The following is a 288358-nucleotide window of genomic DNA, read 5'->3' as shown; positions in this document are numbered from 1 at the left end:
ATCGGACTCCGACTCCCCGACTTCGACTCTGACTTCGTAGCTTTGGCAAACATTTATACACGGAGGACAAATGACTGACTCCGATTATTGGATATTCGACTCCGACTCTTTTATCCGAAAATGAGATTGACTCCGACTCCACTGCTGTGGTTTTAACTGTGAAATAACTATTGTTGATATGACTTGTTTTTATTTTCACGCTAAATTTTTAATTTAGGTATTCAGTTTTCGGCGAATAAACTCGAAGTCATTTATGTTAAAGATATGCGCAGACGATTTTTTTTTTTTTTTTGACAATGAAAATATTAAGTTGACATTTTATTGTTTTTATTTATTTTGTTAAGTGCATTAATTCGTTTAAAAAATAATTTTTGGCAACAGGGGAAAAAGAAACGATTTTTACTTTCTTCTATATCTAATATATAGAAGAAAGTATTGGATTCGTGCAAATTTTCGAATTTCGAATTTTGACGGATTCGAACGTTTTAAGGTGTGCTGAATCCATTTCGACTATTTTTGGAAAATATCTTGTCCGTCTGTGTGTTTGTGTGTGTGTATGTGTGTCACGTCTGTGTGTGACCAGTTTTTTGTGGCCGCTCTACAGCAAAAACTACCGCATGAAATCGAACGAAATTTGGTACACATATGTGCCCCTATGTGAACTTGTGCCCATTGGTTTTTGGCTCGAATTCCTCCAAGGGGGGTGGAGCAATGGGACGTTTTTTTGAGTTTTGCGTGACTGCTATTCCCCAGGAAGTAACTGGCGGTGAATTTCGGCATTCATCATTTTCATTTGGGATTCCACGCCGCCGAGCGTCCGACTTGGTCGGACGTATTTTTCTCCTCTGCTATGCCAAAATTTCCACCGAGGAAGATAGCGCACCGCGCCGGGGATAACAGCGTAGAGGCCCTTGTCAGGGCCGGCGGAGGTAACTCCGTCATCGAAACTGTCCCCCAGGCGTCGGCCGCTAATCAACCTCTCTCCCCGGCTAAATCGACCATCTTTACGACCTCCTCTAGGAGTGACTCTTCCGGACGTAGGCTTTTTTCGGCCTCAATTTCTATTGCCGATGTGTTCACTAAATATGAATACGACTTCGACCACGTTAGGAAAACTGTCAAGCATCCTGTGGATGGAACCCTCGACTACCTCACGACTATTGCTAAGGAAATAGAGGAAATCCCACCTCCTGAATGGACTTCCGTGGAGCGACCCCCTCATGAGCAGATCCGTCATCTCATCAAACAAACCAAGATGAAGCTACGGTCCCTTAATGGTGAATCCAAGGAGGACATGGATAGCTCCACAGACGGCGATTCAATCTTCTCTGTCCAAGTAAACATTCCCACCCGGAATAAGTACACCCCCCTCACCCCGAAGGAAGACGTCAAGACGAATGCTGATCCTAGTACGACAGAGGCGATTCCAGCCAAAACAACTTCAAGAAAGCGCCTACTTCCCCCCATCACGGTCTCCGAAGTTTCCGATCAGGTCTCTATGCTTAAAGAACTCTCCGACATTTGTGCCGGCACAGTTCAAGGAAAAATCTCAGGTGATGATCTACAAATCTTCCTGTCCATGGAAGAGGACCTCGAACAAGTGGAATACTACCTGAAGGAACATAAGTTCAATTTTCACTCACGACTGATGCCCAAGCAGCGTCCTCTCAAAGTTGTCATCCGCGGGCTGCCGCTGACGTTCCCCACGGCTGAACTCTCCCAGGAGCTAAAAGATCGTAGCTTCACCCCAATCAAGGTGGTCCAGATGAAGACCGGGCCGGAAAAGCGTCTGCTCCCCCTATTCATCGTGCTCCTTCACAAGTCCGAGACAGCAGACAAGATCTTTGACCTTACAAGCTTGGGATATCTCCGCATCACCGTGGAACACCTAAAGCCAAAATCAATCCCAGTCCAGTGTTTCAACTGCCAGAGATATGAACATACTGCTTCCAAGTGCCACCAAAAACCCAGATGTTTGAAGTGCTCCCAGGAACATTGCTCCTTCGAGTGTAAAAAAAACAAGGAGACTCCTGCATGCTGCGCCCTCTGTGGCGGCAGCCATCCTGCCAATGCACCGATATGCCCTCAACGACCCAAGCCCCGTCAACCACGACCCGACCGGACATTTCCTGCAGCGACTACCAACGCCTGGATCCGACCCCTGCTCCCGAAGAAGAAGGACCCATTGGACTTCACCCCAAGGCCCGTCGCCCTCCAGGAACTTGCCACCCAGCCAAAGCCTGACCCCGCACAGATAATGATGATCATCAAGCAGGCCCTTGCCCAACTCCACGCTCAGCAGCAGCAGCTCAACCAACTCCAGGAACTCATTAGCGGTCTCGTCGCCCTAACGGCACCATAGCTTCATCTCCCCCCCCCCCCTCTTTTTCCATAGGTTAGCCTTTTGGCTAGATGGTTCTTTTCTACCAACTTCCACCACGTCAGGTAAATGGGACTAAGTCCCAGTCCTGATCAAAATATAATGAGATGAGATGAGAAGTAACTGGCAGAATCAGAAAAAATTTGGTCCATATGTTGTCCCTAACAGGTACAGATCCTGATTCAATTTTGGTGTCAATAGCTCAAACGGGGGTTGAGCTATAGAACGTTTTTTGTCGTCAATTGTGACTACTGTATCTCAATAAATAATGAACGTAATCAAACAAAATTTTATCGACAAGTAGCCCTTAGAGGGTATAAGAAATGATTCTATTTTGGTGTCAACAGCTAAAAAGGGGGTGGCGCAATCGAACGTTCTTTTTTTTTCCATTGTGAGTGCCATATCTCAAGAAGTAATGCTACGTTCTGGATGAAATATGGAATAAATATGAATCCATATGTAAACAGGCGTTGGTTTAATTTTGGCGCCAATCGCTCCATGGGGGGCTGATTTTTTTTTTTTTTTATTTGTGTGAATAAAAAAAGCTTTTTAATTGCAACAATAAGAAAGATAAATCGTAACAGACTGTAGTCTGCGTTCAGCTCGTGCTTTTAATTCGGAACTCCAGCGCTCGAATACGCTACCTTGCGGTGATTTACAAAACTGCCGATGAAACTAAAACATTGCCACGTTGCGTTCCACGTGTGTTTGTTGATGTAATCACAGGCAGTTTGTTCTGAGTATTTATTAACGCAATCGATGAGTCTTAGTTTGCTTTCAGCTACAGAAATTAATTCGTCCCTTAGTAGTATTCTCGAGCTTCTCAAAATAATGTTAGTTTTCCTTATTTCCTTCTAAAACATGAGTTGATTGAAAATGGTGAAAGCGAAAACTGGATTAACAAACTTGGATAACGTTATACAAGGTAAAAATTTTTTATTGTTTTGTATGAATTTGTAAGAATATGAGTTTTTTTTAATCTTAAATTAATTTAACTAACCATCGTTTACAGCAGCATTTAGTTGAAATGGACGGTATGCAAAATATTTTCTTGAATATATTATCGTAGAACAAAATGAAAAATGTTTCACCGAGAAAGAATTTACTTTATTCCTTTTATTCTCAGCTGAAAGGTTTCGCCAAATTTGTTTAGGGTTATAGTTTTAGTATTGTGCGAGCAAAATAGCCTTGGCGAGATTTCGCGTTTTCAGTTAAACCATTTTTAATTTTTATCATGAGTGGAATAAAATGGTAGAAAGATTACAGAATTCGATAAGTAAAAAGAAATAATGGTCAATCAACTGAAAAGAAAACTACCACCATATATCCGTAAGAATTCTGTAGATGATTTGCATAACTTGACATAATTAAATCGTAACTCAGAAATTAGAAAAATCGAAACAGAAAAATTTTAAATTAACCGATTCGGGAATTCGAGAGAAATAACTCAGCAACAAATGCAAAATAATAAGCGCTAGCCAAGCAAGGCAAAGGTTGCGTTCGATGAGCACGACCGAGAGCGACCGGTTAGTTAATCACGTGACAACTAATGATCACGTGCTCCAATCAACCAATCAACTGCTTAGAATGGTAACCAGTGAGGTAACCGGTTGATCATAGAACGCTGCGGTAAGTAACCGGTTACTTACTGGTTAACCGGTGAGGTTCGTCGAACGCACCCAAAGAAGTATCATCTTCTTTCGATAATAATTTGTAATGTCATATTGAATTTTCTAGCATTAATTGTTGTTCTTGTCAGGCCACAATTATTATTTAGTTTTATCAAGAATTGATAAATATCGAATTCAACATCGTGGAAATAGCTGTTTAGAACTACGAACTACGTAGTTTGCATTAATCTTTGACGTTTAGTAATGCTTCTTGAATTCTCATTTCTTTCTACGTGGGCCAGAATATCCACAAGACTTTGAAAATTAATTTAAAAAGAATAAAGCGAAAAATATCATACATACGAACAAATATCACAACACTTTTAAGCATTTTCTTCGTTACCACATGCGTTTGTTTTAGTTTTTAAGTCGGCCATTAGACAGTGACTGCAGTGCCCCCTATAGTTCGTTGGAGTTGCGAATTGCATGGAAATGATCCGAAATATTATCTCAATGATTTAAAATTTTTAACTGTTGCCATCTTGTGTCTGTTAACAGATAAATGTTTGTAATTATTTTAAGCAAGGCTTTTAAAATAATTTTCAATTTTCATTCTTTGCTTTGCTTTTGAGATAAATCAGGAATTTTGATGGTCATCAAGTTTTGGCATGTGTAATTTTGTTTTCGTTGGGAATATTGCTTCCTCGTTAAGCATGGGGAGGGATCAGAATTATAAGAAAAATATAGAAGAAAGTTTCGTGATGGCCACAACATACTAGTTTTTACTTTCTTCTATATCTAATATATAGAAGAAAGTATTGGATTCGTGCAAATTTTCGAATTTCGAATTTTGACGGATTCGAACGTTTTGAGGTGTGCCGAGTCCATTTCGACCATTTTTGGAAAATGTCTGTCTGTCTGTGTGTGTGTGTGTGTGTGTGTCACGTCTGTGTGTGACCAGTTTTTTGTGGCCGCTCTACAACAAAAACTACCGCATGAAATCGAACGAAATTTGGTACACATATGTGCCCCTATGTGAACTTGTGCCCATTAGTTTTTGGCGCGAATTCCTCCAAGGGGGGTGGAGCAATGGGACGTTTTTCGAGTTACGCGTGCTTGCTATTACTCAGGAAGTAACTGACGGAATCAAACAAAATTTGGTCCATATGTTGGTATTAACAGGAACAGGTGCTGATTCAATTTTGGTGTCAATAACGCAAACGGGGGTTGAGCTATAGAACGTTTTTTGTCGTCAATTGTGACTGCTGTATCTCAAGAAATAATGAACGGAATGAAAGAAAAATTTATCGGCAAGTAGCCCTTAGTGGGTATAAGAACTGATTTTTTTTTTTTGTGTCAACAGCTAAAAAGGGGGTAGCGCAATCACCCGTTCTTTTTTTCCATTTTGAGTGTCCTATCTCAAGAAGTAATGCTACGTTCTGGTTGAAATTTGGAATATATGTGAATCCATGTGTAAACAGGCTTTGGTTCAATTTTGACGCCGATCGCTCCAAGAGGTGTTGATTTTTTTTTTTTTTTTTTTTTTTTTTGCGAATAAAAATATTTTTATTAATGCAACAATAAGAAAGATAAATCGTAATAGATTGTCGTCTGCGTATTTCTCGTGATTTTAATTGTATGGAAATGATAGGAAATATTATCTCAATGATTTAAAATTTTTAACTGTTGCCATCTTATGTTTGTTAACAAATAAAATATTTGTAATTAATTCAAGCAAGGCTTTTAAAAAAACTTTCAATTTTCGCTCTTTGCTTTGCTTTTGCAATTCGCAACTCCAACGAACTGTAGGGGGCACTGAAGTCACTGTCTAATGGCGGAATTGAAAACTAAAACAAACGCACATGGTAACGAAGAAAATGCTAAAAGTGTTGTGATTTTTGTTCGTACGTATGATTTTTTCGCTTTATTCTTTTAAAATTAATTTTCAAAGTCTTGTGGATATTCTGGCCCACGTAGAAAGAAATGAGAATTCAAGAAGTATTACGTAGATTAATGCAAACTACGTAGTTCGTAGTTCTAAGCAGCTATTTCCATGATGTTGAATTCGATATTTATCAATTCTTGATGAAACTAAATAATAATTGTGGCCTGACAAGAACAACAATTAATGCTAGAAAATTCAGTATGACATTACAAATTATTATCGAAAGAAGATGATACTTCTTTGCCTTGCTTGGCTAGCGCTTATTTTTTTTTCCATTTGTAGCTGAGTTATTTCTCTCGAATTCCCGAATCGGTTCATTTAAAAATTTTCTGTTTCGATTTTTCTAATTTCTGAGTTACGATTTAATTGTGTCATGTTATGCAAATCATGAACAAAATTCTCACGGATATATGGTGGTAGTTTTCTTTTCAGTTGATTGACCATTATTTCTTTTCAGTTGATTGACCATTATTTCTTTTCACTTATCGAATTCTGTAATCTTACTACCATTTTATTCCATTCATGATAAAAATTAAAAATGGTTTAACTAAAAACGCGAAATCTCGCCAAGGCTACTTTGCTCGCACAATACCAAAATTATAACCCTAAACAAATTTGGCGAAACCTTTCAGCTGAGAATAAAAGGAATAAAGTAAATTCTTTCTAGGTTAAACATTTTTCATTTTGTTCTACGATAATAAATCCAAGAAAATATTTTGCATACTGTCCATTCCAACTAAATGCTGCTGTAAAATATGATTAGTTAAATTAATTTAAGATTAAAAAAAACTCATATTCTTACAAATTCATACAAAACAATAAAAAATTTTACCTGGTATAACGTTATCCAATTTTGTTAATCCAGAGTTTTCTTGTTTACGCGTCCACCATTTAATACTTTTTTGAAAGAAATAAGGAAAACTAACATTATTTTGAGAAGCTCGAGAATACTCTTAGGGGACGAATTAATTTCTGTAGCTGAAAGCAAACTAAGACACATCGATTGCGTTAATAAATACTCAGAACAAACTGCCTGTGTTTACGTCAACAGACACACATGGAACTAAAACGTGGCAATGTTTTAGTTCCATCGGCAGTTTTGTAAATCACCGCAAGGTAGCGTATTCGAGCGCTGGAGTTCCGAATAATTCAGACATTGGGATAGTCGTCAAGTTTTTGCATGTGTAATTTTGTTTTTGTTGGGAATATTGCTTCCTCGTCAAGCATGGGGAGGGATCAGAAAAAAAGAAAAAGAAAAATATAGAAGAAAGTTTCGTGATGGCCACAACATACTAGTTTATATGATATATTTATTTTAATGAACTTATTATTATTATTTTTTCGTTTTGAGAGCTGTTAAAGATTATTTTTTTTAATGGAAAGAAGTGTATTAGCTGCTTTGTTTAAAAGGTGCTGCTATTTTATTTGTTCGTTTTTTTTTAAAGAAAAGTAAGGAATATTTTATTCCTAAAAATCAGCTTAAAATATTTTAAAAAATATGTTTGAAAAAATTTGCTATTTCTCTATTTTTGAGAATATTGATCAGGTACAGAAAGTAGTATGGGTGTATGGGAAAGTAGGCTCGTCTAGTTCTAGACAGAACTTCTTGTTAGCCTACTTTTCCAGTAAAAGTCAGAGAAAGAAGAAAAAAGCATGAAAGAAGGCTTAATGCACCTTAAAAATATCCCGAAAAACAAAAAAAAGTCAAAAATAAATAAAATAGTTAGATAAATATTGAAAAATTAAAAATTGGAAAGTAGGGTATTGAAATGGGGGAAAATGTCTGTCGGTCTGCCTGTCTGTCCCCCCCCCCCCCCTAATAACTTTTGAATGAATAGTCCGATTCGAACATTTTTTTTTTTTTTTTTTTTTGTTAGAAAGATCTCGGCGAGGACATCCCACTCCCATAATTCATTTTTTGATTTGAACAATTTTTCGTTCAATTTTGAACAGTTCAAAAAACTTAACATTAGCGCCTACGGGTAAATTCAAATCAAAAATAAATCTTGAACTTAGAGGCGAAGTGACTCCAAACAAACTTTGTAGGGAAAAGCGTTTGATGAAAAACATGTATCGAAAATATCTTTTTGATTTGAACAAGTTTTCGTTCAATTTTGAACAGTTCAAATCTCTTAACATTAGCGCCTACGGGGAAACTGAAAGTCAATGTAGATTTCGTACTTGAAGGCGGATTTACTTAAAACAAATTTTATTGGAAATAGCTCTTGACGCTAAACTCCAGACATCGACTCCGAGAATTTAGGGGCCCTTGACTCCAACTCCTGTGCTCGACTAATCGGACTCCGACTCCCCGACTTCGTAGCTTTGGCAAAAATTTATACACGGAGGACAAATGACTGACTCCGATTCTTAGATATTCGACTCCGACTCCTTTACCCCAAAATGAGATTGACTCCGACTCCGACTCCGCAGCTATGGTTATGATTCTGAAATAATTATTATTGATTTGACTTGTTTTTATTTTTACGCTAAAGTTTTAATTTAGGTATTCAGTTTTCGGCGAATAAACTCGAAGTCATTTATGTTTCTACATAAAGATATGCGCAGTTGATTTTTTTTTTTTTTTTTTTTTTTTTTTTTTTTTTGACAATAAAAATTATTTCTTTAAGTTGACATTTTATTTTTTTTTATTCATTTTTTTAAGTGCATTAATTCATTTAAAAAATTGTTTTTGGCAACAGGGGAAAAAGAAACGATTTTTTTTTTTTTTTTTTGATATGATATATTTATTTTAATGAGCTTATTAATTTTAATTATTGTTTTTTCGTTTTGAAAGCTGTTAAAGATTTTTTTTAATGGAAAAAGTGTATTAGCTGCTTTGTTATGCTGCTATTTTATTTGTTCGTTTTTTTTTTTTTTTTTTTTTTTTTTTTTTTTTTAGATGAGTGAGGAATATTTTATTCATCATGTTTTCAAACATATTTTGAAAATATGTTTGAAAACATTTGCGATTTTAGCTATTTTTGAGAATATTGATCAGGTATGGGTATACGGGAAAGTAGGCTCGTCTAGTTCTAGACAGAACTTCTTGTTTTTTTTTAATTTAAGCACTTTTTATACTTTATTTTTCTATACTAACACTATAGAATTCTTTAGGATTAAAACACAGGTGTAACAGATTAAAGTATTAGAAGTCCGTCGTCGCAGTTTTACAGCAGCTCTTTGCTCATTTTCCCGAAGTATTAGGGGAAAATGACTAAGAATTCACCTCGGAGTTTTTTGTAATAAAGAAGTTTTACACCTTATACATTGCTTTGTTCTCAAATTTTTATATTTATTTTCGGGAAGCCAATGTTGTACGTATAAAGCCATCATCAGGGCCGGACTAACACTCCGTCAGTCCGTGCCCCGGCACGGAGCAAAAAAATTGAGGGGCGCAAAATTACCTAATCAAAGTAAGCAAGTATCGCAACTGAGTTTCTGTAAAAATAAAACTTAGGAAGGGGGGAAAAAAGAAAAAAAATCAGCAAACAAAATCCTAAAAATGAAAATTATATAATTCATACATGACTAAACAGTTTTCAAAGTTTCTCCACAAAGTGAAGGGGGGAGCAGCGTAAAAAAAGGGTTGAAAAACGCTTCATAAAGCGATAGTGGGAAAACATCCATAAAAAAATCCATGTGTAAAACTGCTCATTTGTATTTATAAAAAATGTTTCTACAACATTTTTTTTTGAATGCAAAGAAGAGTAACAGAAAGGCGCCTTTCATTCACAGATGAAGAGGGCGCACCGTAAAGCCTCCCGATCGTTTATTCTAAACTCAGTCGAATAATAATCAGTCGATCGGATCCTCGCTTGAAGGATTTTCGAAATTCAAAAGCGCAATTTCAATTTATCTTCAGAGGCACTAAGCAATAAGGGGCGGTTAGGGATCTCTCTCCAAAAATTTTCGAAATTGAAATCTAAAATTCACGATTTTTGAATTCAGACTATCTTTGGTAGTAACGCTAGGGAAAGAGGGGTGGTTCAGGGACTTTCATCGAGAATTGTTTCAAAATCGATTTCCTAAAAACGCATTTCCTTAGACGTTTTTATATGACATCAATGTCCCGTTGTTACTCCAACGAATAATTAAACCTTCTTTTTAATTTCTTGCTGGGGAGGAGAGCTACAGGGCGCAGCGATTTGAAGACTCTTATTTTCAGGCAGACTAGAAAAAAAAAAAAAAAGAAAGAAAGAAAAGAACGAGAGGGGAGCGTTGTTTGCTGCCCAATAAATTGTGCCTGTTGAAAGTTTTTGGTTCAAAGATTTCTTTTTGAAATAAGGAAGATTTTCCCCACAACATTATTTGTTTTTTCTTAGTAACTTCGTTTTCCAAATACACGTTCTTTTCTTCTCTTGAGTAAGAGGCGCGAACCCCTGACCCGTCAGGTTGTACCACTGCCTGGTGCCATCTAAAGTATTATTATCTTCATTTATTTATTTTTTGGAGATACAAACATGTAAATTTTTTGTGTGTAAACTTAAACCAAATGACAATAACTACCCTTATTTAAATTTTTAAAAAGGAATTTGAGAGGGCCCAGGGTTCCTCTCTATTCTATGCGCCCTTGGAGTCATTCAAGAACGTCTAAATTTTTTTCAAATATAATTTCAATTTCAAAAAAGTCTTAGGGAAGCTCCTCTAGCCCCATCATACTGGCATAAACAAAACCCGTCTAAAATTGGGTTTTTCGAGCTGAAATTTCCTGGGAGAGGATCCCCAAATCTCATCCCTTTACCTAACGTTGTCAAAGATGGCCCACAAACGCGTTTTTAGGCCTTCAATTTTGAATTTTTCCGGGATAGCCCTCTCAATAAAAATTTCGTTTTTCGAACTGAAATTTCGAATCGTCTAAAATTTTGCGTTCAGGACTTCAACTACGAAAAGTTCCAGGGAACAGTTTCCGAGCCCCTTTTCCAAACATCATCAATGCTAGTCTAAAATTACATTTTTGAAACTTCAAATTTCTAAGAGTTTTGTGGGAAAGTACCTGACTCCATTTCTCAGACAATCATAAATGATATGGCATACAACCGCATTTTAATGCTTCAATTTCTAAACATTTCCGGGGGAGTTTCCTAATATCATTGCACCCCAAAGATCGGCTAAAATTGCGTTTATGGAACGAATTAAAAAAATTTCCGGGAAAGAATCTCCGAACTCCCTATTTCCGTAAGAATAATTGCTCTTATGAGTAATATTGCTAGTTTTTTTTTTCTGTATATATTAAGCAATTCACCTGATTTTTGTCCTTTATCAGATTAAGCTATATGAATATTAACTTGGTAACGCTTTAACTGTTTTTGAATAGTTGAAATATTCACAAAAAAATTTTTTCTAAATATTTTTTTTTTAAATCCTCTTTACCTAACTTCTGTTAATCGTTTTTCGAAACGAAACATTTTCAGTCAAAATTATGATAAATATTTACATTTAATTATTCAGTTACCGCATACCATTTTTTGCATAGTTGTTAAAAAATGTAAAAATACTATCTCCATGTATTTGGAGGGGGAGGGGGACAAAGGTCAATAGGGGCGCAGTTTTTCACCTTAGCACGGAGTAGTTCAAAAGCTAAATCCGGCCCTGCCATCATGGCGTGTTGCTCCGCAAACAGATAAAGATGCTTCTGTCACCAACCTAACTGCTCTTTCTACCGCTTATGTATGACATGGTAAATTTCTCAACTCACTTTCAAGAACGTCACCCGTTTCAGCTACTTTCTCAAGTTCCGCATTGGGTATATGTTTGGGGAGTGGAGGGTCTGTAAGGACACAATTTTGCCAATTTATCAATTCTGTATAGTCTTTTGCTTGAAAATTTAGAGGTGGAATGACAAAATCACGAACAGTTTCATTAGTAAGAGTTCGGGCCTTCAGTATTGTTCGGTAGCCTAATTTCCTTACTGAGGATCGTGTGTCGTTGATCATGGCTATCAGCATCAGGTTTTCTGGATGACCAAAAAAAAAAAAAAAAAAACATTTCTTTGTATAACAGAGTCAACTACTGATTTCAGATCATCGCTAAGATATCTTGAGTAGTGGATAACTTCCCAAAGACGCTGTGCACCGGCTGTGCATGAATGCTCAGTTTTAATCAAAAACCAAACTTTTGCACACACTTTTATAATGTATTCTACAATAGCCCCTATTTCCAGCGACGGCACTTTTGTACCAATATACAAACGAAGTACTCTGTTTGCTGTTGTAAGCCACCTAGCATGAGATAGCTTTCCCGGTGATTTGGTGGACAGTGATGTTTCATTTCCTGAACATATTGCTTGACATATTTGATGCAAGTATTTTTGGTCAGTGCTAAGTCCGTCTGTATCAACTGTTGGCAAATCAAAAGCGATTTTTTTAAGTTCACAATTGGAAGCTGCTTACATGTGCCAAGAAGCTTCCCTATAGGACCATTATATGTAAAAAGACTTGTAGTGCTTCCATCAAGATGCCGTAACAGATAGCAAAAAGGTACAGCTCATTGGCGTGCAATTGACATATGAGCCATTGCAACGGCCTATTTAAATGCAGCTCAAACAGTCTTATTACACCACCTTTCACACCAGTATTGACTGCTGTTTCATCTGATCCTACTGCAGTTAAATCCACAGTAGATACTTGGGTTGTTTTTAAATAGTCTAATATGCTTGATAATACTTCATTCGCTGTACCAATTCTTCTGCTCTGAGTTTTTCGTTACGATTTCTATTTGGTTCATATATGCTTGGCTAAGTGCCAAGAACAGGCCGATTTGTCAGACTGAGGGTGGGTGATTTAAATAGTTTCATTATATCATAGAGAAGAAGAAAATAAACATTCGGAGGAATCACACCATCTGTCTCTTTGACAGTTAAAACTAAGCAGAAGGAGCAAAGAAAAAAGACAAAACGCGCAATTTCAGATTCCCGACAGGGGTGGTATATGTAATATGATATGGATAATTATTTTGTTCACAAACAAAGGGTCTTACTATTTACTATTTACATCACAGGTGATTAAAAAAATACATAAAAAATATTAAAAAAAAGTTTTAAAAAAAAGTCAATTTTTACATATTTAGCGAAACTTTAGGGACCTGGCAAAAGGTATAAATATATTTTAATTACCAAAACATTTTTTTAATGAACATTAGATGTCAATACACAACTTTTCCCACCACAGGCGATTAAAAATATTATACATAGGATTTTTTTTAAAAAATTTAAAAAATGTCAATTTTTACGTATTTGGCCAAACTTTAAGGGGCTGGCGGGGGATCTAAATATATTTTGATTTCCAAAAAAATTTTTATGCGAGCATTTGATGTCAATACACAACTTTTCCCACCACAAGCATTTTCGATTTCAAAAAAAAGTCAAAATCGATCCATGATACTCACGCCTACACACACATACATACACACACGCCTACACACATACATACACACATATGCACGCACACATACCCACACACACACATACAATCACACGCCTTCACACATACATACACACACGCCACACACACATATGCACACATACATACCCACACAAACACACACACCAACACACTCATGCCTGCACACAGACACAAACACACACACACACACTTCGTGATCGCAAAAAACATAATTTGAATTCAAGATGTCAAAATTCAAATTATTTTTTTTCTTAAAACATTATTTGAAATTTATTTTAAATGTATTGAAAAGTTTCAAACAAAAATTTATTAAAGTAACCTCCCTCCCTCCCTCAAAACCAGGGGGAGCAAAGCCACACCCTTAAACCCCGAAATGTGAAGATTGGGAGACGTAGATTGGGTACCGGGAACATTTGGCGCCGAGCATTTTGAGCGTCGGGCACTTTGGGCGCCGAGCATTTTGGGCGCCGGGAACACTGGGTGCACAGGACATTGCTCGGCACCCAATAATCTGCTGCGTCCAATCTTCCTAGACCGTGCTCTTCTGAGTCCTTGACATCGAAGTTAATTGGGAATGTGACATTATCGAGTTGGTGAACGACTTCAAGCATCTGTTTTCATCTACATCGGAGGATTTTTGCCGTACGAATTTAACGCAGCATAGGATCTACAATAGAGAACATCCCTCTATTAAGCAGCATCCAAGACGACTACGGTTCGCCAAGAAGGAAAGAAGTTCAGACCCTCCAGAAAGAGATGCAGGAGAATGACGTCATCGAACCCTCGTCCGGTCCTTGGGCCTCTCTTATCGTCTTGGTCCGAAATAAAGATGGCTCCACCAGATTTTGTGTCGATTACCGACGGCTGAATGAAATCCCCAAGCAGGTACCCTCTTCCACGAATAGACGACACCTTCGAAAACGGTCTAGGAAGATTGGGCGCCGCAGATTGGCGCCGTAAATTGGGCGCCGGGAACTTCGGGCGCCGAGCATTTTGGGTGTCGGGAACTTTGGGCGCCAAGCATTTTGGGCGCCGGGAACTTTGGGCGCCGAGTATATTGTGCCCAATATTCCCGGGGCCTAAAATGCTCGGCGCCCAATGTTTCCGGCGTCCAAAATGCTCGGCGCCCAATGTTCCCGGCGGCGAATTTTGAAACGCTCTCAATGCTTATGTTACGGTAGCTACCGGTTAGTTAACCACGTGACAGCTAATGATCACGTGCTCCAATCAACTGCTTAGAATGGTAACCGATTGATCATAGAACGCTGCGGTTAGTAACCAGTCGTTCGCCGAGCTCAACTGGTAGCTACCGGTTAATCGATCACGTGACATCTAATGATCACGTGTTTCATATTAATACGTTAACCGGTTGATGACAGAACGCAGCGGTTAGCAACCGGTTACTCAGTGGTGGACCGGTTAGGATCGTCGAACAAAACCATTGGCGAAACGAGAAATAAAAACGAGCGCGTTCTATTAAACAGCATGGTAACCTGGATACATTAACTCTTTAAGACCGGGAAGGGGGGAATTTTTTACTACAGTTAGGTCCTGACTTTTTCGACCAAGCTATTTTGGAAATGGAATCGTCCACTCTGAGACCCCCTTCGGCAGCATCTCGTCAGTTCTTGTGTGCACTAGAGTCCCTATATGAAAACGTAGTTTTCAGAGTTGCGACAACGCGGTATCATTTTCCTATTGGTCGAAGACCGCCTGAGGCAGTGTTTCTTCTTCTCCCGTAGGATTAACATGGAGCGTATGACAGTGCTGTGGAAAAACCCAGAATCTGGAAAATTAAAGGTGAGTCCAAGATTTTAATGCTCATATTACTGTTCTACAATGTTCAAATTATAGGTATGTAGCTTTACTTGAGTGAGTCCATTCCTATTTCTTTACCTAATGCGTAATTATATCAAGAACATGTGTTCCGGTGTGCTAAAATTCCCTTCTGACACTTTATTTGGGTCTTTTGTAGTTAGTTTTCCTGTTAAATCGATTATTCCAATCACAACGTTATTGAAAAACAACACTTTAAGACAAGACAAAAGTTTAAATTGTGTAAATTAAATTTTTTTAACGATAGATCTCTGTTTTCGGTTTGGCGCGATCAATTTCGTGCTTGGCGACGAGTGGAAGTAAACAAAACACACACTTGTGATGTACGTGAGGATGTCTTAACATGTGATTTGTATTATAAATGCTGTATGTTGCAGAATTTTTTTTTTTTTTAAATAAATGACTTGATATTAAAACCCATTTTAACTTATGTTTTAATGTTAGGGCTTTTATTTTTGCCGATCATTGACAAAAATTGACTTATGTATCGTTTTTAATATTCCTTCAAGCTATAAAACTCCAAGTTAAATCTTCTCTTTATGCAACGTAAGTATTTACAGTGTCAAATTTTTGTTTTTTGAAAAGAGATGCAGAGGAAATAAAATGCTTATAAATTATAGAACTTTCAATGCTTGCTGGCAGTATCTTGTAAAAACATTTAGATTTAAGGAAAAACGATTTGTTATCATTTTCTGCCAAATATTTATTAGTTAAAAATTGTAAAAAAAAAATGTCAATTCAATTATGAAATTAATGTCACCACATGAATTTGCAAAAGCGTTTGAGGTGGATATGAAGTAGAACACTTGCTTGACACACAGCAGTTTTTATCGATTTTTTAGGTTGAGCGAGCCAATTTAAAATGTACTATTTTATTAAAAATTTAATGAATTGTAGGCAGTTTTGGTTATTTTGGTAATTTACTCTTTTTTATTCAACAAGCATGTCAATCTCTGTGTGTTCCATCATAAACAGAAAACTGAGATGTTCTAAGTTCGTTTCAAGTAGTGTGTTGGTACTTTTTATTATGCTCTAATTAAGGTTACTAACTTTTAGGTTGCCTTGTTATTTCCTTCACATGCTACTCTTTCTTTATCACCTGAAGAATAAAGTGCATGCTATCACCCCGCTTCAGGTTAGTAAAAATTTCTATTTTTATTGAGAAAATGATTTTTAAATAATTATGGCCATGATTGATACATAATTAAGTTTTAACAAGGGTTGAATTACCTTTGAGATAAGGACTGTTATCATGGGTTTTTGAGATGGTAAAAGTCCTCCCATCCACAAAGCTCTTGTTTGTCAGAAATTAGGTACATTTAAAGTTTTGCATGTTGAAATATCAATACTTTTATGATAAAATGCTGAATCAAAGATTTTTTAAGTGAAACTTTTTATGTCGGCAATGTCGGTTAGAAGGAAAGCAGTGGCTTGCTTGCCTTCAGGTATGGGAGAAAAGTGAGACATTACACTCTTCTCGCTTCCTTTCTCATTTTGTATGGTTGCATGTACTGCGTTCAGGCAGCACGGAGATCAATATGTACATTTGTCATAAACAGATCATTTCTCTTCTTAAGAAGGAAGAAGATGATCATTATCAGTGGACACATCTATATATATAATTCTCTTACGTGCCGGCAAATGAAGGGGTGAATTTCTAAACCTCTGTTGGCAACACTTCGCCGATAAATCATGTAAACAAACTTCTACGTTGTTTTGAAATCTTGAATCACAGAATACTCAACGAACTTTTTTTTTTTTTTGAGATGAGTTTGAGTCGGGCTGTGGCCCATTTCAACCTTAATCAGCAAAGAAAAGCTCAAAGAAGGCAGGAAACCGTTCTTGAATCCAATTTAAGACGAGCCATTTCCAGAGTTGTATTCTCTGATTCGCTGCCGATAATTTTTAGCGGCTGGGGAATTTTCAGTCAGCAGTTCCTTCAACAGATCAGGTGCGTCACACAATGCCGGTAACCGCACCTTTCCGTCATGGCAACATTTAGTATATTTATTTGCAGTATTACGCTCTTTCTGCCAATAAAGAGCACCACAAAATTCGCATTCTTCACACATTGCTCCACAATCATGTTCATCGGCAATGTTGTTTTGAACGCGTAGGCGCTTTGAGCGTCGTCTATTCTCTGCTTCAGTACGACAGTTCAGTTCAAAATGAATAACCGAGAAAGAATTTACTTTATTCCTTTTATTCTCAGCTGAAAGGTTTCGCCAAATTTGTTTAGGGTTATAGTAGTTTTAGTATTGTGCAAGCAAAGTAGCCTTGGCGAGTTTTCGCGTTTTTAGTTAAACCATTTTTTGTTCGTGACGTGGCAAGGATTCAGAATAACAACAAGAAGGACAAACGTTTGAGAAAATATGTTTGGTGCTCTCTGAGCCTGTTTTTAGTCATGGCCAGCTCTATGTGGCATTATCAAGAACAAGATCTTTTGAAGCAGTGTCAGTTGTGGCTCCCAAACGGGACATTTTTAATTGTGTATATGAGGAAGTTTTCTCAGATTAGAATATATAAGAGTGTAAATATGTAAATATATAAGAGTGTAAATAATGTAAATACATCCCTCGGGGGAGCCTGTAACCCCTAGAGGGCGAGTCCCCAGGTGGCGGATAGGGGAATGCCTTCATTGGTTTTCCAATGGGTGGTAGAAGGGAAATAAAATACCTTCCGCGGACCAACAGGTAGAAGTGCAATCTCTCCAAAGCAATGACAGACACTTTTGTATCTATAATGGTAAAGTTGTGCACATTGCCAAGGCAGTCATCTTACATACAGCAAAGTTAAACTGTCGAAAATCTGGCTAAAGCAGACAAATTAACATTATGAACGTAATTTTCATATTGGTTAAATGGATGGTGACCTAAATGCAATTACCAACTTTAATTTTTACGGAAAATTTTAGCTAGGCTAATGTATTGGCATACAGCGAGCGAGCGAAGCGAGCATGGATCGCGAAGCGATCCACAGGGAACTGCGTAAGCAGTTCCGGGGGTTGGCGAGCGATAGCGAGCAGGGGGCGATAGCCCCCTAGTGTATATAATTTTATGTAAAAATATGAATAAGAAACACAATCTGTTCAAAAGTGTTTGATGAATAGTTAAAATGTTTCACGTCTATCGTGTGTCATTATGGCACAACCTGTTTCTTGGAATCAAACTTTAGAAAAATTCTACTCTTCTAGATCAGCAGAAAAATAAAGTAATCGGACTCCGACTCCCCGACTTCGTAGCTTTGGCAAAAATTTATACACGGAGGACAAATGACTGACTCCGATTCTTAGATATTCGACTCCGACTCCTTTACCCCAAAATGAGATTGACTCCGACTCCGACTCCGCAGCTATGGTTATGATTCTGAAATAATTATTATTGATTTGACTTGTTTTTATTTTTACGCTAAAGTTTTAATTTAGGTATTCAGTTTTCGGCGAATAAACTCGAAGTCATTTATGTTTCTACATAAAGATATGCGCAGTTGATTTTTTTTTTTTTTTTTTTTTTTTTTTTTTTTTTTTTTTTTTTTTTTTTGACAATAAAAATTATTTCTTTAAGTTGACATTTTATTTTTTTTTATTCATTTTTTTAAGTGCATTAATTCATTTAAAAAATTGTTTTTGGCAACAGGGGAAAAAGAAACGATTTTTTTTTTTTTTTTTGATATGATATATTTATTTTAATGAGCTTATTAATTTTAATTATTGTTTTTTCGTTTTGAAAGCTGTTAAAGATTTTTTTTAATGGAAAAAGTGTATTAGCTGCTTTGTTATGCTGCTATTTTATTTGTTCGTTTTTTTTTTTTTTTTTTTTTTTTTTTTAGATGAGTGAGGAATATTTTATTCATCATGTTTTCAAACATATTTTGAAAATATGTTTGAAAACATTTGCGATTTTAGCTATTTTTGAGAATATTGATCAGGTATGGGTATACGGGAAAGTAGGCTCGTCTAGTTCTAGACAGAACTTCTTGTTTTTTTTTAATTTAAGCACTTTTTATACTTTATTTTTCTATACTAACACTATAGAATTCTTTAGGATTAAAACACAGGTGTAACAGATTAAAGTATTAGAAGTCCGTCGTCGCAGTTTTACAGCAGCTCTTTGCTCATTTTCCCGAAGTATTAGGGGAAAATGACTAAGAATTCACCTCGGAGTTTTTTGTAATAAAGAAGTTTTACACCTTATACATTGCTTTGTTCTCAAATTTTTATATTTATTTTCGGGAAGCCAATGTTGTACGTATAAAGCCATCATCAGGGCCGGACTAACACTCCGTCAGTCCGTGCCCCGGCACGGAGCAAAAAAATTGAGGGGCGCAAAATTACCTAATCAAAGTAAGCAAGTATCGCAACTGAGTTTCTGTAAAAATAAAACTTAGGAAGGGGGGAAAAAAGAAAAAAAATCAGCAAACAAAATCCTAAAAATGAAAATTATATAATTCATACATGACTAAACAGTTTTCAAAGTTTCTCCACAAAGTGAAGGGGGGAGCAGCGTAAAAAAAGGGTTGAAAAACGCTTCATAAAGCGATAGTGGGAAAACATCCATAAAAAAATCCATGTGTAAAACTGCTCATTTGTATTTATAAAAAATGTTTCTACAACATTTTTTTTTGAATGCAAAGAAGAGTAACAAAGGCGCCTTTCATTCACAGATGAAGAGGGCGCACCGTAAAGCCTCCCGATCGTTTATTCTAAACTCAGTCGAATAATAATCAGTCGATCGGATCCTCGCTTGAAGGATTTTCGAAATTCAAAAGCGCAATTTCAATTTATCTTCAGAGGCACTAAGCAATAAGGGGCGGTTAGGGATCTCTCTCCAAAAATTTTCGAAATTGAAATCTAAAATTCACGATTTTTGAATTCAGACTATCTTTGGTAGTAACGCTAGGGAAAGAGGGGTGGTTCAGGGACTTTCATCGAGAATTGTTTCAAAATCGATTTCCTAAAAACGCATTTCCTTAGACGTTTTTATATGACATCAATGTCCCGTTGTTACTCCAACGAATAATTAAACCTTCTTTTTAATTTCTTGCTGGGGAGGAGAGCTACAGGGCGCAGCGATTTGAAGACTCTTATTTTCAGGCAGACTAGAAAAAAAAAAAAAAGAAAGAAAGAAAAGAACGAGAGGGGAGCGTTGTTTGCTGCCCAATAAATTGTGCCTGTTGAAAGTTTTTGGTTCAAAGATTTCTTTTTGAAATAAGGAAGATTTTCCCCACAACATTATTTGTTTTTTCTTAGTAACTTCGTTTTCCAAATACACGTTCTTTTCTTCTCTTGAGTAAGAGGCGCGAACCCCTGACCCGTCAGGTTGTACCACTGCCTGGTGCCATCTAAAGTATTATTATCTTCATTTATTTATTTTTTGGAGATACAAACATGTAAATTTTTTGTGTGTAAACTTAAACCAAATGACAATAACTACCCTTATTTAAATTTTTAAAAAGGAATTTGAGAGGGCCCAGGGTTCCTCTCTATTCTATGCGCCCTTGGAGTCATTCAAGAACGTCTAAATTTTTTTCAAATATAATTTCAATTTCAAAAAAGTCTTAGGGAAGCTCCTCTAGCCCCATCATACTGGCATAAACAAAACCCGTCTAAAATTGGGTTTTTCGAGCTGAAATTTCCTGGGAGAGGATCCCCAAATCTCATCCCTTTACCTAACGTTGTCAAAGATGGCCCACAAACGCGTTTTTAGGCCTTCAATTTTGAATTTTTCCGGGATAGCCCTCTCAATAAAAATTTCGTTTTTCGAACTGAAATTTCGAATCGTCTAAAATTTTGCGTTCAGGACTTCAACTACGAAAAGTTCCAGGGAACAGTTTCCGAGCCCCTTTTCCAAACATCATCAATGCTAGTCTAAAATTACATTTTTGAAACTTCAAATTTCTAAGAGTTTTGTGGGAAAGTACCTGACTCCATTTCTCAGACAATCATAAATGATATGGCATACAACCGCATTTTAATGCTTCAATTTCTAAACATTTCCGGGGGAGTTTCCTAATATCATTGCACCCCAAAGATCGGCTAAAATTGCGTTTATGGAACGAATTAAAAAAATTTCCGGGAAAGAATCTCCGAACTCCCTATTTCCGTAAGAATAATTGCTCTTATGAGTAATATTGCTAGTTTTTTTTTCTGTATATATTAAGCAATTCACCTGATTTTTGTCCTTTATCAGATTAAGCTATATGAATATTAACTTGGTAACGCTTTAACTGTTTTTGAATAGTTGAAATATTCACAAAAAAATTTTTTCTAAATATTTTTTTTTTAAATCCTCTTTACCTAACTTCTGTTAATCGTTTTTCGAAACGAAACATTTTCAGTCAAAATTATGATAAATATTTACATTTAATTATTCAGTTACCGCATACCATTTTTTGCATAGTTGTTAAAAAATGTAAAAATACTATCTCCATGTATTTGGAGGGGGAGGGGGACAAAGGTCAATAGGGGCGCAGTTTTTCACCTTAGCACGGAGTAGTTCAAAAGCTAAATCCGGCCCTGCCATCATGGCGTGTTGCTCCGCAAACAGATAAAGATGCTTCTGTCACCAACCTAACTGCTCTTTCTACCGCTTATGTATGACATGGTAAATTTCTCAACTCACTTTCAAGAACGTCACCCGTTTCAGCTACTTTCTCAAGTTCCGCATTGGGTATATGTTTGGGGAGTGGAGGGTCTGTAAGGACACAATTTTGCCAATTTATCAATTCTGTATAGTCTTTTGCTTGAAAATTTAGAGGTGGAATGACAAAATCACGAACAGTTTCATTAGTAAGAGTTCGGGCCTTCAGTATTGTTCGGTAGCCTAATTTCCTTACTGAGGATCGTGTGTCGTTGATCATGGCTATCAGCATCAGGTTTTCTGGATGACCAAAAAAAAAAAAAAAAACATTTCTTTGTATAACAGAGTCAACTACTGATTTCAGATCATCGCTAAGATATCTTGAGTAGTGGATAACTTCCCAAAGACGCTGTGCACCGGCTGTGCATGAATGCTCAGTTTTAATCAAAAACCAAACTTTTGCACACACTTTTATAATGTATTCTACAATAGCCCCTATTTCCAGCGACGGCACTTTTGTACCAATATACAAACGAAGTACTCTGTTTGCTGTTGTAAGCCACCTAGCATGAGATAGCTTTCCCGGTGATTTGGTGGACAGTGATGTTTCATTTCCTGAACATATTGCTTGACATATTTGATGCAAGTATTTTTGGTCAGTGCTAAGTCCGTCTGTATCAACTGTTGGCAAATCAAAAGCGATTTTTTTAAGTTCACAATTGGAAGCTGCTTACATGTGCCAAGAAGCTTCCCTATAGGACCATTATATGTAAAAAGACTTGTAGTGCTTCCATCAAGATGCCGTAACAGATAGCAAAAAGGTACAGCTCATTGGCGTGCAATTGACATATGAGCCATTGCAACGGCCTATTTAAATGCAGCTCAAACAGTCTTATTACACCACCTTTCACACCAGTATTGACTGCTGTTTCATCTGATCCTACTGCAGTTAAATCCACAGTAGATACTTGGGTTGTTTTTAAATAGTCTAATATGCTTGATAATACTTCATTCGCTGTACCAATTCTTCTGCTCTGAGTTTTTCGTTACGATTTCTATTTGGTTCATATATGCTTGGCTAAGTGCCAAGAACAGGCCGATTTGTCAGACTGAGGGTGGGTGATTTAAATAGTTTCATTATATCATAGAGAAGAAGAAAATAAACATTCGGAGGAATCACACCATCTGTCTCTTTGACAGTTAAAACTAAGCAGAAGGAGCAAAGAAAAAAGACAAAACGCGCAATTTCAGATTCCCGACAGGGGTGGTATATGTAATATGATATGGATAATTATTTTGTTCACAAACAAAGGGTCTTACTATTTACTATTTACATCACAGGTGATTAAAAAAATACATAAAAAATATTAAAAAAAAGTTTTAAAAAAAAGTCAATTTTTACATATTTAGCGAAACTTTAGGGACCTGGCAAAAGGTATAAATATATTTTAATTACCAAAACATTTTTTTAATGAACATTAGATGTCAATACACAACTTTTCCCACCACAGGCGATTAAAAATATTATACATAGGATTTTTTTTAAAAAATTTAAAAAATGTCAATTTTTACGTATTTGGCCAAACTTTAAGGGGCTGGCGGGGGATCTAAATATATTTTGATTTCCAAAAAAATTTTTATGCGAGCATTTGATGTCAATACACAACTTTTCCCACCACAAGCATTTTCGATTTCAAAAAAAAGTCAAAATCGATCCATGATACTCACGCCTACACACACATACATACACACACGCCTACACACATACATACACACATATGCACGCACACATACCCACACACACACATACAATCACACGCCTTCACACATACATACACACACGCCACACACACATATGCACACATACATACCCACACAAACACACACACCAACACACTCATGCCTGCACACAGACACAAACACACACACACACACTTCGTGATCGCAAAAAACATAATTTGAATTAAAGATGTCAAAATTCAAATTATTTTTTTTCTTAAAACATTATTTGAAATTTATTTTAAATGTATTGAAAAGTTTCAAACAAAAATTTATTAAAGTAACCTCCCTCCCTCCCTCAAAACCAGGGGGAGCAAAGCCACACCCTTAAACCCCGAAATGTGAAGATTGGGAGACGTAGATTGGGTACCGGGAACATTTGGCGCCGAGCATTTTGAGCGTCGGGCACTTTGGGCGCCGAGCATTTTGGGCGCCGGGAACACTGGGTGCACAGGACATTGCTCGGCACCCAATAATCTGCTGCGTCCAATCTTCCTAGACCGTGCTCTTCTGAGTCCTTGACATCGAAGTTAATTGGGAATGTGACATTATCGAGTTGGTGAACGACTTCAAGCATCTGTTTTCATCTACATCGGAGGATTTTTGCCGTACGAATTTAACGCAGCATAGGATCTACAATAGAGAACATCCCTCTATTAAGCAGCATCCAAGACGACTACGGTTCGCCAAGAAGGAAAGAAGTTCAGACCCTCCAGAAAGAGATGCAGGAGAATGACGTCATCGAACCCTCGTCCGGTCCTTGGGCCTCTCTTATCGTCTTGGTCCGAAATAAAGATGGCTCCACCAGATTTTGTGTCGATTACCGACGGCTGAATGAAATCCCCAAGCAGGTACCCTCTTCCACGAATAGACGACACCTTCGAAAACGGTCTAGGAAGATTGGGCGCCGCAGATTGGCGCCGTAAATTGGGCGCCGGGAACTTCGGGCGCCGAGCATTTTGGGTGTCGGGAACTTTGGGCGCCAAGCATTTTGGGCGCCGGGAACTTTGGGCGCCGAGTATATTGTGCCCAATATTCCCGGGGCCTAAAATGCTCGGCGCCCAATGTTTCCGGCGTCCAAAATGCTCGGCGCCCAATGTTCCCGGCGGCGAATTTTGAAACGCTCTCAATGCTTATGTTACGGTAGCTACCGGTTAGTTAACCACGTGACAGCTAATGATCACGTGCTCCAATCAACTGCTTAGAATGGTAACCGATTGATCATAGAACGCTGCGGTTAGTAACCAGTCGTTCGCCGAGCTCAACTGGTAGCTACCGGTTAATCGATCACGTGACATCTAATGATCACGTGTTTCATATTAATACGTTAACCGGTTGATGACAGAACGCAGCGGTTAGCAACCGGTTACTCAGTGGTGGACCGGTTAGGATCGTCGAACAAAACCATTGGCGAAACGAGAAATAAAAACGAGCGCGTTCTATTAAACAGCATGGTAACCTGGATACATTAACTCTTTAAGACCGGGAAGGGGGGAATTTTTTACTACAGTTAGGTCCTGACTTTTTCGACCAAGCTATTTTGGAAATGGAATCGTCCACTCTGAGACCCCCTTCGGCAGCATCTCGTCAGTTCTTGTGTGCACTAGAGTCCCTATATGAAAACGTAGTTTTCAGAGTTGCGACAACGCGGTATCATTTTCCTATTGGTCGAAGACCGCCTGAGGCAGTGTTTCTTCTTCTCCCGTAGGATTAACATGGAGCGTATGACAGTGCTGTGGAAAAACCCAGAATCTGGAAAATTAAAGGTGAGTCCAAGATTTTAATGCTCATATTACTGTTCTACAATGTTCAAATTATACGTATGTAGCTTTACTTGAGTGAGTCCATTCCTATTTCTTTACCTAATGCGTAATTATATCAAGAACATGTGTTCCGGTGTGCTAAAATTCCCTTCTGACACTTTATTTGGGTCTTTTGTAGTTAGTTTTCCTGTTAAATCGATTATTCCAATCACAACGTTATTGAAAAACAACACTTTAAGACAAGACAAAAGTTTAAATTGTGTAAATTAAATTTTTTTAACGATAGATCTCTGTTTTCGGTTTGGCGCGATCAATTTCGTGCTTGGCGACGAGTGGAAGTAAACAAAACACACACTTGTGATGTACGTGAGGATGTCTTAACATGTGATTTGTATTATAAATGCTGTATGTTGCAGAATTTTTTTTTTTTTAAATAAATGACTTGATATTAAAACCCATTTTAACTTATGTTTTAATGTTAGGGCTTTTATTTTTGCCGATCATTGACAAAAATTGACTTATGTATCGTTTTTAATATTCCTTCAAGCTATAAAACTCCAAGTTAAATCTTCTCTTTATGCAACGTAAGTATTTACAGTGTCAAATTTTTGTTTTTTGAAAAGAGATGCAGAGGAAATAAAATGCTTATAAATTATAGAACTTTCAATGCTTGCTGGCAGTATCTTGTAAAAACATTTAGATTTAAGGAAAAACGATTTGTTATCATTTTCTGCCAAATATTTATTAGTTAAAAATTGTAAAAAAAAAATGTCAATTCAATTATGAAATTAATGTCACCACATGAATTTGCAAAAGCGTTTGAGGTGGATATGAAGTAGAACACTTGCTTGACACACAGCAGTTTTTATCGATTTTTTAGGTTGAGCGAGCCAATTTAAAATGTACTATTTTATTAAAAATTTAATGAATTGTAGGCAGTTTTGGTTATTTTGGTAATTTACTCTTTTTTATTCAACAAGCATGTCACTCTCTGTGTGTTCCATCATAAACAGAAAACTGAGATGTTCTAAGTTCGTTTCAAGTAGTGTGTTGGTACTTTTTATTATGCTCTAATTAAGGTTACTAACTTTTAGGTTGCCTTGTTATTTCCTTCACATGCTACTCTTTCTTTATCACCTGAAGAATAAAGTGCATGCTATCACCCCGCTTCAGGTTAGTAAAAATTTCTATTTTTATTGAGAAAATGATTTTTAAATAATTATGGCCATGATTGATACATAATTAAGTTTTAACAAGGGTTGAATTACCTTTGAGATAAGGACTGTTATCATGGGTTTTTGAGATGGTAAAAGTCCTCCCATCCACAAAGCTCTTGTTTGTCAGAAATTAGGTACATTTAAAGTTTTGCATGTTGAAATATCAATACTTTTATGATAAAATGCTGAATCAAAGATTTTTTAAGTGAAACTTTTTATGTCGGCAATGTCGGTTAGAAGGAAAGCAGTGGCTTGCTTGCCTTCAGGTATGGGAGAAAAGTGAGACATTACACTCTTCTCGCTTCCTTTCTCATTTTGTATGGTTGCATGTACTGCGTTCAGGCAGCACGGAGATCAATATGTACATTTGTCATAAACAGATCATTTCTCTTCTTAAGAAGGAAGAAGATGATCATTATCAGTGGACACATCTATATATATAATTCTCTTACGTGCCGGCAAATGAAGGGGTGAATTTCTAAACCTCTGTTGGCAACACTTCGCCGATAAATCATGTAAACAAACTTCTACGTTGTTTTGAAATCTTGAATCACAGAATACTCAACGAACTTTTTTTTTTTTTTGAGATGAGTTTGAGTCGGGCTGTGGCCCATTTCAACCTTAATCAGCAAAGAAAAGCTCAAAGAAGGCAGGAAACCGTTCTTGAATCCAATTTAAGACGAGCCATTTCCAGAGTTGTATTCTCTGATTCGCTGCCGATAATTTTTAGCGGCTGGGGAATTTTCAGTCAGCAGTTCCTTCAACAGATCAGGTGCGTCACACAATGCCGGTAACCGCACCTTTCCGTCATGGCAACATTTAGTATATTTATTTGCAGTATTACGCTCTTTCTGCCAATAAAGAGCACCACAAAATTCGCATTCTTCACACATTGCTCCACAATCATGTTCATCGGCAATGTTGTTTTGAACGCGTAGGCGCTTTGAGCGTCGTCTATTCTCTGCTTCAGTACGACAGTTCAGTTCAAAATGAATAACCGAGAAAGAATTTACTTTATTCCTTTTATTCTCAGCTGAAAGGTTTCGCCAAATTTGTTTAGGGTTATAGTAGTTTTAGTATTGTGCAAGCAAAGTAGCCTTGGCGAGTTTTCGCGTTTTTAGTTAAACCATTTTTTGTTCGTGACGTGGCAAGGATTCAGAATAACAACAAGAAGGACAAACGTTTGAGAAAATATGTTTGGTGCTCTCTGAGCCTGTTTTTAGTCATGGCCAGCTCTATGTGGCATTATCAAGAACAAGATCTTTTGAAGCAGTGTCAGTTGTGGCTCCCAAACGGGACATTTTTAATTGTGTATATGAGGAAGTTTTCTCAGATTAGAATATATAAGAGTGTAAATATGTAAATATATAAGAGTGTAAATAATGTAAATACATCCCTCGGGGGAGCCTGTAACCCCTAGAGGGCGCGTCCCCAGGTGGCGGATAGGGGAATGCCTTCATTGGTTTTCCAATGGGTGGTAGAAGGGAAATAAAATACCTTCCGCGGACCAACAGGTAGAAGTGCAATCTCTCCAAAGCAATGACAGACACTTTTGTATCTATAATGGTAAAGTTGTGCACATTGCCAAGGCAGTCATCTTACATACAGCAAAGTTAAACTGTCGAAAATCTGGCTAAAGCAGACAAATTAACATTATGAACGTAATTTTCATATTGGTTAAATGGATGGTGACCTAAATGCAATTACCAACTTTAATTTTTACGGAAAATTTTAGCTAGGCTAATGTATTGGCATACAGCGAGCGAGCGAAGCGAGCATGGATCGCGAAGCGATCCACAGGGAACTGCGTAAGCAGTTCCGGGGGTTGGCGAGCGATAGCGAGCAGGGGGCGATAGCCCCCTAGTGTATATAATTTTATGTAAAAATATGAATAAGAAACACAATCTGTTCAAAAGTGTTTGATGAATAGTTAAAATGTTTCACGTCTATCGTGTGTCATTATGGCACAACCTGTTTCTTGGAATCAAACTTTAGAAAAATTCTACTCTTCTAGATCAGCAGAAAAATAAAGTACCGTATTTTCGGGATTAAGCGCCGCGGCGCATACAAGAAAAAAAGTTTCAAAAATGTGGATGCGGCGCATATAATGGGAGCGGCGGGTATAGTGTTTTTTTTTTTTCCCCGATCAAGTTTTAAAAAAAATCCGAGTTTGCAAAAAAGTTGAACATTTTACCAATAGATGGCGCCACACTTTTCCCTTTCGTTTTGCGAAATGAGCGACAAGCAAAGCAAAGAGGGGTAGCCATGAGGGGAGGTGAGTCAGCGATTGCTGGTGTTGCACCATAGAGAGAAACGCTAAACCACGTGAGCGCTGAATGACGTGAGCGGCGAGGAAGCCTCATCGAAGCGAAGGGGGACGGAGGGTCAAGGAAAGGAGCTTGTTAGCAAGACTAGCAGGGGAGGGGGGTGGAACTTCCAGTTTTCTAAAGGGGAATCACCCCTTTCAACAAAGTGGGTTGCTCGGGGTGGTCAAGTGACCTACTAATTGAAAACTTGTTTCTCCGTCTCCCATCCCCAATTTTATTCACTCACATCGTCGCTTTTGCTGTCGTTCGTGCGTTCTTTTCTTTCTTAAAGTTTTTACATCGAGTTTCATCTGAAATGGCTCCTACTAAACGACTTAAGAGTTACACTGCAGCTTTCAAGTTGGAAGTTATCGCTAAGGCTGAAGCGATCGGAAATCGTCCTGCTGCCCGGGAATTCGGAATTGATGAAAGATGTGTTCGGCGTTGGAGGTCCGAAAAATCAACGATCGAAGCGATGCCGAAGACAAAACGTGCCCGACGAGGAAGATCAGCTCACTGGCCGGATTTAGAACGGGACCTGAAGAAGTGGGTAGTGGAGCAGAGAGCTAAAGGAATTTCCGTTTCGACTGTCCGGATTCGAATAGAAGCCAGGTGCATCGCTGCTAATTTGAATATTTCCAACTTCAAAGGCAACGCGAATTGGTGCTTCAGATTCATGAAGCGGAATCATTTGTCCGTCAGGCAGCGAACAACTGTGGGGCAGAGTCTTCCAGCTGATTGGATGGAGCAGAAAAAAAAGTTTTTAGACTACGTCGAGAAGCTGAAGAAAGAAAACAACTTTCAGCCTCATCAGCTTATCAACATGGACGAAGTCCCTTTGACTTTCGACTGCCCTCCCAACAGGACTGTCACATCTACCGGTGAGAAGAGCGTCGCCATTACAACCACGGGGCATGAAAAAACATCATTCACGTGTGTTTTGGCTTGCACGGCTAGCGGAGAGAAGCTGAAGCCTATGCTGATTTTTAAGCGGAAAACGGTCCCGAAGGAGTCTTTCCCGTCCACCGTTGTCATCCGCTGCAACGAGAAGGGGTGGATGAATGAGGCCCTGATGTCAGACTGGTTTAACGAAGTTTGGAGAAAAAGGAAAGGCGCTTTTTTCCAACCAAGTGGAATGTTGATTATGGACTCCATGGCGGCGCACAAGACCGACCCTGTGAAGGAAGCGGCGCGGCAATGTTTGGCGTCCCTGGCCATCATACCAGGTGGGCTTACAAAAAAGTTGCAGCCCTTGGATTTGGGCCCCAATCACAGTTTTAAGAGCCACATGCGTCAACAATGGGAGTCCTGGATGGTGAACGGACTGCACGAATACACGAAAGGCGGCAACCTGAAGAAAGCGTCGTTCGCGGAAGTGGCGAAGTGGGTAGCTGCAGCTTGGAATGCGGTAAAGCCGAGCACCATAATTTCCGGCTTCACCGAGGCGGAGATCATTCCCCGAGTCCCGGATGTTGCTGCGGAGGACGATGGCTCCGATGACGAGGAAAACAGCCCGGAGCTCGATGCAGACTTTCTAGGACTATTTGCGTCCGACAGCGAGGACAGCGATTTCGAAGGATTTTGAATCGCCGATCCATAGTGGATGCGACCCACTGAAAAAAGCGTGCTTATAGTGGCGCCGACCACTTAAAAAAACGTGGAGCGCCATGAGGAGAAGGGTCCGCGTCCCGCGCTCTGGATAACCAACCAATGTCTCCTCCCAAAGTACGAAAATTTTAATTATAGTAATAATAATATAGTTATGTTAATTATATTCTTTTAAATTTTATTTTCATTTTATTGCAAGTTTCTGAACGTCTAAATTGCGCTTTTAAGTTGCGTTAAGTTGGATGCGGCGCTTATAGCGGGCGCGGCGCTTATAATGGGTGCGGCGCTTATAATGGGTGCGGCGCGTACATTAATTTTTTTTTTCCGGCGACGATAATTTTCGATGCGGCGCTTATACTGGGTGCGGCGCTTAATCCCGAAAATACGGTACATGAAGCTCTCACCCCACATCAAGTTTGTAAAAATTTCGATATTTGGTGGGAAAATGATTTTTAAATAATCCTATCTCAATTAATGTGGAGTTAAATTTTAATTAGTGTATAATTGCATTTTAAAATAAAGACTCATCGTGGGGTTTTGAGATTATCTGTAAAGATCAGGGTTCGAAAATATCCGATATTTTGATATACAGTCGAGTCCCGACTTACGCGAGGGATCCGTTCCAAGACACCTCGCGTAAGTCGAAATTTCGCGTTGTGGAAAAAGGTATGTGTAAAAACTTTTATAAACATAACCAATCGTTTTAGACACATGTAAACACAACCTTAAACAGTTAAAAACCTTTTCTTAACCATACCTTACTGTTTCTTACATAAAGAACTAAATTTTTATTTGTATTTAAAAAAAAGCCGTTTTATTCAACATGAAATACTGCTATGATGCACAAAAACAATGATCAATGGGAAAGAAAGACATAAAATAAACCAGTACTGTACGTATGGCATGTAGTAAGGAGAACAAATGCCCTATAGTTGTACCGTACAGTTGATTCAGTAATGATATTTGTAACTTAAAAAAGGTGAAAATGATGATTTATGCTGCAATTATTCTAATATATTTTTAAATACAGTTGCTTCATTGGTTCTTTTATAAAGTTTCCATCTATGGCATTACCCCTCTTCCTGGTTTCTTTAATTTACAATAAAAAACAGCTTCCAGTTTCATAATTTTTGCATTTTGCTTGGATGCTATTACTCGGTGAACTTTTATGGATTTCCTTTTCTTGACCTTTAATTGTACGTATGGAAGATTCACTCATACTGTCATACCTAATTGTTGTGCTACCCTTCAAAGCATTTTTTGGTTCAGCTTCAGCTTTTCAAGAAGCTTTACCTTTTCTTTAATTGTCAGAAACGTTCTCTTTTCTTTCTATTTTCACCAACTTTAGATAAAGCAGTGCTCCTAGGTGTCGTCATATTTCGTTAAATTTCGCATTTAGAATGAAAAAAAAATGATGGAAAATGAGAAGTAGTTATTTATATAAGCGATAAAAGACTAGTACAGTGTGGGTACTTCTGCTCTCAGTGATTCTAAAGGGATGAAGGTCCGTTCACGAAAAGAACTTACTCACCACGGTTCCTTTCCGAAAATTTTCATGTTGCGGGCGAGGAATTTGCGCTAGCTCAAAAATTTTTTACTGTTGAAAAAATCGCGTTATAGCCATTTCGCGTAAGTCGGATCGCTTTGTAGCGGGAGTCGACTGTATATTGGATATTTTGATATTCATCTGATGTTTTCAACCAATGCAAAGTAAAGTGTTTAGTAACTGCTTCCTTAAATCAGAGTTATTTATTTTCTTATATTATTATTATAATGCATCAACTTTAAAAGTAATTTTTCTTTCATTATTTATATTCATTTATTACATGTTCATTATTTTGCCTCACCCACTCAAAAAGTAATTCAATTGCATCCGAGTTCATTTCAACCACTCATAAAAATAAATATATAAATAAATAAATATTCAATTTATCAGAGCTTATCTTAATTTGTTGAAGTCTTTAGAAAATCAATACTTTTGTCAGGAAATAGAACATTGAAATAAAGGAGAATTCAAATGCTCTAAAACAGTGGTGGCTTTTAAAACTGATTCATGTGGCCAGCTGAAATATCAGGTATAGATAAATGAATTTACTAAAAAATGTGGCTTTATTTTAAAGAATTTAAATTTAAGCATCAGTATATTGCATTCTCTATATTTTTACTTCACTTAAATTTATATATTAAAAACAAACAAAAACAGTTTATAATTAATTTCTTTAGTATGCACTCATATTTTTTCAATCACAATCACAAGTAAGCGCTTTGATGAGGTAGTGGCATTCACGTAAAAGTTTAAGACAGGAGTTCAATTTTTTTCCCCTCAATCTTGACTAAAACCATTAAAAAAATTAATTCATAGTTTTCTGAAAAGTACTCAGGACTGCTAAAATAACACTTTCTGGAATAAAATTTGTTCAATATAACTGTACCATGTGATTTCATTATAGGATTTGTAGGACCATAGGAGCTATTTGTTGATCAAAAAATAAAATAAAAATATTAATATTATTCAAATAATTGGAACCCGTACAACATGTCCCTTTGTACAACGTGCCCCACCTCCCTCTACAATTTTGTTGTGAATATTCCTAAATGAGGTGCAGAAAAAATAAGCAAGTTTTCTCACGTTTCCTAAAAAATTTAGAATCACGAACGTTCATTACTTATTTTAGTCATCATAAACTGATTTCTCTTCTTAAAGGCAAAGATGATGCACAGTAACAAATATGTACATACTTTTATATACATAATTAAATGAAAAACAATCTATGCTAGTCAAAAGAGATTGATGAATTATGTAAAATATTCCCCTGTAATATGTGTTTTACTTTTTCAAGTGTTTTTAAAACACATCCTGTTATTTGAAATTAAATTTTAATGCAAAGTAGTTGAAATACAGCTCTATTTCAATTAAAGTGTGTTTATTTATTTTACAGTTATAATTTTATGAACTAGTTTAAAAAAACATTCCTGCCAATTTGTGTTCAGCCGTATTGATGATTTAGCACATTTGAAGAGTTTTACTTCTGCTTTTAAATTTATTTGCCCTTAATGTTTTTTAAGTTTCTTCCAGATATTCTGCAACTTGAAGAAAGCTCAACTACTAGCTGAACTATAGCCCTGATGCAGATGTTCTAGAAAACTCATGATAGTATTGTACTGTTCCCTTAAAGAATTGTATAATAGAATGATCTCCAATATTTAGTTTACAAGGATGTCCAGAAATCATTTTCCAAGTTTTCTTAGCTTGACAGCTTTATCAAAACTAATGAAGTTGTTAAAAAAAAATAATGAACTTCCATACATAATATGCCATTCATGTTTGTTATGCTTCTTATTATGCTGATGACTTCAGGAAATTTGTTGCCGAAATGGTCTTTGGACTTTCAACAATGACATACAAACCAACAAAAATTCTGTGTTTAAATGCTAAATAGTGTAATTAAATGAAATTTTGACCTTCTACAAACAGTGCTGTATTTCTGATTTGTCACACTTATTATCATATTCATTCATTTGTATAATGATATTGAAATGTAAAGAGGTAAAACAAACAATAATTTTGCAACAGAAATTGAGAAATAGCTGGAATTCTGTTTTAATTCTCTAAATTTAGAGTTTTGAATTTGTTTTGTAAAACAAATGCTTTAAGGTTTATGCTTATTTGTCATGTAAAAATATTGTTTTCAATTTAGATTTTTAATAAATTTTTCGGTATTCAATGCAAGGCTAAAAAATTTCGGTATACATAAAATTATGAAAGATATATTTAGGTTTGTTTATTTCAGCATTAAATGAACAGTTCATTGATGCTGAATCTCTTTGTGTAGTTATCCAGAAATCCCCCCCCCCTCTCAAGAAGAGATTTTTCTCCCCACTTAAACTACAGGACAGGATTTGAATAACTGCAAATAACTCCAATTTTGAAAGGGATAGGTAGCAACTGTTATCTTAGTCCACTTCCGACTGTCAATGCACCTTCTCTGTTTCTGACTAAATTCTGGAAGCTTTTTTCAGGATGTTGGAATATAGGTCATGTTCATCCATCCATGATACAGGGTAATGAATGGAATTGCAATCTATATGAAAAAATCTGAACAAAAAATTCAATTTATTTCAATCAAGGGTTTTTTTTTCACAAACATTTACTTCACAAATAGTATAAAAGAAAATAAATTACAAGCATCAGTATATTTTGCCCTGTCTAATCGAAACTCCCAATTTGAGTAGATGGGAGTAAAGCCTATAACAAAATTTATTTTCTTTATGCTTGTAAGTGACTGAAATTTTTGAGTAAACTTGTGTTTTGTCCATAGTTATTAGTTTTAGGAAATGATACTTTGGAGTAAAGAATTTTTAAAAATTTGATAATAATAACCACATTTTGAACATGTGAATATTTCAAAGTTACGTTGCATTTCAGAAAACACAAAGATTAATCTTTGCTTGTTTGCCCTAAAATCTATAAAAACTACAAATTCTGTTTTGGTACCCTGAATTTGATTTTAATTGCCTCATTGAGAAAAATGTCTTTGTTTTCTCTTTTTTTTTTGTGTAAAAATGTTAGAAATTCTATGTTTGAAATAAAGTTTACAGATATAACAACACCAAAAAAAAAAAAAAAAAAAAAAAATAAAATTGAACATTAGAGACTTTTGTTGTAATCTTTATGTGGTAATGACCTGAACTGTTAGTATGGAATGAATGAATTTTCTTCATGCTAAGTTGTATTTAAAATCTCTGTCAAAATTAAATGTAAACATTGCTTTTCCACGAACATTGAAAATAAGTACAAGTCCTCTACTGGTGCTGGGAATGATTTTTTTCTTTGTTTCGTTAAGAAAGTGTCTACTTTCTTTTCTTTATAATATTGTTTTGATTTGAAAATATTGTTCAAAATGTAAGTAATAGATGCATGATGTGATGCAGAGAAATAAATAAATAACAATAGATACATTTGTTTCTTATTCATATGAGTTGAAAATAAGTAATGTTTCAAATTACACCCCCTCAACTCCTCAATTTATTTCTGAATATTTCTATCTACATCAAATTAAAGTAATAATTTTCAACTTTATTGAAATTAATATTTTAACCAAGAGTACCTACTGAACCACTAAAATATTTAGAGGTTCTTGGTATTCTTTCTTTCTTTTTTTTTTGGGGGGGGGGTTACCTCGTTTTGACCATCTACCTATTTCTAGTATTGAACTTTCAAATTTTCCTTTGCATATTTATCTTTCAAATTTTTAATTTAATGTTTAACTTAATCACATTTAAATCAGAAAATTGTACAGGGTAAACTTAAACATGCAATTTTAATTAGCATTTTTTTTAATAGCAAACCATTTTAATTAGTGATATTGCTTTTTAGATGATTACAGGAAATTTTTTAGAAGATTAGCCCATTAGTGACTGAAAATTTTGTGTTTTAAATAAAGTTTATAGATACAATAACACCAAAAAGTAAATTGAACAACAGAGATCTATGTTGTTTACAACAACAACAAGATTACAACAATAAGATCATGCTATTGATCTGAAAACTAAGCATGAAATAAATGAGTTTTCCTCATGCTAAATTGTTTTCAATTTTTAGTTTTTGCTTTGTCATAAAAATTCAAAATAAGTACAAGTCCTTTTTTGGTTCTCTGAATTGTTTTAGTTTTGTTTCATTAAAAAACTTTTTACTATCTAACTACCTTTCATTTTAGTATTGGTTTGGTATAAAAATCTTGTTGAAAATTTCAAATAATAGATAATGTACTTTCAAAAAATAAATATAAAATAATGGAGACATCTGTTTCTTATGCATATAAGAATGTTGAAAAAATATAATGTGTCAAAATACACCCTCCCCCCCTCCTTAACTTCCCAATTTATTTCTGAATATTTCTATCTGCATCTAGTTTCAAATAAAAATGACCTCTGATTAATATAATTTCAGTTTTCAACTTTATGCAAATTAATCGATTAACTAGGTGTGCCCACTAAACCATTAAAATATTCAGAGGTTCTTAATCTTTTTTTTTTTTTTTTTTTGGAGTGGGTTGGGGCGAGATAGGATCCCCGCAGTGTGGGGTGCCCCACGTCTTAAGGGGTCCAACGGCATCTGAAATTAAAGAAAAAAATTGAAAAAAACCTAGCACTAAGGCTTATTTAACGTTACAAATATACACTGATGGCCTCTGGGGAGGGGCTATACTGATTTTGTTGCAGGGAGGCCTAAAATGTATAGATTCTTGCCTGGATAGGATACCTTGTTTTAAGCTTCTACATTTTTCTAGTATTACTCTTTCAAACTTTCCTTTGCATATACATGGGTGCCACACCCCTAACAGCCCCCCCCCCCTCCGAAGGTGGGCATCCCTGTCATATATTTCCTTTCGGAATTTTTAAGCTAATGCTAAACTTTATTCCATTTAAATCAGAAAATTGTATATATTTCCTTTTATAGAAAAAAAAAAGTAATGCTTTTGATATCAATGTAAGAAATATTTCTATGTTCAAAAATCTTTATAAACCTTAATTTAATGTAGCAAAAACAAGCAATTTTTTATGTTCCTTATTTGTCGCTTATTTATTTATTTTCAGTCTTTATTGTTTCATTCATTTTGAATCAATTAAAATTATAATATAATTTTCGTTGTCTCGGAATTTTTTGATTAATTTAAAATTGATCGTATTAAAGAGAATAAGGTTTAAGAAAAAAAATCTGCTCTTAATTCTGCTAACACAGGGCCATTTTGTCTTTTTTTAATGTTTGAATAAAAATCGAGCGTTTCACTTATTGAACAGCATGCATTTTCGAATCCGCGTGCTTACATCCTTCAGAACCCGTTTCAGCCACTCTTCCCGCTCCCGTTTGCGACTATTTTTTAAATGAAAACTCGAAAGCGAACAAGGAGCCAATCTTGCAGCTCGGCGGCAACCCTATCTTCCCCCTGTAACCGGTTGCGCTTTCCGAGCGTAGCTGTTGTCGCAACTCTGAAAACTACGTTTTCATATAGGGACTCTAGTGTGCACTAATTACAGGAGGCGTGATAAGCTGTCACCTTAATCGCTGTCGCGCTTCAGGAGTGCAACCTTTTTCGCTATTTCCCTAGGCTAGTGTTTATCGCGTATGTTGGTTCAGCTGTCTGCGATCTATAGACACATGGGATGTTTTAAAATTAGGAATAAAACATCTGAATTGCAAAAAAAATATTCAAAAATCAAAAGCAACTTCGGAATGAAGAATTTCAAAGGGAAAAAATAGAACAAGTCGCGTGAATGAAAAAGAATGAATATAAAAGTTTCTTCATTTCCCCCTTCCTCCCGAAATGCGGGCATCTTCACAAGTTATTAGCTATCAATCCTTGTAGTTGTATTGCCATTGGGATTTGTACATCACTGTCACTTGTCCCATCAGTTGAAAATACTTCGGTCGGAAGAAAGGATCTTTGAGGTGGTCTCACAGCGTGACTTTCCATCAGTTCCTAACCATATTGCTAATAAGTTCGTTTTTTTTTTTTTTTTTTTGGATATCATGTTCAGCCTACAGCGCAAAATGCCTAACCTTTCTAGCAGCTTTAGTTTTTGGAAACATTTCTCCCGATTTCCATTGATTAAAAAAGTTTGAGCACAGCCAATAACTTTTATTCTTCTGCACAATAATAAATTATAAAACATATAGTTCTTTTTAATACATGTTTTCCTTTTTTTTATAAAGTTATTGAAAAAGGCTATAATAAAATTATAAAACATTCTTTTTTCAGAAATATAAATATTTTTTAGATTGTTAAAAGACATATTTTAGAATTACAGAAAATGAGAAAAAATATATGTAACAGGGGCATGGCGAGAGAAGGTTTGCCGGGTTGATTCCCAAATCCCTTAACTTTCGCATATTGATTGTAAATCTTAATATATCTTATACACATATATAAGCCGCCTTCAACGCGTAGATGATATTAATCATAAATAAGAACATTACAGTTCAAGCACAAGCTTAAGATTTATTATGCAATAATTTATATTTTCCAATTTCAATCAATTCCATTTGCACAAACTGATAAGAATAATTACTGAAAGAATGTTTTTGAAACTATTTTCAAACATTTGGAAGAAATTGCACCCCTATCTCTTTTCCATTTCTGAGTATACTACGGACAAGTAATAAAAGCTATCCCAGTCAGGAGAAAAGAAAAGGAAAGTTAAAAGAAAATAATAGAAAGATAATTTTTCAAGAGTAATAATGAAAAAAAAAAAAAAATCTTTTCCTCAAAAAACGGGGGTTAAGAGAATGCTTAGTGGGGAAGCAACGAAATCTTATTTATTTAACCCCTTTTTTTCTTTTTTAAAATAAAACTAGTCTATGTAATTGGATTTTACTTATTAAATGACAGATAAAAATGGAGTTTGGCGTCAAAATTTGGGATGAATAGCCACCGTAGACTAACTCTTCCAGAGCCGGATTTAGTGGAGGGCAGGCGGGGCTACTGCCCCGGGGCTTCCACAATAAAATTTTTACAAAATATCCTAGCTTTCACGGGTCGAAAATATCGAATATGTACATATATATCAAAATATTCGGATATACAGTAGAAGACCATTATAACGGACTCCTTGGGACCAGAGCTTTTGCGTTATACAGGTTTTTGAGTTATATAGGTCATTTCACAAATTTTGAAACTAAAGTTCAGAATATGTCTCTTTATTAGCACTTCAGAATGAGTTTTATCTGCAATGAGTATTAAAGCACCAATATTACAATTAGTTATTCACAAATAAATATGTTTCACAATCAAACGAAAGTGCATTATCCTGCACTTCTGCTAGCTTCTTGGTTTGCATAACAGCTGCATTTGTAAGAGCCATCTGGTATTTTCCGTTTACTGTAAGGGGGGTACTAATTTCCATTTAAAAGCTTTGGATTAAGATGGAAAGATGAAAAACTGTTTCAAAATAACAATTTTTATGTTTGCATAACAAAACAGAGGTATTTTTTTAACTTCAAAATCTATTGTTTACTTCTGGAAAGTTGTACGGTTTATAGAGAATTGCGTTATATAGGTCGGCGTTATAATGATCTTCTACTGTATATCAAAGTATCGGATATTTTCGAAAATATGATGATCTTTTCGAACCCTGATTAGGGGCCTCCACTCCTTCGTTTGCCCCGGGGCCTCCACACTTCCAAATCCGGCCATGAACTCTTCCAATTATAATCTTCATTCCAATGAAATAACATAAGAAAACTTCAGTTTTTTTTTTGGAGTTTTTTGGTTAATTTATACGTCTGTATTGTTGTTATGTTTGGAAAATTCTGCTTGCTGTAAACATTCGCAATAAACTCACATTGAAAGAGACGCAGAACAGATTTTAACATGGTAGATAATACATGTTGTTTTAAAATGAGTTTCTTTGACTGTTGATTTTTTTTTTTTTTTTATATTCTTGAGCGAACTGAAATACAATCTGAGTGTGCTTCTCGATGTTGTTGATGTTTTAATTTATTGGTTTTCTCTGAACAATATGTTGAAGATTTTGGTTAGTTCATAAAGTTTTTTAACAATAAAAATGTCGTGAGAAAATCAGTAAAAAATACTACCATTTAATGATCTAAGAAATAAATTTTATCTCAGGAAAGAATATAATCCTTTTCATTTAATTTAATTTCACCTTCATCTGTCTCAGTTTTTAGTTTTATAAAAAAAAAATAAAAAGGGGAAAGGATGGGTGTGAAGATGTTGAGTCACTGCTCCTATACTCTGTGGGGCTCGTGAGAATTTGAGCGACCAGTGTCAGCCTTTGCACACTCCCCCCCCCCCCCCCATTTCCTAGAAAAAATTAAAATGACACGTTTGGCTACCACCAACTACTCGCAATCAGTAGTCATTGGCCCCAGGAACTGTAAGCTTTTCCATTTCGATTGTTTTATGCTCCGAGCTTGTGTCTCCTTTTTACTGTACTAAATCATTATAGTCTAATAGGTGTGAGTTCATTTGTATGCTAATGATAATAATATATTCAGAGCTCTAAAAAAAAATTTTTTTTTTTTTTTGGCCTTGTTAATTTTGCCTGAATGAACTGATAATTGATAACAATTTGCAGATTGCACCAAAATCTTAATTATATTAAAATGTTCCCTATCAATGGAGTTTACAGCAAATATTGTATAATTGACTTTGAATTCATAGCACCTGTGATAGTTAAGTTAGAGGGGGGAGGGGAGCCAAAGTGAGTGCCCTTGGCTAGTGCATTCTTGCACCCTTTGATCTTGTTCGTTTCCGTTTTTTTCCCTTACATTCATGGCATGTGAAGCAATCCGGAAAAACTTGCAGAAGGGGTTGCTATTCATATTGTATTGTAATTAACTCTGAATTTGGAGCACTTCAGAAGTGATTGGTAGTCGGGGGAAAGGGTTCCAAACATAACAATACAGACGTAAATTAAGATTCAGAAGAAACCCTACGAAAACGGAAATATTTCACAACACAAAAAACAGTAAATCGTGAAATTAAAACGAACTAAAACTTTAAACAGCAATATTTCGCATTGCAATTTCTACCTCACAATTTAAAGGGACGGCTCTGTTTACATTTTACTCGGGGTTGCTTTAATGTATCCAGGTTACCATGTTGTTTAATAGAACGCGCTCGTTTTTATTTTTCATTTTCTATTCTATTCCATTCTATTCAAGAGTCACAACTGACTTCAACTGCATTTATGTCGAGGACGGCATACTAAGTGCCTTGCCTCCATTGTTTTTATATACCGATAGATGGCAGCACCATCACCGGATCGAGCAGTTAATGAGAATTTAGAACTAGTCCAAGAGCTAATAGCTACCTGGTACTAGCACCCCCAGAGGTATCGTTTCACTTGGAGGACATTGAGACCACGAGCATATTTAACGTCGCCCAGTCCCCTTTAATGACGACGGTGGGTCTTCGACCAGCAAGGATCGAACCCGAGGCCCTCCGGCCCCGAGTCCAATGCCTTACCGATCGGGCTACCACGGCCCATTTTTCATTTTGCGAATGCACTGTAATTGGTTTTGTTCGGCGATCCTAGCCAGTCGACCACTGAGTAACCGGTTACTAACCGCTGCGTTCTATCATCAACCGGTTGCCGTATTAATATGAAGCAAGTGATCATTAGATGTCACGTGATCGATTAGCCGGTAGCTACCAGTTGAGTTCGGCGAACGCAAGCATTCCTTGCGTTCGACGAACCTCACCGGTCGACCGGTTACTAACCGCAGCGTTCTATGATCAACCGGTCACCATTCTAAGCAGTTGATTGGAGCACGTGATCATTAGCTGTCACGTGGTTAACTAATCGGTAGCTACCGCAACGTAAGCATTGAGAGCGTTTCAAAATTCGCCGCCGGGAACATTGGGCGCCGAGCATTTTGGACGCCGGAAACATTGGGCGCCGAGCAGTGGCGGCGCTAGGCGTCAGCGACGTCGGCGACTGCCGACGGCCTCGCGCAAATAGGGCCTCGCAAAATTCTCAGAATTAATTTCTCAGAAGTGTTATGAAATTTCCATGTTTTGAATTGAAACTCTTATTAAATACAACAGACACAAAAGTAATCAAAATAGTGCGTGCAGCGGGGAGACTGCACAGAGCCAGCCTTAGCAAATGTGGGGCCCCAATTCTGTCGGGGTCTGAATTAAAAATATTCAATAGCTACAGCTTATTGATCAACTAACTTTATTCCCCCCACTCCCGTCCTATTTCTTTTCTTTTTTTTTCTCTTGTTTCCTCCGTTCGTTTAAAAATAAGAAAATATTCAAAATGCTGCTCCTCCGAACTCCCCCCCCCCTCCACACACACATGCACCGAAAGCATTATAGAGCATCTAAAATTTCGTTTCCAGGTCTTAGAGTTCGCGATATTTCCAGCTTAAAGCCCCCAAATACTCAACAACATCGAAAATCGCTTAAAATTGCGTTGTTGTTGCTTGAATTTCAAAAATTACCGAGCCTAATATTGCAAAATATGACCTTACAATCGCATTTTGCAGGCTTGAATTTCAGAAAATATTCGGACAAGGTTCCCCATACCGCCTTTCTTTTATATCATAAGCAATTGGGTTTTTTTAACTACATTAACAAAAAGTTTAAGTGGAATGGCTCTTGAATATAAAATATTGCTAAAGTTTTTAGGGCCATAATTTTCAAAATTTTTCAATTGCAGAGCTCCCTTCCTTGTCTAAAATTCTGTTTTTGAAACTTCAATTTCGAAAATTTGCAAGGGATTGATTTTGACCTTTTTTTTAAAAAAAAACAAAAAGAATCGATCTGGGACAGTCTTTGACCCTAAAGTCAATAATTATGGCATATAATTGCATTTTTAAGGCTTCAATTTCTAGAAATTTCCACCGAGACCTCTGTTCCTTTTTTTCCTCTAACATCAGCAAAACTTTAAACGGCGTTTTTCGACTACAAATTTCAAAATTTTTCCGGGGGAGAACTCCCGGATCCACCTTTCTATCAGATCATCTTTTCCCCTTCAATGTGCCGCCCCCTCCCCACACCACCAAAAAAACTTCTTTTTCATTGCGTTACTAGTCACGTAATGTTTTTTATCAAGCAATCAAGTGAATTGAGAACTCTTAAATGCCAATAGTTAGTACAAAAATTAAGTATATGAATTCAATTATTTGTCTGAGAATATTTTATGATGAGAATATTTGATGAAAGGGCCTCGCAAAACTGCATCGCCGACGTCTGTTTTGCTCTCGCGCCGCCACTGGCGCCGAGCATTTTAGGCCCCGGGAATACTGGGCACAATATGCTCGGCACCCAAAGTTCCCGGCGCCCAGTGCTCGGAGCCCAATCTTCCCATTTCGCTTCGAAAACCCCCCAAAATCCTCAACAACATCGAAAATTGCTTAGAATAGCTTTTTTGGACCTTTAATTTTGAGAAATTACTGGCCCTAATTTTACAATATATAGTCTTTAAATTGCATTTTTAAGACTTGAGTTTCAGAAAATATTCGGGCAAGGGTCCCCACTTCTTTTTTTTAATATCACAAGCAATGAGCTTTTTAAAAAACACTTACAAAACATTTAAGTGTTATAGCTCCTGAATATAAAACATTGCTTAAGTTTTTTTTTTTTTTTTTTTGGCCATAATTTTGTAAAATTTCCCAGTCAGGAATGGCTTCAGATTCTCCTTCCCATAAAATCTTCAAAGTTTGTCGAAATTTTGCGTTTTTGAAACTTCAATTTCGAAAACTTGCAGGGGCGGGGGATTAATTTCAATCTATTTTTAAAAAAATCGATCAGGGACGGTCCCTGAACTCCAACCTTTACCCCAAACGTCAATAAACATGGCCTATAATCGTGTTTTTAAGGCTTCAATTTCTAGAAATTTCTACTGAAACCCCTATACCTTTTTTGCCATGGCATCTGCAAAGAATGTCTGAAATTTCGTTTTTAAAACTAAAAGTTTTAAAAATTTGACCGGACCCCTATCCTATGAGATTTTTTTTTTTTTTTTGAGCAATCACGATTGCATATTGTTCTCATTGGACTGTTTTGAATTCCAATGATTTTATTTTCCCACCACCTCCCTCTGCAGCACCACCATCGCGTCGACCGGCCTCACGATGCCGCTCCTCATGCGAAAACCGTCTCCAGGTTGCGTCCATATCCTACACACACATACACTCACTCATACCTGCGCACAGACACAAAACATACACTCCTACACACACACACTCATGTCTGCACAGACACAAACACATATTCCTACATACACACACATAGCACTGCATACATACACACACACACGCACCCACTCATACGCCTACACAAACACACACGCGCATTCATACACACACACGCTCGTGATTGCGAAAAACATAATTTTTTTTTCTTTTTTTTGCAATGTGCTCACTAACCGTACGTTCGACGAACCTCACCGGTCAACCGGTAAGTTACCGGTTACTAAGCGTAGCGTTCTATAATCAACCGCTTACCGCACCGGTTACCATTTTAAGCTGTTGATTGGTTGATTGGAGCACGTGATCATTAGCTGTCACGTGATTAACTAACCGGTCGTGCTCGTTGAACGTTCGCTAAAACTTTTTCTGGTTACGTCACTGCACGCAGGGGAAGAATTCCAAGAAATTTGGGGGGAGTTTCCATGAGTTTGGATCTGGATTCAATGCCATACCAAGGCTAGCGTTTGATGGCCGCTGGGAGGCGCTATTTACCGTTTGTAGCCAACAGTAAAATATGAGAAATAGTGGCGCCATCTGTTATACAGTCTAAGACTTACTATCTCATTTTTGAATTAGAATGTATGAATAATCGCATTTTGCTGATATCTCCTACTTCCAGTTTAATTTATTTATTTATTTATTTATTTTTTAAATCAGTGATCGAGGGAGACTATAACTCCCTTCGGAGACAAAGCAAGACAAGATCCGAAGGAGGTGGAGCCGATTAATGTCACTGTCACATGCTTGTCGCATGTCAGGAAGAAATCTTGTTTTGTTTGGGAGCTGATTAGTAGCTGATTAACGATCAAGGAGACATGGGTATGTGATTTTTTTCTGGTAGTAGATTTGTTTGAAAATTGAATTAAGAAAAGCAGACCTCATGAAGTATCATTGAACGAATCGAATTGAGAAAGCATATTTCATTCTTTCTGTGCAAAACGAGTCAAATATTCGATTATTCAATGCACAACAGAAGTCTCAGTTAATGCATGAAATAACTTTTGTTTTGTTAGCAAAATTAAGAAAGAAACCGAAAACGGCTAAGTATTAGTTTTTAGTCTGATAGTGGACATATTTCTATAAGTAGTGCTACTTATTGCCAAACATATGTAATAAGGATCCTATTTGAAACTTTTAAATTAATGAAAAACCAATTTTGCTAGCATACAAGCCAAAATACTTATGTAACCTTAAAAAGAACACAAACTACAATGATTCTTTTCCTTTTCATGTAAGCTTTTCTATTTAAACTGCAGCATTTTATACTGGGTTTACTAGCAAAGTTAAACAAAATAGTACCTGAATGAGTAAAACATAAATATTTGGAGGAGGGGGGGGGGGGCTGCTTTGTTTCCGAAGCATTAAGTGTTTAACGATACTTTTTTGTAGATTTCAGAATTTTTCCAGGTCAAAATAATCAGCATGCGCTACCAGGGGCACCATAAACTGGGGGGGAGGGGGCTGAAAATTCTCAATTTGTCAAATCGAACTCCAAACATTGTTGTGAAAAGGAGCATCCATCATTTAAAAATCGTAATATTGCAATTTTGTCTCCAATTTGCCGATTTATCAGACAAAATTTGCAGAATTGCTTGTTTGGGGCCTGTCACTAATGGCTTTTTCAAGCCCCTTCCATATTGTTTACCCCTACTTCCCTACATATATTCGCCTTTTTTATAAAAAAATCTCGGGCTCCCTTCAGGCCAAAAGGTGTCCCTTCTCTCTCCCCTGTGCACACCCTAGCATCAAGCGTTTCTGTGCGAAACAACCTATGATATTTTCAGACAATTTTTTTTTTAATTCTGGCAGTTTTTTTCATTAATTGATGGTATTTATTGCATGCAATAAATTTAAAACAAATGTTTTTTCATTAATTATCAATATTTAATTTTTGAACATAGCAGTCCAATATTAAATCCAAGATAGATTTATACTACAATCTTATTTTTTTGGGGGGACAGGGGAAAGAGGATGCATATTGCATACAAGTATACAATTCAATTTTGTTGAAAAAAAAAACAATTTTGATAACTTTCCTAAAAAAATTTCTTTTTTTCTTTTTTAGATGAATCATCAAAAGTACCAACAGTCTTAGTAACTGGTATGTTAATAATATTTTTTCATAAAATATTAACTGAGTAAAAAGTAAAAATAATGTAAATGAATCATGTTGAAAATGACTATTTCTAAGTGCTAGAAGTAGTTATTTGTAGCAGTTATATGTGTTTGTCCTTAATTTGCATTGTTTTTTAATTTTATTCATATTTCAGCTGTCATCATTTTTCACTGAAAACCTACTCAATTTATCTTAGGAAAATGAACGTATTATTGTTTGTCAAAGGAATGTCAAAAAGTTTTTGTTTGTTACTTGAATCTCATTATTTTTGCGAAAATAAAATTACAAAATATGTACAGTTTTTGTCTACTTTACGAAATATAATGCACACCTACATCAGCGTTTTAACTCTATAAATTGACTTATGATGGAAACAAGTACTTTTCCATTAAATGTAAGAGACTTGTCTACTTTCCACCTTGGTAACAACAGAAAAATTGCCTTAATGGATTTGCACTATCTTCAAGTATATGGCAACATGAGAATATTGAAGTTGAACTTGTTGATTTCTGTCATCTATGAAACTTTTAGTTTGCATACCTGGGGCCGCCAATATATATCATGATATATAATCCAATAATTATTTTGAAAATATCGTGATATTTTCGATATTTATTTTTTTCAACTATGGTATATATTTTCATTATTCAGATTATATTAATCATGATAATATTGTTCATTTATTATCAAAAAGCACCAAAAAGTTATGTACTATATTTTTATGATGTATTAATACATCATTAAGATAACAAAATATTATAATTTTCCTTTTTATTTTGTATTCATAAAATAAAAAGTAATGTAACAATTTTAATTCAAATTAAAAATGCTTAATTAAACATTAAACGTTGCTCAGAAAAAAAAAAATGACTGATGACTGTGCACTGACTAATGCATATATTTTATTTCTGAATCATATAACTGGAAAAGTAGCTAACAGAAGAAAAATGTGTAAAACCGCTAATGTGTCATTTTACGGCAACTGAAACCACAACGTGTTTTTTTAAACTTAAAGCAATTCATTCAATACCTTTGCATTTGATATTATTTTGAAGGAAATTTATTGAAGTTTTTGGATTGAATGGCTGTTTTTGACAGCCATGCATAGTTTTGTTTAAAATTTGAGATGAATAAGAAGCATTTCCGATTTTGATTTTAACTTTTAAAATGTTGCTTTTTAAAACAGTTGTTTAAAGCAGTTGGTTACAACAGTTTAAAATATAGTAATTTTTTACAGTTTTATTTTAAAACTGAAGGTTCATTGTCTCTGAGTATGTGTGTGCAGCAACTTTCTTCATTCAACGAATATTTTTATTTTTTTTAATTAAAAAGCCTTCCATAGATTAATTTGTTCCCTCTGTTACAATTTTTTTAAATAAGTTTAGTTTATGCAAAATATTAAAGAGTTTCAAACTTAAAAATAGGTATACACAGTAAAATTTAATAGTTTAATCACATTTTGTAAAGAATTTTGAAAAGTTGTTACTAATTGGAAGAAATATAGCCTTAACAGAGAGGACACAGCTGGAATGTCCTCTCCGTTAAAGCTTGACATTAGACTTTTTATTATAATCTCACTTGCTGACACTGTTCATAAGGGATTCTATGAATGTATAAATGGGTAGTAACATCTTGTTGAAACCAGTTTCCTCAGTATTTGATCACATTAGGATTCGTCTGCTCCTTATCAACTCTTGCTTTTTAAGAAAAGAAAATAAGTGCCATTAAATTCCTGAAATTTTACTACTATCCCTTACAAGCTCCTTATTTTTTATGGTTTTTTTAAATTAATCTCAAGGACAGTGGAACAATAATGATTCTATTTTGCTCCAGTTGATTTGTTCAGAAAAACTTATATTCTCGTTCTATCAGCTTATCATCCCTTTTTCACCATCAAAATTTTGGTGCCACTTAGAGTCCATGTGGGCGGGCCTGTCTGCATCAATCTCATCACAAAAACCTTAAATTTTGCTGCTTCTAAATTTCTTGATTTTTAAAATTTTAGCATATTGTTTATGTATTTAAAAAAAAAATTAGAAAATAATCTCATCACAAGTGCGACCAGTTAGGAGGGCAAGGGGGGCTCGATTCCCCCCCCCCCTTTAGAAGTTAGAACTTCCTTGCTTTTAGTACTTTTTTCTTTGCAAAAATGTAAAAATATTTCTTCTCCAGCCATTAATGAATAAGTTATTAAAAATGTCAAATCTTAATGACTCTAATGTGTCCTGAAATCTGCTTCCATGGGGAAAATATCCTGCTAAACCATGGTTAAAATATCTGAGCCCTCCCTGCTTACAATTTTGCATATGGGCGCCCATGTCTCATCACTTTATAGTATGAGCTTTGGTATTTTACTATGCAAGTATATGATGTTTGAGTCCTCTTACCCATACATAAATTACTGTATCAATCACAATTCTTATTTTGTTAAATTTATCTTCAATTTGAACCGTGAAATCGATGTCAATTTTGGTAGTTTAAAAAAATTGCACTCTTAGTTTTTGGTTCCGTGTTGCTTTTTCTATCATCCAACTGTAAAAAATGCAGAAATTAACTGCTTTTGCTTAGTAAAGTAACTTTAAATGAATTAAACATCTAGTTTTCCTAGAATTTTCATGTCTTACTATTATTTTTTGGTCTTCAAAATTTTGATCTATTTTGAAGACTAAAATAATTTTTATGATTTTTTCTAAAAAACCACCAATATTGGGACTGAATTTTCTCTAGTTCTAACTCATATGAGTTAAACTTTATTCATAAACATGCCAAAATAGTTGAACATGAGCTTTGCCAAAAATTATTTAGTGCTAAGTAAAATATTACTAAAACTTTCCAAATTTAAGTTTGAAAATAGTAAAATTTTTATTTCAAATGTTTCAACTGATTTTAGGTGGAGCATGGGCTCTACCTAAATTTCCCCTCACATAGGCCCATGTGAACTGAGATCTTCAAATAGCACACCTAATACAACACTGCTACATCTGCAAAAACTACTTTTTGAGAAAAGTCAATTTATATGTATGCACTTAGCTTAAATTCTTATAGTAACACACTGACACATCTCAAAAATAAGTTTTTTTTTTTTTTTGGTGGCTGTCTTGCAATTTAATAGAACTAATAAAAATGCACCAGGACATGTATATAACTCAAAATCGACAACTTGTGGCCCTGTTGTATTAGGTGTGCGATGTGTGTATTAATTTCTTTACAATCATACAAGTAATAATTTAGAATTTTTCTTGATAAAACCTTTCATATTATTTTATAATGCAGTGACATTTCATTTAACTAGTGCTATGAAATAGTTCTTTTATCTATTTCTTGTTATTAGGATTTGGCCCATTTAGAAATCATACAAGAAATTCAAGTTGGTTAACAGTGCAAGAACTTGTAAAAATCCCTATCACTGGATATAGAATTATTGCTAAAGAATTGCCTGTTGAATATGATACAGTTTCTAAGGAAGTTCCTCATTTATGGAAAGAATACAATCCAAAAGTAAGCCATACAACTAAAATCTATATATCTTTCATTTTCCTTTCATGAATGTCTCAAATAATAATAATAATAATAAATAAATAAAATAAATAATAATAATAATTTAAATATTAAGTATTATTATAAATTCTAATGCTTAAATGCTTCTTAAGTTACTGTTCTTATTCATTTTAAATTTAATTTTCAGCTAGTCGTCCATTGTGGCATGTCCGAACAAGCCAAGTGTCTTGTATTAGAGACCAAAGCACACAACAAAAATTACTTATGTGGTGATATTAAAGGGGAACTTCCTGCTCAGAACTGTAGCTGTAGTGATGGTCCAGAAATTTTAAGCACTTCAATTGATGTTGATAAAGTAGTATGTGATATTGACTCAACAAATGTTTGCGTCAAAGCCCAAAAATCAGAAGATGCAGGAATGTATGTAATGGTTTAAAGCCTCTTATACATTGTGTTTGATATTCTTATTTTATTTATTATAGATTATTTTATTATTATTTATTTATTTTAGGTACTTGTGTGAATTCATATTTTATACATCTCTAAGGATAAATAGAAACACAGCTTTTGTGCATATTCCTCCAGTTGACGAACCATATTCAGTAAAAGATATGGCTAAGACATTAGAAGTTATCATTAGATCCATGTTAAAACAAGTTTTATAAAAACATTTACAATTTAGCTAATTTAATTATACATCATATTGACCCTTCAGAAAGTAATTTTTATCCCGAATTGGCATTCTTTACAAAAAAAAAAACTTACAGCTGGTTGATAACTAAAATGCTTCATGATGAAAAATATTTAATTACATTTAACCATGCCAAGGTAACTGAAAGTACTTGTGTGATTGTTGTCTTTGACTTAAAAACAACATTTTAAAGAGTTTTTGTATCGCAAATAGTATATCATCCTAAATATTGTTGCTCTATTTAACCAAATTCAATATCTTATTAAATAATAACTAAATTTTTGAAATTAAATTAAATAGCTGAAATTGGGTAGATTTTAAAGTAGAATTACACACTTAGCCACGAAATATATTGAAATTGAATGTATTTTTATATTTTGTTTATATTAAAATTTAATGATCTATAGTTTTAAATGTATTGACATATTTGTACCGCAAATATACTAAATAAATTTATACAAAGCAAAAATTATGTTAATTGTGATTGTTTTTTGATGCACAAAATTTCAGACTAATTAATGAAAAATGTAGATTAGTTAGTTGGATTAGATTTATTGGTACCAAAGTCAAAATCAGTTATGCTATACCACTCAAGAATGGTTATGAATAAAAATGTGTGCTACCGTGCAAGACCGAAATTGGAGAATGTCGACTTTTATCGGACATAACCAGTTTTTCACTGATGTCATAGACATTACGATGTTGATATTCACCGGCGTCAACATCTACCCTGATTCTGACTTTCACAGTAGCATACGAGGCAGCGAGAAGTAAAGGGATATAAGTGGCAAAATTAAAAATTTGGAGATAACCAGTGCACATGGTAGGTGGACCCCTCCTCTGTCTTGGGGCAAGAGATAGTACTAGCAGCCCTGGTAGGTGCCGCTGTACAGCATGATTTAGAAAAGAAATTCAATGAAAGCCTACCTAGGATGTTATGTTTAAACGCGTTTTACTCAAAACTTGAAAATGTCCACTTACATCCCTTTGTTTCTCACTACCTCATATGCAAACAGGCGAGTCTGAACAACATTGCAATGCTTTACTGGGTGATAGAAAACATCTAAACAAGCAAGAATGTATATAGGAATGTAAGGCTATAAATGCAATGTTGATGAGCTTCATGCACACAAAGCTAGAAACAGACAAATGCAAAACAGGTCAAATTTACTGTACAAAGAAAATTTTATGCAACATTTTGGTGAGTTTTTAAGAGAGGTGGTTTAAAGCGGTTGTTTAACGCTCTGATCTGAAGCTGTAATACATGCTATGAAGAGTAGTTTATTGAAGCGTGTAATAGAACTGCAGACCAAATTTCACTGCTTTAAAACTTTATGTTCTGTAAAATTATTTTAGTGTAATTCTTTTTGTGGCTTTAATGTAAATTTGAGACATGTTTTGCATTTGTCAGTTTCTGGCTTTGCACCTCCACATTCATTGTGTTTGCGACTATAAATTCCTATATTATCGCCTCAGAGCAACACCAAGATATCTAATCCCAGAAATAACACTAAGATATGTTACTGTTGCTCCGAGACAACAATATATTTGTACTTGTTTAGATATTCTTTATCACCCAATAAAGTATTGCCATGTCATTGAGACTCACCCTGTATATTGCCTTAAGACTAAAAAAGGGTCTAACCCACTTAGACATCGAGTCTTTCCCCTAGTTTATCTGTATAGATTAAGGAGAAGAACATGAAGTTATTTGTATTTGTTTAAAAAATCAATTATTTATTATTTTTTTCAATATCAAAGAATCAAAATATTTCATCAAATAAACATAAGTATATTTCAGAATGAAAAAAAAAAAAAAAGAAAAAGCATGTAATAGAATTAAACAATTAATAATACAAACATCTAACATTAAAAAGAAATCTATACAATATTTCACACCTAGACTTTACATTTAAAGAACAACAGTACATAAATTTTTACACTAAAAACATTTTTTAAACAGCAATAAAATATTTGAACACGAAACATTATAAACATTATTTACAAACATTAAAAACTTATGTATATACATGTGTTGATGTTCCTTCTTAAATTTAAAAACAGCAAAAACCATTTCAATAAGAAGGTATCAGAAGAACATCAGATTATCACAAATACATTTTGGGTTTACAGTTTGTAGTGTTAAACGTATATCACATTGTTGTATCCTGGGCTTGAAAGATTTTTAACCAAATGTTCCATCTTTTAATTAAATTTGTATGGAAATTTGGTATTTAAAAAGTATGGAAGAACCTGTTTTGGGCAGCAATAAATACAAAATTCAATTTAAAAAAAAAAAAAAAAAAAATTCTAAAATTACTTCCAAGGCTATTTAAAGTTTATAACTGAAACAATATCTTAGTATTTGTGGTATAACAAATACCTTAATAATTGGTCAAAGGACTTTTTAGGCTTTATACATAAACCAAAAATTAAAATAAAATCAGGACTCCAGTTTAGTATCCATCAAACAGGGTATATAAAGAGAGGTATTAGGTAGCACGGTATGGAGCATTCGAAAGTGAGTTATTTGTGGCAGAGGAAATTGATCAAAAGTAAAGTCGTGCTATACTTGAATGTGTCCGGATCAAAACCATGATTAGTAATACGGTTTTCTATTGCGGAAGGTGAAGGTAGTGCACATAGCTATCAGTGAATGGTGGCCCTATATGCAGGGTTGGCTTTCTGCCGGCAGAAACTAGTTTTTGCCGTGCCAGTGGCAGAAACTGGTTAAAACCGGCAGAAACTGGCAAAAACTTAAAATCGTTTTAAAAAAAACTAAAGTAATTACTAAATGATATTTGTTTAAGCTAAAAAATTAAACTTCATTTCATCATTGTAAAAAATAAAATGTTATGCTAGTGCCCTTGATTTAGTTCAGAAAAGGAACTTTTCAATTGCTGATGCCCATAATATTTGGATTAATCTAACAAAGGACGAAAATCATATGGGTTCTTAGGATAGAGGAATGACATACAGAATTAAACTGGCATTACTGTTTGTAATTTGCTCGCAAATAAGCTTCATCTAAGTTGCTTGTGATTGAAATTATCATGTGCTTCAAGAAGAAAGTGTCAAATTTTACTTCCCAATATTAATCTAGATTTTGTACTTAATATCACAGCTTTGCAAAACAAATTGGCCCCACTTCTCGAAACTCATTTTTCCAGTCGAATTTTTACCACTACCCTAGTTACTACATGGACCAGTTTAAAAAAATATACAATTTGAAAGTTTTATGAATATTGCTTGTTCCTTGATGCATTACCTGCTAGCTCTTCTGTTGCAAGAATATTCTAAAGTTTCTCATTCGTGCATATTAAACTGAGAAACTATTTAGATTTTTGGAACCACCTTCTCCAAGAAGCAACTGCAGGGTCTAAACAATGTAACATTTGATTCTGAATTGTAATAATATTGTAAATTAAACTGTGCTTTGGTTAACAATTATTTTTTCCATGCATTTTCTACTGTCTATCAATAGTTTTTTTTTTTTTTTTTTTTTGTCATTTTGAGAGTTTTTGCCAGTTTCTGCCGAAAATGTGGCAGAAACAGAGTTGGCCGGATTGGACCCAATGGGTTTTTTCGAAAAACCCATTTAAAAAAACCCATTATTTAGCCCACTTTTGGGTTTTTTAAATTTTTGTAGAAGTTTTTAAAAAAAATTAACTAATTTAAATACTTTCACACTTTAAACTTCTTTTTTATTTGTACTTACCACAGACAATGGACATAAAAAAATCAATTCTGAACTTTAATAGTATTTCTTAACTCTTAACAGCATTAACAAAATGCTTCAAAGATTTTAAATAAATATATTTAACTTTTTTCTTTAACTGGTCAATAAATAACTCAAATTATCTTGACCAAGTCATGTCACATCTGATATTCTCAATATTTATAGATTGTACAGAGGAAACTATTCTAGCTAAAAGGCTTTCATGTGAATTATTTTCTGCAAACCAACACGTCACAAATCTCAAATAAACAAGGTATATTTTTTAAAAATTAACAGGGTTTACAAACAGTCAGACAGAAAACAGAATAGTATGTACAGTATTTTCATTATCTTACGAAAAAGTTTAATATTTCTTATTCTGTACACAGAAAAAAAAAAAAAAAAAACAGGCAACAAAAAATTCAAAGAAATGTCTTGATTAAGCTGGAGTTCGGTAAAAAGGGCTACTTGAGGTTCCATAGTAGTTTTGCATGACAAAATGAAATACAATAAAGTAAAATGCAGAAAAAATGTAGTAATTGAAAACGGACAAACGAACAATAGATTTTATCACTCGAGAAGTAACTTTGCCCTAACTGTTGGTAATCTGGGAAACTAAAAAATCTGAAACTTCACCATTCTTGGGTTCCGTCGTCTTTTTTACTTTTCTTCAGAAAACGCTGAATTTTCCAGCTTTTTTTACCCCAAGACGTTTTTTGTGCTTTGTCCATATACTTACGCTACAATATGCTACAAGCACCCCACATTTTCCCTAAAAAAAGACAAAAAAACCCACATTTCTTTTAAAAAACCCAGCTTTAGTTTGGTTTTTTTGGTTTTTATTTAAAAAACCCTGGGTCCATGGGCTTTTTTTAAAAAAAACGGGGTTTTGCCAACCCTGGGCAGAAAGCGGTTTTTGCCATGCCGTTTTTAACCGGTTTCTACCAGTGGTTTTAACCACTCCGGCATAAACTTGCCAGCCCTGCCTATATGGCAAGCACTGTTTTGGCAGAATGGCTGTAATCAAGTGGTGCAAAAGCTTTGGTTAAAGGTGGCAAATAATATCCAGATCTGCCAAGATCACAACAAGGACATGCTGGCCAAAAATTTACAAGTAAAGTTTCTTGCAGCATTAAGGACCGACTACAAGCTGTTATCCAAGCAGAGGAGCATTTAAATCAATCAATATTCCTAACAATATGCTCACTCTTTTTAATATAGCACAAAGAAGATGTCATTTTGCTATGGAATACATCGAAAAGTGATCGAAAGAAAAGTTAAGACTGAGTTTTGAATGAAGGGTCATTCCATGTCAAGTGATCCAAAATTTGTGAAATTTTTTCACTGACATTTTTGTATTTCTTCGAAATTTGGCTCATCGATTGTACCCTTCCAGGTAATCTCAAAAGTCTAAATTTTTAGATTTTTATCTCGTTTATTTTTTTATTTATGAGACTTTGATTTTCAGAAAAATCCTCTTTTTTTTCGGGGACACTTGAACATAAAAAGGACAATAACTCAGCACCAGAAGTAGATAGAAAGATTTGGTGAAAAGCATTTTAAAGTACATTAGTTGCTGCTTAATTAGATATGCAAAATTACTAATTTCATAAAAACTTCATTTTTAAAATGTTAAATTTAAAACTATCAGAAAACATGTAATGCATTAAAAAAAAAAATTCTTATGTATTTTATCTAGGTTTGTGCAAAATTTCAAGTTGGGATCTCAATGGGATCATATTTTTATGAATTTTTGAATAAAATTTGAGTTAAGAAATAATGTTATTTTTCAGATTCTATTTAGTTCAATATGTGGTTCTCTTACTAGTGATGGTCTAGTGAGTAGTATGTAAACATACTATGCTTGAAACGAGCTGCATGAACTTGGTAAGCCCCCCCCCCCCCCTCCCATCACCACTAATTTTAATCTTTTTTTTTCAGACCAAGTGTTTATTTATTTTTCTATCCCAACTTCACAAAGTGCACTTGGGTAATTCAATATCTAATAAGGAAAGTTATGATTCATTTTATCCCCTACCCCAGCACCAACCTTCAATTTTGGAGGGAGGAAAAAAGTGGCTTGCCCCAAGATCATAGCTTTGTTGTTTTAATGTTTTTCCATTATTTTCACACAAGACTACAGCTTTTTTTTTTTTCTTTCTTCTTCTTATTTTTGATTTCTTCTGTAACTAATTCAACAAGATCGATCTATACCTATATTAAAAGCAGCTGTAGATCAAACATACTTTGCTCTTTTGAGCATAACCTTCCATGTTAAGCTTCATTCCAGATTGGTCTCCCCCCCCCCTCACTCTATCGTCCCACTTACCAAACAAAAAAGCTGCAACTGGGTGTGGTTCTATTCAGTGATGTTCCCATCAATTTTTCTGAGGGTATACTCCTAGTAATCCATTATGCACCATATGTGTATGCGATCATACACATAATATGTCTTACAAATGTGTGAGTGTATACAGCGTATATGGAGTAGATCCCTGGTTCTTTTTGCCTGTTAAAGTTTTCCTTACTTTTAGTGTTTTAGTATAGTAGTGTTATAGCGACTTTAGTGTTGGTCTCGACTTTATGATTCCCTCCTCCCCATTTATAGGAATCAGTCACTAATGATGTTTCGCAGAGTTTGTTATGATTATTACTCTTGTGTACCAGCTTTTTTTTTAAAAAACAGTACAGAAAAAATAAAATAAATAATTAAAAAGTGGTGGTGCAGCAGGGGAGAGGGGAAGGGCTTACCAATCTACAAGTTCATGCCAGCTCATTTCTAGCATAATCTTGTTTACTTACTACTCACTAGGCCAACACCAGAAAGAGAACCACATATTTAACTAAATAGAATCTGAAAAATAACAATATTTCTTAACTCAAATTTTATTCAAAAATTCATAAAAATAAGATTAGATTGAGATCCCTACTTGAAATTTTGCACAAACCTAGATAAAATACATAAGAATTTTTTTTAAATGCATTATATGTTTTCTGATAATTTTAAATTTAACATTTTAAAAATGAAGTTTTTATGAAATTAGTAATTTTACATATCATATTAAGCAGCAACTAATGTACTTTAAAATGCTTTTCACCAAATCTTTCTATCTACTTTTGGTGCTGAGTTATCGTCCTTTTTGTGTATAAGTATTCATGAAAAAAAGAGTTTTTCTAAAATTCAAAGCTCATAAATAAAAATAATAAAAGATATAAAAATTTAAAAATTTGGACTTTTGATTACCTGAAAGAGTAGAATTGATGAGTCAAATTTCAAAGAAATACAAAACTGTGATGCAATAATTTTGAATCACTTGACATAGAATGACCCTGAAGTAAAAGCTTGCAAAAAAAAAGGGGGGGGGGGGAAATAAATTATCTAACAACACAATTTCAGGAGTGACAAAAAGATATCAGTTGGAAATTGCTAAATTTTTTAAAGCATTTGTAAAATTTTATAACCTTTACTGAGTATGTAATTCAATTTTAAGTTTGGTTTAACTTAACCGAAATTTTGATAGCATGATTTGAGTGTTCTAAACACATTTTAATTATTGAATAAAGTGTATTCATAATAAAAATAAACTGTATTAATAATAAATAATTTAAATCAACATTAATTAACCTGGAATTTTTTCTAAAATCAACTGGAAAACCTGAAAAAGTCAAGGAATTTAATTCTTGAACTTTTGTAGCAACCCTGATAAAATAAAAATTTAAAAAAAAATCTTTTCACCTAACACATCTCTTTACTGGTTGACAAGAAATTAAAGAATAGAGCAAACACACAAGCATTTTTAAAGAAAAGCAGAAACAAAGTATTAAAGCTTGTCTTGCTCATTTTAGAAAATTTTAAGTTTCCTTCCTATACCCTTTTCATCTGTTAATTTTTGTAGAAAAATCTTTTCTCAATTGAAATAATGTTTTCTTTATATTTGAATACATTTCACACAATTAAAAATAACATGTCACAAAATGCAAATGTAAGCTAAATATTAATCTAATAAAATACAATTACATATGAGATGACGAGTAACAAGGTCAGTGTCAAACTAGGCTAGTCCCAGCAAATTTATCAATCTTTAATGAAGATTAACTACCTTCTTAAACCATTTAGCTCATTGCAAACAGCAACTGCTCCCCCCAAACTATTCCAAACAAATAGTTCTCTTCTTTAAAGTAGGACCCCCCCCCCCCCTTAAAGCAATAGCATCTGGTTCTGCTTCCAGTGGATAACTTAGCTCATCAATATATTCTAATAAATTTAAGAACTGAATCATGATCCATTGGACTGAACTCTGCTAGAGACTAAACATATTAGATAATAATTTTAAGCCAAAATAGAAACTCATTTTTCTTGGAAAACTAAGAAGAAAGAGGAACCTTTGCAACCAAACTCATTTCTTCATAATAAGGGATAAAATTGGCATTATAATAGCTAACTTGTCATTACACTTAACACCATAGGAAAAATTATCCCATTTGTATTTAACCATAATGGAATCATTTCATAAAGAGAAGCAATACTCTTATTTATGTATTTTTTTCAAACAACTATATGATTGTCCTGAAAAACAAATTGAAGGAAAAGAACTTTTAAAGAATTGCAACATTTAAAATTTATTAAAACTTATTCACTAGCTTTCATTTGGTTTAAAAAAAATAAAAAAAAAAAAGAATATCAGAACACTCATAACTGTAACAGAGTTTTTGCTTTTAATGCATACTCCATTGTATATAATTGTAAATGATACAAAAGATTTATAAATCATGATTAAATACTTGTAAAACCACATAATAAAAGCCTATTTTAGTTCAGTCAATATAATGTATAAATGTTGCATTAATAAAATACATTAAATAAAAATGTATTCATTGATAATTTGATGAGGGAATTCTTTCTAAAATTATAGCAAATTTCACGACACACCAGACATCATGTCAATTAAAGTTTCTAAACTCAATAAAATACCATCTCTATCTTGGTATCCACACATGTGAACTTGCCACTGGTGCCCATGTAATGTTCCATGAAAAAGTTGAGAAATCTTAAATAAAATAAATACAAACATATGCATTAGCCACAGACGTAGCCATAAAGAGCAAATTTTAAACTACCAACAAAAATTAATAAATAATAATTTTTAAAAAAAGAGGTGCCCCACTCTAATAAAACAATTGTTAACTGAATCTTATATCGACATTGTGCACATTTGTGCAATTATTATGTATTTGTATAATTAAAGCTATTAATTTACTTTAATTTGCATGGATCGACAAATTGCAACGCCTCATTTTTGAGAAGTAAAAAAATGTGAGAGAATTTGTTTGTTAAAAATTTTAGTTTGAGTAGTGAGATTCTTGATTGTGGTAACGGCTTCGTTTTTTTTTTTTTTTTTTTTTTTTTTGTGTTTGTGTTAATATAGTTCTTTTTCTCGCTGACAGGGCACAAATATTTTTTACGGGACATACTCAATACATGTTAAAATTTAAATTGAGCATAACTAATCAAGAAACACTTTTCCAAAAAATAAAATAGGTTATACTACATTGAAAACAAATACCAGCATCCCCTCATGTCCAGACAGTAACTCAAAAACTTAGAATTTTTGAAGGAACCCATTTTGCTTGGTCTTAACTTTGTGGGACTTAAAACATAGAATAAAAGGGCATATTTGGTGACAAAAACAAGACTTGCACAGTTAAAATTTTGATGTCAGTTGAAAGAGCGGATTTTCCTGCTTAAGATGCAGTTTGTTTGGAGCTTTTAATGGACACACTATGCTAAAAACAGAGCTAATTCTAACTCTGTTTTTAGCATAATGTGTTATGACACAATATCTTTCTATTATTCATTTTTAAAAAACATGTTCAAAATATAAGGAACTCATACAGTAATAAAGAAAAACATCTTTCATCTGTTTGAATAGATATAATTAGACTTCAATTTTGATTTGATCATAGCATCTAGAGAGTAATCAAGTCCCTATAAAGGCAAACTCTATAATCCAGAATCAATGCTAATTGAACACATGTCCGAAGACTTGGATCTAAACATTTCAAATGCAAACGATGATCTGAAGGGAATACCTTGCTTAAGGTGCCTTCATTTAAAGTTGAATCTGCTTTAGTACAGTTAATAATTTGAGTAACAATTTCCAATTAGTGCTGATCGATTCATTATTTTTCCGTTTGGAAAAATTATAATGCAAAATATTCCCACTAGAAAGAAACCGCTGAATGAATGAAACCACTTTTGGAATTTAGAGTTCACACTAGAAAAAAAACTAGTATGTTGCAGCCATCACAAAACTTTCTTGTATATCTTTCTTATAATTCTGATCCCTTCCCATGCTTGACGAGGAAACAATATTCCCAACAAAAACAAAATTACATACGCAAAAACTTGTTGACCATTCTAATTCTCGATTTATCTCAAAAGCAAAGCAAAGAATGAAAATTGAAAATTATTTTAAAAGTCTTGTTTAAAATAATTACAAACATTTATTTGTTAACAAACACAAGATGACAACAGTTAAAAAGTTTAAATCATCGCAATTTTTTGGTTATTTTCCAACAGTTAAAAAGCACGTGAAGTATGCAGACGACAGTCTATTACGATTTATCTTTCTCATTGTTGCAATTATAAAGTTATTTTTATTCACAAAAAAAAAGAAAAGAATCAGCCCCCCACGGAGCGATTGGTGCCAAAATTGAACCAACGCTTGTTTACATATAAGTATTTTTTTACACATGGATAAATTTGTTTCAAATTTCAACCAGAACGTAGCAATATTTTATGAGATATGGCACTCACAATGGAAAAAAAGAACATTCCATTGAGCCACCCCCTTTTCATCTGTTGATGCCAAAATAAAATCAGCTCTTATACCCTCTAAGGGCTACTTGTCAATAAATTTTTGTTTGATTCAGCTCATTATTTCTTGAGATACAGCAGTCACAATTGACGACAAAAAACGTTCTATAGCTCAAACACCCTGTTTGAGCTATTGACACCAAAATTTAATCAGCACCTGTGCCTGTTAGGGGCAACATATGGACAAAATTTTGTTTGATTCCACCAGTTACTTCCTGGGGAATAGCAGGCACACATAACGCAAGAAACATCCCATTGCTCCACCCTCCTTGGAGGAATTCGCGCCAAAAGCCAATGGGCACAAGTTCACATAGCCGCACATATGTATACCAAATTTCGTTCAATTTCATGCGGTAGTTTTTGCTGTAGAGCGGCCACAAAAAAATAATCCCACACATACGTGACACACACACAAACAGACAAAAATGGTTGAAATGGACTCAGCGCACCTCAAAACGTTCAAATCCTTGGAAATTCGAAAATTTGCACGAATCCAACATTTTCTTCTATATATTAGATTTAGAAGAAAGTAATGAGATGGGTTCTTGGACCACGACCAAAATTTTAGTAGGATTTTTAAAATTGAAGTGAGAATAGCTTTTTTATGTATATGTTTTGATTGCTTGACCATTTCAGACAAATATTTATTTGAACAACGTATTTGTATATCATGTAGCACACAACTTATTGAACAAACACAACATCAAAAAGATAATGTAAATTTGTTTTCTAGAACAAATATGTATCTCTTTACTTTTGAGATAAACTAAATTTTAAAAGAAAAATCAATATTAAAATCTGGTAATTTCTGCAACATAGGCAAACTTTTTTTTTTAAAAATAAATCATTACTAAATGGTGTGCAAATGAAGTACTCTAAATTATTACAAAAAAATGTATCAGTTCCTGCAAAAAAAAAAAGGCCGAAAACAGCGATTTTGTAGACGAAAGCATTTTGGTGTAGCTTTGACCTAAAATGAGTTTAAAAATACGTTTTGTTTGGTGCAACTAAGAGCAGAAGAAACACAAAGTTCCAAAAAGTGTTTGAGCTTTCAGTAGACCCAAAGACTAAATCGATTCTCGATATTTTATTCCTGTTTCTGTTTTATGGAGCTAAATTTCAAGATTCTTGTTCATTGATAATAAGATGGCAGTTGAAAACTATCGTAAGCCATTCCACTTATATTGGCTATCTTCTTAAAAGAAATGTGAAAAATAGAAAAATCCATGAAGTTTTGTGATCTTTTTAACATTGGTGCACCCCCCTCCCCCTATGAGCAAGGGCACCCTTAAATATTGTGTGCCCCCAAAAAAGAGAAAAATACCCTTTAAACCCCCCCCCCCCCACACCTACAAATTTAAATGGTACAGTCTGTGCCATGACCCCCCCCCCCCCCAGGCTATCACCCCTGTTTTTAAGGTATGTCTGCTAATTGTGATCATTGTGAACAGCCTGAAAAGGGATTTTTATTGAGTTGTACTTCAGAAAAAGTTGCGGGAATTAGGCAGTCCAACACCCTAACACTAACTCTGAGCTGCACAATAAGTTGCCAACAAAAAAACAACCCTTTTGACTTTAACAGTCATATTGCACAGATTAGTGCTTGTGAAAATGGAAAATGGAACCGAACTTTAGTCCAAGGAACAAGTTTTGTAGAATAACCATCCAAAATAACAATAGTTTCCTGGTTAACCCAGAATGAGGAGAGAGGTTTGGGCAGAGATTTGTTTTTAGGAAAATATGAAAGAAAATCATTTTGTTCTGTTCTTAGTACTCTGCAGCTCTATTTAGTGCTACCTCAATAAAGTCTTTTGTAAAACTCTCAGTTTTTAAACAACAATAGTAAAAAAGTTATTCTTTTTCCAACAGGTTGGTGTAAAATTATTTATCATCAATATAATTGAAAAAAAAAACTAATAAAACACACTAGTAACTAACATAGTAAAATCTTTCATAATTCTGAAGAAAAATATTTTTAATTTATCAATTTCTTTGTGTCACAAATCTAATCTCAAATTTTTTTCATTCTTTTCCGCAAATTTCTAGGTAGATGGATAGGACTACTAACAAATGTTATTAAATTTTGTAAATAGTTTTGAGTTATTCCAATAGATAAATCTAAAATTTACCAGAATATTGCCATATTTTCTTCCAAGAGTATAAATATGAGCTGCTTAGATCTTTAAAGTTAGTGAGTTAGTAAGGTTTTTTTTTTTTTTTTTTTTTGAGTGAGTTCTTCAGATGGTTTAGCTTTGTTGTCTACTGGCTGTTTAAGATGTCATTTTGTCCCAATGTTTTAATGTATTTGAAAGTAAATACAGGTATGCCATTGTGTGTACAGTGTTTGATAAGATTTGTGTTAACTGCTGGATATTTTAGCAATTTTTTAAGAACTTACCTGAAAATATTGTAAATAAATTTGCTATGTTTTTATAAGAACTAAGTAATAATTTCAAAAGTACCAGAAGTAAAGGAGGACTCGTAGCAATATTTTGCTAAAAAAGTTTGACAGTAATAAAAATATAAATGTTTCACTCAGTGTGGATTTGTTTAATGTGGTACTTCAGAATAACCAATTAACAAAATTAAAGTGTTCACGAACTTGTATTTTTAACATTAACTACTAATTTTACTCAAATGAACATACTTCTTGTTGACTTCTAGCACCCTTAATGTCTTGATGTGTTGCAAGTATTACACATGGAACTCCTTTTAGTGCACTGTTTGATATTACATCTTGTAAGATTTTTGCAGCTTCTTTTAATGTCTCTTCTTCCGCTGCAGCATTGATTACATACAGAATGCCATGTTGACCCTCAAAATATTTATTCCAGAAAGGTCGTATTACATCAGAACCTAAGAGTATATGTAATATTAAAATAAATAATAAAAATAAATTACAGGAATTATACATACAATTGGGCACACTTATAAGGGATTACGATGAGATCAGAGGTTCAGCGTGTTGTAACCAAAGTACATTCAGCGATCGATCCAGGTGTTATTTTTTGGGCCAGAATTTTGTAAAAAAGCAAAATATTTTAGTAAATTTTCTTTATTATGAATTTTCCTTTTTTTATTGGAAAAAATTATATCAGGCAAAAATTTAAAAGTATATTACAGTTAAAAAATTTAAATGTATATGAGGGTTTTCTTCTCAGCAAAATCACCGATATGATACTTTTCAATTCAATCATAGTTGAAATTGATGATTTTCCATGACTTTTCATGTGCAAGGACACCACATAAAATATATATACAGTAACCCCTCATTATATGGCGCTTTTTGGGGGACAAAGAAAAAAGCGATATATCCGAAAGATTGATATAACAGATGTCATTAAAAATAGTTAAAAGTCCAATATACAAGTAAATTAGCATTTTTTTTTTTTTTTTTTTGGACATAATTTTCTAATGGTTTCTACGTGGTTCACAAATGTACTATCACACCTATTAAAATTTAAACAAGTTTGAAATTTAAGTAATTTTTCACTGTCAGAAAGTTAAAAACATCAAATGGCGAATGAAGACGATGTTTCTGAGCAACCGCGAGATAAGAGGGAGCATTCCAATACTCTCTTATTCCCAATAGACTTTCTAATCTGTTTGACTTGCTGTAGAACGAATGTGAAAAGTAAAAGTAACCACATCATTTACAGAAAACTCTTTTGCTTGTCCAGATCATTCTTTCTTTCTTTGATGCAAATCCATGTTTGTGCAACCAAGCACAAATCTTTCCTGTACTAAAAGAAGGACGTATGTTCTCTTCTACATGACCTAGTATGACACCTGCTTGATGTCTCTCACTCATTGTAAAGGCAATGTATCAGTACAAAAGCAGATGTCAAGTAGTTTACAGACTATCTTAAACTGAAACATACTGTGCGGGTATATACATGTGGATGACAGGAGTTGCTGCTGCTTTTCCAGCGAATTCAGACGAATTGCTTTCTCTTGTTCATTGACAAAATAAAGAAAAAAGAGAAATTCTCTGGGTAATAACATATGTTTTCAGAAATAGTTTCAAACTTAAAGCAAAGGTTTTTTTTTTGTCTTTTTTTAGGCTTTAATATTTCGGGAGACAGAAGAGATGAGTGATATACCCGGATAAGTGATATAACGAGGGGCTACTGTATTTAATTTCGAAGAATCATAGTTGAAATCCATGATTTTCCACGACTTTCCATGTACACACACACACAAAGACACTATCTCTATCTCTACTAATAATAAAGCTAAAAGTCTGTCTGGATCTCTGTGACGCGCATAGCGCCTAGACTGTTCGGCTGATTTTCATAAAATTTGGCACAAAATTATCATAAGATAGACGAGTAAATTACGAAATTATCATGACGTGGAACCGTAACATGGGAAGAGCAAATGAACATAGCCAATTGGCGAGAAATTCATCATTAATTATTTTTAAATACACAGGCGAACCAAATGACCTTTTGATTTTCTACTACGGGGAAAGCGGTGCGGGTGCCGCTAGTATAAAATATATATTTAATTTATAAAAAATTTGTCCATTAAAGCAAAATAAACCAATGAAAGAGCACTTTTATGACAAAAGTCAAGATTAGAAAATTTTCTAAGTGGCCAGCGGCCACTGATCCTAAAAAACTGAGTTGTCACCAGTCACCAAAATTTAAAGTACAAATAATAGGAGGGGGAGGGGGTGTTTTTTCTACTTTTGTAAAAAAAATAAATAAATAGAACCTTGCTCATTCTAAAAGAGAATTACTTAATATCTGTTTATTCACAAAAACATGCATTTTGGAAAATTTCAGTTAAAATAGGTTTTTGAATTGTTTCAAAATGAGTAGGGGGAGATGGGGTACATTGGACAGCAAGGCACGTTGAACCCTGATCTCAATGATTTTAATGTTATTAATATTTTTTATTTTATTTTATGATCGACAAATAGCACCTATGGTCCTACAAATCCTATAATGAAACCACATGGTAAAGTTATATTGAACAAATTTTATTATAGAAAGTGTTATTTCAATAGTCTTGAGTAATTTTCAGAAAACTGTAACTTTATTTTTTTTAATGGTTTTCACCAAGATTGCGGGGGAGGAGGGGGGATTGAACTGCTTTTTTAAAGTAAGTTCCTAAAGATCATAATAATTGGCATTTTTTTCATTTTTTGTCGAAACGAAAAAATTTTACGACAGCACTTTTTCAAACCAAGAACGGTGGGGTAGGTTGGTCCATTCTTAGTAAGGCAAGTTGGACCGCACTATCCTACCCCACATAATTTAAAAACTTTTTTTTCCTCTTAAATCTCAATAATTATAACAACTTCTAAGTGCTTGTTTATTATACTTTCATTTCATTCCATGTTATACATGTTTCCGAAATAATAATAATAATAAATTAGGGCAAAAAAGCAAAGATATATTTCATAATTATTTGACAAATATTATATTAAATTAATTTTACTAGAAGATTTATTCCATATCTGCACTTTTTTACTATTTATATTTTCAAATATACTTCTAAATTTTTGCAGACAATTGTTTTCTAAGAGTAAAACATGCAATAGACAAATATTTCAACTAAGATATTTTGTTTTTGTTCTGAAATGACCCAAATTTGTTCACTTTGTATCCGTTTCTTTCAAATCAAATACAGAGCATTGCAATGATTGCATTTACATACATCTTGCCTTATTCATTTCTTAAATAATTAACGGATTAAAAAAAAAAGTTTGTGGATGAAGGGGTTATGTACACAAAATACATAATAATATATATTATGGATAGAGGTAAGAAAACAAAACTCGGTATATTAAAAAATAGGTGTTATTAGACTAATTTCATATGCTCACTTAATGACAAAACCAGAAAACAAAAGAGTTGCAACAATAAAACTTTAAACCAAAATTACTCTAAATTAGGATTTTGTTACATAACCCCTTCATTTTCCAAGCCCTTCAATTGTATTTTCTTGGTTTTAAGCATCTTGACTCCTCATCAAAAATATGGTGAAAACTCATTCCCTTTTCATTTATCCTTTTTTTAAACATTTTTCATACAGCTATTAGTCTGTTATAGCCCTACACATGTTCACGATGTACAAAAAGCCCAGTGATTATAAAATAATACGAGTTTCTATAGCAATGCTAACACTGAATGTTGGATCAAACCATGGCGTTGCCAAACCATGAATAGGGTCGATTCTGCAGATAAAATTTCCCTTTTCAAGAAACTAATTTTAAAAAAAAACGTGATTTGTGACACCCATGTGAAATTTTCAATAGTTTGTATTGAGATAAGCATCTAATTCTGTTTTTGGCTCTCTAACTTTTCAGCTCTCCCTGTTAGCAGAATTTACACAAAAAAGAAGATTGCTTTGGAGAGAAGGGAGATTCCTCACAAAATAAAACACCTGAAACAGTAAAACAGTACAACTAAAATTTTTTGGTGCATCATATCAGCGGCAGCTTTTTTATGTCGCAACGACATAGGGGCCTCAAACGGATACAAAAAGACGCATGAAAAAATTTTTTTGATGTTCAGTTCACCTTAAAGGAGCCCCTAAAAATGCATTGTAGGATCATGGGCGGATTTATGCGGGGCGGGGGGGGGGGCAATGCCCCCCAAGTTTGGGAGGACTTCATGTAGTAACAACACATCTTCCAAAAATTAAAAAAAGAAAAATATATTATTTTTTTCTTTTTTGAATAGTTCAGAAGGGCATGGGTGGATTTATAGGGGTGCATAGGGGGCAATGCCCCCCAGTTTTGGGAGGACTTTATATAGTAACAACACATCTTCCAAAATCTTAAAACAAAGAAATCATGACTTTTTCTTTTTTGAATAGTTCAATGAAAATGAAGAGAAAAGCGAATGTCATTTTCTGATGGGGGAAAAGAAAAGAAAAAAATAATTAATTTGAATTTTGACTTAAATTCAAATTATGTTTTTCGCAATCACAAGTGTGTGTGTTTATGTAGGTGTGTGTGTCTGTGTGCAGGCATGAGTGTGTATGTATGTGTGTTTGTAAGTGTAGGTGTGTGTATGTATGCATGTAGGATATGGACGCACCCTGGAGACGGTTTTCGCTAGAGGAGCAGCATCGGGAGGAGCCGGGATGGTGATGCTGCAGAGGGAGGCGGGGAGAAAATAAAATCATGGGAACATCAAAACCATCAAGTGAGAACAATAAGCAATGTGACTGCTCAAAAAAAAAAAAAAAAAAAAAACGAGCATTAAATACAAATAGTACGGCTGTCACTGGGGTACTGAAAACGTGTCTAAATTCACTATTTTGGACTGAAAACAATTTGGGTAGTATATGAATGAAAATATAGGCTAAACGAGCTACATATTAAGCTGCAACACTTATAATAATTGACGATTATTTTAACAAATTAGAACCTAAAGCAAAGGGGGAAAATCCACACCTCCCCCATTTGCGCTAACAGAACAATCTACTCGTTACAATTTGTGTCCACAGTATATTTGTGCATAATATTTATGTTCTTAGTAGATTGATTGGCCTTTTGAGAAATTCTAAAACACATAGCTTTTCCTTCTCTCTCTTTCTCTCTTAAAAAAAGAGAGAGAGAGAGAAAATAAATACTATCGCAAACTGAATAAACTTCAGTTATCTGAGTGTTTTGATTAAATAAATCTTTTTACTTAGAGGGAGAGTACAATTTTTCTTACTTTATAAATACTGTTTAAAATGTAAGGTAAGTCATAATCATCTAAGTCTATTTGAGTCAGTTTTTGTCATTATTGAAATCTAAATGAGTCATCAAAAGTTTTAGAAAAATTTGCTGAAATTTTATAAAAGTGTATAAAAGCCTAACAAAGATTGGTAAAATAGTAAAAATCCTTTAACAATAAAAACTGACAAATTTTCGTAAAAATTACAAAAAAAAAAAAAAAAAAAAATCAAGCAAAAATGTGCAGGTAAGAGTGAATTACAAATGGGGCCGAATTTGCCTATAAGATAAACAAGCTATTGCTTAGAGCCCCTGCTTTGAAATGGGTCCCTAACTCCCAAAAAAATTCATGATTTGCTCCTTAAAAAATGGAAATTGTTTGAAAAAAGTAATTTAATTTTTAAGTGCTTGAAAACCTTGAATATTTGGAAGCGTGTGGCTACAAACCATAAATTTTAAAATTCCTAACAAATGATAGATGGGGAGGAATGCCAAAATATGTCAAATTCAGCTCCTTGCCACATCCTGTATTAAAAATGTAAAAATCATGGTTCTCACGTTGGTAACACATTATTTGAAATAAATTTTTGTGACTCACATATTTCATATCTTGCTATTTATTCAATCCCGAATGCAGTATTTTGGAAATTCTTTTGTATTGATTGCTTTTATTTTACTTCTTCTGCATATTGTTTATCTGTTTAGCATGGAAAAAAAATACACACTACTTCTATTTCTATTTGTTTTCTGCCCCACTTGCAACTGAAGAAAAGTTGTTGTCATGAGAAATCTATGGTTTCTTTTTTCTTTTAAATTTAAAATAGCTATTTCTCACAAAGTTAGAACAGGACTGTAAAAATTTACAATCAAGTACTAAAATATCAGAGACTGGAAAGTACAAATGAAGTGCATTAAATAATTTTATTTATTCTAGAGTCCTTGAAAATAATTAGATAAGTCTTTGAAAATCCTAAGCAAAGTTGGCTCCAATTACTTCTACTGCATACTGTTACAATAATAACAATATTGTTCATCTGTTTAGCCAGGGAAAAAAATGAAGCACTGCCTCTATTCCTTTTCGTTTTCTGCACTACTTATAATTAAAAAAAGGTTGTTGTAATGAGAAATCTATAGTTTTTTTTTTTTTCAAACTTAAAGTGGCTGTTAATCTAGTTATCAATTTCTATGTCTATCCAATTAACCTTTATGAGGCTTCAAAATGCAGAATTTTATATCTATTTTACAAAATTTATTCCGGGGGAAACTACCGGCCCCCCAAAATTGGAGACATTCTATTTCCCACTTAAAAGGGAACCCTGCGTCACTCTCTTGATACCAGCTCTCTCTCTTAAGGTCAATTCAAAAAGGACAGCATGAAAACGACACACAGAAAAGTAAAGCATGGACTTATGCATCACAGGAAACAGACAAAAACATGGGAGTGGGGGGCAATAAAAATCCTGCCCCCCCCCCCCCCAGGAACTCAGTCCTAAATCCGCCTATGTGTGGGATCGGGTCTTTAAAACAAGATTTTTTAAATGTTGACTTAATGGTAATTAAAATGGGCCTGAACATCAGATTTAAAAAATAGCAGATATTTTATTGTAACAGTATTCACTACAGTAAATGGTTTACTGTACATACATATGACACAAATAAAAAGTCCAACAACATAAGACAAATTGATAACCATACCTCCAAGTTCTTTAATGTCTACAATCGTATCTTTCAAAGGAAGGGTCTTGATATTAAAACCTAAAATAATTTTTCACAGTATATATAGCAAATTAAAGATAACCAAATCATTCTAGTATTCTTTTTAGCATTACTATGTTAAATCATTTGGTAAATAAATAATTTATGACACTATTAGTCACACTAAGCATAAAATTAAGGAAGATATTGGTGTTTTTCTTTTTTTTGGCTAAACTTTCCTAACAGCATGTTATTTTATAAAATTAAACTATTTCTAAAAGTTTTGACAATGTTGTGGGATAGAATATGGTGTCGGTTTCATCCTATTTACTTATTAAAGAAGTTATAAGCAGGATTAAGCAGCAGTAAATAAAGTATTTAGCCTAAAAGCAGAAAAAATTTCTTTCTGTACATTTTGCAGTATAATAACCAAATTTTCTACTGATGTCCTTGGCCCCTCACAAAATTAATCTCAACTCAGCAGCATCTAATCATAAAGATTTTACCAACATCTCAGTTTGAAAGTACTTCTATTGCTTTAACATGCTTTGAAATCCAATAGCTTAAAAATATATATAAAGGTTGAAAATATTAAAAAATTGAATAACTATACATTTGATTTAAAAACTTAAGCTCTATTTAAAAATATATACATCTCCTTGATTCAATTATACTTATTTATTTATTTCCAAGAAAAAAATCTTTCTACTTATCAATTACAAAGATACTCTATCTTTGTATTTCTCTTCAAGATAGAGAAACGTGCAGGATTTAAGAAATTAATTTTGATTAGGATTTTTAGAGTTCTTTTGTAGTACATAGAGAGTAAAGTTGATCCCTTGAGTTGATTTCTAAACTTATTAGTTCAAACAGTTTCTATCTATACTAATATTATAAAGAGAGAGGACGAATTTTTGTGTGTTTATATGTTCGAGGTAATCTCCGGAACTATTGCAACTATTTGAAAAATTCTTTCACCATATGAAAGGTGCCTTCTTACTGAGTAACATAGGCTATTATAATTCGAAAAAATCGGATAAATAGTTCTTTTTTATTCCAATTTAGACCTAAATTTCACGTAAATTGCCTATTATTGGCTATTAAAGGAGTGAAAAATTACTTGCACAAATTAATATTTTATGTATTGAAAAGGGTAGAAGTTTCTGCGTTCTAAGCAATTTGTTTCAATGCTCTAACTTCATTATGACGGGAGCAATTTGCATTTTTATCTCGAACTTTTTCAGGCTTAGCTGAAATTTTGGCAATACTTTCTTCATTAAATCTATCAATAAAAGGTGAAGGAATTGTCTCACAGTTTTCCTTTTGACACCATTGGAAAAAACGACATTTTTTTCTCCAGAAATATCTCGACCTATGGTCGAAAAAATAAACTTCTATCTCCAAAGGAAAAAAAGTTACAGGCCGTTAAAAATAAAGTTCGAATAAATCTAATCTCCATTAAAATTAATGATGTCTTGTTTCGCATTGTCATGGTTACGTCTTTTAGCTTCACTTCATTTTAATTTCTTAAAGATCCACAAACTTGGCGGCACGGAATTATAAGCAATGGGGAAATATTTTCGCCAATTCTGCATATTTTACGATCTACGTTATGATAATTCCTCCAGACAATGTAGAAATTGCGGAAAGAGTTGAAAACTAGGAGTCTTAGCAATTTTCCCAATTGTCGCCAAATTTGTGGACGCCAAAGACCAAGGGCTAATGTACTTCGGCTATGGCCTTGCTGATAGTGACAGAAGCAAACAATTATAGCCCATAATTGACGATAGCGCCAAACAAAGAAAAATGATAATTTTACATCAGAAAGGGAGGGGGCGTCAATTTTTTTTTTTTTTATTATTATTCAACGGACTTCCATTAAATTTTCAGCATGGGCATCGCTGTGCGGGTACTGCTAGTAGCATATAAAAAGATCAAAAGAATATCCATCTTTGTTTGATTCTTCATACCCTTTTCTACTCTAAATAGGTTATAGATCAACGTCGGCTTTCTGAGGGTAGAAACTGGTTATAACTGGGAAAAACTGGCATAAACTGCCAAAAACTTAAAGCATCTCAAATAATTACTAAATGATATTTGTTTAAGTAAACTAAAACATCAAACATCCTTTCATCATTTTAAAAAATAAAATTATATGCCAGTGCCCTTGATTTAGTTCAGAAAGGGAATTTTTCAATTGCAGATGCTCATAATATTTCGATTAATCTAACAAAGGACGAAAAATCATATAGGTGCCTAAGAATGGGACAGGTTTCCCACTCTTCCAGCTGATTAAAAAATAGGGTTTTTATATGTGGCCTTTTTTAAGGCACATTTTTAACTATCTAGGACCACTTCATGCAAGTGTCACAACAAGACACTTTTCAAAGTGGAAAGATTTTGGCTTATAAACACATAACATAGAAACATACAGGTATACAGTCGGACCTCGTTATAAGGTCACTCTTTGAAACTTAATAATTAATTTTTTTTCCGTGCATTTTCTATTTCATGTGAATAATATTTTTTGGTCACTTTGTGAGTTTTTGCCATGCCAGTTTTAACCTGTTTCCACCAGCAGTTTTAAATTGCCTCAGCAGAAACTTGCCAGCTTTGTTATAGATACAACTTAAACCAACTACTAATCAAAAAATACTGAACAAGTGACTTTCTCCCTTTCACCTTAACTTCTACTTCAGGTGAAAATACCCAAGGTGATTCACCTTATGGTTTTCACTTCAGGTGAAAATATCAAATATCCCAGTTTCTTCCAAAACTTGGATTGCCAATGGGAATTGTAAAGGAATCAATTTTAAAAATCTGTAAACACAAATTCAAGATGGCAAACATTTAAAAAAAAAATTAATAATTATAAAAACGGATATAACAGCATATATTGCACATAATAGTACATATATATTCCAAATATATTGGAATGCATAACTATATGAGAATAGGTGTATACCTGTAGTTGGTTCAACATCAGATAGAGGTTCTCCAACTAAAGTTGCTAAAGCTGTAGTCTTGCCAGCACCACTAAGGCCCAAGCACAACACTTCATACTGGTCCCTTATAATAATTAAGGGGCGATAACAGCTCAGCCATTGCCAACACTAGTTTGAAATAATTTCATTCATAAAAGTACAAATGTATATACTACAACATAGAAGAAAGAGATTCACATAGATATATAAAATATCATCTTCATGGATTCTGTTTGAGTTCTCTTTTTTGCTTTTTTCTTTCTTTCTTTTTTAAAAATATTTCTTTTTTTCCCTCCATAAAATGAGATTTAGATGATTAATTAATTATCTCTCGGGCACAAATTAGACTAAGAAAAAATTTCATTTCTGGAAAAAATTTTGCATGAATTAATCAACATGTATGAAGCAGATTTAATTATTTTCTCAGATATGCGACACTTGTCCTCCATGTATCAACTGATCCCACTATGAAATTTGGTGAGGTGTAAGAGGATAACACAAAGTAATTTGAGTTTTAAAACTGTCTGTTTTTAAGAAATTAAAATTTTAAAATTAAATTAAATTTTAAAATAAATACTTTTGGATTTTATCAAGTTGCACATCAAATTAAAGCAGATTAAAAGAGCTTTAAAACAAGACCAATTTTAAGCTTGTATCTTTTATATTTTTTGAGAAAATGAGGATTAACCGTCTCAAAGTGTTGCATTTTTTAACAAAAACGTGAATAATTAATAACTAATAACTTTTGAATAAGGCGAAAGAATTTTTTTTTTTTTCAGAATTTTTATTCATAACTAGGTTAAATCTCTTAATGTACCAAGTTTCATCCAGATCTGTGATGGTTCGTCCTAAAATTGTTCCAAATTGTGTTGATTTGATGTGAAATGACACAGAACTAAAACTATATTATTTTTTTCCAGAGATAATTATGAACTGATTAGACAATAGGCTCCATAAAAGAAAATAATACACTTAAAATTTTTCATAACCAAAATTTTACCAACTTTCCTCAAAAAAAAAAAAAATGAGACTTAACGATTGTATGATAAATGTCTTATTTTAATTGCAAGAATAATTTCTAATAATAATTTATTTTCACTGCGAAGAAATATTTAACATATACCTTCGAATTCAAATTTTAAAAAATAAAAAGAAACATTATGCGAATGTATAAACTACAATATGTTTAGTTAGTTAAAACTTGCGAACGATATTTGAAATTATAAATTAACTTCTTGGTATAAGTAATAAAAACTTAAACAAAAATGAGGTAATTCTTATTTCGCAAAATTTCACATATTTTTTTAATTTTACAAAGTATTCAGTTTCATTCAGGCAGAGAAACTAATTATTTTCACACGTATAAATTGTGTTCGGACCTTTAAAGGGACATGAATATAGACACCTAGAACTTGGTTACCTTTCTCATTCCTATTCTGCATGCAGCAAATCCAATCTGAACAGTGTCGAAAACTTTTGGCATACTCTTTATTTACAAAACACATGGATGAAAACTTACAAAAATAAGTCCTCATTTGACATTCTTTCCACAGTGACTTTAACGAGAACACAAACAAACAAACACCGCCGGTTATTAAAAAAGAAAAACCTATAAATTGATGCCATTTCCGTTTTACAAATCCATTCTTTTATTTACTTTTGGAAATGGACGTTGCTACTACTCCTCGAAAATAAGCAGCTATGATTGGCTAACGAAGTCTACTCCAGCAGGGGCTACTTATTGACAAAGTAATCGCTTATTTTGGCAAGAAACTTCTAATTCTACAGGAAATAAATTACACATAGACTAATAATAAGAGTAGACCGAGCTATGGCACCCCTTTTGCTGCTCATAAACCAAACCATGTGACTGGTGGATATCCTAGCAACAGCGGGCGTTAATCGTAGCAGACGATCAACGCCAACGCGAAATAAAATAAATAGAATTTATGGAACACGGAAGAATGATCTTTTATGGAGTCCGATTTGTAAATTTGTTATTCTAAGTTGTAAATATTTTGTTAATATAGTGAGTTTTTCGTTTAGATAGTATTGTGCATTTTCTTAGTCAATTTCAATAACTCTCTAAGCAATAAAAGATGCAAGCGACCAAGAAGAATCAGCAAATGGTAAGATTTTTACCTACAGTTTCAATTTAAGATACCGATTAGTACATTTTTGCGTTAACGCAAAACGTTTACGCCATTTCGTTCATGCCAACGCTGACAGCTCCAAATGAAATAAAAGTTACCGAAAACTGATCAAAAACTATTACTAATGTCAAAATAATGCATAACTAAAAGAAAATCAGTTCAATCTCTGCACCTGGAAGTTTTTTTTAATGAAAACACATTGTCGTAAAATACATGTCGAGTGCCAAACTGTAGATAATGCTGCCATCTAGCAACCATGCTGCCAAAGTCTTCGCCAAGCCCTTCCACTAGTCACATGATACATCTATGAATCAATTTTCTTCATCAGCAAGAATGAGAAAGCTCGGTCTACTCTTATTATTAGTCTATGAAATTACATGACGAATTATACACTTGAGTAATATTGTCGGTTGCCATTTTTTCTTGCGTGCAGAGAAATATGCTCGGAATCAATGTTACAAAAGCTTTGAGGCTTTGTCGTAAGCAAAAGCATTTTAAATGTTTCCTTTTTTATTATTCTTAAGAAATGCTGATGTGTATGAGAATTTTGTGGGATCGTTATTGCTATAAGGACTCCCCTTGGATTTATTTTTTTCCTTTTTTTGGGAGGGGGGAGAATGTACTAGTACTAGTTCTCATGGGTTTTTGAACTAGTATTCCATAGAGTCCCTACGGAGATTTTTAGAGGACGGAAGGCGTTAAGAGCTATGTATTGGAGAGCTATGTATTCTTAGAAATAACTGCTGTCTATATACTCTAATGGAGACTTTCAGAGAATGTTTTTTTATACATAATATAGCTTGAGTTCTTGAGTATTAAATGTCCTCATTCACAGGGGTACCCGCCTATGGCATTTTTAGGGGCGGGTGCTTCTAAGGGTATTTTTCTCATTCGGGGGGACTCTTGCTCGGAGAGGGCTGTTTTTTTGCGATATTGAGGAGATTTGCCCTTGCCCATCGGGGATGAGCACCCCTGTCATTCAAATGAAACTTTTCAGGGACTATACTGTCATTAATTTGATGCGTCGCTTAAATAGGAACGTTGACGTTATTTAGGAAGGAATATAAGCGGAAAGAGAGTTCATGGTGCACAGGCTGCTTTAATTAGGATTTTAAGGGGGTAGTTTTAAGTGATATGTTTATCCTCTATTTAGAGGGACTCTCTTTATGGAGGGGGTACTCCGGTCATAGACGCTTATATGGCGGAAAGTGAGGGCTCAAGCCCCCCTTAGAAATCACAGGTGTCCCCTTAAGGGCAAGGGCGTACCCCTCTCAATATTGCGTCCACCCAATGAGAAAAATACCCCTCAATTCACCCCTCCCTCCAGGTGGACACCCTCGGAAATCAGAACTTCCTTGATTTTAGTACTTTTTCTTTGCAAAAATGTATTCATGTAGCTAGAGCAAAGAGTTCTATAATGATGAACAAGATTTCACCATTTTAAAAACATAAACAAAGGCGTAAAGCAGAATTCGGGCCGTGGTAGCCTGATCGGTAGGGCATTGGACTCGGGGCCGGAGGGGCTCGGGTTCGATCCCCGCTGGTCGAAGACCCACCGTCGTCATTAAAGGGGACTGGGCGACGTTAAATATGCTCGTGGTCTCAATGTCCTCCAAGTGAAACGATACCTCTGGGGGTGCTAGTACTAGGTAGCTATTAGCTCTTGGACTAGTTCTAAATTCTCATTAACTGTTCGATCCGGTGATGGTGCTGCCATCTATCGGTATATAAAATAATGGAGGCAAGGCACTAGTATGCAGACCTCGACATAAATACAGTTGTAGTCAATTGTGACTCTTGAATAGAAATAGAAAATAGAAAGCAGAATTAAAATCTTTTAGTCGACTCGAACTCAATACAATGTTTTGTATTCTGCCACTCTAATTTTTCCCCTCACTGGAACATGGAACTGTTGCCAGATTCAGTCTCTACCCTATTATAGAACTCTATGAGCTAGAGAAATGTTATGTAACATTTCTTTAGCTAAATGAGTAAGTTATTAAAAATGTCAAATTTTAATAACTCTAACCTGTACAGAAATCGGTTTCCACGGGGAAAATATATCCTGCTACACCATGCGGAAAATATCTAGGCCCTCTCCTCTTAAAATTTTGTTTATGGGCGCCCATTTTCCGGGATCAATATGATATATCAATATTCTCCGGGGTTAAATATGGAGTCAGGACATCGCTCATGAGAAAGATTTAGGCACCATGATACTACTAAACTGTTGTCTTCATTCCAAGATCGTCACTTTTAGGGATCAGGAGGTGTCGACTGCCCCTCCCCCCATTAGAAAGTTTTTTACCAATGTCGACTGCCATACTTTATCTTAATGAAGATTGGCACGGTTGACGCTATTCCGAAACTGTTGACTTTTTCTTGTTCAGCATCATTTCTAGTATTTCTTCAGGAGAGAAAGCCGACACTGCATGTTTCTGTTTCTGACTTTGTATGCATATCGCGCGTCAGCATTATGTTAACGTCATATGTTCCTAAGCATGAATATCTTGCTTTGTAACCATATTTCTGATCTACAAAGAGACAGCTTTTTGAACGATATAGTTATAAATACCCTACTGTATATATGCACAATGGGAGCAGGGGATCATGAGCATAGCCGTGTCCAAGAGGAGGGTTTCAGGGGTTAAACCCCTCCCATTGGGGAAAAAATAATCAACCAAAAGAAAATTTATAACTGACTTTTATAGCTTTAATGTGAAAGTTTGTGTGCAACGTTTCAAAAAACCCTTTCTCTCTGTAGTTTTTCTGTAATTTAAGAATGTTAGAGCTTTACCAGCTGAAATAACATTTTGGAAAAACTATTATGGCTAAACCACTGAATGATTTGTCAACACAAAGCATTAACAGCGTTAATATTGCTTTAAAAGGTTATGATGAATGCGGTATATGTTGCAGCTATAAAGATGCATTGATTGTATTTAGTAATGTAATTTGCATCTACCATAAGCTCTTTCTTGTTTAGTTTATTAAGCATTCCCTAGTAGCACAAAAAACCGAACGACGTAGAAAAACTTTCAAAACCAATATAGAACTATATTTTCACCGACGTCGAACTACTTAAAAACTTGCCACTTCCGTTACGTTCACGAATATCGGCCCTGAACATTCAGGAATAACGGTCCTGAATATTCAGAAATAACGGTTCTAAAACCGATCGACGTAGAAAAATTTTCAGAAACTACATAGAACTATATTTTTACCCGACGTGGAACTACGTAAAAACTTGCCACTTCCGTTATGTTCACGAATATCGGCCCTGAACATTCAGGAATAACGGTGCCGAATATTCAGAAATAACGGTTCTAAAAACCGATCGACGTAGAAAAAGTTTCAAAAACTACATAGAACTAGATTTTCACCGACGTCGAACTACGTAAAAACTTACCACTTCCGTTACATCCACGAATATCGGCCTTGAACATTCAGGAGTAACGGTTCTATATCGTCACCCCAATTGCTATAAGGCGACGTCATTTTTTCCAATTTTTTTAGATACAATAATTTATAAATAAAGAGTTTTTACACTTCTTTCAAAACATATTCATCAAAATAGAGGTTCATTTTATTAAGAGAGAAGGTTTTGTACTATTGCTCGGCACAAGCATGCAATTTCATACATCAGATGCATTTGTGTTCAAGATACATGAAGCTTAAGCATTTTCCCGATTTTATTCATGTGAAACCGTGCTTTCTATTTACGTACTTAAAGTACAATGAAATATTAAGAAAAAATCCTTTAAAAAAGGGAGAAAATAAACTTTTTAACTCAATATTGAAAGAAAATTAGCCTTTTTCTAAAATTCTTAAACGAAAAAACAAGTAAATTGAAACTTAATAAATGATAATAAATAAACTAGGATTAAATAAGACGGTTAAAATCTTTCACGCTTTGTAACTATGATGGCTTCTGCATTTTGCAGTATAATACAGCAAAAATTTCAGAAATAATTTCTGCTTAACATTTTTTGTCAGTAAATAAAAAGTAGTAAAAATAAAGCTTTCTTACAGTAAAAAAAGTCAACCTTCAAATTCCAATAAATATAAAATAATCATTAAATATATTTTACTTATTATGCATAAATCACCATAATATACCTATAAATGACATCTTCAATAAAACAATAACCACATCAGTAAGAGTATACTTATGTTTTTTCTAAGCATGAGACTATAAACTGAAATTGTACTTTTTCAGGAATACTTTTTAGTAGTAATTTTTAAAAGCATTAACAGAGGAATGAGGAATTGAGGCTTTTAGATTTTCTTTCATGCAAGGCATAAAATTACTTAGTAGTTTCTCAGTTTTTGGGAATAAAGTTGTTATTCAAGAGTCAAAGACTACTCGTAGCAAAATAAAGAGTAGAAGCAAAACTATTTCTTAAAATATTTATTAAAAACGAATTAAACAGAACTGGTTTACATAGTATATACAGGAAACACTGCATCAGCTGTAAATATATGAAGTCAATTAAACACACTAAGGTAAAGACCGGAGCAACAAAATCTAATCATCCATTCACCATGGAGAATTGGGATTGTTCGCAGCACTCAATCCTTTCCACACTGAAGTCTTCAGAATACTTAACCAAATCTTGTTTTCACGTATTGAAATAGCATAGGGAGCACCAGCTAAAAAACATATAAGAATTAAAAACATTAAACATTTTTTACTGTACAAAATAATAAACCATCAATTTTTGGCTATTTTGTGATAGATTATGGAAAAGACATGGAGAATTATTTTTCCTACTTATCGATAACTTACAGTCGACTGTATACCAAGTAAGAACAATCTGTTTTTAGACAGTCACAGGGGAGAATTGAATTAGTCATGTTGATTGTACCAGTAATGTAATGTTAAAATTGCAAAAAATGCACTTTACTTTGAAATAGTATGAATGGCTCAGCCAAGGAGTTTTGGAGTCGAACCTCCCAAATAGAACGCAATGTTAAAGATCCCCCCTTAATCGAATAATTTCCCCCAATAATTAAATAATATTGATTAGCTTTTGTTAATATTTTTGTTGAGAAAAATTTTGAACTGACTAGATCTAGATCTTTTGAACTATCTAGATATAAGCTAAGAACAGCTATTGACGTAAAAATGTAAAACAATAATTTTCGCTATCAATAGGAGAGGAAACATTCATTTTCCATCAAAATAACTCTTCTAATCCACCTAATTTATTTTGTCGTTGAGAAATATACACGTTTCAGACAGTAATAAATTGATAAATACAGTACGCTCTTGGTGTCACGAAATCGAAGGAACAGTAAAATATATATACATAGGCAGAGTTTTCGACATAACAAAGTCATAATCATAATAAAATACTATTCTAAAAATTAGTCATGATCACTAAAAATAAGTGTAAATATGTAACGAAAAAAAGTCTTAGTTGAGAATAACAATTGAAATTTTTTAAATGAGTCAAAATTAGAGAAAAAAGAATGCTCTAGTGAAGTAGCAAAACATAATAATTATCACGACTAAACTTAGCAAAGATTTCGAATACCAAATTGCAGAATGGTTTCAAATGAGATTCAAGCGCCCCAACACAAAAAAAGGTGCTCAAAAGATTGCACTATTCCTTGTGTCTCTAAAGGGGTCCCCGTTCATCTCCCCTTTTATGGAGGTGAAAATAGAGTCAAAAGGTCCAACCAAATGGTGTGAAAAGTTTTAGGTACGTACGTTTTTTAGGCTTCTCTGCAGGCTTGGCAAAGTATCGGACACTACGGTAAAAACCCTGGTTTTTACCGTCCTGTCCAAAACTATATTTATAGAAAAATTTTAGTTTGTGACAAAACATCAAAAACAAAATAAAATGTGTCAAAGAAATGTTTTACACTGAACATTTATTCAATGTGAACATTCAACTTATTTATGCAGCTGATTTTAATCTAATTACATAGAAGTTAAATTCTTGATTAAAATTTTAATTTTTATGCATTAATTATTTATTTTTTTTGATAAAGTAATCAAATTTCCCTATGTTTATACATGTGCAAATGAAAGTGGGGTTGGCAAGGTTTATAATGCCCTGTTCAAAACCCTTGTGTCCAAAATTACTTTCTGAGAAAATATGACAGAATAAAATGTGTCAAAATTATGTTTTTTTTTCTTTTTTTTTTTTGACTATTTAATATATTTATTCAACGTGAACATTCAAGTATAAATATATATGTATTTATACAACTGATTTTAATCTAATTATGTAGAAATTAAATTCTTCATTAAAAATTTCAATTTGTATGCATGTTTTTTTCCCAGCCATAAACCAAATTTTTTGACATTTGTGCATGTGTACAAAAGAAAATGTTCAAAATATTAGTGAAATAATCGACTTAAATGCAAAATTTTTTACAGTTATAGGATGTATTATACATCAAAGGTATGAACCAAAAAAAGGATATTCACAAGCAGGGGCGGCAAATAGGGGGGTCAAGAGGGGGCGGTCGCACCCCCAAATTTTTTAAGCAGAATGATAGAAAATGGGTGAATTCAATTTATGTAAATCGGAAATCAATGTTCATTTTAAAAAATCTCGCTGGTTCTCAGTAAATATTTGATGAAACTCGACGCATTCCCAGACTAGAAAAAGTGTTTTTCGTTATTTGGATGATGACTTAAATTCATGAAGTATTTTCCGGCCTTTTCAGAACATAGAAAAGTGATAGAGAACCATGGTTAATTTTAACTAAAGAAGACATTTCCTCATTTTGGCTAAATATTTCATACTTGTGTGCCCACTGTAACGATGGCATGTTCAATATGAGTGGCTCGTGCAAAGTGGTGTGGCTGCATGGTTTTCACAAGAAAAGTCCTTGATATTATTCAATAAATTTTATGCTCATTTTTTAAGTGTATATTTATTTGATGAGTGTTTATCTTTTTCTTCTGCTAGAAACACGTTTCAGCTGCTCAATGCATTATATGCTTTCATAGAAACTTCTTAAAAATGCATATGATTATTGAATTTAAAAAAAAAAACATATCAACAAATATCTTTTATGGCGCTCTATAAGTATACAATCTCGGAGTGACAGAATATGGTCTTCACGAGTTAAAACCATAAAATTATTTCTCTATAACTTCAAAGCAGTGATTTGACGATTGGAAGATTTATTGCAAAACAATTCTTTCAATGGTGAAAAAGCTCATGCCCTTTACCATGTATGACTTTGTTTGAATTTTTATTCAATTTGTTTGTATTGAGGAAAGTTTTTGAAAAATGCTTTACTCTATCAAAACATCTTCAATCCACTACCCTTAATTTTCAGACTATTCAAACCACAGTTCCATCTACAATTGATCTGTGCAGCATACTACCATAGTTCAATCTACAATTGAAACTGAAACTAGATTTTATATAGATGCATATTTCAATCAATCGTGAAACCTTTCAAAAAATTCTTCCTCCGAGCCAATTTTAAAAAGGTGCGAAAAAAAAAAGTGACGAAAACCCACACACACGATGTAAAGTCAAACATTGTTTTCTTAATATTTTGTATGAAGTAATCAATTCAGTTTCGAATGAAATTAACACAAGATTTGATGATATTTTTTTTTCTGTATGGTTGGCTCTATATTATCTGGATTGGATGTTGAAAACAAAAAATAAAATGTTTCAATTTTGAGTAAAATTTTTAGCACAAGGCAAGAAAAATTACAAGCAATATACCGACAGACCGGTTATCACATCCAGAGACTGCAGTTTTGTCCTTGTTATGGACTCATCAGTCTGGAATAGTGAATAACAGAGCTGGATGCAGAAGACATCTCATTGAAGCTGAGAGCGCCTATGAGACTAGATTATTCAGTGATGTAAAATTAAGCCCTTCACAATTTTTGAAGTTGCCTGGGTGATTTTAAGAGCAAGATATAAAAAGTGTTTTCATACATAACTTTGTTACTTCAATTATTTTTTGATTTTTCCTATCAGCTCAGCTAGTAGAGAAAGATTTCTTTGTCTCGGGAGGTTAGAGAATTATTTTCGAAACACAATGGGCAAAAAAAATTTCTATTTAGTTGTATTGGTAAAACAGCACGACACTGGGCACTGACAGATTACAGTCGACGCTCATTATAACGACCACACATTATAAAGACCGTCCCATTATAACGACCAGTGGTAAAAGTCCCAACTTTGTTCCTATGAACTCTATGTTAATTTGCTTTCATTATAACGACCTTTTTGTATCGTCGAATCCAATACAGCGACCGAATTCAGCGGACGCTATTTCTGGTGATTTTTCCAATAAACAAATTTGTAGCTTGAAATGACCTTGATTATTGTTTACGGATATCTGCCTGAAGTTTTCAATGTCAAATCCAACTTTGAGAGGGTTGGAGGGATTCAGAGTTTACCATTCACCACTGCTAGCACAGAAAAAATAATGGGAGGAAAAATCGAGAAATTTCCAGATTCCTAAGAAAAGGGAGTTGACAGATGTGTTGGTAGTTTGGGGTTTGAATCTGGTGGTTTTTAAAATTTGGGGTTCTCGAGGGACTTTTAAATGTTTCTTTGAAAAGCAAGAAAAACACAATTTATCACCTATATCTGAAACAGAAAATAATATTTTGCAAAAATCACTTCTGTCAAAAAGGCAAACATCTGTCTGGTTTTATCTTCAGAAAATGTTGTGGTAGTAGTAGTAGTAGTAGCAGATTTGTAAGTGTGTAACATTTTCCTCCCTATATTTTCTACTTTAAAATTTGTTTAATATTCTGTCATAATATTTTGCACACGATTTTTCTAAAATAATCCTATGATAAAAATAATTTGGGCAATTAACTGGAATGTTTAAAAAAGTACCATTTTTTTCGGAACAGCGGGGCATGCATGATAACCGTGTATATTTTTTAAAATTATACCTCTTATAACGACCACTCGTTATAAAGACCTTTTTCTCTGGGACGGAGATGGTCGTTATATCGAGCGTCGACTGTAGTAACACGATTTCCTGCTCTTCCGAATTCGAAAAATCATGCACTAAAACTTTCCCAAGAGGTATAAAAACTTGAGTATCGAGATGTTTTGTGCGATAACGTATTAGGAAATGAATCAAAATTTTAATTGTTTCCAAACACAAATTTTTATTCATAGTAAACCGATTTTATGACCACTCCCTGTTAGATAATGTAGTAATACAAAAAAGGCAATTATAGAAAATATGAAATTTTTATATTATTAAATAGATTTTTGGTATAAACAAAATTTATATAAAAATACCTTCGATTTAAAAATAAAAGCAAATAAATCATTTTTTTAAGCAAATAAAACGTTAAAAGCAGAAATATGCAGGAACACTGCAGACACATGTTTTGGCATTACAAGGAATATCTTTTTCAATCCACAAAATGTGAGCTTATGTGTTAAAAATATCCGACAAAAGTCGGATATTTTTGTAGGATGTCTTTACATTCATTAGCTCACTTTATGCACTACTGAAAGAGACCTTCCTTGCAACGCAGAAGCACAGGTCTGCAGGATTTCTGCACATTTGTGTTTTAACACTTTATTTGCTTTAAAAAATTATTTACGTTTGGCAACTAGAACTATAATAGGTTGATATAATTTGTTTTAATTCTAACTTGGTTAATCATACCTTTTATTTATTTGCTTTCTTCTAATTTTAAAAAATAACATTTTTGTAAAATTTTTGACACAAGCAAAAGTTTTTAAATGATGCATAATTAAATTTCAGACGAAGTTTTGTTTTAAAAACTATTATGTGGACATGGAGGTCTATACTACAGTTCCAATGAGTTCAAAATTCATCATGTGTTTGTCTGTGGTTCTTAAAGTATATTTGATATTCAGTATTCGGCCAGGTAGTGACAGGTCGAGTATGCGGCACTCGGCCAAAGTGCTCGTCTCTAATAGGGAGAATTCTCATGAACATACAAACACTGGCACACTTAAATACAAGATGATTCTTTTGAATAGTTCATTGATAGTTAAGAATCGAGTGAAAACTGATAACATTAAAAAATTTCATGATAACAACAAGTGATTATTTGAACATGCAAATGAATAGAGAAAATTGGGACTGAGGGATTTTGATAACAGCAATAAAGGATTGATAACATTGACCCCAATCATATAAGGCAGAGACTACTGTACATTTTCTATAATATGATTTCTTACCATTTTTGTCCGGGTCTGCAGCAACATTATTGCTTGTTGAGTATATCCCAAAACTAACTTTCCTGCAGATTTTTCAAACACTAACTAGGTAACAAATCTGTAATAGAAAAAGAAAAATGAATGCAAACAGCAGAACTATCCATAAACTAAACACACACACACAAAAGGGGGTAGGTACTTTACATAAATTAGACAAACATCAAAGTTAGAAATCAATAAAAATCCTACTGGTCCTTCGGACTAGTCAACATGAAAATGTACTAGTCTGCAGACAACATCATTGGTCCGCTTTAAATTTAACCAATAAATATGTCTGTACGTAAAATTATTTACGCTTTAGGATTGCATTTATTAAGTAATCTTTACTAATAATGAAACTGAAAGTCTGTATTTGGATCTCTGTCTATTACGCGTATAGCACCTAGACTATTTGGCCGATTTCCATGTAATTCGGCAAACACTTCAAAGCGATTTTTTCAAAATTCGATTTTGTTCTTTTTCTATTCCAATTTTAAGAACATTTTACCAAGCAAATTATCATAACATGGACAAACAATTGCCAACAATATGTGCCAAGGGGTGAGCAAATTAACATAGCAAATTGACGAGGAATTCATCATCCATCATTTGTAAATATACAGGCGAACCAAATGACCTTTTAATTTTCTACGACGTGCAAAGCCGTCCGGGTACCACTAGTTTTAAATATAACTTTCTTATTTTTAACTAATTGATTTAACATTAAATAAAGCACTACATTCAAAAATTTTTGTTTGGCAATAAACATTTAAATTTTAAACAGCCAAGTGTTATGTATGAAAACTAATTTCATTAATCAACCCTTAAAATGGGCTACCAAAAATTTGATAATTTAATTTTGCCATTTTTACTTAGTTTCAAATGCTGAATAAAATGTGGATGATTCATATAAATTATGTACTTGTACATCGATTTGAAAAAAAAAGTCAATGAATGGTTTGGCTAATAATTAGTTCAGGCATCAACTAGGCTTATATGCTTTTGAATTTTTTCTAGCAAAGTGTGATCATAAATTGCCAGGCGCTGGTGGTACTGAGGACCACCGAATTTTTTTTTTTTGGTTGGATGCAGGTTTCACTTGTCTGGGACCAGTGGACCAGCCATAATTTTGAACGCTGAACATTTTGCACTATTAACAACAAAATGAACTAATTTCATACACAAAATAAGTGAAACTAGAAACATTTTTTAGTGTTCAAAACCTAAAAGCCCTTGCACTGAAATACAAAAACAAAATTTTGAGCAGCAAAGGTAAACACACTTTCAATCGATATCTAATATTTGAATTGAAACACTGACATATGCATTTTAGACCAGAAAAACAACTCCTTTTTTTTCCCAATAATAGTGAAATCCTTTTCCTCATTTAGTAAAAAGGGACCCTTGTCGAAGTGTACCAATAAAGTTATTTCATCCACCCCAGATCAATATAAAATGCATTGGATTAAAATGAAACTGAGAAACTAATTCCTAATCCTAAGTAGAAAGGGGAAGTCTGCAAAAATTATTTGCATCTTAAAATGCTAATCAAGAAAATGCATTTGAACAAAGTACTTCAAAAGAACTTACAGGACCAAAATAGTTTGGAACATAAAACCATCTTAGATGCATAGGAAATAATATTATTTGTACATTATTTGCTAACAAATCTTATGCAAACATTACTTAATAAATTTATCTCTGCCATAAACAATAAAACAAATATCAAAGCAAGTGTATAAATTAAAATCTTAAGGGGTAAGAAAAGAACTGAAATTATTGGGGGGGGGGGATGCTACCTCAATTTTTAAAAGCTGGAAAATAAAAATAACATGGAATAAGATCAACTTAAGTTCAACACACATTCCAAATACTCAACTCACAATAAGAAGAAATAGCGTTGTAAATAATACAAAAATCAGCCAAAAACTACAGAATCATAGCATTTTATATTTTGTAACTTTGCTTGTAATGTTACTTACTTAAATTGTAGTGCAAAATGATGTTTCAATATGCTGAATCCAACTTATCAATGGCGATGTTTCTTTCACAAAGTTGCCATGCCGTTTGCCGCCATACAAATACAGAATGAAAGTAGCGTCATCATGATCACGTGACATCCGGTTCCGTAAGTGGTCTTGGTTAAAGTTATACAGATTCACGTCGAAATTGGTCAAAAAACGTTTTTCGATTTTTGCAATTTTTTCTATTTTACTACTGATTTCTATACAAATAAGAATATCGCTATATTTTCGTATAATAAAATGACATATTGATTTCAAACGTAAAAATAAGCAGTAAAAACTTCGAGGCATTTCTTTTAGTGATTGTTTCGATATCTACAGCTTCAAAGTTTTTTTTTTCTTTTAATAAACTGCCAATGAAAATATACCAAAGCAAAAGTATATTTATTTTCCTCATTTGATTTAAAACAGCTTAAATGTGAAATTTTTAAAAAAATGTCGAAATAAAAACATATTTCGGCACAGAACTATGTTTAGAAAACCATATGGGGATTATTTTATAGATTGATGTCGAAGTATGTCGGTGTCACAATATTTTCTTTCGACATTAAACGACTTTTTTCGACGTTCGCAAAATTTTTCTATTTTTCTCCTAAATTGCGTATTTATAAGAAAATTACGAAATAAACGCTTTTAATTATGGCTAACTATTTTTAAAAAATCGAAACAAGAAGTAAAAACCACTTTTTATATAAAGCCAGTGAAAAAAATATACTTCGACATAGTTCTATATTTTAAAAACTGTATCCGTTATCAATCGGGATTCAAAACGTCGATCTATGTCGGTCCTACGTCGTTCTATATTTTTGTGCTACTAGGGTTATTCCAGAATATGAAACCTAATGTATGTGCTACATTATAAAAAAATCTGTGGGCAGTTTTTAATACTAATTGCAACATACTGCGTAATAAACATAAATAGGTTTGATTTAAAAAGAAACAAACAAGGTTAGATTGAAAAGAAGATGTAAAATGAAGGAATACTGCTGCTATTTGCGCAGCCAAAAATATTCTTCTGGGGCGGGGGTGGGGGATGGTACAGTAGTCCTTACAGGTCTATAAATGCCATACTGGAATTAGTAATTTAACATAAAATCAAAGTTGGTAGTGAATTAAACTCTTACTCCCCCCATCCCGCTTTAAAACCCCTCCCTTTATGAAAACCTGGACACGGGCCTGATCATGAGGGTTCTCGGTTCCAGGCCTGGATCTGCGTACCTGCAGACCCCGCGGTGCAGAAGGGGCCCAACGTCCCAAGAAATTGGAGAAAAAACTGAAAAAAAAAGTAAAAAACTACACAAATATACTACTAGGGGAAGGGCCCTACAGATTTTATGAGGCATGTTATGTTTCAGATTCTTCCACCCTTCTTTAATGACAAGCAGACAAATTACACAAAATACTTTCAATATCTTGCCCCAATGTCTCGTAAGTTCTACCATTATCCTGCTTCGCACTGTTCCTTCAATGTTCTACGTAATATGCCTTTAAAGATGTCTTAACAAGCTTCTATGTTTTGATCTAAAGAAGCTCTAAACATCTCTATATGGAGTAAAATTGCTTAACACTTTTTCATCAGGGATGTGTAAAGAGGTTTCAGAAGGTATAAAAATTGCTTAACTAAAAAATGCTCAGTAAAAATTAAGGAATCATTTTAACTTGAAAAAGATATGCTTAAAGTAAAAGAAACTTTAAGCATATCTTTTTCAAGAAAAGTCTTTTATTGCTTTTTGGTCCCTGATTATTTCTTTTTTTCGGATTCATTATTTATCCTCTTGAGGTTAGCAATTGCAGCAAATCTAACTTGGTCAGTAGTTTACCTATTTCCTGACCTACGATTTCCCTGTTTGTGGGTGTACATACCTTTTTTCATCACTTGAAAAAAAACTTATACTTTCTTTTCACTCCTATCATTTCGGTTTTCTAAGGAATCACAGTTTTAAGAAAGATAGCAACCAAAGAACAGTACTAATCCAGAGAACAAAGCGAAATGGCTTTTAACTTGAATGACCTTTAACCATGAACTTTAATGTTCATCTTAACATGCCAAACCTGTGAATTTCATCCTTTAACTCTTCTTCCAAGAAAGTGCGCGAAATGACTGTCCTTTGGTTAATCTTCCTGGAAAGCCTATTCGTGGAACGCATTTACTGCCTCCTCAGCTCTTGGAGACAATTCCTCTGTTTCTGAGTTGAAGAAAATGTTTTTGTTTGCTGCTTTGAAGATCATTGGGATTTGAATCCGAAAATGATAGCATAACCGGAATTCGAGACGATAGAGGTTTTTGTTGGTCTGATCTCGTGTGTGTCATAGGTCATAGTCAAAACTACCTTTGCTAACCAGAGTATCCATTGCAATCACATTGATTCTTCAGCCAGTATTTACTGCGTATTCTTTTGGAAACGTACAGTCTGTTTAAAGTAGTACATTCTAAGTGAAAGTTGTTGCATAATGAAACGAACAAGACCGATAACAAGCTTTTTTCAACTCAAAGAAAAAAATTAAAATGACGAAAAGGATTGCTCTAAAAAGAGAAAGTTAACGTCGTCTGAAGAAAACGAAATACAGTCTGCAAAGCAGCGTCAGTCCCTTTGGACCCTTCTGAAGGTAATTTTATTTTAATTCAAAAGAAACACTGCATAGCATTACATGAATAAAATGTTTAAAAACGAGATGAATCTAGATTATTTCTATTAGCTTGGTTCGGATTAAAAAGTAGAAAATAAAAAAGACTTCTGTTTATAATACCCGAAAATTGCTGTTGCTCTCTCAAATAGATATTTATGTAAATTCTAAAGCAGCTAAAAAATTAAAAATAAATATCTTTATAGATTGAAAGTCAAACATCCAGTTTACAGGCGAAAATGGAAGTATCTATTACCTTTCAGGGATGTCAGCTTTTGTAGATGTGTGTTAGCCTCTAAATTAAGCAGTCACACTGAAATGAACGGAACACGCTCATCAGATATTTGATTTCCCCCTGATTTGGATAGACTGGTTTTGACAAGACGTTGCTAGAAAATTTCACTTTAAATTAAATGGAGGGAAAAGAAAAAAAAGTTGAATTTTCCATAATATTAAAAAAATAAAAAATTCTTTGCTTTTGTTTTGTTTGACACAAGTATCGGAATTGGGGCACCCCATTTCAAAGTATGTAAGATTCACCTCCCTCTTATTTTTTTAATACTAAAAAAATTTACACACACACACACACACACATATATATATATATACCGTATTTTCGGGATTAAGCGCCGCGGCGCATACAAGAAAAAAAGTTTCAAAAATGTGGATGCGGCGCATATAATGGGAGCGGCGGGTATAGTGTTTTTTTTTTTTTTCCCCGATCAAGTTTTAAAAAAAATCCGAGTTTGCAAAAAAGTTGAACATTTTACCAATAGATGGCGCCACACTTTTCCCTTTCGTTTTGCGAAATGAGCGACAAGCAAAGCAAAGAGGGGTAGCCATGAGGGGAGGTGAGTCAGCGATTGCTGGTGTTGCACCATAGAGAGAAACGCTAAACCACGTGAGCGCTGAATGACGTGAGCGGCGAGGAAGCCTCATCGAAGCGAAGGGGGACGGAGGGTCAAGGAAAGGAGCTTGTTAGCAAGACTAGCAGGGGAGGGGGGTGGAACTTCCAGTTTTCTAAAGGGGAATCACCCCTTTCAACAAAGTGGGTTGCTCGGGGTGGTCAAGTGACCTACTAATTGAAAACTTGTTTCTCCGTCTCCCATCCCCAATTTTATTCACTCACATCGTCGCTTTTGCTGTCGTTCGTGCGTTCTTTTCTTTCTTAAAGTTTTTACATCGAGTTTCATCTGAAATGGCTCCTACTAAACGACTTAAGAGTTACACTGCAGCTTTCAAGTTGGAAGTTATCGCTAAGGCTGAAGCGATCGGAAATCGTCCTGCTGCCCGGGAATTCGGAATTGATGAAAGATGTGTTCGGCGTTGGAGGTCCGAAAAATCAACGATCGAAGCGATGCCGAAGACAAAACGTGCCCGACGAGGAAGATCAGCTCACTGGCCGGATTTAGAACGGGACCTGAAGAAGTGGGTAGTGGAGCAGAGAGCTAAAGGAATTTCCGTTTCGACTGTCCGGATTCGAATAGAAGCCAGGTGCATCGCTGCTAATTTGAATATTTCCAACTTCAAAGGCAACGCGAATTGGTGCTTCAGATTCATGAAGCGGAATCATTTGTCCGTCAGGCAGCGAACAACTGTGGGGCAGAGTCTTCCAGCTGATTGGATGGAGCAGAAAAAAAAGTTTTTAGACTACGTCGAGAAGCTGAAGAAAGAAAACAACTTTCAGCCTCATCAGCTTATCAACATGGACGAAGTCCCTTTGACTTTCGACTGCCCTCCCAACAGGACTGTCACATCTACCGGTGAGAAGAGCGTCGCCATTACAACCACGGGGCATGAAAAAACATCATTCACGTGTGTTTTGGCTTGCACGGCTAGCGGAGAGAAGCTGAAGCCTATGCTGATTTTTAAGCGGAAAACGGTCCCGAAGGAGTCTTTCCCGTCCACCGTTGTCATCCGCTGCAACGAGAAGGGGTGGATGAATGAGGCCCTGATGTCAGACTGGTTTAACGAAGTTTGGAGAAAAAGGAAAGGCGCTTTTTTCCAACCAAGTGGAATGTTGATTATGGACTCCATGGCGGCGCACAAGACCGACCCTGTGAAGGAAGCGGCGCGGCAATGTTTGGCGTCCCTGGCCATCATACCAGGTGGGCTTACAAAAAAGTTGCAGCCCTTGGATTTGGCCCCCAATCACAGTTTTAAGAGCCACATGCGTCAACAATGGGAGTCCTGGATGGTGAACGGACTGCACGAATACACGAAAGGCGGCAACCTGAAGAAAGCGTCGTTCGCGGAAGTGGCGAAGTGGGTAGCTGCAGCTTGGAATGCGGTAAAGCCGAGCACCATAATTTCCGGCTTCACCGAGGCGGAGATCATTCCCCGAGTCCCGGATGTTGCTGCGGAGGACGATGGCTCCGATGACGAGGAAAACAGCCCGGAGCTCGATGCAGACTTTCTAGGACTATTTGCGTCCGACAGCGAGGACAGCGATTTCGAAGGATTTTGAATCGCCGATCCATAGTGGATGCGACCCACTGAAAAAAGCGTGCTTATAGTGGCGCCGACCACTTAAAAAAACGTGGAGCGCCATGAGGAGAAGGGTCCGCGTCCCGCGCTCTGGATAACCAACCAATGTCTCCTCCCAAAGTACGAAAATTTTAATTATAGTAATAATAATATAGTTATGTTAATTATATTCTTTTAAATTTTATTTTCATTTTATTGCAAGTTTCTGAACGTCTAAATTGCGCTTTTAAGTTGCGTTAAGTTGGATGCGGCGCTTATAGCGGGCGCGGCGCTTATAATGGGTGCGGCGCGTACATTAATTTTTTTTTTCCGGCGACGATAATTTTCGATGCGGCGCTTATACTGGGTGCGGCGCTTAATCCCGAAAATACGGTATATATATATATATATATATATATATAAGAACCCCCCCCCGAAAGTCGGGTCTAGCTACGCCTCTGATGTCATGGTTCATCACAGTGATTAGTTTTGCATATATTTAGGTTACATGGAATTTTTTTTCTAAGTCAGAGAATTTTGTCAAAAAAAAAAAAAAATCTGAAAAATATTTTTTGGCAAGTTTAAGCAGCATTTTTCAAAGAAGTGTTTCCTGGTTAGCATTTTTTTTTTTATGATCATTAAACATTCATGTACTGTACAGTTTAACTTAAAGTGCATATTGCAATCAGAATTTTTGAGTAAAATATTATTAAAAACTTTTAGAGGAGAGGCCCCACTTACACTGTAAAATTTCGCTATAAGAAGTCCCCACACTATGGGGTAAATGGGTTCCCCCGTAACAGTGAGGATTTGAAAATCAAAAGCAACTCTGATGAAATATTTGTATTGGTGAAATACAAGACAACTATGATGACTTAGTAGGAATTGATAGTTCAGCTACAAAAGCTGGTGATTAGTTCTTTGTGAAACTTACCTGATAGAAAACCATCAAGATTTATATGGGTTGAATGTTGATAAGGGTTCTTCTTCATTAGCCAACTTTACATAGACACAGTCATTTAGTGTTTCCAATTTCTTTTTCCGCTCATAGTTATGGCAAATTTGCCAAAATTGAGCTTAATCAAATGTATTACGTTCGTTCAACACACCTTTTCTCAAAAGGGGTCCTACTTACCCCTAGTAACCCTAAATGTATATACAGTAAATTCACAAAGTTGTTTTCTATGCATGTTTCACTTTAACTTTGAAATTAAAGGCAAAAAAAGGAGAAACACAGTTGAAAACATATGTTGTTTCAAGGAATGTAATGGTGTCGGACATAAAAATTTTTTTACGTCCGACACCTAGATTTTAGAAAAAAATATTCACTTGTTACAAAATGAAAATAGGTTACATCAATGAGATTGAAAATCTTACTTTGTACCCAAAAATACATGTATGTAGCTTTAAAATTATTGGCTCAGCATAATTAACTGCGCATTTTAGTGTCGGAAATAGAACACTTAACGTACCCCAGCAAATTCTTTTACAAATCAAAATAAATTATATTTTTATACATTTTTGCCACATCACCAGCAACACATTGTGTCTTTAAATGGTTATTCGTCTCAATTCCTAATATTAGTATGTATTTTTTGGAAAAAACAGAATTTCTTCGAGAGGTACCAAATATGGTTTGAAAATACTCAAAATGTTGACCTTATTTCAACCTCCTGTAACTTATTTATAAATGAAGTGATCAAATTTTAGACAGGCATTTCAAAATATACAACTCTTTACCTTTAAAATGACACCTTATTTGTTTAGAAATTTTAATTTTGAAAATTTGATCATCTGGTTGACCTTATCATGGAATTGACCTTTATCTTTTTTTTTTTTTTTTGAAGATAGCTTTTCGATTGTTTTATTCTTTTTCATATGGGGGATGCTGCAGCGGGATTTCCCGTTTGTTCTAGATGGGTAGTTAGTTTTTAACACTTAATATCTTAGGACGATTTTTATCCTTTGAGTATGACTGAAGGAACAAACCATACAATCTATGAAGATCTTTCAAGTAGGCGAGAAAAAATAGTTAATAAAACAACGCCTCAGTGGGCATTAGATAAATCAAGTTGTAATAAATACATGCATTCTGACACCAAGCATCTTAAAAACAATTTTCTTTTACATATTTTTTCAAGAAAACGGTTCAAACACTTGATAGTTTATTGAAATATTTTAACTTTTCGATTTACAAAGTTTGAACAGAACAACGTCTGTCGGGTCCTCTAGTTATACAATAAATAGCAAATGTTGATAGCCACGGAAACCAAATTCTAGTGATTTTGCAACTCTAATTATTAGTCAGAAATAGTCTTTTATTTATTTTTTAAAAAGTTAATTTGCAAATTAATTATGACAGAAACAGAAAAATATTTTGTTCTGGAAATAACAGACTGATACATCAGACAGAACGAGATGTTTTCTGCTTCTCTCATATTTAATTTTCTCAGTCGTCAAAATTACTATAAACCAGTTTTCATGGCAATCATCATCCGTTATACATTGTTGAACGAGCTTTTCTCGTACACGACAGGCAGTATTTCATGCTAATATTTTCATCCTTATCTCAAAGAATATCAATAAATAAAAAATTTTTTTTTAAGGAAAAAAGTTCTTTCTAGTGGTACTAATGAAAAGAGCGATGCAAGGTGTCAAACTTGAGCTACAGCGCTTTAAAAAGAGGCTATTTTTTACTAGAACGATTTTGATAGCCCCTTTGGACTACAATATCTTTTAGAAAATCAATATTTATGATCTTCAACTGTAACCCATTAAAAACATGATAGTGACAATACAATTACAAAATAAGAGCTTTTGACTCTTTTTTTGTTCATTAAAGAAATTTGTTCACTCCGTTCTGTTAAGACCTTTGCATGCGTGCCACACGAAAATCAGTGAACTCACAAAAATACTAGAACGTATAGACAACCCAAAGTACTTTAAGCCCCTAAAATTTCTGACTTCTAGTGTGATAAAATTTTCAGTAACCTTAGCTTAAATATTGCAATTCATTACGACAGAGAGTTTCGAGCTCATTTTTTCATCCTTATCTGACAGAACACCATCAAAAAGAAAAACTTTTTTTGAAAAGAAAAATATGTTCTTTCTAATGGCCTTAATGAAAAGGAAATGCAAGGTGACAAACTTGAGCTACAGCTCTTTGAAAATAGGCAATTTTTCACTTGAATGTTTTTGATAGCCACTTTGGATGACAATATATTATAGAAAATAGATATTTAAGCTTTGCAGCTGCAACAAATTGAAAACAATTTTTTTCACTACAGAATTATGAAGTACGTCTTTGAATTATTTTTGTTCATGTTATATGACAACCTAAAATTCAGGAAAAGATTTCCCCACCGCAATTGTTTACCAGTTTACATTCATGCTACACACAAAATCAACCCACAATAATATTTTAATGCATTAACGTACTTCAAGTCAACAAAATTTCAGGATTCCAGTGTGATAAAAATTTTTGCAATCTTAGGCTAAAGATAGGACAGAAAGCTAATCCGCCATATTTTATCACTTTTTTGGGAGATCCTAGATTCTCAGCATTTGGATCTTGGAAGCTAAAAATTTGCAAAAGTTAGTTTCAAAGGCATCTACAACGCCTCTTTAAAATTTCATCCGATTCGGAGATGATTTGAAAAATTAGGTCAGTTGATGTAGAAGAGGGTCCTCCCGAAAAAACCGGGCGGGTTTTTCGACGTGGGCCCAGTTTTATGAACTCAAGTTTGCTAACAACATTTCATACTTAAAACGGGTTTGTTCAGAGTTTTATCATGTATCATATGCTATTTTAATTTCAGGTGAAAACTTATGAGATGAACAACATTTTCTGCTTCAGTTTTCAAATTCTCTATCTAGTCGAAAATCAATTTTGAGCTAAGTCTAAAATGGATTCTTAATGACTGTTCAATTTTGTAAAACAGCCTTCTCTAGATAGAGACCGTTTTATGAATTTTGCATAACTCACAAGCTTCTTGCTCAAGCCTTTGTATATTTTTCAACTTCTTATGCACCATTGATTCCCTATTCCTTTTGCTAGCAGGGAAACACAACACTAATCACCGTAATGTTTTGATTTGTAACCTTTAGTTGTTTTTATTACAAGGCTGCGTCAACATTTCCATTTGTTTTAAAACCTCATCATCGAGTTCAACAGGGCAACTCATTTCGTCAGTCGACCACAGCAATCACTTGAATCAGCTTCTTCAATTGGATTCCAGATTATCATCCAATACTGTTTTTTTTTCTGGCAGAGAGTTCATCTTCGTAAAAACTAATTTGCATCATCGGCATCAATTAATTATATTTCTGCATCTTCGACCATGGCATTTGGCAGCTATGTGGCAAAGTTGTTGTTGTTGTTGTTTTTGGTCAACCTTATTTTTGGACTTCGGTCTTAACACATATTACTAATCCTAATAAGGTATCTTATAGACATATAAGGATTGTGAAGGATCCCCCCCTCCCAACTCTAAGAAGTTGAGTTCTTGCTTCGCTACTGATATCTCCCTCCAAAAATGTCAAACATAGAAGTCTATCATCTCAGATTTATGTTCTGAGTGAAGATGTTCTATTCTTCACTCAGAACATAACTTGTAACATTGATATCAATTTCTGTTTTACGAGCAAAAGCATTCTAACTCATTGGGGTCTTTTCTTTCAAAACCAGATGAATTATAGGGATTTAACTGTTCAACCCTCTCTCAGAAGTTTTAAGTCAATCCTGGAATGGATTTTTTTTATTCATATAACATATGAGGGTTGTACTACCCAGCTCCCTCAGATAAATTCTGGATATGCTAGAGACTTCAAAGTTCATTCATTTTGCAGTCTTTCAAATAAAATCTTTCATGCATATTGTGAATAAATGCTCAAAATAGTGCAAATTCTTTAATAACATGTAAGTATATTAGGTTCTCTACAATTAAATAATGTTGTATTAACTACTAAAGATGCAAATTATATTACACAACGCAACTACACTATGCACATTCATAGCTACAACTCTCCTGCTTTTCTGAAATGCCAAATTCAACATAACCTCCTTAAGAAGCAGTATTTCCACAGTGAATGCTTTGCAAACACAGTTCTTCCACCAATGATTACCTAAAATATTTCATTTGGTAAAAAGGGGGCAGTCATAAATTGCAGCAAAAGAAAATATTTTTGGAAACAGCACAGTAACAAATATTAACATGTACATTTCATTTTGATTTGTACTATTTTTTTTCCTTAATGGGAGGAGATTTATCTCTAAAACTCTCCCTTTGGACACGACTTGGTAAAAAAATTTTTCGACTTTAACTGTACAGTAGTTCTGCAGTTAGATAGCCTATTAGCTTTCAATTTCAATGTTTAATTCAGTGCCAAGTGTGCAAACAGATTGCAATTTTAATCCTTCTATTATTATTTATAAGGTATATAGAAATGTTCTGGTTTCTACATGAAGCACTGCCCCTTTCCACAAGGGCTATACAGTGAAACCTGTGTATAACAATACTGTCTATAAAAATAAACCTGCCTACAACGATATTTTCCTTGGTCCTCACAAAATGTCAGCATAAATAATCAAACTGTCTATAACGATAACCTGTCTCCAACGATACTTTTTTAGGTCCCAACAGTATCGTTGTAGACAGGTTTTAATGTATACCAATTTTCAATCACATACAAATGTCAAAAACAGGACAGTTACAGAATATTAACCCCCTCCCCTCCCCCATTGGATTTAGCGAACTCAATTCATGTAGCAAACACGTTTCAATGTTCTTCAAGCAAAAAACGTCCAAAACGTTCACTATAAAAGTACCTGGTGCTGTCAATTACAGTAGAATTCTATCAGAAAATTCTTTTATCTTTTTTCAAATCCAGACCAGGACTTGTTTTACAACATGTCCATTTCTTTTGCAGGCACCATGCAGTAACATACAGTCCTAAAACTTCATGCTGAAAGGGGAAGTTGATTTAGGGAGAAAAAATTGAAAATCAGGTTATTTAAGAAGAATTTAATTGCATGATGCTTTTTCATAGCTCAATATTAGGTTCTAATCTAGACTAAGGATCAAGTGAAAACATTTGTATTGGTTTTTCTTCTTTCTTTTTTGATACTGCTATTTATTGCATTACTTTTATAATGATACATTTTATCACCCCGCCCCCTTCCTTCAAAAAAAAAAAAAAAAACAGCAAAAATTATTTAGTGCTTCATGATTTTTATTTTTATAGTATTTACACATTTCTTAGTACAAAACAAAGAATATTGCATCGGTTCATTCGGTAGCAGGCAACATTACCTCAAAGCATCCAACTGTGATTGGATTGTCTCCAACTAAAAGGAAAAAATAAATTTCAATGTAAGAATTAAGAAAATTGAAATAAATCAGCATTCATAACTTTCAAATAAACTTTGCAGTAGCATATAAAGTGGTGGTTTATAGACATTAAAAGGGCTATGTAATCAAGCTTTGTTTCTGCATTAAGTTTACTAAAATCATTCATGAATCTAAGAAAGAGGGAAAATTATGACACAGAACAATATACAGTAAAAATTTTTTAAGTGTGCAAGAAATCTGTAATTTTTTTTTTAATTTTGATTTACAGTCAGCATTTTCAAATATAAATACAAAAATGATGACTAGCAATAGGTTCTGGGTGCTTTTCTGCAAAAACTTTTGATAAAATGAAGGTAAGTTGCAAAAAGTCAAGTTACTTATTATGAAAGTAACTAACAATAATAAGTTGCATTTTTGTTTTTGAAGCATATGAACTGGATCTTCAATTCCAAGTCAAATTTTACCTGATCGTAGAAAGCATACAGCTCTTCATGAGAAAATTCCATAGCAAGCTTTTCATTTTCTTCATCTGACTTTAAATTCAGCTCAATCAAACCAACAGGAGTTTTTAACTTTGACACAGAAGACTGGGCCAGTTGCAAATGAATTTCCCAATTCACGTCTGTTAACTGGAAAATTATATTTAAGTCATAAATATGTTTTAATTCTTCAAAAGAAATTTTAAGCATACACTAAAAGTTGACAGTCAATACAAAATCTAAAAAATATATTTTTTTCTAATTGTCTTTTGAATGACAACTTAATCTATACAATTAATAGCTGTGGACTTGTTTCAGTAACCATAGAGTTAGATTTAGGCGGAAGCCATTCTTATGGTCTCCATCGTCTAGACAAGCATTTTTTAAGCTATGTTTTGTTGAACCCTAGTACTCCTCAAAACTTTCATGCTTTCTTTTAATCGGTGTTTTCTGCATGAACAGCAGAGAAAATATTGGAATGAATTGTGGATTTAAATCCCAATAATCGTTGATGAACAATATTTTTCTCATTGTCAATGCATATCACTTGCAATCACGGGTATGTATGAAACAGGGTTCTTAACAAAAGTTTCTCTGGGTATACCAATAAAAGGAAAAAAAGGGCTTTTATACTGCTGTGCTAAGCACAAAAGTTGTATCTGCAGTTGAGTTCAAAACGAGAAATTGCCATTGAAAGTTTTGCACCGTTGCAAAATATATTTGATGTGGATTCAATTTTTTAAGAATATTTTTTTAAATATTAACCATTGACATCACCTGGGGACCGTAACTGAATTTTGATTAAAAAAAAATGTAGATACGACTTTTGTGCTTAGCACGTCAGTATAAACTTGATGCTAAACTTCACATGAGAACTCAACTTTCATACATTAAGCAGATATCTATTATAAGGTAAGTACTACACATCTCATTGAAATTTAAAATTAAAGTTTTGGTTGAAATGAGTTGTTTGAAGTTATTTGAAGATTTTTTTTTTCTTTTTTCTAAATTGTTTAATTTACTTTTTGAAGCCAATAATTACTATTTGAAACAATACTTATTTTTATTCCAAGTAAAGCATCTTCAGAATGCTGCATTCAAACTGTACTATTGAAGAAATTTTGGGGTTCCACCAAAACAGTGAACCTTAAAAATGGTTCACAATCAATGAAATTAAGAAACGCTGTTCTAGCTCTATATTTGTGAGAAATATTAATTAAAATCTACATTACTGAAACGCGCATCTACATATCATCCAGGATTGTTATGGGATGTCATTCCTGAAACTCATCAAGTACAATGAGAATTGTGTGAGACCCCTGATGCAAAGGTTTCCCCAAGCACACAGCTAAATGCAAACAGCCACTGATGGTGGTTGCTTGGGAAGAGACAGCTCATTTATTTGAAGAAAATCATTAGCAACATCAGTGGTATAGAGTGAGGTGAGGTTAATGCGCTGAATTTTCATTTTAAAATGAGTGTTTTGAAGCCTATTTTTATCTTCAAGATAATACTTAACATTGATGTGAAAAAAAAAATTGCCTTGAAAAGAAACAATTATATGAACTTCACACTACTTTCTAGCTTGTTCATTAAATAATTGTTATTTGGGTGCATGTAGTTACGTATGTGCATCTCAAGTAACAAACTTCTTGAATGCATATTTTTCAAAAACTTTCCGATGCTAATTAAATTATCATAAACATAGAGACTGGAAATATCAAATGTAAACAAATGTGATGATTTTGTTGGTGCTTGAGAAACTGAAACTGCATAAATAAAAACTATATCATATGGAACTTATAAAAGGAACAAAACTACAGTGTAATATATAGCAAGTATTTCACACTTAAATGCATAAATACTAGAAAATATAGGAAAACCTTCAAAAAATTAACAAGAGTAAATGATTCATTTTACATTGTCGTTTTAAAATAGATCCGTTTTTATTGAGAGGATTCCCCTTTTAAAAATTCAACCAAATCAAATATTCTGCCTTTCATGGGAATTTTTTCTTAAAAGAAATTGATCGAATGCCTTTCAAGAATGAACTGGAACTTTTTTCATCACAGATAAATGAAATAAGGGTGGGAAGGCAACAATATTATTTGGTTACATTAAATTTTGCTCATTTCCAAAGTAAACGTTTGTGTTCAGTGCTATCTTTATTTCACAACTTTATTGAAAATTTTAAAAATTGCTTATTTTTAATTCACTAAATATTTTAAAATTTAATAAACATTTGAAACTGTAATCAACAATAAATTTTATTCTTAGCAAAACAGCACAAACGCAGAAAGTCAACTTAAAAATATTTAAAAAAAAATTTAAATAAAAAATAAAATACATTTATAAATTTTAATACAATGATTAATTTAATTCATAAACTGAAATTGTAAATCATTTACCAACCTGTTTGGAAGCTAGAGAAGTCTTTTTTAGTTTTTCAGTAATACTTTTAGCATGAATAACCCATGTCTGAACAATTGAAGAAGTCTAAAATTAAGATAAATATAAATTTGAAAAAAAAAAAAAAAAATAAATATTTGAAGTAAAAATATCACAAAGAAATTATTTATTTTCAATTAAAAGCAATACAATTGCAGCAAGAAATAAAATGCATTTTTATTCTTCTCATTCAGTTATTCAAATGTCCTACTTTTACAACAGATTAAAAATGATATTTCTTGCAGTCACTCAAATAACCAGATGAAAGGGCGCCTCAATGGAACGTCACATGAAGTCACTGTGACTAACTCAAAAAATTTCCTTATTTGGCAAATTTTGCTATGAATTCAGCAAATTTGGAACCAACATTGTTACACATGAAATACACCACCAACTCAGTCATTCCACCCGAGGACTGCAGTTTCGTGCTTATTAGCACTCGTCAGCCCAGCTTAGGAAGCAACTGAGCTGGAGGTGGAAAACCTCTTAAGTAAGCCAAGAGTGCAAAAAAACTGGTAGCTAATATAGAATAGCACTGACCAGACAAGTGACCGAAGCAATGATTCGGTTCAAATGGAAGATTGAAGGCAAGGCATGGTATTTTCAGTAAGTTACCGCCCTATAGCCAGGGATAAGGCAGAAATACAAACCAGTTTGTTTGGCGCTCTTGGCTACTTAAGAGGTTTTCCACCTCCAGCTGAGTCACTTCCTAAGTTGCGCTGATGAGTGCAAGGCCGTATCCAGAGGGGGGGCCTGACGGGCCCGGCCCCCCCCGAAACCCGCAATGTTTTGTACCGTAAAACAGAAGAAGCTTTTTTTTTTCTTTTTTTTTTAATTCCTATTGTCAGAAAAGGAAAATAACAATTTTTTTTTTAATTCTTAATTTTGCTACTATTCAAAATTTATAATATTTTGAAGAAATACAGAAAAAGCAGTTCTTGTTCTCATTAGCTGCAAGGCACACTTGAAATTTAGACCTTTAATTAGGACTTCCTGCTCTCTTTGCCAATTCAATTCAGGGCAGTCCAGGGTCAAGGCAGGCCCTTTGTCAGTTCGGTAGTCTTTTCAAGTCTACTTCTGTGCACTTCCTCCTCCAGACGCGTGCACAGAAATTTTGGGGCTGTCACAAATGCTTTTTTTTGGGCCCCCTCCATATTGTTTACCCATATTTTCAACCCTAGGTTTAAAAATATTGGGCCCCATTTAAGCTCGGGCCCGGGCCAACAGGTGTCCCTTCTCCCCTCTGTGCACGACCCTGCCCTCCTTCCCCTAAAACTCTTATAAAACATACACTGTACTGATTTCGAGCCGGGGACTCCCCAAAGGCTGGGCCCCTAGTTTCCGATTAGGCGAGTATCTTGTTAACAAGATGTGCCAAATTCAGCTCCTTGATACATCCTGAGTAAAAAATGCAAAAATCACGATTCTCGCGTTTCTGTAGCATAATTTTCAAGATCATTTTTGTGACTGATATGTTTCTTGTCTTGCATTTATTTAATGCCGAATTCAGTATCATGGAAGTTCTTTTGTTATTGCTTGTTTTTTTTCCCTTACTTCTACTGCATACTGTTAATACCTTAAAGTATGAGAAAAAAATAACACTTAGTACTCTACTCTCTTTCATTTTCTGCACTACTTGTGATTTAAAAAAAAAAGTTTGTTTTGAGAAATATTTCGTTGCATTTATTTTTTACTTAAAACGGGTGTGTCTTACAAAGTTATAATCGTTTTGTAAGACTGTGCAATCAACTTCTGAAAAGTGTAAATAAAAAGCTTCAAATAATTTCAACTGTTCAAGAGTCTTTGAAAATTATTTAAGTTTTTGAAATTCCTTGAAAAGTTCTTCAATTTTGTATTTTATCAAGAAAATAAAGTATGAATTGTCCAAAGGACCAGAATATTACTCTTCCGTTCTTATTTTCTGAATGTCTACACCATTTCTTTTAAACTGTTTTGTACATTTTTCATACTGTAGGGCAGTTAATGGAAAAAAAATAGGGGGTAGGGGGAGTGATCAAAAATAAACTTCACTAAAAGCCAATATGAGCAGATGGCGGGGTGCTTCTCTTTTCTCCTCTCTCGTTTTTCCTTTCTGTCCATTAAGTTCCATGATTTGTCGAGCAAGCAATTTTTATTTTGTGTGATCTTGATTTGCAAAAGAATGTATAACTTTTAAAAGACTTTGTTTGTCTATTTTTTTTTTTATATTTTTGTTGTCTCAATTACCTAATATAAGTCCTCAAAATACAGAATTTTCTACATCCGACTTAAAGGGACACTCTCCTGTTATCCTTATCACTACAAGGTGAATAAGAAAAATAATAAGAAATTAAAATAACAACGGTCCAATCATTAAAAATCGAGACAAAAAGTCTTCTATGTTAACATTTTTATGCGTTTGGTGTTTCTATATATACTATTTGTGTGTGTGTGTGTGTGTTAGGGCAATGTGCTAATCCGGGCCCCTCCCGAAAAAAATTTCTGGATACGGCCTTGGATGAGTGCTAATAAGCACCAAACTGCAGTCCTCAGCTGGAATGACTGAGTTGGTGGTGCATTTCATGTATTTCTGCCTGAGCCGTGGCTATAGGACTGTAACATACTGAAAATATTGTTACTCTTTTTTTAAAAAAATTCAATTGCTTTTAATGATCCCTAATGTTTCTTCTCATTAGATGTTATGTACGCAGGGGCCTGCACATGGGGGAAAGGGGGGGGGAGAAAGGACAACTGTTGGCCCAGCCTGAGCCTGAAACGGGCTCGAGATTTTTAAAATCAGGGTGAAGTATATGTAAGGACGCAGGGGTATGGAGGGGGTCGTAAAAGTCATTTGTGATAGGCCCCAAATTTTCTATGCACTCCCTGTATGTAAGTATGATAATATGCATGCAAGGTTGTATTTAATCATTTGGTATAAGTAGAATTTCCTTCAGAATTGAAATGTTTCTCCTACTGAAAATTGTAGTTTGGGGCACCTCACCCAGATGGTAGTGATAATCAAGGAAACAAGTTATGAAGACTACTAAAACAACAGTAAAATACTACATTTAATAACATTTTAAACTTATGTACCAACTCATTAAATCAAAAGGCAAGCAATGTCCATATGTAAGCAAAATAACTAAAGGGCTATCAAGGTAAAACCTAAAGATCATAAACTGGATCTGTAAAACTTTAGAAAAGATGAAATATTTATTAGCATATTGAAAACAAATTGCTTATGAGAATTTAATAACTCCCTTTCTAGTTTATTATACAAGTGTTCCTTGTATAATATGGCACTTTTACAAAATGGTTTTGATACTACACGGTACAAAATTTCTGACTATTACAACATGGGATTGACTTATCAATGTGGGCTTGGTATTTGATACAAGTTTTGTACCGTATATATTTACCAGTACAAAACTTGAATTTAATACTACTTCCATTCACTAAAAAAAGAGGTTGATATTAACTGTTAAAAGATTTTTTCTTAGTTTTTAAGGAACTGATACGAAAAATTGCGTCTGTCTCTGGCTCGAAAGTTTAGTTTCCCCATATACTTTAATGATGAACCACGATTTTTGTGAAGAGTCCGTTAACGAACCCAAGTTTCCTCTGGCCAGACCCCCAAGATAGTGCAATTTTTTAAACTAACAATTGGTAACTCAATATATACTACACTGAGTATTTCGTACTTTTTTAAAATTGCAATTTAATTAAAAATTACAAGTTTGTTAAATATAGTGTTAATTAAGATTAATTTTGGATTCATACATTGGATGGTCAGATTTTCTCTTATTCTTTTCATTTGTTGAGATTATCTTTTTTATTTTATGTTATAGTATTTCACATATAAGAAATACTTATAGAATGTTTGAAAGTAACAAATACTTTTGAATGTAAAACAGAACATATGAAACTTTTGAAATGGAGAATATTCCAGTATAGTTTTAAAATGCAAATATGTATAAAAAAAAAAACTACAATGAATACATCACACTACATCTATAAAAAGAGTGAAGAATGTCTCTATTAGACTAATTGCTAGACAATAGCTTCTTATCACGTATTCATACAATTAGCTTTTTTACCAAAATAAAACTTATAAAACTGTATTTGTATTTTACAAAAAAAAAAAAAAAAAAAGTTTTTTAAAGAACTCCAAAAATTTAATAATACAAAACAGAATACTTAAGTGTCACATAATTGATACAACAAATGATAAAAAGCTTTCGGATTAAAATTTTTGAGCACACTATCATATTGGCGACAAAAGTTCATCTTTGCACTGAAATAATGGAGAAGTATGACACAAATTGCAAAAATATTGCCGGCACAAGTTTTGATAACTGTTGAAAAATAAAACACTCGTCGGCAATATTTTTCAGCTAGTGATTTGATTATTTATTTTTTTATCATGCACCATCATATTGGTGAAATGAGAACATATTACATAACATTCAATATAGAATTGAATTTCACCCTTAAAAGGTTCATAAAGATAACACCCTTTTATAATAAATAAAATTAGTTACCTTTTCCTCATTGATGTCAATTTGTTGAAGTTGTTGAGTCAATACAGATGGTTTTGCAGTATGATATGCTGCCTGGAGAATAAAAATAAATAAATAAAACATTGACACAAACATATAATGAATATTCACAAAATTTTGAACATGATTTCAAATAAAAATTATGAAAATGGAGTAAAACAAATTATTGCTCATTGAAATTAATTACAGTTGAACCTCGTTAACCTGCCAACCTTAGTGACAGGCCGAAAGTTGGCGGAAGTTGAGTTGGCAGTTTAACAAGTTTTCCCTAATCCTGCATAAATGCATGTTTTCATGAAAATATATTTGAAAACAAGTATTTTCCTTTCCAAATGAAAAGAAAAGAAAAAAAAAAAAACAGCCATTGGTTTTCCTGCAATTAGTCACCAATGCTTCTTTGGCTATTCCCCCCTCCTCCCCGCAGAGTTTGAAAATGATTAGCTATAAATTAATGACTTGCAGATTGATTTTAATTCTCAAACACCCAAACTAGAATTTTTTCCTTGCATGTTCAACATTGTTTTCGACATCTTTATGGAATGAAGCAAAATAATGTCATGTTCCAGGTTTGTGATACAAACTGTCGTTTCACTGAAGTCTGCATACAATATGAATTACATGTTAATTCTTAACACCCCCTCTCTCTCCCGCCCAGAACAGAAGAGGGGTCAAGAATGAATGATTCCATAGCAGAGTAGTGAAATGTCAAAATAAAAAGGTTGAAAGGGGTGAGAGAGCTGATAAGTTCAAGTTCAAAATTCTTGAAGATGTTGGAAACAATGCAACTCCCTTAGGTGACTGAGGGCAACAGGGGGCGGATTTAACAGAAAAATATAAGAAAGCTGGACACTTTCACCTGGTGGTTAATCTAGGTGCATTTGTATGCAGGGCCGCCAAGAGCTCAACCGGGCCCCGGGGGGAAATAGTGACTTGTGAGCCTCCACTCCAACCACTTAAAAGAAAGAAAATCCTGTTGACGCTTATCAACTCTTATTTACATTTCAGTAACCTCAAGTGTGCCTTCTATACCACGACATCTGCTATAGTAAGCCTAGGAGTCATACCATGAGTCTGTGTACAGTGGAGAAACGGAATCATATTTGGTAATTTTTCTTCGTAAAAAACATGAAGAAGCTGGTTGAATTAAAAAAAAAAAGCTAACCACTCTAATGTTAAACAAACATCGGGGTTTAAGCTGAGTTCAAAAGTTGTATAGCATAACAGATAAAATTGAGGAAAAAGATTTAGCAAAATGCTGAAATGCTACACGTTCTCATCTTTCAAAAGGCCTTAATGTGCTTCATCTCCAGTTGAAAATTTAATTCTAATTTCCTTTACTTCTTAAAAGAAATACATATAGCAGCTGTTTTTTTTAATGTAAATAAAAAATCTTGGATTATATGCTTACCATTAAGAAAATACATGTTTGGTTTTTAAAACGTTGCAAGTCCCCTCCTCCCAATAATGCATTTATTGGTGGGACATAATGCCTATTAAGACTAGATATTGTTCAACTTGACAATAATTTAAACATTTAAGCTAAGATTTAAAAAAGATTAAGTTAACTATCGTCATGCGTGCTTCTTCTCTCGAATCAGTTTCCTTTTTTAATGAATTAAATATTTTTATTTTAGCTAAAAATCGAAAATACTTAGCATTATTTACTTAATTGAGATAGTCTTTTTGCATTTTGCGAAAAATGCAACTGTAGCAGAAACTCTGTCCGACACTTTCAAAATTCTTGAAGTCATTCATTTTTTTTTCAAATGCATGTATAGCAAAAGAGAAAGAGGGTCTAGATTTTTGTTTGGATGGGAGGGGGGGGGGACTGTCATTACTAGTACGTACAATCAAATTTAGAGAATTGCATTGAACATGGAAAGCGAAATAACCATATGAACCTACAATCATAAGTGTAACATTTGCAAAGGTCCTCCTCCCCAGGAAAATGTTCGAAATTATAGTTCTAAAACTAGTTTACACGAACACAGGAAAGAGAAGGAGGAGAGGTTCAGTTACTTTTATGAAAGGTTAAAGCTCGTGGACTCTGCTCTTGAAGTTTCTTGAAATTGAAGTCCTAAACATCAAGTTTTTGGCGATTTTTAATGAGAGGAAAGGGGGGGGGGGATCGGGATGCTCTCAAATTTATGAAAACTGGAAATGAAGTATCCTAAAAATGCTAAGTTGTAAACCCTCCTTGTTAAAGTTTTAGAAACAGAAGAGGTTTGGGCAATCTTTCCCTGGATAATTTTTGAATTTGAGTCCTTAAAAACGCAATCATAAAGCTCTATTTTTTAAACGTTAGGGAAAAGGTTTGGATTCGTAGCCCCTTCGCCGGAGGTTTTTCGGAATTGAGAATCCAAAAACGAAATTTTTTATGATCATTAGTTATGTGAAGAGGACAGTTGGTTGGCACTCCTCTGAAATTGTTTTTTGAATTTAAAATCTCAAAAACCCATTTGTTGTCTACTTTTGAGGAAGGTATGGGGTGGGGTTCAGGGCTCTTTCCGCAGTAGTCCCAAGATTAAGCCCTAAAAATGCAATTACAGGACATCTTTTAGGATAAGGGCTGAAGTTTAGATGAATCTCTCACAACAGAAATTATTTGAAATTTAAGTTCTAAAAGCGGAATTTTGGACGATTTTAGATAATGTTAGAGGGAGGTGAATTCGGAACTCTTTCGTGGAAATTTATAGGGATGGCAGTCCCTCAACCAAAATGACAGATAATCTTAGAGGATGTCGTGGGATCAGGTATTTTAATATAAAGTGGTGGTGGGGGGGGGGGGGTGCTGCAATCCTATAGCTCTTTGCCTGGATTAACCACTGTGCTCAAGTCAGGGGCGGCATTTCAGCATTTCATTTGGGGGGTCGAGTTTCTTAAATATGAATTACCACAGTATGGAACCAAAACACATATTGGTTAACAGCAAGTAATCATAAGGTTTAAAATTAATAAAAATAAGTGTTCCAAAACAATTTAAATATTATGACAAAATCCGTAGTTCGTTTTAGAATATGTTATGCAACCAAGTGTTTTGGTATTACAATTTTTACCTATTAATAAAGTTTTGATGCTTAATTTTTTAAATACGAAAGACCAGGAAATCTTGTTACTAATCCAGCAATGCAGTGTCATGCTCTTTTTTCAGCTAAGTTTTTTTCCCCCTATTGTGCTTCCAAAATATTTCTCTTACCTCCTGAAGCACAAAAATGATTTTTCTCTATGAGATGAACTGATTGGAATGGTTGAAAAATAATTGAAGAAACTAAGTTACGTATTAAAACACTTTTCACATCTTGCTCCTCAAAAATCACCCAGGTAACTTTAAAAATTGTGATGATCGTCATTTTTCATCATAGAATAGTCTATTCTAGGCTAGTTTCTAAGCAATTCATCTTGCCTCATGCAATGAATTTTATTCCTAATTGAAACAATTTATTTTTTGCTTTCAACATCCAATCCAGATAATATAGGGTCAACAATACAGGAAAATATTTATCATCAAATCTTGTGTTAATTTCATTAGAAACTGAATCTATTATTTTATACAATATGTTACATCAATGTGGTTTGACTTTACGTCATGTGCATTTTGGTCACCTCTTCTAAATTCATTTGAATATTCTTTGTACCATTTTAAAATTCTCTGGAGTAAGAATTTTTTTGAAAAAATCCATGCTTGGTTGAAATATACATCCAGGTGAAATTTAAAAATAATTTCAATTCTAGCTTACACTGAAGCTTGAACAGTCCAAACAGGGCCGGATTTGGAAGTGTGGAGGCCCCGGGGCAACGAAGGAGTGGAGGTCCCTAATCAGGGTTCGAAAAAGATCATCATATTTTCGAAAATATCCGATACTTTGATATATATCCGAATATTTTGATATATATGTATATATCCGATATTCTCGATCGGCAGTTTAATGGTAAATACATCCAGAAGTAACTGATATTTATTTTTTTATTTAGGATATTTTGTAAAAATTTTATTGTGGGGGACCCCTTTGTTGTGGAGGCCCCAGGGCAGTAGCCCCGCCTGCCCTCCCCTAAATTCGGCCCTGAGTCCGAAAATTAAGGTTAGCTGATTGAAGATGTTTTGAGAGTAAAGCATTGTTCAAAAACTCTCCGCAATACAAACAAAACGAATAAAAATTCATATGAAGACATGTTAAAGAACATTAGTTTCTTCATTATTGAAAGAGTTGTTTTCCAAAATTATTGCTTTGAAATTATCGAGAAGGGTTTTTATGGTTTAAGAGACCATCTTGTGTTGCCTCTTGAAGACCCTCTTGTGTCACGCTGAGATTGCATTGTTTAAGACGCCACAGAAAAGATATTTGTTGATGTGAGATATTTTTTTCAAAAATCCTATGTACTTTTAAGACGTATCTAATGAAAGTATACTATGCATTGAGCAGTTGAAATGTCTTTCTAGCAGAAGAAAGTGATGAACACTCATTGAATAGACACACTTAAATTTTAAGCGTCACAATTAATGTAAAATACCAAGGCATTTAGTGAAAATCATGCAGCCACACCACTGCATGGGCCTCTCATAACCGTCGTTACACAGAGCACACAAGAATGAAATATTTAGCCTATATGAGGTTTACCTCTTTAGTTCAAAGTAACCACGATTCTTCATCAGTTTTTTCTGTTTTGAAAAGGTCGGTAAAGGCTTGATGAATTTCTAATTATTTAAAAAAATGGAAAACACTTGCTCATGTCTGAAAATATGCCGAGTCTCTTTAACCATTATGGAGAACCAGCAAGATTCTTTTTTCATGAACATTGATTTGCGATTTACGTAAATTGAATTTACTCGTTTTTTATCATTCCTCTCAAAAAATTTAGGGGTGCGACCTCCCCCTCTCGACCCCCCTATTTGCCGCCTATGGCTCATGTATTGATACTACTCTAAAATGTTATTTCCCCCTATGTATTTTAACTTTTAAACTATGCAGTGATACATTTCTTGATGTAGCGATAGTGTCGCTACCTCATGAGAAATGCTTGGGGGTTGAGATCCCCCAACCTTGACACCACCCAACTGTGTTCCACACCCGGGTAAAAGGAGGAAAGCACGAGACGAAAGGAGCACTCGCTGTTTGTCATAGTGGATCCACTACTGGTTGCTTTTGTTCCCAATATCTCTGCAAGATAGCTCTCCAAGGAACTGGTCCACAAGCACTTGATGCTGTGAACATGCAGATGTTGAATAATGGGCTAAAATGTTGAATGAGAGATATTTTTGCTTTTCTAACGCCAAAAAGAAATTCAGTTAGCAGCATATACTATGAATTTTTTTTTTCTTTTTGTGGAAGCGCTCGGGCCCCCTTTCGGGTTAGGCCCCAGAGATTTTGCTCCTCCTGCCCCCCCCCCCCCCATCTCGGCGGCACTGTTTGTATGGGACATTAGTAGCAGAGTTGTGTGACAGTTCATGATTTCTCTCTGTGCCTCATCATGGATATTCACTCTCCTAAATAGCTTCTCTCCAAGTTTGAATCATTTGTCCTGGTCTTTCAAGATGATGGTTTAGACAGTAATATTATCATATCTAGTGTGCAGTTTCTATTAAAAATCAGTGTTGGTTGGGGTGGAAAGCAGGGTGGCGGTTTAAGGAGGAAATTTGTATTGCATTTCTATCCAGAAGGGATTTTCAGTCTTTCTTGGCGAACTAAGAGGGTGGTAGTTTGCAGGAGGGGGGGGGGACGGTTTAACCAGGTTCGACTGTACATATGAATTGTCTGAAAAGTCAAAACTGCAGTTAAAAAGGAAAGTTCACAGAGAATTAAAAATCATCATCAAAATAATTAATCGGCAGCCCAAAGCCACATTTTAAAAATTAAAATCTAACTCTCTATTTACATCCAAAAATGACTGATGCCCCTTCCCTTTTTGGAAATACAGGTTCAGAACTCTACTAAATACAGCACTGACTACAAACTAAAGCACTGATGTACAAGACACAGGTCCAAGTACTTGTTGCCTTTTTAAGCTCTAAAATTTTCACATATAAGGTAGTGAGAAGCAAAGGGATGCAAGCGGCAAAATTAAAAATTTGGAGGTAACCAGTACAAATGGTAGGTGAACCTCTCCTCTGTCTTGGGGCAAGAGATTGTACTAGTAGCCCTGGTAGGTGCTGCTGTACAGCATGATTTAGAAAAAAATTTCAATGAAATCCTACCTAGGATCTGAGCTTTAAAAACGTTTTTCTCAAAACTTAAAATAGTCCACTTGCATCCCTTTGCTTCTCACTTCCTCATATATGTGTTAAATTGACAGGAAGAAAAAAAAAATACCTGTTGAAAGATGAAAGTTAAAGTTTGAAGGATCAGTTTTAGTTGGTCTTGATCAACAGAAAGGGAAATTTCCAGTTTGGCACTTTCTTCTTTATTGAAAACTTCATCCTGTGAGTAGAAAAAGAAAGAAAATAAATAAAATGATGGATATGATATAAATATAGACCAAGAAGAGCAATGGAAGAAAGTACAAGAGTTTTAACTAAAGCTTTTGACTCAAAACAGTACGTTAAAAACTGTTTTAACATGACTCATGATTTTCAGAATGCATACAACCACCCCCAAAAATCAAGGCCCAGATCTATAAATTTGCCCCCCCCCCCTGGCAACAAAATCTGTAGGGCTTCTCCCCCAGAGGACAGCAGTGCATATTTGCAACCTTAATAAGTCTTAGTGCTTGTTTTTTTTCTTCCAATTTCTTGGGCCATCCAGCAACTTAAGGCCACCCCACACTACGGGATCTGCATGTACGCAGATTCGGGCCAGAAAAAAATCAGTAAAATAAAACAATAACGCAATTGCCACACTCAGTAAAGTTGAAAAACATTTTGGAGAGGACAATTTGTGAGAGTGAAAAAAAGATCAGATTTTATACTTAAAATCAAATGTTTCAAGAACTATTGTCATATTAGACATTCTAAAAGCTACACATGCAATATATATGAACTCCTCAGCAATGTTAATATTAAGAAAGAAAAAATAAGATACCTTTGAATACAACTTTTGTAGGATTCTGGTTAACAGCAGTGGAAATTTAGAGTTCTCTAGTTTGTTGATTAATACAACAGCTTTTTGAATCCTGGATTAAAGAAAATGTTCAACATTATATACAATTTCTTATCAAGTAATAAATTAAATTTGACAAAATAAATAAATAAATAAATAAATAATTCAAGCATTGAAGTATTTTATTGGATGCATAGAATATAATTTTAAATCTAAACTTCGTCCTTTAAATAGTGTGGTCTACACAAAATTATTAATTTTCAGACCCAAAAGTAGAGTATACTACTAAATTTGCAATGTACTTAGCAGAGCAGATGCCTGAATTGCAGAAAAATTCTCTGCAAATGAGTTGTGGAATTCTACAGATTTTCTACAAATATTTTCTAACTAGAGATCTAAATTTGCAGAAATTCTAGATTCCTTTAAATTAGAAGTAAATCTTCCCAAATTACGCTTATTCAGCTGAAAACTCATACAAAGTGCAGAGCTTTATGCATCACTTGCAGGAACTTTGGATTCACTTCGAATTTAAAGAAATCTACAGAATTTGCAAAATTACATCTTTAGAGAAGATATGTTCAGAAAATTTGTTGCTAATCACCTTTGACTGTCTGCACCTGTCTTATGCCCTTAAGCACCCTGGAAGACCAATTCGTACATGATTGGCTACATAAGGTAAAAAAGTTCCGTTCAACATCTTTGTGTAGCCATCTCTTGGCCACACTATTGGCCATGTGCAGTTTTTCTGAGGGAAAACACTGCTTCTAATGCGAAGAGGTAAATGGAATGGTGTCCGAATTCTTCAATGTTTAGAAGAACAGAGACAGCACTCTTAGGTGACGAGAATGGATACACACTACACTGTAGAGGGTTTTGCCTTTTCTGTCAAGAATATGTGCCTGAAATTTTGATTTTTATGCTTTTTTTCTGGAGATGGAATAAATAAAATGTTCCTTGCATGCTTCAGAAACGGTTTTGGAAAAAGATCAAGTTTCTACGTGTATCTAACAACTAGGGTTGCTTTAGGTCCTCAATTGTATTTTTTTTCTCAATACAAGAAAGATTGATGTATCAAGATGATATCTCTTTTTACCAGTTTTCGAACCGAACATAATGAAATACTAAAATAGCATTTGTTTGTTCAAATAAAATTTGAAGATAGTTATGGATTTGTTTGCTGATTGAGCTGTTTAATCTTTAATATTCGCACATATGTAGTAGTGTTTGCAGGCTCAACCCCGAAAATTTTTGTTAGGGATGCATTTTTAGACTATTTGGTGGTTAATAAGAGGAAGGTGAGGCTTGGAGGTCCTTGTCTGGAAGTTTTTTGAAATTAAAGTGTATATTTTTGAAAACACAATTGTTTGCTATCTGTGGATTCCTGAAGAGAAAGGATGAGACTCAGGAATTCTCCCCAGCCCAGTCCTTTATTAATATTAAAGCTTCAAAAGCGCAATTTAAAATATTTTTAGTGATGCTAAAAATCAGGGGGTTCAGGTCAACGCAATTGTAGGTTATCTTTGATGACGTAACAGAAGACATGGGGTTCAGAACTTTTCCCTAGAAACTTTTCGATGTAGGAGTTCCAAAAACAGTGTTTTATAGGATCTTTGAATGATGTTGAAAGATGAGGAAAGGACATGAAGGCTACTCTCCTGAAACTTTTTGAAATTGAAGTCTTGAAAAAACAGTTGTAAGTCATCTTTTATGATGTAGGGGGAAGAAACGGGGTTTGGACCTTTCCACCGGATATTGTTTAAAATTGGAGCCTTCAAATGCAATGGTTGGCCATCTTTGGTAGCGTTAAGGGAAGGGGTCAGGAGCTATCCCTCAACTTTTGAATGTTAAAGTTTCAAAAATGTAATGGAACTACAAGTAAAAAGTACAAGTAAAAAGTACTACAAGTACAAGTACACTAAATGTAGTGGAACTACTTTGATGATAGGGGAAAGGCTTGGGATCGGAGGATTACCCCCTGAATTTTTTGGAATTGAAGTTCTAAAATCTTAATTGAAGGTCCTCATTAACAACATTTTCGAAAAGGTTTTAATCTCGGCGATCTCTTCGGAATTAAAGTTCACAAAATTCAAAATTTTTGACGAACTTCTATGACATTGGAAAGAGGGGGTTGAGGGACTCTCCCCTGGAATATTTTTGGAATTAAAAACGCAAAAATACAATTGTGGGCGTTTTTTTTTGTGATCTGTTTGGGGGAGGGGAGGGAGTTTGGTGACCTTTTCCTGAAAATTTTTCGAATTGGCCAACTTTTGGGGGATGGGGGATCACCGAAATCGCCCCCCTGAGGATCCGCCTATGGGGGGGGGGGGAGACATTCATAACAGATCTCTGAAATGCAAAAAAAAAGGGAAGAAACAAGTCATTAAAAAAAAATAATCCCGGTGTAGGTGGTTTACATTAAACGAGCACTCATGTTTCAATTTCAATGAAACAAAACAAATTACGAAATTGAAAAATATTTATAAATACTTTGCATTCTTTATAAACATTTGAGAGGCCATTTGAGAAGAGATAAAATTTCGAACCAGTAGTTTAAAAATTTCACATCCTTTTCCCTTTAAAAACTATACAAACACGAAAATCGGTCAATGCAGGAACGATCCTGACAGATAAACGGGAGGCAACCCTATATTTTGGCGCTAAATGATATCATTCTCAGGCTTGGCGACAAGGATTCTTCCTGTACCTCGTGCGTGGTTTAAAAAATGGCTTGAAGAATGTAGGAATGAGAAATGTGTTGATGTATTTATTATGATGAGATTTTTACAATTAGATATGCATGAAAGTAAGTGAAACATTTTCTTGGATGTGACTATATTAAGTTGTATCTTTTTGTTTTTTTTATTTTGAAAAAGAGCGTGTTCCTTTATTTATGCTTACTGTCTGACCACGGATTGTATGGAATGACAAACACCGTTTTACAGCCGGAAATGGATAAATTTATTATTTTTTACCGATGTCAGCTTTTGCAGAAGCAGAGTCTTATTCAAATGAGCGGAATACGCGCTTCAAATTTTTACTTTTCCCCCTTATTCACATATAGATTCGTTGATCTGGACGTTTGAAAACCATGCAATCTGTAATTGGACAGTACAACGGTCATGAAATTAAAAGCATGTATTAAGATTTATTATGGCTAGGCCTTAGGTTTGTTTCTAGATTATCATTCTGTGCATCTGTACTTTCAATCCGGACAAAATTTATATTTATTTATGCCATAATTAGACGTCTTTCAGATATCTAATATAATAGGCAGTGGTTGCGGCACCGACCGCCGGAAATGCAATGAAGTACCGACCTCCTTCTGCGCATGCGCAGAGTAGAAATTACTGCCTTGGGGTCGGGATTGTTTTATGAACCCGACCAAGGGGGCGTTACGATGGGCGGGATCTAATTTCAACAGCCGACCAATGATATTCTATGCGGTCGGACGAATTATGTATGGCCGACCACACAAATTAAGATACTTTCCCAATGACCATGCTAAGCGGTCGGACGAAATATGTATGGCCGACCACACAAATTAAGATTCTTTCCCAATGAGTCTAAGCGGTCGGACGAATTATGTATGGCAGACCACACAAATTAAGATACTTTCCCAATGATCATGCTGAGCGGTCGGACGAAATATGTATGGCCGACCACACAAATTAAGATTCTTTCCCAATGAGTCGAAGCGATCGGACGAATTATGTATGGCAGACCACCACAAATTAAGATACTTTCCCAGTGACCATGCTGAGCGGTCGGACGAAATATGTATGGCCGACCACACAAATTAAGATTCTTTCCCAATGACATTCTAAGCGGTCGGACGAGTAATATATGGCCGACTACGCAAATTAAGATATACAGTGACTCCCAAAAGTGTTCGTACACCTACGACTTTCAATGATATAGGCCTCTATCCATTGGTTAGAATTAATATTTTGGAATAGGTATTTTATTATAAGATCTATGATCTATTTTTAACAAAACTACATGAAAATTTTTAATAAAACATTAAAACTTAATTTTTTAAAAATCAAAAACCAAAAAGTGCCGGAAATTTTATCTCACAAAAGTCTTCGTACACTTTGAAAAAATGTCAAAAAATTAGTAAATAATTTAACTTTTTACTAAGTTATTATTTAGTAGAATACCATGCAGTAACAAGAACTGCTTTTAAGCGTCTGGGAATAGATTTCATTGTTTTTTCTTTCTTTTTTTGTGCAATTTCTGAGTAAGTGTTCAATCGCACTACTAGTCTTACTGTTTCTAGTTCGCTTTTCGTTTCAATGGTGTATTTTCGAAATCTAGCCACCAAATATCTCCAAATATGTTCCATTAAGTTTAAATCTGGCGATTGAGGACATATTTCTAAGCTAAAGGACAAATTTTAAGGCAACAAACGCGAACGTGTGCTTCTTATCATTATCTTGATAAAAAACAAAGTTGTTTCCGATTACCAAATTTTGGGCTAATAATTTAAAATTGTTTTTTAAAATATTTAAATGAACAGCATAATTTATTATTTCACCGAAAAATTCCACATTTCCAAGTCCTGATGCTGAGATGCACCCTCACACAAGAACACCTTCACCGTCCTGATTAACTGATCCAACTAAGTTCTTAAGATTCAATTCATCATTTTTTTCTTCCATTTACAATTATACAACAATTTAACCCAAAATGTAGAATTGATTTTCATCTATAAGTAAGACGATGTTCCAAAACGTTTTGAGCTTATTTATCATTGATTTTACGACGGAAAGCGCAAGCTTACTGTTTTTCGCACGAAAAAGAAAATTTCTGCGGGAAGAGGTCCCATGTAATCCAGCTAATCAGAAACCTTGGCGAATAATTTTAGGTAAAAAATAAACGTAAAATGTTTTATTCAATTCTGCAGAAACTTTTTCAGTTCTGAAATGTGTATTTTTCATGTTTTTTTTAGCTGTAAACCTCCGATCACGCTTTGTTAACTTTGCCAGTTGACCTTTTCTTACCTTGTTTTCGATCCGATTCTTGTCTTTAAAGCATTTTTTCAAGCACTTCACTATAGAACGGTATAAATTAACCAATTTAGAGACATTTCAAACCAATTTACGGCTACTGTGAGGGGAAAAAATCAAATTTCGAATCGTGTTTGTTGTTTTCTACGCATACCTGCCATTTAAAAATAATAAGCAGAATATTAGGGAATAAATACACAAAAAATGAAAGGCAAATGACTTTATAGTATCATTACAATGCAAAAATAATAAAAAAAAACATATATGATAATGTTAATTTTGAATTTATTCGAAAATATTTCAGTGTACGATGACTTTTGTGGCGTATCTTTTCTCTGTCTCTTCGTGTTTTGACAAATTTCAAAAATAAAATGTGGCAATATTTTGAAAAAAACTACTGGGTTTCATTCAGAATAACATAGGAATGATGTGAAAAAAAATTGGACTTCATATTCGAATTCAGTTTTGCGTTATTTTGGTTTTACTTCAAAATTTCAAGGTGTACGAAGACTTTTGGGAGCCACTGTATATACGCCGAGCGAAATGATAGTTCTGGAATTAATATAGATATTAAAACGGCATACACGATCTGTAATTATGCTTTAATCATAATTCAATTATTCGATGCGATACATCGACCATCTCCGACCCATGTCCTCGAGTGCCGCTGCTTTGGGTCGGACATGATTCAAATAGACCTTATGAAATTCTATGGAGGTCGGATGTATAATATGAGACTTAATATGAATTTCCAGTGAAATACTATATTTAGCGATAATTTAATAAGATTTAAGGTAGATTTACGGCGACTAACCGATGTGTGTCACCGCCGGTCGTATAACACGGCAGGAATTCTTTTCCGAACTCTGACTCATGCCCTCGAGCTCGAAATTCTAGGGAGGAAATCCGTAGAGCTATTCATTTTGAACTCTTTTAAACAGTTTTCGAATATTCAATGTACGATTTGAAACTCGCACCGCGTTCCATGATGCTAGCCATTTTTACACGAACCAAGCACGCACGCACATCACAGACTTAAGAGGATCCAGACGGGACACTGCAGCATAATCCTATGCTATTTTTCTCGGAGAAGACTGGTTACGAACATTATGACAAAAAAGCCAACATTTAGGAGAAGATTGGCGTGAAAATTTTGGCGAAAGTCGCGTTTAGGCTGTCGTAGAGGCAATACGTCGCCAATACGGAAGCGCTGCTCTTTTCGCTACGCTGTGTCGTCCGCGTCTTTGGAGGTGGTGAAAGTAATTAAGCCTCAAGCCGTTTTTCGGAAGGAGGGTAGCCAGCGGGGTGTCGTCAAGCACAAGAGAGTAGCAGTTTGTAAAATAAGATTCCGAAAATATCTACTGTCTCATCTGTTCGCGAATGTGAAAAAGCTATAAACTAAAGCCTTAGATGCTTAAGAATATTAATTATTGAAGTAAAAACAGCGAATTCGGTTGCTATAATTTGCTATTAGTGCGTTATTTTTATTACAATATGCTGCTTAAAGTTTGAAAAGCTGCAACTAATTTAACGCATTTCAAGTTTGACTTACAATGAGATTTTATCACAGATTGACATTATCATAAACTTATTACTTTTTTTTTCTCAACAACAGGGGTGCCCACCGGGGGTTTGGAGAGGGGGATTATGGCGCGAATTCCGCCATGAAAAATTTTTTTCGGGGGGGGGGGAGATTCCTACATTTATTTCTTCAAATAGATAAATTTAAAAAATCCCTGATTTTTTTATTTGAAATATTTACTTTTATTTTATTCTGTTTACATTTTATTTCATTTATTTAATCAGTTTGTGTGTGTGTGTATGTGGTCTGTCATTGGAACAGAACTTTTCTAGTAAAATAATAATAATAATAACTATTAAAAATAAATAAATAAATAAAAAACATTAATAAATGAATAAATAAATAAAAAACATCAATAAATAAATAAACTAAAAAAAACGCTTAAAAATAAAAAAACGGAAAGAGGGTTGGGAAATTTTGATAAATTTCGGAAATTTAGAGGTGTTTTGTTGTCAAAAAGTTTTTTTTTTTTTTTGGAAAAATGGAAAATTTGAATATTTACAAATTAAAATGCAGTTAGCTCGTTTTCTTAGAAAACATCAAAAATATATGTGCCATTCATATTATTCTTTCTTTTTAACAGAAACATATGCCAAATGTTTCTGTTTAAAATATTATCACGTACCTTTCTTTGTTCAAAGCTTCAAAAATTACCCATTTTATTCTAATCATAATTCATCCGTTAATTTTGAATGAAATGTGAAATTATAAAAGCAAAGTTCTCCATTCTACAGTACTAAGCATCGAGTCTGCTGCTGATTCATTTTAAGTGCAATTTATGAAGAGTTAATTGAAAGTGCCCATATAAAACAAGAAATCAATGAAACGGAATCTAAGGACTAAAATGTTCAGCGGCTATTTGCTGTTCGGAAGGAATTGTGACTTTATTAATTTCGTATTTTTCCCCCATTCTTCACTGTTTTTCTACTGCATGTACGAAACCTACAAATCAGCTTATCACAACATTAAATTAAAAATTATATGTTACCATAAAATCTGATTTCAAAGAATCAAAATAGAAAGATCTTGAGATAAAACCGTTCATTTCATATACTTATGCATTCGATATCGTGTTTGTACACTAATATCTTTGTCTTGTTAAATTATTTTTTTATTTCATTCATTTATTTATTTATTTTTTTTCCAAATTAATTTTTTAGGTCAAGAAGTAGCGGATAAAAAAGAAAAAGACAGTGTGAGAGAGATAAAATTGAATATTATAAGCAAAAGAGTTTAAAATTTCAAATACTCAAGACTCTTTTAAACCTATTGCTGATTGAATGCTAATCACAACCAACTGAAAGCACTACATCATAACTTACTCATTTTTAATCATTATTGAGCAGAAAAGAATCTGTTCGATAAATAAAAAATATTTTAATGCACACTTTCTCCTTCACGCAGTAATTCTAACCAGGGCCGATCCTAGCAGGTGTGCAGAGTGTGCACCGCACAAGGGCGGCCAAAGCAAGGGGCGGCCGCAGGCCGCATCGTATAGTTCTTTTAATGAAGCAAAATTCCTCATGAATTTCTCACAAGATAACTTATAATAAGAAATAAATATGCTGAATTTTAAATGTTCAATTATCAAAGTAAGTGCCGATTTCCCGACAGCATAGCATACTTTAAGAAAAATAGATTGTTAGGGAACATTGTGTTGGTTCATTGTCCATTAATATCTACTCTTTACACACATTGCTTCATTTGGTTGCAAAATTTGTGACAGAACCGGTAATATGGCATGGATACAGGGGAGGGGAGATGAGGGAAATGGCCCCCTCCTGAAGCATGAAAAGATGCTTTCTAAAAGGAGCACTCAAGGCACAGGGCGGCCACTAATGCAGAGCCTGATTGCCGCAGGGGCATGAGGGGCACAGGCCCCTCCTCTTAGATTTCAGGGGGGCCCAAAATCCCCTTAATTTATCATGATAATTAAAAATAAATAATGATTTCACTCAGAATCTAGAGTAAAGTGATATCATTCATATTTGTGGATTTGTGTAGATGCTAAGAGAAGCAAAAAATCTCTTATTTGTTGATAAAATTCCCCCTAAAAACTTGATGTCTTTACAAATCCTAAAACCACTCCAAGCGTAGTCTGTATTTACTATTAAAAGTTATATCATAGGTAACTTTGATATTTACGGTTTAATGCAACGAGCAAAGTTTAACCACATCTTATATAACTATCGTATACAATATCTCTTCTATTTTTTAAATGCATAATACTCTATTGTGATATGAGGTACCTCCAAAATTAGCATGGTATCGAAATATTTTATAGCTTCATTATATAGAATAAGCAGGAATGGGGGAGGGGGGCAAAATAAATTTCATGCCTAATGTCTTTAAAAATCTAAGTCGGGCCCTAGGGGGGCCCTGAAATAGAACTGTGCCCCGTGTCCAACATCAGAATGATCGGGCTCTGCACTAATGTTTACCCCCCAAGCTTTTATAGACCTAAACAATTAAGACATATTTTATATATTATATTTTAAAAAAGCTATACTTATTAGTACTGATTAGATACTCTCGCAAGCATTTCAAACAACAAATTATGATTTCAACATTCGCGGATGCGTGGAGAGACAGTGGAAAATTGCGACCCCCCTGAGAATCAAACATATATGAATGACGAACTAAAATTTTGTAATTTTCCCCCTTTACAGCATTTTTTTCGAATTAAAATCACGAATGAACTGCCCGGTTTCAGATCAGGGCTCTTGCCCCGAGTAATAGATTTAAACGTCGCTCCAAAACGAAGATCCAAAAGGATGCCATGACCCCCTTGACGAGACTAAAGAAGGCTTCAAATTGCGTTTTTAGGACTTTAATTTCGGAAAATTTTGCTGTTTTAACCACCTATCTTAAGGACCCAATTAAATCTCTGATTCATCCCTTTCACCTTAACTTAATCAAACATAGCCTGAAAATGTGAATGCTTTAAAATCCAAAATGTGCTTTTAGAAGACAGCCCTTCTTAATGTCATCAAAATTTACTTAATGACATTTTTCTTATTTCGTTTTCGAAATTTTTGCGATGGAGGGCCCTAAAATCCATTCCCAAACATTACTACCAAAGATAGTCTCAATTAGCATCTTTAGAGAGACCCATAATCCCTTGAAATTGACTTGAGTTTCAAAAAACAGTTCGTGAGGACACACTGAACCCCTCCCCCGCCCGCTCTTTGTCCTATCGTTATCAAACAATGCGTAAAATACGTTTTTCTAAAAAACTCTGGAGGAGAACTGCCTGGCTTATGTAACTTTTTACGGCGCTAGCGCATATACCCATCAATTGTCGAAGTGAGATGAACAAAAGTCTATAGTTGTGCTTTTTCAGATATTAATATCGAAAAATATCCGAAAGATCCGCCGAAGCTTCCCAATTTTGTTAACGTTACCAAGATAGCATAAAATTGCGCTTTTAGAAATATCCACTTGGGAGCCCCAAAACCCTTCCTTCCCAAAAATAGCCTAAAATGGATTTTAGTTCCGAAAAATATTTCGGTTTGGAATATTTTCACGTTTTCCCTATCGTTTTCAAATATAGCCAAAAATAGGTTTTTGAAACAATAGTGCCCAGAAATTACCGGAGAAAAGCTGCCAGATCCCCTAACGTCACCAAAGACAGCCTAAATTTGCGTTTTAAACTTCAATTTCGAAAACTGTCGATACCTCCCTCTAGCAACGTCAACAAAGATAACCTAAAACTGCTTGTTTAAAACTTCAGTTACGGAAAATTTTCGGGAAGAGCGTTAATCTTTCCTAAGCTACGGTCACAAAAAATAGCTTCAAATTGATTTCAATTTTGAAAGAATTTTAGGAGACTCCAACATTACTTTTCCCATAAAGTCTCTAAAAAGTTCGTAAAATTGCGATATTTGATGTCAATTTCGAAAATTTCTCCACGCTCCTTGAATATACTTGACTCTTTTCTCCTTGCAACCAAACACAACCAAAGATTACTAAAGCTATTTTTCGTAGGCCAATTTCGATTTTTTTTTTCTTTTTTAAATTAGAACTTGATATAGAAATTTGAAGAAATATTTATATGGACGTCAAAGGTTAGTCAAAATATGCAAATTACTCTTGAGGGGCGGCACATTAGATCTTTGCACACGGGCGGCCGACACCCTAGGATCGGCCCTGATTCTAACTTTAAAAGATAGAAGAGCAAAATAAAGAACATAAGAGAAGCAGAAGAAAATCATCTTGCCTGCCCCTGCACGTTGCTTTCTCCGCCACAAACGGGTAACTCAAATTGTAACTAACCAGAGAGGTTCCAAAGCTCTTTCTGTTGACCGCTATCCGATGTTTTCCGTTTTTCTCGGACGGACACCCTACCTAGTTTGTAATAAGTAAAGAGTAAAATAAATCGGGTAATTTAATACTTTCATTTGAATGTTCCAAAACAGAGTGAATCAAATGGTTAAATTTTACTGAAAGCGTTCTAAGATTTAAGGAAAATGTCACGGGAATGAAGATTTTAGCGGTCTTAAAATATTGATTTTAAAACATTTAATAACGACAAAGAAAATCTTTATTATTGGCTAATTTTTATGATTGACTCAGTTTGATAGGCTTTACTCCATTAGAAAAAATTTAAAGTGGTGGGATATTTTTTTTTATTTATGCTCTAATTAATTTAAACGTTACGAAATGCAAATCTGGTAAATTCACAGCCTTTAATAATGCAAATAAATGTAATGTTTTAATTGGAAGGGCGAATTCGTTGTTTTGACAATATTTTTCTGTTTGGTTTCGAATTTTTCATTATTAAGTAGTTGCATTAGCATTACCCCCAAAACTATTTAAAAACTTAAATGATGTTTTGTAATCTTTGTGTTCATTTTATACACATTTATTTAGCGATCAATAATTTAAATACTAATAACAGTATTAAGCAGAAGTACTGCATTAATAACAATGTCCACTTTTATTACAAAATTCAAAATGGTGGTGGGGTAAGGGGGGAGTCTTAACACTCTTTTATTTTGTACATTACTTCAAAATGTTTCTCGCTAAACGACCACAGTAATCGCCTCTGGAAATTTCAATAGTCATCAACTTGAGTCAAGCAAATGTTTCATGTATGAACATGCTCTAAAAATTTTAGTACTTAATTAAATTCCTAATTTATACCTTATTACATTTACTATAATTAGAAAAATTAACTTCTTTCAAATCAAATGCAGTTTATTTTTCTTACAAAACATCAAAAATATTAAACATTCAAAAATATAATGCAATTCATATTATTCTTTTTGTTTCACAAAATCATATGCGAAATGTTTCTATCTGTTTAAAAAATTAGCACGTAGCTTTCTTTGTTCAACGTTTCAAAAATTACCCAAATTATTCTACTCATCATTCATCCGTTAATTTTGAATGGAATGTGATTTCTGAAAAAGTTCAATTCATTTTTATTATTATTATGATTTCTTATATTTGGAGATTTTTAGACTTTCAACCCAACTGCCCAAGAAATTGAAACGAAAAATTGAAAAAAAAAAAAAGGAAAGAGAAACCTCTGGGAAAGGGCCCTACAGACTTTGTTGTAGGGGGGCCCAAAACTTATATATCCGGACCTGGTTTCTTTTACGAAGTTTCTCTCAACGTAACTATAGGGCTACAAGCAAATAATGGTGGAATAATTTCTCTTCAACTACATATTGAGCTAATAATCAAAATGTTTGAGGAGAATCTCCTAAGATTGCTGTTCTAAATTTAGATTATTTTTTCATTGCGTATTTCTTACTTACAACATAAATGATTCCTTAGGCATTCCTTAGACAATGATTCCTTAGGCGAGAGAGATTCGTTATGTCATTTTAATTGAAGTAACTATTGAGCTACAAGAAAATAATGGTTAAAGAATTTTTCTGGAACTACATATTGAGCCAATAATCAAAATTAATCTTATTTCAGTTCGTATTCATATGAATGTACTTTAAATAAAGTTTTAACATAAATCACTTTTGTGAGAATCAAGATTTTTGTTCAAAAGCATATGAATAAAATCCTTTTATTATGGAGAATTATATACCAGGAATTTTTATGGTATACATTTGGATATGGCGTTAAGAAATACTACCGCTCAATTTATATAAAAGCAAAGTTCTTCATTCTACAATATTGGGCATAGGCTCTGCTGCTAGATTCATTTCAATTGCAATTTAATTAAAAGTGCCCATATACAACAAGAAATTAATGAAACGGACTATAATGACTAAAATGTTCAGCGGCTATTTGCTGTTCGGAAGGAATTGTGACTTTAAATATATATATATATATTGAATTTTTGTGTACATGCAGTTGAAAAACAAGTGAAGAATATATATATATATATATATATATATATATATATATTCATTCTTCACATGTTTTTCAACTGCATGTACACAAAAATTCAAAAATTGAATTAAAAATTATAATTTACCATAAAAATAGTTTACGAAAACGAGATAAAAACAGCTTGTGATAAAAAAATGTCCATTCGGGGGATGTGGAAACATTTTTGTTTGCAAACAACTCCTTGTTTCATAAAATTAATTTAGTTTTATTTATCTTAAATTAAATTTTTAGGTTGAGAAGTTAGGGAAGCAAAATACTATATTATAAGCATAAGAGCCAATTAAACCGAAAACTGCTTGAATATTGATCAGAACCAACTGAAAGTACAACATTGTAACTTGCTCATTTTCAATCATTATAGAAAAGAAAATTACACCTGCCATTGTGAATGAAGTACGGTAAATCGCAAACACCTGTCCGTCTGAAACAAGTTGGCTCCACAGAAACCACAGAGAGGGGTCATTTACTACGAGTTCTTTTCTTTTGCTCGCCCAAAAGGACCCCCCCCCCCCCCCCCCCATACCCACATTGATGTCCAATCGGCCGATCGGCCGGTAATTCATAGGAAAATTTGCGAGTTGCTAGGGCAGAACTGCGATCCGTAGGAAATACGAAATAAAGTATCAAAAAACGAAAGCGCGAGAAAGCAAACATCAAGATTTTTTTTTTCGGAAAAAAAAAAAAAAAAAGAATTACCCGTGGCGTAGCCAGAAATTAATTGTTTGTTTGAGCCAGGGGAGAAATTGGAAAGTGAAAAGTAAGTGTATTGGAATAAGTTTTAAGAAATCCCGTAAGAAATTTATAAAAATAATTAAACTCACTTGTTCCTGGCTGATAGTGTTACAAAACGTTTTATAAATAAGCTAGCCAGCTAGTTGCCAATACTAGAGTTTTTATATACTTTCAGGCAAATATATGCAAGATACAAGTAATAAAACCAACTGGCTGGCAAAATTTGAAAAAAAAAGAAAAAAAAAATGTTAGGAAATGTAGTCAAAAATAAGAAGAGCATTCCCGGAGTTGGGGTAGGACTGCTTTTTTTCATTAATTTATTTTTATTTTTATGCAACTGCAAATGGGAAGGAAAAGTTAAAGATAATTGTACTTGCAGCAGGAAAGAATTTCGATACTGTCTCAAATATTTTAAAAAGTTGATGTTTAAAGAAGAAAATCATCACCTTTTGAGACCACCTAATTTTTTTTTGTTTTTTGCAAAATGCGCAATTACTAGGGGACTTACCCTGCCTTCGGATAAATACCCCGCAAAAAAAAATATTTACCTTCCCACCCTACATCACTAATTGCGTGTATTAAAAATAGTTTGAATAAAGTTTCATCATGAAGTACCGGGGAGCAAATGCAAATGAGCAAGGCAACAGAAAACAATATTTTGATTTTTTTTTTGCTTAGTTATCACTTAAACACCAATAAAATAAATAAATATTCTTAACTTCTCAATTTAGTCTTCCAAACATCCCTCATGCTTCCTTTTTTTTTTTTTTTTTTTTTCATTTTGGATATGACTAACCTAGATTGCGAGCTTTAAATCCTGAATCATTGAATTGCTTATACTTCTCCAATTATGACATTGAAAAGAAAGAGGCTTTGGTTCACGATATGTTTCTTTCATAATTTCATCAAGTCTTTTAATAAAAAAAAATACGATAAACTGTGTAATACATATGTATGTATCAGTTTTACCAATTATTTCATATTTAGATTACGAGAAAAAAAAAATCCCATTCACTTTTTGCATTTTTTTTTTTTTTTTGTAATATACCCAGTTTTCGGCTATTTAACCCAGGCCTTGGGTAAATACCCGGGTAAATACCAAAAAATATGTACCTACCCGCTGGGTATTTAGCCGATCCAGTTCACTACACATTTTATATTTTATTTCCTTTTTATTTTTTTAGTTACTATTGTAAACTTAGTTTTGGTAATTACTAAATTATTGCAAGTTGCAAATTTAAGGAAAAAAATAAAATATTCATTTAAAAAAAATTCAACACACACACACAAGACAAAGCTGAATAAAAGTCAACTTTTGCTGATCACCAGTAGTTGCATAATTTTTACTGACTGTTTGCAGCTTCTTTTACTTTTGAAAACCATTTTGTAATTGAAATTACTTTTCAATTATGTTTATTGATTGAAAGTTTATTATGTATCACGTCAGTTTTTTTGAGAAAAAACTTTTTTTTTCATGTAAATTTTTACCTATTTATAAATTTTGCATGATTTGTTGGAATTCAAAATCTATTTTTTTTAAATTAGATTTTTAAATGTATGTCCCAGACAACAAATTATTAAAGTTAAAACTCTGCAATTATTTCCTGTGTATCACTAGTCATTGTTGTATTAATCTTTTTCTTTAATTTATAGTAGTTTCTCAGCTCGTTATGTTTCGCTTTAATTTGAATTTTCACAAACACTAATGCAAAAAGTTGATCAGATGGTTGCAATTTAATTTCCCTAATTCAGATATTCTTGTGACATTTGCATTCCGTGAGTCGTTTTTTTTTTTTTTGTTATTATATTATTTCTTTCAATTCATCTCATCAGAAACAAGCACTCGCTTTGTCATGACTATAAATAATAAAATACTGGGAAAAGTCATAGTTTCTGCGTCAGCTTTATGTTTTAGTTTCGGGAACGCTTCTTTTACAGGCATTAAAGTGAGCAGATGGGAGTCAAATTCATCAACTTAAAAGTTACAGCATGCATTGCACAACGGTTAAGTAAGGGCTAAGGGGGGGGGGGGGGAGGTGAATGTGCTTTCACAACCATCCGATAAAAATGTTGAAAAATTAAATATGTTTATTTTTTTGACTATTTATGTATAAAATTAGAAGAAAAGATAGAAGTGAAATATGCTTGTGAGTAAAAAGTCCATCAATTCCGCAAGTGTACTTTTCTTCCAAATGCAATTTAACTGCACAGTTTGGATTTCAACAAAGCAAATGCCCGCTGCACACATCTGGCATCCATTCTTCAGAAAAAAAGCCAGGAATAGAGAACGATCACAAACTATCTTGCTATCATTGATCGGACATCGGGGTGGTAATTAGTATCCCGTCGCGTCTGTGGTCATGTGTTCCCCTCAACAAACCTTGCGCCCCTCTTTTTTCTTGGAATTCCGAGTCAAAAGCTATAGCAACCCAAGCAACTTCTGAGCCAATTCCGAGAAACTCCAATTCAACATTGGCGCCAAACGCGTGCTCACTTTCCCTGTATGTTAGCTTTTGTGTCATACCATCATTATTAGAAGTCGTTGTTTTCTCGGCAATACACTCACGCAGTGTCCAATCTTTATACTTTTACTATCTTTGCGCACATGGTCGGAAGTAGTTGGAACTTGGAACTAGTGACGTCGCTAGCTGGAACCGCCGCGCCACGCGAAGCGAAGGAGGCGTGTCAATCCGTTGAAAGTGTCAGATTTGCGCATGCGCAAGTTTCTAGGTCGGATGCCGAATCCAGCTCCGACGGTCGGTGCCGCAACCACTGCGAATATAATATGGGAAATTGTTGTTAGACGTTAGCTTGCATAGGTGTGCATTAAATAAACGTTTCTCGTGTGCTTGAGATTTTTGCTTTCCCCCCCCCCCCTTGGATAATCGAAACTATTAGGCTTCTTTTAATTTCCCGCCTAAATTAACGTACATTTCTTTAAGACGTCCTTAAGGATTCTTCCTGTAAGCGTGCATGTATTCACATCATTAAACGTTTATCCTTTGTGAAACATTAGATGTTTCCTTTTCCTTGCATAATTAAAGCTACTGAGTTGCTTAATTATCCAAAATTAACAATCATTTTTCTCAGACGTGTTGACTTTTGTCAGAATTGTTCCTGTCAGCCTTTAGCGTGCGTAGAAATCTGTTATCGTGAGTAAATTGTTTAATTTCCTTCATTTAGTAAAACCATTTTGATGTATAATTAATTTAACTACTGCCAGAATTAAATTTATTCCTGTCATGTATTCTTAAGGGCAGATTCCTCCTGTTAGCCATTAGCGTGCAAAGATGGGTTTCTAATGAACGCTATTGAAAATTGTACTGTAAAGCATTTTTGTTCCTTGAACAATTAGGAATATTTAGCAGCAAATTTAATTTTCTGCCAAAATTAACTTTCTTTCAGATATCAAGTCTTAAGTAAGTATTCTTTCTGTCTCCTGTGTAGTTGAGCATCAAATGACTTCATTCTGACATTTATTTTCTTTTCCTGTTGCATAGTTGAAACCATTTAGGGCCATACCTCCGTCACATGTGGGACAAAAATAGGCTTAAATTTCATTAACATTTCGTCATATCTCTTAATATTTTAATGAAACTGGGGTAAGCAATTTTTTAATCTTTAAATTTGATACAAAGATACTTCTAAAACAATTTTGTTATTTAAATTAAAATTTATTTACATGCGTCGCGTGCAGGACATCTAAAGTCAACCTCGGGTAACTTGCTTGTGGATAAGCTAATATTTTTGCTCTATTAATACAGCAATGACGAAAGAAATTGCAGATTTTGAAAGCTATGGTTCTAATGTAAAGGAAACATATCTCCTAAGTTTAGAAATAATTATTTAAACCATTGAAAAAAAAATATGTCTATGCCTATTCCATTGAAAATGGTCATTTTGTCCCGCATGTGACAGTTTCTGTATTTCATAAAAAATAAATAATTTTTGAAGAAAGTTTTGGCTAAAGAATTCACACATGCATTTGTGATGTCTTAAGCAACAAAATTTTGTTAATTATCCTTTTAAATTATTATTTTTTATGAAATATACGAAGCGTCACGTGCGGGGAAAAAATTACCGTTTTCCGTGGAATAGCCCTTTAACTGTTCAATTTCCCGGCAACTGGCAAAATATTTTTTTCAAAAATTAACTCTTTAAAGGTTCTTCCTGTTAAGTCCCCTTCCCTTCAACCATCATATCTTTTCTTCTTGTTGAATATTCTCTCTATTAGCCTTCCCGGGTGTGCCAAAAATGAACATTTATTAATTTTCATATTCTTAGTGTCAGAAATCAGTATGCTGTTTAATTTACTGTCAAAATTCATGCATTTTAGGTTTTATTCTTATCCAAAATTATAGATGTGTAACAAATAGGTGTTTATCATGAGTAAAATACTTATTTCCTAATCCTTACATAATTGAAACTATTTAGCTGTTTAATTCATTACTTAAAATTATGCCAGATTTTTAATCTCTAATGAACTTTAACTTTGTCTAGCAACAAAGATTTTTGTAGTTTGCTAAGAGCTAAATTATTTAAGCATGAAACACTATTCTATTAAATTAGTAGGGCACCTGGTACATTTGTCAATAGAACCTGAAATATAAGTTCATCTTTCAGTGAGCAGTCATTGTTAGAGCAATGATTGAAATCTTTGAGATTGTGGGTTTTTCACTGGTCAGTCATCAGTTCCATGTTCATCTGATGCACAAAATTCCTGCGGACAGGTGTATAAAAATGCTTTATTTCAGTGTGCCCAAAGTTTAATGTTCTATTTGTATTATGAATACATTTTTCGCTTATTGTTTATTTTTCAGCATGGTTCCTCCATGTTAGTTTACCAAGATGGCAATTATTTGATCCTGAATAGCGAGAAGATGGATGATTTCATGGAAACTTAAGCACGACACTAGTTGAATTTAGACTTTGCATGACAGCTACTTTATTAAAGTCTGCTGCAAAGTCTTAATTTTGCTGGTAATAATGCTTTAACTGGACCTTTCAATGAACAAGAACAACCATTAGAATCTTTGAAATGGTGGGTCTATGCTTTGCAGTCAGAAATCAGTATTAAGTTCATCTGATGCAAACTTCCTGTGGGATAAGTATAAAAATAATTATGGGCAGTTCTCAAAAGGTGGGAACAAACACAGACCTCAACTTTGAAGCTTCAACACCAAATAACTTTCATTTTAATTAACTCAAAAATTTTTGAGTTAAACTATAATACTGTATAGAGACAAGAATTGACATAAATTATGGAAAAAATGCTCTTCAAATGCCCTTAAAAAAATATTTTCTTTGCTAAAAGGCACAATTTTGGACATACCAAAACGTTAACTGAGCAAATGTACCATTAAAAAATTTTTTTTTTTAATTATTTCCATACGTTTCAAAAAAAAATTAAAGGTATGAATCTTACACTGAATAACTTTTTGTTAATATTTTACACAGATAACAAAAGTAAAGATAGATTATTTACTTTGTAAACGATTTAAAAAAAACGTAACTTTGAAATTTGATGTATGTCCAAAAGTTGCGATCTTTAAAATGCTATTATTTGAGAACTAAGTATATGATGTTTTCGTTTTAAAGGTATTTATCAATCCTCAGAATCAATTTTTAATTGTTTAAAAGTGTTTTCATAAGCTTTTATGCAGTATCTTAGAAGAAAAATGATTTTTCTTAAACATACATGTGAGATGTCCAAATGGCGTTATGATCTTGACGCCGATAATTCTGTCCGTTTATTTATAATTTTTTTATAATCCACTGTCTTCTAACATCAATAAAATAGATTACTATGATGTTATCTTCTTTAATCCATAGGTATTTTGCATAATTAATACGTTACACATTGAACAATACATAAATTACAGTAGAAACATGGCTGTTTATGATCGAACGAAAGCCATTTTGCGCGAAAATCGCCAAGCAAACCTCCGTTGGCGACAACACAGTATACGATAAGCTAAAGGTTACCAGAGGGGGATTCCAGTTTGACAAATGTAGTTAATCGTCAGCTGCACCAGTTTTGGCGACTTTATCACCTGCACTAGCAAATTTTTTTTTCCCGCCGCTTTTATTATTTTAGAATTTTTTTTTCTCTTCTTTCTTTTGGAAACATAATTTAACGATCTCCAAATAGAAATACGAATTTCTTTTTTCAATAATTTTTTTAGACATCGTTTTAATTCTTATGACATTAGAAAATATATTCATTATTAAAACTGATGTCACTTTTTATTCTTTCTTAAAGCATATTTTGTTTATTTTTCCTTTAAAAATATATGTGTCGTATTTATTTGTCTCTATTTTTATTCCTTATTTGTCCCAAAAAATCAAACTACAAGTTTGTATAATTATTTCCATGAAGCTTTTTTCTACCTTTCATCAACTTCTTCAAAATCATTCCAAAACTTTATTATATGTAAAGAGCAGTATGTATAGCCATTCAAGTGCTTCATTACTATCCTCTTTATCATTAAATTGCAAAATTCAAAAGGTAGTAAATAAAATTTTCATTGGAAAAGTTAAAAATCAGATTATCAGTTGTCAAAAATGGTAACTTACATTATGATGATGTCCAAAATCCGTTACCTACAGGACAACAATGTCCAAGATCTGTTACCTACAGATTGCTGATTTAATTTGCTAATTAACAATTTTTACAAATACCTGCTGTCTTTTCATGTTCATATATTGTGTTCTAGGTATGCATACTATAGAATAAAAGCAAAATTGATATCAAATTCGAAAATTTTTGAAATTGCTCAAAGTTAACTTTTTTGTTCCCACCTTTTGAGAACTGCCCTTATATCAATGTGCCCAAAGTTGAATGTTCAATTTGTATTGTGAACTATGAATACATTTTTTGCTAATTGTATATTTTTCAGAAGGGTTCCTCCATGTTAGTTTACCAAGATGGCAATTGTTTGATCCTGAATAACAAAAAGATGGATGATTTCATGGAAACTTAAAGCACGACACTAGTTGAATTTAGACTTTGCATGACAGTTACTTTGTTAAAGTCTGCTGCAAAGTCCTAATTTTGCTGGTAATAATGCTTTAACTGGACCTTTCAATGAGTAAGAACCAATAGAATCTTTGAAATGGTGGGTCTATTCTTTGCAGCCAGAAATCAGTTTTAAGTTCATCTGATGCACAAACTTCCTGTGAATATAAGTTTAAAAATAGTTATTTCAATATGGCCCAAAGTTGAATGTTCAATTTGTTTTGTGAATTATGAATACATTTTTTGTTTATTAGTGTATCTATTTTTCAGAAGGGTTCCATGTTAGTTTACCAAGATGTCAATTGTTTGATCCTGAATAATGAGAAGATGGATGATGTTATAAAAACTTAAAGCACACTAGTTGAATTTAGAACTTGCACAACAGTTACTTTATTGAAGTCTGCTGTGAAGTACTAATTTTGCTGGCAATAATGCTTTAAAACCGACTTGTTAAAATTCAAGTGCATTCAACATCAGTCATATAGTCTAAATATATGATTCTTGTGTCTGATGTAATAAAAAGCATTTACAGAATTAATATAAAGGGATGTTGTCACTTAATTTATGACTAAAAACCTCATTATAAATGCTAACATTTTTTAGGCTAATTTTCCTCGAGATAAAAAGTTTGGTTTGAACATTTTTACTTGGTCACAGATATATTTTATTTCTGGTACAATTATTTTGCTTAGAATTGTAACACAGCCGGCTTAAAAAAAATCTGTGTATTCTATTTTAAAACAAATTCTTGCTGTTATCATACCAAGAATGAATATGCTTCTCTAAGTTATTCCTGTAGTTAGCTCAGTACTCTTAAAGTTTTTCCTGGTGCAAAAGTTTCATAAATGTCAAAAGAAAAACATTTACAAAACTTCTTTGGCATGCTGGCATTAAAACTTAGAGATCACTATCTGTAATTTTATGGTGTAAGAAATTAGGGGTATGAGGAAAGTAGAAATTAAGCAAAGTATTCTAGTGAATCAAAAGAAAATGAGCATTAAATCAACATTGCATTTTAAGTAAAAGGTATCAGCAAAACTTAAGTGTATAATAGTAGTGGTATATATGCTTTATGTTATTGATATGTTTCAAAAATCCCGTCAAAGCAATGACATATATTGTTTCTTTCAATTATGTATTTAAATATTAAATTTCAAAGCTATAGTTAAAAGAGAAAATGATTGTCTTTCTTTGGGTCAAATATATTTTTCTTGTACTTTAATTTATTGTTTTCTACAAAAGCACTATATTAGTAGTTAATGGTAAAAATAATATAGTAGTTTGGTAACAAGTTTAGCATGATAGTCATTAGGCATGTATTTTCCGTGGGGATTTTAAAAAGATCATCCTTTCAAATTAACAGATGAGTAATTTTAAGCTATATTCATATTTCAATGTCAAGAACATTTGAGCAAGAGCATTAAAAATATTCGCACCATGCTGAATAAGTGCTGAAAAGCATGTGGAGACATTCCTCAATTTATCATACCATCTAATTTTTATGAATGTTTTATTCTGGAATTGGTTATATGCTGTAATTGTGTTTTTTAGTGTTAGCATTTAAACAACACACATTACAGTTATAAATGGGTAATTTTGCTTCTAAATTAAAATAAAACCACAGCATTATATTTTGCATATGCTTCACACTTAGCAGGTTTTATTTTATAATACAATCAATGTAATTGACGTTCGATTTTAACAAATTTACGGTAGTACATTCGTCCCTCGAATAACACGGTACTTGCACAACACGGTTTCGATATTACACAGTACGAAACTTCAATTTAATACTTCATGGTTTTGATATAACACGAAAGTTATCTTTAATAAAGAAGACATTTCTTTTTTGTTTAATACATTCTGTTAATGTTTGATAACTCTAATGAGGTTTTACTTTGTTTTTCATGAAACTTGGTTTGGATATAACACGATAGACATGCTTTGATTTACATTATTTCTAAGTCTCGTATAACACGGTTTCGATACAACACGATACATATTGACATGATTTTTACTATGTACATGATTAATTAGTGTAAAAAATATGTTAATAAGTTTAAAAAAATCTCGTATAACACGATTTCGATACTACACGGAACGAATACGAGAGACGCCTGTATATTTACAAGAAAATTATTCAGCTTTATATATTAAATAGTTTTATTAAGAATAATATTTAACTTTATGTTTCACATAGAGTTTTATTAAGAGTTTGTCAAATTTTAATCTATTCAGAATTCTATCATGTATCATATGAAACACACTACTTGGAAAATTCTTTTCTATTTTAAACAATTGTTATCGTTTTTTTTTTCTCCTTAATCCGTTTGCTATATGAACATTTTCCTGTATTAAACTTTTTTTTTTTTAATTACTAAAAAGTCATAGTTTTGAATCTTTTTTTTTTTTTTTTAATGAAGGCTGTTTTGATTGTTCAAGCACCTGACAGGCTCGTCATTCCAAAAAAAAAAACCAAGGGAACGATGCGGAAAATACTCAGTTTCTATTGCAGGAGAAAATCAAGAGTATGGAATTTTTAAACGGGGAGGGGGGGGGTGCACCCCTAGTCACGTTAATTTAATGTCTGTTAATCATGGAGTAGGAGAGGATAGGAATTTTTTTAGTTTGTCAGTTTGAACATACATTTGCCCTTTGTATACTTATATGCAGATATTATATAAATTGGGCTAAGTAAATAACTTAATGAAGTAGTAACTTGCTCCTTGCCTTTTGGCTGCAATAAATTAATAAATAATAGTTTAACGTAACAAATCGGTGGGTAGCCTTAAGTCCAGGTAGGTTTGCGTTTTCTTTGAAGTGGAAGGGGGGAAAAATTCTAACATATTCTCTATTAGGGGGCAGCACAATCAGAAATATTTTTCTGCGGTCCTTCATTTCGAAATTTGACATGGAGGGAGGGGGGGGGTGCACTCAATGGGAATTGACTTTGGGAAAATAACGAAAAACACGCCCGCTATCCACTTATAACTAATAAAAAGCATTATTTTTCCAAAGCAAGAGGGACTTTCGACCTTCCTCTCTTTCTTCCACATGGAGGGGGGGGGGGGGGGGGCAAGTGGGGGCTCAAGCCCCACCTTGAAAATTAGAACTTCCTTGCTTTTAGCACTTTTTTTCTAGCAAGAAAGTAAAAACATTTCTCCAGCCATTAATGAATAAATTATTAAAAATGTCAAATTTTAATAACTCTAATCTGTACTGAAATCGGTTTCTATGCGGAAAGTATCTTACTAAACCATGGAAAAAATATATGACCCCCTCCCCCCTTAAAATTTTGCTTATGCGCGCCCATGCCCCGAACCCCCTAAATGACAACGGACTTACTTGTGGCTTATTAGCAATCTTCGTGTTTTCATAAGCACTCAAGGATTAGTGAGAATTGCTTGAGACTCAATGAAGGTGCTCCCCCCCCCCCTCCCAAAGCCCAATATCTAAGGTTGTGCTTCTGTTTTTGATGTCCTGTGAATTTCTTCATTTGCAAGGAAGTACTACTTTTGCTATTTACTCACGTTCTTAATAAGTCATACATATCATTTTATTTCCAATCTCTGAACTCTCAATATTTATTGCCACAGTATCCAACTATTTATTGCTGCTTTTTCCAAAGCTTATGCATAACGGCATGGGGTTGGAAAAGCGATATACGGTTTATTTTGACACAAAAGTTAATATTGTTTCTCTTGAAAGTTGCGTATGCTGTATCTATGTTACAAAAAAAGAAAAGAGAGAAAATATTAAAATTTTTAATGAACCATTTCTAATGAAAAATGTTACAACTATTATTTTGCAGAAAAAGTTTGCAAAATTACTGCATCTAGGGGTTCCCCCCTCCCCTTAAGAGCAAGGGTGCACCCCCTCCAAAATAAGACCCCATAACAGGGAAAATACCATTCGAAATACCCCCCCCCCATAACAATTTCGATGGTGCAGTGCGCCATGACCTCCCCAAGGTGGGTACCCCTCTGCGTCTATGTGTTTCGTAATTGTCCCTACCCCCCAATCGGGAGCAGCACCCAGGATACCCCTTAAAATTTCTGTGGTACGGTTCGCACTCAAGGGGGTCAATTAATATGTTATCAAAATTAAGGTAGTTAGTACAACGAGGGGGCCTCCGTAGCTCTGTGGTAGAAACTTCGTCTTCCAAGCCGAAGATCCTAGGTTCTATTCCCGCCTGTGCCTTGAGTGTTATTTCCTTCTCTAGTGTTGTAAATCTTTCCTGTGTGTGTCCGGAGGCAAGGCGCTTGGCACGCAGTCCTCTGTCTATGTGAAGCTGTCTAGCTTCTAAATAAATAATAGATAAATAAAGTGCAACAAGTGGGACTTCAGAGCAGACAGCATGATTGAAATTTTTAAGGAGAGGAGGGTTGACTAAAAAGTTGTCTTTGTCGTTTTTAGGGGATCTCATTTTGGGGATGCATTTGAGGGGAGGGGACATCATTGTTCTTGAGGGGGAAGAGGAACATCTCTGATTTAGGAAAGATTTTTTTTGGTGCAAATGGAATTTCATAAAAAATGCGGAAAAACTGTAACGTCATTTAGTTTGTTTTATTATAATTCAAAATATATGACTTTAAAATACAGAACAAACCAGTTTATTTTCTTAAACTAATTTGCATTTAATGATGTTTACCACTCTTGAAAATACCAAATACATGAAAACAAGTACACCTAAAATCGGAAAGAACATACTCCTTCAGGAAGTGTTTCCAAAAAGGGAAAAATAAACTGCAACTGTATTGCTTATGTATCACACTTTTTTTTTGGCATCATGTTCGTCATGTAGATAGGAACTCGCCTTGAAATAGATGAAGTCGCCAATATGGTAACCATGGACCCAGGATCGTTCCTGCATTGACCGACGTGTTACAAACACCAGCGATGAAACTGCACAACAACAAAGGAGCCCCGCCCCTCCCCCTCGATTGATTCCAAAACGGTCACGGTTAAGTATTTAACTCTTGTAAGATTTTAAAGCATTGAGACGGTACATTTCTTTTGAAAACTACAGCTATTATTTTATTTAATTTATGAAGCTAGTAAATTTCACTAACGAATTCATTTTTGCAAGAAAAGGCAGCTATAATGCAAAAAAAAAAAAAAATTCTGCTGTGACTTTTGGGCTGCGTTCGGAAACGATCCACCGGTTACACCGCGTGGTTAGTCTGGTGTGGTTATGACGTATTTGGAATTTCTCTAGGAATTCCGGTAGAACAGCTGTGTTTCCGAACGCTCGTGGTTAAACCGCGGTAGTTCTAGTTCAGCAGCAAACGACACTCCAATCAACGCGTAACTTTCATAATAGGCAAGTCACGTGTGTTACGATCAAAACATGAAACACGACCGGCTTGGCCAACACAGACTTTGTGACGTTTGTGATCTCGCTAACCGCTTCCAGACAGCGGTGCCACAGGTTGCTACCAAGTCGACCGCCAGAAAACAACCGCAGTGTTTCCGAACGCGGTTAAGTGACGTCAGCGGTTCCACCGCGTTCGGAAACGCTTGCGGTTGCACCGAGGCGACCGATCCGCGTTTCCGAATGCACCCTTGGTTGCTTAGCAACTGTCCGCGCAATAATCTGTAAACACTAATAAGGGATAATGATAATGCATGTTTTCATAAAAACTCTTTCCTGGTAACAACTAACAATGTCTAAAAAGTTAGGCTGTTCCAAAAGAATTCAAGGAATAGATATTAAGTATGTATTTTATGCATCATTTCTTCTTTTTTGTTTTGCCACGAATAATCTGAACAATGCAAAATGCAAAAATTAAATGAGACATCATTAGGAGTAAGCTGTTCAATTTTGGACTCATAAGAACCTGACCTATTTTTTCCTGCAGTAATTTCTCAAATGATTGATTTCTTTCCAGAATTCATGAATGCCTTTCTGACATATCGAACCTATTTGGAAAGATTGAAAATCTCGATGCTGAAGATTTGCAGATAATAAATACAGATGACCTGGATTCCGAGAAATTGTGCAATATTCTACAGGATTTGGTAAACCTGCATTTCTTGTTTCTACTTGTAGTCCTCAGTTTATTACCCTCCAATTTTTATATTTGCCTATGAAAAAGGGAATAAAGCTCCTATTCTTAGGAGCTTTATTCCCTAAGAATAGGAGCTTTTCAAAACCTTCCCTAAGAATAGGAGTTTTTTGTAACCTTCACAAAACAAATAAAAAGAATTATTTGTTTTGTGAAGGTTAATAGATATCACAAAGCTAGCAAAGTTGTAAATAATTCCATAGACATAGTTTTAGATCTGTAGAGAACAGAAGCGCATCAAAAAATCAAATTTAATTTTAAATTGCTTTTTAATGTTTTTTTTTTTTTTTTTCAATTTTAAGCTATACATTTGTTGAGTCCTTATTTAGCTCTTTTGACACTTGCCAAATTTACTGATTTTCATTGATTCTGCATGTATTCCTCTCTTTATAAAACCAGACCTGTCATTTCAAAGTTTTCCAGGGCAAAGGGTATAAATTAAATGCATTTTATGTAGGGTTGGCAAGGTTTTGGACACAACGATAAAAACCCTGATTTTTACCATCCTGTCCAAAACCCTTGTGTACGAAAGTGTCCAAAGCTATATTTCTAGAGAAATTGTATTTTGTGCGAAATATATCAAAAACAGAATAACGCATCGAAGAAATATGTTTTATTGAATATTATTCAATGTGAACATTCAACTTATTGATGCAGCTGATTTTAATCAAGCAACAGTGAAGTTGAATTCTTGATTAAAATTAAATTTTCTATTTGTATGCTTTCTATTCTTGATATTTGTAACCAAGTTTCCCTACATTTATGCATGTGTGCAAATGAAAGCAGGGTTGGCAAGGTTTTTACCGTTCTGTCCAAAACTGTTTGAAACTGTTTATTTAAAGCTCTTTTTTTTAGAAACCATATTTTGTTAGAAAAAATTGAAAACAGCAAAATATGTCAAAGTTATGTATTTTTAAAAATATTGATTCAATGTGAACATTCAAATATAAATAAATATGCAACTTATTTATTTGGTTGAATTTAATTTAAATACGTAGAAAATAAATTCTTCATTAAAAATTTCAATTTGTATGCACAAATGTTTTTTTTCCATAATATTCACCAAATGTTTCGACATTTATGCATGTGTGCAAAAGAAAGTGTAAAAAATATAGTGCAATAATTGACTTAAATGCAATAAATAACATTTATTTGTAGTTACAGAATGTATTTATATAAAAAATACAAACTAAAAATAGAAATGACACAAGTTTTAAAATATATGTGCATATATTTAATCATCAATTTATTGTTCTTTAATCTATGGTTTTAAAAATAATTAAAACATCATGTAAAACTTATTTGCAAAAATCATTAAAAATAGTTAAGCTCTTTTTTTTTGCCCCTAAATATTGCACATTTAATAACATTCCTTTGAATTATAAATGGAACTGAAATTACTTGTCTTGGTAGTGTTGTGAATTTCCTTTCGTAACTCTACCAACTATCATATAGGGAAGTTTTTATGTAATAGAGTTATTAGCAATTTTTTAATGTTAAATATTTCTTTAATGAACATTTGGGAGAAAAATATTATCGAATACTCATAAATTAAACCTCACCAATATTTTTATTTTATGCATTACAAATATTGCAGTAAATATGAATTGATTAGATTATACCCCTTTAGCTTTGCCATACTTTTGGACAGTTTTAGACAGTTTTGGATGGTAAAAACCACCTGTCCTGTCCTAAACCAGTTTCGGACTGTCCAAAACCCAACCCTGTTTTATGGGAAAAAAGCATAAAAATACAAGCAAAAATACATAATTTGCATTATGGGAACTGATGTGATATACCCCACCCTTGGCGACTTTTTCCTGTTGGCGCCAAGAAAGCGTCGCCAAGAAAACGGTGTATGACGACATATGTCATACATCGTTCTTAGCGATGCTTTTTTAGCGCCAACAGGAAAAAATCAGATAAAAAAACATGATCAAAGCACTTCAGAACACAATATATATAAAAACAACATAAAAGCACAACAAAAAACATCACGAATATATGCTTCAAAAATATACAAGGCCGGGGTTTTTTGTAAACATATTAAAATACAATGAAATAAATTATTGTATTAATTACAAGTCGAAATTAATGCATTTTTTTTTTTTCATCATTTCTCCGGGATACGAGCCCTCGGTCTCATAGTACTTTCGTAATGAGACCTCGGCTCGCCGGCCCTGCCTCGGTCTCATTACGAAAGTACTATGAGACCTCTGGCTCGCCAGGACCTCGCTCCGCTCGGTCCGTTATCCCTCCGACTGTTAATATACATTACAGTCGGAGTATGGTCACAGTTATGTATATTTTCATGGAGACACCCAAGGGTGGCTCCTTCCGTTCAGTGTACAATAATGACACAGTTTTAAGTGTGAAATATGCACCATTATTGTGCAGATTTATTAATAAAATTCAGCATTTTTAAGAGTACAACCGAAAGAACTTTCAATTGTTAACATAAAATTCAGTACCTAAAGGAGGCACGTTAATAGAATGTCTAAATAATTCGTGGCATCGATAAGAATTAACTTTTAGAACAAAAAAACCGTACTATTTCTGTAAAATTAATTTACATACAGTAAAAATAAAGTTAAAAACTACAAGAACCCCTCAAGGATTTGTAAAAACAAAGAATTTTGGAAGTGAGAGTTTTTTTTTTTTTTTTTTGAATTCTAAAATAAAGAACTTACCTTTTTATATGGTATAAATATTCACACTCAGTCTAAAACAATACATCATATGACAATGGCACGTTACAGATACACACCACGTTGGAGTTAACTTTTAATTAACCTTCAAGTTTGAAGAAACTGGCATTTTCTAATGTTTTTATTTCAAAACACAACTACTGAATTTAAACTAACACAAAATAAGCATTCCTGTAAGGTATATTGCACGAAACACCACGTATCTCTCCTGCGTGAAACCCAAACAACCCAAGTAAACAAGTTTGAACAGATCTGTAAGATTGCCTTCGGGTTGCTAAACACAGGTTAGTTTGGCCAGGGATGCCATGCATAAAAAATTATCGCCTCATTGGCGAGAAAAATATTTTAATTTTGTGCAAAAAAATCAAATGTCGCCAAATGGGGGGGGGGGGGGGGGTATATCACATCTGTACCGAATTATGTTTTCAAAACCCTGGGAGCAGGGTTATGCCCCCCTCCCTTAATCGCCCCAATGACAGATTTGTATAAAACTTTTCTTTAAATGTTAGTGGTTAGTATGCATATCGTATTTACATATTCCAAATATAAGTATTTGACAAGGAGCCTTAAATGTGCCAAGGATTGCTGACCCCTACTTCATATATCAGTCCTATGATCAATCATAACAATAAAATTATTATGTTAATTTCTGTACCTTGGAACAACAGTAACCAGTGTCAGATTTCGACCAAATTTAATTAATGATAGAAATCTGTCAACAAAGGCATAAATTTTTCATTGCAACAACAACTAATATGATGCAGCCCTCTAGTCAGGTCAAGGTCTGCATACCTGCAGTGCAGAGAGGTTCACTTCCTTTAGAGGGCCAACGGCCCAAGAAATTGAAAAAAAAAAATTGGAAAACTAGCATTAAAGCTTATGACCAGGGCCGATCATAGCAGGTGTGCAGAGTGTGCACCGCACAAGGGCGGCCAAAGCAAGGGGCGGCCGCAGGCCGCATCATATAGTTCTTTTAATCAAGCAAAATTCCTCAAGAATTTCTCACAAGATAACATAATAGTCGGATAAATATGCTGAGTGTTAAATGTTCAAATATCGAAGTAAGTGCTAATTTTCCAACAGCACATAGCATATTAAGAAAAATAGAATGTTAGAGCACATTGTGTTGCTCCATTATCCATTAATATCAACTCTGTACACACATGCTTCATTTGGTTGCAAAATTTGTGACAGAACTGGTAATCAGGTATGGATACAGGGGAGGGGCAATGACCCCCCCCCCCCCAAGCATGAAAGGGTGCCTTCTAAAGGCCACTAATGCTTCACCCAGCCTCCCAAGTTTTTATTGATATTAAACAATGAAGACATATTTTGTGTAAAAAAAGTATTAAAAAAAACTATGCTGATATAATACTCTCGCAAATATTTCAAACAACAAATTATGTGCTCAACAGTCGTGGATGCGTGGAGACTGGGGAGACAATGGAAAATTGCGACTCCCCTGAGAGTCAAACATATATAATCAACGAACTAAAATTTTTAATTTTCCCCCTTTACAGCAATTTTGTCTAATTGAAATCACGAATGAACTGCGTGGTTTCAGATCAGGTAGGAGGACAGGGCCTTTGCCCCGGGTAACAAATTTCAAGTGTGGCTCCAAAACGAAGATACAAAAGGATGCCTTGACGAGACTAAAGAAGGCTTCAAACTGCGTTTTTAGGACTTCAATTTCGGAAAATTTCGCTAGTTGAACCACCGATTTTAAGGATCCAATTAAGTCTCCCATTCACCCTTTCTTCCTTAATGTAATCAAACATAGCCTAAAAATGATGGCTCCAAAATGTCTTTTCTGGAGACAGCCCTCCCTGACGTCATCAAAAATTGCTCAATGGCATTTTTCGAATTTCTTTTTCGAAATTTTTGCGGTAGAGGGCCCTGAAATCCATTGCCTAACATTACTACCAAAAATAGTCTGAATTAGCGTCTCTAGAGAGGCCCCCAATCCCACCCCCTCTCATTTAACGTATTCAAAATCAAACTAAAATTGCGTTTTTCAATCATCAGTTTCGAAGAACTTTGGGGGGAATACCCCGAATCTTCTTTTTTCCAACGTAATCACTGTAGCTCAAAATTTCATTTTTAGACGGTTCCGTGGAGCCACCAAACCCTTCCTGCCTAAACTAGCCTGAAATTGACTTCAGTTTCAAAAAACAATTCTTGAGGGCACACTGAACCCCCACCCGCTCTTTGTCCCATCGTTATCAACTAATGCCTAAAATACGATTTTAGGACTTCCATTTCTAAAAAATTCCGGAACGCTTTTGTAAATTTTCACGGCGATAGGGCATCTGCCATCCCCCATCAATCGCCGAGGTGAGGTGGGGAAAAGTTTTTAGTTGCATTTTTCAGATATTGATATTGAAAAATATTCAGAAAGATCCGCTGAAGCTTCCCGGTTTCCTTAACGTCACTAAAGATAGCACAAAATTGCGCTTTTTATAGCCCCAAAATAATTCCTTCAAAAAAATAGCCTAAAATAGATTTTAATTCCGAAAAATATTTCAGTTCGGAATATTTTCCCGTTTCCCCTTCTTCTTCTTCTTCTTCATCAGCACAACAGCCTGGTGCAGGTCAAGGCTTTCTCCGTCTGCTTCCTCCAGGCGGTACGACACGTTGCCAGGTTTCTCCACCTGGTCACTCCCAAAATTTTAAGGTCCTTCTCAACACTATCCAGCCACCTTGTTGCTGGTCTTCCCCTTCTCCTTGTACCCTCAATCTTCGAAAAAGTTAGCTTTTTAATCGGATCCAGATCTGCACGCCTAAATACGTGCCCCAGCCATCTGATTCTATTGGCTTTAATTACTCTTAAGATGTTGGGTTGTCTGTATTTACGGTATACTTCAAAGTTATATAAACTTCTCCAAGCATCATTTTCTTTTACTGCTCCAAAAATTGCTCGAAGGATCTTTCTTTCAAAAATGAGAAGTCTGTTTTTCTCTGTTTTATTAATTGCCCATGTCTCACTATCATATAAAATGATCGGTCTTATGAGGATTTTGTATAGGTTTATTTTTGTATTAATGGAAAGGAGCTTAGATTTTAATTGGCTCTTTAAGCCAAAGTAGCATCTATTTGCCATCAAAATTCGATTTCCAATTTCAACTTTAAACTCATTCTTACTGGCAATAAGTGCACCCAAGTATTTAAACTGGGTGAGTCCTTCAAAAGTATAGTTTCCAATACTAAGCGGCTGCACATCATGTATTCTAGTGCTCGCAACCAAAAACTTAGTTTTTTCCTCGTTTACAGCCAAGCCCAACTCCTTGGCAGCGCTCTCAAGGGCAACAAATGCCTGGATCACATCCTGTTTTCTTCGCCCAACGATGTCGATATCGTCCGCGTATGCCAATATCTGCGTATAGTTCTCTGCAGGATTGTGCCTCTAGTGTTGATACCTGAGTCTCGTATAACTTTTCAAGGGCTAAATTGAACAAAATGCAAGACAGAGAGTCTCCTTGTCTGAGGCCTCTCACTGTATAGAAGACCTCCGATACTTCGGACATGGTCTTAATTTTGCATTTTACGCTTCGCAAAGTCATTTTGACAAGATTGATAAGCTTAGGAGGGATTCCGAATTCGTACATCGCCTCGAACAATTTTTCCTGTTTCCCCTATCACGTCCAAATCTAGCCAAAAATGTGTTTTTGAAACAATAGTGCCGATAAATTACCGGAGGAAAGTTGCCAGACCCCCTAACGTCACCAAGAGGACAGCCTAAATTTGAGTTTTAAACTACAGTTTCGAAAACTTTCGATAGGAGACAATCGAATCTTCCTCCCTCCAACAATTTCAACAAAGATAACCCGAAATTGCGTGTTTAAAACTTCTGCTTCAGAACATTTTCGGGAAAAGCACCGATCCATCGTAAACTAAGGTCACACAAAATAACTGCAATTTGACATAAATTTTGAAAGAATTTCAGGAAAGAACTCCAACATTACTTTCCCGTCAAGTCTCGAAAAATTTCCTGAAATTGCTATTTTTGACGTCAAAATTGAAAATTTCTCCATGGACCTTGAATGTTCCCGACTCTTTCCTTGCAACCAAACACAACCAAAGCTTAATTACAGCTATTTTTCATACTCAAATTTCGTATATTTTCTGGGGGTGAGCCCCTCCCCCCCCCCCCCCCTTTCTCTGATGTCAGCAAAGGCAGACTATAAAATACGTTTTTACAACTAGTAAATTTCGGTACCTATTACTTTCTTCAAAGATATAAATTGTACCTAAGGAGTTTCTAACCTTTTACACAAATTCATCCTTTTTCTGTTTTTTTCTAATTAGAACTTGATACAGAAATTTGAAGAAAGATTTATATGGGCGTTAAGTATTAGTCAAAACATGTAAATTGCTCTTCAGGGGCGGCGCATTAGATCTTTGCACACGGGCGGTCGACACCCTAGGATCGGCCCTGCTTATGACATTCCAAATATACACTGCTGGCCTCTGTGGATGGGCCCTGCAGATCAAAACTATATTGTTGCAGGGGACCCCAAAGCTTATAGATCCGGGCCTGCCCCTAATATTTAAAGTATAGTAGATCATCACATTTACCATTGTCCTAGCTCAAAAATTCCTAAAGATGTCCTTAATTTTATTCATTTGGAGCTAAAACAATATCACTTGTAAATTGCAATTGAAATTAATTTAAAGTGACATCTAAATTCCTAATGTAGCAAGAGACAACAATTTTGTGAAGCAGAAGTACTACCCCCCCCCCTTCTGAATGCCACAAAGACTCCCCCAACAGCAAAAGCCCCTTAAAATTGGAAGAATTTCCCCAAACTCCTTTGTGAATTTCAATGGCACAGCCTGCACCATGACACTTCTCCCCCTCTAGTTGGGCACCCCTGCTTTAGGTTTTTAAAAATTTTCTGAGCTTGACCTTAAAAGTTAGATATAGCCAGAAGATAATAAGGAACTTCATGATCCCATGTCCAGATTTTCATAGGGGGGGGGGGTGCAACTTCAGTCACAAACCTCAGTTTTACAACAAATTCCCAACCCCAGTATGGCATTCATACTGCTGCCCCCCCCCCCCCCCGCACCCTTGAAGGATAATTCTGACTGCACAAATGACCAAAGTTTTCCTTCATTTTACAGGTTCACTTTAAACAAACCTTGTTTCTTTCTTTTTAACCAAATCTCTTTGTATTGGTCAGTGGTTCTTCCACAATAGTTTTCCAAAATATTATTTCTGTTAGTAAAACTCTAACAGTTGTGAATTGCAGAAAAACTTTAGAGAGAAAGTTAAAAAAAAAAAAAACTGCATGCAAACTTTTACATTAAAGCTAATTCGTCAAATATACATCTTCTTTATTTGACTTATTATTTTTTCCCCAACAGGACAGGTTTAGCCCCTAAAACCCTCCCCTCGGTCACAGCCTTGTTCTACGACAACTTTTTGTAAAACTGATACATAGACATTAGGTGTTGTTGTTCCAAATTGCAGATTTCATGTAAGAGATTTTATATTTTATTATGCATTCAGTTGCACGTTCTGTTTTCCTTTCAGGATTCACTACTCTTGAACTCACCCAATACAGCAAATTACCTTTTCCCACACTTTGGAGAAATCAGAAAGCAAAACAATATTGCTTTATTTGATAAAGATTTTTCAGAGATTGAATTTGGAGAAAATGGAGACAATTCAAAAATTTATAAATTATGGAAAAATATCTGTGTTACTGTAAATTCTTACTCTATTTCATTCATATTTCAAAATCTTTTTCCTCTTTCATCTTTGCATTCTCTTCATAATTTGTGCCAATTAAAAAAGCATGTCAATTTATTAAGCAATATATTTATTCCTGAATTAGTTTGGAAGAAATATAAATGTTTCCGCTCAAAATATTTAGAGCAATTCATTTGTGCATGTAAAACTGATCAAGCTTGTTTTAAATGTACTCTGGATTTGAGCATTGAATGCATGCATCAAGACATGCTTTTAATTTCAACTGGATGTTTTTATCCTTTTGTTATAACACAAAATGACATTTTTGAAATATATATTAAAATTATTGATCAAAAGTTTTATAATGTAATGAAATTTTTGTTGAACATTAGTGAGCAGAAAACAAAACTACATGGAGAAATATACTGTATGTTAGTTCATTCAAGAGATTCCTGTGCCAAATTCTCAAGCAATTGCTTTAATTGTTTCATTCAAAAAAATTTATTCAACAGAATGGAATATCTGATAAATTCTATCAGGGACAACTGTAATAAAGATGTGTGGAATAAAATATTCATTCAGTCGATTATAAAAGTGATTGAAATTCTATTAGACTTTGAAGATAAAGTAAATATTCTGTTTAAATGTAAAACTAAGAAAAAGTATCACTCCCATGAAGATTACCTTCTGGAATTAGTAACAAGTAAGTTATTTGCTTTTAAAAATGCTTTTACAGATTTTTTTTTTTTTTTTTAAATGTAAATAAGTTTGGTAAAAGTGAAAAGCAATTCATGTTTATGTACAGTATACTCCCGATTATCCGTGCTAATCACCGGGTGGCGTAGCACGGATAATCGAAAAACACGGATAATCCGAAAAATCATTTAAGGAATATGCAGGGTAACTATTTAAGGGGAAATTAGAAAAAACTAAATAATATATATATGTATATATATACTCACACAAACCAGGAACTTTTTTTCGAAATTTATTGCTTAAAAAAATCGGTGATATATTTTTGTTTTCTTTGTTTGTTTAAATTGTTGCGTATGTCCGTAGGAATTTTTCTTACTGCAATTATTTCTCCGTAATTGTGACCTCTTTCACTCATGTAATCCAACAAATGTTCCACAGATTGTAGAGCAGTAGAATGAAATTGTATTTTCTTCATGTTCTTCATCTTCGTTTTCGGTGTCATCATTTGCGTTTGATTCAGTAACAAGTTCAATGATATTTTCGTCAGTTAGACATTGAAATCCTGATTCACCTTCGTCGCTTTAAAGCTACTCTTCGACATTTTCAGCGTCACGTGTCCGATTTGACCTCTGTGCATGGATAGTGGGGTACGCTTCGTATTACCTTGATTTTAGTGCCTGAAAGAAGCTTTAAAAAAGTGTGATTCCGAAATGATGCACGGATAATCCGCAAACCGGTTAATCCGCACACGGATAATCGGGAGTATACTGTACTTTAAAATTTATATTACTATTTAATTTAAAATTATATTTGATTTTTTTGTTTTATTTTAAGATTTTTTTTTTTTTTTAAAGTATATATATTTTTTCAAAAGTATATGGGACACAGTGAAATGGTGAAATATTTACTCTGCTTTTAGCACCACCTTTCTGGTAATATTTTAACTATGTGGTAGTGCATGCTGCCTATTTTTATGAGGAAAAAAATTACCTCCGAATATCAAAGAGTATGATAATACAAGCAAGTTCAAAAAATAATACTTTTATTGTAATATTTGTTGCAAATCAAAAAAATTTTAATTGTAGCATAAAATGATAAAGTTCTTGTCATTAACATTTTAAATATTAATTGAGCCATTCTAATATTTGGTGCAGTATTTGTTTAGTCAATATTAAGCTTATTTGTGGTTTAAATATTTTGTACCATCAGTCAAGTACATGCGGAGCAAAGTAAAATAGCTTATTTCGTTTACTCACTCAATCATTTACTAAATCACCTATGTATTCATTTATCAATTAATTTGCTTAAATTCTTCCATTTAGTAATTCACTAATATTTATTCATTCTTTCACTTATTTTCTTATTCATTCACTCTTTTACTTACTCATTTATTTTTCTTCATTTTTTATTTAATTAAAAATACCATTAACAGTTTTCTAATAGCTTACAAACGTAACTGGAAAGTATGTAATAGAATGGGAATCTGTTTTTTGAAAAACGACTAGAAATGATTCAGTGAAGTGGTTATTTTACCTGGCTTTTTTACCAAAAGGGAGAGCTAGTAAAGAATTCGGAGAATCAAGTAAAAGATTGCAGGACCGAAAACAGCAGAAAAAATGTTTGGTCTTAACAGTAAATACATTTTACTTTGCAAAAAATCAGGTAAAAGATTTTTAAAAAATTGTACATATTGGTGCTAACATGGGTTTTGTGAGCCAAAAAACCACGGAAATGTATAACTTTTTAGTTTGTTTTCCCTTTAAGTAAAGTTTAAAGAACATCAAATTTCATATAACTTTCATTATTGAATTTTTTAAAGCTCAAATCGCACGCTCCGAGTATTACGTTGCATTCTCGGTTACCATTTCATCAGTTGTCGGAAGAGGCTGCAGAAGCTAAAAACAGGCATTTTTGGCAGTACAAAGATTCTCCAGAAAATGTTTCAGAAAGGATTGTAACAAAGAGGTTCCAAATGGACTCTTGTCAACTTCTGATCTGTTTTTAGATAGCGTTAGATCCTCTCACATGAAAAAAAAAGGCAAACAATATCAAAAGAAGCCTTAAATTCAAAACTTTTTTGCTTTGATGATAGTGATAATGATGACAAAAGATAGTAGACTTTCTTCACCATTATCCCACCTATATTTGAAAATGAAAATTTTCCATCAATATGGTCTGTTTTAGTTGTTTGTATATTTTATGTCAAATAACTGTTTACTAAACTGTATACTAATTATTCACTTTAATATTATTTAAGTTGAGTTGTTTTCCTTGTTCGTAGTCAGTATAAATATTATGGGTTGTGTTTGAGTAAGAAAAATTAAGAGTATATATACATATAACTATTGTAAATTTATTATTAGCACTCATTTTTAAGTAAAAAATGAGCATAATAATTAATGTTTGACAATTTGGATTTATGGCCATCTTTTGGGCTCAAATACCCGTCTGTGTGCTGGTCCTAGTCAGTTTATCAATCTCCAGTTAAGATCAAGAGCTCTCTTAAAACTATTAACCTTATTGCAAGTAACAGTTACTTTTGGTAAACTATTCCAGCCAAACTACAGCCTTGTTGAAGTAGATTTTTTTTTTCTGATTTGAAGATTTGTTTCCGATTTGAAAAGCTTCAAGCAATGACCACTGGTAGTCATCTGTGCTGAAATTTAGCCCATACAAGTCCTCCATTTTCAACTTAACAATTGAATCATAAGCATTCTAATCATAATCTAAATTAGAAAGTCCATTTACTAACCCCCATAGCCTAATTTAAACCCTTTCCAATAAGTTGACATCTTTCATAATATACGGAACCCAAAACTGAACAGAACACTCCAAATAGGGTAACTTACCAAACTTCTGTAATATTATTTTTTAAAAGTTAATTTTTTTAAGAGATAAAAACTTTTTTCTGGAACTTATGTATTTTGCATTTAAATTCGATCTGTATATTCTATATTTCATTGTTTGCACAATAACAAACTCATAATAAATATAAATCCAATTTTGTATTACAGCTACAGAATTCGTTTTAGCAACAGATAGCCCAGATCAGTCTCCGTTTCATGATACAATCAGTGCAAGCTCTAATAAAACTGATGATTCTGTGAGCAGACTTTCCTCATGGAACTGGAGGTAAGCCTTTTTTCTTCAAAAATTAAGGGTATTTTTCATACAGTCATTCACCCTTGTTTAAAAGTAGTTATTTTTGATGGACAAAGTTTCATTTTCAGTTTTATAGGAACTTATATTTTTTAGGAAATAAGTACAGTGCCCGCCACTAATAAAATCACTGGATTATAAATCAGCCGCTTTTTAGAATCAAATCTGGAAGAACAGAATCATTTCTCTATCAAAATATGTTAGGTTTATCCTTTAATAAAATCATCCTCGCCGCTTTATAAAATCAAACTTTTGGAGTGCATACAGGGTTTGTCCGGAAAGTAATAGGACTGATTTTCTTCCGCCGCGACTGTTGAGGGCATTCCTAGCTAACCAATGAGCAGCTAGTCGGTTGTCTCCGAGCACCTGGAAAGTCAGGACAGGCATTTTCGCGCAACGTGTTTCTGTGAGTGGTGCAAGCCGAAAATGCAGCGTTCGTTAGAGCAGAGGTACGCGATTAAATTCTGTGTGAAACTCGATAAATCTGCGACAAAGACGTTTGATATGATCAAGCAGGCTTACCCAGATGTTGCTTTAGCAAGAAGTGGTGTGTTTCGGTGGCACCAGGCCTTTTTGGTGGGCCAGAAAGAGGTCTCTGATGAAGACCGTCTGGAAGACCTTCGACTTCGACAAACACCGACAATGTAACTCGTGTGCGCAAAGTTTTGAACTCAGACCATTGACTAAGTATTCGTTTAATTGCCCAAATGTTAAATTTACCAAAATCTGTGGTTCATGACATTGTGATGGTGCATTTGAACATGCGCAAAGTGTGCGAAGTTAGTCCCAAAAGTGCTCACCAACGACGAACAGCAACCTGACCAAGGCCGGCATCCCAACGCTTCCGCAGCCATCCTACAGACCAGATGTGGTCCCCCGAACTTTTTTTTGTTTCCTCGACTGAAAAGGCCGATGAAAGGCAAGCATTTTGAGACCACAGACTGGATCCAAGCAGCATGCACCGCGGCTCTCAAGGCTATTTCGGAGAATGCTTAACGTAACGCTTTCAATGCTTGGAAATCGCTCTGGCAGCGCTGCATCGACTCAGAAGGAGCTTATTTTGAAAATTTTTAAAGAATTGTAACAATTGACTCAATAAATTTTTTTAAATCGACTCAGTCCTATTACTTTCCGGACAAACCCTGTATGTTAATTCTTCTCTGAATAGATCCAGGATTTTATTTTTTCCTTCAAGGATTTAAAACATTGCAGCACCAATAAAATAACAAATTTCACATAAACAAAAACGAAAAAAACAGGTGAAGGTTGTACGTTTTTTTTTCTTGGGGAGTTGAATTAAAAAAGAAGAATGAAGCAATCTCAAAAGAATTGTTTCAGAGCCATATATTTAGTTGGTGCTGCCTGTTTCCACTTCGCAGAACTGTTTCGACATGCAGCCTTGCTCACTGACCACTGAGTCAATCAGTTTGTGCTCATTCAACTATCTACAGGGGTTCATTTCTACAATTGAGTAAAAATTGTTAGCTAGCAAGTCGTGACGACTTGAGTGTGAAAGATTAATTTGAAATTTTGAATAAGTATGACAAGCTTCCTAAATATAGTTAGTGTGATGCTGCAATTAAATTAGGGATTTCTCAATCTTTACTTTCAAATTCTCTTATTTAAACAACAAGTCAATATTTTAAGACCCTTGTGAAATTTTAAAAATGTACCTTATGTAAGTTAAAATGTCAACTGTATTTTGCAACTGAACTAAAATAATACAATACAACTAGACTAAAAATAAAATACAACTAATCGTAATTTATTTTTTTTTAGAGTATTTATACTTAGAAACCTTTTATTTTTTTTCTGTGCATGAGTGCCGGTTTATAAAATCAGCCGCTTTATAAAATCAAATGTCCTCAGAACGAATGTGATTTTAATAAGCGGCGGGCACTGTAATTAATTTTGAGCTTTAAACTAAGCATCCAGACCTAGACACCATCCCCTTTCGTATGCTACTGATAGAATTAAATGTAAACGCTTTTTCAATCCTACCTAATAATCTCATAAACTTACAAATGTTAATAATAATTAGCATTTTCTCAAAATTTCACCTTAACCACTTGGTGTTACATTAAAAAAAAAAAAAAAAACATCAGTGTACATGATTAAATGCAGCAGAAAATTTTACTTACTATAGTAATGAGTTTATGTCAGCATATTTAAAATTTCATGTTCATTTTCTTTTCTTTCAGATACATTATGGCAGAAAGTGGATGTATATCAGAGCTACAAAAGTCACTACAAAACAACGTTGAATGTGTCATTAGGATCTTTTTAAAGAAAGAAAAAGAAATCTTCATAGCAAAGCAATGGAAAGATCTTCTTGACTTCGAAAATAAATATGATTTTTGCTCTGATACAGTTCAGACAAACTCTTTATTAACTAGTGTGAAAAATTGCATAGAAATATTGGAAAGTTATGTTCCAGTCTTAATTGCCTTTGTTCCTTTCAAATCCTCATTTTGCCATGCACTGGAAACTTATGTTGTGGATTTAATCAGACATTTGAGATTCATCGCTCTAGAGCACCCAGATGGATTTTCAATGTATTTCTTATACTTAGCACTTAGTAATGCCATATTTTTAAAAGATCAACTTCAATACTACTGTAAAATATTGAAGAAGAATGATGTGCCTGGGTATTTATGTATCTTATTAATTTTCTGTCATTATGTAGTATATGAAACATTTATACTTTCACTTTTTTCTTTCCATTCTCTTAAGTAGAAAAGTTAAAGACCAATGTAAGGTGACTATTTTCTCAACTCTGTCCCCCACTTTTTTATGAAGCCTGATTATCCAATGCTTCAGTTATTTGACCTTCCCATAACATACAAGAATGATGCAAAAATTAAACTAAATCACCCCTTCTGACATAAATTTAATATCAAAACTGGTTACTATTGTTATGACAAATCCAAAATCTGGCTGGTAGTAAAGCACAACTAAATCAAAAACAGAAATGTATCACTGACTTTTTTCTTCATGATACCATTATACAGTATAACTTCGATTTAACTATTTTCTCAATTTAACGATACATTTCACTGGCCTGGATTTGACTGCGTTGAATGTCTATGATTTAACAATATCCTTGATTTAATGATAACTTTTTCTAGTCCCTTGACAATTGTTAAATCAAGGTTATACTGTAATTTATGGCAGAATAATTAAAATGCAAATATTTGTTTGCCTTAATTGTAGCTATAATATATATTTGATAATTTCCACTCATTGCACTTAAAAATCTGACTTGAAAATGTCCCAAATTATTTGGATTGGATTTTAAACTTCCAACCTCCATCTAATTCCAAAGGTGTCTCATTACTAATATAATCGATTTAACTATATAATTGAACTAATCTCCAAACAAAAATTTATACTTTTTTCTGGAATGAAAGAATGATATAGATTGTTTAAAGTGCAACACAGAAGTGAAAGAATCAATCATTACTCTTCAGTCTTTTTCATAAACCTATTTATTGTTCCTTTAATTGAAACCGTGACAAATTCAAAAAAGATTTCTACCAGTTTTTACACCTTTGCAATCATAGCTAGAAATTGAAATCATATCTATGTAACAAAAAAGGTGTACAATGGAGCATAACTTATTGCTTTCATAAATATATTTTAAAAACATCAAACTGATAATCATATTTAAGCAAAATAAAATTACAGTATTCTCTCAATTATCCGCGAAATAGGGAGGCACGGTATCTGCAGATAAGCAAATTTGTGGATAATCCTCCGGCTAGATGAAACCAATGCTAGTGTATAGTAGCCTAAAACTATCAATAACAATTGCATACTTTTAAACGATAACAGTGTATGTAAAAATACATGTAAAAGTTAAAAAAGGATCGCTCATTATTGCAAGCGGATTACATAGGAAAGCAAGAAGGCAAACAAATCGTGCAAACTGATTACCTGCATCAGATAAAGCTAGGCTGAAAAAAAAAAAAAAAATCTGGTGGGGTGGAGAAGGTTTTCAATACTGCTCTAGTCACTCATTTACATGCTTAAGTAGTGTAGATCTTAAGTTCAGTGAGTGGGGTAGATTTAAAAATTAGTAAGTAGTGTAAAACTAAAGAAGTAAGTAGTGTTAGGTGTAAAAATCAGGTTTAACTAGTCAGATTTCTATGACTTTGGAAAGTTTGATATCATTGAAAAGGAGGAGGAGAAAAGATATAGGAATGGTCTAAAAATAGATTTTGCACTTGTTAAGTTTTTTTTTTTTTTTTTGAAATTGTGAAAGGTCACAAGTAATCAGCCTTCCACGAATAATCGGGACTTTACTTTATAAGGTAAAACCCAGCTTAATCTGCAGGCATGAAGTTTTATATGATTCATGAGCATTTAATTTTCCAAATAAAAAAGAAAGAAATTATATATGTTCAATTGTTGCTTGAGCGTTTAATTTTCCAAACTAAAAGAAAAATAGAACAGCAACAAAGGTTTATAATTTCAAGTTAGATAAGTTTGTAAATAATGACGAAAATTGACGCATCGTAAAAGCAAAATATCAATTTTTAAGACAATTTTTTCTTTTGAAAACATTAATTTACGAATAAACTTTCTTGTTATTGAAGCAAGTTCGTTTAGTAGATAGAGCTTTGGATTATTATATTGATAACTAGTTTGAATTTCATGTGGGACAGTTTTTCTTTCTCAAACTACATTCCACTGAGGAAAAACTAAGACATTTTTCAACCTTTCTCTATGAAATTAGTTCTTGTACAAGCACTATTAGGTGAAATTTGAGACTAATAAGATAACTACAAGTGAATTTATGGTGAATTTAACTAATTTCTTACTAAACCATTGAATTTTATTCATTTATGTAAATTCATTTATTAACAATATCTTGTGATTTGTTTCTATCATAGACATAATTATCATGAAACAAATGTATGCCATGAATCAAAAAAATTAGTAGATGACCTAGAAGAGATGCTCTATCTTCACCATAATAGATATCTTTCGAATGGTATTTTATTTGATGCTGACAGCTATAACTTTGAAGATCAGAAACCATTTTTTGAGGTAGAACTTAATATTCATTATATACAAATACATATTTATTGTTTTATTTACAAGTACTTTCATTTTTCACCAATTATTTAATGTTATGGAATTTCATTTGTTTTCCTTATGCAAGAAAATGATATTTGTTACATTATTGCTATTATTTTGATATGCAGGATTCAAGTTCTGCATTCTCTAAACCTAAACTAGAGCTAATTAAATGACAGGAGCTTCATCAATAAAGCAAACCCCAGAGTGTATAGCGTTTGGATTTATGACTTATGAAAGTAATAAATGTATGCCTCTTAATGCCAGCCTAGAAGAACCTGGAACTGACTGTTAGTCATTATATTTGACTTGAAAATCGCCCGTCAAGGTATGACGAATGAAAATTGCTTCTATTTTTGAATGAAGCAATAGCCTGTTTGGAAATATTTTGATTGTTGAAATTTAATCCACTCTTAGGTGGATTAATCCTAAACTCCAGTAGAGAGTGTTAATTATTAACCACTTTTTCGTTTCTTCATTCTTTTAAAATTAGTCTTAACAGTAAAACAGTTAAGTTACCGGATCCAATTCAGCCTTGTCAAAATAAAATTTCTCTGCAGGTCAAACATTGTCAAAAAATATTATCAAATTATAAATAAATTGTCGAATTTTTTGTGCTTCAACAATGAAATAATGCTGTCACACATAATGCAGCTATGGCAAAACTTTCATTGTTAGTGACGTTAGAGGTTTACTTGATCAGTGATTTTGGCTATTATATATATGATGATGTGCTTTAATGATTTAGTACCATAAAATTATTTAATAAGTTTTGAATAGGAATTGTTGAAATGTAATATTTGCAGATAGGTATGAAATATGACTCAAGTATTTTTTTTTCTAAATCTAAAAAAATGCCTGTAATATTTAAGGGTAGTGTAAAATATACTGTAGTAAAAGTTGGTGCTTTTTGGTCAAAGGTATGTCACTTGTTTTGGCGACTTGTTTACTTTCTACTTTGGTGATACTAGAAAAATTATTCAAGTCACAGGTAATATCACCAAGTATATGGCAATCCTAGAATTTTGAAAATGAAGTTGTTGAATCTAACAAACTACAAAATGTTCAGTTTGCAATAGTGATAAAAAAATTAAAATTGCCAAAAATAAAAAAATGAGCCTAGTGACACATCTTTAACGGAGAAGTACAAAAAAGTTTCTCTAACTCTTGATACTTTCACTTCCCTTATGCTTCATATTATTTTGTACTTTCTTTGTTTCAGGGAGAAAGAATATCATATAGTATTCAAATGTGGTACATGTATATGCTTGGAGTAATACATGATTTGAAATTTTTTATGCCTTTGAATGTTGCTCAAGAAATTTATGCTGACTTGCTGTCAAATTCTTTGGATACATTTCTGATACGCTATGGCCGAGCTTGCCCGAGTGAAATGAGGACTCCCCAAGTCATGACTGATTTGTATGCAATTCTTCTGTGTGCTTCTGAACTTTTGTACACAGCATGTACTTCTGATTCGCAGATTTTGGGAACGAATAAAGACAAAGATGAAAACAACATTGTAAGTTTCTGTAAGATTTTAAAAATATGTAGTGCTTACATGCTTAACGTTTGAAACTTTGTATCCTTTTTCCAAAGGTGAAAAAAGTGAGTACAATCAGAAGTTATACATCACTTGAAATAATTTTCACAAAGTAAGTTTAATTAGATTGTGTAGCAAAAAAAAAAAAAAACTTTCAAAATGCTTCTGACAAAATTCTTAGTAAAATGACCCCCTGAATCCAAATATAACCACCGTTTTCTCCTTATCACCTCTGAATTTTTGAGAATGTTTATTTTTAATCTTAATTATATGCCCGGCTGGTCCCATGATGATTAGGCGCTGGCCTTCTATGCCTGTGGACCCAGGATCTGACCTGAAACTGGGCGTCCAAATTATCCTGGCCATTGACATCCTGCGCCTTAATGGTGGCCCGTGAAAGACTGGATGCCATGTCGGGGGATCTCACTAGGTTTACTAATGGCTTAATAACATTAGAACGCAGCCCCCTTATTAGAAAAAAAAATCTTAATTATATATGAAGCAGTTATTAGCAAAGGGATGTAAGTGGACATTTTCGAGTTTTGAGTAAAACACGTATAAAGATTACGTCCTAGGAATGCTTTCATTGAATTTTTTTTCTAAATCATGCTATACAGCAGCACCTACCAGGGCTACTAGTACTATCTCTTGCCCCAAGACAGAGGAGGGGTTCACCTACCATTTGTACAGGTTATCTCCAAATTTTTAATTTTTCCACTTGCATCCCTTTGCTTCTCACTACCTTATATGTGAATGTAAGTTGAATAATATGAAAGGTTATTTGCTGAAGATCTGAGATGCGACTCTGACTATGCATCATGCATGCATCCTTTTTTAAAAAATTTTTGGACATGCAATGCATAGGAGTGAGTCTGATACTCTGATTTTATACATAAAAAAAGTGAAAAATTATAAAACAATTTCTTAGAAAAAAAAGGTTGGTTTTTATGACCTAAAAAGTATTTTAAGCGGGAACACCCCCCATAAGTCTCTCAACTTTTTCCAAATGTTCATATATACAGGAGATCACTTAATAATATGTAAGAATCAGTAAGAGTAGTGTGAGAAACATTTAAAGTCACCCAGTTCTATGTATATTTCGAACACCATGGATCCGAGGACCATGAGGCATCTTGGTCTTGGCATTTGTATCTTGGCAATTGTTTTTAAACAAACTGAGATAGTACAGTGTTACTAGAATTGAGATAGCACAGTATTGGGTTTCCAAAGCAAAACCTATGTATTTCGGAGTTTTAAAATTATATTTATGTTTAAAAATATTTTCAGTGCATATTATAATCACAGAAACAAAATGGTAAATAAAATAATAGATTAAAAAACTAAAAAAAACACGCTTTTGTAGCAAAATGAACTAAAAAGTGAAAAATAATCTTTGGATGATAGTAGTTGACCAATCACTTAATTTTAAGGTAATACAAAAAAGCGTGGGGTGCTGTCTATTTACATTTTTGCTTGGCAACAAATGGACGAAATTCAAGACAACTAATAAGAAGCCCCCCACACTTTTTTGTATTACATTAAAATTAAGTGATTTGTCAACTACTATCATCCAAAGATTATTTTTCACTTTTTAGTTCATTTTGCTACGAAAGCGTGTTTTTTTTTAGTTTTTTAATCTATTATTTTTTTTCTGTTTTTTAGTCTTATGTTGGAGAATTATCGGGAGATGAAATTATTTATAAAACAAGTGCGAAGTAATGTCTTAAAGTTAAGACAAGGGCACCCCGATGGGAAGCTACTGTGAGTCATCGATGTATGTTTGCAGAAATCATATTTATATTACTTTGAAAATTTGAGATGCATTTGAATAAAAGTTTTGTTCAACAATGGTACGATTAGCAATGAATTTCCAATTGAAGGCTCACCTAAATTTCGGCATGAAATTAGTTAAAAACAATTATATTTCATTTTCTAATTACCTTGGAACATTGGAACAAATTTTGTCTCATGCAGAAAAATTAAAGGTTTTTGTAGATATTTTTAAATAATTTTGAAGAGCATTTTTTAATGTATTTTTTTAAATTTTTCCGTTTTCACATTGTTGGATTTATGCCAAAATATTGATTAAAATTGGAGGAAACTAACAATTAAAAAAGTTAATTAATTAATTTGATTATAGAATATTGCATTGTCATCGAGTCTGAGGTCGTGTGCCAAATATCAAAAGAATCTGATTGCAGGAAGTGGGCGAAATTTGAGCTGCAAGATTCCGTTACAAGATACATACATACATACATACATATATACATACATACATACAGGTGAAGCTAATAAAAGCGTGTTAAAAAAGAAAATGCATCAGAGTTCATAAAATTTCAGTTGCACTTGTACTTAAAGATGTGGGAAACTGCCATCAATATCCCTGGATAGAAAAATGTCATGATACAAAATCCTAGAATCTGATTTTGTTTCAATATTTATGTTTTATTCTCCCCCCCCCCCCTTCTAATTTTTAATTTTCATTTATCTCTAGGCTCTGGCTGTGTATAAAATGCACAGCACATGTTCCTGCCTGCTGTCAGTGCTTGGTGTTTTAACATCTCCAATTTCTGAATTATACAATGTTTTCAAAGATGGATTCCCTCAACCTTGTTTATCTTTGCGGACAAAATGTGAATCTGTGGCATCTTGGATATCATGGATTAGAAGAGATCTTTATACTGAATATGGTCAAAGTAAAATTCTGTCTAGTGTATCAGTTTGGCTTTCTGTGGAAATATGTACCTCATGGAGTGTTGCCAGTGCACCTGCCATAGTTAAAGTATAATTTCTTTTCATTCTTTCTCAAGCTCTGTATTACTCTTACCGATTTTTTGACCTTTAATTCATTGCATGTTTTGTTAATTATTGGTAAACCCTATGAATGCTAAATTACTTATCCATGAAATGTAAATTTTTCTTTATTTGAAATGGTTTATCATTTAAAACCATAAAAAAAATTTAAAAAAAAATATTTTGATGTTGCTACAGTTACAAATGTGTTAAGTTTACAATTTAGAGGGTGAGTGTGGTACAGTAACTAGTTGAAATTTTAGAGGGTGAGTTGGGTTATTAGGGGAAAAAGTACTCAGGAAAAAATCACAGGTGTAGATGCAAGTGAGTTTGAAGTTTCAACAATGTTGAAGCGAGGTAAGTTTTGGCAGTGGCCTGAAAAAGATGACAAGATTTGGTATCCATCTTCAAAAATTATGAAGAAAATAAAGCCTTTGTTATATCTCGATTTTATGATGTGCTTGATTTTCCAAAGTTCAAATTTCAGCATAACTTACATCTACAACCCTCTCGTTAAAATATAAGATAGGTAGAGTATGGTACAAACCACCAAAACCTATATGAAAACGTTGAAACATGTGCTGTACCATTCTCACCCGCAGTGAGAGGGTAAGGAAAGGCTTAATGCATCTTGAAAATATCGCGAAAAAGAAAAAAAAAGTCAAAAATAAAATAATTAAATAAATATCGAAAAATTAGAAAGTAGGATATTGAAATGGAGAAAATTTTTTTTTGTTTGAAAGATCTCGGCTAGGACACCTCATTCCTATATTTCACTTTTTGATTTGAACTATTTTTCGTTCAATTTTGAATAGTTCATAAAAATTTAACATTAGCGCCCATGGGGAAATTCAAGGCAATTCCGAACTCAGAGATGAATTTGCTTCAAACAAACATTGTTGGAAAAAGCTTTTGATGAAAAACATGTATATAAAATATTTTTTAATTTGAACAATTTTCTGTTCAATTTTGTACAGTTCAAATCCCTTAACATTAGCACCAACGAGGAAAATGAAAAACAGTGTAGATTCCGGGAGTTTCAATTCTGATTCAATATTTTTGAGAATATTGATCAGATACTAGAAAGTAGATATGGGTATGCAGGAAAGTAGGCGCATTTAGTTCTAGACAGAACTTCTTGTTATGATGTAGAGGGAGAGAGGATTTGTGGGTATTCTCAAGGAATTTTTTGGAAATTTAAGTCCCAAAAACAGAATAGTAAATTATCTTTGATGACAAGGAGAAAAGTTGGAGAACCTTCACCCAGAATTTCTTTTGAAATTTAAGTCTTAAAAACCAAGTTTTATATGATCTTTGATTATGTGACGAGGACGGTCCTCTGAAATTTCTTTTTGATTTTAAAATCCTAAAAACTCATTTCTTGGCTATTTTTGATGACGTTAGGAGATGAGATGAGATGGGATTTAGGACTCTTTCCGAAGTAGTCTTAAAATTTAGTCCTAAAAATTCAATTACAGGACATTTTTCATGATAATGGCTGAGGTTTAGAGTATCTCTCAGAGAAATTATTCGAAATTGAAGTTCTAAAAACAGAATTTTAGATGATGTTCTAGGGAGGTGAGTTCGGGACTCTTGCATGGAAATTATGGAAGTCTGTAAACCAAAATGAAAGGTTTTCTTAGATGATGTTGTAGGATCAGGTTCTCTGGTATAAAGGGGGGGGGGGGAGTGCTGCAACCCTATAGCTTTTCTCCTGGATTCGCCACTGCACTCAAGTATTGATACCACTCTTTTCCCGTATGCATTTTAATTTTCAAACTATGCAGCAATATACAAATACAAATACAAAAGTGACGACCAGCAACAGGCTCTGGGCCCAGCTAGACTGGTCCTAGTCAATTTACAATCCCCAGTGAAGATCAATGGCCCTCTTAAAACTATCTACTCCCTTTCTCATTACCACCTCTTCCGGTAAGCTGTTCCAAGTGCCCAGGACCCTACTAAAGTAGTAGTTTTTCCTGATTTCCAAGTTAGCCTGAGATTTAAATAGCTTAAAACAATGACCCCTTGTCCTGTTTTCAGTGCTAAACTTCAGCCCTGTAACATCTTTCATTTTAGTAAATTTAAACAACTGAATCATGTCCCCTCGGTCTCTTCTTTGCTCAAGACTGTACATTTTTAGCCTTCTAAGCCTGGAATCATAGTCTAAGTGAGAAAGTCCATTTATTAGCCTTGTAGCCCGCCTTTGAACTTTTTCCAATACATTAATATCTTTCTTAAGATAAGGAGACCAAAACTGAATAGCATACTCCAAATGAAGTCTTACCAAACTTCTATATAAGGGCAGAATAACTTCTTTAGATTTGTTTGAAACAGATCTATTGATAAACCCAAGCATCTTATTGGCTTTGTTACTAGCAATGCTGCACTGTTGGCTAAACTTTAAATCCTGACTTATTAAGACCCTCAGATCAGTGACTTTGTCTGCCTGACTAATGACTGAACCTTGCAAATAATAACGTGTACACTTGTTTCCATACCCTAAATGTAGCACTTGACATTTCCCAACATTAACAGCCATACCCCATTTATCAACCCACTCTGTAATACGATCTAGATCCTCTTGCAGCAAATTTTAAATGTAGGGATAATGTCACAACCCCATAAGAAATGCTTAGAGGTCCGATCCAAAATGTGGAAATCCCTATTATGATGTCACCCAACCGTGTCCCGGGTGCGGGCAAAAGAAGGAAGGCGTGCGACGAAAGGAGCGCACGCTGTTTGTCATGTGTGTGGTGGTCCTGCTACTGGTTGTTTTCCTTCCCAACAGAAACACATCTGCAAGCAGGCACGTAGCTAGAACTTTGTTAAGGGGGGGGGGGTCCAAGGTTGCACGAACTTCAAAAGAGGAGGCATGCTAAAGCAGAATTAGTAGCTGATAGTTACACAAGATAAGATAAATTCAATTAAAACTGATTATTAAAATATGATAATTAACTAAAATTAATTAAATAATTGAAATTAATGGAGCCATTACTTAAAATTAGTTAACAAAAATTTTATATTAAGTGGTAAATTAATTATTGAAAGTTTGTAAATTAACATTAAACTGAAAGTTATCATACACAAAGTTTCCAAACATGGGTGAACCTCTGTCCTCCTGAAAATGAGTGAAATATTTTCTATTAATAAAAAGGGCACATTAAAAGAAAAACGGAAAACGAAAACTGTTCTAGAAATTACTTGGAAAATGCATGCGATAATTTAATAAAATATTAAAGCGTTGTAATATATTTCAACAAAATATGTACATTTGTACTTATGCCATTTTATTTGAAAACTAGAAAGTAGCCCATCAAGGTATGACGGGTGAAAATTGCTTCAACTCTTCTACATTTGAACGAAGCAACTGCCTGTTTGGTAATATTTTGATAGTTGAAATTTTAACTCTAACACCAGTGGATTAACCCTAAACTCCGGTAGATAGCGTTCATTGTTTTGGTTTCTTCATTCCTCTGAGATGACACAGTCTTACCAGTAGAACTGTTAAGTTACCGGATTGAGTTCAGCCTTGTCACAATAAAGCCTTTCCCTGAATGTTAATCATTACCAAAACATATTATCAAATTACATATCATGCCGTGGCGCGAATTCATTGTTGAAACACGCGGGTTACTCGATCATCGGCATTATTTATATGAGGATAAATATATCTATATCTATGGAGTCGAATGTATAACTATATGAATGTTATATAACGTAACCCTGTCCGATTTGAACAACATTTCAGGCAAAATCCCACAACTCTCTCAACGAAAATATTAACAAGGTTTCATTTAAAAAGCTTGAATTAGTTTTTATTGATTTACATTTATAATATTCTTTTGAAAATGCGAAATAGAATGATATTTCCAATCTTATCCGTTTTATAATTATCATTCCTTTTCATCAATTAAAAGCTTGAACAAACTATTAACTCTTTGAGAGACGGAGGCTTCCTTTGATGCAACCATTTTTTTATATATATATAAATTTTTTTCTTTAGCCAACTGACACAAAGATTCCAGTTAGCTGAAATAAAAAAAGAGAAGCAAGAAATAAATGGGGTTCTCAAGTGAAGTCACTATTCCTTAAAGGGTAAAAGCTGTTCGAAAAAATTTTAAATATTGGAAAAGGCGTATTGCCATGTTTTATCATTTTTTTTTCTAATGGGGCTGTGTTAGAGGCTTTAGCCTTTTGCCGAACAAGTGAGAACCAACCATATGGCATCCAGTCATTCATATGCCACCATTAAGGCGCGGATGTGAATGTCAGAGAAAAATTTGATGTCCAGTTTCCACCAGATGGAGACACCTGAGCTCTTTTCGATGCAAAACTGCAAAAGAAATTTAATTTTGTCAAGAGCTCAAACGACCTAACGGATCTTTTACATGCCGATTAATGGAATGTATACCTAATGAATTAAATTAAACATCTGTGTGATTTTATTTTAACAACGTGTAGTTAATTTTAACAACAATACATATCACATTTTACAACGCAGGCAATGATTTTTTTTCTTTAATACGATGTTAGCAAAACACTTTATTGCAAGAAATAGCAAATATCTTTATCTTGAAGAAAAAGAGAGTCGAAAAAATTAAAAAAAAAAGCGATATAGAAACGAAAAACTCAAAAAAAAAATTATCTCGTATTCACCTTTCTTGTTTCTTTGCTTGTAGCGCAATAAATAGCGGTAATTTTCACCTAGCAATTTATAGTTAAATGCATATGCCTGTTTTTTGTTACGTTTAATGCTACCTTCACAATTTACTAAAGATGGATGCATAGATGCTAATTAAATAACTTCTCAGTACAATTGGAATACAAATATGCTTTTTGGGACAACATCGAATAAGAGATGAGAGAGAGAGATAATTTTTCTTCAATTAAAAAACTGTTTTTCTTTTGGGATCATAGAATCACAATTCAGTAAGATTTAAAAGTATTAATTTGTAATAAATTACTTATTACATGCTTTAATATGGCCGAACTTGTAATTTCATAAACTGATCACAGAAAAATATTCAAGTAATTTTCAATTATTTTTCTATAAAATTTTGATTCCGCAAAAAATTCGTTACATCAACTTCAAGTTTTATTTATTCATTTATTTTATTTATTTTACCTTCAAACACGAATTCTTTTTGGGCATTTAATATGTTCAATGATCATGCTTAAATATTGGGGGGGGGGGGGGGACATCAGAAAAAGAAATCTATGTAATTTGTTACTCAGAAAGGAGAGAAATGTTAAAAATAATCTAAAAGTTCAAATAAAATTGTTATCAAAATATAAAATGAATCTGAAATGAACCAAGTCAAAAATATAAAGAATTAAAATGAAAAAAAAATCAATAATTTTTTCTCATCCTCAAGCATATGAAATGTGTAGAATTTCTTTTTTCGCTGCTGGCTTAGAATCTAAAATTAGTTTTTAAATGGAAAAACACATTAACACGTAAAATTGTTTGTATTTTTAAGAAAACTTTAAAAGGGAGCACTGCAACTTACCTAGTTTGGGTAAACTTGATTTTCTTTTGCATATATTTTTCTTCAGGATATGTTTCCTATAAGTATGATGTAGATAAAAACTGCATGTGAAAACAGAAAAGAATCGGAATTCAATTACTGATTCACCAGGAACGCACCTCACTCTGGCTGTCTTTCGTACAACATGCGTCTACGAAATCCACGAAAATCCAAAAAGAAAAGAGAAAGAAATGAAGAAAACCACGCCAATGAGCCTGTGGGATACAGCGGAAGTGGCAATAAATGCTTGTTTTACTTTGCCAATGGCTATTTGATGGACCAAGGAGAGGGGCTGAATTTCAAGGTCACAGGACCCAGCTGGTTTGAAAGTCGAAAGGGACATTTCCCCGTTTCGGACAGAATAGGTGACACAGCAAAAAGCAGATGAAAATTGGGAACCTGCAGTTGTTGCACGAGGTTCTCGTGTTCTGAATTGACTCAAGCGCTGAGAAAATTGCCGATTACTGGGAATATTTAAGTGGAAAATGCAGGGTGTTATAAAAACATTCTCTTTCGGAAACATTTTGTTGATGCGAGATGCAACAACTGAGAAAAAAGGACAGGGGTCTTTCGGGAAGGGGGGGGGGGGTCCGGACCCCATGGACCCACCCCTTGGCTACGTCCTTGCTGCAAGACAGCCCCCTAAAGAACTGGTCCAAAAGCACTTGATGCTGTAAACATGTAGATGTTAAATAATGGGGCTATAATGTTGAAAGAGAGACATTTTTGCTTTTCCAACACCAAAAAGAAGTTCAGTTAGCAGCATATACTCAGAAAAAAAAATCTCTTTGAGGAGAAACTCCGGCCCCCTCTCAAGCCAGGCCCTGGGTTATTTTGCCCCTGCTGCCCCTCCCCCCCTCGGCGGCCCTGAACACAGATATCGTGTTACATCTAGTCTAGTGTTAATTGTTTTGAAAAAATCAAAGGAAACATACAGCTCATCTAAATTAGAAAAAAAAAATGTAGACAGTTAAATTTTTTTGCACGTTACTTTTAACTGTCTAGATTTTTTTTGCAAATATAGTTCAGCATAGTTTCTACAAAGCAGTTAACGCTAGAGGCAAAACAATATCCTTGTGCTGAAAATACTTTGATCAAAAGCAGCATTTAAAAGCATTAAGTTTCTATTATTTGCAATTTTTACTCTATTATTGCTGTTTTATCAGCTCAATTAATACGGTAATGTTATTTAGTTTATGTGCAAAAGGAAAATAAATTTCATCTCATGTTATGTTTAAAGTGGCACTAAGACAGAAGGGTGACAGCATCTCTTTGATTAAAAAAAGTATGGGAAAATTCAACTTCAAATGTTACCTAAACAGAGCATAATCATATTTTGAAAGATTCACTTGTTGTTGTTACTTACATTCTTCTGACATATTTTTATAGCAAATTTTATGAACACTGGCCATATTGTTTTCATACAAGGCTGACAGACTTTTCATTTTGTTGTTAGTACCTAAATGTAAAATTTTATTTTTGCTGTATTTAATTCTGTTCATTAATCCAGGCTCATTACAGAATGAAAATATAGCCCCCAACCATGCTCTTATTATTTGACATTTTACCTATCTTTTAAATGCATCTCAATTTTGATATGTGATGCATCATACAGATCTTTCAGAACTAAAACACAAATGGTATTACCTAGAATTATTTATTGCTGGTTAACATTAATTCTGAACTAAATCATGCAACTTAAAAATTGGTTTTATGTATGTGGGCAATGCATTGTATACGTTTCAAATGGTCAAATTTTAACTGTTACTAATTAATATATTTTAGGCTTATCTGGATCATCATTGCACTCTCTCAATTCTCCTCATGATGCAAAATGCTGAGTATACAGAAGATTTTAAAGAAACGAATGATCTGTCATCTTGTTACTTAGATAACTGTAAAGTGAAATTTGCTTACCACATATTCAAGTTAATATTTTGCCATGATAATGATGCATATCTTTATGACATTCTTTTTCCTGTGATTGAAAAGTAAGTGGGAAAATATTACCCAATTTTAAATGAAGTATATTATACAAGAACATTTCTTTTTAGATTTCATATATTTTTTCTTCATTTTATTTAGTGAATTTCAATGGAAATTTTATCTAAATCTTTCATCCATTCCGGTTTTGCCAATTTAATGTTCTCTCTTTTTCTTCACTTAATTTTAGTTTTAGCTTTCAGATAAAATGGATAAGTTCTCTTTAAAATATTTTTGTTAATGACATTATAATTTCTGCAATTTCCCAATAAATAGCTGATTTTACACTTACGTTGTATATTGATGGCATAAATCAGTTTTTTTTTTTTTTGTATTTGTGTGTGTATTAAAATAGAAAAAGAAATGCAGGACTATGAGTTTATGCAAATAAAATTCTGCTAGAATTTTATTTGCATAAACAAATAAAATTCTGCTAGAATTTTATAACAAATTCTTAAATCAAGTACAAATTCAATATAAAACACTCAAATAGCAATGAAAACTGCTTGCACCAGTTTCAAGGGAAAACTTATTTTTAATGCAAGTGCATAAAAATTAACATGTTTCCTATAACTTTCAATTAAACTAAGCAATATTTGCAGAGGAAACATTTCACTGAATTCCAACTTAATGCCGGCACTATTCAAGAAAAGATCAGCTCAGTAAAATTTCAAATGTATTCAGTTTAGTTAGTAGGTACAATAAAATCATTGATGTATAAGCTCAATGAATAAAATATAAATTATTTCAAAAAAAAAAAATCTTTAGTTGTAAAATACATAATTTTACATTTAATTGGAATTTTTAATAGCTTTTAAGAACTTATTTTTTTTTACTCTCTAATTTTTACTTCTGGTTATTGTGTTGAATCGATACTGGCTGGAAGGAATGAAACTAAAATTCCATTGGTCTGAACACATCATTGAACGAGTACAAAAAAATACTTAGATTTATTTTAATTCCTTTTTCAATGAAAAATGTGTAAACAACAATATTTCTTCTTTGTATGCTCTCCATACATGTGAGCCTCACAATAATCATAATAGCATTTTAATGTGTTATACAATTATGCATAGCCTATTCGGTCATATAACACAGGTTCTGTTCGCTTAATTGGACAGGCCGGTTATTAAGACCAAAATAATCCCGTCCCGATGTGGTCCTATTGACTGGAATCGACTGTATAATGTAATAAAATGAATTTTACAGCTGATAAGATTAAGAACAGTTTCTACACTGTCAACTATTTCTGATAAGCCATTTTGTTAAAAATGTGTTACTTTTCTCTGCCATTTTCGATTGCTTTAACAGCTTTTCTTTTCTGTTCAAAAATTTGAAATATCAGAAGCGCTTTTTCTTTTTAGAATAAAACAAATATTTTTTGTGATCTAATATGGCAGAAGTAGAATTATTTCCTCTTTTGCAAAACTAGTTTAAAAACTACATTCATTTTGCCAAAACACTGCTAAATGCATAAAAACAGCACATGGCTTTTCTTCCTTCTCTACTCATTTTAAGGAATGAACTCATTTCTGGCAAGTGCTTCATTTCTGCAGTTGGACTATTTTGTATCAATGGTTCTTTTACATTTTTCACTTTTAGCACCTAATGAAATTATATAGCATTTTAAACTGCATTTATGTCTTTAACTTACAGAAGGATTTAAAGCTATGCACAAAACTCAATGATATATATGTTGTTTAATATTTTGTTTTGAAAATGGTTTTTGTTTTAAATTTTTTAACCTTAGTTATTACTTCTTCAAAAAACGATTTTTTTTAATTTTTATTTTTCAGAACCAGTACCTGGGAAGAATTGCACTCATCTTATTTAAATAAAACATTATCAGAAGTACAGTAACAGTAATATTTCATTTATTAATATTTAAAAGCATTGGGTGTTTATTGTCATTTATTGCATAATTAATTTTTAGTTGCTATTAAAATTATTTTTAGAGATCTTGGTGGTACATTGGACTTTTCGAAGCTTTGAAACCATACTACAAAAGGTATTCTATCTCCCCCAGCCTCTCATAAACTGTGTTGTTATGTTTAAAAAAAAAGAAAAGAATATATTTAATGGTAATTGCTTTAGTCTTTTAGAGGAACAAATTCCCTTTTGGGCTGAAATTAAATCCTTGAGCTTTGACTCGCATGCTTTAGAAGGATGGGCAAGAATTAAAGATAACCTGAAGGAGTTCATCATATGTGTCTGTGATTCAAACCTTCTTAATTCTTTTCAAGGTATGTCTAAAAATCATGGTTTGATGTTTAACATATTTAAATCACCATTCATTAATTCAAAATTATATCACCATTCATTAATTTTAAGTTATACAATGAAAAAAAAATTTAAATCGAAAAAACTGGTTTGTTTGAAAATTTTGAAGGTCTTTTGGGAAAAATCGGCTAGTTTTTTTTTTATTTTATTCAACACCAAAATGATCCCTCAAGTGCGAGTTGGAAAAGCCACAAGGGCAGATTTGACACATAAACCCGGCTATTGCCTTTAAAGACTTGGCGAGACCTTTACTGGACCATGCGATTTCACTGTCTGCTGCATGTGGCAGGACATTCATCTGCAAAGCATGTGAAGGATGATTTCCATTACTCACCTAAACTCGCTAAATTTGACAGCCTTTCTAAAAATTTCTTCAGACATGAAGACCTCTTATTTCAATTGCCGAGACGCAAGAGAAATTATCTATGAATCCAAAAACATGTTTACTATGCTCTTTTGATTGCTACTTATTTAGATCGTTTTCATTATTACACTATTGTATAGTTTCCTGGTAAGAAAAATGAGTTGTTTTAAATTATGATGACTCTCTAAAGCATTTTAACTATTAATGCATAACCTGACATAATGAAATAGATCTTTTATGTAATATAGTATCTTAACATCGTGTATATTATTGTTGAGAATGGTATATTTTACAGGCCTAATTTATGTTTTTCATTTGGAGCAGAATGATTCATTAAAAGCATGTACTACATTTTGAAAGAATAGAAAATTATTCTTTAAAAACTTATTTCTTAATAACTAATAATGATTCAAAGTGATGAAGAACATATATTTGCTAGATTCTTATAATGCCAAAGTGCACATGTAGGATTGCATTACAAATTTGTTCTTTATTACAATGAATTTTTACAGCTGTACAGTTTAAGAAAAGTAATCATTCAGAACATAAAATGAATATTTTTAATTTACTTGTTATTAAAAAACAAACACAAAATCTAGGTGTAAAGTATGGTTGTCTTTAGTTCACTTTGAGGTTAACATTCTCTACAGGAGAACACTTAGCTGTTTTAAAGCGCAGATGTTTTTTGCAGTGATAGCTCCTCTATTTATGCTCATGAGCATTTAATCCCCCCCCCCCCCACACAGCAGAAAACCATGAAATATTTTTTTTAAATTGAGATGAAATTAGACTAAATGTACATCCAGGTTTTTCTTGAACTCCCAAATGAATCCTTCTCCCATTTTTTTTTTTTTTTCAAAGACATTAATACTGCCATGTTAAGCACAAAACTCCTATCGTATCTGCATTTTTAACAAAGTTGAGTTATTGTCATTTGGTGGTTATTTCATGACATATTTTATGAAAATACAATACTCTATAGTCATTTAAGTATGGAAAATATGTTTTTAAATTTTTCTGAAAAAATGCTGAATCAATCAACTACATGGAGGCGTAAAACTTTAATAAGCAATTTCTCAGTTTGAGCTTTGTTGCAGACACCACTTTTATGCTTAGCGCAGCAAAATATATTGCTAAAAATATGTTGCCAAAAACACTTAGAATTTTCTTGATTGTACATGCAAACAAAGAAATGCTCTTGAAAATCAACTTATGACAACTACAGTTGAGGGAAGAGCCACTGCTGAGTTTTCTTATATTCCCAATTTCAAGTGGGTTCTTCAGAAAGAAAGACTGCCATATTTGACTATGCATAAATTCTTTTGATATTTGACACTTTTTAATCATCACAAGTTGTCAAGAAAACTAGCTTCATGTATGATAAATGATTTTGGTTGATGCATCAAATGTTTTAGAGGATGTATACTATCTTATATATTCTGCTTTAATTTTCATGCATAAATGTCGCAATACATTGTTTTTAAGAAGTTTTATGAGCAAAGGAAAACAAATTTCTCTAGCTATGCATTTGGTTAGTTTTTGATTAATCAAATTAAATGTACAAAGCTTTGGTATTTGATGGTTTTTAAATTTAACCTGGAACACATTAATCAATGCAATTTTAAACTTTGTTAAATTATTAGCCTAATGTAAAGTTGTATCTTATAGCATTAATTTTTGTTACGTTTTTCAGATGACTTTAAAATATCCCACGAAATCATTTCTTTTCTATGTGTAAAAAAGATTTTAGACTGCATCAAGAAAATGATATTATTCTTGCCAAAATCTTTGAAAAGGTGCTTAGCATGTCTGGATCAACACATAATGCATTATATGCCTGAAATACAGCCTATTCAAAATTCAGTTCCTCTTCAGGTATCTTGCTAATACCTTTCTGAATCCATATTTTTAATTTTTAGACAATTTGCTAATGCACATTAATGCATTTAATTTATTTTCGAAATGTTACCATTATCATATGCATGCTGATTAATACTTCCTTCGATTTTTATACCCAACTCAAAACAATTCAGTACACTGTAGTTTAATCATAAACAATGACTTCTGTGGGTAATCCTACTTTAATAACAGTTGAAAATAGAACCAATAATGACAATTCATTATTGTAGGTGAAATTATGACTACTAGCACATCAAATGCAAGAAAACAATTTGCTGAAAACAAACTACTACAATAGCATAAGGCAGTTCTTTTTTGTGTTGATTTTCATGGAAACTGAAATAGACTTTATCCCTAAAGTTCATTGTTAGTTCATAATTTTCTACTTCCTATGCATTAATAATCTATCATATCACTTTTACCAGAGACCATGAATCATTAATTAATTCCATTTATTGATTTCATCTCTGTAATCTCTTGAAACACTGAGGTTATAAGAATAGCAGAGATACATGGTTACAATAAAGCCAAATTATTTATAATAAAATAGAAATAGTATTTGTTTTTGTTTTTATTTTTGTACAGTACCAATGAATTGATTAATTTGCTTTGATTTGTCTTTTTGTCTCTTTCCTCGGGCATTGTTTTTCAAGAAATACTCATGAGTTGAAAAATAAAATCATTTGCAACCCTCTCTTCAAAATAAATTAGAAGTTTTTTGGCACATTAAAAGTCAGACTATGATGAGAATGGAGCACTTTGAAATTCTTCATATTTGTTGTTAGCCTCATCAATTTATTTTTCTTTTTTCCATCTGCTTTAGCTTGAACTTGAGCGGCAATATTCTCGGAAGTTCATACCTCAGAAGTGTTAACATTGACGTCAAGAAATATGTAATTTTTAAATATTTCTCTCCCCTGCAAAGTAAACAAGAAGTTCTGTCTAGAACTAGACGAGCCTACTTTCCCGTATACCCATACTACTTTCTAGTACCTGATCAATATTCTCAAAAATAGCTAAAATCGCAAATTTTTTCAAACATATTTTTTTTTAAATATTTTAAGCTGATTTCTAGGAATAAAATATTCCTTACTTTTCTTCAAAAAAACGAACAAATAAAATAGCAGCACCTTTTAAACAAAGCAGCTAATACACTTCTTTCCATTAAAAAAATTTTTTAACAGCTTTCAAAATGAAAAAATAATAATAATAAGTTCATTAAAATAAATACATCATATAAAAATAATCGTTTCTTTTTCCCCTGTTGCCAAAAATAATTTTTTAAACGAATTAATGCACTTACCAAAATAAAAAAAAACAATAAAATGTCAACTTAAAGAAATAATTTTCATTGTCAAAAAAAAAAAAATCGTCTGTGCATATTTTTCGAGTTTATTCACCGAAAACTAAATACCTAAATTAAAACTTTAGCGTGAAAATAAAAACAAATCATATCAACAATAATTATTTCACAGTTAAAACCACAGCAGCGGAGTCGGAGTCGAATATCCAAGAATCGGAGTCAGTCATTTGTCCTCCGTGTATAAATGTTTGCCAAAGCTACGAAGTCAGAGTCGAAGTCGGGGAGTCGGAGTCCGATTAATTGTCGGGAACAGGAGTCAGAGTCGGTGTCAGGTGCCCCTAAATTCTCGGAGTCGGGAGTAGGTCGTCAAGAGCTATTTCCAACAAAGTTTGTTTGAAGTAAATCCGCCTTTAAGTTCGGAATCTATATTGACTTTCAGTTTCCCCTTAGGCGCTAATGTTAAGAGATTTGAACTGTTCAAAATTGAACGAAAACTTGTTCAAATCAAAAAGATATTTTCGATACATGTTTCTTATCAAAAGTTTTTCCCTACAAAGTTTGTTTGAAGCCACTTCGCTTCTAAGTTCAAGATTTATTTTTGATTTGAATTTTCCCGTAGGCGCTAATGTTATGTTTTTTTGAACTGTTCAAAATTGAACGAAAAATTGTTCAAATCAAAAAATGAATTATGGGAACGAGATGTCCTTGCTGAGATCTTTCTAACAAAAAAAAAAAATTGTTCGAATCGGACTATTCATTCAAAAGTTATTAGGGGGGGGACAGACAGACAGACCGACAGACAGACCGACAGACAGACAGACCGACAGACAGACCGACAGACAGACAGACCGACAGACATTTTTCCCCATCTCAATACCCTACTTTCCAATTTTTAATTTTTCAATATTTATCTAACTATTTTATTTATTTTTGACTTTTTTTTGTTTTTCGGGATATTTTTAAGATGTATTAAGCCTTCTTTCATGCTTTTTTCTTCTTTCTCTGATTTTTACTGGGAAAGTAGGCTAAAAACTGAGCCATCAACATTTGTTCTCTGAATTTGACTCATCACTAACTTTCAATTGACTTTGAAAGGTCAAAGAAATATGATGAGCTAGAATTCATCAAAAAATTTATGAATCACTAAGTATTGCTCGCTTTAAGAAGTAGGCTGTGGGACGAAGGCATAAAAGATGCTTAAAAACATGGTTTGGTTTGCCAACTTCGGGGACTACAAAAAGTGATATTTTTCTGAATCCTTAGTGTCTACAGATGAAACACAATGTCTTGTAAACGATTTTTAGATTTATCAAATGCAGATGATTTGGCAGAAGTGAGAGATATATTAGCCTGTGATTCTTTGTCAGAGTTATCGGAACAAGATTCAGATGACGATTCAGATTACCAGCCCCCAAGGGATGCAGAATTGCAGTTCTCAGACGATGATAATAGTACAGGTAAATAATTATGAAATTTTGCTCTTCAGCGATTTTTGTGTGCTATGCTTATTTTTTACAAAATATTGAGAGCCTGTATTTATTTATTGTTTTTTTTAATTTTAGAGGAAGAAACGGAAAATGTTTTGCCAAACTCAGCTACAGATGATCCAGTAGCATCTACATCTCGAGTACTGAAAGAGAACAGAAAAAAAGATGAGAGGGATGACTCTAAATGGAGCACAAATGATATTCTGCCACAACAACCAGTTTTTGAGAAAGAATCTAAAGGGACTGCAGCAGTAGATAAAGATTCTACAGAACTAGAGTTTTTCAACATATTTTTTGATGATACGCTTATACGAAAAATCAAAACCGAAACAAACAGGTATGCTGGTTCCACCATTGAAAACTTGAAACGGCAAAATAAATTGAAGAAGTCCTCAATGTGGGGTAAATGGGTTGCTGTAAAACTGCAAGAAATGTACTTCTTTTTAGCAATTGTTCTGCATATGTGTGTAGTGAAAAAACCTTCTATATCAGACCATTGGTCAACTGATGTTTTCCTTCAAAGTTCATTTGCGCCGAAGCTGATGAGTTGTGACAGATTTCGTTCCATATTTTTCATGCTTCATGTAAACGATAACTCAACATATATTAGAAGAGGTGAACCTAATCATGATCCCTTGCATAAAATAAGACCAATTTATGATTTTATTCGAAAAAAATGCATTGAATCCTTTTATCCTAATCAAAATCTGACAGTCGATGAAGGCATGTGTCCTTTTCGAGGTCGAGTTTCCTTTCGTGTTTACATGAAGAATAAACCTAATAAGTATGGACTCAAATTTTATGTATTGAGCGATACAGAAAGTGGATATATACAGAACATTGAACTATATACAGGTAAACACGGTGACATTGATAACAGTATCAACTCTCTTATGCTGCGTCTGTGTGAAATGTATCTTGACACAGGGCATACCATATTCATGGACAGATTTTACTCGAGTCCTAATCTTTTTGATATTTTGTGGTCTAAAAACACTTTAGCAGTAGGAACAGTTATGAAAAATCGAAAGGAATTACCAGAAGCAGTAAAAAAACCCAGCCTAAAAAAAGGTGACATGATCTTTCGACGCAGAGAACATTTACTTGCAATAAAATGGAAAGATACAAGAGATGTATATATTTTATCGACAAAACACAAAGCAACTAGATCAGATGTTACCGTAAAATCTAAAGTTGGCCCAATAGAAAAGAGCAAGCCTGATGCTGTTTTGGAATGCAATGTAAACAAAACAGGAGTAGATCAAGGGGATCAAATGCTGTCATATTATCCTTTCAAAAGAAGAACGTTGAAATGGTGGAAAAAGGTTTTTTTTTTCATCTGATAATGATGTCTATCACGAATTCCTTCATTTTATATAGATAAGTGAAGTGTGAAAATGATGAAAATTAACAACTGAGCAAATATATAAGAGACATTGCTTTACAGTTGGTTGAAAAAGCAGGCTCAATAATGAATGAAAGCCAACCTGCAACACCAGTTGACAGACTTTTTGCGAGACATTTTCCAAAGCAAATACTGCCAACAGCAAAAAAAGGTAAACCTACGAGAATTTGCAAAGCTTGCAGCAATAAATCAAAAGTACAAACTGGAAAAAGAATAAGGAAAGAAACTCGAACTTATTGTGAACCTTGTGGTATTGCTCTTTGTGCTAACCCGTGCTTTGAAATGTATCATACTAAAGCAAATTTTACCAAATAATGTTTTTTCGCAAATAAAACCTTTTCTTAGATATTTGTTCAAGATTTAGGTAAGCTTTTAATTAAGTCTATGCAAACTTTTATGGTTAAAAATGATGTTTTCCTATGTGGAACTTTTTTTTAAAGTTTCAAACATGGTTTTTTCGATAATTTCTTATTAATAATTGATTGTCATTTCATTCAAATAGTTCCTTTATTATGAAAGAAAACATCTGGAAGTATGTAATAAAAAAAAATTACTTAAATACACATCTTCCAGGTATTTTTAAAAAAATCAAGCAAAACGCAAAAAAAAAAAACCAGTTCGGAGGGAGATACGCGGTCGAAATAGCTCAGACCTGAAAGTGTTTTAAAAAAAGTTTGTTTGAATCTAACGATTGGTTAAAAAGTTTTTTTTTTTTTGGGAGGTGGGGAGCACATAGGTCGACCAACAGACACATATTTTCCCCATCTCAAACCCCTACTTTCTAATTTGATATTTATTTAATTATTTTATCTATTTTTTGACTTTTTTTGAGCAATCACGATTACTTATTGTTCTCATTTGACTGTTTTGATGTCCTAGGATTTTATTCACCCCCCCCCCCCCCCCCCCCCCCGCCTCCCTCTGCAGCACCACCGTCGGCCGGCCTCACGATGCTGCTCCTCTAGCAAAAACCCTCTTCAGGTTGCGTCCGTATCCTACACATACGAGCATACGCACAAACACCTACACACACATACACCTACAGCTACACATACAAACACATACACACACACCTACACATATACACAATTACCCAAATTCTCATGCCTGAACACAGACACAAGCACACATGCTTACCTACACATACCCACCCCCACACACAGACACACATACACACAACTACCCCCCTACACACACAACTACCCTCATACATACACAAACACACATGCCTACACACATACACATACCCCCCCCACATACAAACAAACATATTCCCCCACACACACATACACACACGCCTACATACACACACACACACACTCGGGATTGCAAAAAACATAATTTGAATTCAAGATGTCTAAATTCAAATTAATTTTTTTTTTATACTAAGCAATATTTTTACGATACATTAACCTTAGCCCATTAATCCACCTTACCTTTCATGTCCTTATTTATTTTATTTTACTTTGACGAGAAAGTAGGCTAAAAATGAACTCAAAATATCGTCTGTAATCAAAAAGCAATATTATTAAAAAAGGAAAAGATAAAACATCGTGATATGAAAGTGAAATATACCTTTTAATTTTTAATTTATCGTCTACTAATGTTTAATTTTATAATGTTTTTTAAACATGTATTGGCATCTGTTAGAGTTGTTTATGTTCTAAAGATTTTGTAGGTCAATTATTGCTATTCGGTGATTCATTAATATATTTTTTGTGAAGTAAAGTGCCTTCTAATTTTTGTACTTAACAATGTCTGTGCGCTGGCTCTAGTGTAATAAACGAATTCTTGAGATTAAGATCATTCAGAGCTGCGGATTGATACAATTTTTGATTTCCGTTTAGTTACAAAATTACTAAGCAAAAGTAAGTAATTTAAAACGTTTTAATATATTTTGCAACGAAAAATTGAGTAAAACAGTAAAATTTTGGTTGAAAAACTGTTTATTAAATTTTAAATTATAAATATTGTGTTTAATAGCGCCATCTAGAGACAAATTTTTTTGTGTAAGTGCTAACAGTCCACGGAACATAGTTCCTATTTCAATTAATTATTAAAACTTAATGAGACAGTTCCAGCGTGTGAACATTGAATTTTTCTATTGAGTTCATCATTAATAATAGATTCAAGCAAGTTCACGTAGTCCCCAAGATTGGTAAACAAACTTGAACGATATTTGCGCTTGGCCCATAGACTAAAAGGTTTGTTCTTTAAAATTGAGATAAGGTAAACACACTGTAGCGGCCAGTGCTTCTATAGTGGCCACTTCAAAGTTTAAAACGCACTAGTAGTGGCCACAGTGAGATATATTTTTAAAAACTGTGGGTCTACAATTTTAATTACCTCTGTTGAAACTCATTGAACATTTTATAGTCCAACTCTTCCTCAATTGTCCCATTTTTAAAAAATGTCAGAGTTTCAATTTGTTAAATTTTTTATCCATTTTTTTTCCTAATCCTCAAATTTGATCCATTAGTGGCCACTCCAAAATCTGAAAAATTCAGTTGCGGCCATCTGACATTCTCCGATCTAAAGAATTTATATTATTTATTTAAAATCCAAATAACTGATTATTAAAATTGATTCAATATGATAGTTAGGTTAAGTACCAATATATTAATCACATTAGTATTGTCCATTTCTTTCTTCAAGGTATATAGGTACCTTGAAGTAGCCACTACATATTTATGCATGTAGGACATCCCCCCATCTCGCCGGGGAGCAGAAGAGAAAAGGAAAATTCAAATTTTTAAACTTTTGTCCCTGAGCCTTTTTTTTCCCCCTTTTTTTGTATTAATGGCATTATGACCAAAAATCCCCCCCCCCCCCTTTCATGAAATTTGCCCTCACTCATTCATGCGTTAAATTATTATTTTTTTATTCATTTATGTGCTATATTTGCATCTTTTGTATTTTTTCGGCTTATGCAAAAGTCACTTCATGTAACATTGATTTTAGAAAACAATCCTGGAATTCACAAGAAATGTTAATCCTCACATAACATATTACTTCTTCTCTTCGTAATTTCTAAATTATTTCCCTGGCGTTATTTATTGTTCTTTCACAATCAATAGCAAGATCATTTTATTTCGAGACAGAATGGCAGGACAGCATTTGAAACCTTCAAAGAAAAAAATATTTATATCAGTATTTTTTAAACAGTTGAGTAGATTTTGGTTTTGGCTTGCATTATTAACTTGCATTACGCTATTATTTGGTTTGCATTATGCCCGTAGGGGCAGGGTTGACAAAAACCCGTTTTTTTTTTTTTAAATCCCATGGACCCAGGGTTTTTTGGGTTTTTTAAATGAAACCCAAAAAAAACCCAACTAAAGCTGGGTTTTAAAAAAGAAATATGGGTTTTCTTAAATCTTTTTTTAGGGAAAATGTGTGGTACTTGTATCATATTGTAGCGTAAGTATATGAACAAAGCGCAAAAATTGTCTTGGGGTAAAAAAAGCTGGAAAACTAGTTAAAATTCAGTGTTTTCTGAAGAAAATTATAAAACACGACAAAACCCAAGAGTTATGAAGTTTCAGATTTTTTAGTTTCCATGATTACCAACAGTTGAGGCAAAGTTACTTCTCAAGTCTATTGTTCGTTTTTAAATACTTTTTTTTTTTTTTGCATTTTACTTTATTGTATTTCATTTTGTTATGCAAAACTACTGTAGAACCTCAAGTAGTTTAAATCTCTTTTTACTGAATTCCAGCTTAATCAAGACATTTCTTTGAACTTTATGTTACCTGTTTTTCTATTTATGTGTACAGAGTAAGAAATATTAAGCTTTTTCGTAAGATAATGAAAATACTGTACATCCTATTCTGTTTTCTGTCCGACCGTTTGAAAACCCTGTTAATTTCTGAAAAATATACCTTGTTTATTCGAAATTAGTGCATGTTGGTTTGCAGAAAATAATTCACATGAAAGCCTTTTAGCGAGAGTAGTTTCCTCTGTACAATCTACAAATATTGAGAAAATCAGATGTGACAGGACTTAGTCAAGATAATTTGAGATATTTATTGACCAGTTAAAGAAAAAAGTTAAATATATTTATTAAAATCTTTGAAGTATTTTTTTTAATGCCCTTAAGAGTTAAGAAATACTATTAAAGTTCAAAATTCATTTTTTATGTCCTCTGTCTCTGGTGAAGAACAAATTAAAAATAAGTTTAAATTGTGAAAGTATTTAAATTAATTATTTTTTTTAATTATTTTTTTTCGTTAAAAACTTCTCAGAAAATTTTAAAAAACCCAAAAGTGGGCTAAATAATGGGTTTTTTCCAAAAAACCCATTGGGTCCAACCCAATTGGGTCCAATCCGGCCAACCCAGCGGTGGGGGGGGGGGGGAGAAGTATAAACAAAAAATAAAGAATGCTGGATAAACCACCCTGGTGGAACATGTATTCTATAATCGAAAAAGAAGAAATGAAAATACCTCAAATGTTAGTTTGGTCATTTAATTAAGTTCTCTGCATACCTGTTACTTTTTTTGGGGGGGGGGGGAGCGCTGTATAAGATGGATAACGAATTTAATTTGATATTTTTTTCTGCACATAATAACATAAAAGCGGGGGAGAATGGTTTGGAAGTTGAGAATGATACAAACCCCAGTTTTGACGTAATAAGCATTCGTAGTGAACTCCGGGCTAGCCCAGTTTCAATAGGAACTGTTGTGCAATCTTCTCTGGTAATGAGAGAGTTGTTATCAGTAGTGTAACTAGGGGTTGGTAGGAGTGGCTCTCGTCAGGGGAATGGCATTTTGACTGATTTAAAAAAAAAAATTTTGTTAAAGGGGTTTTTTTTTTTTTTTGATCACAGAATTTGAAAAAGCTTTAATTTTTTTAAAAAAAACTTGCAAGAAAAATAGTTAGAAAGTGTGCGTATATATATATATATATATATATATATATACACACACATACATAACATCTACTGAGAAGAAACATTGGGCATCATTGAAAACAATTCTAAAAAAGAAAAGAAAAAAAAAATTACAATGCTGCCTCCCTATCAATCAAAATGTTCCAAAAAAAATTTTTTTTTGGATGACCTCCAATGACTTTCCATGTGAGCAACCCGGGGAGGGGGGGGGCGCAATTTTTTTAGTTCACCAGGGGCGCTAGACCCCACAGTTACGCTACTGGTTGTTATCACTGTCAAAATGGCCTGCCAGACACATAACCTGGTGATTGTGAATTCATTTGTGGCAAGCAACTGGTGCTACGTTTTTATGGGTAGCTCGAAATTTATGTTGATGGACTTTTAGTGCAGAAGGAATCATAATTTCATATGTACCTTTCGTTTTTATATTACATAAAGAAAGTTACCTCTAATTTTCATTCAAAAATAAAATATTTTGATGTTGCTACAGTTACTAATGAGTAAAGTTTACAATTTGGAAGGTGAGTATTGTACAGTAATAAGTCGAAATTTTGGAGGGTGAGTTGGGTTATCATGGGAAAAAGTACCCAGGAAAAATCACGGGTGTAGATGCAAATGAGTTTGTAGTTTCAACAATGTTGAAGCGAGGTAAGTTTTGTCAGTGGCCTGAAAAAGATGATAAGATTTGGTATCCATCTTCAAAAAGTGGGAAGAAAATAAAGCCTTTGTTATATCTCGATTTTATGATGTGCTTGATTCTCCAAAGTTCAAATTTCAGCATAACTTACATCTACAACTCTTCTGTTAAAAGATAAGATAGGTAGAGTATAGTATAAACCACCAAAACCTATATGAAAACGTTGAAACATGTGCTGTACCATTCTCACCCGCAATGAGAGGAGAATAGTATGAAGAAAAGAAGGGGTGTGGGTTAGGGTGCATCATACGCCCCGTCAATTTTTTTTTCGATTACAAATGCTTTGTCCCTAAGCTATTTTTATTCTGCATACAAAATTAATAATTTGTGTGAAATTTTTCCCACTTTGAACAATATTTATGTGTGCCACCTGACAATTGAAAGTTACGAAAACTCAGAAAATTAAGCAATTTTTTATATTTATTTAATTACTGAGAGAATTATTTGATTTACTGAAGCAAATTTATAGTATATTTCGTAATATTACTTTGATAAATATTAAAGTTCGGTTTAAAAGTTAGTTTTTAATCAATTTTTCTCTTTTTGCGAAGATTTGAGAGTTGTTTTCGATCATGCTCAACTGCTTGTAATACATTCTGGTAATGATCTTCTGTTTTGGCTGATATTAAAAAGTCATTGATCAGCTTTATTCCTCGCTCAGCACAATCGTTTACTACACTGATTCCTTTCAAATTAGTCTTTGAAGTCTGATAGGAAATACAATTTGACCACTGTTTATCATCTTCCACCATGAATTCTGAATCTAACTTCAAAATTAAAAATAAAAACCAGGAATCAATGCCAACAAAATCAGACAGTGTTGATGATAAATGAATTTGTGTTGGAAACTGGTTTTCCAAAACCCATACCAAATCTGTGTGTTGGATTAGAAAGATTAGCTTTTCTAATACTAACATACTGTCAGCAAGATCACGTCGGTCTGCTTCAGGCAATTTATCACTCCATAGTGCTAGAGGTAGTTTCTTCTGTCAGATACCAAAGGTGATTTTTAAAAGCATTAATTGGACTTCCAGAAATTTTTGAATTAATAATACTGTATTTTATAAGTAAATGAAAGAATTGCAAGTCATTCCATGGTGCATAAAAGACAGAAGTGCATGTCATCCACCATGAACTATGTACCAAAGTGACGAAATTAACAAAGGTTCTAAATTTTAAAACTTTTTGATGTGTAGTTATTGTTGCAGTTGGTAGTTCTTGGATTTGATGTTGAAATAAGCAAATTTTGATTGAATAAATTAATTTTTCCATCCATCGTGCTTTGTGTAAAGCTCCTTGGCGTTTAAAGTTGGCTGCAGTTATCTCATTTGGATCGTTTACTGAGAATAAAAGCCAAAGTTGAACAAATTCTAAGTAATCACCTCTGCAAAACAACATTTGATTTAGCTAATTTGATAACATTGTTTTTGCACTCGTCAATTAATCTCTTTGCGGACTCACTGAATGAACTGTCATCAAATTTGGATAAATTTATATATTAGCGGTATATCTTTCTTCCACAAACTGCAGTAATGTATAATGTTTGTCAAATCTTTTAAACACAAATATGTCTGGTGACTTCGATGCTTCAATTTTTAAATTGTCAAACACATGTGACAATATAATTTCTCCAATGTGGTACGCAAGCTGATCACAGGAGCGCTTTACCCAAACGCTCTTAAATAGCTACACATGCTGCAGTTATATGTCCTGTATTAGAAGCAGTTGTGTCAAATGACACATTAACTATTGAGTCAGAACAGTTCCATGAATTTAGCAAATTAGTTGTTAAATTAGCAATGATATCGCCGTTATTTATTATTTTTTTTGTCCCTGGTGGATATGCTGGTACAACAAGAAGCTTAACTTCATACGAATTACCCACTAGAACTGCAAGCTTTTCTTCTGCAATATTTTGATTTGTTAAAGTTGGTAAGAGTTTAGAATGCCAGTGGAAAGTTGCCAAATCATAAGCATTAAATTGATCTTTACAAGCTTTGGCAATGTCTCTGACACTTGATCGTCTTGCTCTGTCTGTTGCATATGATGCTGAAATTTTGGATGAATCACCACCAATTTCTGCTATTAAAGCTTTAGTGTATGAAGCTTGCTGTGCTGGTGTCATTTTTAAACGTGTTGCTAATAATATAACATCAGGTCGTTTTATAATATCATGTGGAATAAAAGCATATGTACCAGTTTGTACTGTACGAGGATGATTTCTGGTATGAGCATTTTAAATCTAATCTCTCGGATCTGTCTCATCACTTGCCTCACTTACATCACTATTTTCATCTCTTTCAATTTCATCAATAATAGCTGAATTAAAACTTGTATTAATGTTGCTTGTTTCCTTGACTATTTTTTCATAAAATGCTGCTTTTGATATTTCACGCATTTCCCGACGCTCACGCATTTCCCGACGCTCAATTTTTTGCTGTAATATTTTATCATGTGAACATAAGGTTGCTAGACGATCACTTTTCATAGATTGAAGAAAAGCTAAATCTTCTGAATTTTTTATAAGGCATTCTACAATTTTAAGTCATAACGAAAATGTTTTAGATAATTCTTCTTCCATTTTCTTTACTTTATTAATAGAATTCGTTGTATTTCTTCTTTGAAGAGGAATTGCTTTTCATTTTGTGTTGTCTTCATGAAGTTTTAGTATTTTCTCACAGGATTTACGTTCAGTAATCTTTGGAATGTTTGCTTTTGCATAGAAATCAGATATTTTTGACAAGACAAGTTTTGAAGACTCCCATTTGGTAAGATTCCGATCGGCACCTTTCTCAATATGATACATCAAGCAACGAAGCACTTGCAAGCTAGTGGGTAAACATGAACCCTTAAATTCTGAGTCCTCTTGAGTTATTCCACTTCTAAGTTCAAATACCGTTAAAGATTGTCTGGTTTTGACTTTTACCTTTTGTACAGATGAACAAGGCTTTGTTTGAGGAGAAAATGTCACTAATTCAACAGCAGCTGATTCACTCATGTTTATTAAAAGTTTTCAAAATATGTTACTTTCAAAAATTCATGCACCTTATGAACTAAAATAGAATATATTAACTTATTTAAGTAATTTACAACACATATGCATAGAATAACAAGAAGAAAACTTAAAGAACTAGCATTAGTAGTTGTATGGTAGAAGAAAACGGTAGAAAGTTGAAAACAAATAGTGAACCTGAACTGTTACAGTTACAAAATATGTTATGGAAAGTTACTGAAAACATGGTAACAATTAAAATTGACACAGGTACAATGTAAATTAAATAATTTAAAAATTATTTACCAGTATTGCACTTTGAGTCACTTTTTATTGTTATAATTGTTCATTTACCTTAAAAAAGAAACTTCTTGCTTGAGGTGGGATACCTAAATTAATTTTGATTTTCATAAAAATTCACAGGAATACTATCTAGTGGTATGAGAACATTTTTAAATTAGGGACAAAACAATTTTAGAATAGTTGGGCAAATGATGCACCCTAGTGTGGGTAAAGTTCCAAATTATTTCAGGGTCGGAATCGAAAGTCAAGGACCTAAACTATTATAATAATGCAACTTCTCATTTTTATTTGAATGTATGTTGATTAATTAGTCAGAAATGTACTAAAATTCTACCATAGTCACCCGTTTCTATGGTACTCTTAGTATGAAAACATTACTTGATGAAAACATTACATGGAGCATATGCGAGAGTCTCAAACATTTTGATGTTTAGTTCCATTACCATTGGAGTCTGAGGAAGAGTTATCACTCTAAAGTAGTGTAGAATCACAAAAATGCATAGATCACGCAGTTGTTTGTTGCTATAATTTTCACATGACATAGACTACTATTTACTTCAAGCTTTATCGTCAAAAAAGACAAAGAATGACTAGCACTCCCAAAAAACCACAGGATGTATGAAAGATTAATTACTTTAGAAAATTTTCATGGATGAAAGTTTGGCAGTGTGAGGTTTACACAAAAAAAAAAAAAAAAAAAATCAACAGAATTTAACCATGCTACTTAATTTGCACTATATGTAAATAAGGAATTTATGAAATTTGTGTAGAAAATTTCATTTGTAGTAACTGAACTTAAAAATATTTATTTTTGTTAAAAATTATCTTTTGAGTAAAAATTAGAGTAAGTGCGTTCATTGAAAAAAAAAAACGCTTCTATTATTTTTAATAGATGCTTTTATTTTTGAATATACCTATTTTACTCTGCACTTACAGCAAAATTACAAGAAAATTCTTCAGCAATCAAACGATTAATGTGTGCGCAGTATATCCTTATGAAACAGCTAGGCTCATAGTCCTTTTTAAGAAGATTTAACCTAGAGATCTTTCTCATTTTACTGGAAGAAAAAAGTTCATTTAGTTAATCTGAGACAGTTCCCTGAAAGGTATTTTAACGATCATTCTTTAATTGACTTCTGATTTAGTGATAGTGATAAATACACTCAAGAGCCATTACATTATGACCACCCTGCTAATAACATGTAAGACCATCTTTAGCCCTCAAAACTGCTAGCACCCGCTGTGGCATTGATTTAAAAGGTGCTGATAGGTAGTCTGAGGTATCTGGTACCGAGGGCTCACCAACTGCAATTTCCTCACGTTACGAGGGGGTAGCAGGGCAGCACGAATTTGGTTTTCCAAGTAGGACCATAGATGCTCTATTTGATTAATGTCAGGTGAGTTTAGGGACCAAGGCATGACTTGAAAGTCACTGGAATGTTCTTCGAACCAATCCATGATGATTTGACCCTTATGAGGTGGTGCATTATCCTGTTGGTAAACACCATCACCCACAGGAAAAACTTGCCATGAATGGGTGAACCTGGTCTACAACTATGTTCAAGTAGTTCACAGACGTCAAGGATTGTTCTACGGGGATTATGGGACCTAATGTGCTCCATAAAAACATTGCCCACACCATAATACCCCCGCCACCGGCTTGTATCCGTCCAACTTTGCATCCCGCAGCGAGGGATTCCTATGGAAATCGGTATATTCTCACACGCCTGTCGAGATAATGAACCAAAAAACGTGATTCGTCGGACCATGCAACCTTCTTCCATTTCTCTAGTGTCCAATTCCGATGTTTCTTGGTCCATTGTAGCCGCATCTGGCGATGACGTTTCGTCAGTGCAGGAACATGCTTTGGCCTCCAGGTGCGTAGGCCCATACGCAGCAATGTATGCTGCACAGTGTGTTGAGAAACACTGTCCGGGTCACCTCTGTTGTAGCTGGTGGTGATTTCGGCTGTTGTAGCTCTTCGGTCACGGCGAACAATGTGTAGCAATCTCCGCTCTCCTCTGAAATCAATGCACCGTGGACGACACACTGTTGGCTGGCAACTTGCAGGTTCGCCATCACTGCACCATTTTTGATACGTGCTCACTACAACTGCACGTGAACATGCCACTATACGTGCCGTTTCTGAAATTGATGTTCCCAGTCGCCGAGCCATAACGATTTGACCTTTATCGAAGTATGATAAATCAGCTGCTTTTCCCATTATGTTGCTAATCGTACTATGTTTAGAAAGACAATGCATGCCCGCTTTATAAACTCCAATATCAGCCGCACACGCACAGTGGTTCTGCTCCTGGGCGAGCCCATTGCTATAGATAGAGGATGGTCATAATGTAATGGCTCTTCGGTGTCAGAAAAATTTCCTGTGTCAGAAAAATTTTAGCCAAATTTTTTTTTTTTTTGAGCCTCTTTTTCTACAAATATCCCATTTTCAAAAATTTTTAAAACTTGATTGAAGCTTAACAAAGAATAATCACTGGGTTTGTTTTTTGATAAATTTATTTTGCATTCATTTTTTTAGCAATAATTTTAAAAAGTTCATAGCAATATTTATAAATCTATGTTTTGCAATTATATTTTCGTCCCTGTTAAAACTATGGAGCAGCATTATACGAAAAAATCTCCCAAATTTTATTTGGGAGTCTATGAGTGTGTTCTTTTTGTGTGTGTGTGTGTGCGTTTTTGTTGTTTTTTGCTTGTAACCTAGTATTCAAGGGGTTCGCCAACTTCTTTAGGAGTTTGAAAGGGCTTTGCAAGGGGGAAAAGGTTGGGAATCGCTGCCCAATGGGAACAGCCCTGTTTATGGTTAAATTAGATCTTGTTATAAGCAAGTTTGACTGTATTGATTTTTTTTCTTATATTTCAACAGATACTAATTTCAAATGTTATTACTTGCTTGATGGAGAACTCCTTTATCGATATTGCTTCAAAAACCATTCAAGATATGCCTTTCATCACTGCAAATGCTCTGAAATTGTTGAAGGACGATTTTTTCTTCATGAGTGATCACAAAACAAAGCGAATAAAATCTCTGCTGAAACTCATTCACGAAGAATTTGACGATTTAAGGTTAGTCTGATGAAAGCAATGAAACTCTTTGTATATTGACCCCTAGATGCTGTAACTAAACTGTTTGGTATGTGCTTGCAATTCTGTCTTAGCTCAGTCTATTTAAAGCTTTGAAATTTCTTCTATCATGTATACAGTAGGACTTAGATCTGAGGTTACCCCTTGAGACTTCATGAAAGCGACCTTATGAGTGAGTAATCTTATAACCGATTCATACACATGTCTCAGTAAATACAGTCAAATCTCGATAACTCGAAGTTTATAACTCGAATGTTTCTTTATCTCGAAGTTTTCATCAGGTCCCAAACTGTTGAGACTGTTGTGGAAACTTCCCATAGCTTGAATGTTTTAGCTGGTCCCTTGGGTCTTCAAGTTATCGAGAATTGAGTGTAAACATGTTTATCAACAGAATAATTTTTTGTGAACTTTCATAAGCTTAAAAATATCAGTTAAAAAAGTTATTATTTTTCAATTGAGTTGAAGCAGTTAAAATAAATGGAGTCAATAGGATTTTAAAAATTCAATTTGGAGTGAAGTTGAATACAAGCAGGCTGGAGCAAAGGACTGGTGTACAACTTACTTTACTTAAAATGTTCCGCAATATAAGACTGTTGCAATTTCGATTGAATTTTTTGTGAATTGTTTTCTAAGACTTGAACTTTTTAAAAATATGTTTTTCAGCTTCCTCATGAAAGTTAATGGCGTAACAAAAAATTCTTTTAACCACGTTAAAAGATAGGGAGGACAAAATATCCATCTTGGTTTCTCCAGGAATTGCTTGTTAACTCCCCCCCACCCTTCCCCTGGAATAAGGATGCCTTTAAGTCCTGGAAAAGTCGCCTACAGAAGTGCATTGATGCAGGAGGTGCCTATTTTTAAACAATTAATCAGTCGTACTGATCAGCTCAATAAATCTGTCTTTTTAAACGGAGGTTCATTACTTTTGGACCTTACCATGTAAGTGTTAAGGAAATAAAGGAACATCAACAAAAAATGCTATAATTTGTAATTGTCAGGCTTTTCTGCATTGTTTCTTATTATTTTAGCTTACACACAGTGGTATTGCTTTATTTCTTAACAATGGTTAATGTAAAAAAAAATAATCACAATAATTTCTGTTGGATTGATATCAGGGGTGAATTCAAATTCGCTAAAAAGGAATAATTAAATCCTTAATTGTGACCTCTTCTATATGAAAGGGAAACCAGGAAAACCAAATTGGAATTGCATTTCAGCCCCAAATCCAGCCCTGATTCATATAATATATAGACTGATTCTAAATTTTACAACAAAAAAAGTCTTTAGAGGAATATCATTAGAGATGCAATGATATGTTGTTTTTTCATATATTGAGAAAACACATTTCAAACAGAGTACCATTAAATCAAATTATTGTAGTAGAAGAGGTATATTTCAATAATTTTAATTTGCTTTTTGTGTGTACAATATTTTTACATAATGCAAACTGAAATGTTTAACTTTTTTCTTTGAAGCAAAGATCTGGAAGAAAATAAAAGGTCTGCCTATTTTGAAGAAATACAAGATGAAGTACTGGCTTTAAGTGCTCATGAGCTCACTAAAAATTCTTCTGGTTGGTTTAACTGTAGTTTATTTAACTTATTTTGTAAAAATTATAGTATCATGATAAATTTTATTTAAAGCCACAATTCATTCACTTCTAAATGTGCTATTTTTTCATCATAGTGCTTGTCACTGAGATGTACATACTTTCAGCTCCCACGATTTAGGGGAGGGGCAAACAATTCAATGAAATACAGAAGGGGGAAAAAAAAGAAAAAGTTTGCTTTTCAAACTAATACTTGAATTCTAAACAATTTCTTAGCTCTATACAATTAACTTTCAGACTAAAAGAAAGATACTAAAGCTGTCTAAAACTTTTTAAGAAGATTTATTGTTAACCTTTTATGCAATAATCATGTAGAAATAAAGTAAAAACATTTTTAAAAACAATTATCCACCTCCCTAACAATGTAGGCATGGTTTATATAATGAAGGGTGAATATTTTGGATTATACAGTAGATTTCCTTAAGTTAGAGTCAGTTCTACCAGGCTAGTGGGGGGGGGGGGCAGTAGGGAGCAATGGCTCCTCTGGGTTTCAAAATGTTGTACTTATGTTTGTGTTGTGAAATGAGAGAGAAAGGAATTTATCTCAATCAAACCAAACACTGGAGTATGACGTCTATTTCAGTGATGCAACCAATATTTGGTCAAAATGAATAGTTGACCATCTGCTGAACATTTGCTTTCAAGGTATTAATTAATGAAAAACAGACAACGAAGTTTAGGTTTTCTTTAATATAGTTAAGGGGTCAAAAAAGTGCCTTCTGGAAATTTTCCTAGTCTGAAGTTTTAGAAATGCAATTTTAGGCAATTTATTTTGAAGTACTAACTACGAACTAACAGAATGAGCTCCCTCCAGAAAATACGACAATTCAATTTCACAATTCCAAGCTATTTTTGATGAACTTACATGAAGAATCTTCTTTGGAAACTGTTCAAAATTGAAGTTTTTAAGACGTAATTTTGAACTATATCAGGTGGCGTTAGGAACTCCAATCTTCTGGAAAATTTTCGACATTGAAGTATTAAAAGCGCATTTTTAGGCTTTAGGATTTGGCCTAAAGCTTCAATGCACAATTTTCATAATGGACCTATAGGCTATACTTAATCACAGTAGAAGTTGGTGGTGGGGTCCGTTCTGAATTTTGTTTTGAAACTACAGTCAATTTTAGGTTATCTTTGAAGAGGAAGAGTTCAGTGTCTCTCCCGTCAAAATTTCTGACTTTTTAAACTGAAAGTTATCTTGGATTACTTTAAGAGGAGAGGGAGATGAGGGCCTCCTTATATATTAGAGGGGACCCTCAACCCCTTATATATATATATATATATATATATATATACATACACACTGGTGTGCAAAAATTAAGTCGAAAAATTAGCATATCAGCTGAACGAAGAGGCAGAGCGGACAGAAAGACCAATCAGGAGATTAAGTAAGGTGATGTACGGTAGCACATGCGCAGATATGCAGGCAGACGTAATGGGGGAGTAGTATAAAGCATGTTGTCGGTGTAAGATCAGTATTTCTGGCAAAGAGATTGCACGCCGTATAGCAGTTAAAATCACACCGAGTTGCTGCCTCAGCGAGAAATGGCGAATAATCAATCTGTTAGACTAGTGTTCACTCTAAAAAAAAGGGCAGGGTGCTGACCTTTGAAAGGGGCCCTATTTTTTTAAAAGGGCACTATTTCAATGCGGTGTCTCCCCACCCAAGGCCAATTATGCACCACTCAAAAAGTACTGAGACCCCCCCCCCATAAAAAGATTAAGAGGAGAAATAACACTTAAAACACCTTGCAAAACTTCCCCTTGACCCCCCCCCCCCCCTTGATTGCCGTCGCCACTGATTTCAGTATTAAGTATGACTTCATCCAGAAATCGCACTTGTCTTCAGAATAGGGTTGGCTCCCCCCCCCCTCCACACACACAAATGCCAACTAAGCTAAGCACATTTTCCACATTCCATAGGAACATTTAGCTTATGCTGAAACTTGGTTTTGGGTGTTTTTCAACACTTTTCAGGCCATAATTTTGACTACCTGGCTTTAGATGTTTTTCAACACTTTTCAGGCCATAATTTTGACTTCCTCTCCTAAAGGAGTAAAAAAATGTAGGAATTTCAAAACACTTTGAATTTCAATTTAAGAAGAACAGTATTCAATTACCGATCTCTCCTTCCAACTTAAAAAACTGCCTAGTAATGTGCATAGTGATATTACTCTTCAAATAGAATAATTAAATTAAAATACTGTGTGCAGTGCTTCAAAAATGTAGGCATAGCAAGGTGCAAAACAAAAAAGACTTTATTTGAGTTCTATTTCCTAGTCTTGGAATTGTTCAAATTCATAACGCAAATGTGTTTGCAGATGTATGCGCTGCTAAACGCAATGATATAAGCAGCTTGGGCTAAGCCAAGACTTATTTCAGACAATTTTTGTGAAAATTTAATATATTGGTATTTTATTTTTGTGATTTTTTTAGAAATCAATTTTATAATATTTATAAACAAAAAAGAAGCAGTGTAAGATCATTTTAGTTGGAAAAAGCACAAGTTTGTCAAAAGTCTGCTTTTTTTATGTCAATAAGTTTTTTTTTTAATGATCTGTAATATGAATCATATACAAAGATAATAAAAATACTTAGCAAAAAGGAAAGAATTGAATGAACGCCCTGTCAGAGTGATATGTTTCCATTTTGAACGATTTTTTAGGGGGGGGGGACTAAGGGTTAAAAATCCAAGATATTAAAAAATACCCATGCATTTTAGCCTATGCATTTTAGTACTATGTTCTTCTTACGAAACAATCAGAAAGTTAACTTTCCAGAAACAGATGTGAAAAAATTGCTACACAATCACTAGCAATGTGCTAAAATTAGCTAAGCCTAATTTCCACGTTCCAACGAAAAACGGACACAAAGGGCTGAAACGTTAGGAAAATGCCAGTTGATTCATGTTGATTCTCAGAAGATCAAGGATGGGAAGGAATGAAACAATGATCTCTACCTTCCCAGAGGACCCTACTCTTCCCACAACCTTTCAAAAACCCACCCTCAGTAGAAGGAAGAACATGCCTTTGTTTCCTACTGATAAGCCTGTTTGAATTCTGAGAATCTCATCCCCTCTTTGCCTAGGTATTTGCTTCCCCTTTTGTTTATGGGGCCGTGTTCAGGGTGAAATTCTGGAAACAATGATAACCCATGGGCGTTTTTGTGGATGATCGCTGGACAAATAAATTTCCCCCAATATCACAGCAGGTCCAAATGATGCTTGAGGCATCTTTTCAAAAAGACAGGGTGCAATTTCTTATTTTTGAAAGGGCAGGGCGCATTCTGCTGATATGTAAAAGGGCAGGACGCTGCACTCTTCAAAAACAGCCTAGCAGGAACACTAGTTAGACGACATCTGGATGCTTTTACGAGAGGTCGAATCATTGGGAAGTTGGAGGAAGGCCGCAGTGTGACAAGTGTGGCTGCAGAGTTCGGAATTGCTCACAGCAACGTTTCACGACTTTGGAGACAATTTCGAACTACAGGAACAGCTATCCGGGGGTTCAGTAGTGGTCGTCCACGAGGAACCACACCCGCAGATGACCGGTATATTGTCTTACAGGCCAGAAGAAACAGGCGGCACACAGCGGGAGAAATCGCTAGACACACAACACAGGCGACTGGACGACCAATATCGCATTTTACCATGGCCTGCAGACTGCATGGTGGTGGTCTGCTTGCATGACGCCCTATAAAGTGTGTACCTCTAACGCCTGCCCATCAGAGAAAGTTTTCTCTGTGGTGCCGGGAACACCGGAATTGGAGAGACAATGAATGGGGACAAGTACTCTTTACGCTGAGAGCGGATTCAGTCTGAGTAGCGATTCTCATCGCATACTCATCTGGAGAGAGCGAGGAAGCTGCAATCATCCCTCGAACATCATTGAAAGGGACAGGTATGGAGGTCGCGGTGTTCTCGTTTGGGGAGGCATCATGCTTGGTAGTCGTACAGACCTTCACATCTTGGACGCAGGTTCAGTCAACGGAACCCGTTATTGTAATGAGATTCTTCTTCCATATGTGCATCTTTTTAGAGGCGCTATGGGTTCGCAGTTCCTTTTCATGGACGACAATGCACCATGTCATCGCACAGTAGCTGCCGAACAGCTCTTAGAGAGTGAGGATATTGAACATATGGATTGGCCGGCACGATCTCCGGATCTCAATCCCATCGAGCATGTATGGGATTTTCAAGGCAGCCGCTTGGCAGTTTGTACCTTACCACCAGTAACGATTCGGGAGCTTCGATTGGCGCTGCAAGACGAATGGGCAGCAATAACTCAGCAACTCATTGACACCCTCCTTCTAAGCATGGGCAGACGTTGTGAAACCTGCCTAGCAGTCGGGGGGAGATCATATCCCCTACTAAAGACCGGATGTTTCTTGCTGGACACCCATCACAGGGATGTTTCGGCCTTCAGTCGCATTGCGCTCCATGCTACTTTTTCAATAAAGCTTCTTTTTATCCCTCTGATTTCTCTTTTAGTAAGTGTTGCTTACATTACACATATCCTTACGTATTGGGGATCTTACGGTATTAAATGTGTTGATTTGGAAAGCTTTTGTACAAAGTTATATTGAAAAAACCGTCTCGCCCTTAATTTTTGCACACCAGTGTATATGCTCCCCCCCCCCCACCCGCTCAGCATTTTTATAGTTGCAGTTTCTCCCAAGAAACTACAATTTTAAAAATGCCATTTTAGATTATCATTAAGAACTTTAGGCAAGAGGAGAAGGGGTAAGGGATCTCCCTTATAAAAAATCTTTAAAAATGAAATCTGACTCTGCAGTTTTAGGCTGATTTAAGTAAGAAACATTAGGAAATGGGTTCAAATTCAAAATTGAAGATCTAAAAACACATTTTAGGCCTTTTTTAAAGAAGTTATGAGAATGACTGGTTCTGGAGCTGTCCTCAGAAAACCCATTTTAAGCAATTTTAGGCAGGGGGAAGGGGGGGGGGGGTGATGTTCCCCACTGAAAACTGAATTTAAAGTCCTAAAGACACCATTTTCGGCTGTGTTTGGCTAAGTTAAGCTAGAAATGGCAGACAGAGAGGCTTTGTTGGAGCCCTAAAACATTGAAAAGTACTTGAAAAAATAAATTTCATTTCCAAATGCTTGAAAACCTACAAAATTTGGAATATATGGGTTTTTAAAATTCCTAACGAATGCGAAGGGGAGGGGGATACCAAAATAAGCCAAATTCAGCTTCTTGATGCATCCTATGCATAAAAAAAAAGAATGATCATTGTTCTTGCTATTTATTTGATCCCAAATTCTGTATTCTGGAAGTTTTTTTTGTTGTTGTTTGCTTTTATCTTCCTTCTAGTTCATACGGTTAATCTGTTTAACACAAGGAATAAATGTATCACTACCTCTATTCTTTTTAGTTTTCTATTGTTGATATGAGAAATCTTTAGTTACATCTTTAAGCATTTATCATTTTTAAGCACTTTTACCATACCTGGTATGTTTGTCACCAAAATTCTGAGGCCTGCTTTTGCTTATATCTCAGCAACTAGACCACTTAGAGACTTTAGGATTTCACCAAATGATTTGTTTGTTTAATCTTAAGGTACAACTTAAAGCTAAAAAAATTTCTTATAAAATAAAATTATTACTTCCGTTAGGATTTAAAACAGAAAATTTCATCTAATTTCCCCATTAAATGATTAAATGTAAAACCCATTGTTACAGAAATTTGTTGCCCTACAACAGTAATATTGATAGTAATCATAAAGAAACTTTTAAATCAAGGCTTCCCTGGAGCAAGCATGAAATTTATTCACTATCATTTCTCTGGTACGATTTATATCCTCATCCGTTCCGAGGAGGGACCCAAAAAAAAAAGGATTTTTGCTCTGAAATTATTATTTATCAATTTATTGAGAAAACTTCTTTAGTCTCCTTCAAAGTTTTTCGATTAGAAGCAATACACTTGTCAATTCTTTTTTTCCACTGTTTGAACCTCCTCTGAAGCTCTTCAACTTTGATCGCATTCAGTGCCCTCTGTGAAGCAGTTTTGGTAGCCTCTATATCATCAAAACGCTTCACTTTCAGAATTTTTTTCATCCTCGGAAACAGAAAAAGATCACAGGGGGCTAGGTCTGGGGAATACGGGGTCAAGAAATGACTAGCCACCCCTGAGAGGCCAAGTAGTGAATAATAGTTGAAGGCTAAGTGTTCTCGAGCATTATCATGGTGAAGAAACCATTCATCTGATCGCCTGCACAAGTTCCAACTCACTCCTGTTTCTCCTGAAATTTCGTCAATCGTAAAATGACGATTCTCATTTGTTTTTTGGCCGATTTTTTTAACATTTTCATCATTTCGAGACGTTGAAGGGTACTCGAGACAAGCATGACCTTCAGCACTCATCACACCTCGTTTAAATCACCCAAACCACTCGAAAATTTGTGTATGGCTCATAGCAGCATTCTTGAAAGCTTGTTGAAGCATTGGGAAAACTATTCCGTTGCCGACTTTTCAAGCAGGAAGCAAAATTTCAAGCGAACTCTTTGTTCTTTTAAATCTGCCATAATGAGTTTGCAGGCGGAAAGCAATAGCACTTGAAAAAACCAACACTATGATCAGACGTTATCAATTACACTGATGCCACTTGCACAGCTGTTTTCTCTACTTGAGCCATCTAGCTGCAGAACACTCCACTACTTCTGGGATCGGCTGTTGGCCATTAGTCCGTTTTCTTTTGGGTCCCCTTCGTAGATCAAAGAGCTAAGTTAAGAGGCATAGCATCTTTATCACGAGTAACTTGTACTTGAAACATAAATTCGTTTGGGAGACCTTTAATATTTAAATGGTTTTAATTAAATTAGCATACAAATAAATCATACAGAGGAAGAAGGATTAATTTTTAGTGCCAATTGGATTAAATTTTAGGCACAGATATAATTTTTTTTTCTAAAAGTATGCAGCAGCATTTATACAAAAAAAAAAAAAAAAAAAAAAATTCCTGATGGTAACATCATTCTATTTCTGAAATACATGTACACTAAACAGAATAAAATAACAAGAATTTTTAAAAAAATACTAAGTACTTTTCATAATGCATTCAAAAGGACAAAGTAACTTTACTGAGTCAGAAAAGACAATTTAAATATCCCAGTAGTTTTCAATTACTCAAAGAAAATGACACCACAAATGAAGAAAAGTGAGGCTCAAGTAATGTAGAGAATTTTGTATCATTATCTAGCTTTCAGTCATACATTTGAGTGTTGAAACATGCATATTTTTCTTGGTGAGGAAGTTTGGTTTAAAATGACTTGAGCTACACTTTTCTTTATTTGTGGTGTCATTTTCTTCGAATAATTGACAACTACTGGGATACCTAAATCGTCCTTTCTGACCCAGTAAAGTTATTTTGTCTTTTTTTTTTGAGTGCATTATGAACAGTGTTTAGTATTTTTTTTTTTTTACTCTGTTATTAAACATAAAACAAGTTTTCTTACAAAGTTAAAACAATTCTGTAGAGTTATACAATTAAGTATTAAAATATCAGACCCTGGAAAGGGCAAATGGAAGGCTTAAAATATTTTTAATTGCTCTAGAGTGATTAAAAAAAAATTAAACAATTTTTTAAAACTCCTTGATAAGTGCTTCAATTCAATTTCTTATCAACTGTATAAACCAACTGTGGATGTTATGCTCTTGGTTACTATTTTCTAAACCATTCTTTTACAATTTCTACACTATTTCTTTTAACCCGTTCGCACCCAGCGTCACGCGGACGCTACACAACAATTCCTCTCTTATCAGCCCAGCGGCACATATCCGCTACGCGCTCGGATCGACGCTGACGTCCCAGCGTCACATATACGCTTTCTCGAAATGGAACGATTGAATTGAATATTTAAACGATAATAGATGGCGCTAAATGGCTATAACTTTGATCATATTCGAGTCACATGGTATTTGACCTTCATGTACACGCTTTAGTTTCTTATTTGGACCTCTCAATGGCATAGATTTTTTTTTTATGTAAACAATAGTGAATCACTGCTCTGCGCATACGATTTATGAGGTCTCAATTGCTCTTGTTTATATCTTTGCTTCTCTTTTTTTGTTACGAGTAATTGAAAGAGATATACATCTAGCTGAATAAATTATGGGGGAGGGGAGGAAGGTTAAAATATTTTTGCGTATGTGTTCCAGACTTTTGGGATTCCCCGTTCGATGAGAGTACAGGAAGGAAATCCTTTCTGATATTGTTCTTCTTTATTTATTCTTTTTTATTTGGAGACTGGAACATTGCAATAAAAATGGTTAGCGAAGTGAATGAAAGGGAATGTTTTCGAGAGAATTATGAAGCAATTTTGAGACTTGTTGCGTGGGAATTTAACTAGTTCAAATTCGTTGACCTAAGTTGTTTTAATTAAAATTACATAAGGAACATATTTTTTTGCTACATTTCTTTTTCTTTGATTGCACACTCACGATGTCTAACTCTAACTTTGTTTTTGTGCACATATTATTTAACTTCGTGCACATAGTTAAAGTTTTAGTATTCTACTTATTTCACTCCCTTCTAATAATGTAATAGTCTTTATATTAATAATTAGTAATCAGTAGTACATTGTTTAAGCAAATTTAAAATTTCAAGTCATTATTTTGAAATGCTGATTTTATATGAATATTTTTGTTCAGTTAGGCTTAACTGCTGTAAATGCTCGGGCCGATGGCGGCGTTCCATTTCCGAACGTTCGGTCCCGTAGCTGCGCTTCGTTTTCCATGCGCTGGTCCTCAAGGGGTTAAAGCATTTTATGCAATTTTACTTAGGATCATTTTACATTTGATTAAATACTGTTTTGTCAGTGGGTTGGGGGGGGGGTGATCAAACATTAAAAACTAACTATACCAATGCATTTTTATCTCCTTCTTCGCTTTTCTGCTCTATCAATTACTGTTAACGATTTGTCAAACTTCAAGCATTTTTTATTTTGATTGTTCTTATTTTTGAAAAGAAACTCTTTCTCTCCTGAAAGAATTGTGATAGCCTGGTCTACCTTTGTTTTTATTTCTAAATATTCTTCTAATCTCTGAGTATTTGGGGTTTTATGTACGCAATTTATCAAATATGAATATATTTTTAAATATTAATCACTAAAAATATTAATATTTTCATTTTTAGGTACAAACAGTATTACATATTTGCATCAGATATTGTGCCAAAACAAATCTTGGATCCAAAGCAGCCTTGGGATTCCTGGCATGTTGTCACCAAATATGGTTGTTAGTTCCATTAGTCCTTCTCCACTGCTTAAAAAACTTAGCGAAAATTTCAATTTGACTGCCAATGAAAAAAAACTAGTGGCAAGTGCACAAAAGGAAACATCACTAGGTTACTGAATGGTCTTTTTCTTGAATCTTAGTGGTTTTATTATAAAATTGATGTATAGTTTGATGTTTTCATATTCAATGTAATTTATTCAAAAGTTATAATATACTTTTTTATTTTTGAGTGGTGGTATCATCAAAGGATTTCACAGATTTTGTTTTCTTCTTCAACTATTCTTTTTAATAGGGTAAGGTCACCAGTAACAGACAGTCATGAGTTTGGATTTAATTAATAAGCCTTTTAGGTGGGTAAAACCGATGTTGCTGTGGCCTAGCGGTTCCCAACCTTTTCCCCTTTGCGAACCCCTTCCAAACTCCGAAAGAAGTAGGCGAACCCCTTGGGTACTAGGTAATAAGTAACAAGCAAAAAAAAAAAAAAGAGCACACACACACACGCATAGACAGTAAAATTTGGGCGATTTTTTTAAAGTTTGATGCTGCTCCATAGTGAACAACAAGAGCAAAAACATAATTGCAAAATATAGAATTACAAATATTGCTACGAAGTAAAATGATCGCTAAAAAAGGAATGCAAAACAAATTCACCAAAAAAAAAAAAAAAACTGATTATTCTGCATTTAGCTCCTATTAACTTTCAAAGAGAGTCAAAGTGGCTCAAAGTTTGGCTAATTTTTTTCTGACAAGTTTTCATTTGTTTCTATCACTAAATCAGAAGTCAATTAAAGAATTATATTTAAAATACCTATCAGGGAGCTGCCTGAGATTGACTAAGTGAACTTTTTTCTCCCAGTAAAATCAGAAAAATCTCTACAGGTTTAAATCTTTTTGAAAGCAACTACGAACCTGGCTGTTTGATAAGGATATACTACTCACATTAATCGTTTGATTGCTGAAGAATTTGTACTTGTAATTATGCTATAAGTGCGAAGTAAAATGCGTATATTGAAAAATAATAGAAGCATCTATTTTTCAATAAACACATGTACTCTAATTTTTACACAAAAAAGATGATAAAAAAAAAATATATATTTTTCAGGTCACTTACTGCAAGAGAAATTTTTTACACAAATTTTATAACTTCCTTATTTACATATAGCACAAATTAAGTAGCATGGTTAAAATCCGTTTTTTTTTTACTGCGTAAACCTAACACTGCCAGAATTTCACCCATGAAAATTTACTAAAGTAATAAATTTTCCATACTTCCTGTGGTATTTTTGGGTAGCTAGTCCTTCTTTCTTTTTCGTCAATAAAGCTCAAAGTAAATTATAGTTTATGTAGTGTGAAAATTATAGCAAGAAACAACAGCGCAATCTCCCTTCTATGCATTTTTGCTTGACACACGAGAAGAGCAATAGCTCTTCATTGGACTCAAATGGTAAAAAAAACTGAACGTAAAAATATTTGAGACGCTCGCATATGCTCCATGTAATGTTTTTAATCAAGTTTAATCAACCTTTCCGATCAAAAGCTTCCGAGGAAACGAATGTTTTCAAATTCTTTCTGAGGACATTGTATTCATAAGTAGAGCTTTTTCAGCATGGCTTCAGGACTATCATTCTCAAGCGCTAAAACCGGCGCTTTGCAATGACAGATTAAATTCTTTAAATGTAAAATGTGTCAGCAAGTATACAAATATTTTCATGCTAAGAGTATCAAATGTGCGAGAGACAAATGAATAAAAAAGGAACAAAATTTGCTTGAAACCATATAACATGAGACTTCATCAGTAACAGTCATGTTAAAACTTCGGCATTACAATATTTTTTTCGCGAACCACCGGTTGAGAACCGCTGCTGTGGCCAATGAATATGGTGCAGATATCTAGTGTTATCAGAGTGAATTTTATGAGCCAGTTGGTATTTACTAGGCAGTAGTGGAAGGTTATGAACAGCCACACAAGGTCAGCTTGTGTTTCATGTTCATTTGAATTTAATAAGGCTATAGTTCTAAAAATAAAGAACTTTTGCAAATTTTGAAGAGAAAAGGGGAATTTTGTCATCCTGTCTGTTGCTGGGTATCATCCGATTTTTCACTGTCTGTTATTGGGAGTCGGACCTTTTTTTGAAATTGAGCAAATAAAAATAGAATTGACTAATTCAGAGGATCCAGAAGCAGCCAAACGTTAGATGAGATGTTGCATGAGAAAAATAGTTGAAAAATTCGAAATACATTAAAAGACTCAGAAAATTCAGTTAACCTGAGAGCGATGTCTTAAGCATGTCTGTTACTGGTGCCGTTACCTTATATTTTAATGCATCTGAAAACAAAATGTTTTAATGTGCTTTACGAAAGCATTTCTCTTTTTCAGTATTGAGTGTATTTTAACAGATAAAAAAATCAATAATTTAATGTTATTAAAGTTAAATTCTACCTTGCCAAAAGTTTGTTGAAATTAAAAAATCATTAAAATAATTGATTTTCAATGTATTTCAAAAATGTGATTGTTAAGGCAAGGATTAGACTTTTTGTATAACATATCTAGCAGTTTTTGTGGCATCATTTGAAATGTTTTCAGCAAACAGTACAACTAGTATGATAAATTATTGATTTTTTTAACGATTGATGAAATGAATAGTTATACATATATTTCTTGATGAATTTTAAAATATTTTCAATAAATTCTCAAAAATGATGTAACTGTCTTAAAATATAGTTAAGAAAAAGGTTAGGAAATTGTATCTGATCATATTACAACAGACCAGGGGTGGACTGGCCCGTCGTCCCATCGGCCCGCGGGCAGATGCACCTATAAGACTGAACACCTTTTTTACTTCCTTTTACCAAAAAGGAAGTATTGTATTCTCGAAAAAATTTTCGCTCAAAAATCGACCTTAATTTCCATTTTGCTCACCCCCGAATGAATGTTGAGTTTTTTTTTTTTTGACTTCACCACACGTGGCCTAAGAACCGATAGACACGCGAAATATCCATTTTGACGATTCCCGAGTTAGTTACGAGTTTTCTCGTGACGTATGTATGTGCGGATGTGTGTATGTATGTTGCATAACTCAAGAACGGTATGTCCTAGAAGTTGAAATTTGGTACATAGACTCCTAGTGGGGTCTAGTTGTGCACCTCCCCTTTTGGTTGCAATTGGGTGTTTCTATAGGGTCTTTTGCCCCATTTTGGGGGGAAATCATTGTTAATTTTAATGTAAACTCAAGTGGTGTAATAATTTGGTGGACACTTGGCAATATATCGGCAGTCTTTTGGTCGCCATGTTTTGTCGCCAACTTGGCGACAAATTTGGCGTTTTTTATTTTGATTTTTTAAATCTGGTTTCAATTTGGCCACTGTTTGTGATATTTAGAGAGTAAACTATTGAATGACATTAAAATTACCAAAAATGGGAAAATGATATTAAATTGGAGTAAAAGGAAGTCATGTGAAGCACACATCAACTCGTTTTTTATTTATTTATTTGGTGCTACTTTCTTTCTTTTTTTGCACTCACAAACTTGTGCGACTTCACTTCGCTTCTTTTTTTTTTACTCGTAAACCTGTCTACAGCCCCCTCCCCCTTGTATCCTTTCTTTTTTATTTTATTTCATTTTTAAAAATTTTCATTTATTTATTTATTTATGTTTTGCACTTTTTTTTTCTTTTTTGAGCTCTTTAGAGGCCTCTTGCGGGACCCAGTTCGATCCTGCGACAGACTTCTCTTAACTGTTATGGTTTGGGTGTTGAGAGTAATCATGAATGATCCAAGATCTAATATGCTTTGCTTGTTTGTCATTGTCATTAGAGTGAATGAGATTTCTTTCTTTTAGATGTGAATGAACACCATTTAGAAAAAAACAGTCAAGGTGAATCTTTTGAATCAGAACAGAGTTTAATGAATAAGCTGGAAGACAAAGCTTGGAGTACTTTTGCTTTCAACAATCCTGCATATTCTGAAAAAGAAAATTTTAACCTAAAGATTAAACTGGCTCCTTCAACAGACTTTAATTTTGATCCTTTGAAGAAATTTGATACTATTGGCGAAAGTACATTTAATAAAGTAAGGTTTGTTTTTAGCATACACATTAAAAAATAGATCTGTATTTTAATTCAATTTACTGTAATTGACCGCATTCCACAAAATTTATACTGCCGTAAGAAGCAGGGGCAGCTCGTCACTATGGGCTGGGTGGGCTAGGCCCACCCGGAAAAATTGTACACAACTAAATAGATGATGTAAAAATAACGTTTAGTATTTCGCTGAAAATTTTTTAAAAAACAACAAACAAACAACGAATTGGGGACATGAAACACATTTTAAATCTCTAACACTCTGCATATCGCTTCTAAAATGTGAAAAGTTTTCCATCTGTTAGCGTTTGCGATTGCAAGCTCTGAGAATGATTCTTGGGGCTTCGACTGGTTTGCCCCAAGACTACCCCTGCCACACCTCCGCTCCTAACCAATCACGACGATTCAACAAGACACCAAAACGGCAAGTTCACACCACCCCGATTCCTTCCGCATGGGCTCCAGCTCCCTAGCCCTCCGAAAAATAGCTTCCAGAAGCAGCAGAAGAGCAATAGCAGGTGGGGAAGGATTTGACACACGTCGCTTGTACGAAACGAAAAAGGGCAAAAAATGGCTAGCCCACCAATGAAAGAAAGTGCTCTTATCGTTTTCCACCGTCCTTCTTTTGTATTTGTCTTTACTCTTAAACGGGTGTTAATATCTGGAACTGGCATTTACCATTTTATGGGTCTCTCCCGATTCTACCGCATGCATATTTTAATTTATTTATTTTTCTGTTTGGAACCAATATGATTGGAATTTCTGAATGAAGAGTTTGTTTTGAGTGTGAAAAGTTCTGAATTGGTCCGAAACTTTTACAAAAAAACTTCAATTGGGCGAGATCTATTCAATTTTCTTTTTTGTTCTGATAATTGGCTAAAGTAAGTACTCTAAGGCGGAACAAACCTAAATTATTTCAATTTGATCCGGTACATCGCTTTAAGTCCTTAAAGGCCTGGGCCACATAACCTCAAAAATGACCAAACTATTCGATTTTTTTATTATTATTATTGTTTATTTTAAAACTTCAGATTGTTTCAAACTTTATGAAGAGAGTTTCAACGCTCTAGTTTAATTATTTAAAAAGTTATTGGCTTTAGGTCACTCACACTAGGAGCGCCTTTTCTCGATTTCAAACTGTTTTTGAGCAATCATCAATTGCTTATTGTTTTCACTTGACCGTTGAATGACATATGTCTTTGATTTTATTTTTCTATTCTTATACTGTTGACCCCGCTTAAACGAATACCATCGGCTCCAAGAAATATTCGATTAAGTGGGAAAATTTTATTTATCTTTCCTGGTTGACAACTTTTGCTTAAAACGTAATAATAAATCAATATCTAATAGAAAAAAAAGTTTTTGATTAAAAAGCTTTTTAAATAAGCTAAGTAGTAATAAACAAATTAGTATAATAACTAAGTATATATAATACAAGTACGTATGAAAATTATAAATATGCAACTTACAACTTGAGGTATTAAATCTTTGTTTCAACACCTTTTTTCAGTTCATATTTTGGAGAAAGTCCATAATAGTGGATTCCATTCTCAGGGTATTTTGAGAATACTTTTCTAACTTCAATTACCGCGTTTTACGTAATTAATAATTATCAATTTCTTACTTTCTGCAATGTTAATATTTTATTGTGTTTTTTTAATTTATTTATCGACTGTCTGTTGGTAATGGCATTGGTAACTATAAAAGAAACTAGATAGAATAGTGGAAATGCTTTGATGAAAAATGAATGTTGTTTTTCCCGCCCGTTGTTTGCCGAAAGATGCTATTTTAAGTTTTTACGTCAATAATTGCTCTTTATTTAATTTATTTTTAACATATTCAAAAAATTTTTTTCAGCAAAAAATATGTGAAAGCTGATCACTATTATTCAATTATCCGAAGAAATTATTCGGAATAAGCGGGGATCTCTAACATTACATCTATGGGGGGGGGGGGGGGGGATCTTTAACATTACATCTATAAATTTGGTTCCGAGAGATTTTACCCAATTAAGCAGGGCTGACAGTAATGCAGGCATCCATGTGCCTCGGAATCGAATTATTTATTAACAACCTTCAGGTCTTTACACAATCCTTTCTACGCGAAAATAGTATCCAGCATCCAGCCCCAGGCATTCATTTGAATTTTGACGTCATGAATTCAAACTATGGTTGCGATAAAAGCCATTAATAGAAAAAAGAAACTCCTCGTATGGTAATTCGCGATAATGAAAACCATAATTTGAATTCAAGATCTCAAAATTTAATTTTTTAAAAAATTGAAATATTCTTCAATGTTTTGATTTTTTTTAAAGGGCATGAAAAATTATTCTTGGTTAATAAGTAAGCGCATACAAAGATTCCAAAGAATTACATATTTTATTGAAATGTTTTAAAAAATGTTATGAATGTGATGTGACCCCTAGGTATTGTGATGTAGTTTCACATAATAAACATCGAAGTTAATTCTAATTTCGATACATGAAGAATATACTAGCGATTGAGGAAACAGTTCTTCTAGAAAAAAATAGTTACCAATTTCGTAATTTTATGTAAGGAAGCATGCTAAAACGAGAGTGTTGTAATGTAGTAGTTTAATTAATGCTGTGTGTTGTTTGTTACTAACTGCATGGGGTGGGTGTCTTGTCTTTAAATTTAGGTTGTTTACCTTGAAATTATAAAAAAGTGCTCAAGTGGATATTATTCTAAAACAATTTCAACTTTGAAGTAGAAGAGAAGTTCGAAATGAAACAACTGCAATAAGGACTATCTTATATTGTTCAGCATTACTAACTGCAGTCCTCTCCATTGTATCTGTATAAATATTATTGCGAAAACTTTATACAGCGAGCCCACCCACTAAAATAAGGCACGAGCCGCCACTGGTAAGAAGTGTAAAAAGATGGTAAGATCTGCAGCAATGAGTTATCGAGATATTTGAAAAACATTTTTCGAGTCCATACTAACAATAGAGAAATGTTAAAATTTGGCTTTTTTTTCGTGTTTTATTTTCAGCAGAATCCAAACAAGCAAGTTTTTACAATAAAACTGAAGTACAATGGATGATAAAAATGCAAAAAAGTGAAAACTTTGCTGATACTGTCCTTTACCTTTCCACATCAGTATAGCCGCAAAACAATTTGTAAAACTAGTAATATGTGGTGGCTGATGGACGATTCAGGAGGTCATTTTACACAAGAACCATGATAAAGCGTCAGAAACATTTTTCATTCCTCCTACTAATTAATTTGTTCATGATGAAAAATTTAACTCTTAACTTTCTGAAAAACTTATTTTTGAGTACTATGCAGGAGCCCTAAATGTTGCACAAAAGCAACATTTTTTAACAATAATGTTCGACTACAGTAGTCAACTTGAAAAAAAAACAAAAAAAAACCAGTAATTTAAAAGAAACATAATTGAAAAAAAATGACTTTTTTTTTGGAGAAAATTATTAAATTAAGGCTTTGTGCAGCATGCAGCATATCTGAAAATTTTTTTATTTGCAGAAACATTTTTGTAGTATATATGGGTGGGTCTGTAGGAGTTGATGTTTTGAATTTCCAAAAAAAAAAGTTTTTTTTCCGATGCACTCTACTGTATATCATTTCGATGCATGTAACTTATTTCAGAAAAACCAAGCAATTTTGCCAATAACTCTATACATGAATTTTCTAATACCGTTTTAAAAATAGTATATAGGGGACCTTATTAAAGAACTCTTAGACATAAATACGCAAAAAAAAGTTTGTCATATTACTTTAAAGCTACCAATTGCTTATAAATTTATTTCCTATTTTAACTATCAAAATGAAGGTGTTTAAATGAAAGACGGGTCTTAAAATCCAAATTTGGTTCCGGATATGTTGTTATAAAACTTTGATTGTATTTAAGTTTGCTGAGAGCAGTAGTGTATCTAGGTCAGCGTTTCTCAACCTTTTTTGACCCATAGACCAGCAAGAGTTTTAAAAAAAATTTTTGGACCGCTGATATTTTTTCCCTTTTCATCTTTTCTTTTTCCAAAAAAAAAAAAAAACTTGCATTTGCAGACTTTTAAAAACATGCCAAATTTGTTTTCGAACTGTTGAGGTTTTTCCTTGCAAAAAAACTTTCAATCCGAGGACCGTTAAATACTTATTAAAAACTTTTGCAAACTGAGGTTTTTTTTCTTTTTTCACAAATTATAATAATAATAACAATAAATTAATTAATAAAATGCATAAATAAAACTGGGCGTTAAAGAACTATTACAAAAAATATTTAAATGTTAAAAATAAGATAAATAATTGTAATAAATATACAGAAGTAATAAACATCATTGAAAAATCATAGGGAAGTACTTAAATCAATCACAAAATTCACGTAAGAAATGTCCTATATATTTTTTATTATTATGGTGGTTCCTTTTTTGAGTAAGGAACACTTTTTAACATGGACGAACAAAAATATCTGGGGACCAGTTAAATTTTTTTGCAGACTGATGCTGTTCCGTTGGTCCACCGGTTGAGAATCGCTGATATAAGGGGAATACTAATGATTGCTTCCCCCACTTTAACTAAAGCATCCACTCACTTTTTTTTCTACGTTTTTCCTAATCGATAACTGTTATGTTTACATCTGTAAGTATTTCACCATCTTTTTTCGAAGACTACACCACTGACCAGACAGGGCATAGATTTTTTAAAAGGAGGTCCTCAAAACATTTTCTAAAACTAAATGAAGACATCGCATAACTTCAGGGTTGGCTTCCTACCCACAGAAACTAGTTTTTGCCGTGCCAGTGCAAAGGTAGGAATTGTCCTAAAAATCCTTAAAATTTTAAATTTTGTCCTAAAATTTTGAGTTTTGTCCTAAAATTCCTAAAATTTTCATATTTTATTCCTTACTTGCGCAGAAAAATGAAATTCAACCTAAAAATAAAACTCTTCATGATGATATGCCTGTATTTCAGAACAAGATAAACTTTGTAGACCATAAGGTATTTTTTTTTTTAAAACAAAGGGAGAAAAACCTATGTTTTTTTCTGAAGAAGGGGGGGCGGTGCAGTTAACCAAAACAGATGCTCAATAAAATAAGAACCGTAATATAAACAATTGAAAAAAATTGAATCAGCAGCAAAATTGAAATGAACAAAATTGAGCAAAATTGAAATGAGTTGTCACCAGGTGGGAAGTAATATTTATGTATATACCAAGTTGTAGTCTGAGCATTAGCTTGTTCTTCCAGTACAAATACTCGGTTTGCTTTATGTTTTTGTTTAGTGAAGTTGGATTATTTCTTGCTCACATATGTAGTTTTTAAATTTAGTCACTAACTTTTTGCTTTAAAAAAGTGAGTAGTTAATTGTTTTATTAAAATGCCAAGGAAAATAAATTCTCTTCCTTGTGGTTGGAAAAAGCAGACAGAAATAAATGCAAAATCAGCATACGGTACCATGCAGAAAAGGATGAATTGAAAGAATTTTGTTCTATTTGTGCATTATCTTTCCAAGATTGGTAATCAAGGATTTTTACAGGTAATGTCTCATGCTAACGTGGCGAGACATAAGAGGTTGACAAGAAGCTTGAAAAATCATGCTGAATCTTAAATTCCATGTACTTTGTCTTCTGGGCGATTCTCGAAAAAATGTCCCGTGCGTAACACTAAGTTTTTTATTTTTTCCAGCTAACCAAAGCCTTCAAAAACTAATGCTGTTTGGGAATAATACAAGCTTTAATATAATATCAAAGCATAACATTTAGGGTTTCCAATCCCGATCCCAAATCCCGCGAGATATTTAGTGGGATTGATCCCGCGGGATTTTGCTCTCAATCCAGCGGGATTCCCAATCCCGCAACTTTTTTTCCATTCCAGCATTTTCCAGCTTTTGCCGCTCATAAAACGACTATTTTCACAGGCATATCTGAAGTTTGAATATTCTTCTTCGTATATCTGCAAGAAGAGCAAGAAAAACTGTGTGTCTTTTATGACCAATGATGGACTTGCCATTTAAGAACACAATAAAAATAGAGCATATTTTTCTGAGAATGAATTAGTCTTCTCATTCGAGGTTTCTGTTTTCATACATTCAGCAATTGAGAAAATGCATAAAACTAAGCATTTACGAAAACCAACACTAAAATTTAAAATCCAGTAAATTACACTTTGGAAAAAAAAAATAGAGAAAGTGTATTACATATTCCAAAACCCACTGGAATAGCCTGAATGCAATGTTGGAGCACTTCTGTAAGCTTTAATAGTGTACTCAAAAGGGCACGACTTTAAAAGGGGCGACAGAAAGTTGTATGAAACACAGTTTGACTCGCATGACAGTGCAGTAAGTTAAGCTGCTCATGTTTTTGAATTCCTCTTTAGAGTGAGAGTTAAAATTAGTGAAATTATACAAACACTTTTATTGAGACTATGACTTTTTGAAATGGTGAAATCAAGCAGTATTCACCCCTTGCTGTAAGGAATGAAATTTACTGATACAATGACCAACGTTAATGAAGCAGCAAGTTAAATTATCAATGCAAATTAAATTGGATACAGCAAAACACACATCCAAGAAGCATCGTGTTTGTCCGGAATTTGCAGTTCTTGAGGGGGGGGGGGGGGGAATCTATTTCAGAAGGTGATGAAGTTAATGCGAATCTTTTTCTAAATGTCCACAAATATTTAATTTTAGTAAAACCAATTGCAGTGGAGCCACAGCACGTGTTTCCATCAAGTGCATTCTTTTTTAGAGCAAAAATCCTTTACCATCCCGCATGAGCGGCACACTTTTGCTTAACAAACGATAATTGCTAATTAGGATCTGATTTTGTAGTGCTTTACAACTGCTGTGCGGAATTTAAGAAGACTATTAATTCAAGTAATAAAAGCAGTCCTGCCTAAAATGCATAACTTTTTTCTTTTCAACGCAAAAATTTGATTCTTAGAAGAATAAAGTCAATCCAGCAGGATTCCGGAATCCCACGGGATTGACTCCTTATAATCCCGAAATAACACAGTACTGAATTTGGAGCGGGATTGGAAACCCTGATAACAGTTAATCCTATATTTAATTAATAGTTACTTGACTAAAATAAAACGGGACATTTTTTCGAGAATCGCTCTTCTACAGAAAACGAATTGGTTATGATGAAGCTTTTGTTCCAAATTCAAGTGGTGTAAATGATTCGAGAGATTATATTAGTTTTAGTTGCCGTAAAAAACAATTCTTCTGAGATATCAAAAAGTATCAAATTATCCGATATAAGTTAAGTACATGATAAATTTCAGACTTGTGCCCTACTTAAAATCCTTCCTTATTAAGAATATTTTTTCAACAACAACAAAGCAAGTAAAGAAGTAATTGGACATACATTTATCCTACTAGTATGTAGTATATAGTTTTACTTCATATTGGTCATACAGAATAAAAGATTGAATGCGTTCCATTATAATTTTCAAGATTAAACTTGAAACGTTTTATAATCTGCTGTGAAAATCAAGCTTATAAATTGCATTTAAGTTAATAAAAACTTGTTATTTGTTGTCCTAAAAATGTCTTAAAATCTTATTGAAATTGTGTCCTAAAATTTTTGAAATCACCACTCTGACCATTGCCAATGGCAGAAACTGGTTATAACCGGCAAAACTTAAAGCATCTTTAATTGCTCAAGTAATTACTAAATGATATTCGTTTAAGTAAACTAAAAAAATAAACTGCATTTCAACATTTAAAAAAATAAAATACTTTGCTAGTGCCCTTGATTTAATTCGGAAAGGGAACTTTTCAATCTAACAAAGGACGAAAAATAATATGGGTGCTTAGGAAAGAGGAATGGCATACAGAATTAAACAGGCATCATTGATCTTCACTGGGGATTGTAAATTGACTAGGACCAGTCTAACTGGGCCCAGAGCCTGTTGCTGGTCGTCACTTTTGTATTTGTATTTGTATAACTGATTGTAATTTGCTCGCTTATATGCTTCATCTCAATTGCTTGTGATAGAAATTATCATGTGCTTCAAGAAGAAAGTGCCAGAATTTTACTTGCCAATATTAACCTAGATTTTGTACCTAATCTCACAGCTTTGCAAAACAAATTGGCCCCATTTCTCGAAACTTATTTTTCCAGTCAAATTTTTACCACTACCCCAGTTCCCCAAAGCAGAATACTACTAATTTTGCAGCGTATGTTGCAGAACAGATGTCTGAGTTGCAGAACAACAATTCTGTTCAAATGTGAGAGGAAAACTCAGACAAATTTTCTGCAGAAATTCTAGATTTCTGTGAAATTTCTGCAGATTTTCTACAAACATCTTCCAACATATCAATCCTTTTGCGTCTAGAAAATATTTCAATTATTTAGAATGGTTTGAAGTGTTTCATTATATGCTACCTTAACTCGACTCATTTTATTTATTATTTTAGTAATTTATTTAATTTATTATTTCAGTAATTTATTTATTTATTTAATAACATCATTTTAATTGCTATTTCATGCCATCATGGGTGCAAGTTGGTGATGTGTTCAAGATGGAAAATATTTTCAGCCCCCCCCCCCCCCACCCGCATGCCGGCTTAAGGAAAAATTTGTATGTATAAATGTTGTGATTTTAACAATGCCAGCTTTGGAATCTGTTTTATTTAAATTTTAAGCCTTAAAAATTGTAATATTTAAGTGATTTGACATCACAACTCCAAAAAATCTAAAATCCGGCAATAAAAAAAGGGGGGAGGGGTCTGGGGGGTCTCCCCCAGAAATTTTTTCAAATTGAAGTCCAAAAAACGCTATGGTAGGCCATTTTGGTAAAGTTCAGGGAAAGGAGGGGTTCAGGGACTCTAACATCAATTATTTCAAACTGATAGTCCCAAAATCACAATATTGGGCAACCTTCAAAAAATATTAGAGAAAGGGGGGGGGGGGACACTATAGGCTTTTCCTGAAATTGAAGATTTAAAAACGAAATTGTAATTTAAATTTCATAACAGCTTACCGGAAGAGGTGGTAATGAGCAAAGGAGTAGACAGTTTTAAGAGGGCCATTGATCTTCACTGGGGATTGTAAATTTACTAGGACCAGTCTAGCTGGGCCCAGAGCCTGTTGCTGGTCGTCACTTTTGTATTTGTATTTGTATGCTTTTTGAATGCACTATTGAAGGGATGGAGTTCAGGAACCCACCTTCTGTAACATTTCGAAATTGAAGTTTCAAAAACGCAATTTTAGATGATGTTGGATAATGTAAGGGGTAAAAGCGTTTGCAGCACCCCACCATTAGTTTTTTGCCGATCGTAAACATTTTTATTGTAGCAATAAAATCGCTTAGGACATAAGATTTTCACTTTTGCAACATAAATCAGTTCTGATCGGAAAGTCTACCCAAGGTAGCGCCAACAAACTAGAAAAGAAGGAAAGGTGGGGGAAGGGGAAGGCCGACTAATGATAATGAACTGTCACCATTCCCCCACACAGTCTTCATTTGAAAAAGAATTATTTTATAAGATAGCAGGTGGTGAAATTAGCAATAAAAAATCGCTTCAGTGTAGTAGATATATTTTTTAAACAAGGTATCCTTTCCAACATTCATTAATTAAAAAAAGAAATAGGGGAACTGAATCCTAACCCCAGGTAGGGTTCCCAAATCACATCCCTCTGCAGGCACTCAAATATAGTCTAAAGTTGCGCTTTAAATATTTCAGCATCAAAGAATTTTCGGAAGAGAACTCCCGAAACCCTTCCTCTGAATTCACCACAAATGTCCCAAATTTCAATTTTTAAGGCTTCAGTTTCCAAATTGTTTTGTAGGAATAGTACCCCTCTTACCTATAAACATGATTTATGACCGCCTAAAAATTTTAATAGTTTAATTTTGGAAACTTTTTGAAAGAATCTTCCTACGTCTTTCCCCCTTAAGTCATTCAAAGATAGCCCAAAACAAAGCTCTAAAAATTTCAGAAACGAAAATATTTCGGGCTGGGGGTGCGGAATACCCACCCTCTTATTGTGTTTACTAAATGCAGTGTAAGTTTTTGTTTAAGATTAATTTTTCTATTGAGAGAGCAACTCCCTTCTACACATCGCCAATGACAACCCAAAGTTTTAGGATTTCAATTTCGAAAACGTTTCGAGAAAGACCCCTGAATTCCCTAACTTTTAACTCACTTAAAAATAGCCAAAATAGCATTTCAGTACTTCGGGGGGAGACCCCCCCCCCCCGAACTCTTTCCTCTAAGTTCACTAAATTTTACTTAAATTTGCGGTTTCCCCTTTTCATCACCAAAGATTTAAGAATTTAAATTCTAAAACGTATTGAGAGAAAGCCTTCGAATTCCCTCTTCTTAAGTCTTCTAAAGATTACCTAAAACTGAGTACTTCAGCTTTGAATATTTTTTGGGAAAGGAGAACCCCGAACCCCAAGATGGTCTAAAGTTGCGCTTTTAAGATTCCAGTTTCAGAATTTCGCCTAAAGAGAGCCCCCTCCCTCCCTCTTGACATTGCCAAAGACAGCATAAAAGTTTTAAGACTTCAATTACAAACACTTTTCGGAAGAGGGTCGCAAATGCCCTTTAACTTAAGTCATTTACGTATAGCCTCAAATAGTTTTTAATACATCAGCTACAAAACATTTTCATGTTAGAACACCAAAACCATCGCTCATAAAGTCACCAAAGATTGCCTAAATTAGTGTTTTTTAGTCTCCAGTCTTCGATTTTTTTTAAAACCTCCCCCTCCCGACTTTTACATCATTAAAGACAGCCTAAAACTTTTTGACTTTTAAATTTTTAAGGGTTTGCAGAGGAGAAATATCGAACCACTCCTAGCTTCAAAAATATTTTCAATTCAATTTTTCGATATTTTATACTGTAACCCCGTGAGTAACTCCCCCCCCCGCCTTAGATTGTCCAAGATATCAACATTTTAAGACCTCAGTATCGCAGGTTAATTTGCGAACAGATTACCCTCTTTGCAAGAGCAGCGTTTTTTCGCAAACTCGTGCTCCGTTATTTATCTTCTTTCCTTTCTCTCCCCCCCTCCCATATTCCCCCCAACGTTGTTTGAAACCATATAAAATATTTTTGGAGAATCTCAATCGGTTTAGGTTCCACAGAAATGCATAGCAACAGTAAGTTTTAAAAATTGAAAAAAAAAAAAAAAACTACTGTATGAAACGATGTTGATTTACGGCTCCCGATTTGTGGAAAAGATTATGTTTGTTGCTTGAGTAGTATACAATGCTTGAAGTACTTGCAGAACAACTTTGGTCAAACGATTTTACATTGCAGAACATTGTTAAGTATTCTGCTTTGGGGCCCCAGTTACTACATGGTGGTCAACTTGAAAAAAATATACAATAGATGAAAATTTCTCGAACCTTGCTTGTTCCTTAATGCATTGCCTGCTAGCTCTTTTATAATTAAAGCGTACTTTAGTTAATTACTAATTATTTTTTCTATGCATTTTCTATTGTGTGTCAATAATTAATTTTTTTGTCATTTTGTGAGTTTTTACCAGTTTCTGCCGCAAATGCGGCAGAAAGTGGTTTTTGCAATGCCGACTTTAACTAGTTTTTACCAGTGGTTTTAACCGTCTCGGCAGAAAATTTCCAACCCTACATAATTTACAAGTTAAAATGAGCCTCTGATTTCACAAGTTATAAGTTCCCATTTGTAAAAATTGTAATTTTTTCTTTATTACCATAAAATGTACTTAACTGATGTATTGAATCTCATAGTTCATTTGTAATGCAAACATAATCATGGGAGATCTGTTTTTCTTTCTTGATAGCTTGTTTTGGAACAAAACATTCTTCCCTGGGAAGCTTTATTGAGTCATCTACCTGTGTTGGGGTTAACTGAAGTGAATTTTTCTTCATTATTGTCTCATAGGTGGGACATTCAAAGTGATAAACATTTATCTACAGATGAAGCTAAATATGCAGAACAACTGAAAGCTGTACATAAATGTATATAATAATGTAAAAAACAGATGCATCATTAATTATACTGTAATTTATGAAAGCATTACATTTACTCAATATACTACCAGCATTTAGGTTCTAATATATAATCATTTGAATAAAAATTTTATTTATAATTGTAAAAATAGTACTGATCTTTAATTACGAAATTTAGTATGCTCAATCTTTCTGCATTGATGTCATTTTTATGTATATACTAGCTGTACCCGCATGGCGATGCCCGTGCTAAGAACTTAAAGGAAGTCCATTGAATAAAAAAATCCATACGCCCCCCCCCCCCCCCGTTTTTTCGCCAAGATCACCGCCTACGGCGGCTGTTTAAATAAATTTGGCAGCAGTATTAATTAATCAAAATCTATATTTATCGTATTTTCTATACCTATTTTCAGTTGCGTTTTGTGTCATTCACCTTTTAACTCCAAAATTGCCGCCTTTGGTGGCTATCTACTTACATGATCCATCTCTAGTTTTTTTATTTTATCCCTCTCTATTTATTTTAACCTCCGCGCCCATTTACTAATCCAAACGAAGACCATTCAAAATACTGTGCGCTTTATTCTCTTAATTAAATAGGTCAAAATTAGCTCTCTCTTTGTTCCCTGTAGTGTGCAAAAAGTAGCATTTGAAAGAAAAAAAAAACTAAAAAAAAAACTCCTCATTATTTTAATTAAAATATGCAATGTGAAATAGATACAGTGAATAAAAAAAATTCCACATAGCAAAAAAAGAAGAAGCATTGTAGCAAATTCGGTTTGATTCCTCAATATCGAATCGAAATCCTGGCATGAGGTCACAGCAATTGGGAAGGAACTTTTTTGCACTATCATCAAAAATAAATGAATAAATAAAAATAATAATTAAAAGGCTAAGTATGAAAATACTCTTTCAAACATATTTTAATAATGAGGATCGTCATAAACATTAATGTTTATTGATTCTTCCACCATTCATACATGAGACTTCTTTTATTATATTGAGATAAAAAAAGTTATAAGAAAAGTGAAAATTCGCCTTTTTATATATTTTTTTTCTAAGAGCATTGAGTTAGGGGAGAGTGGTAATGAATGGGCCAATTATTGGTCTTTAATTTTTGTAATTTTTCAAATACTTTTTTTAGCTCAAAATTGCTCCTTAGTTACTTTACTTATTTGGTTACATAAAAAAGTCATAAAACTTGGATTAAAATATGTCTATAATGAATGATAATAGAAAATAAGAACATAGAAATTTGGCCATTCATCCCCACCCATGGGGCTGAGTGGGCCACTAAATGAATTTAATGAAAACATGCGGAATTAATCTTTTCAAAAATTCTAATGAATAAATAAAAACACAAGCAAAAAATGTTTATCAATTTTGCTGCATTTACTTTTAATTTTTTTTAATAATTAAGACTTTAATTACTTCTAAAATTCAATATTACTGCCTTAAAATTCAATGGTAAAATTCAATATTATCATTGACAATGAGTTAATAATAAATAAGAATTATTACCTAGATTTTCAAATAGAGAAATATTTTTTTAATGTTTGATTTAACCAGACTACAAAAGCAAACAATAGGACATTAAAAAAAAACTATAAAATCAAGAAAGTAAAAGCACACTATTCTTGTTTCTTCGACCTTCACATTAAACACATAAAACTCAAATATTCACAAAGTGGACTGTAACACTTAAAAAAAACTCTTTATTCTCTTGGAGATTGGACATCTCTTGCAGACTCCCACACTCGAACACTACAGAAGGCACACTCCCACATATATTAATGTTGCATAAGCACTTTACTTTATGATTAGCATTTGGTGGCAATCGAGGTGCCCTCGTTTTGACAGCATATTACACAATGGGCCTTAACATACCAGCCGCCTTGACATGTTTTAAGAAAACATTCAATTAATTCAAAAATTAAAACACAGATTACACAATAAAAACACATGAAACACAAATATGCAAATCACAACTAAACACAATAAAATTTTAAGAAACACTTTCTGGCAAAATACATATTTTAGAAATTGATCTTTTGTGTACTCCACTTGAAGTATACTCTCCTACTACTCTAATTTTGCCATCAGGGACAGGATATACTTTCTCAATTTTACCTAGTAACCATTTACAGGCAGGTAAATTGTCCTCCTTGATTAGTACAATAGCTCCTAGTTTGATGTTTGATTTATCAAACATCCACTTGCACCTCTGTTGAAGTGTATTGAGGTAGTCATTTTCCCACCTTTTCCACACGTATTGTGTTACCTTTAACTCTCTGCCATCTACTAAACCTGTTGTCATTTATGTCTAAAAGATCTTGCTCAATGATGGATTTATTGGTCTTCCTATTAAGAAATGACTCGGGGTAAGTGCATGTAATTCATTGCCATCTGAAGCCAATGGGATGAGCGGACGTGAATTTGAGATTCCTTTGATTTGAACTACTATAGTTTCGAACTCTTCATATGTAAATATTAATGTTGCATAAGCACTTCACTTTATGATTAGCATTTGGTGGCAATCGCAGCGCCCTGGTTTTGACAGCATATTACACTATGGGCCTTAACAATTCTACTCTATTAAATACTGGATGGAATCACTCATATCAAATTCAAATAGTGAAATACTGGCAGGTGGGGTCAATAACTGGACAGTTCATTTTAAGCATTTTATAGAATTTAATAGCTAATCTTTCTTAGGGTTAAAATGTGCAAATTTTAGATATTACTATAAACCCATTCTAACAAGACAGTAATCTAAATGTATGACAGCCAGTTATGTTTCATATTAAAGATAAAATCAGAAAAAAAAAGAAAGAAAAATCCTTTTTTGGTGGCCCATCCATGACCATGATATAGTGACCCATTCAGCCCCACTTATTTTTCTAAAATTATATTCAGGTATTTTTAATACATGAAATTCAAATAGCATCAAAATACATCTTAAAATTAGTTTACAGATATGGAAAGACTTACTAATACATATACCGGCAGTGAAATAATTGATATTTTTTAGCTAGTATTTATTTCACTGAAAAGGGAAAAAATACTTTTCAATCAGATTTGTGACTATCATACTCTAGTGGAAAAAATGGCTTTTCTCAAACATCTGAAATTGCATTAATTTAAATCTAACAAATAGATCTATCAATTAGTGGCATCTAAATTAATTTTATGAGATTACTTTTTCATATTTTGTTAGTGGCTCATTCATTATCACTCTCCCCTACATGGATATTCCCTGTTTTCATAATTTTATGTATTTTCTTTTCTTGCTCTGACTGCATCGACTATCGGGGGGTGCAGAAAGTGTGCACATATAAGCACAATTTTATGCCTACTCTAAGCTTTCTTGGACTTCTTTATTTTATTTATTTTTTTCTCTTGTCTTTTAAATATTCTAGCGTTAAAATTTATACACACTATGAATCGCTTCAATATTGTACATAATCTGTTTCAATAAATCTTAAATAATTAAACAAATTAGGTAGTAGTTGAAGTTTTGGTTGAAATATGCTTTTTAGACTATATTTTGAAATGCAAAAGACTGAAAAATAATGATAAATAAAAAAGAGCTACTTGCATTTTTTCTCCATGTAGTTTTAGAAAAACTTAGTTGTCTGCCTTGTATATTTATGCCCCTAATAGGACAGCTGCATTGATTTCAATAAAGAAAAACTTTTTAGCATATTTGCATTATCTTAAAAAATATAAGTTTCTTAATTTATTAAAACTAATTCATCTTCTCTTGCTTTAATCTTTTTCAAATGAAATAGAACCTCCTCCCTGGAAAATACAAAGTCTTCAAGCTGTATAATAGCTTGTGTCTTGTTAGTGTCATTTGTTGAGATACAGTTATCATTAAACACACTGGGAAAAAAAGTTATTTAGAACATTTGCAATATCCCTATCATTTTGGATTAAATTTCCATACTCATCAAATAATGGCTCTATTCGACAGTTTCGAGCTTTCCCAGAATTAGCGTAAGCAAAAAACCTTTTAGGGTTTCCATCAATGTCATCTGCTTGCCTTTGCTCCAATTCCCTTTTCTGAACCCGTACAAAATACTTAAAATTTCGCCTCTTCTTACCATACTGGAGCCTCTCTGAACTCTGACCAGTTTCCTTAAACTGACAAAAAGCCGCTTGCTTATAATTTAGAGCTTCTTTAATCTTCCTCGAGAACCATATGGGCCAAATTTCGCTACTAACACCTTTTCTCCGAAATGGAACATAATTTCCAACCATTTTAACAAGTTTTTCCTTAAATTCCGTCCACTGCTGATCTACGTCGCTATTTTCCAATCCTGACAAAAAGAAAAAAAAAAACCTCTTTCAAGCTCTGTCTCAGTGCAACAAAACCAGTGTTTCTGAAATTGGGCACAAACCTGAACTTATCATCTTTGTACACTTCAAATTTAATGTGGAACCTAATGCTGTTATGATCACTATCTCAAATATGATCCCCTACACACAACCCCTGAACAAAATTTCCTATACAGGGCAGTCGATAGGATTTATGGGCCTCTGTGCAACTTTCTTCAGGGCCCCTAACTTTTTACTTAATTTTTAACCTCCTCTTTCTGGGCTCCGTTTTCACATAAATATTTAAAATTGATTTGCAATTTCGGGTATGGCGCTGACCCCTTGGGTAACTCTTTTTGTAGCTCGGACAACTTTATATCGATAGCAAAACAGGCCATTTTATATTTCTTTCCTCACGATGTGTCTTTTCCTACACGTGTGTGTGTACTTAACAGAAATGAATAAATAAATAAATTAAAAAAAAAACATTTCTGCTGTCTGTCTTTTTTTACCTCCTTGGAGGAGGAGGGATATCAGGAGAGTGATGCAGGGATCTCCTTTGGATTGAGAGTAGAATATCTCCAACTTTAGGGGGTCCAGGGGTTTCTCCTCCAGGAAAATTTTTGAAAAATACACTAAAAAATTCTGCATTTTGAGACCTTCTATGGGATATAGGTACTACAAAAACATGAGGAAAGAAAAAAGGAAAACAAAAAATTTCTTAAACTTTACACTCTTTTGCAAACCAAGACAATACAAAATACAAACTGCTCATGGTTCGACAAATCGTTAACATTAATCGACTGAGAGGAAGAGCAATGAGGGAGAAACGATGACGCATTGTCACTTGATCACAGCGACTCTCGGTATAATTACTTTTCTACCATCCCTTATCAACTCGCCAACAAACGGAACACTGAATTAACTGAAAAACGATCAAGATTAAAATATGCTTTAAAAGAAATGGTGGAAATAATAGCCTAACCATTCGGACAAATCATACTTTATACATCTGATAGGAAATAAAATTGAAGCACTTTTCAAGCAGTATCAGAAACTTTTAAAATTATTTTCAAGGTCTTTAAAACAATTAAAGCTATTCAAAGCAGTTCATTTGTACTTTTCAATCTCTGATATTTTAATACTTGATTGTATAGTTTTACATTCTAACTTAGTAGAAAACCCCTGTTATTCTGCACTTCTTGTATTTTTAAATAACAAGTAGTGCAGAAAACGAAAAGGAATAGAGGTAGTGTAGTAATTTTTCTCATGCGAAACAGATTGACAGTATGCAGTAGAAATAATATAAAAGCAGGCAATAACAAAATAACTTTCAAAATACGGAATTCAGGTTTAAATAAATAGCAAAATGTGAACATGCTAGTCACGAAAATGTATTTCAAGCACGCAATATGTTGCAGGAAAGTCATAACCATACTTTTTTACATTTTTGATGCAGAACGAGAAAGTGAGGAGCTGAATTTGGCATATTTTTGCATCCTTTCCCCCTCCTCTCATTTGAAAAAGTTTAAAATGTCCCAAGTTCTTTAGGTTTTTAAGCACATGAAAATGAAATTCATTTTTTAAAGTATTTTTCCTTTTTCTTAGGATTGAATCATGCAATTTTTTTCGAGAGTTTGGGGCCCCCAAAGAAGCTGGGGACCTCAGTTATTATAGCTAGTTTAGCTTATAGGTAAGTCGAGCACTGATTCTAATTAATGGTGACATAACTGTGCCCTTTTTAGATATGTAAGGGCATTCTATGCACTTTGATGAGGAAACATCTTTCAAAATGCCCCCCAATCACCCCCTCCCCGTTTTTACTCTAGAAACAACACTAGAACTAGTTTCAATTTGTATCACTGTACTCAAAACTAAATCAACTCATATTTTAAATCTTTTCATCGAACTGCGTAGCTTGCCTATGTTTTGAGTTTCAAATGCTGAAAATGCAAGCGCTTATATTTATAAGTCTTCTATTATTTATTTTTTTACCCCCTTTTCATTTCACTAAAATTCTGTTTAGCTTTCAAAGAGAAGCAATTTTTTTTAGTATTGAAATTCACGCAAAAAAAAAAAAAAAAAAAAAAAAAAAAACATTTATTTTTGGTTCAAAGCATCGTTAGTGGGTTATGAAGATAAGGTCAAGTAGAATTTCTCACTTCGAGCCTGATCACTTTCACTGAATTCACTTCGATTGAAAACTAATAATCTTAACTCTAGGAGAAAGACTTCCTACAAACTAAAAAGTTTTTTTTTAAGGGGGGGGATTTATCTTTATCTTAGGCCCGCTTCGCGGGCCCCTGTGCAATGCATAGGCTTACCCCTCTCTCTCGACAACCCTGTTCCTATGTCACAAAAGACTAGATCCAAAATCGCTTCCTCTCGAGTTTACTGAGTTACAACTTGATCTAAGAAACAGTCACCAATTACTTTTAAAAATTCCTCTTCTTTGCCATTATCAGGATAAAAATTATTCCAATCAATACTTGGAAAATTGAAATCCCCCATTATGATAACTGATCCCTTACTGGACATGTCACTAATAATAGGATACATCTGTTAATTTTGTCTCTGGTTTGAATTAGGTGGCCTACATATGTTTCCCAAGCGTAGTTTTTTGCCCTTATAGCTCATCAACTCCAGCCAAACCATATCTATACCAGTATGTTTATCATTTATGACCAATTCAATGCAAATGAAATTGTCTCTAACATAAAATAAAACCCCACCACCTCGTTTGCCTACTATATCTTGTCGGAACAAATTATACGCAGCAATACGTAATAACTCTGCATCAAATTCGGTAGCTCATATCTCTGTAATTCCAATAACATTCTACTTCTTATCCAAATGCTCCCAAACGCCTCGTAGTACAATACACAAATCCGTTGAACAATTTGCATCTTGAACTAAAATAAATTTAGTTCGTAATACTTTTAATATCGAAGAATCAAAACGGCCCGCCAACGCCATGCTGTTTGAAAACAAAAACAAACTAAAAGACAAGGCTTTAAATTTGGCGAGATATCTTTATTTGATGTTGGCAAAAACCTGGCAAATGTGAAGAATCTGTACTAGAAGTTATTTTGCCCTAAAATCATCTGTAAATATATTTTTGTTGTAAAAATTTTTATTAACATCGATACCACGAAAAATGAAAGGAAGTGTCTGCTACTCCTCGATTTTTCTAGCAACCTTTGTAGTAACTTGGCGTGGTTTCAGACGTCCTCGATATTTAGCGATCACGTTCGCGTTGTTTATTCCAGCGAGAAACAACTGCGCCTCGTGCTTTTTCGGCATACTTTCCTATATGGATAGTATTTTAATGATCTAATTATTGTAATTATAGAGGAATGACTATTGAAGTAGGGGCGAAGTTTTCCTCATTTGAAAGCTTACGAGACAAATTACGGAAGAAGAGAATTTTGTGCGTTTTGATGTGTAAGATTCTGCTAAATTGACGAGTGATGTTCATATTCGACACATTAAAAACATGGAAATGTCGAATTGGTGTATTACAAATTAAAATACACCAATGTTTTTGGCGGACGAGAGTGCCAAAAAAAGGAAAGAAAACAAAAATGAAAGGAAATCTATAAGTGAGTATAAGTTTTGTGACGTATAAGAAACATGACATATAAGAAATATAATCTAATTTTCTTACAAGTTGCTTCCTCTTTAAAAAATAATACTACGTTGCATGTATTAGCTGTTTTATAAGGTTATAAATAAATACACTGCTCAAAATGTGTCGCAATTCATTAATGACTCTAAGTTTGCCGATGATTGTTTTTATGAACCGTATTTAGTCACCAAAGAAGATATCTATTGTTTTTGAGACCTCGATTTGGTGTATTTTTCATCAACATTAATGTAGCTTTCTGTTTGATAATACATTTATTGCATTGACTGACATTTTTTAGGAAGAGCTCCTACAGCTCAACAGGCAATTAAAATAGCAATAGGTAATTATTTTATACTTAATGCCAAATTGCTTCATGTAATATCCTTTCAATAGTGTTTTACAGCTCTTTTACTGTGTGTTATTCTTGTTGCACTGTAATGTTTGTATTATATTCCTGGCTTCTTTTTTCTTTTCATGGCAATGCATTACTGGGCCAGTATTTGTGAGGCTACTTTTATCTAAATATGGACAGCATCTTGTTGAGTAGATGTAAATAACAGCTAAATCGTTAGTGATTTTGACCTGGAGTTTATAGCAACTATGACGTTAGGCGACTGCAATGGTTTGACGCGCATGAACGAACGAAAAGTACCCAAGGATAATTTGGTAAGGCAAATTTTAATAATTAAGTTTAATTTATGTTTCACAAAAGAACTAGATAAGTGCCCAAAAAAACAGTATTGAAAGCTTCAATTCTTAAAGAATCAAAATATTTATTTAAAAATTGATGCACCTAGTTAATCTATTACAAAATTGTTTCGCTCGACCTTGCATGTCGATAATATGATTTGATGCAGGTAAAATGTTACAATGTATTTAATATTTCGCTATTGAGGTGTAAATGATGTTTGATGCACTTTTGAATCCATTGGGAGACCTGGAATCCTATTTTCTCAAGTATTAACCTTGAAGTGGCTACTGCTGAAGCACTGATCACAACTGGTGTGTTTATCTTATATGTCTGTGAGCACTCCAGGTTAAAATGCATGTGTGCAAACATGGGCGGATTTATGGGGGGCGAGGGGGGTCAATGCCCCCCAGTCTTGGGAGGACTTTATACATGGTAACAACACACCTTCAAAAATGTAAAAAGAAAAAATCATGATTTTTTTTTCTTTTTTTGGAAAGTTTACAAGTGAAAATTAAGAGAATAGCGACTTTCCTTTTCTGATGTGTGGGGGGGGGGGGCACCGTACACTGTATTACAAAGAGTAAAGCTGTCACCGGGTTGTTGAAATGTGTTGAAAACGACTACTTTGAATTGGAAACTATTAGTATATGAGTGAAAATATGAGTAATCAGCCTTTATACTTAAAATAATCAACAACTGTTTCAACAAATTGGAAACTAAAACAAAGATTTAAAAAAGAATCGGATTTACCTATAAACTAAACAAGCTTAAGTTGAGTGCACCCGCTTTGTTGAAGGCCCCCAACTCCGGAAAATTTCATGATTTGTTCTTTAAAGAAAAGAAGAAAAGTACTTGAAAAAATAAATTCTATTTTAAAGTGCTTGAAAATCTTGAAAATTTTCCAAAGTGTGGATACAAACCATAAAAATTTATAACAAATGATGAGGGGTAGGGGGAGAAATGCCGAAATGTGTCAAATTTAGCTCTTTGCCACATCCTGCATCAAAAATATAAAAATCATGGTTCTCTCGTTTCTGTAGCATATTACTTGAGATAAATTTTTGTGGCTCGCATTTTTCATATATTGCTGTTTATTTAATCCCGAATGCAGTAATTTTGGAAATTATTTTGCAGTACTTGCATTTATCTTACTTCTTCTGCACATTGTTAATCTGTTCAGTCCAGAAGGGAAAAAAAACACTACCTCTATTTTTTTTTCGTTTTTTTTACTTCTTGTAATTGAAAATAAAAAGTTGTTGCAATGAGAAATCAATAGCTTTTTCTTTTTTTTAAACTTATAATGTTGTTGTTGTTCCTGATGCCCCTTGGAGCACCCAAGGTAATGAATAACGAAGGTGTTAATCCACCTTTGAGGCTAATATGAGCGGCTTTCGTTTGACTGAGCCCCATTTTAGGTGGAAGTCCGATGTTTGCTTAGACACGTAAGACAGATAGCACAATTCAGATTTATTACAATACAAGGAAATCAGAAGAACACCCAGGGCAGTAGGCGGGAATCAAACCCATGCCTCTCTGCATGCAAGCAGTTGCTGAGCAACACCACTCAGCCACCGAGACCCCAAAATTAAAATAGTTGCTTCTTACAAAGTTAGAACAATACTGTAAAACAGTGCAATCAAGTACTAAATTTCAGAGACTGGAAAGGCCAATTTAAGTGCCTTAAATAATTTTAACTGTTTTCAAGTCCATGAAACGGATTAGATGAGTCTTTGAAATTCCTAAGCAAAGTGTGCTTCAACTTTATTTCTTATCAAGTGTATAAATTATGAATTGTCCAAATGGACCTATTTTCTAAATCCATACACCATTTCTTTTAAAACATTTTTTTACTATTGATCATTTTGCATTTAATTCCTTGTTGTATTTGTCGGTGAGTTGGAGGCGTGATCAAAACTGATTGAATTGAACCGACAGCCAAAGTAAGCGAATAACAATGCATAATCTTCTATACTTTCTCGCTTTTTCTCTCTGAGAACTGCTGTAATTGATTTGTCAACCCAAAAACAATTTTTACTGTGTATTATCATAATTTGCAAAAGAGTATTTTGCTATTTGTCTCCAAGATTTTAGTAGTTCCAATTGCTTCAAAATGCAGAGTTTCATATGCATTTTACAAAAAATCCTCCGGGGGAGAAACCTCCGGACCCCCTGAAATTAGAGATATTCTATTCCCTACTTAAAAGAGACTCCATTTTCCACCTTAGGCCTTATGTATAATGCATGGGGGGGGGGGGGGGGGCTTTAAAGATTGGCCTTTTTTTTGCCACCGATAGAAAAGTTGACCACACTACCAAAGAGACCCAAAACCTGAAATAGCTTAGGGGCACGCTAAGCCTAAATCCAGCCAGTTGTAATCAATACAACTAATAATGCTAAAAAAAAAAAATGCTGCCCCCCCAGGAACTCGGTTCTAAATCCGCCTATGTGTGCAAAGCATTTCCCCGCTTGATGTTTGGTATTCTTGATTTTTTTTCTATGCACAGAAGGCAGAAATTCATATTAATTTATTATAATTGTTCTCCTTTTGGATGCTATTCTATATTGTTCATCCGAGTAAGTAGAAACGTGGTGTAAGAGACAGAAATATAATAATTTGTTTATGAAAACAGTGAAAACTCATGCATTGCGTACTATTCCATTGTGATGCATTGTAAAATTGTTGCATTTAAGATTTAAATTAAGTTGTTTTTTCCCCCCATAGTTGAAGAAGTATTTTGGGCATGCAGCTTCAGAAACTGAATTCCTTACTGAATGGTACATGGTAGAGAGATTTGGCTTCATTTACTCTCAGTCATTTCCTCTGCTTGTACTTTTCAGTTTAGCCTGAACCTGAAGAGTAACAACTGAATCAACAGAAGTATGGATCTGTATGATGTTTCAAGGGTTTTCATCTGTAAGAGGTAATCAAGTAGAAAATCATACAACTTTAGTTGTATGTAGTATTTTTAAAGTAGATAAAGTAGAATTTTTACTTATTATCTTAGTAGTATTTTTAAAAGTTGATAAATGACACAAGCCTACATGAACTTTTTCCCATGTATTCTAACTTGTGATTGTTTATTGATTTGTGTTCAAAAAAAGTTAAGCAGAGTAAGCTATTAAAAATAGCTTGTTAACCTATTAAAACTATTAAATAAATGATTTAATTAGAAATAGATGAGAAATATAATACAATTGACTCTATCTAACGACTTTCAGGGGACCACAAAAAAAATCGTACTTAAATAGAATGCTTCTAAAACTGCAGTGAAATATCTGGGACTATGAAAAGTCATTCAATAGAATGTCGTTAAACAGAACCAACTGCAATTTGATATTTGAAAAAGGAGAAAAAACAATGCATTGTGTATTATTCCAGTATGATTATGATGCATGGCAATATTTGTGCATTTAAGTTTTAAATTAAGTTGTTTTTTCCCCCTCAGTTCAAGAAGTATTTCGCATATGCAGATGCAAAAACTGAAAATTCCTGACTAAATGGCACATAGTAGAGAGATTTGGCTTCATTTGCTGTCATTTCCTCTGCTTATGTTTTTCAATTTAGTCGGAGCCTGAAGAGTAATAACTGATTCAACAAAAGTATGAATGTGTGTGATATTTCATGAGTTTTAATCTGTAATAAGTAATCAAGGAGGAAATTATTCAACTTTAAAATCATCAAATAACAAGTGTACATGAATTTTTTTCTTATGTTCTAACTTTTTATTATTCATTGATTTGTGTTATGCAGTTGACTCTAATTCTAATATTTTTTTCTCTCATAGATTTCATTGGGTCCCTAACTCTTGAGAAGGGCTGTGGTTGCTTCCCGTAACTCAAAGGTTACAGCCGGTTTTCAGGACTTTGAGTAAAGTGATTGAGAGTTAACTGTACTATGTAGTATTTTGTCTACACATCTGAGGAGCAAAAGCTAACTGTGTTAGCTTTTGCTAACTGAGCTGTTAACGAAAGATAACAGCTCAGGCTCATTGATCTCTTGAATTTACAGTGATTGGCATAGCTAACCTAAATTAATTTTTACTGTGTATTTGTTAAATAATTTTTATACCTTCTGACACCTCTTTACACACCCCTGATGAAAAAGTGTTACGCAATTTTACTCCATATAGAGATGTTTGGAGCTTCTTTAGATCACCTGTTTCTTTCATATCTTAATATCTCTTACCCCATCTTTGTTAATAGCACCCATAATTTTTGTAAAATAGTTTAAATGAAAATTTAGAAAGTAAATTTTTAAGCTCAATGGAAGACTAAGTAGGAGCATATTCTTGAAGATTTAAAGCTTGGATCCTCCTTTTTCTAGATATTTGCCTAGAAGCTTGTTAAGACATCTTTAAAGGCATCCTACATAGAACATTGAAGGAACAGTGTGAAGCAGGATAATGGTAGAACTAACGAGACATTGGGGCAAAATATTGAAATTATTCTGTGTAATTTGTCTGCTTGTCATCAAAAAAGGGTGGAAGTATCTGAAGACATAACATGCCTCATAACAATTCATTTAAGAGGAATTTGTTAATTTTTAAAAGGTTTTTACCATATTGTTTGGAGACTTGCTCCATTTCCCTTGATAAAATCCAATTTGTTAAACAGATATATTTCTGTTTCATTCATGAAGAAATAAAGATTTGATCATTTGAATATGTACCTACTATGTGTATATTTTTGGAAGCTATAAATAAAGTTCTTGTATCAAATCTCTGTGTCTGTATATTTAATGTTTTCTACCAGATTGTTATAAATTTTCTGCAACCTCTCAAATTAGCTACGATATTTTTTAACAGCTACATCTAGCCATTTCATATAAATCTTAGAAGTGTGGTGGAAAAAAAAAAACATTTTAATCATTTGGTTGCTAATATTGCAAATAAGTGTTGGTTCAGTTATGTTATGACAAATGATGAGTAAAAGAAATGTCTCAGACATGCACTGCTCATGGATCCTTCAAGTGTGCATATTAGAGAGGATATGCCTTTCTTTTTCAAATTAATACATGATTTATAATTATTTATCTGTTTTTAGCTGATAGCCCTCACACATTTTCACTTGTTTTAGTTTTAGCCATGATTTCTTAGATTTCAAAATTTTGTTTCTTTCCTCTCTTTTTAAAGATTCTGTCATTTTTTTTTTCAAGCATTTGCAGCGTAGCACATTCTAGTCAAGAGACCCCACACTAATACAAAGACCACACACAAACTTTGATTTCACAATTTTACTTCAAAACGTATAAATTGTTGTAACTTGAAAAAAAAAGGCCCTGGCATTCATTTGAATTTTGACGTCTTGATTTCAAATTATGTTTTTCGAAATCACAAATTGCGATAGGACCCTACTCGTTGAGTTTCTTGTTTCTATGTATAGAATGGAAGTAGAGGACAAATTCATCTGGGACATATGACCAGTGATTTTCTAGGTTAGGTAAAAGGAGGCATATTCTTAAAAAAAACTAGTAATTAGGATGAAATAATAAAGATATGACCAAATTGCACTCGTGCACTTTTCATAAAGATTAAACTTACAATGTATAATGTTATACTTTTATCCTTACCAGAATTAAGTATTTTTAGATGTTTTTCCTGAAAATATTTGATTTTACACAAAAAAAAAACCTTTATGCAAAAACTATTTGAGATAAGCCTTGAATGCAGACGATTTGTAACCATGACGACGAAAATAAGTCTCGCTAAATAAATATTTAAAACATAAAATTTTTATTCGTTTATAAATATTTTGTTAATTCACTCATTATTTGGGGTTTGAGTATGCATATTTAATGTTTGTTTCCTCCTATTATGGGAAGAAAAACGGAAAATAATTTTTTTGATTAATTTTGTATTTAATGACTCAAGAATCTCAACGGAATATCAATTTTCCTTGATGTGGAGTTGAGATACGTCCATTAATTAGCATATCGATCACTTAAGTTTATTTTACCGATTAATCCGTGAAAAGATTATTCTTGGCGCTTCCCCCCCCCCCCTCCTACCCTAACCTAAACTCCAAATTCGACCTACAGAATCTGCTTTTCCCACTTCTGTAATGCGCTAAGGCAGTTGTTTAACTATGACATGAACGGAAAAATCGCACTTTTTTTTCTTTCTAGGAATAAATGGTTTTGAGGTTTTTTTTTTTTTGGACCAACGTTTCAGGAGAGGTTTTGTCACCAACCCTAATCTATGCTAGACTGGCTGGGAGTTGCGCCCCCCCCCCCCAAAGGATGAATTAATTTCACTATTTTAGTTATTACTTTTTAATTGACTTTTCTTTTGCATTTTTTACGTAGTTAATTAAAAAGAACACATAACACACACAGCATATTTGCTTGCTAAGGAAGTATTACTGGAGTCAGAGTTGCAGAATACATTTAACTCACTAGTTTCGAATTCAAGGAACCGTATTATCGCGATTCGTCCACTAATTCTTCTTTGATGGAATCTAATTATTTTGATTTTTTTTTAATTTTATTTATTTATTTTTTTAAATTTGTAGGCGCACCTAAAAGAGTCATTTTGATCCAGGAACCTATTTGCGATTCTTTTTCAGCTTATAAAAAATGCAAAATGAAAGAAATCATATGGTAGTTTCTTGGAAAAACCATGATTTTTAATGGAAACGGCATGTAGTATCAATATGTTATCTCAACTGTATCATGGTTTCAAGAACAAATCAGCAATTGTTTTGAAATTCACACAAAAATAGTTTCTGAATTCTTCGGTAAAACTTATATGTTATGATTTTCTTTATAAATTAATTTAAAAAACTTCAAGTGAGGTATGGGTTTATTTAATAACTTTGCCCTTTTGTTATAACCTTAACGGCAATGTTCCTGAGTAAAACTGCTCATTGTCCAGCATCTCGGTGACATTATATTGGGTTTAGAATGGCTTGAAACGTTAAAGATGTTTTCGGTCTACATTAAAAGCATATTAGTGCATAATATTCATGTACTTCGAAAAGTAGATTCCTCGATCTAAAGGAGAAATAAAAAACATACACTTTTAAAAATAAAGTCATTAAAGCTTTGTTATGAAACATCAAAGGTGACACGGGGGGGGGGGAGGGCTCTTCAATTTTCCGTACCCCCTCCAAATGATTTTTCTGTATCCGCCCCTGCTGGCTGGTCGTCGTATTCGTATTAGTTAATCAGCATAAAGTACTTTTCTTTTTTTTTATCAGGGACAATTGCCACAATAAGCCATATGGTCGTGGGGAGGGAGGTTCAGGCTCATTATTTGGACAGTTTGGTCTTAAAAAAGGTAGTCTTCGATTGAAAAAACTATAAGATCTTGAAGGAAAACTCAAGCTCTGGCGGCCCTGTATTGGTAGGCCCAATTTTTTTCTTGAAGGGGCTCTGTTTTTTATTTTACTTTAAACTGAGCAGGACCAGATCTATAAATTTTGTGCCCCAAAATCTGTAGGGCCATTCCCCTAGTAGTATATATATTTGTGACGTAATCAAGTCTTAGTGTAGTTTTTATTTATTTATTTTTTTTTTTAATTTTTCCCCCAATTTCTTGGGACATTGGGCCCCAGCAACGCGGGGTCTGCAGGTACGCAGATCCAGCCCTGGAACCGAGGACACTCATGCTCCCCTCTCCCATTGTACATATATACAGTAGGGGATTCATAACTATATCGTCCAAATAAGCTGTGCTGACTGTGTGTAGATCAGAAACACGGTTACAAAGCAAGATTCATGCTTAGGAACATATGACGTTAACGTAATGCTGACGCGCGATATGCATACAAAGTCAGAAACCGAAACAGAGCCAGTGTCGGATTTCTCTCCTGAAGAAATACTAAAAATGATGCTGAACAAAAAAAGTCAACAGTTTCGGAATAGCATCGACCTTGCCAATGTTCATTAAGATATAGTATAGTTGACATTCGTCCAAAAAAATTTTTATAACGGGGGGGGGGGGGGGGGCAGTCGACACCTCCCAATCTCCAAAAGTGACTATCTTGGAATGAAGAAACAATTTAATAGTATCAAAAGAGTGCCTAAATCTTTCTCATGAGTGATATGTCCTAACTCCATTTAACCTCTTGATATATCATATTGATCCTGGAAAATGGGCGCCCATATGCAACATTTTGAGAAGAGGGGGACCAGATATTTTCCCCATGGTGTAGCAGGATATATTTTCCCCGTGGAAACCGATTTCTGTACAGATTAAAGTTATTAAAATTTGACATTTTTAATAATTTATTCATTAGTAGCTAGAGAAATATGTTAATACATTTTTGCGAAGAAAAAATACTAAAATCAAGGAAGTTCTGATTTCCGAGGGTGCCCACCTGTGATGGGGGGGGGGGGGGTCATGGCGCATACTGCGCCATTAAAATATTTATAGGAAGGGGTATTTTTCTCATTCGGGGGAAGGAGCTCAATATTGAGACGGGTGCGCCCCTTGCCCTTAGGGTGACGCCTCTGTGATTTCTAAGGGGAGGAGGGCTTGAGCCCTCACTTGACACCCATATGAGCGTCTTTGACCGGAGTACTCCCCCCCCCCCCATAAAGAGAGTCCCTCAAAAATGAGGATAAACATATCACTTAAAACTACCCCTTTAAAAACCTAATTAAAGCCGCCTGTGCACCATGAACTCTCTCTCTCCGCGTATATTTCTTCCTAATAAATAACGTCAACGGTCCTGTTCAAGCGACGCATCAAATTAAGGACAGTAGTTCCTGAAAAGCTTCATTTGAATGACAGGGGTGCTCATCCCCGATGGGCAAGGGCGCATCTCCTCTCAATATCGCAAAAAACACCCGAGCAAGAGTCCCCCCGAATGAAAAAAATACCCTTAAAAGAATCCCCCTAAAAACGCCATGATCCTCCCCCTAGGTGGGTACCCCTGTGAAGGAGGACATTTAATACTCAAGAACTCAAGCTATATTATAAAAAGAAAAACATTCCCCAAAAGTCTCCATTACAGTATTAAGAGATCTCTTTCCAATACATTCCTAACCATTTCCGCCCTCTAAAAATCTCCGTAGGGACTCTATAATACTAGTTCGAAACCCATGAGAACTCTAGTACTAGTGCATTCTCCCCCCCCACACACACACAAAAAAAGGAAAAAAAAAACTCTAATTTGAATTCCGAAACTTTGAATTCAAATTATGTTTTTCGCAATCACGAGTTGCGACGACTCTACTGGTTAGAGATATTGTTTCTAGAAATGGCTCCCCCCCCCAAGCATGTCTCTCCTCCTGGCTGGTTACGTGTGTATAGTTGTGTGTGTGTAGGTTTACGTGTGTGCACGTAGGCGTGTGTATGTGTGTAAAGGCGTGCGCGTGTAGGCGAATGTGTATGAGCATGCGTGTGTAGGACATGGACGCCACCGCCCAGCAAAAGTGGATTCCGGGGGACAGTGCTCAGGACCAGCCGCGCCGCCGCCGGTGGACGGTGGTGCTGCAGGCCTGGTCCAAACTGAAAAAGGAACCGGAACATCAAGGACTGTCAAGTGAGAACAATAAACAATCGTGTTTGCTTAAAAAGCAAATTCAAGGGAAGTCCTCATTGCAATAAGGATCCCACAAAATTCTCACACACATCAGCATTTCTTAAAGAATAATCAAAAAAGGAAACATTTAAATTGCTTTCGCTTACGACAAAGCCTCAAAGCTTTTGTAACATTGATTCCGAGCGTATTTCTCTGCACGCAAGAAAAAAATGGCAACCGACGATATTACTCAACTGTATAATTTGTCATGTAATTTATTTCCTGTAGAATTAGAAGATTTTGCCAAAATGAGCGATTATTTTGCCAATAAGTAGTCCCTACTGGAGTAGACTACGTTAGCCAATCATAGCTGCTTATTTTCGAGGAGTAGTAGCAACGTCCAAAATGAAATCGGTGGAAATTATTTAAATGGACGACTTTTCGCCAATCCACGTGCTTTGATGCAGCCAATGAGAGAGCATGATATGAGCTGTTTAATCGTGCATGGATCATGATCGAGTGCCTTTTAAACGAAGAAAACAAAAAAAAAAAAACAATCTTGAAATGGTGCCGGAATAGTCAGCATTGTAGTTTATTAAAGTATTAGATAAATTAATGTGTTGTTGTTTGTGCCTGTCTCAAAGGTACTAAGTGCTAAAGATAATTTTAACCTCATACCTTTTCAATAATGCAGACGAGGAGTCCGATAAAGCCTAAGGAAGATAAGGTTGGTTGTTCGAAATGATCTATCGTTTAGCATTACATTTCAATGAGTGTAGGTATTTAACAATGAGACATTCATGAGTTTTAAAAAAAGAATTTCAAGCATTTTAATAATATAGTGTTGCAAACTCTCAGAAGTATAATTTGTCTGAATCAATTAAAAAAAACTTATTATTGTCGGTTTCTTACTGCATTTGATTTTATGAAATCGTTCAATAAAAACAAAAAGTTGGGTGCCCACACCCCCCGAAGTTAAATGGCGCAAATCCCCCCCACCCCCAAAAAAAATTTTCTCAACCCTCTTTCTCTTTTTTATTTTTAGCTTTCTTTTTTTAATTGATTTATTTTTAAAAAAATTTTATTTTTTAATTTTTTAATTAATTAATTTATTTTTAAATTCATTTATTTATTTATTTTTAATTATTTTATTAGGAAGTTCTGTACTACACCAATAACATACACACACACAGCAACTAATTATAAATGAAATAAAATATGAACAGAATAAATTAAAGTAAAATAAGTAATTCAATTTAAAAATAAATCAATAAATGAATTTAAAAAAAAAATTTTTTTTGATTGCGCAGCTTGCGCCATAATCCCCACCTGTGGGCACCCCTGCATACAGATACAAACGTGACGACCAACAACAGGCTCTTGGTCCAGCTAGGCTGATCCTTAGTCAATTCATTATTTCCCAATGAAGATCAATGACCCTCCTTTTTTACCTTTCATCAACTTCTTCAAAATCATTCCAAAACTTTATTATATGTAAGGAGCAGCATGTATAGCCATTTAAGTATTTCATTTATTATCCTCTTTATTATTAAATTGCAAAATTTAAAAAGTAGTAAATAAAATTTTCATTGGAAAAGTTAAAAATCAGATTAACAATTGTCAAAAATGGTGAAACTTACGTTATGATGATGTCCAAAATCCATTACCTACAGGACAACAATGTCCAAAATCTGTTACCTACAGACTGCTGATTTAATTTGCTAATTAACAATTTTTACAAATACCTGCTGTCTTTTCATGTTCATATATTGTGTTCTAGGTATGCATAGTATAGAATAAAAGCAAAATTGATGTCAAATTTCAAAAATTTTTAAATTGTTCAAAATTAACTTTTTTGTTCCCACCTTTTGAGAACTGCCCAAAGCTTTTTTAATACAAAGCATTAGAAACATATTATTTTAGGTGTCACTACTGTAATTGTATATTAGAGTTTAAAACAAACCGTGCAAAAAACCATTCGAATTAGAAAAGTCTTTTTTTAAATAACTCCATAACATACTAATTTCGAATGATTATATTTCCGAAAGTAATAGGAGTGACACCGTTTTTTTTAGTTCATATGTTAGACGAATATGTTGGTTATAAAACTTAATTAGTTTCAGATCTCTACTATGAGGGCGAGAGTAGTAGTTAGGTTTTAAACATTTGCATTTTTGTGAAATTTATCACATAAAAGTTCCAATATCTTCTGGCGCCCTTATAGTGACACCAATTTTATTACATATTTTTGATGTATGCAAGTGTAGCTAGGAATTTATGTAAAAACGTTGGTGTCATCATGAAGGCGCTTTGAGAAAATTGGCATCGAATGTAGTAAAAAAATTCATTTTCGGTTTTTAAACAGAGTTCGTGGCCGTCGCCCTCGTAGTGACACCGATTTGGCAGCTGTAATAGTATCTAAGAAGACCATATAATAGTATAGAATTTAAAAATCTAAATCATTATAGGGACGCTTAAAGTAACAAGAACTTTAAAATCTGCTAATTTGAAAAACATGCAAAATTGTGCCACGCCCTCTAAATTTAAAACTTGAATTCCTCAAAAACGGTAAGGCAGACAAAGCTCATATTTTGCACAAACATTACATTCCTGATAAGGAACAACATATGTGAAAATAAGAAAAATTAAAAATGTCAACAATCACAACTGCCCGATTCTTACAGACAATGGCTCTTAATTGAGAGGGCGTTTCTCATGGATTACGTTGAGAACACTCTCGGGGTTTTTTCAAAAAAGTGCAGTCTTAAATACTCATGTGTATGTCATCTTTAATGATGTTAAGGCAAGATGGGGTTTGAGAACGTTTTCTCGGATTTTTTTCAAAACCGAAGTTTTAAAAATTCACTTCCACAGGTCGGCTTTGGGACGTAAAAAAAAGAATTTGGAGTTCTCCACTCTACCCTCAGCTTGGGCTACATCCCTATCTTCATTTTAAATTTTAATTATTGATAAATATATTGTGGTAATACCTACTTTCTTCCAATTTTCCTTTTCCAAACACAATTATTTGCTTGGATTTCCCATAGTAAAATTCTCAATTTCCAGCCTAATATTTTTGTTTTCTTGAAATACAAGCGTCTGCGGTCCCAGGAAAAGAACTTTTAACATTTTGAACGGATGTGGTAATCTTCTGTGATACCATAGGTCTTATTTATTCCACTTTATTTTATTTTAAATGTGCCGCCTGCACTTCTTGATCTAGAGATCAAACTTTGATTTACTTATGATTTTTACGTTCAAACATTTAGAACTTCTGGTGTGAGTATTCATCACAATACTTTGAATCTCTCTTAGCATTTTACTGTTTCCCCCCCCCCTCTCTCTGTTTCAAATATTTTTCGGCAACTCATACATTCTACTTAGCAATGATTTTTAGGACAATATTTTTCATTAAAAAATTGCGTATGGGAATGTTTTTGAGGCCCCTAAGAAGCCATCCTATTTATTTATCTTTTTTTTTTAAACTGAAGAAACATGGTTTTGTATAACCATTGCGGTGGAGAGACGAGGCATGCACGTTTTGTCGCCAGTCCTCCATCCCATTAGGCTAATTTTACTCTATGCAGAATACTTTAATTTGAGCGGGACCCATAGTTTCCAACTAGACAGACATACTGCGGAAGTGCATTGAATCCTTTTTTTTTTCTTTTTTTGAGGTTAAAAAATGTTTGAAGCGCCCATTTTCATGGCTCTTACTTCTATAATCTTAATAAAAGAGAATTATGTATGTTCCTAAATTGCATTTTAAGATTACATTTTCCATTCAAATTTTACAGAAAAAATACTTTTTCTGTAAAATTTGAATGGAAAATGTAATTATTTCAATTGTTTATTTATATTTTAATTTTTTAAAACAACAAAGAGTTCCCTTTTTCTTCGTTTGTTGCATCGCTAAAGAAAATTGGCGGCCCCACTTCTGAAAAACTGGGGGGGGGGGGGTTGTAGCACCCCCCTTTGGCAACGGCCCTGTTTCTGTTCACCTTGCAGCATTGTATGAATTTTAAAAAGCCTTATATTCTAAATTCTCAACTATTCCCCATATTTTAAACAGCTTAGGAAAAAAAGTTAAGTCTTTCCTGTGATCTAATTAAAGTAATCTTTGCAGATATTGGTACCCAACTTGGATATTGAAAACTCTTATCCTCATGAAATAGTAGCTGGAGTGGATGAAGCAGGAAGAGGTCCACTTGCTGGACCAGTTATTGCTGCAGCAGTAGTTATAAACCAGTCAACAATTATACCTGGAATTAAGGATTCAAAACTCATGACAAAACTACAGCGAGAAAGATGCTACACTGCTATAATGGAACATTATCAGTGTGGTGTTGGAGAAGCTTCCGTTGAAGAAATTGATGAACATAACATTTTAGAAGCTACTAAACTTGCTTGTATAAGAGCTGTTAACAATTTATCTATTACGCCCACCAAAGTCATTGTAGATGGTAATATGAAATTCTCTGATGCAAGATTTATAAGTGTAGTTCGTGGTGACCAAAGTTGTTATTCCGTGGCAGTTGCCTCTGTTGTTGCTAAAGTTACAAGAGATAGGATAATGCACAAATTGCATGATGTTCATCCAGTTTATGGCTGGGTATTTAACAGTGGCTATGGAACCAAAATGCATGTTGAAGCTATTAAAGATAATGGTTACACTATTCATCATCGCCTAAGCTTTAAGGTTAAAGGTTGGCAAAATGAAAGTCTTGAATCTTTAAATAAGAAAATCATTAAAGTTATTCCAGGCAGGTCACAATCTATTCTATGTCCTAAAATAAGTAAGAGGCCTAAAAGGATGAAGGATGTGAGTAAATAAATTTAACTTTGTTTTAAAATTTGTATCATTATACATGAAAGTTGTTTTTCTTTTGTTGAGAACTAAGCTCTCAGCAAATGTTACATTTTTTTTTGTACTTTGTTATTTTTATCACCTGTTATACTTATTGTATAAGTGCAACATGATGCTTTATTTCATAAGTAAAATGCAATTCCATTTAATAAAATTGAACTTGGAAATGGATGTTGTATTTGAGTTTTTCAAATATATTCAGTTGAACCTCAACAACATATACTAATGGAAAAATCTTAACTTTGAAAAACTATAAGTTTAAATGTCCCACAAATAAGTATTTTGATAAGTTATTTGGGTATGGGTCAGGGTTTCCACTATGGTCGCATTTTTAGTGACCATAACCAGGGGTCTGTCCAGGATTTTTCTCAGGGTCCGTTTTTTGTGAAAAATCAATTAATTTTGTAAAAAATCAAATTTTGCAAATTTTTTTTTTTTTTTGTAAAAACGAAATTTTTGAATTTTGAGATGGCGCAAACTGCATCATTGACACTTAATGTTGAGTGTTTTCCCTCTTTTCTGTTGGGAATATCATTCTTGAGTGTTTTTCGAGTATGGGAGTGCGGCATCGCTCTTTGGGAGATGGGTATCCTTCAAGTATCAATATTTATTTACCATTCTACATTATGCTAAATTATACTAGAAATGTTATATGTATAGTATTTAAAAGAATTGTAATAAAGAAATTCAGGCAGGGGTTCCGCATTTAACTTTTTGAACCAAGACATTGTTAAAAAAGACAAAATTTCGTTTAAAATTTATAAACTCCATGATTTTTACAAAAATAAATTGTTTACCTCTTAACAAAGCGTACTAAACATCGAAAATTTGAAAAATCAGATTCCCATAGCGGATGCAAACAGATCGCAATCCTCAAAGTAAAAACATCAAAAGTACAAAAACGGCTTGTAAAATGAATATTTCTCATAAAATTATTTTAGAATTGCACTTTAGAGTCCTATGATAAACATTTCATTAATTTTAGGACAAAGTTGAATCAAAATAAATAAAGAATGAACCATCGATTCAGCATTTAAATTTTTGACACGTACAAGAAAATGGAATTCCGCTTTAAAAACTTAAAATGAGCGTTGTTACAAAAATAAAGAGACTTTTCATTTATTTGCATCCTAATAAAGCGAAGTTAGCTTGAAAAAAGAATAAAGTAGGATTCTCATGTCGCAATCTAAAAAGATTGCGCTTTTGAAAATGTAGACATCTAAAGAAAAAAGCAATGAAAAAGAGTCCATTTAAAACTAATTATCCTTTTTAGCATCGAAAATTCAAACCCATATAACTTTCTTTCAAAATATCAATTAAGCATCACCCTGCCAGACGCTAAGTGGCGATAAGTTTAAAGTTGGTAATCCTATCTGAAGCGATCACATTCCCCCCCCCCCCCAACTATCCTTTGCAGTTCTGAGTTCATTTCCCCGTATATTATTGTTTATTAAATCATGAGGGGGGAGAAAAGTGCTTACGATTGACTTTTTCAGAGAAGTTTGCAACAACACCGTTGCATAAAACAAACAAGCAAAATTATAAACCAAACTGACTTTCAGTTGTTAATTTCTTTCATAGAAATCAACAACAAGCATTATATTTATTTGGCCTTAGTAGTTATTTATCGCTTGCAGGAGCCTCATAAGAGCGCCTTTTTTTTTCTTTTGCAAAATTAGCAGATTTTGTATAAGGTAATATCTCTAATTAAACTTTAAAAAAGGTTCCAAACATTATCGTTGGAAATATGCTGCGTTATTTTGATTCGAGATTTGCTCTTCCAATAAACAATTTGTGAAAGATCCGTTTTTGTTTGTCAGAATTTTGTGAAGGGTCCGTTTTGGTTGGTCGGGATTTTGTGAAAGGTCCGTTTTGTTGATCAGATTTTTGTGAAGGGTCCGTTAACGGACCCAAATTTCCTCTGGCCAGACCCCTGATAACAGTATGAGGTTCTGGATTAGATTTGATATTTACCACGATGAAAATTTTAGGTTTGTGCCCAATTTCAGAAATACTAATTTTGTTGCACTTAGGCAGAGTTTGAAGAGGTTTTTTTTGTCAGGATTGGACATAGGCAATGTAGATCTCAGATCTGCAGTGGACGGAAATTAAGGAAAACCTAGCAAAAGCAGTTTGAAGAAAAGGTGTTAGTGCTAAAATTTGGCCTATGCGATTCTCCAGGGAGATTAAAGCTCTAAATTATAAGCAAGCCATTTTTCATTTCTTTAAAGAAACTTCCAAATATAGAGAATCGACTTGCTCTCCCCTTTTTCGAGCGAATGACAAGCCTTCCCCACCTTCAATTTTGAGCTGGATACGTCCTTACTACTTACGGTCTATCGACATAATGAGAACAAGGCTCCCAAATGGTCCGCTTTTCCCGCCAAAGTCCGTTTTTTAGGGTCTAGTCCGCTCTAGACCGCTTTTTAACATTTTGGTCCGATTAGTCCGCTTTTACATAGTTTTTACTTCAAAATCAGATTTTAAAAATTTTCCATTATGTTAAAAGATACTGTACACCCAAACACACGGCCGCGGCGCCTTAACCTAACTTGCCCGTATTATTTCGCTTTAGATTGAAGTCATTACTCTTCCTTCAACCGCTGTGGCATGGAAATCCATAAAAAAGAGGTTTGGGGGAGGAGTTATGACGTCGAATCGCGGAGCAGGGTGCTTCCGATATTTCTCGGAATTTCAGCCTCGCCTTTCCAATAACGAATGAACTTTCCTATCTCGGATCTCGATAACTCGAATATTCCTTTATCTCAAAGTTTTCATTGGATCCCAAGCTCTTGAGACTGTTGTGGAAACTTCTCATAACTCGGAACGTTTTAGCCGGTCCATTGGGACTTATAGAGTTGCCGCACGTTGACTGTATAACGCTGCTATGAACCACCGCTTTTGCAAATGAATTAGGAAGTAATTTCGTGGCGCATATGTTCGTAAATTTTACGCCCTTGAAAAGTTCCTGAAAAAAAAAGGGTTTATTTCCAAGTGCTTGAAAGCCTTGAAAAAGTATAAAAAGTTTATTGCTTGAATTTTTTCAAAAATCATTACAAGCAATCTAAAGCATACTTTTGATTGCTTGTAATTCTTTAAAAAATATTTCATGAGTGCAATTTTCTGAACATAGATTCGATATACAGTGTCGCCAAAAATTGCTTTCGTGTTTGAGGTTTCAATCCTTTTGCATCTTGTAAATATTTTGATGTTTTTAACAATCGGAAGTTATTTTGACATATACTACTTTAGATTAGCTTATTTTTTGTTTAATTTCAATAATTAACGAAGGAATTAGTTTGGAAACCATGACAACATTGAACTTACTCAGACCTCGCGGAAAACTGCTTCTCGCGTTTGAAATTTCAATCCTTTTGCATTTTGTAAATATTTTGATGTTTATGACAATAGGAAGTTATTTTGACATACACTACTTTAGATTAGCTTACTTTTCATTTAATTTCAATAATTAACGAAGTAATTATTTTGGAAACCATGGCAACTTTGAACTTACTTGAACTTTGCGGAAAATGAGTTTTAGTGTTTGAAATTTCAATCTTTTTGCATCATGCAAATATTAAAGTATTTTGCCCAATCAAATGTTATTTTCCCAAATGCTACCTTAGATTAGCATGTTTTATGTTTAATTTAATAGAAAATAAATAAATTTATTTTATAGGAAATATGCCAAAATTGAACTTGGTTTGTGAAAATTTGCTTATTTGAGTTTTCAACCATTTTGCATCTAATAAATATTTTTATATTTTTGGCAATTTGAAGTTTCTTTGACATGTTACATTAGATTAACTCGTTTTAATTTTTTATTTAAATAACCAAAAAATTAATTTTTTTTTAAATTCAAATTTCTAATTTTGCAAACTTAATATTAATTATTATTAAATGTAAACAATTGAGTGCATAACATTTTAACTTAGTGTTTGTATTTAAAACAAAGTTGAATTATAAAATTTTATAAAGTTGAATTTATGTACATCATTTCATTGTCATGATGCCTGCTAAAGAGGGGAATTAGTCTCCCCCCCCCATAAAAGTTCAAAGCACTCATGGCCTTGCAATCATGGAGGTTTTTTTTTTTTTAAATCTAAGTTTTATGATTCTTGAAAATATACTTGGAATATGAATATTGCAAAACTAAACCTCATGTGATCTGCTTCTCTTTGTGATTAAGCATTTCAGATATTTTTAGGTAAACTTTCAATACAGTAAATCTTTTATCAAAGTGCCTCTTGTAGAAAAAGCAGTTTGTTTTCCTATACTTTTTATATTACTTTCTGTTATTTATATGTTAGCATTAAATGAAATCAGCATGTAATATTTATAGTACGAATTCAGGGTAGTACCCTGAAAAATATTTTTTTACTTTTGAAAAGTGCTTAAATTTTTTCTTCCTAAATGGTATGAACTCTGTGATAAGAGATTAAATTTAAAATTCAAATATAAAATAATTTTATTATAAACTCTGTTGTAGCTTTGTTTAAAATCAAAACAATATTTTTTAGGTTTCAGTGTGAGTCATGAGGAAGTACAAATTTCTCTTCAAATAGTTAGATGGGAACAAAATTGGAGACTGGGGAAAACAGCAAGAGAATAATGTTTTTTTGTTTGATGTATGATAACACTATTAAGAAGCATTACAAGACAGAAAAACATAAAAATAATTTCAAACTAAATAAAGATGAAGCACAGCTTTATCTATCCTTCAGTGAAACTAACAGCATCCCTGGTTGTCAAAATGTATCATTATGCCTATTTAATTCTAAAGAGGCTGCCTTAAGTGCTGAACTAAGTGCCCCCCCCCCCCCCATCCAAATATTTGTTTAAATAATATTATTCAATGGATAAAAAGATCAGTTTCACATGTGATAAAAGAATTGTATCTCTCATTATTATAGTTAATTAACGAATAATCTTCACGAATTTAGCAGCTGGCAACTAATTTGCCTTTTGGTGCTTCCCTTTGTTTAACTATGAGTGGTCCTCCCAAGGTCCTCTTTTTAATTCTAACTGGTCCTCTTTAGTCCCCTTTTTGATTGAAAATGGTCCTCTTTTACCCTTTTCTGGAGCTAAAATGTGTTGGGACAGGCACGTAGCTAGAACTTTGTTAAGGGGGGGGTCCAAGGTTTCACGAACTTCAAAAGAGGAGGCATGCTGAAGCAAAATTAGTAGCTCATATTTACGTTAAAAAATAAATCCAATTAAAACTAATTATTAAAATATGATAATTAACTAAAATTAATTAAATAATTGAAATTGATAGAGCATTTATTAAAAAATTATGTAACAAAAATTTTACATTAAGTGGCAAAAAAATTGTCAGTTTATAAAATTAACATTAAACTAAAAGTTTTCCCATACTAAGTTTTCATACATGGATAGAAAAATTCCATCACATAAGCTTCCTCTGTTCTGATGCTTTGAGAATGAGTGATATAATTCCTATTAATAAAAAGTTCACAATAAAAGAAAATCGGAAAACGAAAACTGTTCTATGGATTACTTGGAAAACGCAGGTAATAGTTTAATAAAATATTAAAGCTTTGTAATATATTTCAACAAAATATGTACAAGTCATTTAATTTGAAAAAAATAAATCTATATCTATCGAGTCGAATGTATAACTATGAATGCAATATAACGTAATTCCGCCACCCTGTCCGATTTGAACAAGATTTCTGACAAAATTCAACCACCCTCTCGACGAAAATATTAGCAAGGTTTCATTTTAAAAGCTTGAACTAGTTCTTTATTTATCTACTTTGTAAAATTTTTTTGATTATACGAAATTGAATGAAGTTTCTAATTTTATCCGTTTTCTAATTATCATTTCTAACAATCATTTAAAAACTTGAACAAACTATTAACTCTTTGATGGATGGAGACTTCCTTTGTTGCAATCATTAAAAAAAAAAAAAAAATGCGTATTGCCGTTTTTTTTAAATCGTTATTATTATTTTTTTGCAAAACGAATTGGTAAAATAAGCTATCTTAGGATCCATTATGGTATTTTTTTTTCTTTCTATTGGGGCTTCGTTAGAGGCTTTAGCCTTTTCGGACCTAGTGCGAACCACCGATATGGCATCTAGTCTTTCAAATGCTACTATTAAGGCGCGGATGTGACTGCACAGGAAATTTCGATGCCGAGTTTCCACCAGATGGAGACACTTGAGCTCTCTTCGGTGCGAAACTGCACTAGGGGTTTAATTTTGTCAAGCCAAACGAATACCTGAGAGATCTTTTACCTGTCGAGTAATGGAATGTATGGTGAATGAAATTAAGCATCTATGTATTTTTATTTTAACAACATTTTGGAAAAAATGCAAATGATTGCTTTTTATAAATGTTTTTTATAAGGTCATGAATGATTTAAACATTATTGGCGATTTTCCTCTGATGTTTTCAATTTGATGTTTCATTTAAAAGATCAAGAGGAGGCATCGCACCCACCTATCTCACCACCAAACACGAGTTCAGTTTATTCTGCCAATACAAAAAAAACTTCTGTACAAATCAGTCTTTTTCAAATTAAAAATATAATTGTAAACAACTACAGGGAAAATGGCAATATACTCTATTACGAATTATCGTGTCAATATTTGATTATAACCTGGTTACTTTACTGTCTTTATTAGCAGTAAGCAAGTGTTCGACTCGAAAATTTCATGATTTGGATTCAAATGTCAAATTTTGATCATTAAGGTAATCTTCGTCCCGTTTGCGATTGCGATAATACAGTAACATTAAATTAGATACATTTCCAACAATATGTAATATGCATAAAGCTAGCCAATTTTTGAAATCAAAACTTATAGGTTTCTTATAGCCTCAGTTTGTAAATTTTTTGCTCAACAGTCATCTGATGTTCAAAAGCCTAAAGACAATCTTTTGTAAAAAAATCTTAGAATGATTGTGGTTAAAAATCCAGTAATGATTTAAATCTACCTTCCAAAATTCATCTAACAATAATAACACTTCTGATTCTTTCATTTTCAAATTGGTATAACTTCCATTCTAGGAGCGATTTTGTAATCATGTATTCTCGAAAGCATATCATATTTTATAACGTAGGTATTGACTTTTTTTTTCCTTTCATGTGATGTTAGTAAAAGATATTCTATTGCAAGAAATAGCAAATAATTTTAACTTGAAGAAATTAAGAGTTAAAAAAAATCTATTATAGACGTGAAAAACACAAGAAAATGTACCTCGCATTGACCTTTTTTTAATTATATGCGCAGTAAATAGCAGAAACTTTCACCTAGTAATTTTATAGTTAAATGCACATGTCCGTTTTTTGTTACGTTTAATGCTACCTTTGCAATTTACTAATGATGGATGCATAGACGCTTATTAAATAATTCCTCAGTAAAAAGGCGGTAAATACTAATCAGAAAATTTATTCCAATGAAACAAATACAAATATGCTTTTCTTGAAAAACGGAACCACATCGAAGAAAGATTTTTTTCTTCAGTTAAAAATGACTAGCTGCTCTTCTCTTAGGACCATAGACTCACATTTCAGTAAGATTTAAAAGTACGAATTTCTAATAATTACTTTTAAATTACATGTGTTAATATGGCCAAACTTGCAATTTCATAAACTGATTACAGTAAAATATTCAAGTAATTTTCAATTTCATTCTTCGCTTCATAAAATTTTGATACAGCGAAAAGTAATTTCGTTGCATCAACTTCAAATTTATTTATTCACTTATGTTCAAAAAAAAAAAAAAAAAAAACGAACTTTTCAGGATTACAGTTTAAAAGTTGTAAGCTTCCGGGGCGATAAGCAATCTATTATTGCTAAAAATAAACTAAAAGCTTAAATAAGATTATTAATCAAAATATAAAATGAATTTGAAATAAATCATACCAAAAATATAAAGTTCAAAAATAAATTAATAATTAATATTTATTTTTTCTCATCCTCAATCACACGAAATGTGTAGAATTTTTTTTCCGTTGCTGTCGGAACTTAGTTTTTAAATGGGAAAACATATTAACACATAAATTGCTCGTATTGTTAAGAAAACTTTAAAAGGAAACACTACAACTTACCTAGTTTATGTACACTTAATTTTCTTCTGATTACAATTTTGTTCAAGATATGTTTCCTTAAGAGCGTGGTAGAAAAAAACTGTGGGTTAAAACAGAAAATAATAGGAATTTCAATTACTAATTCACCAGGGATGCACCTCACTCTGGCTGTCCTTCGTGCACCATGTGTCTAGGAAATCAAGTCCAAACGGGAAAAGAATCAAAACGAAAAGAAGAAAGAAAGAAAATCACCCCAATGAGACTGGGGAATGTTTGTTTTCAATTACTTTGCCGATGGCAATTTGGTGGGCTGAGGGAGAGGGGCCAAATTTCAAGGTCACAACCCAGTTGGGTTGAATTGGAAATTCGTCGTTTTCGGACGGATTCTTCGCGACACAGGAAGAGACCGGCGGCAACTGGGAACCCGCAGTTATTTCATGAGGTTCTCGTGTTCTGAATTGACTCGGACGCGGGAAAAATTGTCGATAGATGGGAATATTTAAGGGGAAAATACCGGGTTTCATAAAATTTCTCTCTTTGGAAAATTTTTGTTGTCGTGAGGTGCAACAACCGAGAAAAAGCAGACAGTGGTCTTTCGGGAAGGAGGGGGGGGGGGGGTCCGGACCCCATGGACCCCCCCCTTGGCTACGTCCTTGGTTGGGAGCCCTGTGAGAACAAAAGCACTACTGTGGGAAGACAACGGCTGAACTGTTAAAGCCACTCCCGGATCAATGCCATCCTAGCATGGGGGGGGGGGGGGATTGCAGCCTCTGGATGTCGTAACTGGGCAGTCGGCATCAGATTGTAGTTCTACTTTAGCTCCGGTTAAGATGTAGTAACTAACAGTTTATTACCAAAGCGTTTTCCTTGATGTTACGAGTGAGCCGCACCATGCTTGTGCAGCCTTGATGATGTGCTAAATTGATTTTAGCTACCAGTGTAAAGCTAATATCAGCCTAAATGAAAGGACATATGCCTCCAGCTCTTTTATGGCAATTCCAGACTGATGAGCCCAAATCAAAGACAAAACTGCAGTCTCCGAGTGTTGCAACTGGGCTGTTGATGTATGCTTTTAGCTCAGTCTTAGCCCCGAGATGGTAAATTTTGGTTATCAGTTGTTTTATTACAAAGTACAGGGGCGCCCACCTAGAGGGGTCATAGCGCAGACTACAGCATTGAAATTTTCAGGGGAGGGAGCATTTTGAGGAATATTTTTCTTATTTTTAGGGGTGGGGGCTCTTGCTTTGAGGGGAAGTCTTTGCAGTATTTAGGAGGTGCACCCCTGTAGAGTACAATTACAGGGTAACCCATTGTAACCTGCAAGACCTGTATTTTTGCAACCGTTAGTTCTAGCTGCATACTTCCAATTGCAAAAATGTTCAAAATCAGATGCAGAGTTAGGATGTTGAAAGTTTGAAGCAAAAGTAAAAATGAGTCAAAAAATACAAAATTTAACTTTTTATATGGGCCCTAGGTCCCCTAACTTATACTTAGGGAAATAATCTCCATTGAAAGACATTACTAACACAAGAAACTTTTGAACTATTTCTGAAATACATGTACATTAAAAAGAATAAAATAAAAAAAAATTTGAAAAAAAAAAAATAGAACCAGCTTCAAAATTGCTCTAAAAAGTGAAAAATAATTTAACAATAGATAAAATCATTCACAGGCCATAACACTTAACTACAACTATAAATTTAACCAGGCCCAGTTTCTTCACTACCACATACATTAAACATTGATGACAGCATTTTTGAGAAACAAGATAAATGTTTCGTTTCTAACTTTTGTATGATTTTCTGAAAAAAATGTGAACGAAGCATGGTTACACGGGATTTTACTTTTTGTTTTTGTGCAACTTCAAAAATTATGTTTAATGGTGTTATCGATGGTGTTTAAAGAATAAAATTATTTTTCACTTTTTAAAGCAATTTTGAAGTCGGTTCTATTTTTTTTTTCCAATTTTTTTTTCTTTTTAATTTTTTAGAACAATTATACGTAGTTACGCTCAAAAGGTCAAAAGTACTATTTTAAAAGACTCACAATAAAATAATTTTAAATATGCCTTTATTCAAATAATTTAAGGAACTAAATATTTGCAATCATATACATTGATTCACCTTTGGAAAGAAACATTGCATCATATTACTGTGGGGTTTTTAACATGTTCATGAAATGAAACAAAATAGCTCATTCAAAATGAAGCAAAGGAAATAGTAATTTTTACTTCCTTAAAAAAAAAAAAAAATAGTGCAATAGAATTTCTACTTTTCAACAGTAAATTCTAACAGTTAAAATTAAAAATTTCAAATTAATGAAGTGAGTTTTTCTTTTTTAAATGATATCAGTTATTCAAATATACAGGGGGTTTATAAAGTCTTGCACTAATAAAGAAAATTCATTGAAAAAAAAAATTCATATTTAAACAAGGTTCCTTTTTTATTTTGAACCTTATCTGATCAAGTATTTTCACAACGATTGCACTTTTACATGTGCACTTTTTGTAGTTCTGAGAAGATTTAGATGATTTCCTTTTATGCCAGGCACTAGCGCAGCCAGAGACGTGCGCAGAAATTTTGGGGCCCGTCACAAATGAATTTCAAGCGCCTCCACCCTATTGTTGACCTTTAAGTTCCCCCCTCCCATGCACGTCCCTGAGCACAGCCAAAGGAGGGTTTGGTCACAGCAGTAATTAGATGGGTAGTAATTGTCATATTACAGTTGGCTATATGTGCTAAAAGCAGGATTGGCCGAACTGGGCCTACTTGAAAAACCAACCAACTTGGTAAAGCAGAGTTTTTTTCAGAATCTACTGCATATTAAAAACATTTATTTCAGAAACAAACTAAATTATATAACTATATTTATTAATACCAAGTCCAGAAATTGCCATCTTTTTGCAAAATTTGTTAAGAAGTTAAAATTACGTATGGATTTCACTATTAATGATTTTTTTTTTTAAAAAAAAGAGCAATAAAAATTTTAATCAATTTTAAAGATTTTTTTTTTTTTTTTTTTTTTTTGCGTTGTTGGGAAAAATACTTTGATAAACTTTGTCAAGGAATCTTTTTTTTTTAACAGCAGCTTATTGCAAGGTTACCATATAAAAAAAGTTAGATTTGAATACTCACATGAAATCACCCAAAAGTACCCTCCCTATGTAATGACTGCACCATATTCCTTAACCTGTAATCAAACCTTAATTTCCACTAGCTGTGTCGCCTGGCTTTGCATGGTATACCTCGAAAATAATAGTTATGTCTAGTGATGTGTGTTCAACAATCAGGCTTGAACAAAAAAAAAAAAAAAAAAAAAAATCAGTAAAATTTTGTGGCAGATTGTGGGAAAATAACCAAAAAGTAAACATTTTAAATCCCCAGATTGTAGGAAAAACCTCAAAACAAAAACCAAAATTTTATTTGTTTGTATTCGAGAAAAAAAATGGCAACAGATCTTTCATTTAACAATTTTCTTCATGCTACAACTACAAATTTTAATAAAAGCATTGTTACGGAAAGTTCGGATGAAAAAGCACTGAATAATAGTTTGAATGGAGGAAAGCCTTCGAAAAATAGGGATTTTATTCTGAAATTTAAGAATCATAATTAATAGTTTTTAATTAATATCTCCACTCATTATTATTGGAAGATTATCATAAATAGACAAACATGAAGACGGGAAGATTACGAATCCATCGATACCTGGCTCGATGGTCAGTTCATTGGCGTTCGGGAGAAGTTACTTGGACATACATAGATAGATACATACGCTCGGTTTTTAATTATATAAGATTACATATTCTCATATTATTGTATGCAAAATTTCTTATATGACTTAATTATAACGAATTTTAATACTTTTCTTTACTTTCAACTTCTTGTGTGAATTAATTTAAGAACACTTGGTGTTTATGGTTTATGCAGCCTCCTCTATCTTAAAACTTCGTTGTAGGTTGTGAGACTGTTACTACATAATGTATATCGTATTGCATAACAACACATTTTTCCTTCTTAAATGGTCATGTTTAAGAACAAAGAATCTTGATATTATGTCATGTAATATTAAACTGTGAAAATACATATATTTTTTTCTTTAATTTTGACAATTTTTAACATATAACTAAAAACAAAAGCAGGATATAAAATTATGTGAAAAAAGGAAGTAGCAAAGCAGTAGTTTGGTGCAATGTTGAAAATAAATAGAGCTTGAGATTAAAATGATTCTTGTAAAAAAAAAAAAAAAAAAACAGGAATTTGATCATCAACCTAAGTAGGCTGGGATTTAAAAAAAAAAACATTTATTTATTTATTTTTTTACCTTGCTTAAAAGTCAAAGGTACTTGAGGATTGACTCAAAACCCCTCTTGCGGTACCCTTGAGAGTATTTTCTTTCATAGATGTCATTTTCAGTTTGATGTTACAGTCACGTACATGCCTTTAGCTAATATAATTCTAAGAGGGGGAGGGAAACTTATTGAGATAAGGATCAAGATTTAAAAAAAAAAGGATTATGGGTAAATCTTAGGTTTTTAAAAAGAAATTTTCGTTATCAATGCAATACTTTATAAGCACCCTCTATATTATTTTAAAGTCGGAATAGATTTTTTCGAACATTACTAGTTGCACTTTATTATGTTTAAAACAAGTAAAATAAGAATTGTTGCTATATTACTTATGCAGCATTTATATACATTTTACACAAACTAAAACTGTAAAAGCAAAAGAACAAAGCTATAATACAAAATTGCAGTACTATTTAGTGGTTAAATTCAATGCTATGCCACACATATACCATACGATTCAAAGCATATAAATCCAACTTGGGCTCCAAGTCTTGGTACATCTTTTTAGCAAAGTGGCTTAAAGCATCGGTTTACGATTGATAAAATTGGTAGACCAGATTTCACACTTTGCATTGCATTTCTTTCCATTATTACCATACAACTGTCAACAACATCCGCCACAATATCCAAACATAAATTACATCCAAAAGCTAATTATCTTGACAAAGTTCCAAGAAACTAAAAATGTATCACAGATTCATAAACATATAACTAACAAAAATGTCAAATATACACACATGACTGGTACACACAGCTAAATTAAATGCTTCCAATTCTATCAATTATTTGATTGCAAAATTCTAGGTTTATGCATACATAATTTTAAATGTTAACAAAAATGTTGACATGTTCATGCTTTATATTTTTAAAAACATCACAATATGGTGGCTGGATAAGCTCATATTAAAAAAAGTTTAGTTGAAACATCTTTAAAATATAAAAATTCAATAGTCAAATGAATTTTAAAATTTATTGAAAAGGTACATATGTGTAATCAAAATAGAATATGTTATGGCTGATGTTACTTGAAACCAGGGCTGTGGAGTAGGAATCGAAGATTTAAAATTTCAAGAGTCGGAGTCGGTCATTTTCCTTTTAAGTTCGCTGCTCTGCTAATCCTTGAGGAGTCTGAGTCGAACTGATTTCGGGATAAAGAAGTTGAGGAAAGGTTCTAAAATACCCAAAATCAGTCATTTTCTCTTCCACTCTGCAGCTCTGCTTAAGACGTCTCATGATTGATAAAATCACAGTTTTAATTGATTAGAAATTCAGGGGCCGATTCAGGTACAGATTGGATCTGCTTTGTGGTTTCTTCACAAAATTCTATATTGTAAAAGCAACCCCTTCACAAAATTCTATATCGTGAAAATGTCCATATTATTAGACATTTCACAAAATTTTATTTGTAAACAAAGTTTTTTCCTCTCTTTTAAGCTCGATTAATTCATCTAAAATCAAAATATCTGGTACAATATGACAGGATATTTTTAACAAAAAATGTCCAAAAAAGTCCTTTTTGTCACAAAAATTAAAAAGTTTTTTTTTTCTTCACAAAATGCGGACTTAAAAATAAAACCCTGGATTGATCCCTGGAATTATAACAGTTTCAATAAATACTTCCACAATTCCAAATTTTTTGCACTGATTACTAATACTGATGACTTCATGATTTTGTTTTAACAGTTTTTAGAGATTTCAGGATGTTGTATTATCAGTTAACAGCATTCACTCCATAAATCAGTGCTAAATTTCAAAAACCATACTTCACACTCTTAAGTCATGCCCCGTTATGTAAGGACTATCATCAGTCGGAAAATTCAGTTTGCTTTCTAATGCATGGGTCCTTTGAAGAATTAATATTCTCATTGAACCCTAGTCCATCTCTATTATTTAGATAAGCGCGAAAGTGGGTCAAATAAGGCTACCCTACACTTTGTGGCACCCCTCGCCTCTTCTTATGGCACTCCAATTGAGAACCCATGTTCTAATGCATTTGCAATTCATTAGCTATAAATAGTTTTATGCTATTCACTGGCAAAAGAGTCGGTTCTTACAAAATGGGACATGGCTTAAGAATGTAAGCCCTGGATTTTTGAAAATAATTTTGTATTGACAGCCTGACAATGGTAGTAATCCGGAAAAAAAGTTACTGGTCCCATGGGCCACTAAGCATGAAGATAAACTGGTCTGCAAACAGTATGACTGGTCCACATGACATAAAGTATAGTTTAAAATTAAATTTGTTTCTAAATAAATTTATAAGCATTTTATTTACATCTTGTTTATTTCATATTTAATTTGCATAGTGTAACTACCTGTGTAATACATGTAAGAAAAACTACATAAACCTAACTACACAAACTAAGCGTGAATGTAAAAAACAAAGGTTAAAAATGTAAATACAGTGGAACTACGGCATTTGTCAATCTCTCAACTTCTACTATTCATTATTCATCCAATTTGTTCAAGCGAAATTAAATGCCTCATCTGTACGTTTTTTGCTATTCAGGCAGGGTCACTTAAATTAGAGGCTCTTAACCTTTCAAGCTCTGTGAACCCCGCCCTCTCCATTAAACACTGATGTGAGGTCCTAATACACTAAATTTTATATTTTTACACATAACTTTATTTTGAATATTTCATTTTAGAGCCCATAAAATCAAAGAGTTCAATACAAATTGGTAATACAAATAGGTAATTTAGGATCTAAATGAAGTTGGCAGGTAATATCAGTCACTTTTGCAATATCAACAGGAGGTTGTCACTCTTTCTTTTTTTATAGGTTTTTGAATATTAGGTTCTAACTATGAGAAATCGCACCTCAGGTCACTTTTATTGCCTTATTCCATATTTTGACTGCAGCATACTGAAGCTAAAAATCCAGATTCATACTTCATACACAGATATGTAGATAATAACTGCACCAGAAACCTCAAAAAAAAGGGAGGGGGAGTGGAGATAATATTGAAAATATTCATATGACCAGAAATTTGCGCAAATTATAGTTAGTTTTACTTTTTTGTTTCATCTATTCAAGCATTCATGTCTTCCTTGATATTCCTATACGCCCCTAAAGGGGCGCACCTCCCAGGTTGAGAACCCAACTTAAAGATGTTGGTCAAACACTACCACAGAAATGAACTGACAATTGAAGAACAACTGCACAGCGAGTAGCAAGAAGTGGTCAAAAAACTTTCTTCATGTGAAGGTAAAAAAATAATAAGAGAAGCTTTCCTCAGCAGAAATTAAAGAGCTAGAAACAGGGTTTAAGCTGAGAGTAAAAATTCTTCTGTAAAAAAACTAAAACTGGGGAAAAGTGTTTAGCAAAATGCTAAAAATCAGCCTTGACATATTTGAAGAAATAAATGCACAATAGCCAATATTTTTTAAAAATTTGAAATGAAAAATTCAGAATTGTTCTTTGTATTGATGAGGGATCAAACTTTTTTTTAAAACCCTAATAATGCATTTATTGGGGGGGGGGTGCATAGGGGGAACATAGTGCTCATTAAGATGAAATACTGTTGAACTTTATAGCAGTTTACGTGTTAGCTAAGCTTTATCAACAAGATTAGATTCAATATTGCCATGCATCATGCTTCCTCTCTTAGATTGTGCATCTTTTTTCCCCTTCTTTTTTTTATTATATTGGAGCAAAAAAGTGAGAATACCTTGTTTCATTTTCGCAATTTGAATAATATTTTCGCATTTTGCAAAAAATGAGACCATAGCAGAAACTCTGGTTAGAAAGTGTTGCGAAAATGGCATTTTAACACTGTTACAGTCAATAATAACATCAACTGATTCAATGACACTGTTATTGGTCAAAGACACAAAATTGAATAGGATTTTAGAGAAAGAATCCCAAGATTCTTAAAGTGCAAAAAGACAAATGAAAAAAAAGAAAAAAAAAAGCATCTGACAAAAAGAAAACACATGAGGGAATTTTACCTGATGTTTTTATGGAAGATGACTCCCCCTCCAAACATCATCAACATCCCTCTTCCTCCTCTCCGCATTCCACTTATTCTTCGACTTTGCTCGCATCTTGATGCGAGCGAAGTGCAGGTAAATTTTTATTTTTGTATTTGATGTCCAGTATGTGTATTTTTTGTTTTACATGGCTTCAATAAGCACTCATCTGTGGTCTGGAACATATTAACCCAATTTACATTAACGTGAAAAAATGATTTGCCTCTTGAACTGCCTTTTGGAGTGAATTGTGTATGAATAGCGAGGTTCCACTATAATATGAAATGGCGTAATTGACAGCAATCGACCACTACCATGGAACTACTGAATTCTATTTCATGGTTACCGGAAGCAGTTTTCTGCGTTCTCAGACCAGCAGACCATCAATGATTTCGAACACTGACTGATTTCATGAGAAAATGTGTGGGAAGTAAGTAAATGATGTTGATTGATTGATAACATAGCACCCTGAAGTCTCAGAAAATGTTTTAAAAAAACCATAAGATCATCAGTTTCAATATCAAACGATGAAATACATACAACCAAATGCACTTATCACAACCCTTATATAACTAATAAATTAATTGAATTTGTTCAATTGCATTTCTTTTTTTCGAAGTTTCTTTTCAGATGTATTCACTTCTTGACCGCTTCCTTTGAAAGATATTTCATCAAGTAAATAAATCGATTTTCCACCTAAAAAATAATTTGAAGTAAAAATAATTAGTTAATGACAAAAAATATAGTTAGTACCATACAATCTCATTTATCCAAATGAGATCTTACACCAACTGAGCTCATAAGCAATTTGGAGAATCAAAAATCCGGGTAATATGAATAATAATCAAAACAAATTCCTCAATAGGCAGACTAATTGTTTAATTACAATAAAACACCATGTTTTGCAGCAAAATTACATAGCATTGTTAACCAGACGTTAACCCTAGAGAAGTCGTGGTTCCTTGTGTTACGCTAGTGCTCTCGCTTCATTCTTTTCCCCGCCAAAGCAGTCTGTGAGACGAAAGCAGAAGAAAGGAAGTGTTGGGAAGAAAATGACACCTGACTAGGATGGCGCGCTATTGGTCTAAATGACCAACATACATTTCCAAAAGCTTTGCAACCTTGAAATACCGAAGAAAATTCTCAGAACTAAGTGTGTGGGCTGGGGAGAGTCTGACCTTTAGCTACACAGATAGGTCCCATTATTAGAATTAGGGGTGGTGGGATAGAGAGAAATATCTGACAACGGGCGGGGAATCAACCAAAGCGTGATTTCTCTAGGGTTAAAAAATATGAAAATATATTTTCATATTTTTTAACAAAGAATTGGTTTGCTGTCTTCTATTTCAAGCATCAAACATGAGTGTCGTTTGAATGAAGCATAATAACACAAAACGGTTTATTATAATTAGATCAAAACAAAAAGCGAATTTTTGCTGAACTTATTAGCTATATTCTTGCCATTATAATTTAAAATTATCATCTGTGTAAGCTCAAAAGAAAAAAAAAAGTCTACAAATTTGATCCAGAGATATGGACAAAAGAGGTTATATATATATATATATATATATATATATATATATATATATATACACACCAAAAGCCCATAGATGCGCAACGCAGCAAAACTAAAAAGCCAAGTAAATATAAAATTAAGCCAACAGAATTTCAAATATTAAACAAATTATATATAATTAATGATGGTAAAAAGGAAAATTGCAAACAGCTATTAAATAGGAAAAGATAAAGTATGAATCCAGAGCTCATCAGCCGTGGAGGATTCATAATTTAGGTCTAAAGACCAAAAATTTAACTATGAACTAAAACAGAATGTTTAAGCACCAGTACATGCAATATAGAGTAACATTGGACAAAAGCACCACTTGCTAAACTAAAAACAATAAACTAGAGCTCAAACCTAAAACTAAAAGCAGGGGGTTTCGCCTCGACTAATTAGGAAAACAAGTTCGATAGTTAGCCATCCACGGGACAGTACCTGCCTATAACTACTTATCTTTTCCTATTTAATAGCTGTTTGCAATTTTCCTTTTTACCATCATTAATTATATATAATTTGTTTAATATTTGAAATTCTGTTGGCTTAATTTTATATATATATATATATATATATATATATATATATATATATATATACTACATGAAATACATTTTAAATACAAATTCAAATAAAAATTCAAAAAATTGAAAGAATTTAACCAAAAATGTACTGTAGCAAATATATATATATATATATATATATATATATATTCACACACATTCTTATAGCAAAAATTGCATAACAGACAATGTAAAGTCTAAAGATAAAGTAACTCCTAGCAAAGTTTAATGTTTTTTTTGTAAATTTTCATTTAAGCCAGTAAAATGGGTGAAAAATATGCAGCTATTTTATATTGTAACCTCTGTTTTACATGACAAAATGCTGCAGTGAAATAGCTCATGAAAATAAATAGCCAAAAAAAAAACTTAAACAGTCTCAATTGGTATCTTTTGTCAGGTTGCATGTTGACCAGAAAAAGGTAAATAAATAAATAAAGCATTGAACATCAAATGTATTTATCATATTTTGTATTTGAAACTTGAAGAAATAAGAACTTTGAAAGAAATAAGATGCATGCATAGGTGGTAAAATTTCAGTAATATGGAAGTGAATGTGGTCTTTTAAATTCTGAAGCATACAATCGGATTTTTCCAAATGTAGAAAGATTTACTTAACTGATATTCTTAGCAATTTTTTCAATTGTTGCCAAATTCTTTGATGTCAAAGAAAAGGTGCTAATGTATTTTGACCTTGATAAAGCCTTTTGTGAGAATTAAACCATTATTGACCAAAATGTGGCGACCAGACTAAAATCTTAACAATAGAAATGTCCATGAAATTGTTATTAAGCATGCACCCAATAACATTTTAAAATATACTGTGAAAGAATAATAAAATTACCAAGCCAGATATGACGTTTAATAGTACTTAAATTTACTTATGGAAAACTTTTTATCATACATTCCAAAACTTTCATACATAAATACAAGTCCGGATTTAGGGGAGGGCAGGTGGGGCTACTGCCCCTGGGCCTCCACAATAAAGGCCCCCCCCCCCAATAAATTTTTTTACGAAATATCTTAACTTACACAAGACGAAAATATCGGATATATACATATATATCAAAATAATCGGATATATATATCAAAGTATCGGATATTTTCGAAAATATGATGATCTTTTCGAACCCTGATTAGGGGCCTCCACACTTCTAAATTCGGCCCTGCATAGATATGTAATTTTTTTATTTTGTTTCAAACCAAGATCTAAAAGTAAAAACAACAATTTGAAAATTCTAATGAACAAACAAGGTTTTTTACTTTCCAATGACAAAAAAAAAAAAACACGCAATCATACCTCTTCCTCAGTTTTTGTTTTCAAAATTGATGCTGTGCACTGGAAGGCTTTTGAAGTGATTCCAAACCGTTGGCAATTATAAGTTAGTAGTCTGTCTTCATCTCTAGAAATTGCAATACTAAGTTGTAAATTGACAACAATCTTCAAGAAAATAACAAGAAAATTTTAACCTGAACCTTAAAACTCCTTTACGAAATTTTCAAAAATAAATAAGAAACATGAAAAATTTCAAGCTGCATGTGAGACTTTAAGAACTAAAGCAGATCAAGTCCAGAAAGGATAGTTTTGAGATAATCAAGGATAAAATTTTGTTACAAATACAAATGTGATGACCAGCAACAGGCTCTGAGCCCAGCTAGGCTGGTCCTAGTCAATTAATTAGTCCCCAATGAAGATCAATGGCCCTCTTAAAGCTATCCACTCCCTTGCTCATTACCGCCTCTTCCGGTAAGCTATTCCAAGTGCCCACGACCCTGCTAAAGTAGTAGTTTTTCCTGATTTCCAAGTTAGCCTGAGATTTAAATAGCTTAAAACAATGACCCCTTGTTCTGCTTTCTCTGCAAAAATTTAATCCATTTACATCTTTCATTTTGATAAATTTAAATAACTGAATCATGTCCCCTCTGACTCTCCTTTGCTCCAGGCTATACATGTTAAGCCTATTAAGTCTGGTATCATAATCTAAATCTGAGAGTCCCCTTACTAATTTAGTTACCCTTCTTTGAACCCTTTCCAATACGAAAATATCTTTCTTCAAATAAGGTGACCAAAACTGAACAGCATACTCCAAATGAGGTCTTACTAAACTCCTATATAAAGGCAGAAGAACTTTCTTAGATTTGTTTGAAATAGATCTCTTGATGAACCCAAGCATTTACATCTTAAAAGAACTACTATTACTATTTGAATCTTAAAAGAACTCTAGTGGCGGATACCTTTCTTTTAATACAAGGATTTTATTACATAGCTCCTGTGATTTTCCAAGCATTTTTCATAGTGTGGTACGGGTTTTTGTAAACCTATTTGTAGAACGTTGCTGTCTGTATTCAATGATGGGGTAACATGTTCTCCAGACTCATCATGGAAACATTTATAGGCCACCTAATTCAAACCAAGGACAAGATGTACAGATGTTTTGTATTATTTGTGACATGTCCAGTAAGGGATCCGTCATTATAATGAGGGATTTCAATTTTCTGGGTATTGATTGGAATAATTTTTATCCTAGTAGTGGCAGAGAAGAGGGATTTTTAAAAGTAATTGGTGACTGTTTCTTAGATCAAGTTGTAACTCAGGAGACTCGAGAGGAGGCGATTTTGGATCTAGTTTTCTGTGATGTAGGAAGTTCTGTTCAGTGGTTGTGTGTAGGGGATCATATTGGAGATAGTGATCATAACAGCATTAGGTTCTGGACTGAATTTGAAGTGAACAAAGTTGAAAATTTTATGCTTGTGTCCAATTTCAGAAACACTGATTTTGTTGCACTTAGGCAGAGCTTGAAAGAAGTTTTTTTGTCAGAATTGGAAAATAGCGACATACATCAGCAGTGGACGGAATTTAAGGAAAAACGCTTGAGTTAGGAAAAAAGGTGTTACTACTAAAATTTGACCCATGTGGTTCTCCAGGGAGATTAAAGAAGCTCTAAATTATTAGCAAGCGGCTTTTCGTCAGTTTAAGGAAACTGGTCAGAGTGCAGATAGGCTCCAGTATTGTAAGGTAAGACGAAATTTTAAGTATTTGGTACCGATTCGGAAAAGGGAATTGGAGCCAAAGCTAGCAGATAGCATTGATGGGAATACTAAAAGATTTTTGCTTACGCTAACTCTGGGAAAGCTCGAAATTAGTCAAATTAGGCCATTGGTTGATGAGCATGGAAATTTAATCCAAAACGATTGGGATATTGCAAATGTTCTTAATAACTTTTTTCCCAGTGTGTTTAACGATAACTGTATCTCAACAGTTGACACTACCAAGAAACAAGCTATTATGCAGCTTGAGGATTTTGTGCTTTCCAGGGACGAGGTTCTATTTCATTTGAAAAAAATTAAAGCAACTAAAGCTCCGGAACCAGATAATATTTATCCAAAAGTTTTAGTTGAATGTGCAGAGGTATAAGTGGATGTTATTTTAAATATTTAGAATGCTTCTTATAACTCAGGGACAGTGCCAGAGGACTGGAAACTGGCTGACATAGCCTCTCTTCAAGAATGGGTCTAAAGGTAATGCTGAGAATTATAGACCTGTAAGTCTGACTTCAGTGGTTTGTAAGATTTTCGAAACTTTGATCAAAATTAATATTATGAATTTCTTAGAGTCGAATAGTCTGTTGACTAGTTTGCAGTATGGGTTCAGGAAAGGTAAATCGTGTGCTACTAATTTATTGCATTTCTACGACAAGGTTACCTTGGCTTTAGATAACAAAAAATGAGTGGATGTTGTTTATATTGATTTTCAAAATGCTTTTGATAAGATACCACATGTTGCTCTTCTCAGCAAATTAGCTGATATAGGAATAGGAGGAAAAACTTTACTTTGAGTTAGAAATGGGCTGACTGGAAGGAAACAAAGAGTAGTTGTGAGGGGAAATCATTCCAAATCGAGTGATGTTTTAAGCGGGGTTCCTCAGGGTTCAGTTTTAGGACCTGTCTTGTTTATTATTTTTATGAATGACATCAATGAGAATATTTCTGGAAGCATGAATTGTTTTGCTGATGATGTAAAAGTTATATGGATTGTAGAAAATGAAGAACAGGTAAAACAGCTTCAAGAGGATTTAGATTATACTAGCAAAAATACCCGGCGTTGCCTGGGTCAGTAATAAATGTAAGAAACAATCGCTACTTTCTTTTGTTTTCTGATTTAACTGAAAGAACTCAAAACACACCGCTTTTACATGATTAAAAATTGAGCTTCTTCCTTACCCATAAAAGTAAAATAGCAATAAGTATAAAGAACCAACGAATATTCATTTGGAAACGAAAGCACGAATTTAAGCATATAAAAATTTGAAGAATTTCTCAAATATGAATTAACAAAAACAAAGATCACTAAAAAAACCGTGCTCTTGCTTCATTTAATTAAATAGTACACACACACACACAAAAAGGAAAAAAAAAATAAATAAGCTCTCTACTATGTTTCCCTCAGGGTGCAAAAAGTAGAGTTTCCAAATGTTTAAATGACTTTAAACTCATGTTAACTCCAAAGAAGCCTTGATTCTAAATTTTCATCATGATTACTTTTAATATTGCTGCTGTTGGGCATCGAATTTTTGTAACAATGGGTTTTATATTTAATCACATAGAGTAAAGAAATTACATAGAGAGGCTATACTAAGAAATTGAAGCCGGAAGTTGCACCGCTGTATCCCAAGATCCTTAGCTTCGTGCCAAGTATTTTAAGATACATCTTGATTCAAAACATTCCATTACTGAATCTAAATTGGTTGTTAATTTAAACTTAGATATTGTTGCAAGTTTATGAAGCACGTTTTTGAAATTGCATTAAAACATGAATTAAAATGCAAACCAATCCGCCTACTACTTTATACGGTCTCTTTGCGAGATTGGTCGAAACTATACTCGCGAAGCGATCACGTTATCATAACACTGTTCATCTTTGCACCACTGTATCCCATAATTTCGGCTTCAATTTCATCTCCTTTTTACCATAGACGGGGTCCCTCTATGTATATTTCTTTACTCTATGTTTAATGATAACATGGGGCAATTAGATGAAATTTACTGTGTTCCATCATAACTTTTTTAAACTAAGTTTTTCATTAATAAATTATAGCCTAAGTTGCTCCCTGATAATGTAGCTATCTATGGTGAAAAAATGGTTAAAATCCGTCCAGTAGTTTTGAAGTTTACCCCGGACAGAAGTAGCCCTTTATGTATAAAGATGAGGATGCAATTCCAAAGAAAGCAATGTCATGCTCGCTCCAGAGAGGCCTTGATTCAAAATTTACATTAGGATTACTTTTAATATTGCTGTTGTTAGGCAACGAATTTTCGAAACAATGGGTTTAATTTTTAATCATTTGATGTGGAAATTACATGACATTTACTGTTTTCCATCACGACGTTCTTAAGCTAAGTTTTTTAGCGATAAATTATAGCCTAAGTTGTTCCCCGATTATGTAGCCATCTATGGTGAAAAAATGGGTAAAATCCGTCCAGTAGTTTTAAAGTTTATCCCGGACATCCAGACAGAGATCAGCCCTTTATGTATAAAGATGAGGATGCAATTCCTAAGAAAGTAATGTCATGCTCGTTCCAGAGAGGCCTTGATTCAAAATTTACATTAGGATTACTTTTAATATTGCTGTTGTTAGGCAACGAATTTTCGAAACAATGGGTTTAATCTTTAATCATTTGATGTGGAAATTACATGACATTCACTGTTTTCCATCATGACGTTCTTAAGCTAAGTTTTTTAGCGATAAATTATAGCCTAAGTTGTTCCCCGATTATGGTGAAAAAATGGGTAAAATCCGTCCAGTAGTTTTGAAGTTTACCCCGGACATCCGGACAGAGATCAGCCCTTTATGTATAAAGATGAGGATGCAATTCCTAAGACAGCAATGTCATGCTCGTTCCAGAGAGGCCTTGATTCAAAATTTATATTAGGATTACTTTTAATATTGCTGTTGTTAGGCAACGAATTTTCGAAACAATAGGTTTAATCTTTAATCATTTGATGTGGAAATTACATGACATTTACTGTTTTCCAACACAACGTTCTTAAGCTAAGTTTTTTAGCGATAAATTATAGCCTAAGTTGTTCCCCGATTATGTAGCTATCTATGGTGAAAAAATGGGTAAAATCCGTCCAGTAGTTTTGAAGTTTACTCCGGACATCCGGACAGAGATCAGCCCTTTATGTATAGCTGAGGATGCAATTCCTAAGAAAGCAATGTCATGCTCGTTCCAGAGAGGCCTTGATTCAAAATCTACATTAGGATTACTTTTAATATTGCTGTTGTTAGGCAACGAATTTTCGAAACAATGGGTTTAATCTTTAATCATTTGATGTGGAAATTACATGACATTTACTGTTTTCTATCATAACGTTCTTAAGCTAAGTTTTTTAGCGATAAATTATAGCCTAAGTTGTTCCCCGATTATGTAGCTATCTATGGTGACAAAATGGGTAAAATCCATCCAGTAGTTTTTAAGTTTACCCCGGACATCTGGACAGAGATGAGCCCTTTATGTATAAAGATTACTTAGTGTGCGGATAAGTTGGGTATGGCAGTTAATGTAGGGAAGTGTCAAGTGCTACACTTAGGTCATGGAAATAAGAGTATAAGTTATCGTTTACAGGGTTCAATCATTAGTCAGGCAGAAAATGTTATTGCTCTGGGTATCTTAATAAATCAGGACTTCAAGTTTAGTCAACAGTGCAGCATTGCAAGTAACAAAGTCAACAGAATGCTCAGATTTATTAATAGATCTATTTCAAACAAATCTAAGAAGGTTCTTCTGCCTTTATATGAGTTTAGTAAGACCCCATTTGGATTATGCTGTTCAGTTTTGGTCGCCTTATCTGAGGAAAGGTATTTCTGTATTGGAAAGGGTTCAAAGAAGGGTAACTGGACTAGTAAGGGGACTTTCAGATTTAAATTATGATACCAGACTTAAATAGGCTTGATATGTATAGCCTGGAGCAAAGGAGGATCAGAGGGGACATGATTCAGTAGTTTCAAGTTATCAAAATGAATGATGTTGATGGATTAAATTTTTGCACCGAAAGCTGGACGAGGGGTCATTGTTTTAAGCTATTCAAATCTCAGGCTAACCTGGAAATAAGGAAAAACTACTACTTTAGTAGGGATGTATGCACTTTGAACAGCTTACTGGAAGAGATGGTAATGAGCAAGGGGGTGGATAGCTTTAAAAGGGCCATTGATCTTCATTGGGGACTAATGAATTGACTAGGATTAGTCTAGCTGGGCCAAGAGCCTGTTGCTGGTCAACAGATTTGTATTTGTATTTGATGTTGTGCTATCGACCACCAAGGAAAGACTTCAGATGCCAAAACAAATGAAGTTGCTACAAGCAAGGTCGGGACTGTCGGGAGAATGTTTAAAAACGTCCTAGCCAAAGGTCCTCATGGTTGACTACACAGGCGGCAATTTTCTACAAATAGGTATACAAAAACCTGTACCAAGCTATGACAAATGCTTGGAAAATCACGGGAACAATGTTGAAAAATAGCGTAAGGGTGGTAGATTTTTGTGCAATAAATTTCTTTGCTCTATCTGCACTTGTTCTATTTTTTTTATTTCAAAACAGTACCTACTTAATTTTAAAACATCCCTAGTATAAAGAATAATTTTCTTTTATTGTTTCAGTAGGAAGACAAACTGAAACATAAGTCACAATTCGGTAACTCAAAATCGATAACTAAGGTGGCAGCGCAATTTTTAAATCAAAATTTACTAAACTTTATTGACTTTGATCCTCTAGCCATAGTAATAAGTAACAATACCAGGGACTTGGTTCACTGTATCTCTGAAAATATACAATTAACAACTATTAATCTGTCAGAAATAGGTTTTTCTCATAATCTTAGATTTGATCTTTTTATTCTGAGCACTTCATATATTGGCATTGTCATAAAATTATTCTATATCGAAGCTTTATTGAAAAGAGCATCAAAACAGTTTTCAAGTTATTTGGTAAGAAAGCTAATTTGCAAAATAAAAACAGTCATATTCTTACTGAGTCCACTTTAATTGCTGAGAAGCTGGATCAATGGATGATTTCACAACTGTTCCAGAATTAACTTCTGATTGGTTTTTATTCGATGCTTTTGAATGTTCTGCTTCATTCATTTCTTTTTCATTGGACAAACTTATCATATCCTTTAAGTGGCTAAAATCTGAAGGCACGCTTTTGACAGCACCAGCTGTCACTCCAGGGAATACTGTGTCTTCAATGACATCACAGGGTAATTTTGAACTGGATGGAAGAATCTCAGTAGGACAAGACAGGATAGGTTTTTGCTTTTGATTTTTCTGAGAAGGACCCTATAAAAAAATAAAATAAAATAGATTAAAACTAAATGAACACTTCTCTACACACATAAAAATTAATACAGTCGAGTCTTGACTTACACGAGGGATGCAATCCAAGACCCCTTGCATAAGTCGAAATTTCACTTAGTTATTTTAGACATTTGTAAACACCTTTCAAACTGTTTTCAACCATTTCTTAACTATAGATTTCTACTTCTTATATGAAGAAGGGATTTTTTACTGTATTTTAAAATATCTGTATTATTAAACATAAAATACTGTTATGATGCACAAAATAAATGATCAATGGGTTAAAGAGACATAAAATAAAACAGTATGGTACATACAACATGCAGTAATAATAAAATGCATCACTATACTAGCATTGTACACAGTAGATACAGTAATGAAATTAAAACTAAAAATATGAAGATGATGATGATTTATGCTGTGCAATCGGTTAGTTATCAGACTTCCCCTGACACCCCATGAGGGTCAGAAAACCCGTCAGAAGAAGAGGAAGAACAAGAAAGGACAATGAATTGATCTTCCACTCTCTGCTGAAAAATTTCGTGTTGTGGGCGGGAAATTCGAGTTAACCCTAAAATTTGTCTTTTATGAAAAACTCCCGTTACAACCATTTCGGGTAAGTCACATTGCATTGTAAGCGTAAGTTGACTATAATATAGATATTTAGAGAAGTGATGTATACTGATAAGTCACTTTAAAATCTTGAATTTATTTATAAGGGACTCCAGCTTAAGATTTCAGTAGTTTCACTTCATGACACACATTGTAAATACCACTAAGACATAAATAGAGTGTGATCTACTTTAACTTAAAATATTAGTATAATGCACACAGTTGAATGAATTAGCTTGCAAGTCTGCAGAATTATATATATACTAGAGGACCCGACAGATGTTATTCTGTTCAAACTTTGTAAATTGAAAAGTTAAAAAACTTCAATAAATCATCAAGTGTTTCAACCATTCTGTTGAAAAAAAATAAGTAAAAAAAATATGTTTTAAGCTGTCATGGTGCCAGAATGCGTACATTTATTACAACTTGATTTATATAATGCCCACTGAGCAGTTGTTTTATTGACTATTTTTAATCCCGTACTTGATGGTTTGTTCCTTCAGCCATACTCAAAGAATAAAAAGCATCCTCAGATATTAAGTGTAAAAAACTAATTATCCATCTAGAACAAACGGGAAATCCCGCTGCAACATCCCCCATATAAAAAAGAATAAAACAATCGAAAGAATATTGTTTAAAAAAAATGATAAAGGTAAAAACAGTTCTCTGAATAAGCGAAAATCACTCATCCCCCCTCCCGATGCAAAATAAACACATTCTACAACTAAAATGACTAAACTCTCTTTAAAAACGAAAAATAATTCTTTGCAATTTGAAATATTTCGCCAAACTAACAAAAATACAATAAATTACATTAAAAGTAGCTTTAAAATGTAAACAAATGATCACGCAACTCTATTGTTTATACCCAAAGTCGCCAAGCCACCACGTTACTGTAATTCACTAGATCAGTGAGCGAAGCCAACTCTGACTGATTAGCGGTCCGTTCTTTTGAACGAAAAACTTTTTAAACTTCATATATAGCCTAATTTGTTCTTTCCACCAAAGATAAAGATCTTCCATTGCACTGATCTTTTGTGTACAGAACTACCCTGTTGTAATTTATCTGGATGAAAATGAAATTTGTTTCGTCTTTAAATTCCATCATCTTTCCCTTTAATAATGTACTGATTAGTTAGATAATCCTTAACGTATTCTTGACATTGGTGCCAAAACTTAGATGGATTTGAGCCCAGAAACAAATGTTGCTAGGTACGGTACTTTCTGATCATTTGGTTAGGAAAACCTAAAGCACCGATCCGGTCACATGGTTCAACTACGACGACAGAACACACGTTTTAAATGAACCTTCCAGTACTTTACTTTAAATATATCATGGGACCTAAAATCGTTGCTTTCAAGAAATGAAGGCTTCACTGTCTCTCTCTCTCTACGTTTTATCCATTCTCAATTGACATACTGTCTAACCACGGATTGTATGGAAAGGCAAACATCCGGTTTACACGCGGAAATGGAAGCACCTATTAGTTTTCAGGGATGTCAGATTTTGCAGATGCAGGGGCGGCAAATAGGGGGGTCAAGAGGGGGCGGTCGCACCCCCAAATTTTTTGAGCAGAATGATAGAAAATGAATAGTAGAATGATAGATAATCTTCAAGAGTTAAAACGATAAAAACATTTCTCTATAACTTCAAAGCAGTGGTTTGACGACCGGAAGAATTATTGCAAAACGATTCTTTCAGTGGTGAAAAAGCTCATGCCCTTTAGCATGTATGACTTCGTTTGAATTTTTATCCAATTTGTTTGCATCGGGAAAAGGTTTTTGAAAAATGCTTTACTCTATCAAAATCTATATCTTCAATCCGCTACTCGACTATTCAAACCAGAGTTCAATCTACAATTGGTCTGTGCACCATACTACCACAGTTCAATCTACAATTGAAACTGGAAATAGATTTTTTATAGATGTATATTTCAATCAATGGTGAAATTTTTCAAAAAAATTCTTCCTCCGAGCAAATTTCAAAAAGGCGCAAAAAAAAAAAAAAAAGTGACAAAAATCCACATGATGATATGAAATCAAACATTGATTTTAGAATATTTTGTATGAAGTAATAGATGAGGCAAGAAAAATTACACGCAATATACCGACAGAATGGTTTTCACATCCAGAGACTGCAGTTTCGTCCTTGTTATGGACTCATCAGTCTGAAATAGTGAATAACAGAGCTGGAGGCAGATATCTTATTGAAGCTGAGAGCGCCGACAGGACTAGATTATTCAATGATGAAAAGTTTAAGCCCCTCACTGTTTTTGAAGTAGCCAGGGTGATTTCGAAGAGCAAGATATAAAAAGTGTTTTCATATATAAGTTTGTGTTCTTCAATTATTTTTTAACTATTACAATCAGCTCAGCTAGTTGAGAAAGATTTTTTTTTATGTCTCAGGAGGTTAGAGAAATATTTTCGAAGCACACAAAGGGGGGGGGGGACTTTTTTCCATTTAGCTGAAATGGAAAAATGGCACGACATTGGGCACTGATAGATTAGTAACACGATTCCCTGCACTTCCAAATTCCAAAAATAATGCATTATAACTTTTCCAAAAGGTATAAAAACTGTAGCAGCGAGATGTTTTGTATGACAACTTTTTAGTCAATGAATCAAAATTTTAATTGTTTCTAAACACTAATTTTATTCATATTAAAACGATTTTATGACAACTTCTTGTTAGCTAATGTGTGTTTGGTTTCGCTTTAAGGTTAGACATATTTAAGAAACTCGACCCCCCAAATGAAATGGTGATATGCCGCCCCTGTGCAGATGTATGTTAACCTCTAAATTAAGTAGAGTCTCATTCAAATAAGCGGAATACGCGCATAATATTTTCATCTTTCCCCTCATTCAGATGGAGTTGCCTTAACTGGATGTTTGCCAATTCCATACAATCCGTGGTCAAACAGTATCACAGTAGGAAATTTCATTACAAAAAGCAGAGCTGGCATTCTTATTGTCCTTTGGCAACGGGTTAAATATTTATTTCAGTTCTCGCTCAACAATAGGTTAAAATAAATATTAATCATTTGGGAGATATAACCGTCCAATGTTTTGATAAATTAATTAATTAACAAAAATGTTTCTAATTCGATCCATCGCGCTTCGAAACCATGCTTGCCACAACTTAATTACACACAAAAAATTTGATCAAAATCGGTTTAGCCATTTAAGAGCCTTATGGTGACAAATGTCTGCACAGAAGATTTTTATATATTAAGATTAAATAGTGTCAAGACATCTGTTGTTCTATCTATTTTTTTAATTTTATAAGCAAAAAGTAATGCCATTTCAATTTAATGGCACTTTTAGTCTTCTTTAAAGACTGGCTTTGTTTGAAAGTCCATTCAAAAGGCAAAATAACATATGACATCACAAAACAATAATTTTCTATGTAACATTGACCAAACATGACAGTTATGAACAAAATGAAAAATGATCACCAAGTTTTAAAATGCACCAAGTGTGGTACAAGCGAAAAGTACTAAATGCTCTATGTGTAATGTTCCTTTCCCATCCCCTTTTATGTACAAATACAAATACAAAAGTGACGACCAGCAACAGGCTCTGGGCCTAGCTAGGCTGGTCCTAGTCAATTTACAATCCCCAGTGAAGATCAATGGCCCTCTTAAAACTATCTACTCCCTTGCTCATTACCACCTCTTCCGGTAAACTGTTCCAAGGTTCCACTACCCTGCTATAATAATAATTTTTCCTAATATCCATGTTAGCCTGAGATTTAAATAGCTTAAAACAATGACCCCTTGTCCTGTTTTCAGTGCTAAACTTCAGCCCCGTAACATCTTTCCTTTTAATAAATTTAAACAACTGAATCATGTCCCCTCGGTCTCTTCTTTGCTCAAGACTGTACATTTTTAACCTTCTAAGCCTGGAATCATAGTCTAAGTGAGAAAGTCCATTTATTAGCCTTGTAACTCGCCTTTGAACCCTTTCCAATACATTAATGTCTTTCTTAAGATAAGGAGACCAAAACTGAACAGCATACTCCAAATGAGGTCTTACTAAACTTCTATATAAGGGCAGAAGAACTTTAGATTTGTTTGAAATAGATCTATTGATAAACCCAAGCATCTTATTGGCCTTGTTACTAGCAATGCTGCACTGTTGGCTAAACTTTAAATCCTGACTTATTAAGACCCCCAGATCAGTAACTTTGTCTGCCTGACTAATGACTGAACCTTGCAAATAAACTTGTACAATTATTTCCGTGCCCTAAATGCAGCACTTGACATTTCCCAACATTAACAGCCATACTCCATTTATCAGTCCACTCCGTAATATGATCTAGATCCTCTTGCAGTTGATTTGCTTGTTCTTCATTTTCTACAGTCCCCATAACTTTGACATCATCAGCAAAACAATTCATGTTCCCAGAAATATTTTTGTGAATATCGTTCATAAAAACAATGAACAAAACAGGCCCTAACACTGATCCTTGAGGAACTCCGCTTAAAACCTCACTCCAATTAGAATATTTTCCCCTTACAACAACCCTTTGTTTTCTTCCGGTCAGCCAGTTTTTTACCCAAATGAAAGTTTTCCCTCCTATTCCTATATCAGCTAATTTGCCAAGTAGAGCAACGTGCGGTGCCTTATCGAAAGCTTTTTGAAAATCAATGTAAACAACATCTACAGGCTTCTTATTGTCCAAAGCCATGGTAACTTTGTCATAGAAATGTAATAAATTTGTTGCACAAGATTTGCCTTTCCTGAAACCGTACTGAAAACCAGTCAATAGATTATTAGTCTCTAGAAAATTTACAATCTTAATTTTTATCAATGTTTCAAAAATTTTGCAAACCACCGAAGTTAGACTCACAGGTCTATAATTTCCTGCACTCCCTTTAGACCCTTTCTTGAAGAGCGGTGTAATGCTAGCCAGCTTCCAGTCCTCTGGCACTGTCCCAGAGTTATAAGAAGCATTGAAAATATTTACGATTACATCTGCTAACTCCTCCGCACATTCAATTAAATTTTTTGGATAAATATTATCAGGTCCCGGAGTGTGTGTAGAAAAATGTCTATAATGGCATTAAAAAAGAATTGTTTCTGATAGAAATATTGTCACTTCAGAGCAACAGTAAGACATCTAATCCCAAAAACAACAGTAAGATATATTCTACCCTTGCTCTGAGGTGACAATAAACGTGCCCATTCCTTTGAGTTAAAAAAAATATGTATATATATATTTTAATAGATGTAAAAGGAAGTAGAGTGGTGTCCACATCTCTATTCATTTATTCATTATTTTATTTTATTTTATCTTATTTTTTCTTTTTTTTTTTTTTTTTTTTGCAGTCAGAATTAATGCTCTTATCAACAAGTTAAAAATTGATTTAATAGCACCTTCAGTGTGTATCTTATTGGTTATTGGCAACAATGGTTCTTCAATTCTCGTCTTGTGCTATTTTATAAGACTAAATGGAAACCTGCTTCATATTTTTGAAAATTATCCAATGTGTTGAATTAAGATGCTTTTTTTTTTTTTTTTTCAATTCAACACTTTACTCGAGAAAAGTGTATTTTACTTCTACAAAATCCTAACTTCAAAAGACCTAGTCTTTAGCAGGTGAGAAAAAATTATTTTACTTAGAAGTAGCTTCTGATACTGGTAAATATATAGTTCTTAATTTATGCAAACATTCTTGAAATTTGATCCACTTATTCATTTAATGTATTTCAGTTGTAAATTGCTAGAGAAAAAAAATTATATTACACTTGTTTCCCACCTAATCCTCTGCTTAAAACATACTTCTGCTTAACTGGATAACTATCAGTTCTAATTAGGCTGGTTAAGGGAAAGATTATTGCATATTCATGCATATACATTATAAAAAAAACTTTAAATCAAGTTTGAGCCAATCTTTACCTCTTGTTTGTTTTCCAAAGCAGTTGACACTTTCACATTCTCATTATGTATTTTAGTGCTGTGTTGAGAAATATGTTCATTATGAACAGATTTTGTACCATGCTGAGGGATATTGTCTTTATCAGTTTCAGAAGTTGATGCTTCAGATGGCAAGTTATGATAAATTACTTGTGCTGGTTTTAAAACCTTCCCTGTCTGAATATATATACGTCCATCTATGAACTGCAACAAGAAAAAGCATCATTAATATAATAAAAAATGCATACAAAAGCATTAATTTGAAAACATATAATTATAACTTGTAATGCATCCAATAATCCTTTTCATCCTGATTTATTTATTTATTTTTTCTATGCTCCTTCCATTTTTAACTTAGTAAAACTTTGTTTTTACATTACAATTAAAAAAAAATCATGCACTTATTTTGCATGCACTTTACAAATTGGCTGATATAAAATGTTGCACATTTGAATTTTATTGTTCTGAGTTATGGATTCAACTAATAAACAATTTCTAGTCAACATTTTGCCTGTTTGGTTGCTTTCTCAAACATATTCACATTTGGTCAATATTTTTGTTGATGATAAATACAAATGTTTCAACCAGCAACAGGCTCTGGGCCCAGCTAGGCTGGTCTTAGTCAGTTTATTAGTCCTCAATGAAGCTCAATGGCCCTCTTAAAGCTATCCATCCCCTTGCTCATTACCACCAGGACAAGGGGTCATTGTTTTAAGCTATTTAAATCTCAGGCTAACATGGATATTAGGAAAAATTATTATTTTAGCAGGGTAGTGGAACCTTGGAACAGCTTACCGGAAGAGGTGGTAATGAGCAAAGGAGTAGACAGTTTTAAGAGGGCCATTGATCTTCACTGGGGATTGTAAATTGACTAGGACCAGTCTAGCTGGGCCCAGAGCCTGTTGCTGGTCGTCACTTTTGTATTTGTATTTGTATTTGTAATTTTTTGTCGAGCTTTCAGCTTCTCTAAGATCAAAAAAGCTTCAGCTTTGATGTGCATGTAAAGGAACTCTAAACTTAAAAGCAGTTACAGTGATGTCTAATACTACCAATCATACCAATACAGACCATTCTTCACAGCTTGTTAAGCTTAATCAATGTCTAAGTTAGCTCTAAACCACCACACAATGAAACTGTAAGTGATAATGGGGCAGATTACCATCCTGTAGATCCAATGAACTGCACTGGGATTAAGCTCCCAGGTTCTCCCAAAAGCCCTCTTACACAAATGACCAAACAACTTTTCTACCCGTAGCCAAACTATAATGGGGGGGGGGGGATCTTTTTCGTAGTTTAGCTTGGAGTCAAAGTATAAAAAACCCCAAGATACTTAAACTCATCACAACAGGAAAGGGTCTCTCAAAAAAGACTCATATTACCCGTCTGGATTGCTCTCTGCTGAAAAGCAACCAGTGATTTTTTGATGATTGATAGAGACACATTCAAAACTTTAGACTGACACCATCTTTCAGCACATTTTTGTATCTGTGACAAAATGCGACAGAGTGTCAATAAACCTTCCTTTGGCCACAGTAGCAATATCATCAGCACAGCCAATACAAGAAAGATCTGTAGTAGTAATGATTTCAAAGCATCAATCAACAACTGAACTGTTAAGACCCAAAAGAAACACCACTCTGGGGCAGTGGCGCACACAAGGGAGGGGTCCAAGGGCTCCGGACCCCTCCCATATCTTTTGCTTTTTTACTGATTGATTACGATTGTACTTATTTTGTACGTAGAACAATTTCAAACAAAGGTAATAATAATTTCAGTTCTAATAAGTGAAAAAATAAAATCTCTCATGTTAAATTTTTTTTCAAAAATAATGTGCACTTTTCCTATAACGAATTGCCTATAAGAAGCAGAATGGTGATTATAAATGAATGCACTGTAATAACCATGTTTTTATATTCTTGTAATTACAAATTAAAATGAGATTCTATGAACTTGAATCCATTTCTTCATTATGAGAAAAGTAAAAGTGAAAATTATTTTGCTTATTGGTTATTTATATAAGTTCATTAAATAATGATAATTATTTATTCAACGGTTTACTTTTTACTGTATTTCGTTCTCGGGAATCGATAAAATCAAGTCAATATGTTTGACGGCGCATTAGGGTGTGATATGAAAAAGAGGCTTTCGATCTTGGACCCTCCCCTTGCAAAATTCCTGTGTGCGCCACTGCTCTGGGGATATCTAGCATTGGTCTTGAATACTGAACTCTTCACCACAAAATGAAGCATTAACATAACTAAATGCAAAAGGTTTTCAATCAAGTTAATAGTTTTATCAATGCGTGTATGCCACTTTAACCCTATATATTTTGACTTTTATAAAATAATTTCATCTAAGACAAAAACAAAATGCTGTTTTGTGAGATTTAAATAGCTTATGAATTAAACAATCAAGACTATCATTGAACACCCTAGAATGAAAATAAAAACATTTACTCCACCTTTATACCACATTTCATGCAATGTCTACTGCGATTCAACATCTTGGTCTCTGTAGTTGAGATATGGCAATCACATGGACAATCTTTGCCACCATACGGATCAGGAACATCTGGAATTGTAATTTCCTCACAACTATCAATACTAGAATTATCTTCATCACTATTAGGAATACGAATGTCCTCAAAGTCAGTCATTAAACTGAAAAAAGAATTGTATCTGAAACTAAATATAAAAACTTTTTTGACACAATATAAGTACATTAAGTCCCCCCCCCCCCTTTTGAACTTTTTTCATTTAATGGTTTAAAGGACAGACTCATCAATTATTTACTTAGGCTCCTAAACTTAAATGGGTAGTTATAATTAGGTACCCTAACTAGAATCACAAAAATTTTTAAGTAGAGGTAGTTCTGACCAAATGTCGGGAAATTATGAATATAACTTATTTTTGCTTAATTTCTATCTGAACATGTTTTGATGTAGTGATTACGACCATCAATGCTTTGGTTATCTTCTTATAACCTCCACAAGATTCAGGCATTAAAAATTTGTCTGTTAGCATCAGATAATCTACTTCTTCTAAACCTTCTGATTCTAGATTGCTTTGCTGTGTGCTGTAAATTTTATTTTCCCTGGCATTTGAAGATTATAAAAATTATAAGGATCTCTTAGTTCCTTTTTCTGTTTAGGGCTCCTGACTTTCTTTTTTCTCTCCTTCTTTTTTTCTGTTTGGGAATTTTGTTTTCTTTACTCATTCAGTTTTAGATTTTTTCAGTTTGATACGCTACCTTTCTTATTTTTTAAATTTTAAGTTCTTTTTTTAGCTCTCATCTTCTCTATCTTTTCCACAAAACCTTTTGCTGTTACTACTTCACCCTACCTTTTATTGAAAATATTGGTATTTTACCTCAGTTAATACTGGTATTAAGAAATTGCAAAATAGCTCAAAATACGGGTATTCGGTACACCGGTATCGCAATCCCTAGAAGCCAGTTAAGTTGCCATAGACCACAAACATTCGTATAGATATAGAAAGTATTATTCACCAAATATCCTAAATAAACAAATAAACCACTGACGTAGACCGGAAGTAGCGAGTCTTATTTCCGGTTAAGCGCCAATCTCCATTGCTAGAGATAGGTGTTCATAGCGAAAGCGATTTTGTTGTGCTTCTTTAAAAAACAGAATAATGTCTTCTGCGTATTTCAATGCATTAAACAAGAAAGACAAACTTAGTTATTGTTAAAAATTATCTTTCAATGGCTGTGACCTTACCGATCCTTTAGTAGATGGATGGCGAATCTATTGCTAACGATTGATGTTTACAGTGTTCAGGCAATTTTGTTTTCTTTCAGTTCTAGGTAGAATCATGTCTTTTGCGTATTTTAATGCATGAAATGAGTATAATAGGCTTTGCTATTCTCAAAAATTGTCGATCAACGGATCTGATTTTCCTGATCCTTTAAATACAGAAATAAGAGAGAGAAAAAAAAAAGAGTCTTCGTTTGTCGATCATTACCGCGATTTCAATGATAAGCATTTATGAATACCTCCTAAACAGAAATAAAGTTGATACAAAGTCTGCTTTCAAGAATCACAAATCTACTGGATTGCAAGTACTACGTTGTGAATTGTAATTCCTATTCTTAAGTTGAAGCTATTTTTCAAAGATGGAAGCTTTTCTGCACTGTGTTCACACAGAATGGCTATGACAGGGAGTTTTGATGTCATATTCAATCAATTCTCCTGTTGTAGTTTTTCAGTTCACACACACTTATTACAGTTGCAACCTAATTTTCAGGTTTGATAATTAATATATTTTATTACATATTTGTTCATCACTTTTTTTTTTTTTTTGTTTAATCAACTTGCTTCTGTAGCAAGATTGATATAGGCATAAAAAAAATTGAAAGATAACAAAATTTAAATTTAATCTCCGAGTGCTTTCTCCTGCGTTAAAATTGCTTTGAATGTAATACCAATAGCTGTACTATGATACTATACTATAACTTTAATTAATGTGTTTGTTTACCGATTGTCGAATATCTAAATTTGTTTACAATTAGAGCGCCTAATATTAAAGTACCGTCAATAACTCGAAGTCCCAAGAGACGGGCTAAATGGTTCGAGTTATTGATAGTTCGAGCTATGGGAAGTTTTCTTCTCATGAGGTAATGAATAGTGGTTCTTTATTTTAATCACACAAATCAAACTGTTTGAAACCCGTCAAAACACTGGAAACTTTCAGCTTTGCAGGAAGCAAATAAAAAATTGTTCATGTTGAGTTTTTCTAATAATCAATTTAATATAGATCAATATAGATCTTCACACATTACAGTAAAAATACAAAGCTGATGAAATTAAGGTAAATACTTCGCACAAAGTGTGTTTACTACTTAATATTCATTAAGATTCAATCCTTTCGATTTAAAGCATTGGCTTTGATTCGACGATCAAGACCTTTAGAAATTTGAACATCTTTATTTCTGACATCTTATTTGCTCCTGTCCTCATGCTGTACCCGAAAGCAGAACAACATCCCCTCTTTTTACGAAAATTTTGCGCCTTTGAAATTCATGATTAATTTTAAAAATTCAATCAAATTACAGATACGTAAACAGAGCAATTCGTCGTAAGAAGCAATACAAATAAGACTTCCGCCGGAAGTTTTGAGTGACCCCGTGCAGCCCTGCCACCTAGTGTTCAAAAGAGTAAGCGTGGCTTGGAATTTGGTGAATACACCAAGTGATTTTTTGGTTATTTATGAAGGAATTTGTTTGTGGCCCAGCAATGATTGTAATGATTTAGAAGGGGAGTTCTGAACTTATAGATGAAGTTTAGCTTTTAAATTTATTTCATTAACTGTTAATACTATTACAGTTGCAGAAATATTCATCATCAATACCCATTTAATTTGTAGTGTATATAATGAATTTTATTTTGTTATGAAGAATTATTAATGTTTTCCCTTGTTAAAATACAGTAGACCCTCGATTTACAATGGGTTTATTTTACGCGGTTTCAATTACACACGGTTTAAGATTTAACACCTTAATTTTATTTTACCCGGATGAGTTTTGGTTTTACATGGATGCAACGATGCAAACAGATAAAATTTTCCCCTTTTTCAAAATCCAATTCCTATGACTAACCTAACGATCCTAAAGATTGCAGATTAGACGTTACAAACTGCATTTTGGCGAGCTAAAATCAAGCTTGGGCCACTGGAGACATTTTATGCGATTGGTTACAGAGCTCTTTCCAGAAGTAAAGTTGTTATAAATCACACAGTTCAGAACTCACTGGAAGAAGAGCTTTTAAGAGTGAAAAAGGAGGACATAATTAACGAGGATACCGACTTCAGTGACAAGCAACCAAAAACGCATTGAAAATTTTGAGGCATTCCTAGACAATAGAAACAATCTTTCTGATTTGTTAGTGAAGGAAGATTCTATCATGGAAATGACGTAAGAGATCATGAGTGTGTTAATGCTATGCTCTGCAAAAAACTACAAAGAAAAATTCTTAAAGACTACCAAAAGACACAGCCAGCTCCTTTTTATAAATAACACAAAATTAATTTATGTTTTCTTTATGCATGTTGAGGATAGAAATCGATATAAGTACACATAAAACTTATTATACAATTAGTCATCACTAGAATGAAGTTTTTTTCCCTTTTTTTTCGTCTCTGGAACCTAACCCCTATTTTAACACTACTATTAAGTCTTAATTACGTACCATTTGCATGGAACGTAACCGCCCTGTAAAACAAGGGTCTACTGAGTCAAAAGTATGTTTTAGTGTTTTGTCCAAAAACAAGCCCACTCATTTTTATTATTTTTCTTTTTAAAATGAAACAGGAAGTGTTACAATATGGGAGTGATATAAGCATAAGTAAACAGCTAAATAGCCATATTCTGGTTTAACAAAAAAAAAAAATGGAAGAAGACCTATATGTGAAATGTATTGGCCAAATGTATTGAAAAACTTAGTGTTTGGTCTCTCCTGTAAAATTAGTTTTGATGTAGATAACTGGTTTTCAAACTTCAGAGATTCAATTGTTTTGTTATTTATTAAAATATAAAATGTCAGACATTCCAAATGTTAAAAATCAAACAGTATTTTTCTCTTCCCATGTTATCTTCAATTTCATTTTTTGAAAGTTAGTCTTTTATGGCATTGATAGCTATAATGGTCCTCACTGCTATCGTATAGTTCACATCTCTAAAATGAATTTTACACATCCAATAAATGTCAAGAAGTATTTTCATGCCTTGAAAAAAGTCCTAGCTATATCTCTGTATATTAGTTTCTTCAGAACTATTGTTTTAAATCATCATTAATTCCTGTTGCAGCAATGACTTATCTTCTTAAATTTCTGCCGTTGAAAGTAGAGCAGCAACATCGCAGAGATTGATGAAAGTTTATCAGAATCATTCACTATTGTAATGATCATTCATACGTTATCATTGCGACGATTATAGTTGAAAGCTGCAAAATGAATCAACTGCTATTACTTTGATCCTCTCTTAAAAACTAAAGGATTGTGTAAAATTGTCTTTGTGTAATAATTTATCATTGTTAGTTGCTTTATCTCTTATGGCATTATGTGCATGAATTGCATTAGATTTTCGTTTGGTGAGCATATGTACCTGTATAAATTCTTGCTTTTCATTGATTGCCTAACCTAAGTGCAGATTATTGAAAAACAGGGCAATTCTCTTGAAATGTGCAATTTTTTCTCCTAAGCTCATAGCAACCTTGGAAAAATGTTTTGCATTTCTTTTTCTGTAATCATTAGTCATTTTCCAAGAAACAAAATGGTAGGCATTTAAGGGTACTAAATAATACTTATTTATGTAGAGGCTTAATATTAGCATTAAAATGTTGTTATCATTCACTGTTACTAGTCAGAATGTCTGTCTTTAATAGTCTGCCGATACAGCAAAAAAAAAAAAAAAAAAAAGAAAGCAGTAATAATGACAATAATAATGAAATGTATCTTTAAAATAGATTTTACAATACAATGCTTCAAATACCCTAATTGAAATTCAGTTTATTTTTTACTTGATTGCATACGTTAATATGTTTCTTGCATAGATAAAACTTGTCCCCAGCATTTTGCTTCATTACTATTCAACAGTTTTTATAGGCTTTCACAACCATTAGATGAAACTGGAAGCTCAAATCGCTTACAGTTTTAGTAGCAGCCACCATAACTTTGTTAGTGAAATAAGAGTTTTGTATGTAGAAATTTCTAAGCTTTCTGATTAGGTGTATTTAATGTTGAAGTGCACTGATGAATGCTGGTCACACAAAATGCAACACAGAGGGATATCATCCCAAAATTTATTTGGCAGATAACATGTTGTACAAAGATCAAACAATTAAAATTACAGCCTCTTGTGAAGCGTAGATGATGACAAAAACAGTAGTTAGTATTACGGCCATTGTTGGCTATAACTGCTGCCACAAGCCTCGGCATTGAATTAAAGAGGTTACGAATGTATCATTGGGGTACATCCAAAGCCTCTCTTTGGCGGTATGTGGAAGAGCGGTTCATGCGGCTTTCCCATATTGCCAAAGTTGATCTGGTGTAGCAGCGGGTGGTGTATCAGGGGCCAGTCGTTGTGCAAGCAGGGACCACCCATTTTCGATTGACAATAGACCAGGAGAACAAGCAGGTCAAAGAAGCAATTCAATCTGATGGGTAAAGAAGAACCCCTGAACGCTGTGTGTTACGTGTGGTCACATATTATCCTCTTGAAATATGGCTGATGGCAAGCGCTGAACGAATGGGAGAATCACGTGATAGACATAGGGTGTCTACTTAAGTAAAGATACATTATCATTATTTTTTTTCATATTATGTAACCTTTAGATTTTGCTTGTATTATATTGTTCCTTTAACGAACGCTAGATCCAGTTACGTAAGTATTCCTGGAATAGTAAATGGCATGTGTGGTGGGCATTGCCCATGACATCACAACTTCGGGAAAACACCTTACGTCGACCTTTCTAGAACAAATGACGTCACTTGCAAACCCTTCGGGCTTAACCACCGATCAGGTAGCATAGGTATGCTAATGTGATTCGGGATATAAGCATGGCTGTTATCAGTGGAGACTTCACTTCTTCTTGCACAGCCTCAACGCATTGTATCAAGTTCAGGCATGCCAACTTGCTGTTTGTTCAGCAAGCTTTGGCTGTTTGCGTCTTTGTTTTTTTTAGGATGTTAGTTACCCATTGAAGACTCTGTTCATTCATGAACGTAAAGTCGGGTCATTAGAGATGTAAACTAACTTATCTGGTTATCTAGGTCGATGGGGTTAGTTGCAATATTGTTCTACTACTTTTGTTGAAGGCATTTAGGTTTTTAATAAACTAATTGTTGTTAACTATACCTTTCGTCTCCAGTCATATTGATTCATGAACTTGAAGTTACACTCTGCTAAATTTATTATGCTGTTTGGGTAAGATTTCTGTTTAATCATACCTTCCAATCCAACACCACGAGCTCTAACAGCTCAGAGATGTAGCGCTGCTTGTTCAGTGTACTGGCAATGCATACTAGCAGCGAAATCCAATGCTACCCCCAACCTGGTGCCGGATGCATGGCCAATGTGGCGATGCATAACACAACAGTTCAGCAACTTCTCACCACAGTGTTTCTAAACTCGATTCTGACCATTGTGACGTTGCAGGCAGAAGTAGGATTCCTCATTGAGCAATTTTGCTCCATTTCATTGCCCATGTCATGGCACCAGTGGTGGCACAAATGCCTGTTTTTTTCAGTTAAGGGTAAACAAAGCAATGGACGCCTTGAATGGTTTGAGTGCACACCGAATGATGAACAACAGTCTAAATCTCTTATGTTATGGTTTGTGATATGATTCATTATTACCATGCTCACAATCTACCTGTTGTCACATGCATTAGTGAAAGTATCCGATTGACGCCGTCGTTTCCTCTTGCATCCAACGATTACAGATCCGCGTCACAGTTGCTTGGTTTTGTCTAACACGTTGTCCGATTTCTCTGACACAATCCTATTCTTTCTCAGTTGAATTCAGGTCAAAAGACGCTCAATGTCTTCCACAAAGCATTGGTAAACAGCTTACAAAAAAAAAGGCCATACTTCACATCGCCAATCTCTTCTCCCCTTATACAGCATTTGCAGGTGGTGCTACAGTCGCTCATGATATGTGTCTGAGCTGTTGCATATTTTTAGCCACAAATGTATGATGTTAATTTCACATGGTTTGCATGCTGCCTTCATGATGTTGCATTTTGTATTACTAGCAGTAAAAGTAGAAAAAAATTACATCTGTCATTTCCTTCTTTACTTATAATGAGTTACTTTTAACATTATTGAGCAAATATGTAATTCTTATGCAAAAAATAAGTGAACTTTGTTCAAAATATGTAAAACTTTAACGAAGGTAGCCCTATTGTCAGGTGAAATACGTTGAAACCATCAGTAAAACTACCCTAGTTTTTATAACTTTTTTGGCAATTTTTTAAGATGCTGTTTTAAACTCGGATCATTTTATTTATTTATTTCTTGCCTTTTATTTTTCATTGTTATGCTCATTCATAAACAGAATAAAGGATAAAGGAATAAGCTTTAGGTTAAAAAAAATATTTGGGGGAAAGCAACATTTTATAGGGTAAATGCAATGACCGACCGAGACCAAAAAAAATCTGTTTAGAGAACTTAGCCAACAATAGTTTGAAAAGCAGTTATTTATTGATTGGAAAAGCGATTTCGAGAAAATTTATATACATTCGAACCTTGTTAAACTGCCAACTCTTGTGACGGGTCGAAATTTGGCGGAAGTCGGACTGACGCTTAATCGAGTTTTCCCCAATCTTGCACAAATGCATGTTGTCATGAACATGTATGTGAAAACATATATTTTCCTTTCCAAATGAACCTTGAAAAATAACAGCAATTGTTTTTCCTGCAGCGCGTCACCGATGGTTGCTTGGCAAACAGTGGCAGATACACAAAGGGGGGGGGGGGGGGGCGAAATCGAATACTTTTTCAAAAATGTTTTTAATGAGGGTCTTTAATTATGTTTTTAGAATTTCAACTCCGAAAAAATTCCAGGGGAAAGCCCCTCAATCTCGAGTCTTTCGCCTAACATCAATAAAGACCCACTAACATACCACTTTTGAAGCTTCAATACTGAAAAGGTGAGGGATAGCTCCTGAACCCATCCTTTCCCTTAAAACGCTACCAAACATGACATTGCATTTCAAGGCTCCAATTTCGAACAGTTTCCGATGGAAAGTTTCAAACCCTGTTCCTTCCCAGTATGTCATAAAAAATGGTTTACACCTGCGTTTTCAGGACTATAATTTCGAAAAATTTCCGGAGAGGAGTCCCCCTGTCCTTCTTTCCTCATCTTTCAACATCAATCAAAGATCATCTAAAATAACGTTTTTGGAGCTCCTACATCGAAAAGTTTCTGGGAAAAAGTTCTGAGCCCCATGTTTTCTGCTACATCATTGAAGATGGCCTATAACTGCATTTTTAGGACTTCAACTCCGAAATTTTTTACCGGGAGAAAGAACCCAAACCCCCTGGTTTTTAGCATCACTAAAGATATCTAATATTACATTTTTGAAGCTCTAATATCCAGTGATGTTCCCATCAATTTTTCTGAGGGTATACTCTCCCAGTAATCCTTTATGCACAATATGTGTATGCAATCATATATGTAATATGTCATTATATGAACATTTTTTATGCTTGAGGGTACACGCTATGTGTCTAAAAATTATTTGGGAGTTTATGACATATGTGGAGTTATACCCTATGGTAACACCATTGCTAATATCAAAAAACTATTGGGGAGAATTCCTAAATTTCATCCTTTCCCTTCACAAAAAAAAAAAAAAAAAAAAAAAGATTGCAAACAATTGTGTTTTCCAAAATATACCCATAAATTTCAAACAAATTCTGGAGTGGGACCTCCAAATCTACTTTTTCTTATTAACCACCAAATATGGTCTAAAAATGCGTTCCTGACAAGAATTTTTGGAGGAAAGTCTGCAAACACTCCTACTTATGTGTGAATATTAAACAACTCAATTAACAAACAAATCCATAACTATCTTAAAATTTTACTTTAAAATGTAATTTTAGTATTTTTTGTACCTTTCTTTCATTACGTTTGGTACCTTTCTTTCTGAAACCTTCCTTTTATAAGGAAAAAGTTCAATTGAGGACCTGAATGGCTACTGAAAATACTTCACGAGTCCTCAAACGAATCAAAAGTTGAAGAGTTTAATTTAGATAATAGATCCATAATATTAGTAGAAATTCTTTTTTTTTTCAATTTTTTATTCTTGTGTCTGGTACTCGAAACATAACTTTCATTTAAACTCTTTGAACAATACACATTATTCGGGGAGAGAGAGAAATGCTTCAGTTCTTATTTTTTTTTCAATTTTATTTTTATTAGTCACTCCCCCCTCATAATGTATTACTCAATCGCCCCTCCCAACATGATCGTCTGGATGCACTACCTCCCGCCCCCAGAATTTGAAAGATTATTAGCAATAAAATGATGGCTTGCGGATTGATTTTTATTCTGAAACACTCAAATCAGAATTTCTTTGTGCATGTTTGAGATTGCTTAGATTGCTTTTGACATATTAGCAGAACAAAGCAAAGAGCATGATGTAACAGGTTTCTGATTAACCCATTTGTTGAAGTCTGCATATGATGTCAATTATAGGTATATCAATTATAGGTCTGCATATGATGTCCTCATCCCCCCTCCTCTCCTGGAACAGAAAAAGGAATAAAGAATTCTTTCATAGCTGAGCAGTGAAATGTCAAAATGAAAAGGTTGAAAGGGGTGGGAGAGCCGATAAGATCAAGTTAACACTCCTGGAGATGATAAAAATAACAATGTCCCTTAAGCACTGGGTGAAACAGGGGGCGAATTAAACAAAAAAAGAGAAAAGAAAGTTAGATACTTTTACTTATATAGTAGCTAATCTAGTTCCATTTACAGGGGTGCTCACCTAGGGAGGTGCGTCATGGTGCAGACTGTGCCATTGAAATTTCTAGGGCGGTTGTTTTGAGGGGTATTTTTAACTTTTTTGGAAGAGGGGCTCTTGGTTTTTTTTTTTTTGGTGGGGGGGGGGGGGTCTTTGTGACATTTAGAGATTTGGGGGGGGGGTGCGCCCTTGCTCTTCGGGGGTGGGTGTGGACACCCTTGCCATTTATATGGAACTTATTGGCAGGTGTCTGTGACATTTCATGGCTTCCGTTTGTGCCTCGTTATGGACATTCAATCTCCTAAATGGCTTATGTCCAAGATTGAATTGTTTGACACGGTCTTTCAAGATGGCGGCTTAAACAGTTATATTATGATACCGAGAATGCAGTTTCCGTCAAAAGTCATTGGCAGTTGGCGGACAGCGGGGGTGGCGGTTTAATGAAGGAATTTGTATTGTATTCTAGGGATGTGTCGTTCATGAACAACTGGGTCGAAAAGAACGAATCCTTAAAATGAACAAATCCATTCGTTCACCTAAAAAATGAATCAACGTTCTTTTGAATGGTGAGCAATTTGGAACTGATTTGTATGTATTGATGCACTTGTGATAAAATCGATTTTTTTTTTGAATTACATTCATCTTTAAATTTTAATATCTCATCAATCTCAAATTTTCTTTTTCTCAGTGCAGTACAATACATTCATTTCGAACCTTTTTACTTTCTGCTTTATTCAACTTTTTTCTTTAACCGTCGCAGTTCATATGCAATTTTCTGATGAATCCATTAGTAATGTTTTGCGTAACTCGTTTAGGCTACTATAAAATGTTTGGAATTTCTACTCCCTGTCCCATGCCACCTGTTAATATCTTATCACACTTTCTGTCTCCCAAATTATTTCTAAAAATACCTTTTATCACTTTTCTGGCGATCCTTTTGTCTTCTATAACATCCCTCCTCTCAACTATCATCTGTATTGATTTTGCTTTATTTTTAACTTGCTTGGCGACTTCTAAGTCATCTATTTTACATTCAATATCTGGAGAGGATTATTATTGTTCATATATGCACACATATTATTAAGAAATTTTTAATTTTCCTTAAAACAATTGTGTGTAAAAATACCTTTTTTTTTCTTATTAAAAAAAAGGTATTTTTCTTTCAAATAAATAGTTTTTCGTATGAACACAAGTTTTTTTTTTTTTTTTTTTTTTGACTTTAGATAGTTCTACAATGATGTTTTAAGAGGGAAAACCACTTTGAGCCAAAGTAACCCAAACACAAGAGTAACATTGGCCCAAATAAAAAACAATTAAAAATGGTAATAATGCTTTGAAACAAAACCATTACTATTCAAAAATTTAAATTAAGAGAATTTTAGATGTGCAAATAAAGTTTCCAAGGCTTGGAAAAATGAATTTTTAAAAAAATATTGAGAAAAGAAGGAGAAAAGTTCAAAAATGTGGGCCAAAGTAGCCCGTGTTTACAGTACTGATCTAATGAAACATTTCGAATGTACGTAAGTATGTCGCACTGAGAGATCCCCTGCTACTTATTTAAATGAGTGAAGTTGTTCAAATGAACGAGTTGAATGAACAGATAAAAAAAAAAGAATGATCCTCTAATGAACAGATCATTAAAAAGAATAAAATTGCCCACATCTATTGTATTCCTATACAGAACATTTTTTTCAGTCTTTCTTGGTGAATTAAGAGGGTGGTGGTTTGTTTTGGGGTCAGTTTATGAGGTTCAACTGTATAGAACTCTGGCAATTATTTTTTCCAAAAAAAAAAAAAAACAATATTTTACAGAACCCTGCAACCCCCACTCCCCTGACTACAGCACCGTCTAAAATGGGAGTTTTTTTTAAGTTTAAGTACATTATTGAAATAATGATTTTTTTCCCCCTGTCATTTGCTGAAAAGCTCAAACTCAAGATATGAATTTGCTATTTTATACCCCATTAAAAAGTAATTTGTCAAATTCAAAACTTAAATAAATGTATATCATTCAGTAAATGAACCTTCCTTCTTTTATACACACTCTGAACAGTGCAAAACATTTCTTAAAGTTTTTTTTTTTCTCTTCTTTTTCATTTTGACATTTAGTTTTTTTTTTTTTTTTTGGAATAAAGTGGTAAACCTCCAAACAACAAATTTGAATTCATGGCTAAGTCAAAATTTTAGATGCTCAACATAAAGTAAGTAAACTAAAAAAAATAACATTTTTGATATTAAATCTAGAAATTCATCAGGATTTTATTATAAAA

The 288358-nt window shown here is 33.7% G+C and overlaps 5 protein-coding genes and 1 long non-coding RNA gene across 6 annotated transcripts; 3 read left to right on the top strand and 3 right to left on the bottom strand.

Moving 5' to 3' along the window:
* The first annotated feature begins 44740 nt into the window (after positions 1 to 44740).
* LOC129224576 (pyroglutamyl-peptidase 1-like) lies at positions 44741 to 50914 on the top strand. The gene is made up of 5 exons (XM_054859058.1): positions 44741 to 44970; positions 46217 to 46252; positions 49599 to 49765; positions 49953 to 50185; positions 50277 to 50914. The coding sequence occupies exons 1-5, from the start codon at positions 44967 to 44969 to the stop codon at positions 50428 to 50430; spliced, it is 594 nt and encodes a 197-aa protein (XP_054715033.1). The 5' UTR covers positions 44741 to 44966; the 3' UTR covers positions 50431 to 50914.
* Positions 50915 to 59060: 8146 nt separating this feature from the next.
* On the bottom strand, positions 59061 to 74952 carry LOC129224739 (ADP-ribosylation factor-like protein 15). Its single transcript, XM_054859287.1, has 5 exons — positions 74832 to 74952; positions 73393 to 73540; positions 70428 to 70487; positions 63699 to 63907; positions 59061 to 59222 (listed from the first exon to the last, which is right to left on the bottom strand). The coding sequence occupies exons 1-5, from the start codon at positions 74892 to 74894 to the stop codon at positions 59094 to 59096; spliced, it is 609 nt and encodes a 202-aa protein (XP_054715262.1). The 5' UTR covers positions 74895 to 74952; the 3' UTR covers positions 59061 to 59093.
* Positions 74953 to 80005: 5053 nt separating this feature from the next.
* Positions 80006 to 87871, bottom strand: LOC129224403 (uncharacterized). Its single transcript, XR_008580687.1, has 3 exons — positions 87740 to 87871; positions 85740 to 85836; positions 80006 to 80217 (listed from the first exon to the last, which is right to left on the bottom strand). It is a non-coding gene; the product is annotated as an uncharacterized LOC129224403 (long non-coding RNA).
* An 11214-nt stretch (positions 87872 to 99085) lies between these two features.
* Positions 99086 to 139361, bottom strand: LOC129223926 (COMM domain-containing protein 10-like). Its single transcript, XM_054858306.1, has 8 exons — positions 139311 to 139361; positions 116206 to 116312; positions 113701 to 113791; positions 112993 to 113100; positions 106670 to 106741; positions 102114 to 102197; positions 99687 to 99851; positions 99086 to 99218 (listed from the first exon to the last, which is right to left on the bottom strand). The coding sequence occupies exons 2-8, from the start codon at positions 116235 to 116237 to the stop codon at positions 99180 to 99182; spliced, it is 591 nt and encodes a 196-aa protein (XP_054714281.1). The 5' UTR covers positions 116238 to 116312; positions 139311 to 139361; the 3' UTR covers positions 99086 to 99179.
* Positions 139362 to 140039: 678 nt separating this feature from the next.
* LOC129224865 (uncharacterized) lies at positions 140040 to 217495 on the top strand. Its single transcript, XM_054859412.1, has 17 exons — positions 140040 to 140132; positions 140308 to 140437; positions 148729 to 149278; positions 152598 to 152715; positions 154944 to 155390; positions 157638 to 157794; positions 159047 to 159346; positions 161862 to 162149; positions 169477 to 169682; positions 171471 to 171525; positions 171701 to 171917; positions 174012 to 174193; positions 190182 to 190381; positions 191875 to 191972; positions 201159 to 201368; positions 205099 to 205328; positions 217095 to 217495. The coding sequence occupies exons 1-17, from the start codon at positions 140083 to 140085 to the stop codon at positions 217278 to 217280; spliced, it is 3624 nt and encodes a 1207-aa protein (XP_054715387.1). The 5' UTR covers positions 140040 to 140082; the 3' UTR covers positions 217281 to 217495.
* Positions 217496 to 235915: 18420 nt separating this feature from the next.
* LOC129224680 (ribonuclease HII-like) lies at positions 235916 to 240393 on the top strand. The gene is made up of 2 exons (XM_054859226.1): positions 235916 to 236094; positions 239494 to 240393. Exons 1-2 carry the CDS (start codon positions 236056 to 236058, stop codon positions 240199 to 240201), a joined length of 747 nt encoding a protein of 248 aa, XP_054715201.1. The 5' UTR covers positions 235916 to 236055; the 3' UTR covers positions 240202 to 240393.
* The last annotated feature ends 47965 nt before the right edge of the window (positions 240394 to 288358 follow it).

The sequence above is a fragment of the Uloborus diversus genome, chromosome 6 (genome assembly GCF_026930045.1).
Source record: "Uloborus diversus isolate 005 chromosome 6, Udiv.v.3.1, whole genome shotgun sequence".
In the NCBI taxonomy this organism is placed as follows: domain Eukaryota; kingdom Metazoa; phylum Arthropoda; class Arachnida; order Araneae; family Uloboridae; genus Uloborus; species Uloborus diversus.
The sequence above is the reverse complement of the archived record's forward strand: the minus strand, read 5'-3'. Positions and strand labels throughout refer to the sequence as shown.

Excerpts from the sequence above, each read along its gene's own strand:
- LOC129224576 (XM_054859058.1), top strand. Across the intron at positions 46,253-49,598 it reads ACCAACAGTCTTAGTAACTG|GATTTGGCCCATTTAGAAAT; the intron begins GTATGTTAATAA and ends TCTTGTTATTAG. Across the intron at positions 49,766-49,952 it reads GGAAAGAATACAATCCAAAA|CTAGTCGTCCATTGTGGCAT; the intron begins GTAAGCCATACA and ends TTTAATTTTCAG.
- LOC129224739 (XM_054859287.1), bottom strand. The coding sequence starts at position 74,894 with ATGCCAAAAGTTTTCGACACTGTTCAGATTGGATTTGCTGCATGCAGA. Across the intron at positions 70,488-73,392 it reads TGATGTTGAACCAACTACAG|GTTTTAATATCAAGACCCTT; the intron begins GTATACACCTAT and ends AAATTATTTTAG. Across the intron at positions 59,223-63,698 it reads GTGCTAGAAGTCAACAAGAA|ATTTCTCAACTTTTTCATGG; the intron begins GTATGTTCATTT and ends ATTTTATTTAAG.
- LOC129223926 (XM_054858306.1), bottom strand. The coding sequence starts at position 116,237 with ATGGCCTCTCAAATGTTTATAAAGAATGCAAA. Across the intron at positions 113,792-116,205 it reads ATGTTTATAAAGAATGCAAA|GATTCAAAAAGCTGTTGTAT; the intron begins GTATTTATAAAT and ends TCTTTAATCCAG. Across the intron at positions 99,852-102,113 it reads CTTCTCTAGCTTCCAAACAG|TTAACAGACGTGAATTGGGA; the intron begins GTTGGTAAATGA and ends ATAATTTTCCAG.
- LOC129224865 (XM_054859412.1), top strand. The coding sequence starts at position 140,083 with ATGTCTAAAAAGTTAGGCTGTTCCAAAAGAATTCAAGGAATAGATATT. Across the intron at positions 152,716-154,943 it reads CTTTCCTCATGGAACTGGAG|ATACATTATGGCAGAAAGTG; the intron begins GTAAGCCTTTTT and ends CTTTTCTTTCAG. Across the intron at positions 171,526-171,700 it reads TAAATAAAACATTATCAGAA|CCTCTCATAAACTGTGTTGT; the intron begins GTACAGTAACAG and ends TATCTCCCCCAG.
- LOC129224680 (XM_054859226.1), top strand. The coding sequence starts at position 236,056 with ATGCAGACGAGGAGTCCGATAAAGCCTAAGGAAGATAAG. Across the intron at positions 236,095-239,493 it reads TAAAGCCTAAGGAAGATAAG|ATATTGGTACCCAACTTGGA; the intron begins GTTGGTTGTTCG and ends TAATCTTTGCAG.